The sequence below is a fragment of the Diadema antillarum genome, unplaced genomic scaffold (assembly GCF_040938485.1).
Source record: "Diadema antillarum isolate AM-2024a unplaced genomic scaffold, OU_Dant_1.0 scf00000006, whole genome shotgun sequence".
Taxonomy (NCBI): Eukaryota; Metazoa; Echinodermata; class Echinoidea; order Diadematoida; family Diadematidae; genus Diadema; species Diadema antillarum.
In genome coordinates, this window is record NW_027270895.1 from 1,019,513 (window position 1) to 1,307,870 (window position 288,358).

General features: G+C 37.6%; 2 protein-coding genes and 1 non-coding gene across 3 annotated transcripts; 2 read left to right on the forward strand and 1 right to left on the reverse strand.

Moving 5' to 3' along the window:
• The first annotated feature begins 37,385 nt into the window (after positions 1-37,385).
• On the forward strand, positions 37,386-42,931 carry LOC139715618 (uncharacterized). Its single transcript, XM_071627179.1, has 4 exons — positions 37,386-39,738; positions 40,504-40,653; positions 41,314-41,529; positions 42,434-42,931. Exons 1-4 carry the CDS (start codon positions 37,386-37,388, stop codon positions 42,739-42,741), a joined length of 3,027 nt encoding a protein of 1,008 aa, XP_071483280.1. The 3' UTR covers positions 42,742-42,931.
• Positions 42,932-51,397: 8,466 nt separating this feature from the next.
• Positions 51,398-192,683, forward strand: LOC139715629 (otoferlin-like). Its single transcript, XM_071627189.1, has 46 exons — positions 51,398-51,842; positions 61,489-61,547; positions 64,232-64,320; positions 67,306-67,408; positions 67,886-68,112; positions 69,289-69,383; positions 73,846-73,997; positions 82,297-82,428; positions 82,952-83,014; positions 83,899-83,983; positions 84,385-84,541; positions 85,432-85,618; positions 86,228-86,414; positions 87,082-87,299; positions 88,057-88,165; positions 88,820-89,100; positions 90,534-90,634; positions 91,350-91,446; positions 92,835-92,945; positions 98,687-98,722; positions 100,508-100,630; positions 100,951-101,103; positions 101,878-102,070; positions 103,135-103,259; positions 104,200-104,340; positions 115,446-115,607; positions 117,318-117,455; positions 120,500-120,661; positions 122,320-122,590; positions 124,194-124,232; positions 129,473-129,957; positions 131,062-131,175; positions 142,115-142,181; positions 143,114-143,265; positions 156,145-156,171; positions 160,928-161,059; positions 161,719-161,901; positions 163,861-163,952; positions 164,416-164,586; positions 165,336-165,493; positions 166,843-166,985; positions 168,194-168,381; positions 169,093-169,334; positions 170,183-170,352; positions 171,996-172,096; positions 191,029-192,683. The coding sequence occupies exons 1-46, from the start codon at positions 51,764-51,766 to the stop codon at positions 191,207-191,209; spliced, it is 6,681 nt and encodes a 2,226-aa protein (XP_071483290.1). The 5' UTR covers positions 51,398-51,763; the 3' UTR covers positions 191,210-192,683.
• Positions 192,684-205,674: 12,991 nt separating this feature from the next.
• On the reverse strand, positions 205,675-205,748 carry Trnat-agu (transfer RNA threonine (anticodon AGU)). The gene has a single exon. It is a non-coding gene; the product is annotated as a tRNA-Thr (tRNA).
• Positions 205,749-288,358: the final 82,610 nt, after the last annotated feature.

A 288,358-nucleotide genomic window follows, 5' to 3' on the forward strand; every position in this document is an offset into this window, starting at 1 on the left:
TGATGCATCGATTGCAACGCATGGCGCAAGAAAATATTAATGATAGATATCCGCACATGTCGCAACATGTGACATAGTATGAGATCATAATGATCAATTACGTGGGTGTTTTGGGGGATGAGATAATCGATTGCAACGTGGATGAAATGACGCTGCTTCACCACATGGTGCAACATAACGTGACGGTCGTGGGCATACATAGTGACAACATGAGGACCTATAATTCGGGGTGATAGGGTAGCTCGCAGCAGCGCCGTTTGATGATTATGATGAGCATATCGCAGCATCCTTATACCCGGTGCATTGAAGAGAGTGAGCGATGTAAAGTGAGAGTGAGAGAGAAAGAGGTCAAAAGCCATTAACGAGGTTGGCTGGGTCTGCTACGGTCTCGGTGCGACGGGAGAGGGAGAGAGAGAGGGAGAGAGGATTGGTAACGAGGTCAGCTGTGCCTGCTACGGAACTGGGACAGTCGCGTGTCGTCTATGTCAAGAGGTCAATCGTTGCACCGTCTGAACTTAGACCGTGAGTCATCGGGAGTAACTGAGGTCATGGTGGGAAAATACCGGTTTGTTTACTTCTGGGAAGATTGAAGTCGCGTTGCGTACAGGTGGCGCAATGGTGAGTATCGCGAAGCGCTTAGAAATATATTTTTATTGTTTTTTATGTAAGTATAAGCGATTATCAAAAGGGAGTATAACGGTCAATACCATTGAGGTCCAATCGTCGGTCAATCGCTGCTGCGGACGCGTGTAGTAGGATCTAACCTATAACAGAATAGCGAGTACAAGTAAGATTGTGTGCGTAAGATGGCGATGGTATCAATAAACATAGGCCCTAGATAGATGTGTGAGTGTGATCATGAGCACGAACGTTTACGACAGTTCTACAACGACTACCGGGAGATTTCTGTCGGTGTAATCCCTGCTGGAATTTTATATAATTTCATACATACCATGAGAGCGTATCGACCCATTATTCGGTTTGTTTGTTTGTTTGTTTGTTTGTTTTTATGTGTAGTGGCTCTCAAAAGAGCCTTTGGCTTACCAAAGCCCGAGAGATTTAGGCGTTGAGTTTCCGACGGTTCTCGTCGCGAAGGTAGTCCACTAGGTCCGGGAAGAAGAGTATGAGACCACCCTGCCTAGGAAACAAGAAAGTCTTGCTTGTCGCGCACAAGACACGGGAGACTATGCCGAGGCACATCGTGAGATGAACGATTCCAAGACATAACGTAGAATAAAATGACATCATCCACACATGGCGCAACATAATGCCATCATTTGGTTTGATCGTGGATAGTGTCGTGGCTCGCAGAAACGCCCTTACATACTGCCTGATGGGAAAGTGAATTGAAGAGAGCGAGCAATAAGTGAACGAGAGAGGGGCATTTTTTTTTTTTTCAATGAGGATATGAAGCTACAACGGAAGCTCCATAATACGGAAACCTCTACCCCCAAGTCGCGTGCCGCTGAGGTCAAATGGCAACCGAGAAATGAGCGAGAGGAGGTGGGTCAACAGGTCAATCGTTACACCGGTCGCGTGCCGCTGCTATTATGAGCTTTGACCGTGAGCCAATGGGGGAAACTGATGTCATGGCGATGTTTAATAGGGAAAATTACCCGTTTGTTTACTTCCTGGGGACATTTTGCAGGTGTTGCGTTGCGTACAGATGGTGCAATCACAAATATTAAGAGGCACGGAGAAATAGCTCAGAGAGAGCAAGGCTTTATTATTTCATCGATGTGACTGTGTTGTCGGCTGCATTGGCCACTTTCTAGCTATATCAGTCAATTTACTGGACAAGTAAGCGTCGTATGTACAAGTGAGATGATCGATAGGGGAGCCCACAAGCTGCCGATGATGGTATCAATAAATAGATATAGACGCATGTATATCCCAATGACGAGTTGATAGTGAACACGAGCCTACAACCTTTATACAATGACTACCGGGGAATTTCTTACAGGATTATTTAAACATAGAACTTACCATTTATCTTGCCCTGCCATAATAGCATGCCACGACATCGTTATTCGTTCTTTCTTGGTGGCTCTTCAAAGAATCTTTGGTTTACCAAGGGGGAAGTTTGGGTAGATGATGGTATCAATATGCAAATACAGATAAGTGTCGGGATGATTAGTTGATGAAGAGCACAAGCCCACACCATTTTCATCCGACACATGCCGCAACTTTTAAAAACGACGTCATTCATTTCAATATGTGGTGCAATGTCATAGCGATGTCAAGGTTGAGCTAAACGCTCTGCAATATTAAGAGGATGCCATCATTTTCCTAAAAGCTGTGCAATATGCACGCACTATAGGTCTTGAGGTCGCCAAGAAATAAAGGGTATCATATCGTGTCAGACGCGTGCCGCTGACTTTAGAATAGTGAGCAAAAAGTGATCGTTGCGCCATTTTTGGCTAGGTTAACCACTGGCTAGTACGATTCGACGGGGAAACGAGAGTCACTTCGAGGGCGGGTAGTTGTTTTTTCTCTGCATGTGTGTATAGTGTGTGTGGCAACATCGTTACTTCTACGTATAACAGAACAAGTAATTCAAATCGTATAGTTAATAATTACAAAACCTAACGTTTGGTCGGAATTAATAGCAACTCTCGCTGATGCTAAATCCAATATCCCATTGGATGAAGAAAACACAATGAAGTCTCAGCGACCAATAATAGCTTGATATTATAGACTCAACCTTACGCACTGGTCTATCAACGTTGTCTCATACCAACCATCATCACCAGTTCCTTGGGTGTCGATATAGAATAATTTCAAAAGGATGATATTCGCCCATAAATTTGCTGTTAACACGCCTTTACAAGTCCATTTTTTCTTGCCGGCCACAGGCACTTTTCAGAATGCTGCGATGGATGAAACAAAACGTGTATGGTACGTGTACATAGTAAAGTTACATGTCAAAATGGGCCGGGTGAAACTATTGGTACAAGAACAGGGGCGTATGATAGAAAGATAATTGTAAGAATCGGTCTAATGAGAATTGCCAACCGAAAACCCTGTTGTTCACGTCACAGAGGTTGTTTATAAAACTATTTGAGCGGAATATTTGAATACTGCATTGACTCACGAGGCGAATGAGTTGTAACGTATAGCCATGTATACAGTGATTACGATGTCGCCATGATTTTATGCACAAGTTATACACGAAGAAAAAGTTTATATGTATGGGATATTACGTGATTGTGTATGCCTTGTTTTCAATGGGAGGTATATACAATATACAGTATGCATGAGAGTCGTTTTGTGGCATGCAGAGTTTGTGATTATACGACAAGGACGCCTGCTAAATCGTGTGTCCTGTGGTGACTAATTAATTGCATTGGAAAGAAACATAAGTGTCGAATTATAATACACGAATAGTCAGAACACCAAAACATATTACATTCAAACATACGTGTTCAACTGTAGCTTCTGGTAAGAATAAAGATCTTTTCAGAGAACTTTAATCCTTCCTTTTTGTCTCACAATTCACTTTAAGACTTTGAATGAACAGAATTTTAACCCCGAGATGCGTTCATTTTCAAGCTGTCATTAAAGACTCAGAGTAGGAATCAATCATGAAGGGCTTCGTCTTCTTTCGGGGAACGTTGGGTCAGTGGGATCATCATTTTCATAACGGCGGACTGGAACCTCAAGGAAGTAGAAGTGAGTTTTCAGCACATCAGCTTGTCTACAGCCAGGCATGTCCACTGCGAAGAACAGACGCGTCATTGCAAAATACTGTTAGAGAAAGGATAGGAAACTATTTTTTCTGACATGGACATACTAAGTATCCAATAATGTTCCAATAAAGGGGAAAATGTAAATCGTTGACATGGGTGTATGATCTCAGGTCTTTGGCAGGAAGAGCAACCGTCACGAGCGATGAAGATGTTCTTGACTTGCCCGGCAAATACATCACACTCCCCTGGCATGAATGCGGCAATTCGAAACAACAGTTCCAGTCATTTACCTGCGTTGTCACTGGTGGGCATGTTCGCAGTTAGAACGATTATACCTGTAAAAGATATATAGTAGGTTAGGACGTTTCACTCTTCAAGTTGAAGTAAAGCGTTTTTGTTTTGTTTTTCATAGTACAGTTATCATTACGGATAGAGTATCGCTAAGCAATCACCTTAAACTCTAGGAGAGGCATTTCAAAAATTGTTACAGAACAATATTGCATTGCAGAAATGTAGGCGTATGAGAGGTTTCAAAGGTGAAAATGCGATGTGGAAATCAAGGTTCTGAAAATCCTGCGTGATACACATTGCAAAACACGACTTGAAGTGGTAGGAATCTTGACCAACATAACGACGGAATAGCACAGTTATCGTTCGAGTATAATTATGCACACGTATTATTCCGAGCTTAGTTCACGTTTGATCAATGACAATTGTGAGCGACACAATCATTGAATTTTTAAGAGTGTTTTCATTAACCGCAAAAAGTAGAAGTCGCAGAGATTGTGTTGAATGTCCCTTATCGAAACGCATGCACTTTACAATAACTCAGCATATTTCCAGTCATTCGTAAAGCTTGGCAAGGTTGGTTTTGCGACTGATGCGTTAAACTTTCTCACTGGCATGGTATCAGAATGAGTATAGCTTTGTCCAACTTTATTGGACATATTTCTACGCAGTCTTTGATGTGTCTATCTGTTAAAACAAAAAGAATTCATATGATTCGCCAGAGTTCTTTGCTTATCTGAAAACAAGAATGTAACCGAGCATTGTATTTCTCTGGTTTGTTTTCTGAATGCAACAATAGTTGCGAAGTCAGCCTGACGGGGCAAAAGGTTTCATTTACGTATATAAAAAAAAAAAAATCAATAGAAGGAAACAGACGTAGCCTACCTTATGATTAGACTGGCATGACCAGTTAAATGATAGTAACAGTAGAAACACGAAAGGCAAAAGTTGCATTGGGGTTTGTTTTTTGCGTTTATTTGATTAATATTTCTCCCGAAGTCAGGTAGCAACAGATTTAACGTCCTTGCAATTAAATGAAATGATTTATGTATTACTGTGACACGGCGTGTAACGATTTGACTTATATCAACGTTATTTCATGTTAGCCAACAGAAGTAGAAATCCTGTAATAATGGCAAACGTAATCTTGCATTTAGCCGCGGCAATAGCTGATGACAAAAGATTCGATCGAAAGTATTACCTTGTACGAGATTTAGACACGCATTGCACTATATAGTATGCTCGTCGGTGGTTCATGTTTATTACGTTTGAAATGATGATTAAACCACGCATACTTTGATCTTCAGTCACCTTTTGCAAATATGCGTTTCTGCTTTTGTGTTTAAAAATACTCATAATGAAACTTGTGATAGAAAATCCAGTTTGTTATACTGTCATAAGAAGAATGCAAATACAAATTGACAGCATTCATATTAATAAAAACACCCACTTCTTTTTTGCATTAGTAGTTCAAAGTTTGTTTGTTTGTTTTTTTTTTTGGTGTTGTTGTTCTTTTGAAAGCAACTCCACACTGTCTCACATGAAATTATGTTATACACACTGAATTCGAACGTTAAAACCAGTGGTAACTTCACCGATTACTCGGTTTCATACGTTTAGCTATCATTAATTGTTTACTCCTATTATACAGATGGAATAACTGTATTTCAATTTCCTCGCTCGTTTGAATAAGATATATACGCGTCCATCGAATTTTATTTTAGTGAAGCTTTAGCACGTGCAAAGACATTCGTCAACACACACACACACACACAAAAAAAAAAAACAGCATTGGTCAAACGTATAGTAGTTGCTGAAGATTTCCAAATCACAAATCGCGCTAAAGTACAACTTTGTTACAGTTTACAAGACCTATGATTTAATTCACAACTGACATCATTATAAGAGGAAAAATCTGAAAATAATAATTGCGGATGTATTTTTCTAAGTGAATTATTCATTGAACATTACAGAAAACGTAAAAAATGCATCCTGATAACTGGTATTAGTCTTTAAAAATGCAAACGGTCAGTGTCAAATAAACGTTCACCACGGTGCACCCTGCTAGCTCTGTAAAGCAAACATCATTCTGCTTGAAGTATTCGATATTGAAGATTTTGAAGAAATGAACAAATCGCTTGTCATTGTTCCCATACAGCGATGAACCATGAAACGCCTTTGCAACGAGTCAGATCATTAAAGTGAGCGCATTTTTACTGCATGCTGCTGAAAGAAAAGACAAGTATAGCTATGGTTCAGTTATCAACATGCAATGCACGCATAGTTATAAACACAGATTCCAGGTCTGACTTGACTAAATAGTGTTCACATCGATGGGTTGGCATCCAAAGATTTGATAATCACGCATTTGAAGACATGATATCTATATGATTAGGTGAGTTCGTTCTTCAATTTTTTATAGTTTATAAGTAGAAGAGCCGGTGTGTAAACGTAAATACTTATAGCATAATGGTGTAATGGTAACGAGTGATTTAGGTTAGGGGATACCCACAATCATGCCACGTTGCAGTGTCAGAACAAGTTAGGGTAGCTGTACTTTCATTTGACCCCAACAGCCCATAATGATTATCAATACATCTCTATGAGGAAACTCGATTAGAGCATAATATGTGTGGTAGCATCAGGTTGGTACTTCAAGGAAATGGTACTCCAAGGTAAGAAAGTGACTCGTTGAGAATAGACATGCAGGTTCGTGTAATATCACCTCCGGCAGCACTCGTGGACTTAACCTTTTTCACCATCGTTGCTGTTGGAAGGAAATACCCAATTAGTTATATTACAAAACACGAGTGCAATAACCTTATTTTGCTTCACATTGTTTTGGTATGGTTACTTGAATAAAGGCTGGGCCGACTAGTTTTGCGAGGAAAAGCTTTCGATAGCGTTAATACACTTAGTGGACTTTAAAAAAATAACTATTACACTTGACGTATTGAAGAGGATCAATTTTGGAGACTTGTGGTGTAAAGTCGATTGGCGCATTCTATACCGCTATTGGAAAATTACGTTACAAATAATTGTTATTTTCTGTTGTGGATATAAGAGAGCACAGAACGAATGTACGATGATTCTATATTTGGTGGTTTACGTACTGTAATTGACGCTTTATAAGTTGTTTGTTTTTTGTGTATGTATTGGTTTTTTTTTTTCATTCACCCAGAAGGCGCGATGGGTAACATATTTACTGAATAAATTGTATGTAACATCGTGGTTTTGCACAAATATCGGTATATCGTTGAAGTTAAAGTCGGTACAGTTACAATTATCATAAAACCGTCCTTGGAAGAACCCATCTTTAGTCACAGCGCAACGGAGGTTGCTCCATTTCTCTGTAAGACATGGAGTTGCGAGTGAAGTTTTCATTGTACCGCGGCATTTGGCGATTTGTAGATCGGTTTGGGCGGGATTGTGCGTTCAAGCAAACTATGCGAACGTTAAGATAAAATTAGCCAAGGATGGGCTTGTGAGATGGTGCCAATTAAAACAGTAAGGTCATGATCATTTTGACTCGTTCATGTACAAGCGTAAGAAAGTTTGATTGTTCATATTCTTTGGCGTGATTGGTTTCTTACTTCAGTAAAGGCAAGATACATGAAATGTGACGCGCATGTATTGGAAATCGTAACACCAAAGCTAGTTGATCCCTGTGGCAGAACGAATCGAGTTGATTGATTACACGTTGAAAGTCGACCTGTGACTGACGATTTGAATACAGCTTCAGTTGTAAAACGCAGCCATTCGTTTTTACCGTCAGTATAATAATCATACAATATGTGATTGTGTACGAAGATTAAGCGTGGCTGACTATAGAGGACATATAAAGATTCCCTTCTTTTTTTCTATCACATTCGGCAGTATTGAGGCTTAAACACAAGAAGAAATTCAAGATGACTTAACGTTGTTCAAGATTATATCCAGACAGGTATTAAAGTCATAGGATGAAACACATTATGATGACTTAACAACTCTTCTGTACATAACCAGTACACTATGCAACATAAAGAAACCTTTGTAAGAAATGAGATAGCGGCATACATAAAAAAGAACGAGTTATTTTCTCAAGACCAACATGGTTTTAGGAAATCATGTATAACTCAACCGCTGGAAGTGACAGAAGGTCCGAAGCTATGGATAACAGGTTGAGGATTGACTACATGCATACTTAGACTATAGCAATGTTTTCCGTGTGGCATCCTCAAGAAAAATGCTGTGAAAATAGAGATTCACGTGCAACGTCGAGCACCAAGTCTATCTCATAAATGTGTCTCCTGCGACGTCTGCAATACGCATCACGGCTTGAACACATACCTTCACTACAGCCTATACAGACAATGGCAGACGTCATAGCTCAGACATGGAACAAATCTTGATACGTGTACGGGGAATTGACGCTCTCCGGTCAACTGATTTCTTTGGCTTTTCATCTACTAGCGGCCGAACAAAGAGCTCATCCATTTAAGATCTCGAAGGAGCATTTCAAGACAAAGTTGAGGCTACACTCTTTTTTTCCAAGAGTGATAACAGAATGGAACAGTCTAACACCTTACGTAATAGTGAGCTCTTCCATTGACACATTTGAAATACATCTTAAATATGGACAAGTTCCACTAAAATGCCCCAGCTGTACAGAGCCTTTCACCCAGAAACTGTTCATCTTTTTCGATGCAGAGGGGTAAATAAGTTTGGTATGACTTTAAAAGTCCACTTCCAGGGTATGATTTCCAAGGCGTACGTGTATAGCGGGGATTGAGAGATGCGTTATGATTTACCTTAATCATTTACAGAATTGATCTTTACGATTCCAGCCCGGGAATAATATTGTATTGGGTATTTTGTAAATCCAAATTGTCATTTCATGGTTTGTTTTGTGTCCATGCATCGGGAATATTTCTAACTATAAAATCATACTTAATGACATCCTGCAGGGGGATTTGAAAAGCTAGTAACAATTCCTAACCCTCCATCCGAGGCCTAAATTGTTTGAAGAATCTACTGTACCGACTTTAACTTCAACGATATACCGATATTTGTGCAAAACCACGATGTTACATACAATTTATTCAGTAAATATGTTACCCATCGCGCCTTCTGGGTGAATGAAAAAAAAACCCAATACATACACAAAAAACAAACAACTTATAAAGCGTCAATTACAGTACGTAAACCACCAAATATAGAATCATCGTACATTCGTTCTGTGCTCTCTTATATCCACAACAGAAAATAACAATTATTTGTAACGTAATTTTCCAATAGCGGTATAGAATGCGCCAATCGACTTTACACCACAAGTCTCCAAAATTGATCCTCTTCAATACGTCAAGTGTAATAGTTATTTTTTTAAAGTCCACTAAGTGTATTAACGCTATCGAAAGCTTTTCCTCGCAAAACTAGTCCGCCCAGCCTTTATTCAAGTAACCATACCAAAACAATGTGAAGCAAAATAAGGTTATGGCACTCGTGTTTTGTAATATAACTAATTGGGTATTTCCTTCCAACAGCAACGATGGTGAAAAAGGTTAAGTCCACGAGTGCTGCCGGAGGTGATATTACACGAACCTGCATGTCTATTCTCAACGAGTCACTTTCTTACCTTGGAGTACCATTTCCTTGAAGTACCAACCTGATGCTACCACACATATTATGCTCTAATCGAGTTTCCTCATAGAGATGTATTGATAATCATTATGGGCTGTTGGGGTCAAATGAAAGTACATCTTCTGTTAGACATTTTGACGTATATACTCATTAGAAGAAGAGGTAGCCATGAAGATATACCTGACAACGCTCGATTTATCAGTCGAAAGGTATGATTAGTATATAAGAAACTCTGCTTATGATGCCGCTTGCGTGCATTGCCTGATACGGTTTTGACGTCCCCTTCAAAAGTACAGATGTTTGATAATACTGGTTAACATGTGGAAAGTACGGGAGACCGGGGGTCAATCGACACATAGGCTTCGTTGGAACGTTTTTCTGATCCAGCTATATCACCCACTTCGATACCGTCATTATTTGCAGCTCTCCCGCGGATGAATGACCGATTTCTTTTTAATCCTACGAAAAAATTCTTTTCACAAGATGTCTGAAATCATTCTCTCGCTACCCTAACTTGTTCTGACACTGCAACGTGGCATGATTGTGGGTATCCCCTAACCTTAAATCACTCGTTACCATTACACCATTATGCTATAAGTATTTACGTTTACACACCGGCTCTTCTACTTATAAACTATAAAAAATTGAAGAACGAACTCACCTAATCATATAGATATCATGTCTTCAAATGCGTGATTATCAAATCTTTGGATGCCAACCCATCGATGTGAACACTATTTAGTCAAGTCAGACCTGGAATCTGTGTTTATAACTATGCGTGCATTGCATGTTGATAACTGAACCATAGCTATACTTGTCTTTTCTTTCAGCAGCATGCAGTAAAAATGCGCTCACTTTAATGATCTGACTCGTTGCAAAGGCGTTTCATGGTTCATCGCTGTATGGGAACAATGACAAGCGATTTGTTCATTTCTTCAAAATCTTCAATATCGAATACTTCAAGCAGAATGATGTTTGCTTTACAGAGCTAGCAGGGTGCACCGTGGTGAACGTTTATTTGACACTGACCGTTTGCATTTTTTAAAGACTAATACCAGTTATCAGGATGCATTTTTTACGTTTTCAGTAATGTTCAATGAATAATTCACTTAGAAAAATACATCCGCAGTTATTATTTTCAGATTTTTCCTCTTATAATGATGTCAGTTGTGAATTAAATCATAGGTCTTGTAAACTGTAACAAAGTTGTACTTTAGCGCGATTTGTGATTTGGAAATCTTCAGCAACTACTATACGTTTGACCAATGCTGTTTTTTTTTTTTTTTGTGTGTGTGTTGACGAATGTCTTTGCACGTGCTAAAGCTTCACTAAAATAAAATTCGATGGACGCGTATATATCTTATTCAAACGAGCGAGGAAATTGAAATACAGTTATTCCATCTGTATAATAGGAGTAAACAATTAATGATAGCTAAACGTATGAAACCGAGTAATCGGTGAAGTTACCACTGGTTTTAACGTTCGAATTCAGTGTGTATAACATAATTTCATGTGAGACAGTGTGGAGTTGCTTTCAAAAGAACAACAACACCAAAAAAAAAAAAAAACAAACAAACAAACTTTGAACTACTAATGCAAAAAAAGAAGTGGGTGTTTTTATTAATATGAATGCTGTCAATTTGTATTTGCATTCTTCTTATGACAGTATAACAAACTGGATTTTCTATCACAAGTTTCATTATGAGTATTTTTAAACACAAAAGCAGAAACGCATATTTGCAAAAGGTGACTGAAGATCAAAGTATGCGTGGTTTAATCATCATTTCAAACGTAATAAACATGAACCACCGACGAGCATACTATATAGTGCAATGCGTGTCTAAATCTCGTACAAGGTAATACTTTCGATCGAATCTTTTGTCATCAGCTATTGCCGCGGCTAAATGCAAGATTACGTTTGCCATTATTACAGGATTTCTACTTCTGTTGGCTAACATGAAATAACGTTGATATAAGTCAAATCGTTACACGCCGTGTCACAGTAATACATAAATCATTTCATTTAATTGCAAGGACGTTAAATCTGTTGCTACCTGACTTCGGGAGAAATATTAATCAAATAAACGCAAAAAACAAACCCCAATGCAACTTTTGCCTTTCGTGTTTCTACTGTTACTATCATTTAACTGGTCATGCCAGTCTAATCATAAGGTAGGCTACGTCTGTTTCCTTCTATTGATTTTTTTTTTTTATATACGTAAATGAAACCTTTTGCCCCGTCAGGCTGACTTCGCAACTATTGTTGCATTCAGAAAACAAACCAGAGAAATACAATGCTCGGTTACATTCTTGTTTTCAGATAAGCAAAGAACTCTGGCGAATCATATGAATTCTTTTTGTTTTAACAGATAGACACATCAAAGACTGCGTAGAAATATGTCCAATAAAGTTGGACAAAGCTATACTCATTCTGATACCATGCCAGTGAGAAAGTTTAACGCATCAGTCGCAAAACCAACCTTGCCAAGCTTTACGAATGACTGGAAATATGCTGAGTTATTGTAAAGTGCATGCGTTTCGATAAGGGACATTCAACACAATCTCTGCGACTTCTACTTTTTGCGGTTAATGAAAACACTCTTAAAAATTCAATGATTGTGTCGCTCACAATTGTCATTGATCAAACGTGAACTAAGCTCGGAATAATACGTGTGCATAATACTCGAACGATAACTGTGCTATTCCGTCGTTATGTTGGTCAAGATTCCTACCACTTCAAGTCGTGTTTTGCAATGTGTATCACGCAGGATTTTCAGAACCTTGATTTCCACATCGCCTTTTCACCTTTGAAACCTCTCATACGCCTACATTTCTGCAATGCAATATTGTTCTGTAACAATTTTTGAAATGCCTCTCCTAGAGTTTAAGGTGATTGCTTAGCGATACTCTATCCGTAATGATAACTGTACTATGAAAAACAAAACAAAAACGCTTTACTTCAACTTGAAGAGTGAAACGTCCTAACCTACTATATATCTTTTACAGGTATAATCGTTCTAACTGCGAACATGCCCACCAGTGACAACGCAGGTAAATGACTGGAACTGTTGTTTCGAATTGCCGCATTCATGCCAGGGGAGTGTGATGTATTTGCCGGGCAAGTCAAGAACATCTTCATCGCTCGTGACGGTTGCTCTTCCTGCCAAAGACCTGAGATCATACACCCATGTCAACGATTTACATTTTTTCCCCTTTATTGGAACATTATTGGATACTTAGTATGTCCATGTCAGAAAAAATAGTTTCCTATCCTTTCTCTAACAGTATTTTGCAATGACGCGTCTGTTCTTCGCAGTGGACATGCCTGGCTGTAGACAAGCTGATGTGCTGAAAACTCACTTCTACTTCCTTGAGGTTCCAGTCCGTCGTTATGAAAATGATGATCCCACTGACCCAACGTTCCCCGAAAGAAGACGAAGCCCTTCATGATTGATTCCTACTCTGAGTCTTTAATGACAGCTTGAAAATGAACGCATCTCGGGGTTAAAATTCTGTTCATTCAAAGTCTTAAAGTGAATTGTGAGACAAAAAGGAAGGATTAAAGTTCTCTGAAAAGATCTTTATTCTTACCAGAAGCTACAGTTGAACACGTATGTTTGAATGTAATATGTTTTGGTGTTCTGACTATTCGTGTATTATAATTCGACACTTATGTTTCTTTCCAATGCAATTAATTAGTCACCACAGGACACACGATTTAGCAGGCGTCCTTGTCGTATAATCACAAACTCTGCATGCCACAAAACGACTCTCATGCATACTGTATATTGTATATACCTCCCATTGAAAACAAGGCATACACAATCACGTAATATCCCATACATATAAACTTTTTCTTCGTGTATAACTTGTGCATAAAATCATGGCGACATCGTAATCACTGTATACATGGCTATACGTTACAACTCATTCGCCTCGTGAGTCAATGCAGTATTCAAATATTCCGCTCAAATAGTTTTATAAACAACCTCTGTGACGTGAACAACAGGGTTTTCGGTTGGCAATTCTCATTAGACCGATTCTTACAATTATCTTTCTATCATACGCCCCTGTTCTTGTACCAATAGTTTCACCCGGCCCATTTTGACATGTAACTTTACTATGTACACGTACCATACACGTTTTGTTTCATCCATCGCAGCATTCTGAAAAGTGCCTGTGGCCGGCAAGAAAAAATGGACTTGTAAAGGCGTGTTAACAGCAAATTTATGGGCGAATATCATCCTTTTGAAATTATTCTATATCGACACCCAAGGAACTGGTGATGATGGTTGGTATGAGACAACGTTGATAGACCAGTGCGTAAGGTTGAGTCTATAATATCAAGCTATTATTGGTCGCTGAGACTTCATTGTGTTTTCTTCATCCAATGGGATATTGGATTTAGCATCAGCGAGAGTTGCTATTAATTCCGACCAAACGTTAGGTTTTGTAATTATTAACTATACGATTTGAATTACTTGTTCTGTTATACGTAGAAGTAACGATGTTGCCACACACACTATACACACATGCAGAGAAAAAACAACTACCCGCCCTCGAAGTGACTCTCGTTTCCCCGTCGAATCGTACTAGCCAGTGGTTAACCTAGCCAAAAATGGCGCAACGATCACTTTTTGCTCACTATTCTAAAGTCAGCGGCACGCGTCTGACACGATATGATACCCTTTATTTCTTGGCGACCTCAAGACCTATAGTGCGTGCATATTGCACAGCTTTTAGGAAAATGATGGCATCCTCTTAATATTGCAGAGCGTTTAGCTCAACCTTGACATCGCTATGACATTGCACCACATATTGAAATGAATGACGTCGTTTTTAAAAGTTGCGGCATGTGTCGGATGAAAATGGTGTGGGCTTGTGCTCTTCATCAACTAATCATCCCGACACTTATCTGTATTTGCATATTGATACCATCATCTACCCAAACTTCCCCCTTGGTAAACCAAAGATTCTTTGAAGAGCCACCAAGAAAGAACGAATAACGATGTCGTGGCATGCTATTATGGCAGGGCAAGATAAATGGTAAGTTCTATGTTTAAATAATCCTGTAAGAAATTCCCCGGTAGTCATTGTATAAAGGTTGTAGGCTCGTGTTCACTATCAACTCGTCATTGGGATATACATGCGTCTATATCTATTTATTGATACCATCATCGGCAGCTTGTGGGCTCCCCTATCGATCATCTCACTTGTACATACGACGCTTACTTGTCCAGTAAATTGACTGATATAGCTAGAAAGTGGCCAATGCAGCCGACAACACAGTCACATCGATGAAATAATAAAGCCTTGCTCTCTCTGAGCTATTTCTCCGTGCCTCTTAATATTTGTGATTGCACCATCTGTACGCAACGCAACACCTGCAAAATGTCCCCAGGAAGTAAACAAACGGGTAATTTTCCCTATTAAACATCGCCATGACATCAGTTTCCCCCATTGGCTCACGGTCAAAGCTCATAATAGCAGCGGCACGCGACCGGTGTAACGATTGACCTGTTGACCCACCTCCTCTCGCTCATTTCTCGGTTGCCATTTGACCTCAGCGGCACGCGACTTGGGGGTAGAGGTTTCCGTATTATGGAGCTTCCGTTGTAGCTTTATCCTCATTGAAAAAAAAAATGCCCCTCTCTCGTTCACTTATTGCTCGCTCTCTTCAATTCACTTTCCCATCAGGCAGTATGTAAGGGCGTTTCTGCGAGCCACGACACTATCCACGATCAAACCAAATGATGGCATTATGTTGCGCCATGTGTGGATGATGTCATTTTATTCTACGTTATGTCTTGGAATCGTTCATCTCACGATGTGCCTCGGCATAGTCTCCCGTGTCTTGTGCGCGACAAGCAAGACTTTCTTGTTTCCTAGGCAGGGTGGTCTCATACTCTTCTTCCCGGACCTAGTGGACTACCTTCGCGACGAGAACCGTCGGAAACTCAACGCCTAAATCTCTCGGGCTTTGGTAAGCCAAAGGCTCTTTTGAGAGCCACTACACATAAAAACAAACAAACAAACAAACAAACAAACAAACAAACCGAATAATGGGTCGATACGCTCTCATGGTATGTATGAAATTATATAAAATTCCAGCAGGGATTACACCGACAGAAATCTCCCGGTAGTCGTTGTAGAACTGTCGTAAACGTTCGTGCTCATGATCACACTCACACATCTATCTAGGGCCTATGTTTATTGATACCATCGCCATCTTACGCACACAATCTTACTTGTACTCGCTATTCTGTTATAGGTTAGATCCTACTACACGCGTCCGCAGCAGCGATTGACCGACGATTGGACCTCAATGGTATTGACCGTTATACTCCCTTTTGATAATCGCTTATACTTACATAAAAAACAATAAAAATATATTTCTAAGCGCTTCGCGATACTCACCATTGCGCCACCTGTACGCAACGCGACTTCAATCTTCCCAGAAGTAAACAAACCGGTATTTTCCCACCATGACCTCAGTTACTCCCGATGACTCACGGTCTAAGTTCAGACGGTGCAACGATTGACCTCTTGACATAGACGACACGCGACTGTCCCAGTTCCGTAGCAGGCACAGCTGACCTCGTTACCAATCCTCTCTCCCTCTCTCTCTCCCTCTCCCGTCGCACCGAGACCGTAGCAGACCCAGCCAACCTCGTTAATGGCTTTTGACCTCTTTCTCTCTCACTCTCACTTTACATCGCTCACTCTCTTCAATGCACCGGGTATAAGGATGCTGCGATATGCTCATCATAATCATCAAACGGCGCTGCTGCGAGCTACCCTATCACCCCGAATTATAGGTCCTCATGTTGTCACTATGTATGCCCACGACCGTCACGTTATGTTGCACCATGTGGTGAAGCAGCGTCATTTCATCCACGTTGCAATCGATTATCTCATCCCCCAAAACACCCACGTAATTGATCATTATGATCTCATACTATGTCACATGTTGCGACATGTGCGGATATCTATCATTAATATTTTCTTGCGCCATGCGTTGCAATCGATGCATCATGATATAAACGCGGCCATGATGTCACCCTATATGGTGCAATCGATGAGGTCATCCGTTATGCAAGAAATGATGTCATCATTTACCTAATATAGCCCCTGTTACGTAATACAACTGATGGTGCAATCAATTGCGCAATTTTTCTCGACTTACTACCACCCCAATCTACTTAAACAATACAAATTCTGCTGCGAGGATAGCGGGGGAAAATAAACTCTGATGTGTGAAGGTGGTGAATGTGCGTGCGAGTGCTTGAGAGTGCACAGGGGCAGATAGGCTGGGATTTGGAATGATAAAATTGGTTTGCTGGAAGAGGGAATGACTTACGATGTTGCTACTATCGGGAGACCAACATAAGTCATATAAATTATTCGGGCTTAATTCGTATTTGAAGTATACTGTGATAAAATATGCTTCTTTAAGTTTGCTTTGAATGAAAACAAGGAGGCACACTGTTTCAACTCTTCGGGAAGAGTGTTCCATGTATCCGGACCGTGATGTCTAATCGACTTTTGAGCAAGTAAAAGCTTTGGATTACTTAAATGAAAATCATGGGAACGACGGGTAGGGTATGAGTGAATATGATCATTAGTAACTAGGGCATTATGGAAAAATGGTAATAAATTTCGAATGTGTTTGTACATAAATATAGCAGTTAAATATGAATGTATATCATGGGCCTTTAGGGTTTTTAGGCGATAAAATATGGGATCAGTGTGAGCCAAAAAATTTGAATGTGTGCATATACGAAGAGCCTTTTTCTGAAGAAGAAAAATTGTGTTCAATTTGGTTTTGCTACAGTTGCCCCATACAATATTACAGTACATTACATATGGTAGAAATAAGGTGTTGTATAACATCATTAAAGTTTGATCATTAATTAAGTATTTTATTCTCCTTAACACACCAGTTGCCTTAGATATTGCTGTTATAATATTCTGGACATGAGTATTCCAAGTTAGATTGTTATCTAGGGTCACTCCTAGGAACTTGGTTGAATGTTTCTCAGCAATGTTTATATCATCAATAGAAATACTTTGAGGAAGGGTGGGTTGAGATTGAAGCGTATGAAAATGTATAAAACATGTTTTATCAATATTCAATGAAAGCTTATTACTTCTAAACCATTTCGAAATATTACTTAATTCCATGTTAAATGTATCCACCAATGTTACAATATCCTTGTGGGAATAAAAAACATTGGTGTCGTCTGCAAATAAAATGAAGTTTAAACGAGGAGAGGAATTAATGATATCATTAATATAAATCAAAAAAGTAGGGGCCCGAGGATAGATCCCTGAGGGACACCACATGACACGTTCAAATGGAACGAATGACTGGATTTAAATGCAACATATTGTTTTCGATGACTTAGATAACTTCTAAACCATGACAAGGTAATCCCTCTCACTTCATAATTATGTAATTTTTCAAATAAAATGTCATGATCAATAGTGTCGAATGCTTTACTAAGATCCATAAAAACTCCAATTATGTGCTCCTTTTTAATAAGCGCATCAATAATATTATCAACAGATTTAATTATAGCATAATCGGTAGAAAATCCTTTCCTAAAGCCAAACTGATTCACATTTAATATTTCATTTTCAATCATAAACGAGGAGAGACGCTTATAAACTAATTTTTCTAAAATTTTCGATATTGCAGGTAACAATGAGATGGGTCTATAATTTTTCACCAGTGATGGATCTTCTCTTTTATAAATGGGGATAACTTTGGCGATTTTAAAAGAGTCTGGAAACTCACCGTTAAGTAAGGATAAATTAAATATATGGGTGAGAGGGGCTGCTAAGGGGTAGATTATTTTTTTCAAAAAATTCACCCTTAATTTATCAGGCCCACAGGAATTACTACATTTCAGAGATCGAACATCGATCGGTGTATAGGACTATAGTTGCGATTCTTGGAAGTCCTGGCAATTATGGCAATAACTATAATATACGTGCACCTGTGTATTGCAGAAACGTCGAAACTGAAATATACTAATCACAAGATAATTACAATATTATTACAAAGATAATTACACACTTATCTAAAGGTAATGAAAGGATTCAGATAGCATTTTCACATTCTCGAGGTCCATCTAAAAAGAGAAAGAAAGCAAACAAAAATCCGAGAGTAAATACAAATATTGATGTTTCCATAGTAACCAACTTTTAAAAAAAATATTTCTTTCGTTGCGGTGGACATTTGTTGTTTCGTGGTAAACACGCACAGCGGAAACCGCCGATACGGTTGAAAGAAATAACAACAACAACAACAAAAAAGATCTGTAGGATCTTTTTTGTGTGCGTGTGTGTGCATTTCGTTAGGGACGGAAACCCCAAAATTAACATGGCACTGACCTTGAGCTCTGGTATTGGGGAAAAAGGAAAACTACGGGAATTTCCCTTCAGTAGCACGACACAAAAACATTCCTTTGTAGATAGTTTCCCCGGCGTGTATACCCACTTTCATAATAGATTATAAGAGAGTGCACCCGCGTCATACTCGATATATATATATTTCCTTTGTGTAGCTGTATTTACAGAAGGTAAAAGATCAGTCACGCCTAGATGACCCTCCCCCCGAAGAAAAAGAAATGAAAAGAAAAAATAGGTTAGTGATTCCAAAGGAAAGCTTCTATTACACGTACTGTAAAAACCCACAGAAATACAGTGTGTTCTTGTAACATGCCTGTTTGCACACCATACAATACACACAGACACACACACAAGCATGCACACATACATTGTCATTATTATACACGTTATTATGTACACAATAATGCTTATATCTGTATCAATGTCTATATCGCAAATCACTTATGTCATTGTATAACATAATAATGTCACAGTTCTCAAGACTTGTTTTGTTGCATAATATAGGGAGAAACATATTAAGTAGCAAAGAACAAGACTGGCTATATACACTGTACACTGTGATTATTTTTTTTAACGTATATTCGTTGATGTGTGTCCAAGTCTTATGAAGATTCATAGAGACCCTTATGATATGCTGGATCAAATTCAACCACATGGTCACCAGATTATAATAATTGTTATCATGACACAATTCGAAAAGTCTTTTCAAGCTTCAATTTCATGAAAGTGAGTTAATCTTTATAAAGTAGGCCTACTTTTATTCATGATGCAGGGAATAGAGTCACCTCATATTTAACGTGATGGTTTTCCTGATCATGAATTACCCCATCCATTCGTAGTGTTACTTCCAACCACTGATTATGGCCCACATATCCTATTTTTCTCTTTGATAATGCGAGTTTTTCTTCCTTTCTTGAAAAGCGCGCACTCTTTCAGAAACAAACCCATAAAACAACAACAGCAACTAAAGCAAAGCAAAGCAAAACAAAACAAAACAAAAAACCTTGAACCTTGCACTCCCTGTTTCGTTAGCATGTTTACAGAGGTTTGTGGAGCCGGGAAATGTGCAAACGCCGGGAAATGTGCAAACGCCTGGAAATGTGCAAACGTCTCGCCGGGAAATGTGCAAACGCCGGGAAATGTGCAAACGTCTTGCCGGGAAATGTGCAAATCTCTAAATTTCATCAACGGGAAATGTGCAAACGTGACGCCGGGAAATGTGCAAATGTTGCCGGGAAATGTGCAAAATGTCGCCGGGAAATGTGCAAACCATTCATCTCACCTATGTAGAGATGGAAGAGAAACTCTCAATCAAAGCTGCGCACGACCCATTACCATCTTTACCACCTGTCTTAGCGACCATCTGTTTTGTTTTTTATGCCTCCGCCACGAAGTGGTGCCGGAAGCATTATGTTTTCGGGTTGTCCGTCCGTCCGTACGTCCGTCCGCATTCATTTACGCGATAACTTGAGTAATATTTACTGGAATTTTACCAAACTTGGTCCAAGTATAAAGTATGATGGGGCAATTACTTGATTAGATCTTGAGTGAAATCGGCCAAAGGTCAAAGGTCAAAAGTCAAGGTCAAGTCATGAAATTTTATCTGTTTACGCGATAACTCAAGACTGGATCAAGCAAACTTTGTCCAAGGATGATGTATGGTGGGACAATTCCTTGATTAATTTTTGAGTGAAATCGGACAGAGGTCAAAGGTCAAAGATCAAGGTCAAATCCTAAAATTTAACTTTTTACGTGATAACACAAAACTGGATGAAGCAGCTTTCACCAAACTTGGTCCAAGGATGATGTATGATACGGTAATTAGTTGAGTAGATTTTAGTGACATTGGCAAGAGGTCAAAGGTCAAAAGGTCAAGGTCAAATGCTAAAAATGTCGCTATTTCCTCATATCCATGCAATGCCCAAAGGTATTTTCTTGAAACTTAGTGTATAGACATATATCTACTGCATAAGGACTCTCCAAGGGGAGTTTCATGTCATAAGGTCAAAGGTCAAAAGGTCAAAGATTAGGTGAAAATGTTACAATTTCACTTTTCTCACAAATGGTTCAATGTAGGCCTATCTTCATGGAACTTGGTATATACACATGTAGTGACTGGCAGGGATTATCTAGGGAATTTAGGGGTCATGGGTCAGTAGTCATGGGTCAGAGGTCAAGGTCAACTCGTCAAAATTTTACTATTTACCTCATATACTAGTATATGCAATGCTTGCATTATTATTTTTAAAACTTGATATACATATATTACCTAATGGAGATTCTCTTGGAAATTTCCTGCCAGAAGGTCAAAGGTCAAAGGTTAAGGGTCAAGGCCAGGTTTAAATGCAAAAAAAAAAAAATTTATACTGTAATTACACTCTTTCTTTATACCTTGAAAATTACTCAATGCATAAACTTATAAAAGGGTCAGTCAGAATTTTGCCAGTTATGTGAAACTGTTATCTCACATTGTGAAGACATTATACTATACACCTATTGGGAGAATCATGCATTTTGGCGGAGGCATCAGTCGCCATAGCGACATTTCTAGTTTTTAATTACATTTTCAGCATTTTCTTGCAAACCCTACAATGAATTTTCACCAGATTTGGCAGATAACATCTAAATGGTGATATGATCGTAATTTGTAAAAATGAGTCCCCCCCCCACACACACACCAGTCCTAAGGAGGAGGGGGGAGGAGTTGAAGCCTCAGAGTCCCTAAACGCTTGATTTTTTTTCTTCATCTGTCGAACCGAAAAAGAAAGAGCTAAGTTAGTGCTATGAAGACATTAATGACTAAAATTTCATGTTTCATTATGGCGGACCCAGGGGTGCCCTGATCGTGAGGGGGAGGAGAGGGATTTTCCACATTTTCAGCACATTCTCGAAAAATCTAGGACGGATTTTCACCCAACTTGTGAGATACAGTCATATTTATGTTAATATAATCATTATTTGTTAAAATGCGCCCCCCCCCCCCATCGCCGAAGTGGGGGGGGGGGGGATTTAAGCTTCACTTTTAACATCCCAAAAATGTGGATTTTTAAAAATCTTTTTCTGTCAAACCGAAAAAGATAGAGCTAAGTTAGTGCTATGAAGACATTCACGCGATTAATGAATGAAATGCCATGTTTGATTATGGCGGATCAAGGGGTGCCCAGATCGGGGGGGGGGGGGGAGGGGTGGAGGGGGATATTCCACATTTTTAGCATCTTCTTGAAATATCTATGAGGGATTTTCACCAAACTTGACAGATAGCAAGATTATGGTAATAATTATGATCTTCATTTGTTCAAATGAGCCCCCCCCCCTACCCCACCGCCGAAGGGGGGGGGGGATGGGGCTGCGGGGGGTTGAAGCTTCAGCAAACCTTAACTCTGGAATTTTTAAAATCTTCTTCTGTCAAACCGATGAAGATAGAGCTAAGTTAGTGCTATGAAGACACAGCGTTATTGAATGAAATTTCATGTTTGGTTATGGCGCGGATCAAGGGGTCTCCAGATCGAGGGGGGTGAGGGCAAGGAGAGGAGTTTTGTGTGTGTGTGTGTGTGTGTGTATGGGAGGGGGCTCATTTTAACAAATTAAGTGCATATCACCGTAAAGAGGCAATCTGCCAATTTTGGTGAAAATCCGTCGTAGATTTTTCAAGAAGATGCAGTAAATGTGGACAACCCCCCTCCTCTCCATCACTTTCCCTCCCCCCACCCCCAATCAGGGCACCCCTGGATCCGCCATAATCAAACATGAAATTTCAGTCATTAATGTCTTCAAGGCACTAACTTAGCTCTATCTTTTTTTTTGTTCGACAGAAAAAGATTTTTGAAAATCCAGAGTTTAGGGACTCTGAGGCTTCAACTCCCCCCCCCTTTTTTTTTTTTTGGCCGGGGGGAGGGGGGAGGATTGGGAGCTAATTTCAATTCATAAAGATCATATCACCGCAATGAGACTATCTGACAAGTTTAGTGAAAATCTGTCCTAGACTTTTAAAGAAGATACTGAAAATGTAGAAAATCCCTCTCCTCCCTTCACACCCCCCCCCCGCGATCCGGACACCCCTGAATTCGTCATAATCAAACATGCAATTTCAGTCATTAATGTCTTCATAGCACTAGTTTAGGGACTCTGAGGCTTCAATTTGAAGACTCCTCCCCACTTATCGCCCCGTGCCCTGCAACCCTGGATCTGCCATTAAACGTGATCTCCTGGCATCAATATCTTTAACGAACCAACCTAGCTCATTCTTATTTGGTTATATGATACAAGAAGAATTTCGATAATACCGTAGTTCTGGGACTTTGAGGCCCCCCCCTTTTTTTCGGGGGGGGGGGGGGGGGTGGCTACTATATAAACAAATTGAGATCCCATTGCCATAATCGTCTACCTGCCAATTTTGTTGAAAATCTGTCAAGGATTTCATTAAGAAAATCTAAATGGTGGAAGTTCATGGGCAGTTTTGATGTGGAGTTTATCTACTATCTTTATACACAATATCGCTAAAGTAAATGATTTGCACATTTCCCGGCGACGTTTTGCACATTTCCCGGCAAAATTGAACTTTTGCACATTTCCCGGCGTCATGTTTGCACATTTCCCGTTGATGAAATTTGCACATTTCCCGGCGAGACGTTTGCACATTTCCCGGCGTTTGCACATTTCCTGGCAAGACGTTTGCACATTTCCCGGCGTTTGCACATTTCCCGGCGAGACGTTTGCACAATTCCCGGCAAGACGTTTGCACATTTCCCGGCGTTTGCACATTTCCTGGCAAGACGTTTGCACATTTCCCGGCGTTTGCACATTTCCTGGCAAGACGTTTGCACATTTCCCGGCTCCACAAGGTTAGAGAGCATTCGCTTATCAAAACAGGAGCACACATTCATGGAAGCAGGGAGGTGAGCACCCTCACGATGGAAGGGTAACAATGACAATGACAATGACAATGACAATGACAATGACAATGACAATGACAATGACAATGACAATGACAATGACACTGATAATGACAATGACAATGACAATGACACTGATAATGACACTGACAATGAATTTTATGTCTTAAAACGACCCCTCCCGGGGCATGGAAGAAATACAATGAGTATAAAACACACTATATAAAAGATTAAATCTTTGGCAGTCACAACACATAAATACATGCAATATGATATCGGCAAGATTTAACAACAAATAGAGCACACTGTGCCAACTGGCACACCTCACAGTTTTGGCACTACTAAAAAAAGATTCTAGTCAAACTTCGACATAATTATCTTACAAAATCTGGACAAATTCTTCAACTTTCTAATACTCTTACTACTAAATAATTGATGAAATTTAATAACGTTAGGACTGCATAAGATATACCTCTTAATATAATGCCTACGTGTTTCACTGAAGAAAGGACAAACCAACAAGTAATGAATTCATCCCCTTGAACCTGCAAAGTACATAATTGGGGTGCTTGATCAGGTAAATATCGACAAGTAGCAATAGGCAGCTTGTGGTTCCCACAACGAAATTTACACAGAGTTATTCTATCCACTACATGCAACTTTAATAAATAATTTTCCAAGCCAACCTCCTGTTTACAAATTCTATAATTAAAACATAAACGGTTTCTGTTAACTTCAGCAATCAAATTTTGCTTATCCATGATATCCTCCAACCTAAGATTCAAAGATGATTTTACCCATTTTAGATTCAATGGGTCATCCTCTAACCATAAATTTGACATACCACACTTATCTAAGACGCCTCTAACTTTCTTGATCCACTCTGATTCAACTTCACTAGCCCCTGCTACCGCGCAGACTCCTGCCTTGACCCACGATGCCCGAGCTCAAGCGACGACGAGCAGGCAAATGGAGATTGAGCTCCGTACCAAAGTTCGGATCATACCTGTCCAAGTTCAGTTTATATCAGCAGCTGGAGCTCGCATCTCACCGACGTGGAAAACCCCTAGAAGAACGACTGCTGCCTAAGCGGAGATCTATGCTGGATGTCTGATTAAAGTGTTTCTCCCCGATCCTCTACCTTACTCAGCTTTTTATTAGCTCCCCTATCCATAAAGATTCACACTAAAATCCCTTACACTCCCATACACTTGCTTTTTCATGCCTTTCCTACACTAAAGAAATCATCCAATCATCATGCTTAAATATAGCCCTATTGAAGCTCTATACAATATGTCTAGCCATCGTCTAGACTGCTGTTACATAACATCTTTACTCATGAACTTGTGAACAATAAACTTACAACCCACATCCTATAGTGACACTGACATAGCTGAGTCTCGACTGAGCTAGAGAACATTCCTAGCCACCACCTGGATGGGAACTATTGCATAACACCTCCATTCACTCAATTTCTATAGTCTGAATTAATACATAACACTACAAACCGGGCATGCTGTTGCCATGCTATTTCTTTAACTTTTGCCTTGTCGCATTTCATGTGACTGCCCTGTCTGAATTTGACTGATCTAGACATGCTGTTGCTATGCCAGTTTATTCTTTAACTTATACTTTGTCTCATTTAATATAAATTTCCAGACAGTCAGTCTCTTGCAGTTTGACCTAATGGCTTTGTAGGACAACTTTAACGCTCTAAATCTTTAAAAATTCAAACAAATTCAATTTCACCTCACTGGCAAAATCAAAAATAAATTTCTCTCCTGACATATGCACAAGAAAATAAGCCTACCTTTATGCTATAGAAAGAAACGAATACATTTCGGGGTTTTTTTTCGCATTGGCAACATAGCGCCCTCTCTCGAACGTGTTATGAGCTCTGTCCGTAGTAAGATGTCGTGGATGCGTATTGGTGTTCATTGGGCCAATCTCATTGGGCGAGTCGTCACCGCGACTGCCGTGACTCGTGCGACTCGAAAGAATAAAATAAGGCGACTCCAGGGCAACTTCCAGAGACGTCGCCAAAGAAGATGATAATTTCTTGGTCCGGAAGTCTTGGAGAAGTCTGCAAGATATCTTTTCAGTCGCAGAGGCAGAGAAGTCTCCGCGACGTCTCCAGTACGTCGCCAGTGAGTCTCCGTAAGGTCGCTGAGAGCCTGAGACGTCTAGGAAAAAATTGATCTCCGTGACTTGGCCGCGACTACGGTCCTATGGAGACGTCGCATCGTCGCGGAGACGTGTTGTCCGCGAGACCTGCTGGAGACTGAAAAAAAAAAGTCTCCGAAAAATCAAACATGCTCGATTAATATCCCCCGGGACTCTCCGGAGACACGGTTACATTCCAGGTCCACGTCGTGGAGACGTCTCCGCATCTATAGGGAGACTCGAGTCGCGATCAAGGGGGCATTTCATGAAACGTTTTGGTCGGATATTTTTCTGACACATTGTTATAAGCTACTGAAATCCTTGCATCTGACTGGCTGAGAGCAAATTTGTCCGACAAATTTGTCGGACAAAATGCTTCATGAAATGCCCCCCCCCCCCCAGGTCGCCAAGTAGCCTTCAGCTCAATAAGATGCCGTCGACCTAAAGCTCTGTCACCTCTATATTCCTTGAAATATTTACGATTAACAGTGTGTTATGAATAATAATCCATAATTTTTGTGTTGGATATCTGTAATTCAACTCGTAAATGTTCCAAGAAATAGAAGTGGCAGAGTTAATGACATGTTCAAGTACGCTATATGCGTTGCCAGTAGAATGAGGCCTATAAAACTCAAAATGCATTTACCAATGTTTTTACTATTTTTCAGCAACAGAAAAGCACATGTACAATATTCTACTTCGTGAATGTGTACGCCTGTTTTACAGTATACTCTGACCTCTGTGAATGAAACAGATAGTGCTTCTTGTGTCAAAGTTTTCTTGCTGTTGCTGTTTTTTATTGTTTTGTCTGCGACAGAGCATGTAGATTCAAATTCAAATTCCACTATCGAAGCGAATTTAGGTAATGCTGGCAATAATCAGTGATCCAAAGAAACACTTACGATCAATCATTTCTACATGAGATATTTTATGATTATCATGACTGTTATGTTATACGAATCCACGATCAGTGGCCTATGCATGTAATATCCAACCACAAACACACAAGGGAGAATATTAGTATGTGCGAGATTCCCCCCTCCAATGTAATCAATAAAGTTAATTCTTCAGAACAACAATATAGGCTTGGACAACAAAACATCAAGATTTTTTTTTTTCACTTAAATACACAAATATCTAATCAAATAAACTTCTCACTTTCTTGCTGTATGCAAAATCTCTTTGAACTGATTCTTTTGTTGCGATTGAATGACGTATTGTCTTGTGTAACAATGTTTACTTGACTGATTGTAAATATTCGTGACGTCATTTCTTTCTTTTCATGCAGTGTCTTCAATTTCTATGTGTCTGTATAGCTTAGATTTACAGTACAACACACGACGGCACTAAAAAGTACCTTCCGGCTGATTGCATGACTTTTAAACGTGACCGAATAGCCAAACTCAAATGCAACGATAGTTCCGTAAATAATAGATAATTATTTATTTGTGTATTTTCATTATTTGTCTCCTTTGTAGAGAGATCGGGTGAAGTGAAGGTTGCTGTACTCTTTGCCCTTCAGATAGTTGATTCTCCACTTTCTTGCTTGTTACATCTTTGCTTACTCGACTTTTAAATTTTACTTTGTCGGGGAGAGCATACAAGCGCTTTTTAGTGTCAAACCCTGCATAAATCATACACTGTTGTGATTGTTTCAATTCAATTCAATTCAATTCAATTCAATTCAATTCAATTCAATTCAATTCAATTCAATTCAATTCAATTCAATTCAATTCAATTCAATTCAATTCAATTCAATTCAAATTTCGTTTCATAACCTCAAATTGAATGATAGAAAAAGTAATGTATTACCCCTAATACCACTTTGCAATTATTGCAATAGCATCCATGGTCTTGTACCCTTTAAAAGATGATACATGTATTTGCAAAGTGACTGATTGGTTGATATACTCCTGTATTACCTGCAACGCATGCTATGTATTAAAACTAGAAACTGTTTGGTCCAACATGTCCATGGAGGGACTATACAGGTTTTATACCTTGGATCAAGAGAGGGCGACATTCTTCTCCAAACCCTGTGCCATATTGTTATAATTATCATTAAACACAAAGTTTGTCCAACTCTGGTCCCACGGGTAGCACAATGGAGGGCCGAGGCATTACACTGTAAAAAATTGCTGTAAAAATTACAGTAATTTTTAACGGTAAAATGCTGTAGGAGCGATTTTACAGCAATTTGCCGTATTTCTAGGCGGTTCACGGTAATTTCCTGGAAGCATTAGTGCTGTTCTTTTCGCAGACAAATGTTACGGTAAATTACTGTAACAGAGCGCCCGAAGTGCATTCTGGGATACACAACGTCACACGCGCATGCGCACCATGCGCGAGCGCAGAACATAAATCTCTGCAAACGTTGGGTGTCTGAAGGAGAACATAAGTTGCCAGTTATCTGTGGAAATCATCGAGAATCAAGTGCAAGTGTAAATTTCCCTGGTAAGTGGTGATGATGTTTTTTCTAAGGATCTTTTAGATCTGGAAATTTTGTGTCTATATTTTTCCAATATTATGTAATATTTCATGGAAATTTGACATTCAATTCATCGTACTCACTTTTCGCGCTTTCTGTGTTGTCTACGCAAGATGTGTGTGTTAATGTGTATGTTGTGTTGTCTACCTAAGATGTGTACGTGTGCGGGGTGTTTTATGTGTGTGGCTATTACTATGCCTATGCCATGCAGATTCGAACGAGACGACTGGACTGGACTGAACGACTTTAATAACTTAGTTTTGAATGCTCAAATATTTCAACACAAGATCTATCTATAGAATGTTAGAACAAGTTGAAATTATCTTATTAGTGCTTCTTAACATTAACCCTTTATAGGTATCACGTCGCAGGGTGTGGTTTTTCATTCGCAGTAGAGCTAGACTAAAATGCATAGGGTCTAACACTACAGTTAGTTTGCAAGAATCCACAGTCAATTGAAGGAGGCAGACTTAATCAGAAGAAGAGAAATCCTAATGCGTATCATGTACAAGTACTGTGCACTACATACTGTACGTGTATGGTCTATAGTTTACTGCATGCTATCCTAGCTGGCCGCCGGCTGACAATGACAATGACAATGACAATGATTGGCTATTCTAGGCGTCCTTTGTTCACAGCGCGCTACGCTAGCGTACAGCCTGCCTGTGTGAGCTGAGATCTATCTTCATTTGCATTGATTAGCTCCTTCTGTCTCTTCTGACAACTGTAACACTGAATACTTGACCCATGCAGTCCCAATCAGGCATGCATAGGTGCTAGTCAGGAGCAAACGATTTCAGCGGTTATCTTAGAAGTTATCAGAACATACATAAAAATGCACATATGGGACTAGATTCTAAATGTAAACAAGTAATGAATGCACCTCTAACTGTTAGTACTGCCGCTGCTTATTTTGACACCTCGGAAGGCATTGATGATATTAAATATATATTGTTAATCTTCGATCTGATTTAGCTGATAAAATATAAAATCACATAGATAAAGAGTTATTTCATTTGATCTTTTACCGAGGGAGAGGGGTCCACAGTCGCGTCAGTGCAGGGAGTGACTGTTTTTATTTGTATGGCGCAGCAACGCAGGTAGCCCGACAGACAACGTAACCTTTTTCTTTTTCTTTTTTCCTACCATGATATATGCACTGTACTGCGCATGTGTATGTGCGGACAATCCGACGTGACTGAATGGACCCCTCGCCCACGGTAAAAGATCATTTAATAAAATAACTCTTTATCTATGACATGATTCTACATTTTATCAGCTAAATCAGATCGAAGATTAACAGCATGTTTAATATCAATGCCTTCCGAAGTGTCAAAATAAACAGCGGCAGTACTAACAGTTAGAGGTGCATTCATTGCTTGTTTACATTTAGAATCTAGTCCCATATGTACATTTTTATGTATGTTCTGATAACTTCTAAGATAACCGCTGAAATTGGTCACTCCTGACTATGCATGCCTGAGTGGGACTGGGTCAAGTATTCACTGTTACAGTTGTCAGAAGCGACAGAAGGTGCTATGCACTTTCATATCCTGCCCGCATCCGTGAAAGAATTTTCTTCAAAATTTCAGAGAGTAATCACCAACATGTATCGCATCTTTCACCTCAATTTGAATCAAGTGAGACAGAGGCCGAGGGAACTCTCTGTCACTGTCATCGCTCAACACGATCTCTCTGCTGTATGCTGAAGTTAGTATCAAATCTCAGTGTTACGTGCATGTTGGATACACATATTCGCCTAAATTTTGATTGCTAAATGCTAGCGTCAGTTTAAACATCGCACACAAAGTACACACTAACACAGCGGAGAGACCGTGCTGAGCGACAAAGCGACGACACCAACATCAGAGCCGTAATGGAGGCTTCCCTCAGTCCAATGTGATTCAAATTGAGGTGAAAGATGCAATACATGTTGGTGACTTTAATGACCATTACATATTATCTACAAAGAAAGGTTCAATGGGCCACCACCACAGATGGTACACCGAATCAAGGACCAGTGGCCATATCTCTTCCTTCCTACCATGTTCAGTATAAGCATTTTGCAACCCTTACTGGTGTCAATATTACCTCCACCCTTCTGACCGCATTTAGAGAGAAAGGACAAGCCATCCTTCAATTCCTAGTGAAGGAGAAATGGGACGATAAGAACGATGCCCGCCAAATTGTGGAAGCGGTATATGGCGAAGGGGATCCCAACTTGCACCAGGTTGCATGGGCCATCTTGACAGGTCTCCAGAGCTTCTTCAAAGTGAAGGATGATGCACTCTTCCTACTCTGGGATGTAAGAATTAATAATTACATTTTATTCTTATCTGTACCCAAAAAATATTTTGCAATATTAGTCTGGAGTGCAAAAATTAAGCATTTGGTTATTGCTTTCATGCCAATCACTCTACGCTTTATGAATATGTTTTCTTTATAAAATTCATCTTGCCAGCTAGTGCATTTTATTGAAGGATTGAACCGGTTAAATGTGTTTAAGCTACTAGTTCTCAAGAACCTTAAATTCTTTTCTCTGTGGAACTGTTCCTTAGACTTTTTTTTTTTTTTTTTGGTGGGGGGTTGAGTGAGCCATTGGCACACCCCATCTAAAAAAAAATCTCCCCCCCCCCCCTGCAAGTATTATGCAAGTTCATTGATGAAAACTGAAAATTGATTTGAGATTGGATTGGAGCTTCAAATTTGGGGACTGCTATATTTAAATCAAAATCAATTAAATGACACCATAGTGTAGAGTTGAATCGAATGTGTAATTGTGGTATAAACACTTGATTTTCATATGATTCTTTTCCTTTATGCACCCTTAATCTTCAGGTAACTGCTACTGCTGAGGAATTCGAAAGAGCAAGCGAGGCATTTGAATGTGAAGCACCGAAGCTTGTCATCCAAGGTGCGTTATCATTTAAGACTTCCAAAGATTTTGATTGAAAATCGTTGTAGAATGATATAATTGGACATTAAAAACATTTTCACTTTTGGGTGTAGATTAATGTCTGTATAGATTATGTGTCCATCTTCTTAACCAGACTTGTAGTTATCGTACTTTCAGCCTTTTACAGTTTTTTATTCATTTCAAACTGTAACATCATTTGAATGTACAATGCAATCACTTACCAAGGAGACATGTGAATACTGTATGATCCTAACCAAATGGTAAAAACAAGAGAGGAAGAAAAGAGCAAAACACAATCTATAGTTTTCACTCTGTGCTCTTGTCTTGTGATATTTCCACAATGTGTATTGGATTGGAGGGGGGGGGAAGGAAAAAACATCTGGTCTATCAAAAATGAGAAGAAAATATTATACATATAGTGCATGCTCTTGAGTAGAATATATACCATAATATGTGCATCTATATACGGTATATTTGACGAAAATGAGCATGTACTATGCGTTACATACATGTAAGATGGGAAACTGCTTTTGGGATCGGAACTCACAAACTCTACATTGCAACATTCATTGATAAAGTGCAATGAACTCTGTATTATCGATTAATTTTTATCGTTATCGAGCGTTGTTTATGGCAGTTTGTGTAAAAAATGGCATATAATGAATTATGCAATGGCAAGACACGCGAATCTGACCAATCAGAAACCTTAATTGTTTCATACAATATATTTTACTCTTTAGTGAAAGGTGTCAGAGATGTTCCCATCAGCCAGTGTAGCAGAAGCAAAACCATAAATCAGTTAAGCCAAATGAAGGTCATAATGATTAAATTGTAACTTTATTTTTGTTTGATAGGGGATCCCATTGCCTCAGCAACATCCAGATGGACGGTTCTTGTGGAAAATGGTGTTATTGGTCAATCTACACCAGCTGAAGCAGGCTTCATTTGTGGGTTATCCTTCCCGTTTGCCTCATACTACAATCTGAACTTGCAGTATCAGAGCACCGCATTCACAACACTCGAATTCATTCAGAGGTACTAATGGCATGCAAAATATCAGAAGCATAGAATATCTGAGCTCTTTTTTATTTTGAATGTACTTTATCATGTGTCAATATGCTGCAGCCTACTGGAGGTGGGTGCCGGAGGGATTAATTTTGTTGTTGTTGTTGTTGTCCGTTCATCTGTCCTGTTTTCATTCTCTCGATAGCTGAAGACCCTTTTGGTGGCTCCCCTTCAAACTTGGCTCATTTGGGGTCAAAAGTCATAGAGGTTATTGTATACATGAAAAATACCATCATTCTTGTGATAACTTAGGAAGCAACTGACAGAACAACTAAAAACTTTACTCATGTATGCATATGGCAATGATAATCTGATTAGATTATCAAAGTTTTTGAAAATATTAAAAGTTCAGTGTATTCAGATATGGCAATGTTGGAGGCATTAATTTTGACTGCCATTCAAGAATCCATCTGGTTATTATATTGTTTTCATTGAAAGGGATTTATTCAGGGTGGCTTTAAGAAAATGCAACATTCTAGATCTTTTGATTGTGATCTGGAATTTTTTGAGGTATTTGATAGATCAGCACTTCCCGTTTTATATGACATCCACATCATTAATTATCAGAACTTAAGGCATTTTGATTCTAGAGCATTTTTTCTTGAAAAAATAGACAATTCCAAAATATGTTTCATGTACTTTGCTACCCAAATCATGCTTGGTGGAGTAAGCAACATGCACTTGTGGACTTGCCCTAGAAAACAAAAGCATAAGCATAAGTTTTTGGTAAGGCAAATAAGATTTTCTTCACAACTGCCACATTTTGAAGGTAAACATACCTTCGGGCAATGCTGTGTGAAACTCCAGAATGTCAAGTACTATGAACTACTAGCCGACAAACATCAGGCATACTAAGGTGTTTTCTTTTAGTTTGTGTTTGTGTTTGCGTTTGTTTATAATTTTTTTTTGATAGTTTGTTTGTTTGTTTTTTGCCTCCTTTGTTTTAGGGAAGAGCTTGGCTCTTTACTAGCCAAAAAAAATAAAATGTATAATCTATTATTAATGTTTAATAAATTTCAGTATAGGCTTGCTAATCATGAGTCCATTATTTATATAACGCCAAACAAAAAATTAAAAAATCATTTCAGTCGTGAAATTAATCTATTTTTGTAATATCTTACCATCTTTTTTTCTTTCTCTCTGTCAGATATCTCCTTGGAATAAGTCTGGACGGATCCAAGTGCGGCGGATGTAAGAGACAGTGCAACCCCAAAGTAGTGGCATTTGTATGCCGCTTCGCTGACTTCCAGTGGCTTTAATCTTCACCTCTAGAGATTGAAATCTACACTCCTGTAGCCAGAGGCAGCACTGCAACCCAAAATAGTGTCATTCGTACGCCAATTTGCTGACTTCCAGTGCTTTTATGCTTCACCTATTACTGCATGTAGCCAGTCCTAGGGTGTCGTTACCACCAAGTGCCTGCATGAATGCTGGCACACTTAATTGGAATCAGTCCTGATGGGTCCAAGTGCAGAGGATCTAAGAGGCGGCAGTACAACCCCAAAATAAGTGTCGTTCATACGCCGATATGCTGATTTTCACTGGGCTTAATGCTTAAACCTGTATATTTTATGTGGATTTTGCCAGTTGTTAGGTCATCCTGAATTTCAAATGCCTGTATGAACAATCACACACATGCCTGTGTGTTGTCATAGAAGTGTAGATTACAATCTGATTCTGAGTATTTTTTTTTTACTTCCAAAGTCCAAATTTTAGACCTTTTCTTTTTTCAATTTGAATGTGTAGAAATATACACATTGTAAAGGACCAATAAATTTAGAAATTCATGTTGACTTGTTGCTTCATACTTTTGTATACATCACGCATTCATTAAAGGGGGTACCGAATGCTGAAACAATGTTACTTCATTTTAAAAAACATGTTTTTATTAGCAGAAAATCATCTGCCTAAAGTTTTTTAAAAATTCATGTTGCCAGAAAAACCCTGAATTATGGTAAGATTTCAGGATAATTTGGCCCCTCAGCTGTGTCCCAATTTCAGCTAGTTAACCACAATGACGTCAAAGTGGTTACGTTGTCGCCCAATTCTAGCGAAATGTGCGCAAGGTATAAAGCATTTTGTACAGTCTAGGGCGCGACACATCTGCAATACGCGAACCTTCGTAACCACTTTGACTAATAAAATCATGATCTTTTAAATGAACTAAGATTGTTTCAGCATTGGGTACCCCCTTTAAAGGGGATTCTAGGACAACTACCTAATAGACAAGTATGCCCCGGTGAACTACCCTCCAGGAAACCACCCCCCCCCCCCCCCCCCCGAAACTGACGACTACCCCCTAGGCAACTAACCCCCCCCCCCCCCCCCCCCCCCCCTCCCCGGAAAGTCAGCCCCTGACAACTATCCCAAGGACAACTGTCCCCAGGACAAATAACCACCAAACAACTATCCCTTGGACAGGTACCCTGGGGTAGGGTAGTTGTTTGAGGGGTAGTAGTCTCGGGGGTAGTCGCCGGGGGTGAGCTAGAGCCCCCTCCCCCTACATATTTATGCCTCCGCCTACCAAAGTTGGTGCCAGAGGCATTATGTTTTCTGGTTGTCTGTCCGTCCTGCCATTATAAAAACAACAATGGCCCTGACTGGCCATATAATACCTCATTCTTTGAGTTATATATTCACGTTCAAAATCTGATGCATGAATGAACATCTGAGAAAACAAATTTTGAAGTTCTTTGCAATCAAGTTTTATACATGGGTCATTCCATGAAGTTGGGTACACAATGGGCAGTACTGTTCATCATGTTATGTATCTGTTTTCAGAGGTCCCAACAAAAGTTATTTTAATCTAATATCCACATTGTCTGATTAATGAGGAGTGATAGAATATATTATCAAAAGGGCATAGTTGAGACTTTATGAAAATCCCGTTTTTTGATGATTAAAAATGTTATTTTTTTGTAATTTTTGTGTTTCTTTTGTGACATCAAAACATTGTTTGTGTTGTTTGAATATTAAATAAATACAATTTACAGTAAAGAAAAATGAGTTGTGTATTTATTCACATTATTAACTCTCATAGTCGGCACTAATAGACAATTCCCCAATGAAGAGGTTTTTCTTGGAAAATTACCTCTTATGAGATCATGTTACTATCGTAACATTTCGTGTCCGCGAAATGGTAATGAGGATTAAATATTTGCGAGTGGAAAACTGCAGAAATACGAGAGAAACATGGCAAGAAATGTCTTATATATGTTTGTTGTCAATGGATCTTTAAAACTGTGAAAAGAAACAATCGCGTTTGACTGCTTTTGGAAAATACGGAGGAATAAGGTGCTTGTATATTTTCTTCGTGTCCGTGGAAAAAGTTACGATGGGAACAATTCTCCACGATCCATTCGGCAAATGACGTACGCTCACGAGTTGACGACACATTGCCCGGGTTTCCGGATGATGCGACTTGAATGTGACGAGTGCGATCGGCTTGCAGACGACCGGTTAGAACAGCTCAAGCCGCTTTTGTGTTTCGTGGGCAGCTGTTACGATGGAAACGACGTGTCGCTTTTGACAAGGTAGGCTAGCTATCTTTCTCATGTTCTGACATGATCGTATCGTACTTATATTACACTTTATGATCGATATTTCGTAGATTATACCCACAGTTAACGAAATTGTGTGGGCAGAGCCTCGAAGAATATTTCATTAAAAAAAAAAACCACAATCGGCGCGAGTAAAGTAATTCGTAATGATATTGCATCTTTAGTCCCACTCGTGTCTTTTTATGTAAGTAAATACATGTAGTTGATTACACATGGAAGTCTGGTGGTAAACGACGACATCAGCGCCCTTTAGTAGTATCGAGTCTAGACTAGTATGACCAAGGAGGTACTACGCTTGCCTAGTACCTCCTTGGGGCTTGGTAAGACCTCTTGCTGTAGTATAAGACTTCCTTATTGAGTTATCACCACATAAACCAAACGTAATTTATTGGTGAGATAGTTTGCTGAGAACAAGGTTCCACAAGGACAGGCGCATGCAGAAGAACGTCGCACGCTATTCTCGACGATATTTCCGTATGGGATGACCTCATCGAGAGTGTGACAACACGATGTCAATATGCAGGATTTATAGCACATTCTGAGCTAAATTTTAGGTCATTTAGAAAATAAAATATTTCACTAAGGAGGCTGACAATCGCTAGTTTACCGAAACTAGGGGCCCTCAACCATACAAGTTACTACTAATATGACACTAGTCTCTGTCTATCTTACAAACGGCAAAATTTGCACATGAAGTTTACTTCGCTAGTGTTTCTAAGTTTAAAAATGACCATTTAATCGCAGAGGGCACCCTTCAAAATACAATTCAAATAATGCCATTAATATACAACCCAATATAAATTTGAGGTACAGTGGAAACTCGATATAAAGATCAGTGTTCTACTGTTCTTTATAACAAGATTCCCCTGTATTAAAAAATGTAGTGTTCATATTTACCTAGAAGGTTGCCAGAATATATATTGTAATCTGCAAATCATATTTGAACTACATTTCAGTTTTAATTTTATTTTAATTTTAATGTTGTCTTTTCCCCCCTACAGCCCCCCCCCCCCCCCTCCTTCCAACTTATGATTACTTCAAGTTCAGGCTGGTTAAACACCGATAGACATGGCTAAGAAAAAGCCTTTCCATCTTCGGTTGCGATGTAGTATTGATTCGGAGGCCCGGAAGCCCTCAAAAAAACAGTCAACAGTAAAGTTAGTAAACAGTAATGAAGCTGCTTCCCGAACAACAAAGTGGCGACATAAGTTGAAGGCCAACAACCCACAAGAATACACAAAATTGTTGAAAAAAGCTGCGGAATATAACAAGTTACAGAGGATCGAAATGTCCCTAGTGGAGTCCACCTTAAAGAAGAGAAATATCTCCACTGAAGAGAAGGAAAAGTCTGAAAAGTTCCTAGAACAAAAGAAGCGGTGTAATGCGACTGCAGCTCTGCGAATGAGGAAAATGAGAGCAAAGAAAAAGGAGGAGCAACTACGGCTTCAATCAAACAAAATGAAACAAACACCTAGCACCAGAGCTCAAGACAAAAGGCAAAAAGAAAAATTACAAGCACAGGCAAGAAAGAAGCGAGAGAGACGAGCAGCAATGTCAAAAGAAGAACATGAGCAATACAACGCAATGCGACGAGAGAAATACAAGCAGAAAAAAGAAAAAGAAAAGCTTATGTGGATTGAATCGCAGAAGCTCAAGGCTCGAGAAGCAGAGCTAAAGAAAGAAGAGGAACGTTTGAAAGAAATTGCAGAGGCATTCGATCAGAAACATGCGGAGTTGGAAGTCACTCGCAAGAAACTCTCATCTGCAGGATGTGACGTGAGAAGTTCTTCGGCTAGAAGAAAAAGTTTGGAGAGAGTAAGGGCAGTTATGCCACAAGACCGAGAAAAGTGTGTTTCTACGATGATAGATCTATTTCAGAAGTCCTCTCCAAAAAAGCGTGCAGCACTGAAGAAGAGAGGAATGCACACTGGCCTTGAGGATGCCCATCATGAAGTCCAAAATCTCCTGACATCAAGCATTAGTGAGGAAATGGGCAGACTAAAGAGGAGCAAGAAGAAGAAAGACCTAGAAAAAAGAAGGAATATTGCTGCATCACTAAAGATCTTGAGCAAGTACCGACTTCAGAAAAAAGGATCGGCTCTCTTGCAGATGGGCCGCAAGATCATCTCCTCGGCAAGCAAGAAGAAGCAAATGCACGACAAGAGAAAGCTGTCCCCAGAGGTAGCAAGCGCAGTCATCTCGTTCTACGAAGAATCAGCCATCGACCTGCCTGATAAGAAAATGGTATCCATGAAGACCATGAAAAATATTCGATATCTTCAACAGTCAGTGGCGGCTTTGTTCTTGAAGTTCAAATCACAGAATCCAGACATGAAAGTAGGTGCAAAAACATTCTACAGCCTCCGGCCACATCATGTAAAGCTCCAAGGATCAATCAAATTCAGGGCATGTTTGTGCGAATACTGCACAAATATTGAGTTGAAGGCAACAGCAATTAATAATTTAGCACACAGTTACGGAATGAAGTCCTTCTTTGATGGCGTTCACTCAGTGAATCGCGTCACAATGTGTCCCAAGTCTGAAGGAGCGAAGACGTACATGCGACATTGCTCCGAGAGGAAATGCAAAGAATGTGGTCCCAAATTGTTGAGATCTTACCTGAGACCGCTGGTGGAAAAACACGGCCCTAAGCATATGACATGGAAGAAATGGATTCGGGTCAGAGTGGACGAGAATGGGAAGACGATCACCAAGCAACAGATTGTCACCAACGACGGGACAGTATCTCAATGTCTGGAGGAACTTGAAGGGGAGACGGTCACTATCAGTAAGCATCTGCATAGTGCGTCTTGGCAATCTCAGCAGTTTGCTACACTTACCAAGGACATGCCAAACAACTGGGTCGTCATGGTCTTGGACTTTGCAGAGAACTTTGTATGCAAGTACCAAGACGAAATACAAAGCGCACATTGGTATCACACAAACGTCACAATCCACCCTATTGTTTGCTATCACAGATGTCCAACATGTGATGAGACAATGCAGGAGTCACTCGTCTTCATAACAGGCGATAATCGACATACATATCATGCAGTGCACCAGTTCATGTCACAGGCAGTACAGCATCTCCGGCAAAACATGGAAATTGACAAGATCATCAGATTTACAGATCAATGTGCAGCCCAATACAAAAGTAGAGGACCATTCAAGGACATTGCTCTTGCACAGCAACATTACCAAGTTCCAGTAGAGCATCACTATTTTGGTGCCAGACATGGGAAAGGTCCGAGCGATGGGGAAACGGCTGTTGTGAAACGACAAGCTTCATTAGCTATTAGTTCTGGGCGTAAAGTAATGAACAATGCAAAAGATGTATATGAGTTCTGCCAAGATGAATTGACAATACAACCAAGCCAAGCCGAATGTCTCCACTTTCAACGGAAAGTGTTCTTCGTAGAGGAAATGAATCACAACAGAGATCACAAGGACGTCCAGACCATCAAGGGCACCAGGCAACTGCACTGTGTAAAGGGTGAAAGCAGTGGACGGCTGTGGACAAGGAACCTGTCTTGTTTCTGTAAAGGCTGTGTTCTCGGGAATCAGCAGTGTGACAGCAGAGGGACTGTAGATGACTGGAAAAGTGAAAAGCTGTTTGCTGCTACGATTGAGACATCTCATGGTAAGAACTAAATTAACCTTAATATTTACCTAGAAGGTTGCCAATATATATATTCATTTAGTATTATTGACTAATGCTAGTTATTTGTGATCCAAGCAGAAAGTTTTCAAACAGACCCATCTTATTCATTGGTTGTTTTAAAGTCAGTGGTTAATATTGTGGGTCGATTTAAAAAATTGTACAACTGCGATGTCTAAGCAGTGTAACAATGTTCAAGTGGATGAATAAACGGCCAAGAATATAAAAGTTTTGAAAATCCTGCCTTCACTATCCAGATTTCTATGAATAAAGAATGAACCATTTCAGTAACAGTTTATTCAACACTATAGCCAATGGGGAAATTTGAGCATCGTAAAACAGTCATTGCAAATTTACATTTTTGCAGTAGTATTTAAATTATCATTTTCACAGCAATTTTTGCAGGGCTTCATTTCTACACTATATCAGATTTACTAGTAGCACGTGGGACCATGTAGCTCAGATTTTTTTCAACTGGATTCATTGTTAACCAATGCCTTTAACATATATTTCTGTAAGTCCAGGGTTTTTGAAAGATGTTCTTAAACTTATAACTCATGAATTGCTGCTGCACATTACACCATTGTCTTGCCATACGCTGCCACGATGACCAAATGTTGTTCTATACTACAGAGTTAAATATGTGCGCACTATCTGTACATATTTTTCTTTGGATAGACCAATGTTTTTGTTCGTTACAGAGTGGTACAACAGCAAAATTGTGTAAGTGTGAGGTGTTCTTTACAGATACAGGTGATACTGAAGACCCGTCTTCCATGACTGTTGCAGATGATGACTTGGATGCTGACGGCCCGTCTTCCATGACTGATGCAGATGATTACTGGGAAAGCGAATCCTCCCCTTCCTCTTCACCTGTGAAACAACTGCATGTTACCGGTTTGTACAAATCAGTAATATCGCTGTTTATGTTTTCTTCAACCCTTTTTTATATTAGGGAGTTAATTTTGGCGATATGAAAAACAGTTTATTTGTCCCTCGGATGAAACATTTAAGGTAGCCAATGCCTTTTGCAGAGCCCACAAAATGCCCCAATCATTGTTTGAAACCAAAGATATTAGTATTTGGGCAATATCTGTGAAATTTCGAAATCAAAAGTTGTGTAGAATTCAAAAGATAACAGTTGTAGTGTAGTCGGCATTCAAGCAACAACAGTGCATTTATCGTTCGGGGACTGTAATATAATACTTAAAATCCAAATAATAATGTCAGTAGGTATACGAATGTCATAGTAAAGAATTCACTTATTTCTTTTTGCTGTATTTTTAGTGATAAAATATACCATGAACATGATCAATCGATCAAACAGGTCTGTAAAAGGTAGACTAAGTCTAGAATAAATGTAAGGCCTTATAATAAATATACCAAAATAATTTGAATCATAGTTTTCAACTTAACTCCATAAATAAAGTTGCACAGAGGTTTCACAATATTGTCTGCTTGAATACTGTAGTGTTCCCACTAATTCTGACAAATTTCATGCAAAAGTCATTGTCTACCATTAAGGTCTTTTTTATGTATAATCTTCAACTTTCACAGATAACGTGGTCATAGGTGTTCCAACTTCCCACCCGCCTTCTACGTCTGACAGACAGCTTCCCGTTGAAGTCCCAACTTCTAACTTGCTGTCTACTGGTACTGAGCTTCATGTTGAAGACCAAACCTCTCACTCGTCAACGTGTGACACACAGCTTCACATGGAACTCCCTACTTCTCACTCGCCATCTACTGCTGGCACTCGGGTTCATGTTACAGGTTTGTAAAAATTATTTTTTACATCTCAACTTTCAAAGTTCAATTCAAGATTCAAATAATTTACTATCATGCACTGAAGCATAGAAATCATTTCAAATTTTCTGATATACAAAGGAAAAAAATGGCAAGTGGTATAATGTTAACAAATGTACTTAAGATTTTACTTGTTCTAATCATTGAAATTGGTCCCTGCACATGTATTGATGTTCTTGGCAATTTAGGTTTTAACAATCATAGCGCACATGGATTGGAACCCCACCAGCATGAACCCAAACACATGCGCACACACACACATTTATACATACCTCACAAATGAACACACACCTGCAAATGTCCCCATTTTTAACGCTTAAGTCCACCCACACCAAAATACTGATGTGCACTTAAACACCTCAGTGACCTCACCCACTGCAATGCGTATGTATCCACGTGCACTTACAGCATGGAGTCAGCATGAACACACACGTGGGACACATGCTCACCTGCACCCAATTCTAGTCCCAAAATGTCTGTGTTATTTATGTTTAAAGTTAATATACCCAATTGCACATGCAATATATTATGTACATGTGAAGGGATATTTTTTTCCCAACAAGTTAATCACACCTCCACTTTATGCATATTTAGGGAGGCTGTTACAAGATTTATGGAGAGACATACCAGTTCAATTCTGTTCAAATGAGTTTTTCTGTGGATCAAAATTCTCTTTCAGAATAACTATGTCTGAATGCAGGAGGATGTATGTCTTCTTTCATATTAAAGATCACTGGAGATCCTTTTACTGATTATGTTACGTGCAGTACTGGTTATCTGAGAATTGTCTATTGGTGACAGTTTTCTTCTATTTTGCAAAAGCATTGTTACTTTATAATTTTAGATATTTTATCTTTATTCATATATACAGCTTATCGCCAAACTCAGGACCTTCAAACTGGGGATTTTGTTGCCGTTGTATATGGTAAGACGTGGTGGGTCGGAGAAGTCCTGGAGCTGAAAGGAGAAGATGCACATATCAACTTCTTACTCAATAAGGGTGATAACAAGTACTCTTGGCCAGACAAACCGGAGCAAGACTGGATTCGGAGAACTGGGATCTTTGCCATCTTCCCCTCTCCACCAATTCCTGTGTCCTCAAGACATCTTGGATTTGAAGAAAACACTTTTCGTTCACTGGCAACTAGAATCGACACATTCATCAATCTTGAAGAATAGGATTAGTAGGACAGGATGCTGCATTTTAGAACAGGAACATGTATATGTGAATTAAAACAGCCTCAGGACAGCTTTGGCATTCTTCAAATTTTCTAAAATGTTTTATTGGAAGAGTATATGTAAGGAATAAAATACAATGTTTAATGGTGAAAATTCACCTTCCGTATCTCATTCCATTGTATGTTTGCCTTTTTTCATTCTTCCCATGAAAGATATTAAAATTAGCAAATGCCGAAGCTGTTTCGATCCTTTTATGTTATTAGGCACTACTGGCCAGGATCTCCTGCACATCATTCAGTGTAGAGTCTTAGTGCTGTAGTATTCGGTTATTTTAAAACCCAGTTAACCTACTTCAAAAATATGGTTGTGTTTCGGTCATATAATGTACAAATTTTTATACAGGTTGTACATATTCCTTCATTATTTTGCAGGTAATATTTATAGTGATAATTTTACTCGTAATTCTATTTGTAATAATATTTTCAGAACATAATGAGAATCAAAACAGTTATCCAAACCCAAACCATTTTGACCAAAGACGGTTTGGTTACTGCTTTGTTAACCTTTTTACTACAGCACTAGTGTAGACGTGCAGGACTGCGCTGCAGTCATCAGCTGAGGAGCTAGTAGCATGTGGCCTCAACTAGAACAAAATGCAAATGAAAGTATGGGTTATTTGGAATTTTTCATGTGAAAAATGAAGTTTGAATTCTGAATCAAAACATTGATTGAAAAACAAACACACATGCTCATATAAAAAACTGTTGACAACTCATGAGAAACAGGAAAATCTTAAATCAACAAGATATTGTTATAATTCATGGTTTAGGAACTTAATTTTTAATTCATTTAATAGAATTGATATTTGTATGCTAATCAGAAATCAAGTTTTTATGTGACATTACTTTAATACTAAATAGAATGACACAAGTTAACAATACAGGGGAACCGAGAACAAGATTCTTAAATTTCTTGGGACCATCAAAGTTAGATTGCTGTATTGAATCCTTGATAGTATCAGGGCTATTATACATAAGTATTATGAGTATAGGGAACTTCATTATAGTGAGGTCCTTAAGACCATATAAATTAGTGTGTTATATTGTAAATATGTTCTACTAGTAACACAAAAGAATACAAAGAAGTGGGACAAGAAAGATTACATTGTAGTAGTGGAGTTCGTCAGATCAGTGTTCTACTGTTCTTTATAACAAGATTCCCCTGTATTAAAAAATGTAGTGTTCATCACAACGGTGATGGCAAAGAAATTCAAAGTTAGAATTCCTGTAATAACTTCAAAACTTGAACAAAAGCAAAATGCAGGCACTATGTGACTAAAATTAAAAGTATTGTAATAAAATAGTATCAATATAATGTACATGCAAGAATATGGATGTAAATATAAAAGTCACTGTAACTTGAAAACGCATTGATAAACCAATACAAGAACTGGAGTGCCAAAAATATTAGTAAGGTAACATGCAAGAAAATGTGAATATGAGTTGTAACAAAATCTGAAGATATTGGGAATTTCATTTTGAATTAATGAATAAAATTATAATTCTGTCGTTCAATATGTCATTGTGATAGGCATGCACATTAAATTTGAGCCTACCCAGACTACATGCATCAAGTTTTCTGTAATCTGTACATTGTGTAGGAGGAAAGATAATCTTTCAAAGAAGGGTAAACGATTGTAATTAATTAAAATTATCCATGTGATTGCTTATTTTTGTTCGATTAAAAGCTGTTCTTGAAGAAAATCAAACAAAAATAATGAGATACATGCATTATTTGAGTAAAACTAGCAATTTGATGTTTCACGTGTAACAGGACGCCGGTATCTTGGTGTCTTTGTTACATGTGAAACCACCAAATAAACTTTGGGACAAATACATTATGATTATAAGAATAAAATTCTTATATATATCTTTATATAATTATTCTCAGTCATTACTTGAAATTTAAAAATGTTGAAAGTCTGATAAATCGAAAGACAAATTTATTGTTTCACATGTAACAGGACACCAGAATCTTTGTGTAATTGTTACATGTGAAACCTTAAAATGAAGTTTGGGCAAATAGTCATTTTGTATGTGTCCGCATCTTTACTCTCCGATCTTATTTAAACATTAACCTGTCCTCTTATGCTTCACTCTATTTCCTTTATTATTCATGCTACATTTAAAAGAATATTAACAAATAGGACACTATTTTAGTGTTTCACATGTAACGGGACACCGGTATCTTGGTGTCTTTGTTACATGTGAAACCACCAAATAAACTTTGGGACAAATACATTATAATTATAAGAATAAAATTCTTATATATATCTTTATATAATTATTCTCAGTCATTACTTGAAATTTAAAAATGTTGAAAGTCTTATAAATCGAGAGACAAATTTATTGTTTCACATGTAACAGGACACCATAATCTCTGTGTAATTGTTACCTGTGAAACCTTAAAATGAAGTTTGGGCAAATAGTCATTTTCTGTATGTCCGCATCTTTACTCTCCGATCTTATTTAAACATCAACCTGTCCTCTTATGCTTCACTCTATTTCCTTTATTATTCATGCTACATTTAAAAGAATATTAACAAATAGGACACTATTTTAGTGTTTCACATGTAACAGGACACCAGAAAATCTGTGTAATTGTTACATGTGAAACCGTAAATGAAGTTTTGGGCAAAGTAGTCATTTTTGTATGTCATTTTGCATATTTATTTTCTGATCTTATAAACATTAGCATGTCCCCCTATGGCTCACCATATTTCCTGAATTATTCATGCTTCATTTCAAAGAATATTAACAAAAAGGACTATGTTTCAGTGTTTCACATGTAACAGGACACCGGAATCTTTGTGTAATCGTTACATGTGAAACCTCAAACAAGGTTTTGGGAAAATAGAGTCTTTTTGTATTTGTTAACCTTTTCACTTTCTGATCCTATTTAGGCATTAGCATGTCCTCTTATACTTCACCCTGTTTCCAGTATTAGTTGTGCAGCATTTCAAAGATATATTTACATTAAGATTGAATTTCAAAATTGACCCCTAAAACTGTCTGCAGACCTTTCTAATAAGAAAATGTTGTAGGATTTTTAAAATTTTTAACTTTCGATTGGTATTTTTTGCTGTTGCTGGTGTGGAAAGAGTCACAACATACTTTCCAAATATTTCTTGATTTATAAATATCTTGTGGCAAACTAAGAGAAAAAGCAGATTTTCTTCAGATCAAATTGGAAGGTTGGTGTCCCTGTTACATGTGAAACAAGTGGGCGTTATCTTGAATGTGTGATGATGTGTAGTGGCTACGCTGCAAGATTCAAACTTCTAATAGTTTGTTTGATATACTCCATGTATCTATGTTTCTTGAGATGACAATAACTAAGCTCTGCATTAGTTTTGAAATTTTGAGCCTCATGTCACACTTTGTGTACCCAACTTCATGGAATGACCCACATGTATGATATCAGACCACTAGTGTAAAGCTGTTTACTTGGAGCATTTTGTGTAATGTATAATATCGGTGATGTACATTGTGTATATAGTTCTGAAATAACAGCTCGTTTGTCCAAAGATTTTTTGGCAATCTAGAGCTTGTGGCGGCCAGCCCCACTGGTTAGTATTGCAGTACATGTATTAGGAAGATTTTACTGAATGCAATTTCGTCTATTTGGCAATTTAATGTGTAATTGGTAATTTAAAGGCACAGGCTAACCCTGAAAGAGCTGGGTTAATTTTTAGTCTTGTTAGATCCTTTGGGGGGGGGGGGGGGGTGATCACATTGTGGCGTGGAAAAAAAGTCACGTAAAGTCGTCGTGGCAAAAAGTTTTCACCTTTCACTGCTTCCTCGTTCTTGCAATACAATGTAACTCAAAATCCATTTCAAACATGATGCTGGTATGTATCACCATATGAAGACGATATGATTAGATTTTGGGATATGTAGGTCGAAGGTCAAGGTCACAGACATCAGTTGCTGTGCTGGTAGACGTTAGCCTTGTTAATGCGATATCTCCAGACCGATTTGAGGCATGAACTTCAAACTTTGTGTAAGTATGTATCACCATAGGTAGATGATCTTGGGTATGTAGGTCAAAGGTCAAAGGTTAGAGAGGTAAATTCTGAAATTGAAGGATTTTTTGCCTTGTTTACACTATTGGAGTGTTGGAAGAAAGTTGCAATTAATTGCAACTGATTGTCACTGGCCAATCAAAATCATTGCTGCATGCATGTCTTCTTAATAGGGCAGACCCTGAGCCAATCAGAATGGTTGTTTCAAAATTAGCAATTATTTGCAATTGATTGCAACTTTCTTGCAACACCCCATATATCTCAAGAACCACTTGTTCCATTAACTTCAAACTTGTACTTGGTACTAGTACATGTATGTATCACCATAGGAAGACAATCAGATTAGATTGTGACAAATGTAGGCCAAAGGTCACTTACCATGAAAATTCAGGTTTTTGCATTGTTAACAACACTCTTGAACAATTTGAGCCATGAACTTAAAACTTGGAACAACATGTAGTATTCATCACTATAGTGAGACAAACTGATTAGATTTTTGTTCACTGAGGTCAAAGTCAAGAGGTCATTGATGTCATTATACATATGAAGTTGTTGGGTTGTTTTAGCTTTGTTATCATACATTCATATACCTCAACTATTTTGTACTCATGACTAGGAGGATGTAAAGTGATCAGACTTTGGGGTTATAAGGTGTGAGGTCCATTGTCAAAGAGGTCAACTAATATGTATGTTTTTATTCTGGTTATCACAATAATCAAAGTACAATTTGAGCCATCTATTCAGAGGAGGCATATAGGAGATGCAGTCGCATTCATCTTGTTTTGGTTAATCAATTGTAAAGAATTTCAAAACTTGAGTTGTATACTGCACTGCATAGTATGCCTTTGCTCATGAAGATATTGACAAATACTGTGATAAGCTGCTTACTGGGAACATTGTAAACATTCAATTTATAGGACTAACTTGTCCAGCCCACCAAGGTTAAGGTATTAAGATTAAGGAATCATTGTGATATCTGTCCATTATGCCATCAAAAAAAAATGTAAAATACTTTGACCAAAATTTAGTAGGTACCGGTATATTACAAAGTGTGGGTAAAGAAAATGAAACCCAGATTAATTTTCAAATCTCTAAAATTAGTCATTGGAATAACTTTTGAACACTAGTCTTAATTTAAGCCTTTTGTTGGCAACATTTGCTAAAGTCTGATTGAGCTCAAATCTTTTTGGTGTGACGATTGCATTAAGTGGAGCAATTTAAACCTAAAAATGCCAGGCTATTTGTAGTCTTGTGTGTGTGTGGGGAGGGGGGGGGGGGGGGCATTATGGCCCCCCTACAAACTTAGCCGTGGATTGCGCGATCACAAATCAGCATGCATGTTGCCTGCGTCATAATGTACAAAATCGTATATTTAATTTCCTTCAATGATTTTATTGTTTTAATTATGCTAATTTATACATGAAATCAGAGTTTTTGCTCTGAATCACTACATAAAGCTCAAAAATGCTATTTTTATGCCTCCGCCAACGAAGTGGCCGGAGGCATTTATCTGGATTTTGTTTTTGTTTGGAAATAGGATATTGTTGTGTTGTGTGTTTATGCAATAAAGACTTTCCAAAGTTTCATGCAAATGTTGTACTTCAGTGTATTTTTGTGTCAATTACTGTAAAACAATACTTTAATTTAAATGGTATTTCACTGTAAATTGGGTAAATTTACCATAATTTACTGTGGAAAGTGTACAGTATATGGGGTGAATTACTGTAAATTGGGTAAATTTACAGTAATTTACTGTGAAAAGTGTACAGTATACTGTATGGGGTAAATTGGGCAGGTTTACAGCAATCTACTGTAGGAACTGTACAGTATCACTGTAATGTAACCAAAAAATTACAATACATTACTGTAATTTAACCAAAATTTACAGTAGCTACCATTACAAAAGTTTTAAATTTTACAGCAAGATACAGTAAATTGTACAGTATCTCCCTGTAGATATTAGAAATTTACAGTAAATTACCGTAGGACAAAGTTACAGCAGCTTACTGTAAGATGAAAATTACAGTAAATTACTGTGCAGCAGAGTTGCCAGCAATTTACTGTAAAAACTACAGTAAATTTTTTACAGTGTAGGCAAGCATGTAACAAAGGAATGCACGCCATGATGAGCCCAAATGAAACCGAGTTGGCAAAACTCTCTTTGTATGATTGGCTCTAAACCAATGTAATGACGGGGTCATTTTGAGACTGAAGGGGCGATTGATGAGGGTAAATATTGCTGCGCAATCAACATAATACACTTCGTAGCAGGCCTACTCAGTAATGATATAGGTGGTCTGTAGGCCGGGGGGGGGGGGGGGGGGGGGGGGGGTGGGGGTAATCAGGGAGATGAGAGTCTGTCAGGGGGAGACCCCCCTCCCCCCTCCCCGGAATCTTGACATTTTTCTAATCAAGCTATACAATGTAGTTGCAGTTCCATATCAATTTGCAAGATCCCCATCACAATGAATTGTGAATCGAATGTTCATTAACTGCAGTTGATTTCAATACCATACCAGTTCCACTTTCCCAATTAGTGGGCCGACTTGGCCATGATTATCTATTTCAACGTAGACGAACAGTTTTTCAAGAGAGACGCGGGGGAAGGGTGAATGGTCCTTCTTGTAATTGTGCTTGTCTTTTTTTTGTTTTGTTTTTGTTTGTCTGGGCCTTTAAAGCCATATAAAATCAGCCTGATATTTAGTTTCCAATGTCTGCAGCAAGGACGTAGGAAGCGGACGGGTGAAAGAAAAGGGGAAAAGTAGACCCCTATCATAATTTACTGTTATGTCAACTCTACCTATAACGCGGAATTGCGCGTTATAGTAGATATTACATTATACGAGGGAATACACTGAGAATTTGAGTTATACAAATTGATGGTTTCATAGAAAGTTAACGTGAATGTATTATTTGAGTCATGCAGGAAATCTGATTCTCTTATAACCTTGCAGAACAAATGCTTGGAAAAATCAGGCCCATTACAGAGCACAATTCTACTTTTTAATGGGCAGTGATCTCGATGTGATATGATGTGATGTTTGTTCGGTCGTTCGTATTTTTTGTTCTGCTTCTAAAATCAAATCAAAATGAATCACATGGATGTGACAAATTTAAACCAAACATAACCAAATGACAAAAGAGCTATACAATGTGATGTGATGTGATGTGATAATGATGTCATGTGGGGGTGAGATGTGATGTCATGTGATGTGATGTGATGCGAGTTGATCTGATTTGATGTGATGTGATGTGATGTGATCATCATACGATGTGATATGAGTTGAAATGAGTTGATTCGATTTGATTTTCTTTTCTTTTTCTAGTAGAACTGCTATATATTTAGGCCTGTTCCAACTTGCACATCGCTAGAGGTTGCGTTTAAAGCCTCGTGAACTGAAAGATGAATAAATGAGTAAATGAAAACAATGAATTGACGAATACAATTATGTAAATGAACAAATTGACTCTTATGTGTACACAAAGAATAACGAAGATCATAAATTCAGAATTTAGAGCGTCTAGATATAAAGATTCAACACCAGAAAAAAGTAAAAGTGCACGTTCTCATCCACGTAGGCCTAATGCTACTGCTACTACTACTACTACTACTACTACGACTACTACGACTACTACGACGACTACTACTACTACTACTACTACGACGACTACTACTACTACTACTACTACTACTATTACTACTACCGTTACTGCTACTACTATTACTACTACTACTACTAACAACAACAACAGAAGCAGCAGCAGCAGCAGCAACAACAACAACAGCAGCAGCAACAACACAACAACAACAACAACAACAACAACAACAAACGGATGCAAGGAAGACGGACAAGAGAAGGAGTAGGAGACTGGGAAAAATATCTCTCCTTTTAACAAGACAGTGGTTTGCAAAATTAGAAAAATTGATACGAGGAGGGAAACCGTAGGTTTGTCTCATGCGATTATTGCTCCCAAGGTAAGCATAAGGTCTGGTCCCATCCTGGAAATTAAATCTAATCGTTCTAGAGCAGGAAACGAAATAGATCCAGCATTCGAGTGACTGGTGCAACTTTGCCTTTAATGTTCCCTAGGCAGTCATAGAATTTTCGCCCAAATTACATCCTACTTTTCAGAATAAATTATTATATTGCGCAAATATTCAGAAAGAAATAACCCGCTTGAACTTATGACATGTCGTCAGTGGGAACACATCTTCCCTAAATAATTGTTCCGGACTCGCATATTTGATAATGGGTGTGATTCTGCAATTTCATTATGTTATGCTTGGTCTCGTTTAGAATTACCGGCAGCGATGTTAATCTCAAAATAAAGCATAACGTATGTTATTCGCTTTTTGTCAATAACGTCTTTTGAGAGAAAATTAATTCCAGTGGTTTACCACGGAAAAAATGAAATTATCAACTAGTCGGGAAAGGAACCCCCTTTTTTGTAATGAACGCGTCGAACAACTCAACAACTTTGTATTGCGTTCTTCTCACAGAGAGTTGTGGTGCTTGGATGTGGAGTTGGTGATGCCTTCTTTTTACAGTCGTAGAAGAGGACTACCCCAGCGGTGCGATCGGCACCAGTGTATTTTGGTGCGGGGGTGCCCGTGATATCACACAGCGTATGACAGTGCGGTCCACAGGCCAGGGAACGTATTGAACCACGAATCTGTTATTGTGTAATCCATTCTTATTCTAATTTCCCTTTTCTTGAGCTCTCCGTGTTGTTTGCTCCTATTTAAGACCAATATAACAGTGAGCTAATACTCTGCACGTATATGTACGTCAGCACATCTCTTCAGCGGTCGGGCGACGTCAAAATGGAGGTTTACATCGGGAAACTTTCGTGACAAGTTTGTTTTGGCGTTTTGAAGCCTGATATCGTCTGTGACCGTAGAGTCCTCCGAATCTTCAGGCGAAACATCCCAGCAAGATGTCGTTGATCGTGCACCTGAAAAGTGCCCGTGGATTTCGCTCCAAGGGGGAGCGGATAGCCAAAGTAACATTCAGGGGTAAGGAACCGAAATAATAGATTAAGCAAAACAGGTCTTCTCTCCCAGTGGTTTATTGATTATCAGCATTCCGTTTTCCTTTCTCAGGTTTTCAATAAGATTAGAAGGATCGCTTTAGACTAAAAATATTCGAAGGTATTCGTGTCGCTTGATTTTACAGGGGGCTGACAAAACTGGCATGGTATCGCAAATGGAGGCTAACTATTTTGTTCATGCCATGAATAATGATCAACATGGTACCAAACCTTTGGCCTTATCATATAAGGCCCAACCTGAAGCTCTAAACCTATATCAAATGTAATGGTGGAGTTGGGTTCTAGAAATCCACTATATTTATACTTATTTATTTTTGTAAGCCATAAAGGCATAAGATTTATTAAGTGGGGAAGAAGCATTTTGTAGAAGTACATTTGTATATAACCTGTCAACTGTTCTATGGTCAGTAATGGACAAATCAAACCTCTAAAAAATTAAAGTTTCTACGATTGTCACCATCAAGAAAGAAAGAAAACTTAGATTATTCAATAGGCCCTATTGGACTCTTGAAGCAGCTGTTAAAATCTATTAGGCTTAGTTAAGGAGGATTAAACCCAGATGGATTATGTGGATTGTGTGCACAATATTAGTGGAACACAAAATTAAGTTTAAAGAAAGTGGGATAGTCCATTCGAGACAAAAGTTATGACTTTTTTTAATATCAGTATCTGAGAAGACGACAATGATGAAAACAATGTGAAAGAAATACATCTATGGATAATTCAGCATGTTTTCATTTTTTCTAGCGTACAATGAATGAAAGAGCACTAAACTAAAGTTAGTTTGTACCTCTTTCAGAAAATGGGGAATCATATTACCCTGAACATATATGTCAATATCAAGAGGAGGAAATACGTCTGCTTTTAATAATTAAATGAAAATCTCTCATTTCACTCACTCTTTAGCTCATTGTGCAATCAAGTAGAATTAGGAATCTCTACTCTGTGTTTACATAAACTTAAGTTGACTCTGATTAAGATATCTGTTCTTAGATTCATTTGTCAAGGAAACACAGAAAAGTGTAATTTGATATGCGTGCATGTTAATGAGAGACTTTTGTGTATCACAATGCGCTGTGATGTTATCAACTCCTATAAAATTTGCGCACACTACAGTATGCGACTGACCATGACTGATCATTGCTCTGGATAAACAGTGATACTTTCACAGTCCACAAATTTTTCACTTTTTGCAAGAGGCAACTACATGTAAAACTCTCACTTTTCTGTGTGTAGGATTCCACTCTTAAATCAAAATCATTTTGAAAATGGTATGAAGTCTTGCTCAATCACATTTTCATTTAACACTGTGAGTCTAGAAATAAATACAGAGTCTCTCTAAATTGATTTGTTAGACCTGTGTGTTCCTACTCATTGCTGTTTCAAAATGTATGCCAGTCTTTTATTGGGTGTTTGATGTGCAGGAGACATTATATTCAGCAAAACCTGTTTAGAAAGACCACTTCATGGAAACTAGTCCTTTAAAAAAAGTCTTTCTGAGCAGGTGATAGTGCCAGATACAATTAATTAACTTGTGAAAAGCTCGTAGGGGAAAACAACAACAACAACAACAACAACAACAACAACAACAACAACAACAACAACAACAACAACAACAACAACACAAAGACCTAGTAGTCCTTATGGACAGGTGATCTTTGTCTAAAGACAGGTTCTAACTGTAACTGGAGCAAGTTTGGCTGCAGGTCCTATGCATTATTGTATACAATTTTCTGTGCATATATTTCTGGATTGCATTCTTCCTTTTGGTGTCTGTAACAATTCTGTCTCTGTTATCCTATTAGAATATATTCCTTCAAATTATTTTCTAACTTTCTTTACCAGCCATAAATAAAATGATACTTGTTAGATTTACAAAGCTTGTTGATCATTACACTTTACACAAACACATGCACTCACTACACAAATCTCTTTAAATATAACAAAAATGTCATATCAAATCTACTGAGATTCCTCCAAAAACATTTGATCAAAATTTATTTCATCTGTATATTCTTTTGTGTACTTTGATGGTTTTACTGCAGAAAAAGAACAAACAAATGACACAGCTGTTGTTCATTTTTTTTGAGTGTCTGATCTTGGTACTTGATACAGTTTACAATGTACCTTGAAACTAGATTGACTGAAAGGAAAAAAAAAAACTGTTGCACACTAATCAAAGGACACTTTTATAAGAAAAAAAAAAGTTTCAGTGACAGTATTTAATGGTTCCAATAAGCTTTGCACACACTAACTTGTAGATTCCATAGAAGTTGCAGAACTTGACCTCACCAGCCTAAAAAATGCCACTATTCCTCTCACACACTGCACTGGTGAAATTTCATATTAGCAACAGGTTGTGCAATTTGGAATGAGAAGACTATGAATTATATTCCTTTGTTAAAGAAAAAAAATCAATATTACTGCCTTGTGAACAAAACAAAAATACCAACTATGCCCATTCCATTTGTCTGATGTGGCGTGCATTTCACCAAATGAACCTTGAAACACAAATGGTCATTTATTCTCGACAGTGTACATGTTTTGCAGGAGGCTGCATTTACACTTTATGTGAGAGGAATATTAAAGTGAGGATGGAATTAGTTGTGTTTCAGCAGTAGGATATGAGATGTATTGTCAATACCGTATTTTGGATCTATATGCAGATAATTAAAATTGTTATGATAAAAAGGGAGCTCTTTTTAACCCTTTTAATAGATATCAGGTTGTGTAGTTTGTATGACTTTCTTGTGAATAATACAAATGTATGCTCTACGTACCTCATCCTTAGAAAAAAAAGAATCACTTTTTATGTGGCATGAAAAATGTAACAAACACTGTCTCTTCTGTGAATAGTGGCGTAAATAGTTGACTAGAAAAAGGGTGACTTAAATGTTTCTCCAACTGTTGATAGATATTATGAGTTCAGAACATAGCTGTGTAGTCTTACAATGTAATCTTTGTCAGCTTTCCCTGTCCTCATGAGGAAAAATCATCATTTAATGTTGAATACATTTCCAACACTTTTTGATGACTACATACTCAGAAGATGCCATAGCTCTTTGCATTTCTCTACTTTAGACTACAATAGAGAATTTCATGCTGCAGGTACATTGCTGGACTACGTGTATGTAAACTCTTTCTTTCACATTTTTATTTATTTATTTTTTAATCACATGACATAAGCCAGGCCTAAATCCATGCACTATGCAAACACACCTAGGCAAATATGCACTTGCAGAGCAAGCATCAATCATCAATAAAAGTGGATCGCTTCCCTGCCAGCAAAAGTTGCAGAGAGACAGCCGTTCCACCTGTTATCCCAGTTTCAAACAGGTCTAGCTGACAGTTTTTAAAAATGTTTTATTCAAGTAATTTATCCTGCCATAAATCATACATATTACATGTATGTCTAACTCTGATGGTTAAAGCATGTTACTACAATGTAGGTAGAGGCTCCAACAGTGTTTACACACAGGTTAAAAAAACATGAATACACTATTCTTACGGGGGGGGGGGGGGGGGGGGGGGGCAAATCAAATCGAAATCTCAGTAACAAACCAGGATTTTTTCTTCCTTTCTCTGAGAGATTCGCTTTCTTTAAACACTTCAACACACTTTCTTGAAGCTGGTCATTCAAACAATAGAAATACCTCCATGCTAAGCTGTCATGATCCATAAAAGCTCTCAAATCCTTACCTAATTCCCCGATCATCCTTCCACATAACAGTGCTGTGGACTGATGGTTCCTGTGATCTTTTGTTTGGGAATGGGCCAATACTCCTCATGGAACAGTGTTTGGCCAAAAAGGGTGCACTCTTCCATACCTGGGCTTCTCAAACATCAGAAGCCCAGTGCATAGCATTGTGAGATAATTGATTCCGCACTACCGGTGGACGTTGGTAATATTATGGAAAGGTATTTGAACTGTGTGATGACCACTTTGTTGCACCTGAGTAAGAAGTCAACTGGTGTGGCTTCACAGTCATAAAAAATCTCAACCTGTACAAATTTTCACTGTGTACAGTTTTTCAGTCCCCCAACTGACCTTATCAATAGTGAGCATACAGATTATATGTGCAGTTAAAAAAAGACATATCTATGGTGTTTTTTTTAATGCAGTTGTAGCACTTTATTTTTTTCATACTTACAATTGTATCATTCTTGTCTTCACCATCCTCATTATAATCATCAAATCAGCTATTATTGTAGTTGTGCATTTACTCTTTCTCTTCTGTTCTTATGTACTACACAGTGTCTGTTGTGTGTGGTTGTGTGCATGCGATGATTTTTCATTTATTTGACTTCACCCAAAATTATGTATAAGATGTTATTGTATTAAAAGTGTGGCATTTTCATGTAAATGGGCAAGCTAATACAAGAGATGCAAGGCTGCCTCGAGTGTTGGGAGAACATTATATTCACAGCCGATATGTTATGTAAATTGTGTTGTATTTTGCCAGATAAATGGCCCTGTTTGGTCTTAGTCAATCAAAAATGATGCAGCACCAAACCACAAAAGAGGTGTTCCTTCGACATGATAGGTTTATTTTCCAAATCTGTCTATCTTTGGGACATCCGGTAGTTTTTAAATGCTCCAATCAGCAATCTGTGGGATTATGCAGGTTGGAGAAATAACTTGGCGTATGTTGTCATTTTACTATGATAGAGCTTTTTATAGCTTCTTGACCCTGATATATATCCCACAATTCTTGAAATTACCTCACTTCCTGTCACTGTTGATTGGATTGGCATTTACTTTTGAAGTTTATAGCAGGGCCGATACTTTGTTTTTAAATTGTATTCAAAAGATGGCCAGGTTTGTATCGAAACAGGGACGTTAATTCACTGTGAGGATTGAGGAGGAAATTCATTTAAGATGACATTTAATTGTGTCCCAAATTCAGCAAACAAAAAAACATGATTGATTTAATTAACATTTTTTTTCTGGTGCACCTCTGGGTTAATTGGCTGACAAGCAAAAAGAAAAAAAAGGGGGAAAAAAAGGAAGATAGCTTTAAAAGGGACTGTACAGTACTGGTTGAGGTAGGGATTCATGTTTTGAACATTCCTAAGTGAGATAATGAAAAGCCTCTTATGAAATATGAAAGAGCATGTAATTTTAAGAAGGATTTAACATTTATTTGATGAAAATTGGTTTTCAAATGGCTGAGTTTTATATCCCAAAAAGTGCTAATGATAAAAGGTGACATGCCCCAACTTTATTAGTATCTCTTTGTTTCACCTTGTTTTGGGATATCTCAGCCATTTCAAAACCAATTTTTATCGAATAAACTTTTAATGCCCCTTAGAACCGCATGTTCTGTGACATCTCATAGAGTGGTTTCTGAATATCTCACAAAACGTTCAAAGCTGTATCTTCACCTCGACCAGAACTGTTACACCCTTTAAAATTTCAATGGAGCCACTACTGGGGTTGAAAAAGAAAAAAAGAAAAAAGAAAATAGTCAGCCCTATTTATTTCTGCAAAAAGTGACGGGGGGGGGGGGGGGGTGTGCAAGTGGTAAGAGAGCCCCCTAGCTCCCTCCCCCCTCCCCGTCCTGTTCCGCAGGCCTTGAACGGAATAAGTCTACATCTATAGGAGATCGAAAAGTACTGCACCGTGTACATGCACTTCACAGCCTCATCCATAGTTCTGTGAGTTTGACCTAGCAATACTCCACAGCAACATGCATAATTTATCTATAGATTTGTATCAGTTTCCATTCAATATTCCTTCATAATGCATTATACCCTATTTTGAGTTTAAATATGATACCATTGGAAAGCTTACATTATGAAGATTTCAAAAATGATGATGTCTTTCCATACAAGGACTATTTGCATTTTTCATTGGCAGTCTTCCCTAAATTATTTTAAGTGGAATGATAATTTATGAATGTGTATCTTACTACCGGTATACAAATGACGCACAGGTCTGAGTGCGTCAGTCGGAATTGTGTGCATAAGGTAACTATGGAATGCTTAACCCACGAGGCGAAGCCGAGTGGGTTTAGGCTAAATTCCATAGTTACCGCATGCACACTATATTCCGACTGACGCACGAAAAGACATGTGCGTCATCTGATTTATAGAATGGGTAATTTTTTTTGCCAAAAACCCATTTTGCTATCGTGTTAACCGATGACAAAATTACTGGATGCATTTCCTTTTGGCTTGGCATACACAAACCATGCGTCAGTTTTTACTGGACACACGGCCAGCCATACATCAGTAAATACTGATGCATGGTTGTTTTAGCCAATAGGCGTCTCGTAATGGGTGCGCAAATGCTTGCTTAGTGCGCGAATCTTTGTTACAAGTTGGCGTACTCTTGCTACAAGTGCGCGATAACATGTTTACCACTGTGACTCAGCGTGCGGCCAGTAAAAATCAACACATAGCTCTCGACCAATGAGATCGCAGGATTCTCGCTACCCATTCTATAATACATGTATTATGCACGTATAATGTATTAATTGCATACCTATAATGTACACTTGTATACATGTGACATCCAGAGACTCCAACTCTCCCGTTTTCGACGGGAGATCTCCCGCCGAAAACCCATTTTTGCAAAATTTCCCGTTCTCCCGCTTGAGATTTAATTTCTCCTGCCCTGGCTCTGTGTCTCCCGTTAGAAAGGATTTGTTACTTATTGCTATTGTATGCTGAAAAAATAAGCCTTAGATAGCACCAGAGAGCATCTAGAACCCTAGGAACTTCGGGTTTCGCCCACATCAACTTGGAGTCTCCCGTTTGCTAGGGGTTTCAGGCGGGAGAATCTCCAGATCAGAAGGTGCTTGGGGTTGGAGTCTCTGGACATCACACAAATTTACCAGAAGTAACTGATTTCAATGAACTAGCAAACTGGCCTATTGTGTGTACATGTATGAAAACTATGTGACTCCTACAAATTGCACATTAGTATGCATAATACACATGTCATTTGCATTGTAGATTTTGCTTGTCCAGCTATTCATCCTTTTGTCCTCATCCTTTCTCTGCTTTTCCATTCTCCCCATTTCTTTTCCTTCTCATCTTCATTGTTCCAAATGCTAGATCTGTCAGAACACATGGACAATGTATTTGACCGGGGGTAAACCCGTACAGCAGTTTTCGAAAGATTGAAGATTAGAAACCGTTACTTTGCTTTGTTTGGCACTTGACACGCACCCTCGGGTGCTTCCTTCATCAAGGGGGTGCAGATACGTATCTGGAACGTATTGGTCAATATTCTCGTAGAGATTACTTAATCTTCCTAATCCCGTGTGTGTCACCATGGCCTGTCTATTTGTCAGAGGCTACACTTGAGTGGATCTGTTAAACTTTACAAATACAGTAGGTCAAGTTTGATTGATTATTGAATGCTGATGAAAAAGCATGGCAAGTATAAAGTAATGTACAATGTATGTCTCCCAAAAGATTACAATGGGACCCTCTGTAATGACAAATTTAAAAACAGTGAACATATCCAAATACAATTTCAGAGTATGAAAGTATAACTTATCACCAACATTTTACAAATAACCCCATCTGATTTTACTTCATTGGTCAAAGAGAAATGAGGATTTTTGTAGAGCATGTTTAGGAATCCCTTCCCTCCAAGTTATGTCCATTATGTTCACACATAATGCAGTTCCAAGAGCATCCAAATGTGCTCAACTTGGAAGAATCAGACCAATGACATGCTTTTTACAACGATCCACATTTTCTCTGTGACCACTTAACCAAATTGAAAGGGGTTTTCTGCTAAATGGAGGTAAAATGTTATGTTTGTAGACCCTGAAATAGTATTCATACAGTTTAATCATATTGGAAGTTATCAATACGAAAATCTGATTGTTTTTTTTTTTTTTGGGGGGGGGGAGACATACAGTACAGTGCATGGCGCAGAAAGTGTACGGTAAAAAGCAACAAATGAAATTTATGTAGCCTTCCCCACCCTTTGTAATGGATACCCCTTCCTTTCCCACCTGTGCACAGGAGTCGCCGGCCAACGTTTACATTTGGTGTATATAAAGTATTCAGTGCCATATTCAAAGGTTTACCATTCTTTTCTTGCTTTGTGTGATGACTGCTGGTGTGCAAATGTCAGAACCATGTTTGTCAATATTGTCACAGTTACCTGAAAAATGTCAATTGGCCTGTTTTTGCTTGTTGAGGAACTTGAATATTCCCCAGTGGGCTACCCAAAGTAGTTTCAGGCAATGACATGCAGAGGTTATTTGTGTATGATCTTTGCATTTTGCACTGAAGCAATTTATTGATGTGAACTCCCGTCTACATTGTGTAAAATAGCATTTCGATTGTGACCTTGGCAACTACAATTGTAGAAAAAAAAGACGATATGGAGTCGAATGCATATAATATCTCAGTTGTGCATAATTTTTCATGATGGCAAAATCCTCTCTATTCACTTATCTTGAAATTACTTTGAATACTTAATAGTCATTATGTCACATTTTTCTATGAAAGTGGAACCTAATGGAAAAACAAGGCTAGCATTTCTTGGAATTGTAAATACCTACACACTTGATTATATTGTTTTGTGCATTGTGCAGTATCCACGTAGCAATACTAAAAAAAAATGTACATCTTCCTTTTTGATTACCCTGCTCCTCCACCCCATCCCCCTAAAGAAAGGAAATCATGTTTTTTATTTTTTCGTAGGACGAGTCATACAGTTTGCAATCACAGTCTTTTAGTTACTTTGAAGAAAATATTTTGCAAATCACAGCATGACACCTTTGCCTGTTTAAAACAGTGATGAGTGATTTGATACTTTATTGGTTATCATATCAAATTTTGTTTTCCTGACAAAGCAACTAATGCACTACTTGGGGAATATACACTGGATCCCCTTGGTTAATAAAGGGAACGAATTAACATTGTGTACATGTATGTATGACTGTTGTTCAAACAGTATTCATGTTAAGTGCTTTAAAAGAACATCAGTATAGGCTACACTGTCCTAAAAATTGATGAGCCATTACTGGGTGTAGAATCCACATATTTCCTGGGCATCACTATTGATCATCAACCTCTTTGAGGCTCAACAAACAAATCATATTAAAAAAAAAGCAGTACATATGAGTATTAGTGTTTGCTGAAAAGTTGAAATAGTTTTACCCCTCCACAACGTAATTGTATGTACCTTTAAAACTTACAGTCGTACTACAGTACTTCAACTACCGCAACGTACATGTACACCTGTACTGTGGGGCAGTAAAACTAGAACTCTTATTGTACAGTGGTTGTTATTGAAGTTTATGCATACTTTTATTCACAAATTCTCTCCATGGCAACCATTATGATGGTTTTAAGTTTTTTTTTTCCTATCCTGAATGACAACTTTAGCACACTGTTAAAAAATCTCCCTTGTACTTGTAAAAAGTGCAAATAGAACTTAAAGAAACTTGTGGAATAATATACCAGGTGCAGCTCTGTACATTTATACAACTCTGCATTCATTCTAAAGGTTATATGGCAGAGATATGTGTGCATATATTATAGCCTTATTTCTAAATTTATACCCATGAGGCAGATATTGCTGAGTTTCTCAACCAAAATATTATAATATGCATTATATATGCTTTCTTTATATCCAGGTGTCAGCCAGACGACGCAGATCCTCGAAAATGTGGGAAACGAAGTTGTGTGGGATGAGGTAAGAATATGGATACTGACATTAGGTGTTTTCACATCAGCCCGATGTTTCGAAATAGCGCGCTATTTTCTGACTTGGGAAATTAACCCAATCACGAAATAGCGCGCTATTTGATAATATGAACACAAGTTAGCGTGCTAATTGTATCGCTCTGATCGAGAAAATTTCTCGAGTCCATCTCGGGAAATTTCTGAAATAGCATACTCAGCTGTCGAATTAGCTCAAAAAATATGCGGGCTAATTCTCTTTGGGCTGATGTGAATAAGAAATGAAATAGCGCTCTAATTCGCAATCACGAAAAATATCTCGAGCTTGGATTTTTATCGGGCTGATGTGAAAACGCCTATTGTCACTGTTCATTTCATATGTTTATGTGGAATCTAATTATAAAGCATCAGCATGTACATTGTAACTTACAGCCAACTTTGAGTATCACTGTCAACTTAAAATGTAATACCCACTGTTGTTTTTGTAATGATGCTTGTGTTTATAGTTTGAGGTGTTAGAAAACCTTTTGAGTGATCTATGAACTTTTTCGTCTGAGCTCTTCTAGGAAATTTATTGGGCAAGTATAGCCAGCACTTATTTTTCCTTATGATACTCAAAGGTTGCAACATTTAGAGACAGTTTAGCAAAACATTACAATCTCAGCATTAGGTGCACTTAATGATAATCTAACCATAGATTTGTTTTTTTTTCCTCAAAAGGATACACATGGGCTTCGTGCTTCTTTTTTTTTTTAAATTTCATTTCATAATGCTCTCTTAGTTTGATGTAGCAAACATTTTGATTTCTCATTTAAACACGTGAAGAACCAACTAACCCATGACTATGTGAATGCAGCGACACATTGTACCCATAGATTTTTCCTTTCATACGTATATATTTACAGGACCCACATAAATTTACTTGTTCTAAATGTCAAACACCCAGTGTGCTGAGTATTTCAATGGGGGAACTCCACAATTTCAGTCATAGTGATTGTGAACAGTGGTCTCACACACAATAGGTCTTTGTATTTGCCATGAACCACCATTTATTGATTTAGGAATAGTCAGGTCGGTGTGTTATATGTGTGCTTATTTTAATGCCTGTTTCTAGAATGTTCTTGTTCTTTATCAGTTGTTAACCTTCAGTATTGCTCCTGGTATTGTGGGTATATTGTCTCAGAGTTGTTTTTTTTTTAAATTTTGTTTCCAAATTGATATTTTTTGCCCATTTGTGCTCAATGACTACAGTTGAAAATGCATGACAAGTACATTATGAATATATGCAATTTTGTTTCAAATTTAATGATTATTCCTGAAATAAAATATGGTCCCCATCAAACTTCAATTTTGTTTGATTTGTTCAATTATATAGATTTTGTTGCATAGCATTTTGCAAATTTCTGTCATTTTATCTGACTCGATAGAATTTACAAGGTGTGGCATACTGTATATGTGGTACAAGATGCCTTGAATATTTTCACATCAGTAGCCAGCTGTACACATGTATGATTACATTTTAACAGTTGCTCTTGAAATGTTGTTTAGCCTCCAAAACTCAATGGGATAATTTTGATTGACAGATGATGTGATACAATACAAATAAACCTTCCATTCATTACCTTCATGCCTTGTATTATCTATAAAAGTGTGCTGGAGCATGTTGTTATTGTAGTTCTTACAGCATTCATTAAAAAACAAGCAGTCTGAATCAGTCTGGAGTGATCAGATGAATTACTGTATAGTCTAGATTTTTTTTAAAGGATAGAAATGTCTTTTGAACCAAAAAGGTTCAGCAAAATGTGTAATCCATACATACACAATATTGTACTGAAGCATTGCATCCTAGAAAATTCTACAACTCTTTGAAATTTTGTTTTTGTTAACATATAATGTAATTCCCACATTGCGTTGTTGAAAGTTAAAGGATTTTTTTTTTGATAGACTGAACATCTCAAAACAAATGCATCTTTTGATTTTTTTGCCAATAAAGGGAATTTAACATTCAAAATGTTGAGTTCTAGATTTGTCATTGTAGAATTTTAATGTTCAGAGCAAGCCTGTCACCGTGGGAATATCATTTTCCGTCAGCCACTAGGCACTTAACCGCTTCTGTCTGTGCCAGGGACTTTGAACAGTGTATATATATGGGGTTGTCTGTGCTAATCCACACTCTAAGTACACAAAGACTTAATCTGGATGTCCACCTTAGGCTCTGCCATTTCCTGATGCTCTTTGTGAAATCTTGTCTATTTTTTATCAGAAGTAGTTTCTGAAATTGCATATTTCAACATTAATAGTAATAATACAAAGGTATAGCGTATGATTTGTCAGGGAGGATTTTCCATCTTCTATAAGTGGTGAGAATTACGGGGTCATCCCACAAGACTGACACCCATCAGTCCTACAGCCCACGAGTTCGACACTAGGCAAATAAAGCCCATGAGACCGACACTAGGTAAAAACAGCCCATGCTTTGGACACATTCTACACAGGATTTGATGTGTCGGTCTTGTGGGCCTTGTTTGCTTAGTGTCAAACTCATGGGCTGTATGACTTGTGGGTGTTGGTCTCATGATGCGCACCAAGAATTACAGCCTATGAAGTTCATTTCTGTCAGGCATTGGCCGATGAGGAGGGGTCGATTCCTAAACTTTGACCATTGTCTCATTCTATTCTTTTTGTGTCCTTCCACAGCAATTTGAGTGGGCCATGGGTAGCAGTATTGAGAGTCATGAGATGGTCGAGATCAACGTCCTGAACTTCAGCAAGTACCTCTCCAACAAGTAAGTTCCCCCAAAGGCTTTTCCAGATGATTTTAACTCTTTATGTGCTATGTTCGCACTCCCGACTCAGTGTGCCAAGTTGGCATATTTTGCTCAAACACACAAACCCGCCCAAACCAATCGATAAATCGCCAAATGTCACAGTATCATGAAAGCTTCATCTGTGATTCTGTTCCTCTCACATGTAGCTTGCATGGCGTAGTGATTGAATATTATAAAGCAGTGTTCCCTGTTGGATTCTCATGTAAACTCTCAGTTTATGTCATTGTTTTGTGTGCAAAAGTCATGCCTGTACAATAATATATCTACTGGTCATTTGAAAGAAACAATGATAAATTTATCGTAAAATTTACATCATGGCAAAGCGTGGGAGATTTCTCCTCAACTTTGCTCATTGCATGTCCAGCATAACAAAAAATGATAAAAAGTTCCATGGGTTTGAAATTGCTGTTTTCAGTGGCTGTATATGGCAGGTGGCCACTACACAGGTGGTCATTAAGGCAGGTTTTACTTTATTCCCTCTGTCTTCTGAAGTTGGTATTTATACAAATGAAGTGGTGTTTCATTATGCCAAGAAAACTAAAAATATGTGGAATTCTCTCTATACTTTCAAGACATTCCAGTAGTTGATGCAGAAAATAATGCTTTGATAAGATTTCTCTTGTGAGCCCTATTTGTACTACAGAAGATGTTTTGATCACTGAAACTTTGTTTTTCCCTATTTTTTTTTTCATTTGATGTAGGCCACTCGTAGCACATCTATATAAAAAGCATTTTTACCTGGATCAGCCCACTCAGGTGTAGGAAAGCGAGACTCCATTTGAAAAATAATAAAAGAAGACCTTCTTCGAATGGAATTTACATTTACTGCCACTCCCGGATGGCCCCTCTGTTCACTGATGTTTTAAAATTACACTTAGAGCGGTCAAAGGTTCAAAAGAAAGAAAGAAAAAAACCTAAAAAAACAAGCACACTAAACGCAGCTCAAGGCTTTTATGAAATATAGTCATTGACTATTCATTGAGAAACATAGAGAAATATTCTATAAACACACGTACACACAAACCTTCAAGCTTGATGAAAAAACATCACTGACTATGCCTTGAGAAACGTATTGAGGCATGCTTTACAATGATGCCAAAAGCTGAAGGTTTCTCCCCAGTCTTCCATGACTCTGTCAAGTTAAAATTAATGTGTATGGTGTATCTATATGATCTACATGTATAGTCTAAATTGCCACTTGAATTCTTGTCCATTGCAGTAATCACGTATTGCTCAATGCATAGCAGATTTTGTGATTGTTATAGTGTTGCTTTTTCACGTATAGTGTATTGCAAACTTCTCCCCAGGTTGTATCAACCATGTATTAACCTTCAAAGATTATATGTTATTGTTAGCATTTTGTTGCAGTGACATATAAAAGTATTTTATATGCACATGATAGATAGCATCAATGTATGAGTACACTGTAGTATATAATATATACCTGCTAGCTGTTCCTATGTTCTTGTGGAATGTTTCTGTTTTGTTGTTGTTGACAAAACCAGCTTTGTACAAGTCCACCCATGTCTTCATAAGTTTTAGAACACCTGCCTTTTTTTTTCTTCTGAGGAACATTGGGAAATGAAGGAAAAGCTCGGGTTTTGTGATACATTTTTTCCTGTTGATTAGATTTCTGTGTTGGTACATTCAAGTACAGGTATATATGCAGTAGTTGTTGTCATAATAGTTGGTAGTAGTGGAAGAAGTAGTTGAAGTAGTAGTTGTGGAAGTGGTAGCAGTGGCATTGTTTGTGTCATAATCATATATGATGATATCAATGATAATATCATTATGTCATGATAGACATGTGTATGTCGTGATAGATATATGTGTTGTATGGGAGAGAAAATTTTACCTCTGATATTTACAATGTCACTAGCACAAGTAAGAGTATGCATATGGTAGCTCATAAAAATGAATGTAGACTGTGGTATGGAAGATACTGTAGTCAATAGTGTTTCAGGGGAAAAAAAAACTGTGGCAGTCACAATAATTTAACACAGCCTTTGTATCAAATAATGTCAGGACCATCATAATGTCACTGCCCACTTAAAAAAAAAAAACACAAAAAATTTACCAAAATTGAATTTCCATTTTTCTACATAAAGAGCTAGTAAAGCTCAAGGCTCTTAAATGATGTAATTTGTTAAAATTTGACCATCCATTAATTGTACACTGATTTCTACATGGGTAAAGACAGAACAAATCAAAATGATGCTGCTACACTGTATCTTGCAGTGATATATAAAGTGTGACAGGCAGGCTCCGTCAGGTCCGACTCAACTAGCTTTAAACTCTGAATACAGAAGTTTTGTCACTATTAAAGGACAAGTCCACCTTTAGGATTGAGAGAATGCAGCAATATTAGTAGAACACATCAGTGAGAGTTTGAGGAAAATCGGACAATCCGTTCAAAAGTTATGAATATTTTAAGTATCTACACAGTCACTGCTGGATGAGAAGACCACTATAGTGTATGATGTCACATGCGTACAACTCTGTATATAAGGAAAATAAAAAGAGAATTTAACAAAACTTTACTTTTTGAATAAAGTGCAAATTTCTTCGACTTGCTACTGACGTATGTTAAGGGCAATATCATCCCCCCTGCCTTCTGAAAGAAAGAAGTGGAGTGTTCTTTTGTTATGCGAGAAATATGGAAATATGTTGAATTTTCTTTATTCTTTCTTTATACCGTTGCACTCATGTGACATCACAAGCTTACTTAGTCTTTTCATCCAGCCGTAACTGAGCAGAAACTTCTAACGATATTCATAACTTTTGAACGGATTGTCCGATTTTCCTCCAAACTCTCACTGATGTGTTCTACTAATATTGCTGCATTCATTCAACCCACATGTCTATAAAGGTGAACTTGTCCTTTAAGTATTTGTTGTACAAGTGTATACAATTGTTGTTACTGTTTGCCTCAATTTCTACAAGGCCGGTGGGTACTTTCAAGATGGTGCTGCAAGAGCTGATGGAACGTGGAATGCTGAAGATTCAGGGAGAACCCATCTTGGACCACAACAACAGAAGCACTCATGTAAGATAGAGGCTTGATTGGAGGCTAGCCAAACCTTTGTTTATCCAGTTAGGATTTGCTTTGTTGTCATGACCAACCAGTGCAATGATTATATTTCTTCCTTTTTTTTTTTAAAGGAGAGTGGGAAGGTTTTCATTTTTTACATGTTTAATAGGAACACTTTAATCATTTAGTCAAAACTTCCCGACAATTTTACGACTGGTTAGATTTGCAACCAAGGTGGACACAATGGACGTAGAAGTGCACATTGCATTTATGTTGAGCTCAGAGTTCATGTTTTTGTATTTTGTTGAATTTGCAAAATATCATGTGACTTTGCCAAATTCACAAAAATAAAACCCCCACAAAAATATGGTGCATACAGGTAAGTGCTGTGGTGAGGAGGAACATTCATGTTTTCTTCTCTACACTGAGAAGGTTAACCAAGCGTGCAGTCAATGCCGCTCAATTTGTGCATGCTCTTTTGTCTGATTTCAGGTGGAGATCTTCCTGGATGTGTACTACCAGGCTCCAGACGGCACGGTCGGTGATTGGATGGATGAGAGCTTTACGGCCCCGCCCCCTACCCATCATGCATCAGACAACCTGGGCTACATGTACGAGGAGCTAGACGAGAGCGACAGTCGTTCGGTGTACTCCGAGAACTTCCAGATGATGACCAAAGGTCACCACGGGTCATCCCTCAGCCTTAGCTCTCAGAAGAGGTCAGTGGTTGATCCCCTCCTTCTTTCCTCCTCCTCGATCCTCCTGCTCCTCCTGCTCCTCCTCCTACTCCTCCTCCTCTTATTCCCTGGCCTATAGACGGATTCGGGTTCGTTGAGGGCAGCAGACAAGTTGCGGTTACAGGGCACAGCCATTAGCTCAAGCTGTGGTGTCCCCACACCTACCCCCCCCCCCCTTCCCCGTTTATTGTGCACTCGTAGCAGGAGTATGCGCACTTGTAACAAAGGTTCGGGCATTTAGCAAGTGTTCACGCACTCAGTACGAGACGCCTATTGGCTAAAACAACCATGCATCAGTTTTTCATTCCGTGCACACGTGCATCATTGCTAATGTAGGGAGGGGGTGGGTAGGCGTGAACACCGCAGTAATGGCGCTGCCCATGCCGATAGAGGGCCATAATACACAAATCGCCTCTCAGAATTGGTCTATAATCTAGGTGGAAGATACAGTTGTGGTATTACTGTTAAATGTCTGATGCGACGAGACTACGAACAGTGGATGCGTGCATGCGAAGCATTCACTGCCTGCATAGATTGGTCTTGCAGTAGTCATTTTTTTTTTTTTTTAATTATCGACCATGAATCGGTGGCGGTTTTTCGTAGGGATACATGTACGAGAAACTGCCACCAATTCATAGTCAGTGAAAGAGGTTACAGGAATTATACACTGCTCTGCTATTTTGTGCAGATGCTTCAGATGTCGAAAATGTCATGATTTTTCTTATGTCGCAAGTTTTCCCTGGCAGTGTGAATGGCTGTATTGATACTTTCGCGTTCATTCCATGAACAATGGATGGACCTGTGATGAATGAGTTCACATACACCTGTATACTAACTTTGTTTCTCAAAATAGTGCTGATGGATTTAGTGAGATACATGTTACTTTTACACTGTATCTGTGATAAAACACAAGATCTTAATGATGAATTTAAGCAATTTGCCTCTTATTTTTGGACATTTGTGAAGAGAATCCACAAATGCCATATAATCATCAAAAGTATTCCATGTCTCGAGTTTGAATATAAATTGAATTTAATGATAGTGTATTTTTATTAAAGTAGTATGGCCTTTAATATTTCATGATGTTGAAATGCGTACAAATAGTTTTGATATGCTGTGGTTTCCAAATTCAAGATAAATACAAATTTATCTGAACAGTTCCAAGAGTCTCCTTGGCAAGCTGAAGAGAGGCAGAAAGAAGAAGGGAAAGGAAGAGAAATACGAAGCAGACTACGGCATCGGAACAATAGGCAGTGAGTATCACCATGGCAACAGTCTCTTTTTCCTGTATTTACATTGTCTTTTTCATTTTGACTTACCGAGGATATTGTGAATATACAGTATCATCTACCACACTGTGTGCAACTTTTATTCCTTTATGAAAGTGACGATTGATACGACAACACACCGCAGATGGGGAAAATGGATGACTGGATATAATGCTTTAATGATGTGATTCTTTCAATGTCTTCACATTGAAAAGTGAAATTTTGTCTCGATACATTGGAAAAACCTGTACAAAGTTTGAATCAGAGTTTGTTTGGGTGCAGAAAAATGAACTAAGTATGTGCTCCTGTTCTATTTGTTCGTAGTATTGTATTCTTCGTAAATACATAGTCTGTATGTTTTCATGTGCAATATACCTACACAATAAACATTGGAAAAGAGACAAGGTCTAATGGTGTTGCTACATAATATCTACTTTAGGCCTATGTGTCTTTTTTTCTTTGGCTTTTTTTTCTCTTTTCCTACATGTGATGAAATGATTCGTATTTAAAAGTAAATAATTGATCGTGAATGAATTGTCCTGTAGGTCTTTAATGTACCAACAGGAAATTGGATGTGCTCAGATACTACATGCTCTATTTGCTCTTCAGCTAACATCAAATTAATTGATATGAAATTTGTGTTTGCGATGCACTGCTTCACTCTCTGACATTGCACTAGCTTTTCTGTACTGTAGTGGAGTATACCACTATTAAACAGACTAGCACATACTAACCTTTACTCTAACTTGCACATTGTAAGTTGTTCATTCCTCAGTGTCTATCTTAATGTAAGGAATTTTAGCATACAAAGTATGATAATTTGTATGTAGTAACTTCTATCTTCTTCACTGTGATGCTCCAAGTGATTTTATTCCATTTCAGTTTTGATACATTTGAACTCATCCTTCTTCATATATGGGCAAGTCCAAGATAACACGCGCGTTACGTATGGGACATTCAGAGACTTTTATGACCTGAAAAATAGTGTTAATGGCTTTTGATAATATTAAACTTTATCATGGTGATTGATATCTAGGAGAAGTATAATCATGCAAAAAATGGAGAAAAATGACCTTCACAATTATATTCTAGAAGAGAAAATATGTGCCATTACGTATGGGACCAGAAAAATTTTGTTTTTTTGAACATTTTTTTCAACCTCAAAACTCTCTGAAAGTATTTCATTCTACAACTTGTAACTCACTGTGATGAAAGTCACAACACTCAAGATTATCACAGGTAAGTTTCGTGTCATTAGGTAAAAAGCTCTAATTACAGGTTCTAATTAAAGACAGACATGACGTGTTACGTATGGGACAGTTACGTATGGGACAGTTTGTCCCCCATTCATTTAGTGTGTGAAGAACCATGTTTATGGGTATTTTGCATAATTATTGAAGTAAAATCAGTTGAAACTACTCAAATACTGATCCAGATTGTCAAGGAAACAATATTCCCCAAATATTCACCATCCTAATCATATTCAATCATATTTTTATATTTTTATGACCAACCTGAGTATGCTTGCCCTTTGTCCCCCATTCGTTTAGTGTGTGGAGAGACATGTTTATGGGTATTTTGCAAAATAATTTTGCAAAATACCCATAAACAAATTTTTGCATAATTATTGAAATGGAATCAGTTGAAACTACTCAAATACTGATCCAGATTGACAAGGGAACAATATTCCCCAGTCATCATAATCATATTTAATCATATTCAATATTTTTATGACAAACCTGAGTATGTATGCCCTATTTTTATCAGGATAGTTACTACTGAAAAATCGAATAGTTTAAAGTGTTTACTTCCATTGATGAAGGGCAATTTGCCATTTCGTTTCAATAAAAAACAACTTGACACAAGAAATATTAATTTTTATAAACAAGCAATACCTGCTGCGTGGAACCCCAGTGATCGAGTAGATATATGATGTCTGTCTAGCAGTCAGGTCATTGATTCGAGTCACACCTCAGTATGTATACCCATGAATTTTGTCGTGGCTATCATTGAAACCTGAATAAGGACAATTTGTGTATCACTTGCAATAAAAAAAAAATCATTTTACTTTATATTTTTTTAAAATATTTATATCACAACCATTTCAAATTGGATCTCAATCACTAAACTTTGAATTCCTCTAGTCTTAGGATTGTATGCTCTTTAGTAATTCATATAATTGGTTTCCAATCATCTCATTAAATGTTGAAAACTGAATCCCCATTTCTACAAAAAACTACACCATCCCTTTAATGCTGATTTTTCATTGTGTACTTTGCCATTTTCCCCTCCCCCTTTCTGAAAATTGTTCAGTCAAGTACATGCATTGTTTAAAGTGTCTATAACTCAGAAAGTAGCATCAATGTTGGGATGCTTTCTTCAGGATGATTGACCATTTGTGTACTGAGAGACCTTCCCAGCTAGCTACATGCATTCACATGCATTATGTATGAGGAAGTCCCATACGTAACGCATTTGTCCCATACGTAACATTATTTCAATGCCTAATAAAAAATATTCCTTTTACTGTTTTTTCTTTTTTCTATGGTATTTAATTTCTCTAAACAATAAATTAGAACTTTCCAAAAGGGCATTAATATAACCTTAGCAATTTCAGAATAAACCTAAAAAAATGACCTCAATTTGTTACGTATGGGACATCTCATGATAGGACACGAGCTAATTTGCATAATCATTTGCATAATCCCTAAATTTTCATACCAAGTTAAACTATTTGATGAACTTCTTATGTCCACATATTAATCAAATATCATTTGCTTTCCTTTGAATTAATATGAATTTTTATAAATGTCCCATACGTAACGCTGTGTTTCATATTTATGCAAATGAAGCCCTTGAAATTGGCATAAATTTACGTAATATAATTTTTTCATCCATGGAAATCAAAACTTCAACTCATAAGCTTCAAAATGATACCAAACATGTCAATATTGAGCTAAGATGAAATTTTGCCTTCTGAGGGGACCTTATCTTGGACTTGCCCATATTCATAATTTTCAAATCATTTTGCATACTAGTTTCATCAGTGAAAATCAGTGCAAAATGAAAATTTGGTCATCTCTTAAATACTGTACATGCACCATATATTTCCCCCAGTCATGAATCATGAATTGGCACATCTCAACAATTTCGTGAGTGGTTGAATTTGTGATTGTGTAGTAAGGTAATGAACAGAGAGATGTATCACAGTGATGTCAGAATCAGAATCAATGTTTTTTGTGCATTTTTCATTTTGTGAATAGCACCTGACTCACAACAATAAAAACCTCATGAAATATATGCCGCATACAGTACAAGTTGCTGACAAAGATCACTAATGCAAAAAAAAAAAAAAAAAAGTAAATCCGGCTGATTATATGCATGAGATGATAACCAGCTGTAATTTACCCTCTATCAACCTTTAAAGCTCTGATCAAACTAATTCATCTTACTAGAACTTGCCAAACTGTGACATTAGATATAGACACACTCTTTGATTGTAATTTAGAATTGGTGAACCATCACAAGTGCAGCAAGGATTTGTCTATCTCGATTCAAAAGGGATTAAGAAGATTACATAATCTATACCAGGTATTTGAATCGTAAAGTCAGCTTCAGGACATATTGGACAATAGATTGGCAATAAAAGTAGAAAGTCACCTGTGCAACGATTGGTCAACAGAGCAGGACTAAATGTTAACTCCTTAGCCTTTTTACTTCATACATCGTTCTCCCCTTTGATGCTGTAAAAGTGGATATTTTCGTGCTTGGCCGGGTAAGAAGAGTTTCGCATGTTTTTAATTCTGCGTGATCAAGACATTGCAGCTACTGGAAGATATAGGAAGCACAAATATTCACATGCTTTTATTTTTTGCGGTAGTTTCTGGTTGCGTGAAATGCGTGAAAATTTCAACAACATGAAGATGTCCACTTTAACAGTAGTCATGCCATTATTACTACGGGTAGTTGTATCTTCTAATTGAGAATTAAGAGTCAGATTGAAATCGCTAACCTTTCTACTTCATGCATCTTTCGCTGAATGACTCATTTCATCTCTACTGGTAAACACAGTGTATGTCTCCTCTGCAAATCTTCTATAATTAATGTATGAAAGCTGTTCATACCCATCGCAGGGGCGGATCTAGGAATTCCATAAAGGAGGGGGGGGGGGGGGCGCAAACAGTATTTGTGGTGCTACTTCTGGGTTTCACCTCATTTTTTTTCTTTTTACTTCCTTTGTTTTGAACAACAACTAAAGAGGAGCGCACGCCTGGTCCGCCCCCGTCTGGATCCGCCACTACATCATGTCATTCACTGCATCTTTTTGTGTATCCCCTCATTGCACCCATTCCTCACTAACCTGCACCTCATGTACTAACCTGCCATGCCCTTCGGGGCTCCTTTGCACATATTGAATCCATGCTTTACTTGGACCATGCCTCCCCAGCCGAGCTCCCGCTCCTCGAGATTGACGAGCTCGATGGCGGGATGCTTGACGACGACATCTCGCTCCTGGACGAGGAGCTTGAGATCCCGCCCTACAAGAAATTGGGTCCAATCTGTGGGGAGCAGGCAGCGCAGAAGTACCAGGATTTTCAGGTAGGACATCATTTCACTTTGCAAATGCATGGTCTATGAATGCACTGGGAACTCTTCTGGTTTTCTTGTCTGTTTTTAGTTTCATGTAGGATACAGTTGTGCTGTTTGTGTAAACATCATAGGTGAACGTGAAAATATTTATTATTGGATGTGATTATTCAGTATATGGAATATATCGTCAGCTGAGAACAAGAAAGGTGCTATCATGATCACGTTCTAACATTTTAGCATAATTTTTTATATAAAAATTAAAACAATCAAATGAGAGAAAACAATTATTTGATAAAAAATGGGTAGATTTATAAACATTGTTCTAAATATAGGGTGAAATAGCAAGGTTATAGTTTTATTTAATTTTTTTACATTTTATGGGAATTCAAAAATAAAAAGAATTGACACCATGGTGTAGAGGAAATTGAGCTCTACAACATGATACCAATGAACTCATTACCCTCCAGAATTGTGATAAAGCCCTTCTGGTTCTTAGCTGATGACATGTTAGAATGAAGTTGAAGAAAAAAAAATTGCACTATCAAAATGATAATGATCACTCAAGTGGTAAACTGAATAGAAACTTTGGGTTGATGGAGGACTTCATTGAATGCATGAATGAATGATTGATTGATTGATTGATTGATTGATTGATTGATTGGTGGATTGATCCATATACTAAAGGTCATTTCGTGTTGTAGAATAGGTATATTTGGAATATTGTACGTGCAATATTCGTCTTTCCCAAATGGGTGTAGTTTTTCTATTCTTCTGTTGTCTTCATGCTTTTTGATGTTAATATTTTCGTCAAGGCTACGTGTAATTTGCATGCTAAATGTGACGAGGTCATTGTGTGTCAATCAAATGAACCTGTTGATCCAAATTATGACTTCATGGATTCTTGTTTGATGTAACGTGAGAGAAAGGTCTCTCGCCAATGCAATGTACCTGCCCCAATCTTTCTAAACGTGGCAGTGGTAGTGCAGCATGGCTATAGCAATGTAATGGTTCCTTGTTTTCATGTGTCATTGTTGATGTTGTTGTTGTTGTTGTTGTTGTTGTGTTTTTTTGGGGGGGTCCTGTGGTGATTGATCTTGCCTTTTAATGCATGGCAAAAATAATGTGAAAATATTTTTGTGTGTCAGATCTGACAAGTCCTGACATAAAAGCTAGTATCTACCTGCTGTAAAATATCATATATTAGTTCTACTTAGTCTATCTTTGAAAGGTTTGCATACATGTGCTATGCGTATCTTATTCTGTGACAATGCATGCACTTGTTTGTTTACACACTGAAGCCTCGCAATATTGTCTATGTAAAAGCTAACCTCACCCCACCCCTGTTTGTGCTTTATAGAATATTAAAGCTTTGTGCAGCATGGCATGAAATGAAATGACATTCTGTATTATTTGCACTTTGACAAACCTCATCTCCTGTTGTGCCCTAAGAGTTTGTATGTTGGATGTTGCATTACAGACAAAATTAATACCGGCTGATTTTTTTTGCTCTCTCTCTCTTGCTGCCCACATGAGGCTCATAACATCTTAAACAAAATTACTGATGTAAACTATAAGAATTTTACTTTTTATTATGTTTTTTTGTTAGGGTTTTTTTTGCCATCTGATATTACAGTTTCTTTTTAGTCCTACAAGACAGAAATTGTCTATTGTGAATGATAATTTCATAGCTGAATTAATAATATTCCTGACCTGCACCATAAAATCATTTAATCATTTAATGTCAAATTGCATTTTTTAATATGTATGTGGGGGGGGGGGGGGTATAAATCCTCAGTTCCTGGATGTATTATTCTATCAAAAGTCTAGTAGATCTGTTAAGTCTGTATGGAAAGAGCAGCTGAATTTAGTAGCCACAATCGAACATTTTATGGGCGTGTTGTAAGAGACATATGGGGGAGACTATTTTACCTCTTGATATTTACAATGTCTCTCACCAGCACAGATACGCAAATGAGAGTATGCATACATGTATATGGTGGCTCATAAAAAGGAATGTAGACTGTAATATGGGAGATAGTCAATGGTGTTTCAGGGAAAAAGAAATTTGTGGCTGTCATAAAAATTTACAGCCTTTCAATTGAGTACGTGAAGATTATAATATGACGACCCTGCTCAAAAACCACAAAAAGTAGGCCAAAAGTAATTTCAACTTTTCTATATAGTTTAAAAGAGTTAATAAGCTCTAAGCTGTAAAATGATGTATGACTTCATGAAATTGGACCATTATAACCTTTCAAAAAGTGATTGAAATAAGAGAGAGTTAGGAGGTACGGTTTCATAGAAAAGGGAGAAAAGAGGATTTAAAGATTAGTGTCACTCAAGCATAATGTTAAAAAATATAGATGAAAATATATATTTCCCAGTAGAAGCAGTGGCTGTCTGAAAAAAAAAAGGTACAGAAAGGCTGCCAAAAAATATCTCAATTTCCCAATTTCAATTTAATTTGAAGCCACCAAATTTTGATAGTTGGTAGAGAAAAGATTACTCTCTCAGGTGAGACAAACTTTGAGTCAGTTAACATGATTAACATATCTTGGGCCATTACAGAGAATCATAATCTGTGACTTTTTGTCAGTTTTGAGCTCAATGGTCACATCGTGTCCTGTTATAGAGATCAAACAAAATACATGGTGTTCTTTTTTTGTCACTTGTGGCATCACTGATATCTAATGCTCATATTTCATTTGAATATGATATTGTACTGCAGAGAAACATACCACATAAATGTTTTAAAAGCAAACCAAAGACTTTCAGGGAAAATAGAAAATAAGTTGATTTGATTTTGATAGTGACACATTTTGTATCTCCTATGTGAGCACTTGAAGTATGCCAAGCATATCTATTTTTGAATATGATTATCAAGTTACTTAAATCATTCTCATGTTTAATTTGATAAGATGTGCTTTAAATTTCAACCTTGTGGGACACATCTTCTTTATGGCTCTGCACTGGATACAATGTTTGTCAAAAGTATGCTATTATACATTTATGTCTTCCAGACCAAACTCATGTTCTTATACATCTTAAACAAACCCAAATTGAACAGAATAAATGGCACTGTATGAAGATTTCCATGTAACTATCAAAGTAACTTGACAGTCATAAATGTGTGAAGACAACCTCATTGAGCTGTAGATGGGACAGAATGCTACCTGATTTTCTGATATCCACAATTTTGTAACTTTTTAAAAGCTCTCATTCTATTCACTTTGATAAACTTTCAACAATCTGCTACATTGCTTGCCATTTCCAAACCACACTTTGCTTTGTCTATGATGCAAATCATGAACCATTCTTTCGATGTAGTTCGTATTTTCATTGTCTTTTTTTTTTTTGCTGGTAAAATCCATACTTTGTGCTTGTGGACTGCCATGTGCAATTGGATCAATATTCCCTTTTATTGTACAGAGAACAAAAACACCTGTACGAGACAGATGTTGTGTTTTGTCTTTTTTTTTTGCCTGGACAGTCTAGTCCATCCACACGTTTTATGAGCTGCCTGGTTTGATAGACACGTAGGTTTTAAACCAATGATGGTTTTAACGCTATTAGGCAACTGTCAGGCTGGGGGAGACATTTAAAAAAAAAATTCTTTTATCTATTTATTCATTTGTTTGTGTGTTTATTTATTTATTTATTTATTTATCTATTCTATTGCTATTATTTTTTTTTCGAATGAAAGTTTATAGTTACCAATTAACGTATTACATGTAGCTTGGCTATGGTTTCTGTGAAGAGGAAACCAAGAAATATATAAAGCAAATCACAGAATTTATTGAATACATAATTTTAGTTTGTTTACTGTTTGATTTGCTCCTAGAGTATATTTCCATGGTAGATATTCCATCTGGTCCATATTGGTCCGTATTGGTCCGTATTGATAACTATAGTGAAGCATTCATTGTAGGACTGCATTTATAGTAAGCACAGATAATTATTGAAAACTTTTTTCAAAGTTTCATGGATTTGTATCATATTTTGATTTTTGATTGATTACACCCTAATGTAGATTATGATGTAATTTTAATATTCACTTATTTGTTAACTAGTTCATTTAGCCATCTATTCAAAAAATTTCTATCTACATGTATCTTATCAATCTTGATGGGGTATGATGTTTTACCAATTGTGATACAGTGTGCCCCTCTAGGCAGGTTTAAGTTGAGTTTAACACAAATTTCATAGTTGAAAGTGCAGCTCTGTATTAGAAGAAGACTTGCATGGTGTGTGAAAAATTTAATTGTTAGGCCCCATTAGACTTGAAAGTATGCATTGGTAAGCAGTCCATTGCTCTGAGTGATTGCACTTTATTTCCCACAAATCAGGTTCACAGGCGATCAGGTGCCACAGTCATAAATCACCTGCAAAAAAATTACTGTCCCACTTCGATAAGACCATATGGTAATTTTTACTAGGGAGGGAAAATGCAGTGTTGGAGCTCTTAAAAAGTCCATTATAAAGTCCACAGTTGTCTAGATTTTATAGCACACTATTGCCATTAATCTGGCTCATTTAGAGTTAGTATTTTGATCAGCAAAAGCCTTCAGAAAGTTGCTAATAACTCTTGCAGTGGCTAAACATGCTGAATAATGTACCACTCACTCATAAGGAATGTACAGATCTAAAATGCTTGACTATCAACAGGGCCAGCATGCATGTCAGTCACGCCATGACAGTTTTGCTGAGCAGTTTTGCTTTAAATATAATACTGGTGTACACTGTTTTGCTGCAAGTGTATTCATCATATCCAGTACAATATGCCATTTTTTCTCTCTCTTTCATAGCATTCAATGTGGGTATTGATGTGTGAAGGTCCTGCAGCTGTACAATGTACCATAGCCAATTGTTCTCTTTTCTTACGTCAGTTATTGGTTGACTGGGTTGATTTACCAGAATTCTGGCGCAGCAAAATGAACTGTTTTGTTAGAAAACATTGCAGGAGGAAAGAGAGGTGATATCAAGTATGATTTGCTGCAGTCCCTTAACTTTAAACATTACAAAATGAAAAGCAGATAGCACTTTAAAGACGCTTTAACACTGCACCGTGCTGCCTCAAATTTAGAAATACTTCACGCATTCATGAACTTAAATGCATATACTATGCACAGTGTGTTATATATACTGTATAATATCTCTTAGAATTTTCTATGGGTTGGACATCAGAGATATCATTGTTAGAAGAAGAATGAGTCTCAAGTACCCCATTCACTTAGTAGTTCAAACAGGCACTATAAATCATATATTGTATGTATGATTTTGCCTGTTAAATGAGGAATTTTACATATCTGCTATAATGATTAGAGTTTAAAAGACATTATATAATTTTGGTAGAGATGAGGATTCAGGTTTCAACTTTTTGTGAGATACTTAGAAACCACTTATATGAAATATTAAAGAGCATACAATTCTAAGATCAATTCAAAGTTTGTTTGATGAAAATTGGGTTTAAAATGGCTGAGTACAAAAAAAAAAAACCCTAAGAAAAACAAAGTGGTCTCAATAAAATGTGGGACCCACCTTTTATAAGGACCACTTTATTATTGTGTGTGTGTGTGGGGGGGGGGGGGGATGAAGTGGGCGATAGGTCTGATCTTGCATGAAACCGTGGATGGATGAGAATGGCCATATAAAACAACTTAAGCCCATTCAAGCTAAAGTTTCCTCGCTAAAGAAGCGAGCTAAAGTTGTGCACAGTATGAAAGGGGTATGAGAGAAACAGAGAAAATAAAGAGAGTGAAAGGCAAAGGAGAAAGAGAGAGAGAGAGAGAGAGAGAGAGATAAAATAGAAAGACGGGAGGGGGGGGGGGATCTGACAACAAAGAATGATAGATGCTACCAATATCTCTTTCTGACTTTTGTCTCTTTTATGTGAGCAATGTTGCTTCTTAAAGGGACGCAGTCCTCACAAAATTAAAAAAAATATGTTGTTGTTGGTACCTCCAATGAACTACTTTCATCAAAAACAAACTTTCAAATCACCAAATAAGCTCGTACATTTCGGTTAAAAAAGTGTGACTCTGCAAATGAGCAAGTCTTGGCGGAGAGTCACACGTCATCGATGCACAACTCTTTCCAGCGGTGTTCTGCTCGTCATCCCTAGTTATTTATAAATACATGTTTACTATTTATTTTTATATTAATTGTATTATATATAAATAAGCTTGAAATATTTTGTTTGAAGTAATAAAACCACATATTGTCACATTTTATGAAAAAATTAGATATGATCATTTTGAACACTTAAATTGGTTTTCTGAGGCACGGCTGTCAACGTGAGAGTAGGGCATCAATGATGTTGCACCTTTTGGCAGGCTCTTACACGATCGCTTGCAGGAATTATTTTTTAAAAATCGCGTACGGAGACAATTTTTGATGTCCACGCGTGTAAATTGGTGAAAGGTTATATTTTTTACTCTTCTTAATTATCAGTACAGTGAAAATCTCAGGACTGCTTCCCTTTAAGCCAATCACCACATCCGCTGATCTACGACACTGACTTGTTGATAAGCACAGAACATTGCCCTAAATCTAAACCACAGTGTATATGAATAGATGAAGATCACATTATCCTATTTTGATAATCCCTGTTTTGACTCCATGGCCTTTACGGGGATTGTTACATTGTTATGCATAAGGTGTTTGCCCAACTCACATGATGGGGAAGTTGTGACATACATAGAATAAAACCAAGGGACAAAAATGTGACTTCAGCAACTAAACCAGAGTTCATTGATGCCAAAAGGGTTTAACACTTTATGTGCCATGGTGTAAACCCCCTGTGTGCCACATTATTCTGAGGCAGCAAAGTAGTTATGCTTTGGGAAAACATTCTGTTTTTCAAATCAATGTAACTTTTATAGATTTTTGTTACCCTTGACATGTTTTGAGCAAAGTTGTAGAGAAAATGCCAAGCTCTACTTTGGTGTGAATTGTATGTCAAATCTGTGATTGTTTTTCTTTCAGATGACCAGTAGCTAGTACAAGTATAGAGCCATGATTTTTGCACAGAAAACAGTGACAGAAACTTGATAGAATTTACTCACAAATCTAGTGGGGAACACAGCTTGATAGTCTATCATGACATAAAATGCAAGCTGCACGTGACATGAATGGAATCGCGTGGAACACTTTTAGCGATTTATTGATTGGGTTGGGCAGGTTTGTGCATTTGAGCAGAATATGCGAACTTGGCATGCTGTCGACATAGTTGGGCATACAAATGTGGCACATAAAGGGTTAATTGGTACACTGTATTAAACAATATCAAATCAGACGTAGATGCACTGTACGTATAAATTTTTTTTTCATCAAAGCCATATTCTACTTGTGTTAATGGAAACTTACATCAAAATGCTTTATTTGGTTCTGAATGGCATGTCATATCAAAGTGCAGTATATTCTTTTTTCCTTTCAATTGCAGCAAAACTGCAAATGAAAGTCACTCAAACTTGCTGAAAGCCATGAAGATGAAACAGAATTAGCTTGAATCAAACAGTGTAATATTGGCACTCACAGTTTGTATTTTGTACAGATCCAATCTGTAGTGCAAATATTGATATTGGAGTTTTACGTACGTGCAATCATCATGTTAACTCTTTTTTTTTTCAGTCATTTCTTGGTATCATCATGAAACAAAGCAGAGATTTACATTCCATGTTTGCTGGTAGTCTTTGCTACGTTACCATCTTTTTTCCTTTTTTATGACGACGACGATTATTAAAAATCTTTTGTTCTATAATTTTTTTCCTGTTCTCCAACATTATGTGTTCTATCTTCCTAATATCTTTTCTCTCTTCCATACCTCTGTTCTTTCTCCTTCATTTGCCTGTTCTCTCACCTCCGTAAAATTCTGTTTTATCTCTGTCACTTTTCTTTTCTCTCTGTTCTGTATCTTCTCTCTTTTACCCATTTTGGTTTCCTTTTTTTATTCATCTGTTCTCTCCCTTACATCTTTTATGTCTCTTTGTCACTTCCTTGTCTCCTTCATCCCAATATTTTGTTCTTTCCTCTGCTCATCTGTTCTCTTTCCTTTGTTTATCTCCTCCCCCTGTCCATCTTAACTCTCTTGTGACTCTAATTTATCTTTCCGTCATATTGTTCTTTCTTTCTCCACCTTACTGTTTTCTTTTCCCCACTGGTGTGTCTTCTGTCCTCTATATTTTTCCCCCTTTCCTCTACCATCTGGTCATGCTTCTTTCGCATCTCTATGATTGTGTTTTCCTTGGCGTCTTCTGCTCTTGCTTGTTCAATCAATCTTTTTCCGTCTTCCCTTTAAAACCTGCTGCAGGTCTCCGTCACGGTCCACGAGGCTAGGCAGCTGGCTGGGCTCGACATCGATCCCGTCATCTGCGTGGAGGTCGGCAGCAAGAAGAAGTACACCAGCGAGAAGAAGTCCACGAATTGCCCCTTCTACAATGAGGTCAGTTACATAAAGCAATCATTCTCAAGCCACGTTCTTGTGTGAAAAAACAAACAAACAAACAATGATGAATCTTGTCGACCTTATCAAGCAATGCCATTGACATGCCTCGCTTGTGTTTGTCAAAAGAAATCCTGTCTTTTGTTTTGTCATGAGAAGGAAGTAGGAACCAGAGAATTATGGCCAGAAGGATTGAGGCTTGCTTGCTAATAAATATCTGCAGAATTTGATTAAAATGCTGTCATTTCTAATGCAGATACCTAATGTAAAAGTTGAAATTTTTGTGTTATTTTTTGCCATTAAATTGTAATAGACCTGCAATTTGCCATTGCAGTGCTGTCTGTAAAATGCAAATAACATTGGTCAGATGTTCATGCAATTGGTCATAGGCCTCATAGAAATGTTACTAAGCTATCTAGACAGGTCTTTCCATTGCACAATGTACTTTTACCATCATTTAAAAGAGAATAGTCACACATTTCTCATTGCTAATGACGCTCACTTTTTCTTTTTTCCTCCACAGCTCTTTGTTTTTGACTTTCACGAGCCCCCAGGAATCATGTTTGACAAAATTCTCCAGATTTCGGTGAGAATTACAGAGAAATGCATTTATTTCACTGTGCAAAAATGCATGTACTTGTATAAAATCAGAACAGTCAAGAGTTTGGAGCATTCATGCTGTAAAATAGGAGCAATGACCACACTCATTCACACACATATGCACACACACATACATTTGGAAAGTATGTACAACTACTAGTACTTTTTTCTTCCATATTCTCTAAGCTTATTATGGTTTGGAAACAAATAGAGGTAGGGTTTAAAATGACAACAAATTCGAGATAAAAATCAAGATTGACCATCTTCTGCTATACATGAATTTCTCTCGAGATTTTAAAATTCAAACTCACTGCTGACAGTGAGTGGCAGCTTTATTGTTTAATCTCAGTTCATAAAATGAGAAATGTATTGACAATCTGAGTAGAATAACAGATTGAATCTCGTAACAAGGGATGACTCATTGATTTCTTGTGCTACTAGATATTCATGTCAAAGTTCAAATGTTTAAGGTACTTTTTACCATTGGGAGTAGTGATTTAAAAAATGTTTGGGATATCACATGTCATGCTTACAACTGTATGTGTACATTAGGTCAGTTGTATCACAAAACATCCTATATAAAAATTTTGCAATAAAGCCTAAAATATAAGGAGATATCACAATTTTTCTCACTTAACCATAACTGTAGATGGTGTAGTCTTGAGACAATTTTATCATAACTATTGTTCACATTGTATATATTTAACAACACTTGACATTGATTATAATGATTAGCTTTTTACACTGGTTGTGTCTGTTCCCTAACTCACATTTTAGAACTATTTTGAAGCACTACAGCTGGGTTTTTGTTTCATCTGCAAATGGTAAATAATGCCTAAACCTTCATGGAACTCTCTTTCATACCGTCAGGCTGTGCACTCGAGAAATGTGATACGATCCGGCACCACCATCGGGGCGTTCAAGTTTGACATCGGAACGTTATATCAAGCTCCAGGTATTATGTTCTACTACTTTCTCTTTTTTTTTTTTACTACTGATTGACAAATTGCCCTTCATCACTGTTAATATACACCAATAATTCAGTGTTTTCAGTAATGGCTGTGGCAAAGATCATGGGCATTCGTACTTGGATGCAATAGAAACAATTTGATGCAAGAAATCATTAATAAAGATAAAATGTAGAAAAGGAGGGAGGGAGATGGGTGCAACAGTATCAAAATTCATACATCCATTTGAATGATTTTGATATAGCATCCATTTTGTCTTTGATGGGGGGTGGGGTAGGGGAGAAACAGGTTAAATGTAGAAAAGGAGGGAGGAAGATCGGTGCAACAGTAACAAAATTCATACATCTATTTGAATGTCTTTAACATAGCATCCATTTTGTCTTTGCAGACCATTCTTTCTACAATAAGTGGATCATCCTCACGGACATGAATGACATCAACAGCGGACCCAAGGGTTACGTCAAGTGCGACATCCTCATCATGGGCAAAGGGGACACCGTCAAACCTCCAAAGAAGACCAAGGATGACGGGGACAGCATAGAGGGGTAGGCAGAATACATCCCTCCTCTTCTCTCCTTAGTATATGAACTTGTAACCAAGGTCGAAAATCCAATAGAACCGATAGAAAACCAACGTTCTCTTCAACATTTCTGTTGGTTTTTTAGTTGTGTGTATTGGTTTCTGTTGGTATGATGTTGAAATCAGAACCCCCCCTCAAAAAACAAAACAAAACAAAACATTAAAAAAAACAAGGATGACATAGAGGATGACTATGACAGCATAGAGGGGTAGGCAGAATTCCTCCTCCTCTTCTTTCTCTAGTATGAGCTTGTAACCAAGGTCAGAATCCCATGGAAAACCGACATTCTGTTCAATATTTCTGTTGGTTTTTTAGTTGTGTCTATTGGTTTCTGTTGGTATGATGTTGAGACCAATAGAAATTCCCCCTCAAAAAAAAAAAAAAAAAAAAAAGCCAGTAGAATTCCATCTGAACAATTGCAGCCAACAGATCCCAACATGTCTAACAGAAACCAACAGATACATTGCACTCCTGTTATAATGAACACATTTATAACAAAATTCTTGGTTACCACGAAGTAAAAATTCAGGCCACAACAATATCCTCTCTATGTCTTTTATTGTTCATTTGTCCAGTTAGTAACAAAATTACGATATAATGAAAGAAAACTGCCGGTCCCGAGGACTTCGTTATAACAGGAGTCCACTGTATGAGATCAATTATATCAGTATGTTGTGTCTCATTGTTCAATGATGTATGTTACACTTGATCTCTATGGAAAGCTTATAGTAATGCTGTGCCAGGTAAAATCTAGTTACTGCGGGGAAAACATCCTTGAGGGGACAGTAAATTTGTAAGGATTTTACATCCCTTGCTTCGACCGATTGATTTTGTGACGTGATCATGTATTCTTAGGAACTACCTCCTACCCGAGGGCGTGCCCACGATCCGACAGAGGGCAACATTTAGCATTCGCATCTACCGGGCGGAGGGGCTGCCCATCATGAACTCCGGCCTGCTGGCCAACGTCAAGAAGGCGATCACGGGAGAGATGAATGACCTCGTTGACCCTTACGTCGAAGTCTTCTTCGCTGGTCAGAAGGTGAGTATACACATGTATCTTCCCTTCTCTATAGGCTTCAAAGTGATGTACTAGCTGTGCAATTGTCCAGTCATTGAAGCAAATGACAAGATTAACTGTAGGCCTACATTATGTTATGGAGTAGTTATGTGGCATATCTGGTTACACTCCATTCAGATAAACTTCAAATCCAATGATAATACAGGTACCTAGCACAGCAACCATTCAATCAAAACAGAGATAACAAGATGAAGACAATGTCTACTATAGCTGCCAAGAATAATGTTCATCTGGCAATGCACATTATGAAGTGCAATTATGCTATTATAAGCATCCATCCCCTTACCATGATATCACCAGCCTTTGCTCTTGGCACAAATTCTATCATGCACACGAACACAGTTTCCATTTTATTTTTTATGTATGATACATGGGCACCCGGTACAACATGACACATGCAGTTTTTTGAGGACTGATGTTATTGGTGTATGTGGTACCTCTCTGGCAAATTTGTGATCTGCGGGTTTGGTATTCCATACCGGTATTGGTTTTACCGTGTGGTGGCAAGATGTTGGTAATTGACTTTCAAATCCATGGTAAGAACTAATGCTGTTTTGGCTGCACTCACAGGGCAAGACGTCTGTGAAGCGGCACCGCTACGAGCCAAACTGGAACGAACAGATCGTCTTCAGCGAGATGTTTCCACCGCTGTGCCGTCGGCTCAAGGTCATGCTGAAGGACAAGGACAGCGTAGTCGATGACACCATCGGCACCCACTTCATCGACCTCGCCAAGATCTCCAGCGAGAAAAACGAAGGTGGGGATATATTTTTTGTGCCTCTATACATTGTAGTTGCCATGTTGTTATATTGTGATGTGAAAGGGTATACGTGTAATTTTGCGCTTCCAGTCACTATATTGTTTTTGTTGAGACAGCAAAGTCATGTAATGCAAAATGTAGACCTGCCTAGCCTACCTGTATATGGAAGTGAGTTAAAAATAAAACAAGGCAAAATAGAAAATAAAATGAAGTATAAATTTGATGCATGATGCATTGGACATATCCTTGTCAACTAATAACCAATGGCAACACTCTGATTAACGATTAAAGTCTCTTTCTGCTGAGATTGGATCGTTTTCAGGTCTTTATAGTCTCAGCCCAGATGAAGACAAAATGAATATTCCATTCTTTGGGACAAATCTGTGATTATCTTCATACCAGTTAGTGATTGTTTTGATATTATTTATGAAGGATTTTGCTGATAATGGTAGCATGATAGTGTTTGTCATTGTCATTACATTGCATAATTATTATCATTTTGATTAAATATTTATTACTGTTTATAGTAGAAGTAGAAGTAGAAGTAGAAGTAGAAGTAGAAGTAGAAGTAGTCTGCATATTGTTGACTGAACAAAACTATCAAGAGCCCTTGATATTAAAATCATTTATCATCACAAGTCATTCATTTCACTCTCCCATCCAGGTTTCTTGCCAACTTTCGGGCCCAGCTGGATCAACCTCTACGGGTCGACCCGCGAGTTCAACACAGTGGACACCAACCGTAAGCTGAACGAGGGCATCGGCGAGGGGTGCATGTTCCGCGGCCGGCTGCTGATTGCCATCAAGACGGATGTGCAGGACAGCACGCTGGAGTCTGGTGGTGTGAGAGTGGACACAGAGCCCTGCCTGCCCATCTCAGAGGTATGATGAAGCTACAAATAGCTAGGATGGGTGTTCGAGGTAGTAACTTATGTACAGCCATTGCATATTGGATTATTATTAAATACTGATGTAAGCAGTGTTGTCCTTGTTTTGAACTGCATCTGCTGCTTTTATCCTGTAGTTAGTTTGATAGATAGTGTATGTTGTGAAAGACATCCACTTTGACTGACCATTGACAATAGGTGATAATTTGTAAGACGTGAAAAATAAACTGTACAGCTCTGGTACTTGTATATGAAAAAATATTTTCTACTTTAAATATTCTGGTTGATCTAAATCATCAGCGAATTATTTTGTTTGAGGGAAATCACATAATTCGGGAGAGATCATTTTTGCTAGGTACATGTATAGTGAAAATAAGGTAATGGTACCTAAAAGCAGAACCATGGAGTTCATTTTGCAGTAGTTAAGATGAATATGTTTGATATTTTTTTTTTATTCTATGTCTTTTTTTTCTTTGCTATATCTTGTGCTTATTTTTTGATGTATTCACGATCTTTTGTACACAATGTCTGCAATTCAGCCTGTGAGCTACAATAGATATTGCACAATGAAATACCTTTTCAATTTGAATCAATTCAATTCAGTTCATGATATGATGCTAAAAGGAAGAAGGTTGTTGTAATGATGATGGTGATGAATGCTGTGGTCCAGTCAATGATGCAGGATGCTGAAATTGTTCTTGTTGCCACGTTGCTGGTAATTAAATGCAATCTTTCCCATCTCCAACTTTCAGGCTGCTCCAGGGAGGAAGGACGAATTCTTCTTCTTCGCCACCGTGTTCGAGGCGTCCATGATTGACAAGAAACTTGGAGACAAGCCGATCACATTTGAATTTACCCTAGGTGAGTTTTCAAGTCACCAAAACTACGTTTACGTTAAAGAAAAGACATCTTCAGAAATGGATGTAGAGAATTACCACTAACATCATTACATGTGAAAATGTATTGTTAGGAGAACTGGTATGCAATATGAAGTGAATGCTGAAAAACTGTTAAAAGTTGGAACAGGAAAAAAGTTGCAACTGAACCCTAAGAAATAATCAATTAGTTGTGATTATAGTTGTTCATCAGTAAGTCTTCTTACTGATCGAGTGATGTTAATAGGGCACTCTACACTTCAAGGTGCTACAGTCTTGTTACTGTTGAGTCATCAACAGAGAAGTTGGTTGTTTCCTGGAGCTGTATATCTTTGGGAAGCAAATCTTCATCATGATGTAAGGTTTAGAAACATGTGGTAGCTGTAAATGTCACACATTGATAAAGTGAGGAAAAACACTTTGAACCGGTTAGTGGTGTTGTCTTGTCAGAAAGGCAAAAATTTGATGTAATAATTAAGTTAGCAGTTCAAGTACTGCTTTGACTGTATTGGCAGCAACGATTAGAGCAACAATATCAGACATGTATCTGTCTGAAAAGTTGCAGCTTATGCCTCCTGTAGAAACTTTTAGATGTTGTGCATGTGTCACACACATCTCGCATGTATTCTCTCTCTGATAGGTAACCATGGCAACCACATGGATGGCCGCAACATCCACCAGGCCCGAACCACGTATGACGGCTCCGACGATGAGGAGGAGCAGCTCATCCAGGCGCCGGAGCCAGAACCGGAGGTGGGCGTCTCAATGACGCCACCCATGGCGCCCAAGTCGGTGGACAAGGATTACTACTACATGCCGTTTGATGACAAGAAGCCCATCATTTACCTCAAGTTCACCACTGAGGACCACAGGCGCCGCTTCTACAACATGAACATTCTCTACAAGATCGCCGAGCGATTGGTTAGTGTTTCCTCTTCCAGTTTGAAAGCAGTCTGAAGACAACAACAAATTACCTTTCATTTCATATGCCTTGTCATTTAATTTGCCTTTCATTTAATATGCCTTGTCTGCCTTGGACTACTTAACATAACAATGTCGGAATTTCGGAACTTGGGTATTTGTTCCATGTTCATCGTGTCACTGCCGGCAACCAGGGACAGCCTGGTGGAAGTGTCGCTGCTGGGAAAGTAATAGATGACAGGTTCGAGTCCCACTGGTTCCTTTTTACCGACATGTTTGTGAATTTACAGATCAGCAGTTGCAGTCTTAACAAATTTCATTTGTAGAGGGAGATGAATTGAAGAAACTCACACCTGAACCTTCACCCCTCTGAATAATATCTTGCTTTCATTAACAAATTTACCTACTTTCCATTTGGCCAGCTGTGCATCGAAGCATGATTTTGTATCATCAGTCTGCTTTGTCTGAGCAATGCCAGTGGTATCCTGTTTGTGGTCGGAATTTTAATTAATAGCAAAATTATGTCTTCCGTTTATAGTAGATGCCATGGGATAACCCAATTCCAGACATATGCACCAACAGCCTACCCTGGACATTCCTGCTGGTCCATTTCACATCACTTTTACTATAGTATATTATCAAGAAAAAAAAAAAAAACACCACCAAATCCAAAACAGGGTGCCCCAATCTTTGCATGAATCTAGAAAAGAGAATGCATACTTGAATACATTTTTAAACATATGTTATGTAGTATCTTATGTTTGGTATGAAAAAGCAAATTGTAAAGAGTTTTAAGAAAAAAGATGTATGCAGCATGCTCCTTTCTTGAGCAATTGATTGGTATTGATAGTGGTCACTACAAGCCAAGCAAAAAAGAAAGAAAAGAAAAGAAAAGATATGTGTATAATCTCATTATTGCAATGATAGTAATGATGATGAGGGTGATGATAATTGTTAATGTTATTAGCTGTAGTAGAAATATTACTTATGCTACTACTGCTACTGCAGCAACAACAGCAACGACAACATGAACAATGACTACCACCGTACTACTGCTACTACTACTGTTACTACTACTACTACTGCTGCTGCTACTACTACTACTACTACTGCTGCTGCTGCTGCTGCTGCTACTACTACTACTACTACTACTACTACTACTACTACTACTACTTCTACTACTACTACTACTACTACTACTACTACTACTACTTCTACTACTACTACTACTACTACTACTACTACTACTACTACTACTACTACTACTACTACTACTACTACTACTACTACTACTACCACCACCACCATTATGCCACTACCAGTTCTAGTGACTACTGTAACACTGCTCTTATCGTTGTCGTCATTTTCAATAGTCCTGTCACAATAAGAAAGAGAAAGAGAATACATCTGGTTTTTGTCTTATTGCTGTGCAGGAGGAGGGTATTTCTGATGTCTCTGACAGGCTGTCTAAGGACAAACCCAACACTGAGAAGGTCCTGAGAAAGGTCCTCAAGGGGTTCATTGAAGACTGCCTGTAAGTATATGGGTCTGATTCAAGACTACTACTCTGTGCCTAGCAACAAATATTCAAATGTGAATGACGCGCCTCTTAAACATAACAACAATGACAACAACAAAGCAACAGTCTAATGCCTGATATTTGAATGTATTTTCCTTGTTTTTGTGTTTCTGTTTGCTTGTTTGTTTATTTATTTGTTTGTTTGCTTGTCTCCATTTTTGCCATCCAAGATTGCATGGATGGATCTACTCTAATTCATCACAGTGGTTGAATAGAGTTTCATATGTTTCTTGCAACTAGTCCTTTCAAGAATTTCTGTCATAGGCTCGTTCAATATTCCACTTTTCTATCTATATGGTTCTTTATATTATCTATTTATCATATATCTATTTATATCCATTCATATTCATGTCAGTGGGGGTCTGTGGGCGGAGTTTAAATCCTGCCAAATACTTTTATTTTTTTTTTTAGATGATTTAGCCCATAATGTCCATTGGTAGTTAGGTACCAGGACCCTCTTACAGAGTAGTGCCAGAACTGATGAGGATACCCCTCAGTACATGATGCCATAGTATACACAAGAACATCTGGAGCTTGTGTATAGTAGAATATGTGTGCGAGTACTGTGCATTAGAAATTTGTGTAGGCCTATCTCTTTAGGTATATATGCATACTCACAGACATGATTTCCATCAACATTTTGCTGTTCTGTCCACACGTTGATGTCTAGTCAATACTCCAAGCTGACCAAGGGAACGGGAGGCGGAGCCAACGCGGGGAAAACAAAGCTGGACAGGGAGCGCAATCGATGGCTGCTGTCCGAGCTGGTATGACCTCTGACCTCTACGTTGTAGAGCCTATTCAAATGACATCATTCTGATAATGTGTCTTAGTTGCTTCATTTGCAACTTGCTCTTTCATTGCATCAACCATGGCTTGCTTGATTTTCATCACAGTTGTTACCGTAACACTTCCTTCATGCTTGTTAGTAGAGAATGTTCTCCGTTAGGCATTTACCCCATCTCTTTATTGTAGGTTTCATTGGTCATAATTAGTTTATCATAAAGTACAGCAACATTTGCTTTCAGTTGAGCCCTTTATAGTGTTCACTCACACTTGTTTATTTCAGTTTCAGAATTTTCAAAGGCCTCTTTGATAAATTGCTAAATCTATTACTGATTACAAAAATGGCTACACATTTTCAAAGAATAAAGTTTCCAGTTTTGTCTCTCAGATTGGCAAAAGCTTCATTTACTGAATTAGTTACTGATTTCAAGATTGCGTACACATTTTTGAAGAATAAAGTTCCTGTTTCTTCTCTCACATTGGCAAACCTAAACATATTTTTTTTTGTCCAATTTTATGCAGTTTCATTTAGTTTAACCAGATAGTTTTTATCTTTCTCTGATACAAATCAAGATATTTGGTGAAATTTGAGAGTTGCCAATTTACTGATTTCATGATGATTTTTGCAGCAAATTTTTCCCCAGTTTTTTTTTTTTTGTGTGGATGATATGTTCATTGGAGAGAACTGTTAGAGATATCTTTAGATGTTTACTTGTGAAATGTGCAGAAGTTTGTTATGACACAAATTGATGCTAAAGCTTGAATTTTATAAGTGATATACGACAGTTTGCATTATTGGTGCCAATGTTTCAATCATCATTCATGCATTCTTTGCTACTAATGATTTCTGTATTGTGTTGCAAATTTTGTGTCTTAATCGTGCCCTACGACATTTGCCACTGATATTAATAAAATGCTCTCCCATTTCCATTGAATTTTGCTTGAATTGCTGCCCATGTGGACACGGTCCTTCACTCATCCTTGTCGTCATCATTACTCTTGGGTTTTTCATCATCAAAATGGAAATAATTGCTTTTCTTTGCTGTGTTTTGCATGTGCAATTGTGATTGATCTTTAATAATTGTTGTTCGATTTACATACTCTTTGCTGTCTTAAAAAACAAAACAACTTAAAAACTTTGCTGTGCATGCATTTTACACTTTTGATCTGGGGATATATGTATTTTATATCCCTTCTTTTTGTGATTTTGTGTGTTTGTGTGGATATATGCTAAATGTGATTAACATTTTTGTTATGGTGGCTGCAAATGCCAAATGACATGGCTGATCCTGATCCAAACTTTCTGACAAAATCCTACGACAAACATGCAAACAAACGGAATAACAAAACGCGGTTCCAAAACTTCCAGAAAGATTTAATGGAAGATGCTGCGGACGTTCTGGGCGAAGACCCCGATGAAAAGCCCCCTGCCAAGCGGGCCCCCAGCTCAAAGCCTCAGGCCATGGACCTCTTCAATCAGGTACAACGTGGGATCATCCCTCCCGCTCTTTTCGTGTCGGGTCTGTGCTTAGTGCACTCCCTTCATGACTCACAGAATATTCGCATTACTAGAAGAATGAGTACATTTTGGGTGGTACTCCATTTCTTAAACTTCATTGAATATTTCAAATTCTATTTAGCTTGTTTTTTTTTTTTCCAAATTCTAAGATAAATGATTGAACAGTTTTATGTTTGGGTAGAACTCCATTTCTTAAACTTCATTCGATATTTCAAATTCTATTCAGCATGTTTTTTTTTTCTTTTGTCCAAATTTTGAGATAAATGATTGAACAGTTTTACATTTGGGTAGAACTCCATTTCTTAAACTTCATTAAATATTTCAAATTATATTTAGCATGTTTTTTTTTTGTGTCCAAATTCTGAGATAAATGATTGAACAGTTTTACATTTGGGTAGAACTCCATTTCTTAAACTTCATTAAATATTTCAAATTCTATCTAGCATGTTTTATTTTTTTCATTTTTTCCAATTTCTGAGATAAATGATTGAACAGTTTTACATTTTGAGTGGCACTCCATATCTTAAACTTCATTAAATATTTCAAATTCTATCTAGCACGTTTTATTTTTTTCCCAAAATTCTGAGATAAATGATTGAACAGTGTTATTTTTGGGGTGTTACTCCATTTCTTAAACTTGTTTAATATTTCAGATTCTATCGGCAATGCTTATTTTTTTCCCAAATTCTGAGATACGTCAATGATTGAACAGTATTGCATTTGGGGTGGTACTCCATTTCTTAAACTTCATTAAATATTTCAAATTCTATCTAGCATGTTTATTATTTTTCTCAAAATTCTCAGATAAGTATTGCCATAACCCTGATATGAAAAAGTTGCATTTGTGAAGTAAATTGATAAATTGATTTTGGCATTTCACCAGGGTTTCTTTTTCTTTCTTTTTTCAATTATTAAAAAAAAATCAAATATGACCTAAAATGGCATTCATGGTTTACAACAAGAAAGAAAATGTTTTTGTAAAGTTTCATCAAGTATGATAAGCAAATTCTCTCTGTGAAATTGGTATCAGTATGTAATAAATTGTGAGATATCACTCTGGCTTTCCTTTATATCCAGGAAAAGTAGTGTACATTCTATCTGTACAGAACTATGCAACAGTAAATACATATTGGTTGAATATACACATATATTTCTGAATCAATTATATAGTGTTTGCACTCATTCAAACATAAAGACTATCTTTTAAACTGAATGTCTCTACTTGCTATGATATTACTGAAATTATCTATTAAATTGCTTTCAGATTCTGATTGGTATGATAAAAAATGATATGGTGATATTGTATACCAGTGCAGTTTTCTGCAGTACAAAAGTTCCAGTGCAAACTGAATCTCATATAGCAATGTGTATATCTTTTAACTGTTTGACACTTAGGCAGGAATAAAAACGAGACATTTAAACAAAAAAGAAAAGAAAAAGAAAAAAGAAATTACATTTGAAATTTGGTAGGAGATGAACCAGCATGTGAAATGAATAAATGTATGTTGCAGCAACTCTTGTTTCTAAAGCTTGAGTATAAACTTAGGGTTCTGTTTCATTTGAAAAAGAAAGAAGAAAATCTATGTAAATTGTAAATTGCATGTCATTACTATTATTGCTCCTGATTGTGATGCATTATGGGAAAGAATATTTTATTTTTGAAATAACAGTTTCTGCATGAAATTTTCCGTCAACATTCCAAGCTTATCTTTGGTTTCCTATAGAAATGAGGGGGCTTTTTTCTTTCTGTTTTACAATTAAGTTTGCTTTTGCCACTTCCTCTAATTACACTTTGTGTTGATTCAACAGGTGTAAAGGTTGATCTTATTTTTCTTTCCTCTCAGATAATGCATCAATGACCTCCCAAATTTAAACTTGTGTGAACCGTCTGCAGGATTAATTGTTGTTTTAGGAGGGGAAAGATGTCTTCAATTTGTCCTATAGTGGGAAATATTCTTCCTCCCCCAAACCCCTTGAATCTCTACATCCTCGTGTGTTTGTGAATCACTGATGAAGATAATATAAACCAATAATGAAATCTAATCTGTGAACTAACTGACAAGCAGTTTAACCTTTGTCCTTTAACCTTTGACATTAACCACAAACTGCCAAACCTTTATTAACCATACTATCACTCTTGCGCATTTCTCAATGTCACTGCGTGGCACTTGCCACCTAGCTCTCAGAAAAGATCAGAGACTTTCTGATCAAACAACTGGCACTTGTAAGTAAAAAGTTATAGATACACATGTATCCATGGACATGTTAAACCAGCAGTTTATCACCTGGGACATGTACAAGTATACAAGTACCATATCCAACTACATATGTTTGTTCCTGATATCTTTTACACTGAAATTAATAGTTCAGTGACTTTTGTGTTATTGTTTATCTTTTCCACTGACTTCAATAGTTCAGTGATTCTTTGATATTGTTATATCCTTCTAGCAGACATGGTTATATCTCTCTGCCAGTGTGTGATATGCTATCAGATACACTTGTATATCAGTCATAAATTTTATTTTAGCACAGTCTCAGCTGGCATACAAGTGGGGGAACCAGTAATGGACTACTTTCCAGGTGTGAAAAACTGAAGATTTGTCTATTCTTTCACACACCTCTCCGGTATACAAAGTTGAATGGGAATTTATTTCAAAAGGTGGAAATCTATGTATTTTATGCATATACAAGGTATATACAGTATATATATTCACCTTCCTGCTTCTATTTTCATTATTCCATATAGTGAATATCCTCATCTTATTTCTCTATATCAAAGTTATATGCAAAAAAGGGATATGAACCAAAACACTTATCTGGCTTTGAAATACAGTAAGACTAGTGGCTATAATCCAGATAAGCTCCGAGCCTTAGCTTGCTTCACTGGTTGATGAGAGCCCAATTCACATTGAAAAGAAAAACTCATACAAAATACCCAAATACTGTATATACATGAAAGATTATATACACATGTATGTAATGTACATTATACACATGTCTACAAATTGTATACTGGCTCATGCATACCAATGAGACTGTGTTCACACTCACACATTTACACCTTGTAGGTTGTTCACCCCCCTTCCCCACGCACCCGTGTACACAGAGAGGGGACTTTTATCACCATTGACTACCCTAGTAAACCCTATGTGTACCTATGCTGAGTTTAAATCATGGTTAGAATGTTTTCATATCTGCATCAGATCGATATTTGCTACGTCATCATGTAGCTTTTAAACATGTCACTCCATACCTTTGTAAACTGTCACACTACCGAAGAAAATCATGAAATGGCAAACCGCCAGTTTCAACTAGGATTGTGCCACAAAGGCATTTCTAAAAGTGGCAATGAGAACATTGAACTTGTCTCCCCAGTAAATAACTTTGAATACATCAAACTATACTGAAATACTTTCATTCAACCTAACCCTTGTGCTTTGAGTGCCGATAAACACAGAAAATCCTGTACACACTGCTCAAAGTCCCTAGTACAGAAAGGGTTAATCAACCTTGTAATGCCAACAAAATGTAGTAAATAAATATTTGTAACATTAAAACTCTCCTTCAGAATGCAATAAAAAAAAAAGACAGTCAGATATTTAAGTGAGTGTTTTTCTATTGGCTGTTCTGAGTTTACCGGTGTCATATAGCATTTTTCATGAGGGTCATCAACTTCAGGGTGGGACTGTTCCACTTTGAAAGGGGAAGATGGAGTGTGTTCTGTGTTTGTTTGGTTTTTTTTTTTCCAGTAAGGGGCAGAATGCTTTTATCTCATTACCTTTTGTCACATCATAATCAGCAATTGGGGTAATGTCATGAAATCATCCTCAACATATCTTATCTATATGCGTGGATTCACCATTCATCATAAACATTTACAGTGTTTCGCATGGGTTGGACCATTGTGTGGCAAAAAGCTGGGATACGTCACATAAATAGTGCATCCTTTACTGAATTACATACAGTATATATGGTAATTTGTAAACACAATACCCACAGAGAATAGCAATCTGAAGATACAGCATTTGCAGATATTTCAAAGTGACATAAAAAATATGATGAGCAAGCAACTTCAAAATCCTGAATAAACCTTTTTGTTAAGGCAGTGTGGTTGAAGAATGGTCAAAAGGTCAAATAACAGTCCATTGATATTAAAGTTACATGTACAATTTGTATGTGCAAAACAGCGAGTAGAATTGATTAAAAATGACTGACATTTGATTTTCATGTGCCGATACACATTCTATTCAAAATGAGAGCCCTATGTTTGAAAAAAATATGGTTGTACATATTTTAATGTCAAAGTAATATTTACTTCTTGTACATGTGCAATATAACAGTAAATGTGTGCTGTGAATAAAAAGCCTCACCATATAACATTTCCGTTTTGCCAATTTCTTTGCCTGCAACCCCTCCCTCTCCCCTCTACTTAAACCTACGTAAACAAAATGCAATAAATGGGCGCAAATATGTAGAAGCTGTCATGTCTGGTAAGCTATACAAAATCAGTTTTACAATCTATGTGGATTATGCAGTCGGTTGAAAGTTCAATATGCACTCTGTCAGCGTAAACTCAAACTCACAATAGTATGATTGTAGCATACAGTGATGTGAGCATCGCTGTAGAATTTTCACATGCATTTGTCTTTCTTCTGTTGCGTCATATCTAGAATTACGAAGAAATTTTACAAAAATCCATGTCCAATTTTATCAGCTTTGCCTATGCAGAGGAGTGTGCAATTGTACAGCCCTTAGAACGTATCTCTATATGAAATTGATATCATATATGAAATTAAAAAAAATGAATAGATGAAAGGCATACACACATGAGCATGAGGTACGCTGTGGTGAGTTTGTTTTAATGGACAGAGTGCATAAAACCACAATATCAGATGTTTTGACATCTAGGGGCGATGTGTTTTGGCACTGTTTACTGTTGTCATTATTTGTCTATGTTCCCAAAGGAAGTTTATGTAAACCATGGTAAAAAACAACAACAACAAGAATATATAGGAAATTACAAATGCCACTCTTCAAGTCAAGTCAGTCTCATCAATTAAAGAAAGAACAACAACCCAAACTCAATTTATTGAAAAAAGTGGCCTTCCAATGCTTGTCTGAAAATGTCGGACAGAACACAAGTTGAAAAAAAAAATGCAGCTCATCTGCATCCATCGCAGAATCTGAAATTAATGTGCCAAAATGATATCAAATTATGTGTATCGTTTTAGAAGCAAAATATTGGTCAAAAAAATTGTCCAGTCCATGGTTTGGATAAACCTCCACTGAGTGTTTGGGAAAGAAGAGTGTTTGCTATTATCTTTATTCAATTTGTATGAAATAGTTTTATACTCCTTTTTTTTCCTGTATATTTGTAAAACTGAAATATTCTGCTTCTTGTTTCTTTTTTTTAAACTTCAATATGTAGTTTATCTTTCTGTTTGGTTTGAATATCTCTTCCTATATGACTCTTTGGACTGGGCTATAATGAAGATGCGGTTCTTTTTTATGTTTCACATTTGCCTTTCAGTTTTGAGGGGAGTGGTGTCTATGCTTTGGTTTTTGCTTGTTTATCTGCTCATTTATTTATTTGTTCATTTATTTCTTTGGGGAAGGATTTATTTGTGTCTTATCCATCATTATTGTATTTCATACTTCTCTCGTCACTCTTTGTCCACGCTTGCACTCATTGCGTTTGTCAGGATTTCGATTTGGATGACAACTACATCACCAGACAGGCATGTTTTTTTTCCCCACCTCCTCTCGTGGACATTTCTTGACCTTTGACCTCCTGTGTGCTTTTTTTTTTTGTTCACCGCACCACAGAACAGAAAATGTGTCACAATTGACACTTACAGATTAAGCACTGGAGTTCTACATGCTTTATGTACCTTGTATTCCTTATCTGATTGACTGGTATATTCCTTTGCTGTGTACGTGTGCTTTCCTGCGTATACATGTATTTCTCCTTGTGTATATATCATTTGTGATATCTGCATCTTGAAATATAGCATTTATTATTTTCAGAGATGATATTAAACATATTTATCATATATACAATGTATAATGTAGTATCAAAGATCTCTTTCTATTCATTATACTATGGTAAAACATATCTGTACGGCAAAAATAGTAGACAGCTATAAAATATGCATAGTATGTACGAAGGTGCAGGCAGAGTACATACGGTATTCATGTATGTTTATATATTGGACTGTGTTTTATTTTTGTATGTCATTTTTATTTTTGGTGTGAAACAAAAACATTGCAGTGATATTTGTTAACATCACAGTATCTATTTTATTTACTAGTGTGTGTGAATGCACTTACGCTTTCCTGTGTGGTATTTTGTGTGTGCTGATGTGAAACTCGTGATACATATATCTGTGGTACTAGGTAGAAGATTTCATTCTTTGTCTTCAATTTTTTTTTTTTTTTGTATAGTTTACACCAGATCATCTTGCAACATTAGAGCTGCTTACGCCCATATTATGTCTCATCTTTTTAGGCTGTTATTGCTGTTCCAAAGTTATTATTATTATTATTTTTTTGAAACTTAACACCGACATATCTTCTGTTGGATAGTTAATATGACCCTACAATTATAAACTATTGATTTTTTTTGGCCAATGATGATGTTTATCTTGTGTTTAAATGAGCAGAACTCTTCATACAGAGGTGAGGCGTAGGAATATATCAATAAATTCCTATTCTATAATTCCATTCCTTTTTGTGATGGATATTAAATATACATAGAATTCAACATTACTTTGAATATGTCTAAACTTTCATCTTAAAGACGAATTACAGGTCTTGATCAACTTACAAATAACAGTTGTGATGTTGTCATCATTATGACACGATAATCATAAAATCTGAAATGGATCCAATTTGCAACGTATTGAGAACTTTCTGAGTGTGATTTTTTTTTTTTGCCACTACTTGTGATGCATATCTGCACACAATAGTTTGTAAATTCAAATGCAAGGCAAATGTGTGACTTTCTTTGAAGAGAAATATAAATGTTGTCAATCCAAATAATAACAAAACAGCCTAGTTAAGGTCTTTGTCAACTGGAGTACTGAGGAAACTCCCACAATGAGCACAAATATTTTGTGAGTGAGAGAGAAAACAGCAGATTTCACTAACTTTCATGTTCTTCAATATCTCCTCATCCACTTCTTTCCACCTCTTCCTCCTCCTCCTACTCCTTCACCTCTTCTCTTCCTGCTCCTCCTCCTACTCTCCCTCCATCTCCTCTTCCACCTTTTCCTCCTCCTCTTCCTCCTCTTCCACCTCTTCTTCTTCTTCCTCCATCTCCTTCCCCCTTCCTCCTACTCTCCCTCCATCTCCTCTTCCACCTTTCCCCCTCCTCCTCTTCCTCCTCCTCTTCCTCCTCCCTCCTTCTCCTCCTCTTCCTCCTCCTCTTCCTCCTCCTCTTCCTCTCCTCCTCCTCCTCCTCCTCTCTCTCCACTTCCTCCTCTTCTTTCACCTCCTCAATTTCTGGCACCGCCCACAAATAGGAGGAGCTAGGCAAGAAAACCAAGGAGCTGGCCAAGGGTCGGCAGTGGACCCAACGAGCCATCAAGGAGAAGCTCAAGGCAGCCAGGGGTTTCCTCCATCGCCTCCGATTCCTGGCAGATGAGGTGAGGGCAGGGGGCTTTAAATAGCATTCTTTGGCATCATCTTCTTTAGGAGAACAGCTTTAAATTGCATCCCAGATAGCTACTTTGTGAATATAGCCTGGCTAAAAATGATAACAATGATATCATTATGATATCATTAAACATGCATTTCCTCGTATCAAGTGTACTGTGTGTGACCAAATATGTTAAACAATATAAATTTTGTATCTGCATGTTGTACATGTGTCATGCTTGTATTTATGTCTGTACTATTTTGGAAAAACATATTTCAAATTCAAATACACAATTTTGTAATTGTGCGGATGTTGTTGCCATGGCAGCCCCAGCACAGTTTGCAGGACCTATTCGTCTGGATGATCAGCAATGGGAAGAGGATCGCCTTCACGCGCATCTCGGCCCGGAAGCTGATCTATTCCATGGTGGAGGAAGAGAGGGGTGAGCTCTGCGGCAAGATGCAGACGCTGTTCCTCAAGGTGAGTTTGTTGCCATGGCAAATGCCATGGCAACCACATGCTAGTGTTAATCAAAAGATCATTGGGCCTCAGGCATATATATGGAAAAGATATATATATATATATATATATATATATATATTATATGTATATTTTGCAGCTCAAATGTTTAACCCTGTATAAGTGGGAATATATTAAATTTGCCAAGTCATCCTATACTCCTGCTCCAACCTTCTTAGTGCTCCCCTTAACTTTTGAGTGTGGACAAATCACTTAAGTGTAATAAATTGAAAATCCTGCAGAAATGGATAGAGATATGGATACTGATTTCTTGATTAATAATTGTATAATGAAAATGAGTATAATGATGATATGCATTCTGCAGCTTTTAAATGACTGTGCATCAGGCTTCATTTCTTATTTGTGACACATTTTATTTATGTTCTGCAAAACTAGAAATTTTCATGTGCATCTAAGTTCTCGAATATCGTGAGAGCCTTTTATTTGTGAAATTAAAATGCACAAAAATGTTCATGTGTACACTACTTGTATATATGCATTTAATGCCAGTGGCAATTCATGAAAATGTCATACCGAAAAGTTTTAGGTTTGCAGTAGATCTCATTCATATAAAAATGATGAGTGAGAACATGGTGGTAATCATAATTTCAGAGCTTTCCAAGTCAGTGATAGGCCTACATATTGTGCAGAACATGTGTACCTAATTCCTTGAAGGAAATGGTCAGCACTAGAAATGACCATCATTTTGTTCCTCATTCATTTGCCTATGGTCAGCTGCCGGGCAAGAAGGGTACGGGGTCAAGCGGCTGGACCATCCAGGCCAAGCTGGACGTGTTCCTGTGGCTGGGACTCAACAAGCACCGCAAGGACATGCTGAAGGGACTGCCCAGCGGCTACCACATGGACCCGGAGCTCAAGGCATGCGTCAAGCCCGCCAAGCTCCCTCCCCCACTCATCTTCTACAGGGGTAAGGAATATTGTAGAATTAGAGAAGCACTCTTAGAGCGCAGATTTCCGCCAGGCAGCTCATTTCTACTACTGATCTTGTTCTTCCATAGAGATTAGTGATTTCCACCCATACATAAACATGCTGAAAGTCGCCCAATTTCCAAATATAAAAGCATTTTGTTACGTCGTCAACTTCCAGCTGCGCGCCGTGCCGCGCCTTAGCAGAAACTAGAGCATGCACTTTAGTATGAAAACCTCCAAAATGTGCAGCTTGAACTCCCAAGTTCATTAACCCTACCAGCCAAAATATCAAAAATCCTTCATAAAATCCACAAAAATTGCCAGATCACCATCAAAATTCAATCATCTCTTACTTGTGTCATTTTCAACCTTTCCTGTAAGTTTGATCCAAATCTGTTCATTATTTTGCACACGGACAAACAAACCAACAAACAGATACAATCCAAGAACTTTCCTGGATTGGAGCTGATGGCCTTTTTTTCAGACCATTTTGTATTCTTGCCGACCATTAACAATGAAAAGTACAATTGTATACTAGTAATACAGGGATTTGTGGAACTTTCACATGCATTCTTTGTACTTTCGTGAATCCTGGCTCCTTGGTGAAATTTGCAAAAGTTTCATGCAAAGAACAATTTCTGATTGTACAGTAGTGTGCAAAATGAACACAGCTCAGGCATTTCAATTTGCACTAATGTGTTTCTCCGTACGTGTCTGTCCAAAAAACCTCTGTAAAATAATTTGCATGATTTTTAGTATCTGACAAGTGAGATTGATGGCACTCCTCTTGCATACTTGAAATAAACATTACTATTGATTTTATTATTATGATTATGATTACTTTTATCATCATTATTATTTTCATCATTATCATTATCAAAGTAGGAAAAGTATTACTCTGTGAGTATCTGTGGTAGTATCATTATGATTGTCCTGATTATTATCAATTATTACCAAATGTAATCATAATCACCTTCATTGTAATCATTATTGATTCTTTGATAATGTCACTAGAAGTAAAATTATTGCTACTGCTATCATATTTTACATCATCATCTGCAGAGAAACTGGTCTTCCAATTGCGATGTCACATCTACCAGGCCAGAAGTCTCATTGGATCGGATTCCTCCGGCCTGTCGGACCCCTTCGCGAGGGTCGTCCTGCGTGACCAGGTCAAGCAGACCAGGGTCAGTATAACTCATTTTAATACCTCCTCGCAGATTTAGATGAACTCTACTCCAATGTTTGTGTCGGCCAATATCAATGATTACATCCAATCAATCAAAGCAGTGAAAGAGTTTTTGAGGTCATGAAAAAAAAGGGAAACCCCCCACCCCCCCCCCCCCCTGGGTCAGCACCAGTTGAGCCAATCTTGGACCACCATTCCCACCCATGATGACCAACTGCATCGATTAGAAGATGAGCAAATTTGCATGGAATTTGCATAGATGAGTGTGACCGACATCACGCTAGTTTCCAGAGAATCCTTGAATGGCATGTTTTCTTGAGAGCGTGATGGCGGCCACACTCATCTATGCAAATTCTATGCAAATTAGATGATGATGCTGTTGCTTAGCAAATTCCACTGTCCTTCACACAAGTACTCACTGAATTAAACTTAACTTTGATTGCCTCACTTGTGTCATGCATTCATTTGTTTCTCAATATGTTTATCATCTGTAGTCTGCAAACTTTTACAACCATGTAGTCAATTTCATGATGATGATGATTATCATTATCATTACTACTATTATTATGATTATGAGTAAGATAATTAGTGTTATTCTTATTATCATTACTACTACTATTATGATTATGATTATTAATATAATAATAAGGATAATAATAATAATAATAATAATAATGATAATAATAATAATAATAATAATTATTATTATTATTTATGTTATCATTATTATTATTATTATTATTATCATTATTATTATTCATATTATTATTATTATTATTATTCATTTTATTATTATTATTATTATTATTCATATTATTATTATTATTATTATTATTCATATTATTGTTATTATTATTCTGTTTTTGATTTTCCCATAAAACTGTGTTTATTACCCTTGCTTTCATCTTCGTCATTATTTGCATCACTTTCACTCCCAGGTCATCAATGAGACGTTGAGCCCGACGTGGGACGAACTCCTGCTCTTTGAACAGTTCGTCATGTACGGGAATCGGGACAACATTCGGGAGGACCCACCTGTGGTCTGCATTGAGTTCTTCGACATCGACATCGGGGTGAGTGTTCCACGTCATTCAGGCTTTCGTTGGCCCACCTGGTATTGGGGTAGGATAGTAGTAGGAGGGAGATGCAACAATTATTGTATGTGTAATACAGTCAAATCTGTCTATATACATGTATGTAGCAACCACCTGGCGTATGCGACCACTAAACACATTCCCCCAAGAGAAAATCCATTTTAATGACCCTGTCTAAAGCGACCACCTGTCTGCAACTGCCACTTTTTGTCTCTTGGGTGGCCGCTATGACAGGTTTGACTGTAATATGTAATGCTATGGTTATTTAGGAGAGCTTGCATTTGGCCAAGATTCTTTTTTTTTAAGAGTTTGTGAAATCTGTTGTCAGATTGAGGATAAAGCTCCCATATTCTGCATATTTCTATTCCAACAGATTTTTTTTTTCAATGATTACCCCCCTGCATCTGTTTTTTGTTGTTGTCAAGATTGTTCATCGTTTACATAGCTACAGTTCTGTTTGGCATTGTTGGAAAGTAAATTAAAATCAAACATTTGTAAATTGTCTTCATGATGACTGATAAATTGTTTTGCTATTACTGTAGCATCATCATAATGTATAAATTTTTCTTTACTGTTGTGAAACTAAACAATGTCGTTATGGACAATGTTAGGTATTCCCAACCACAAAAGAGATAAAGATGAATTGAAAACATTCTTATGCAAGATGCACTTTATCACATTCATTCATTCTTTTTTTTTTTTCAGTTGATATTATCTAACTCAGAAATCATAATTTCAATCTCTTGGTGCATATTAAAAGCCTGTGGAGGGCGGGGTAAATCACAGTTCTTACATTTTTTTTTTGCACGAATATTCTGTAACTTTGTGGATACTGTGGAACGTGAGGTTGATAATATCAAGTTCAATGTCAATTTTTATAATCTGTAAAGGTTGTCAGGTAGTCAAATATCAGGTTGCCATTACTTCAGAATGTAGTCTCACCAATTTTGGCTGCCAGATCCTGGTTTCCAAATTGCTACATGTTTATTTTTTTACCCCTGTATCATCAGGTACATAGGACACAGATGTAAAGAATTAAGATGCTAAACTAAAGTTTGTTTGATTTGTTTAATATTGATCTTCATTAATCATCTCCATTGTAAGTTCTCTCCAATTAATCTGCAGATGTTATAATGTGCTGAAAAAATAAGATATGCACTTTATAAGTGTGTCATTTGATAGAACCCTTTTAATACACAATCAATTTTTCATGAAAATATGATATAAATTCTTTTTGGGGAAGGGAGTTGTTATGCATTGAAATGATGTTTATCATGAATTTCACAAAAGGTTGACCCACTACCTTTAAATCTATTTTATGTAATGATTTGTCTTGTGTTGGTGACAGTTTTTGTTTTGCTGTTATTGCTTTGAAATCTCTGTGCTCAATATTCATTGTTTCAGATGTGTGATGGATTTCGAACCTCTGAATATTTTGCTTCAGCATCTGGTCTTTTCTTTCCCCTTTCTTTTGCTTTCCATGTTCTATATTCCCATATTTCATCCTCTCTCTGTTTTGAAAACTGTTTTAATGTACAGGAATGTATGATAAAGATGATACTCTTATGAATGGAAAAATATGCTTGTTTTGTCATAAATGATGATTATGCCACATATGTGTAACTCTACCTTTTACATATATGTACATGTATATCAGTACATTATTCATGCCTCTTTCATACAATCGTCATACAAATTCATTTTCACTGTATTCATAGTGATTTGTGGAACAGAAAAAAAAATATCTTCCATTTCCACACTGGCTAGAAAGACAGCATAGACCATTCTTGCTCTGTTTTGTTTAGTTTTGTTTAGTTTTTTTAATAGTTGTTTGCTGAGTCGATTATCAAATCCTCAGTTTCTCATTACTTGTTGTCCTATTGTGAAAGCTTATCCAAATCCTTTCTCTTCTTTGGATTGCTGAGATGCTCTGTTTAAAATAGGGGCTGTCATTTGCTGTTTTAGTAGCTTTCTCAATCCAAAACCCTTCAAAAATAAGAATGCAGACATTTGATGCATACTTTGCTCATTTAATCTGATAAGATATTTGCTTCACTACACACAATTCTGAGAATTGAATTAAGAGTAGATTCATCATTTGTGATCATGTGACGTGCTTGGCTCAATTCAAACTCTATCACCAGCAAAAAACAAGCATGCATGTGTGATACTCAAAACATCAATCATGCTTTCTAGTCAGACAATAAAAATCATAGCATACAATTAGTATATGTGCTTATACAATATTTGACATCACATTTTACATGTATTTGTATCTCTTTTCATGTGGTCATGAAAACGCATTATTATAGAACTTGTATGCAACACAGTACATTCGCTTCTGTACTTGCATTGGATTACAAAGAGCAAATTGGCCATATTAACCAGAGTACCCAGTTAAGAGCTGAAAATGTAATTATACTAAAAAAGGAAGCGGTTATGACAAAACTCTACCAGGATTGTCCCATGGACAGTTACGCCATTACGCCGTGACTACTGCATTTGATTTATATCCAAATATACGTTGTAGATGGCATATGCTGTTTTATACATCCTGTACGTAAAAGTAACTCCAGATTTTGCTAATAAACCATGATACCATCTACACCTCAACATGTATTTGATTGGAAAAGAATTGTGAGTAAAAATGATAAACATAACTAGGAGCATGTTACAATCATCATCATCATCATCATCATCATCATCATCATTATCATCCAGTTTTGATCCAGATTTGTCCCTGGGAATGGGAATGGCAGGATTTCCCTTACTCTCAGAGCTATCCCTCTCACCCCCTTCTCGCCACCTCGCCCGATTTGGGGCATCGATCCCCCTTCCACAATCCAGTCTTTCCAAGCTTCTCTCCCACCTGTCTCTTCTATGTCTTCTCTAGAAGAAAACACAACTCACAGTGTTTCAATTAGCCATGAAAATGAGTGTAATTACGAGCATTCTCAAGATAGAGTACATCTACTTGTAGCTGTAATAGTCTGTTGCTATGTTACTGTCACTTGTCACCAGTCTCTTCTGTGTCTGTTCTAGAAGAAACACAACTCACTGCGTTTCAATTAGTCATGAAACAGAGTGTAATCATCAACATTCTCAAGATAGAGTGTAATTACTTGTAGCTGTAATAGTTTTGTTGCTATGTTACTGTTTGCTTACTGTCTGTGAAATTTTGAATTGTCGTCTCATCTGTCCACGCTTACGTCATTGTCATGCCCTGATGTTTGTTTGCACAAATCATTGTTCAAAAATGTCTGTTTCCTCTCCCTTGTTTGTCTGTTCGTCATGTTTCATCCTGGTAAATGTTGCAGCAAAGGGTAAGAGAGCGCATGCCATGAGAGAAAAAACAACAACAACAAACGTTTGTTTGCATGGCTTTCATTTAGCAAAAGTAGAAACTACTAGCCGCATCTATTGACATTTAGTATTTCAGTATGCATCTATCAAAGGCATATCCTCCACTGTCTCTTTGCAGTAGAAAACATGAATATTCTCTATTGGTAATGAAAAAGGAATGGCATCTCCACTGTAGAATTGTTTCAGCTTATAGTTTCTTTGTGCAGTGTATTTGTATTCTTTTAATGAAAAAAAAAAATACATGTAATATTCTGAAAACTTGAAATACGTAAACAGGATGAATAAGAATGAACTCAGTTTGGTATTAAGATATTCTATGATGCTTGCTGTAAACTGATAGTGAAAATTACCACATTATACACTTTTATCTGCATTAAAACCTATTCTTCATCTTGCAAACTGCTACAACTAGAATGCAAGTCTGCATGCAAAGAAATTTATTGAATTCAATGCCAGCAAGCATCTTTGGTGGAATCTTTTTTTCAAAGAATGAGGCAGTATAATATGTTGATTCCCTTTCTGGGTAAGATACAGTTCTATGTCTAAGAATCACAAATATGATAGGAAAACAGATTATGCCATAAATACATCTGATATTCAGTACTTTAGTTATAAGATAGGAGATTATAGTGTCTTTCATCTAACGGTCAGATGACTGAAATAAACAGTCATTTTAATGGAAGGAGATGAGGAATGTGAATTGGATACCACAAAGGTTTACATGTTTGGCTGAGTGATTTCTCTACATCAGTATCCTTCTCCACAAATTCCTGTTATGCATTCAAACTTAGTTGGATTCAGGGGTGGATCCAGGAATTCCATAAAGGGGAAGCACCTTTACAACATTAAAGGGGGGCGCACGCCCCCCCATTTTTTTCTTTTTAGCTCACCTGAGCCAAAGGCTCAAGTGAGCTATTGCGATCGCCCTTCATCCGGCGTCCGTCGTGCGTCGTCCGTCGTGCGTCGTGCGTCGTGCGTCGTGCGTAAACTTTTTACATTTTCATCTTCTTCTTGAAAACCCCAAGACCGATTTTCATCAAACTTGGCAGGTAGCATCCCTAGGGGGTTAGGAACTCAATTTGTTAAAATGGGCACCATGCCCCACCCAGGGGGCCCCCAGGGGGGCCCAAACCCCCCAAAATAAAGGAATCTGTAAAAATCTTCTTCTCTAGAACCAGAAGTGATAGAGCTAAGTTAATACTATGAGTTAGTACATTGATGACTGTAGTTTCAAGTTTGTTCATGGCAGAATCAGGGGTGCCCCCCTTGGGACCCAGGGGAGGGGGGTGGGGAAGGGTTCTAATGGGGCCTAAATTGTACATTTTCATCTTCTTCTTGAGAACCCCATGACCCATTTTCACCAAACTTGGCAGGTAGTATCCCTAGGGGGTTAGGAACTCAATTTGTTAAAATGGGCACCATGCCCCACCCAGGGGGCCCCCAGGGGGCCCAAACCCCCCAAAATTAAGGAATCCGCAAAAATCTTCTTCTCTAGAACCAGAAGTGTTAGAGCTAAGTTAATACTATGAGTTAGTACATTGACGACTGTAGTTTCAAGTTTGTTCACGGCAGAATCAGGGGTGCCCCCCTTGGGACCCAGCTAGGGGAGGGGGTGAGGAGGGGTCCTAATGGGGCCTAAATTGTACATTTTTGTCTTCTTCTTGAGAACCCCATGACCCATTTTCACCAAACTTGGCAGGTAGCATCCCTAGGGGGTTAGGATCTCAATTTGTTAAAATGGGCACCATGCCCCACCCAGGGGGCCCCCAGGGGTCCCAAACCCCCCAAATGAAGGAATCTTTATAAATCTTCTCTAGAATCAGAAGTTAAAGAGCTGAGATAATACTATGAGTGAGTACATTAATGGCAGCTGTAGTTTCAAGTTTGTTCATAGGAGATCCAGGGGTGCCCCTCTTGGGGGGGGGGGGGGGGGTGGTTCGAAGGGTCCAAATGGGGGCCTGAATTGTACATTTTCATCTTCTTCCTGAAAACCTCATGATGGATTTTTGTCAAACTTGGCAGGTAGCATCCCTAGGGGGTCAGGATCTCAATTTATCAAAATGGGCACCATGCCCCACCCAGAGGGCCCCAGGGGGCCCCAATCCCCCCAAATTAAGGAATCTTAAAAAAAATTGGGCCTTTATTGTACATTTTCATCTTCTACTTGAGAATGCCTGGTCAAATCTTGGTAGAGCTGTGAATAATTTAGATTAGTGATTGCGTGAAAGGTGAACTTGCGATACTCAGGTGAGCGCTAGACCCGCGGGTCTCTTGTTCTTTCTTTCTTTTGTTTTGACAAAAAATAAAGAGGTGCGTGCGCCCGATGCACCCCCTCTGGATCCGCCACTGGGATTTATGTCGTCATTTCCACAATCAAAGACGATCAAATATATTTTTGGTGCTAATATACTCTGTATATATGATATAAGGTAATATACACATTTATATGACATACAAATGCAAGATGCACTGTTGTACATTTGCCGATTGTAGGCATGTAAAAAGTGCTTGTTTATTTGCATGAGAAACCATTTACCACTATGAAATCTCTGTTCAACTTGCATGGCATGATGTGAGTTGTATATCCTGAAATCTTAGGTAAATTGGCTTTCCTTCTGTATATAAATCAGACTTTTTGCCATGAAAACATCAATTCCATCATTCTTTCATATATCAAAGTGTATACCAAGGTGTGTCTAAACGTTGTTTGCAACATCACTTTCATGTACCATTAGAGGCGAAATTATCTAGATTCTTCATAATGCTTTCATTTACCTGTAAGTGCTCTTTGCATAAAGAATGATCTCATTGCTGTAAACAGACCATGTTTAGCATGCACATGGGAGGTGTATCAATTTTCATGCTATACATGACCTTATTTTACAATTGTTTCACATTAGAAGTATGTACCATGCAGAGTGCGTTTCTTCTTACTTAAATTGTAAATTGCTAGAAAACTTGCCAAACTCCATCTTAGACCATTTCCCTGCATGTTCCTGATGTTACCATGTTCATGCAATAAAAGTATGTAGCATGAGAATTGCATTTAATTCATTTAAAAAATAATAAAACTCAAATATACATGTAAGTATGCCATTTGAATGAATGCAGCAATATATTGATAGAACAAATCAGTGAAGTTTGAGGATAGTCAGACAATCTATTCAACAGTTAAGAGTTAAATTAAGTCCTAGAATTTTGCTGCAGCCATCACTGGATAAGAAGACTACAATGTTTTGTGATGTCATGCTATTTATCGAAAGTATGAGGAGAATTCAACATATTTTCATTTTTCTAGCATTATGAAAAAGCCTTTGACTAACTTTTTTAGAAAATGGTGCAAATCATATATTTGCCTTTAACATATGTCAGCAGTGAGAGGAGAGAATATTTATCTTTTATTAATTAAAAAAATGAAAAAAAATTCCATTCATGACATTATGAACTGTTGTAGTCTTCTCATCCAGTGATTGCGACGTTGGAACTTTAAACTTCCTAGCACACGAGCCGGTGGTCTGATTTTCCTCATTATCTGCCAATGTGTTCTACTATAAATATTGATTAACTTATACTCCATCAAGATATTTGTGTTTCATTCCCCTTTAAGTTGGTGTACCAGACTCATGGAATTATCTAAAGCAGAACCAATAAATAGAGAAAATTTTGTTATGATAAACCTATTATTTTCAGTATGTTCAAATCAGCATGTCAACAATGTCATGCTCTCACTATTTCTTATTCATTTTATATACAGAAATGACAACAAAAAATCTCATATTTCAGCTGTATAAATATACAACTTTTCTCAAAACCGCCCAAAATAAAAACAACAAAATGTTAACTTTGGGATACCTTGAGATGGAAACATGCTTTGAATTGCATTTGCTAGAATTTTTTCTGAATATCTTCTATAACATCTGTGAAAAATTGTGAGGGTATGACATCATCAACTCGCTTATTTGAATATTCATAAGGACTGGTCAAGAACTGTTTTCCAAAAAATGTGAAATTTCTAATTGTCATATCTTCCTTATTTCTTATCCAATTTTTGTAAATTTATATCATTCTGTAGGCAGTATTTTTCTCTTTCTTTTGAAGTTTATTTTGGGGTGGATTTCTTCTTTAATAGAAGAGAAGAGACTATACAGTGTATATCTAGATTCATGTACCCGGTATACTACAGTATATCAAAATTATGTTTAGGGAGTGGGTTCAGAAAGTTTGTTCACCTTTGCAAGTTGCAAATTTGCCCTTCCATCATAAGCCCTGCCTTTAATACCTCATACAATGTACTTAGTATCTAGTACAATGTAGGCCTAATGAGTATGCACAAAGAATGAAAACTTTGAAGTCAACTTTTGTCTTCTTTTTTTTTTTGACAAATAGAGAAAGATATGAAAATAATTCCTTATTCTGGGTGAATATTTAGCCTGGATATTAAAGCAATTTGTTTTAGGACATCCCCCGTACCCTAATGATATGATTTTAAAGCTATTTTTTATTTTCTGTCATTCTTACTTTCTATAACTGTATTAAATGTATGTGCATCATAAGTGTGCTAAAACATCATAAATATTTTCCTGCATGCTCTTAGAACAGCCTAGATATTGAAGTATGATGAATAATGAAATCAGTACCTCACATTAATATTCTACTCTCTCATCAAAATGTTGGATATCAAGTCAATGCAACCATCCTGCTGCAGTTGAATTCACCAGCCGAAGTCAGTTTCATCACCACACATTCCATGGAAAACTCTCCTCTCTCGCATCAACACACGCTTGATTCTTGATGATTAAAAGAAAACGAAATGCACCTAATTTGTTTCAATTGCTAACGTTTACAATTTATTTCACTCCCGACACAAATGTAAAATCTCTGAAACTCGAATGACATGCCGCACACACGACACCTGCATCCATCCAACAGATTCAGGTACCAGTATCGTTTAGGTCTTGTTCTGCATAAACTTGGTTTGATGTGATCGATTTGCAGTTGGTATTAAATGCACCAGATACCTTTTGCACCAGATAACTCTTGTTGTCTCCCATCGTTAATGTAGATCCATGAATTACAAATTGTAGCGTAGGACCATACGTACTCTCATTTGGCATACTATTTGTAGGCAATTCTTTTGATGATCCTTTGTATTCTAAGATTTACATTCCATTGTATTCTCTTTGTATTCTTTTCTATGGACTATTATGATATTGTACATACATGTATCTGTCAATCTTTCTACTCTCATAGGTACACTTTTCTGTTGGATTAGTCTTTAAACTTTTATACCTGATTTATACATTTATTAAATAGTAAATCTATCAGTATGTATCTGATATGTACACAAGGTGTAATAACTTTAGTATATATATGTGTATATCCATGGCAGAAAAGCAGGATACGTCATGCATTTGATAATGAAATGAATTTATTAGTGTGTGAACCTGGCATATTAACAGTGTTGTAGCAAATCTGCACTTTCGTCACCGTACATATCTGATATGTACATTGAGGTAAACCTGTCAAGCTGTGCACATTAATATTGTCAACAACAGAAATAACTTTTCCAGCTTTACGATAATTAGATGCAGTTTCTCACCACAAAAATGCAGCAACAGATAGCTGGAAAAAAAAAAAAACTTTCACAGCTCAAAATGTAATTGTTCACCAATAAGTGCCAGCTGTAAATTTAAAGTGCAATGTACATGACATTATTTCCTTTTTATAGAAAGAACTCCCTCATCATGCCGAACTGTTTGAAGTCCAATGACAGTGACTGCACCACAAATAGTCTACATTTCCTTGAAATATTTCCCAAAAAGACATCATGTGTGCAAATATTATATTTCCTGGCAAAAGAAAAAAAATGAAGCAAACTGGTCATACATCTAATATATAAAAAAATTAGAAATAAAAAAAATGCTGCGTTTTGTGTCCATCATTGTATGTGGAAAATTTGAATTACAATATGAAAACATTTCACTTATGATTCAGTCATCAATAAACTTCGAGCAGCAAAAGTTTTTTTTTTCATTTCACAATGATGTCTTAGGTGTACATGTATTGACCTTACAGTTGTGTTAAGTAATCACAGTGTGTGTGCTCTTTTCACCCAACATCCAGAGACTTTTTCCATTACAATCTCTTCTAGTCTTTATTGTAACTCATTTGCTGTGCATTGTGATCAAACAGTGTACATGTTATACATCTTGTTGCTGCACAAAATATTTTTATTTATTTATTTATGTATTTATGTATTTATTTATTTATTTATTTATTTATTTATTTATTCATTTATTTTGTAATTGATCGCCTGTGTGTTTGAAGTTGAGCACTTGTGTGTCGAGTGTGTGAGTATGCACCGTTTGCACAAATACGGAGTGGACTTGGAGACCACCCACTCACATACAATGATTCTTTGGAGTTTTATTGTCAGTTTCTCAGTTGGTTTTATACATACAGTTGTATAATGAATGGGTATTATACAGATGAACAGGGGATTTGTTTTTTTCTCCAACAACATCTTTTTTATGACTACTGTTTGAAGGGTGACAACATTTTTATAATATTGGAAACAATACTAACATTGATTTTGTTTGAAATGCATGTTGCCTAGCATTGACACATTTCGAACAAAAGACTTTCAAGAGTAAGACTCCCCAAATAGGAGATATTCTACTTGTTGTTGTTTTCGTTTGCTATTGCATGATATGTTTAGACTATATAAAGCGTAGTTGAACCCTTCTTGCAGTCTGTGGGTGGAGGTGCTAAGTATGGCTTCAGGGAATTAGCTGTAGTTAGAGATGTTTTACTGAAGGCTTTTAGGCCGTCAAGCCAAGCATATGGCATGGAAGCATGAGGTTTTGCACCAAGAGCGAGCTCTGTGCTTAAATTCAGTATGTTGGTGTCTTGTTTTTCCTGTTTTCGGTATTGTTGACGTCCATGCAGCACTTAAATTTTAGTGTGATAACTCTGTGTGATTTTATTTTAAAAAGAAAATGAAATTGACTCATGGGTAGAAAATACTTACAATCATTGAATGTCTTCTTGTAGATAAATTGATAAATTGGTTAAAACAGTACTTGTGACAGTTTGAACATCCAGTGTCATTCAGGACTTAAATATTCTTGAAGAGCAGGACTGGTGAAAAAAAAAAAACTGACCTAAAAAACAACTAGTTTGCAGGCTGTTTCATTCCTTATTATCTACAGTTTCAAGGATTCATGCCACAACACTTCATAAGTTAGATGCACATTAATTTCATATTGGTTATGAAAAGTATACTGTGTCAGTCTCTTTGGGCTAAAGACAAGGTTATGCTAATTTTTCTTTCGATTAGATTATTTGAATTCATGAATATACACACATACAATTATCTTCTGATATATCCTTACATTTTTAGTGGTGATTTGTTAGTTATTGTTGCTTAAATCAGAAATTTGCAGAAGCTGGTTCCTATACAAACATACAGTGGGTGTCTATAAAAATAATAGATTATAATTCACATGGATGTAGGGAATATATACTTTCATGGCCCCATATCGATAGTCTTGCTGCATTGAGTTTAAGATGTGATTTATAACATTTTTTAAGTTGGGTACTCTAGCTGTGTACAATATACGTGTACACATCTATTATAAAGATGAGCAACCATAGCAACTCCAACAATGCACATATTGACACTCTTCTTTCTTCTATTCACAAACCTCGCCACCTGTGCTGAACAGACGGGGTCAGAGTTCATAGGTCGTGCACTGATCAGGCCGATTGTCAAGATGGTCGACGATGTGTATGAGAAGCCGCTGTTCCCTCCAATGCTCCAGTGGCACAACGTCTTCCGTGGCCAGAGCCAGGGGGGAGAGCTGCTTGGAGCTGTGGAGATGTTGCAGGTAAGTTGCTTCCAAAGTGGTATATACTGTATGTCCAAATAAAAATTACAACGGGACCCTCTAAACGATAACTTTAAAAATAGTGATTCTATCCAAATGCAATTTCAGGGTATGAAACTAAGACTTATTACCCACATCTTACAGAAAACCCCATTCCATTTGCTTCAGTGGTCAAAGAGAAATGAGGATCTATGTAGAGCATGTCAGGAATCCCTTCCCTGCGAGTTCTGTCCATTGTTCACACATTAGTATGCAGTTTCTAGAAGCATCCAAGTGCTAAACTTGGAAGAAACAGACCCATGACATATTGCTTTACAATGATCCTGTACGTTTCTCTGTGACCACTTGTTAACTGAATTGAATGGGGTTTCCTGCAAAATATAGGTAAGATGTTTATATTTTAGACCCTGAAATAGCATTCAGACAGTTTAATGATATTTAAAGTTATTAATTTGATAATCCAATTTCATATATATATATATATATATATACACTGTATATATATATATATATATAATTTTTTATTTTCATTTTTTTTGTACATATATGTACAGTACATTGTACTGTAGTGCATAGCAACGTGCATTTTTATTTGTGTACAAGTATTTGCACATGTGTGTATGTGTGTTTGTATTTATCTGTGTATTGACAACACTATTATCTAGTCAACTCAGAGAGAGGTCAGTATCACCAAGTGTTTAGTGTAATGATATTACCTGTACAGATGCAAGATGCTGTTGCTGTGATATTAATGTTTAGTTGTGCAGTGCATATGAAAAGTTTGACTGCGAATTGGGTTAAGCACCATTATTGAACACTCTAAAGTAAGTCCATCATTAGATAAAACAAAATAAAAACTTTCCAGTGATATCTCACTTTTTATGTAACAAGGAAATATTCTTAAAGTTAACAGCAAAAAATCCCATAATTTTCCATTATTTTCAGTGTTTTCACAGAACTTTAATTGCCAGAATCTCAAATTCACAAGCATGGAGTTATTAAAACTCATTTTGCAATTCAACTTCATATATATGTCCATGTGTTCATATGTATATTGATTCTCTTGGCATACACTGTATCAATCAGTCATGCAAATCAGTGTAGTGACATGCATAAACATCACTGGACAGTGATCAGGTTGCATATCCATTAATTCTGAGTAGATCCACGTTGATCAGAACATTGCCAATTTAAGCACAAATAAAAATAATGAGCTCAAATAGTATTTGATTCAATTTCTTTGATTTTACCGCAGCCTGACCAACATGACTGTCACAACTTCAAACATTGTGAAATCAAGCCCCCTGACCTAAAGAAAAAAAAAGAAACAATATCAAATTTAAAGGCATTGTTTACCATTTGCAGGTGAAACGAAAACCCAGCCTTAGTGCTTCAAAATAGTTTTGACATGTGAGTATAGGGATAGAAACATCCAGTAGTAAAAAGTTAATCGGTATAATCAGTGTTAAGTGTTGTAAAATATACAAAATGTGAACAATAGTTATAATAAAATTGTTTATAGGCTAAACCATCTTCAGTTGTGGTTTAATGAGAAAATAAGTGATATCTCCTTATATTTTCGGCTTTATTGCAAAATTTTTGTATGGTAATGTGCGTCAAATGTGATGACTCGGAACATTTTTTTGCATCACTGTTCCCAAAGGTAAACAGTACCTTTAACTTCTGACCCTTGACCTCCCACATCAACAGCTGACCAAGACAGCGAACACACTTCCTGCCGGGATTCCTGTCATTGAGATCCCGCCCTATGATGAGAAGAAGAAGGAGTGGCCTGTGGTCAACATTCCCAAGGAGATTAAGCCACGCCTTTGTCGCTTCAGACTTGAGGTAAAAAAGAAGAAGAAGAATAATAATGATAATGATATAATGATAATAATGATAATAATAATGATAATAATAATAATAATAATAATAATAATAATAATAATAATAACAATGATAATGATAATAATAATAATAATAATAATAATGATAATAATAGTAATAATAATAATAATAATAATAATAATAATAATAATAATAATAAATGATAATGATAGTAATAAGGTCTTATTTATCCACGGTAGCCTCTTCAGTGTTGCCATTGTTCTACCAGAGGGCCCTGTAATTATTATTACCCTAGCGTTGCTAGGTACCCATTTATAAACCTGGGTCGAGAGGGACATAGTGGGTAAAATCATCTTGTCCAAAGATGCAAGCACTGGGTGGGAATCGAACTCGGATTTTTTGATTGGGAGTTCAGAATCTTATCCACTATGGCACAATGCCCCAAGGAAGAAAGGAAAGATATAAAGGAGATGACAGATTTGCAGCGACAATTGTTGGATTTTTATAATGAATTCAAATTTTATGGAATTCTCTTTTCTATGAACTTTGTAATCAACTATTCAACCACCTGTTTTAAGTTGATATAACAATTTGTGCATGCCTATATGCCTCGTAATCCTAGACCTATAGAATTATGCAAAAACTTGTAACATGTTTGTGAATGATCAATTAGGGATGCTACTGCAAGTGCCTGGGCATGATCACATTACGTATTGCAATAATTGCATTTCACTTTGTCGTTTCAAAGTGATTTTGATAGAAATAGATAAATGTATGAAAAATAGGAATATTTGCTACAGAAGTGTGCTTCAGAAAGCTTGTGCAGTTTTGCCATTCTTATGCTGGATACACCACATATTTCATGAGGTTTTTATTTTTGTGAATTTTACTAGTTGGGTGCTATTTCACAAATTTAAGAACACTCAAATATATTAACCCGTTGAGGACGGGCTGATTTTGCTACAACACACATTTCCCACAGACACCTACCCAAGTATACTCGGGGCTTGTCCTTAACGGGTTAAGACTAGTCACAACGGAGGCATGCACAGGTACACAGTGCGTGTACATTGTGCTTGATACGATCTTATTGTCCCCGCCGAACGAGTTCGAGCAGGGGACTATGAAACGGGCTCCGTACGTGTGTGTGTCCGTGCGTCCGTCCGTCCGTGTGTCCGTCCGTCTGTCCGTGTGTCCGTGTGTCCGTGTGTGCGTCCGTGTGTGATCAAAATCTTCAATTTGCTACTTCTCTGTCATTTATGAGCCAATTTTGATTCTGTTTGCTTTATATGATAGCACTACATGGGAGCTTTGAAACTTCTACACAGAATTTCAGTCGTGACCTTTGACCTTGACCTTTGACCTATATTGTACATTTTGCTACAAAATGCTACTCCTTCGCCATTTCTAACCCGATTTCGATTCCGTTTGCTTTATGTGATGGCACTAGGTGAGGGCTTCAAAACTTCTACACAGAATTTTGACCTTTGACTTCTTTGACCTTTGACCTTGATTTTTGACCTGTATTGTACATTTTGCTACAAAATGCTACTCCTTCGCCATTTCTAACCCGATTTCGATTCCGTTTGCTTTATGTGATGGCACTAGGTGAGGGCTTCAAAACTTCTACACAGAATTTTGACCTTTGACTTCTTTGACCTTTGACCTTGATTTTTGACCTGTATTGTACATTTTGCTACAAAATGCTACTCCTTCGCCATTTCTAACCCGATTTCGATTCCGTTTGCTTTATGTGATGGCACTAGGTGAGGGCTTCAAAACTTCTACACAGAATTTTGACCTTTGACTTCTTTGACCTTTGACCTTGATTTTTTTACCTATATTGTACATTTTGCTACAAAATGCTACTCCTTCGCCATTTCTAACCCGATTTCGATTCCGTTTGCTTTATGTGATGGCACTAGGTGAGGGCTTCAAAACTTCTACACAGAATTTTGACCTTTGACTTCTTTGACCTTTAACCTTGATTTTTGACCTACATTGTACATTTTGCTACGAAATGCTACTCCTTCGCCATTTTTAACCCGATTTCGATTCCGTTTGCTTTATATGATGGCACTAGTTGAGGGCTTCAAAACTTCTACACAGAATTTTGACCTTTGACTTCTTTGACCTTTGACCTTGACTTTTGACCTATATTGTGCATTTTGCTACAAAATGCTACTCCTTCGCCATTTCTAACCCGATTTCGATTCTGTTTGCTTTATGTGATAGCACTAGGTGAGGGCTTCAAAACTTCTACACAGAATTTTGACCTTTGTCTTCTTTGACCTTTGACCTTGATTTTTGACCTATATTGTACATTGGCTACAAAATGCTACTCCTTCGCCATTTCTAACCCAATTTCGATTCCATTTGCTTTATGTGATGGCACTAGGTGAGGGCTTCAAAACTTCTACACAGAATTTTGACCTTTGACTTCTTTGACCTTTGACCTTGATTTTGTACCTATATTGCACATTTTGTTACAAAATGCTACTTCCGGCGGGGACATATGTTACGCACCGCGTAATTTCTACTTTTCCTTGTTTTGTTCTGTACTCCACGATTGCAACTCTAAGCACTGGCAATATTTTCAGTATGTAACAAATATTTTTTAAATACTCAAAAAGCTGCATCACTTCGGTGATCCCTCGCATTTATCCCCAAGTTGAATTATCCTTCGGGTTTATGCCAGGTTTAAGTGTGCGCGTGTGTGTCACCCACAAACACACTGCTATAGCTTCTGACCATCCGAGCATTGAGAATTAAGGGTTTCTGGGACGAACACTGAACTAGGGCTTTCTATTGCTCAGTCGGTAGAGCACCGGGCTAGCAATCTGGAGGTGTCGGGTTCGAATCCCGATGGAATCCCATTTTCTTTGCTCATTTTTCCACTGGCAATATTGTCAGGAAGTCCTGACTTGCTGTGATATTTACGGTGTATACAGTAAATGGAACATTCACACTCAAAAGTTGATTTGTACATCATCTCTAGATTATCGTACCTCTGTGTTCACACGCTCCCAATGATTGTTTCACAGATACTCTTCTGGGGTGTGAGAGAGCTGAAACGCCTCCAGCTCATGACGGTGGACAAGCCGCGGTGCGACATCGAGGTCGGAGGCCACACGATCCAGTCCAGCATCGTGGTCAACGCTCAGCGTAATCCAAACTTTCCCAACAATGTCCAGATCCTCGACGTGGTCAGTATAAACTTGATGGTTTTCTTTGTGTCTTTTGTTTTTTGTCATTAGGTACTTATGCAAAAACTGATGATATATTTGTGAATGATCAATTAATATGCTATTGCAAGTGCCGGGGTATGATCACATTTTGTATTGCAATTGCATTGCACTGTGTTGCATCAAAATGCCTTTGACAGAAATAGATAAATGTCCCATTTGTCCCATATTTATGTATGGTTTATCATTAAACGTATATACTATCTATGCATTAAAGAAAGGCTTAGACTAAAGAAAAAACAACAACAATATGCTAAGACAAGTGCTATCATAGCACCAAGTTAGTAGTTGCACTCTGAAATATTTGTTGTGTATGACATGTCCAGAAGAAGTTTTGGTTATCACGAATGATCAAGTGGAAATAGAGAGAGGAAGAGAGAAGAAAAAGAAGAAGGAGGAGGAGAAGGTGGAGAGATAGTCTGAGTGAATGTGGAGCTCTACATCTCAGCTGTAGTCTCAAAACAAGAATGCTGTGCAGCTCCCAACTGATGATGTCATTGCTGTCACTAACTTAAAGGACAAGTTCACCTTCATAGACATGTGGGTTGAGTGAATGCAGCAATATTAATAGAACATATCAATGAGAGTTTGAGCAAAATCGGACAATCCGTTAAAAAGTTATGAATTTTTGAAGTTTCTGCTCAGTCATGGCTGGAGGAAAAGACTACTATAGCTTGTGATGTCACATGAGTACAACGATATAAAGAAAGAATAAAGAAAATTCAACATATTTCCATTTTTCTCGCATAATAAAAGAACACTCGACTTCTCTCTTTCAGATGGCAGGGGGAATAATATTACCCTTAACATACGTCAGTAGCAAGTCGAAGAAATGTGCACTTTATTCAAAAAGTAAAGTTTTGTGAAATTCTCTTTTTATTTTCCTTATATAGTTGTACGCATGTGACATCATACACTGTAGTAGTCTTCTCTTCCAGCAGTGACTGCGCAGATACTTAAAATATTCGTAACTTTTGGACGGATTGTCCAATTTTCCTCAAACTTTCACTGATGTGTTCAACTAATATTGCTGCATTCTCTCAATCCTTATGTATATGAAGGTGGACTTGTCCTTTAACAATCATTCACACAGCAATCTTTTGGCATACATACACGGCCACATAGTGAAAAAGCAGTTGAAATTTTTCTGCAACAGTCTGTGACAGTATGAGCACAGAGAATATATATATATATATATACAGTATATATACATATATATATATATAATATGTATATATATATTTTTTTCTTTTTTAAAGTCTTTTTCATTCTACAGTGAATTTTTTTTTGTTTGTGACAGATGAGAAAATTGTTTCCTTGATGGTGTTGTAACTGTGCTCTTGTAGATTGTAGTAGTCATCATAGTTTGGATTATTCCATAATACTTTCTTTCTAAAGGCTATAGTTATTTTCTTCTTTTTTTGAAAAGGAGTAATCTATTTCATATATTAGAATCTTATTATCTAAACAAACAATTTCTTTCCAATGAACTAGCAATACATGGTGTTCACACATGAAATTTTTACACATAGCTTCTTATAGTTGTCATGCAGAAGATATTATTATATAAAATCTTGCATGTATTGTAAAATTTCTCCATGATTTAAAACTCTTGCCAGGACTTGCCCGAGAATGACCTCTACTGCCCACCGCTGACCATCCGCCTGGTGGACTGCAGACAGTTTGGCCGCTTCACACTGGTCGGCACCCATGTGGTTGGCAACCTCTCGTCCTACAAGCTGGTGGAGAAGGAGGACGAGGAACCGGTGGAGCAGGGTGAGTTGGCCACCCCCGTGGTGTCTACGTTGGTAGAGTCTAACATCACAAGAATTCATAGAATATACACTATTCAGGATAGTTACAGTTTGCTGTATTTCCAGTATCAAAATAGCATTGCCCTTCGAAAGAATTAAAGGGTAGATTCCTTTATTCCAGTGATAAAAACATTTTGGCTCAAGTTGACGACCCCCATGTATTTTTAGGGAGTAGTAGATTTCAGCATTATACTGATGATAGAAATCTGCAGAGTGACTGTGAGTTGACCACCCCTATTGCATTAAGTGGTAGATTCCACTATCAAACTGATTGACTTGTTCTCATTGAGGTGGCTGTGCCTATAATAGATTTGTGGTACTAATTTTATTTACAAGATGGTAAAACCACGCAGGATGAGTTTTACATTGTCATGGCAAGATTGTTTAGGGAAAGTTGTATGAACATCCCTACAATTCTACTATAGTAGAGGCCATCTTGATAATAGTCCGTATCATTGAAACGTACACACCCATGCATTTTCTAGAGCCATCTGTCCAAAGGTTGCTAACAAGCTTGCATTGCTTCCTTAGCAACCAAGTGAAGCAACTCATTTAATCCAACATATGAGTACAACCTACTTTCCAGTGATGGCAGAGGTGCACCAGAAATGTACTATCAATTTTATGTAGTTTCTTCCCCCCCCCCCCCCCCCCACACACACACACAAACTGAAGAAAGAGAATGTGATATGAGTATAGCAAATTAGTTATAAACTCGATCGCTCATAAGTTGCACTGTCATCAAAACATGAATATTTGCGGAGCGAAACACTAAGCTGCAGTATATGTGTTTATTTTTATGTACCAATGCAGACATGTTTGATAAAGTATGAAATAAAACAGAAAAACAGGTATACTTTTAGAATTCAGTCCTGCAGTCAACATTTTTATGATTATAGTGTCAATATGATTTCAAGCTGGTATCCTGTTAGGTTGGATAGGAAATTGTTACAAAAAAAAAACATCATATGAAGTGGAGCCACGTAGAGTTGCAAATATTCATGACTTTTGAAAGGTATCATCATAGATAAAATATGCAGTCTGTTTGATGCAATGCCAAGCATATCATAAGCAAGCCTGCCCATATTAGAGTGTTGAAAGTAAATTTGCAGAGTTCCACTGTTCATTAAGGTTGTGAGATCATAATTTATTTGCAGCACAATGTAGGTGATCTCAAATCCCACCAAGGTAGCTATAATAGCAGACTTGCTGCAATGCAGATAGAGAGTTCACATTCACAAGGTACATGCTGTGTTCATTTTGATGGTTTAGTCCAAGTTGTATCCAAACTTCCAGCCATTGTGCTTCCTTTTCATCATTTAATGGAAACAACAATGGCAAGCCAGCCAGTTTTCATTGAAAAAGTAATGATTTCTTTCCTTAAACCTCTACTAACACCATCACCACAAAATAAAAAATTGAAATGATAATGATCTATAGTATGAAGGAGCCAATGATTTAAGAATAGAATTAAAGATGTTAGACTTTGTTATATTTTCTCATTTTGCAGCACATCCGCCAACTCGATGTACGACTTTGAAATAGCAAGAAGTTGAAATAATGAGTTTACTCAAATGTTCTTTTCTATGTCAAGTGCTGTATGTTTGTTTAGAAATGTCTTAGATCTGTTTCTGACATGTTTATCTGTTTGTGTGTGTGTGACGTATGTACCACTTTAGCCATCTTTTCCGCCATCAAGAATCCGTTTGCCAAGCTTGGTAGGTTCAACCAACATCTTTTCCTGTCAAAACTTTTCACCCAAAGATTCTCAGCTCCATCCCATTCCCTGTAATATTTATATACTAGTGTAATGTACACGTAGAGTTGTGTTGTTTTAGCCAAGTTTTGTGTAACTATTCTCTCTCATGTCAAGCATGCATCATGTATTCAAGTGTTACACTCTGATTAACTGTCCAATGTAATACCAGTGCCTTGTCTTTTTTTTTTTTTTGGTCTCCTGATAAATTTTCATGTTTTTTTTTCAAAGATTATGTTCAGCTTTTCTTAGACTAGATTGAAAATTTCTCATACAAAGTGTAGCATGATTAATTATTTAACAGTCCGAGGCTATGTTTAGAAAGAAAAAATCAGCAAAGCCTAATTCAGCTCCATCATTAATGTATCATCATTTTTCATTGAAAAAAAATGCTTGCAGAATTTCACTGGAACAAAGAATTTGCTTAGACTTTGTAGACATTAAATAATTGTATTTCTAGTTAGTGCACAAGTTCATGTGTTTCCAATCTCTGGTATTTCTCTTATAGCTGTATTTAGATGCTCAGATCACTTCTCATTTTAACCTGTTGAGGACGTACTGATTTTGCTATAACACACATTTTCCATAGACACCTGCCGAGTATACTCGGGACTTGTCCTCAACGGGTTAAGGAATCAAAGTTATCTCCAAAAGTGATCTACATTTCCTCAAAGCCAAACTTGTCATTGCTAGACAGACTAAATCATAACAAAATGCAGCTAACACATGTGAGGGTTTGTTCTGACTATTCGGTCTTTAAATCCTTTTTTTTTTGGTTGCTCTGAACTCATTGGCATTTCAGTTGTTTCAAATAAGTGAGATCTTTCTCCCATCTTTGCTGTGCAATATCTTTAAGTCAATTTTGTTGCATCTAGTATAATTTCATAATTATTCAACCATTCCGTTTTATTTAAATTGATGTGTGTGATTAAATTCCTGGTTCTGTAGTAAAATAGGTGTTACCTCCAATACTAACATGAACAAAAAAAAAAAAACAAACAAAGCGACAATGCAGATAATTCAAATGAAATATATTCAGCAGCTACACACAGTAGATAGTTCCAGTCTTTTAATTTTGTTCTGTTTCATCTTCATTGTCTATTTGCATTGTTGTCTTTTTAAATTGAACATATCAGTATAAATGATTATTAACTTGGATAGCATTTGTAATCAATCAACAGAATTAACCTATTGGCAGTGAGGGAGTGCTTTCAGCAAACAAACAACAAGCTCAGCAATAACAACAACAGCAAAAAAAAAAACAAACAACAACCCAAAAACAAAAACAAATACAACCCCCCCCCCAAAAAAAAAAAACCAGCTGCTACATTTAATAGAATTTAACTGTAATATCTGAGTATGCTGTATTTATGACAAGCTATTCCTGTGCAGCTTGTTAAATGTGCAACAAACATAGCACATCTTCCTTTAATAGTCGTGTTCTTTGAATCACCCCTTATGTTTTAGACTACTGTAAAAGTGGATATTTTTGCGCGACTAATTTTTTGGCCGGGTGAGAAGAGTTTCGCGTGTTTTTAAATCCGCCAAATCAAGGCATCACACACAGGAACATATGGCAAGCAAAAATATTCATGTGCTTTTATTTTCGGGCTAGTTTGTGGTTGTACGAAGTGCGCCAAAATTTCAACACCGCGAAAATTTCCACTTTTACACTAAATTGTGAAAAAGACCAGGACCCACCCATTTCATATATGTGCATTGTTAGTTGGATCACCACCATAAAGGAAACAACAGGGTCCACTCATGTGAACACATTATGCTGATCAATTACAGCAGTATGTTTTATGTTTGTTTACAGCTGTAGTTCAACGCAAAGTACATGTAGGTGTAGTACAATATTGTATGGTTCATACACTTTGACACACAAGTTAATGGATATTACAGACCCTAGATAAAACAATTTGAATCATATAATATTTGGAGGCATTTTTTCTTTCTTTCTCTCTTAAACTTGAGTTTTAGTCAACACTGTTTCTAATTGTAGTTTCCCTCCACCTGTCAGAGCATCATGTACAACGTTCTGTGAAATATAAAAATTTCAATTTAAATGGAATTTAATTTCCGAAAACACATGTTTGTTATCTAGAAATACAAGTTCCAAAAAACAAAACAAAACAAACAAAACAAAACAAAACAAAATGTACGACAACAAAAGAATATGCATATTCAATTGTTCAAAATAATTGCGTTAATGGAAAAGAGGGACTCGTAAAGAAGACAAGCTTATAAGAATGTGGGCCACTCAATACATCAAACTTACAATAGAATAGTTTAATGTGAAGGTACAGAAACACACACACACAGGTACAAATGTACATGCCACTCACAGTAAACAGGAATGTAGACATGACAAACAATGAGACAAAGGGAAGGAACAGTTTAGAGGGAGAAGGAAGGATGTAAGGAAAAGAAGGAAAGGATGACAATGACGACAACAGGACTATTTCCTGAATTCTCTCTCATTGCTTTCACAAAATTTATCATCTGAAAGCAGCGAAGGGTACATTGTTGATATCAGATGACGACAATGAATTCCATGCTTTACATGTCATTCAAATGAAACCTCATTCTGAAGTACAGATGGCTAATTTGTGTTTCAATGCTCTCATTTTGTTTGTCAAAGTTTGTTCATTTGTTTGTATTTGTCTGGTATATCATGTGTTTTTTGTTGTCCGTTCATGTGTTTAATCTTTAAAGGGATGGTACAGTTTTGGTTTACCTGGGGCTTCAGGTTTCCAACTGTGTGTGTGTGTGTGTGTGTGTGTGTGTGTTTGTGGGATAGAGAAACTTCATATAAAATATTAGAGAACTTGTAATTCTCAGATGAATTCACAGTTTATTTGGTGAAAATTGGTCTTGAAATGGCTGAGATATCCAAAAAAGCAATCCTAGTAAAATGTGACAAGCCACGACTTTTAACTGGATCTCTTTGAGTTACACCTTGTTTGGAATATCTCTGTCATTTCCAAACCACTTTTCATCAAATAAACTTTCAGTTGTCCTCAGAATTGTATGCTCTTTAACATCTCATAGAGTGGCTTCTCAAAATCTCACAAAACATTTAAAAGCTACCGTGTACATCCTCACTTTCACCAATACTATACCATCCCTTTAACTACTATAAAATGAGGCCTCCTACCTTCATATTTTGAAGCGGCAAAACTCATGAAATTCCTTCTGTTATGAAACAAATCATGGGCCTTTTTTTTTTCAAGCTGAAAACTCAAAATCCAAAAACTATCAGAATGCTAGTAATAACTCTTGGTTTCCCTGTGTTCTTTAATGATCTTGACGTCGTCTTGTCAAGAGAAACTGCCCTCCACACTGCCTAACTTTCTATTGAATCAGCAGTAACGCCAAACTCACTGACACATGAGATTTACTAATCCAAACTTTGCGTAGATCCTGAAGTACTGGCAATTTAGAAAAGAAAGAATTGTAAGAAGAGTACTTGAAAGTGCTAATACTTTAAATACTTTAAATACTTACTTTAAATACTTTACTTACTTTCAAGTACTTTAAATGACCATGAGTTTTAATTGAATGTTGCCATCTTTGATGCATGAAGAATTTATACGTACATGTATTTGTTCCATAAGTTATGTGTTTTCTTATCATTATCACCAGTTTGATGTAATTATGTTTGATCAATCACATTTTATCATTACTTGTGGTCTTGTTTTAATAATACAGTAAGAGTACACTGCATGATGTTTAAATACGTCTTTGATGTTTCATATTTAAAGTAACATATGTTTAGGGTAGTGTGGGATATGTATTTTTTTTTTTCTCATTCTGTTGTCACTTTCTGACAGAAATGCATACTCACATAATGCCCATCTAGTCAGACAAGGTCACATAATTCTCTACCATTAGAAAGCACTGACTATTTAACCCATTTCCCTATAGGGGAATTTTGTTAAACAAAGTTTATCATCTTGTCATTGTTAACTCCACATGTCCAAGTCTTATTGCTTATCTTATATTTGAAAATTATTTGATGTAACTGATAAAAATATGTAAATGAATAAAAGTAATGAAATTAAAACAAATATGCATCTTACTGCTTACCTTATATTGGAGAAAAGATTTTGTGGAACTGGTTAGATTAATTAGGTATTACAGTTCAAGAAATTTACACAAATTTATCAATTTGAAAGAAAAAAAAGGAATTTTTACAGTCTTCTTTAACGTATTGCTTGTGTAAGAATCAGTTATACACCAACTGTATATCAAGAGAGAAATATTTAAAGTTTGGCAATTGACACAAACGATTATATATATGAACAGTAAATGGCTCAAATAGAAGAAAATATTTTACTCTATACCATAAAGTGCTAACAATGAATAGTAAATCAACAACAAGAAAAAAGAGAAGATGATAAAAATGATACGACACCAAACCACACAAATGTGTACCCGTATCTTGGAACTTGATAATTGAGACAGGTTGCACTTCATTTCATCAGATCTTCTTTTTATCTCATGCAGTGAATCATCGGGATTATCTCCCAATTCAAATTTCATGTCTTAAGACGTAAAGACTTGAAACTGAAATAAAAGTATAAAAAGAAGATTTGCTTCAGTTAAAGCAAAACAAAATCTTAATGCACATATGCTGGATGTTCCCAATTGAAGTGCTGTTAAATATGAATTGGACATGTAAGTTCAATATTATTCTTACCGTTCAAAAAAAAAAAGAGGAAAAGGTAAACTGAGATTGTAATTATCTGTACAAAGGGGTGATGGCTGTATACACTGGGCAAAGCTCTCATTAGATACTACAATGAAACAGTTTATTTTTAGACAGTTTCAAGGGAAGAGGGATAACTTTGCAGTTTGCAGTTTATCATTTATCTAACCCGTTGAGAACGGTTTGATTTTGCTACAACACGCATTTCCCATAGACATCTGCCCGAGTATATATATCGTACTCGGGACTCGTCCTCAACGGGTTAAGGACCTTATGCTGAAGGTGTGTAGATAGGATGCATAGTATATACCACTTGTAAGAAACATCAGCATGAAAGGAAGCAGAAAAACTTAACATGGCATTAGAAGCCAGCTCGGGAATATCAATACTTGCATAATGCCTTACCTCTAACACTCCCACTAAATCAGTTCTGATGTGTAGTCATAGATCCTCACATGTATCAGGTGATCATTTATTGAATTGATCAGGTGACCAGCTTGGAACAGGTGACACCACCACACCAGGAGGAGGTTCTGGTGGCTCCGAGAAAGCCGGTTCCAACGAGTCTGGCAATGCGGGCAACAACGGATACGCGCCCTCGCAGGCCGGCAACGGGAACATACCCGGCAGCAATGCCCTGGCCTTGATTCCGGATGCCACCAGCCAGCGCGGTCCCGGGTCGAAAGCGGGATCCAAGGTAGGGTCTAAGGCGGGCTCGAAGGCGGGCTCGAAGGCTGGCTCGAAAGCGGGAAGCGTGATCATTACGGTGGAGAAACCGACTGTGGACCAGAATGGAAAACCCGTTGGGGATGCCATCATCGAGATGCCGGCGTCGGACGAGAAGCCCGGGGACGGAGATCCCAAGGACGGAAAGCCGCAGGATGGACAGACACCGGCCGAAGGAGAAGCAGGGAAGGAAGATACTGGAAAAGAACCAGGAAAAGATGGAGAGAAGGAAGGAGAGACTAAAGAGGTATGAGGGATGACTTTGTCTTCCAATGATACAGTTTTCTAGGTGACACAACATTTACTCCTGCGACAATTGCCCCAGTCATTTTCTCCAAGGACTTGTTGCGGTGCCACCTGTGGGAGCATTCTAAAATCGACTAATGGTTGATCACAGTGGCTAGTCTATGTTATTCATACTGTTTTTGCTCTGTGCTTGTAAATGTCTGTAAATAACTGTATTGTAATGTAAGTAACAATAATCTAGTCTGCAAGAATCAGCTTATTAAAGGAGGCAAACTTAACAAGAAGAAGAAGAAGATGGACAAGGCTTAGGGTTAGGGTTGTGATAGGGTTTTCGGTACAGTTTGATGTGAGGATTAGGATTAGGGTTATGTTGTAGGTAGAATTTATATTTGGCTTATGGCTTAGTGTGCAGATATTTCATGGGAGCAATTGTTGCAGGAGCAAATGCTATAAAACTAATTATCTGGTATGCAAAATGTGTTCTCCCATTGATCACATGTGAGAATCCGAATAGAATGGGGCTGTTCACACTCCAAGCTCAGCCCCCTCCTCCTTTTACAGGCTTGGCAGCAGCACTGCCCTAAATACTGTGTTTGGTGTTATTTTCGCGAATGAAGAGGTCATAGACATTTCATGAGATGTTGTTTTTCGTGAATCGATGCCAATGCGAAGGTAAACGCACTATCACCCAAGTGCATCAATGCATTTTCACGTGTTGTTAAATTCGCAATCCAACTATGATTCGCCAAATTTGCGAAAATTAATTAAACCCTTGCGAAAATAACAGCTTATACATTTAATAGTAGGTTGCATTGTGTGAGCCACTGTACCATGATGGAGTTGATGGGGCAAAAATGAAGCTCATTGCCCTGTGGTTATGATATTAAGAATAGACGCTTTACTGATTCTTTTTTTTTTTTGTGGGGGGAGATACTAGGAAGATGTTAAAAGATCATCGGATGAAAGTCTCCCTTTCAAGGCATTGTCACATAAAAATTGCAAACTTAAAGTTTGATCATAATACAAAGTATGAGTGGGGGGCAGGCAGAATGGTTATCACAGTGATGAAAAGTGTGACCACTGGTGTGTATTATTTGTTCCGTAGGGAGAGAATGCTGAAGCCCCCGTCCCTACCGGCAAGAAGAAGCTGGACGAGGATGAGGAGAATTCCTTGGACTGGTGGTCCAAGTATTTCGCAACCAAAAGTGCCATCGAAAAGGTAAGACTACCGCGACCTACAGTGTAAGTGTGGATTCAATACATACATTAATTTTACATGTAACATAGTAGAAAACCCCCCCCCCCCCAAAAAAAAAAACAACAACAACAAACAAACAAAACTGAAATCATTGCTATTGGTCCAGTGCATGTTGTTGCCATGACAGCAATGCCGAAAGCCTTGGATGCAGCCAATACTTAGTCATATAAATTTTAATTTTCTTGTACCGCTTTGATTCATTGTGGATGTGGCAGTGTATGTTCTTGTGCAGTGCATTTCCAAAGTGTTTACTTTCTGAAAATCAAGTGTGACAGTTTTTTTCATGCTCATTGAAATACAGGCATCTTTTGTCTTTTACATTATCTTGATTAAACACACATAAAAAGATATGAGAATCGGATGCATGATGGCTCCAAATTTGTTTTTACCTCCATATCTAAATCATAAGTAAAGCATCATTTGTGCTTCACGGCTTTCACAAACAGCTTTATTAGGCTTTTTTCTTCCTAGGCTTATTTGTATTTCATTTCATCTATCAAACAGTACATTTTGTAGTATTTCATACAAATAGAAAAGGAGTGTTAGCAAGCCACATATCATTCTCAACAGCATTTTCAATAGTATTGCCTTCTAATGTGAGAATGTGTTCATGTTACAACATTCTTCTGTGTGCATGACAAAAGATTAAGTTCATGTCAAGTCAAATCTTAGACATTTACCCAATGTATTACAAAACTTAATTTCATTTTGAAATTACACTTGTCTGCCTGTTATTTCTTCTTTTGTGAGCCTTTGTTAAAAAATTTGCCGTGATTGAAAATATTTAATGGCAGTTTTATGAAAGTAAAGTAATATGATAGGGGTGAAGAATACATTGTATCTGTAACGTGAAATACATTTTCAGAACCACTATTATGAAATATGAAGTGGAATGTTTTTAATGCATTGCACAGATTGTATTTGCATTGAATTACAAATAACTATATGAGCAAAAAAAAAAATTATGCACTGCTAGAAGAAAGCTCCATTATCTCAAAATGTCACATCCATATTCAAAATACTGCATCAATGTCACCACATTTAGGAGGAATTGGTGAGAATCACATGATTTTTTTTTTTTTTGTGCTCTCCATGTGTGTGTTGCTGTGTTTCAAGGGCAAGTTTCATCTATCATGTCATGTGTGGTCCAGTAAATGCAGAGAGATTAGCAGAACAGCAGTGAAAATATGGTTGAAATTGCATAATTAATTTGTTCATAAGTTGGGAATTTTTCAATATTCTTAATCTTAATTATAATTTCTGCATGCTGTGCCTGCTAGATCAGAACTCTACAAAAATTTGTGACGTCGCCTTATTAGAGTAACACAGTAATAGTAAAAACAGGAATTGCATTGTATTCAGTGTGAAATTGCACATTCCTTTGACTTATTATTGAGATATATTACTGCAAATGTCATTTTCAATGCATTGTGGTGAAGTAATTTCAATTTCTTTATCAATTTCTTGGAAAAAAAATCATCGTTTCCTTTCATATGTTCTGGAAACTGTGATATCACAAAGTATGAGAGAGTTTTCAGTTAAAGAGAGCACCATATGGAATCAAAGAAGGATTTATTGTATGATTTTTCTCAAATCTTCACTGAATGTTTTGCTGAGTGCTCTGCATTTATTGATTACATGTGTGTGTTTGTTAAAACTTTCCCTTTTTAAGGCAAGTTTCCTCAGACTAGATTCTTATCAGTGATACAGATTATTCATCTGAAATGAAGTTTGTAATTCCGAATTGCCATGAGTTCAGATAAATGACGCAAACCCCATTCAAAATTTTTGTTTGAGAATATCAAAATATTGTTCAAATTTAAGTATATATTCATCAAATCTGTTTGAGAGTTTATTTATCAAATTGAATCAAAATATTTAAAATTTGCAACATTAAATTGCTCACTTCATGCAAAGCATGGCAGGATTTAAGAATGCTGTCTGAAGAATCCTACAAATGCTGATTTCTGAGCCACACTGACTCAAATTGAAATTTAACTAAAAATGCACACTAACAGGAAACTTGCCATATATGATTTTTTTTTTCAAAGCACATAATGACAGTTTGTTCATACTGAATAAATAGAGCATTGTTTTTTTTTGTAAATTTGTCTTTGCTGTGGTATTGAAAATGAGCGTTTCGAAACACAATTTGCACATATTTGTGCATTTGAAATGTGCAATTTATAAACTCTGAAATTTGACCTTCTCGAGAGCAGTAACAGACATCCTTTAGTAATGTATGAAACCCCACATGTGCCAAAGTGTAAACATTGATTTTGTTTTGTTGTTTTCTTTGAATTTCTCGATCTGTTGACTGGTCAAAGAAAGTTTCAATGATTTTAGACAATAAACTTCTTTAAATCAATTCAGACAAGGTGTAAAGAGAGATTACTATATTTAAGACAAATGCAGGATTATCACGAATCATAAAGAATAATTCATTATCTCTGTATGATTATTCATGCAAGAGGACATGTACCTCGTGTATCACTTTAGGATGTCTGTTATATGAAAGCACACTTTAAATGTTGTATTTGTTCAATGGCGATGCGCCATAATGTTGTTTTGCATTTTCATCAGTTGTGTTCTTTTGCTTTTGCTCGTTTGCACTGCATTTTGTGTTAAGATGATAATTTAAGATGCCATGTCTCTCTAACGCTTAAAATGGCAACAGGAGAGGTTGAGCTAACTGCTTTTAATTTCTTCATCGCATGACACACATTTTGATTATGAGTAAAGCATACATTTGCCATCATATACTGTGCTGTCTTCATATTTGCTGTATGAAGAAAAGCTCATTGCTTTCATTGGACAAACTAAATATCACAAGAGGGTCTAAAAAGTGCTTTAACCTGTAATAAAACTGCACACAGTTGACATTCATGACTAAGATAACAAATTCATCTGAGCACATTTCATGTCAACCTACTACTCACAAAGTAATGATGATCAATTACCACCTTTTCAAAGAGTTACAGCTTGATATGATTTCATTTTTTTTTTAAAGAACAAGGGAACAAGGACTCTTGTGAACACTTTTGTTTTAGCATCATCCAAGAAATGTTGTTTTTTGTGTGTTTATATTATATTCTCATGCTTTGGCATGCATACAGTGATCTTTAATTTTTTCTTGGCTTCCATGCAATGATAATAGAATGAAAATCTCTGCTTGTTAAATACATATAACTGTATTTTCTCTCTTGATTTTTGTTTTTATATTTTAATCATATCCCATTGAATTTTCCACCTCCAAAACTGAAGATGAAGGCAGTACTAGCAAGACGAAAGTTGGTCAGTTCTGAGCATGAAAAGTATTCGAGAATTTATAGTACATTGCATATACTGCAATGATATTGTAATCTCTTTCTCCTACATTAAACAATGTATGCCTCAATCCTCAATATAATTATTCAATATATCTTGTAGAGTGATTGCATGCCCATACATCATTATCTTATCTCTGAATATCTCCAATATAGGTTTCTCTATAAACCATTGCATGGATTGCAACTGTACACCCTATTGTCAGAGTTATATGGAGTGCATTATATAGAATTGTATGCATGAGGAGTGTCAAACCATCTGTCTTTCAACTACATAGTCAATATTTCACTCTATTCCAGTTATCAGTATTATATGAAGAAAATGCTCTGTCTGATTGCATATATACACAATTTACTCACATCTATTTGAATGATCTTTCTGTGGGAAATGATATCTTGTCAATGTCTCATAAAGGAAAGGTTTTATTTCTCTAATTAATACCATAAAGTGCTTTCTGCTGCCAATGTAAGATTTTAATCAGCACTCATTTTCTAAAACCCTACAGTAGGTCAATAATTTGGGTTAAAAAAATTCCAAATAGACTTTTCTCTTGCTGTTTAATTAAAAGGATCCACGATTATTAGCACAAAGAGGTATTTCACACAAATATTTTGTCAGTAGTCGTTATTGTGCTGTATTGGTACCAAATCAGGTGGAAAAATGAAAAAAATTAGACGTCCCAAAAGATTTTTTTTTTCTTCAAATTTTGCTTTCTATTTTCAATTAAAGAATGATTTCGTTAAATGACATGTACAACTTATGTGCACATAAAAAACTTGTTTCTCCCCACATATACATGTTACATAACAGTATACAGTGGAGGAATGTGGCATTTAGCTAGGATATCCTTAAAGCTTGCAGGTACTGTACTCCAAGTACTTCAAATTGGGCAGTGCTTTTTGACATAATGATTCTGTGTGGCTAAGAAAAGATAAAGATCATATGATTAGAGTACATTTTATAATTTCTTTATTGATATTTGTAGCTAGATGCGTATGTGCATTGCAGAAACTGTAGTTTTCAAATATGCATGACAGCAAAAACAGGACAAGCTTTCGGTGATTTAAGTTGTGAAACAAAATCTAATTCAAAGTTTGAAAGTATCATCGGTATAGAAAATAGGATGTTTTCACAAGTAGGTTTGGAAAATGGAAGGAACGAAGGGAAAAAATCCTTGATTTACTAAACATGTCTTTTATATGTCATGGAAGTATATGTACATGACATTGTACATGTATTATCAACATTGTCCCCTGCAAGATTTTCCAATCTTTATAGACTCCACATGATTCACCATATTGGTGTAGTCTGTTGGTTAAACTTTAAAGAGGAAACATTGACTAAATTTTGTCACTTTCAAGGAAAAAAAGGTGACCTGTATTTCAAAGTCAGTTTTTTTTTTTCCATTCACATGTAACAGCGCGTGTATAATTTTTTAACATACTAGATTTTGTGTTTTTGCATAGCAGGTGGTGATGCTGTATTTCTGTATTTCATAACATTGATTTTCTAGTAGGTTTGAGGTGTTTCTAACCACATCCATGCACTGTCATCTTTTGCCAATACTCCAATTTTTTTTTTCTCACGCTCTAACCTGTCATCATTTGGCCATATTCCATCTTATTTGAATATATTGATACTAGACTGCGTAACACTACATATTGTCATATCTCTAATGGCATCTATTTGCAATAACACTTTCATTTATCATCTCATATTCTGTAATGTGTTTTGGAGAACCATGTGGTAGGTACAGTGTAACTATTAAATCTTCACATATGGTAGGAATACTACAATCATAAGCCACGTAAAAGGCCTGAATTTTGTTAATGTTTGTTTGTGGGGGATACTGTAAGAATTGCCTTTTTTTTTTCGTGTGTGTGTTATCAATTTTTTTCTCCCCCATACTCAATGAGATAAATTTTGTAGACAATCTTGCAGTCTTGATGGTCTTTAAAGCCAGCTATACACACAGTTCAACTCGTGCTTTGGTTGCCAGTGGATTTAATGCTGTAGATACTTACTAAACAGTTCGAGCCAGAATGCAAGGTATACAATATGTATGAATTCTTTGATTGCTCGCACACAATGGAACACCCTGTCTCGTGATAACACTTCAAGACATGGCAAAACACTGTGCGTTGCAAGTCAAGGCTCTATTCAACGCACCTCAACAAACAAATGCCCCCTCCCCCCCCCCCTAAAAAAAAATGAACTGAATGAAATATCAGCATAATTTCACTTTTTGTGTCTGTCTTTTATACATTGTATATAATTTGCAAACATATTAATCACACACACACAAATCTGTAATAATATTCCCCATTTTGTGGTCGTGTATTATTCTGTAAAGATACGATAGGGTCTTGATGTAGAGGGCGCTATTTGCACATCTGACATTCATTCTGTGATGAGCTTTGCCATAACTTAGCTGTGGAATGTGGACTTCCTGCAAAGGAATTCACCAATTAGGGAAAAGTTAGGACAGTTATGATTTAATCCCTGATTTGAGTTATCACTGGATACGGAGCCAATCCCAAACATAAGTATAACATATCACAAATTTCTGACCTAATGTGTTACAGCTAAATCTATGCTTGGTTCTGAAGTTTTTCTAGAGTTTTGTAGTCTTATTTACACTGCAGGTGAATCAGAAAAGATATTTGTTCTCATTAACCGTGGGTAAAATATTGTTTGCGGTGCATTCTATATGTTGACATCAATCACTTGGTGCAATGCATCTACAAGGAGTACAAGGAGTATACATTGTATATTATCAAAGATTACATATTATTTTCATGTATTCATGCTTCCAAGTTTATTATCAACACTGTCCCTCTTTTCCCCAAGGGTACATATACACCATGTACACTAAAAGGGCATTAACCATGCATGTACAAGGCTTTTGCTGTGTACCTTGTGTTCCCTCAGAAACCGGCTGCTTACATAATGTACACGTATACTGCTCTATGTGGCAGCACCCTCTGCCTTTATGTTACCCACCATATGTCGTGAAGGGTTTTATAACTTCTTGGATGTCTACTTTATACACAATGCAGCTGCATTTTCTTTTCACACATACTTTTACAATTGCGTGTCTATACTTGTATATAGATACCCTTGTTTTTTGTGCCTACCCTCTGCTTTAACATACATATGGTATATATCTTTGCTGGGGGTCCTATGGTAACGACATAAGCTTTTTCATTATCTGTGTTGAGTAATTACTCATACACACTGTACCTTTTGTAAACTGAGAGAAATGGTATTCTCTGTTTGATAAAGGGAACTTATACTGCAGCTGGAGTGAAGATAAATCCGCAGGTGAGAAAGGAAATAAAGGGAGTCATATTCTATTCAATCTCAATGCTATTCTTTTTTTCTGTGTACACATCCTTGGCTCCCTTGCCCTTCCCCCCACCCCCACCACTGTACCTTCCATTCATATATCATAATATGACAGTCTAATATCCCGTTTGTAGCCCCCCCCCCCCCCCCCTCCCCGAATCCCCTCCCCCAGAAGTGAGAGAGAGAAAAAATATATATAGGGCCTACAAATAGCAAGAGTATTCAGCAAGAATAAAGTAAGTCCAGTTTTGGGAAAGGGTTAAATGTAATTGGCACATTAAACCTACTGGAAAGAGTGCCTGCAAAAAGGAAGTATATCCAGAGTTAAGTGGAGGGAGATATCATTTAAAAGCAATGTAACAGATACTAGAAATGGGAGGAAGAGTTGTCTGCTAAAAGGAAGTACTGGTAAATCAAGTCTGATATAGGAAAGGGGAACACACACTGCAGTGATGTTTGTTAAGAGTACTGTGCAAGACAGAGACAAGTCCAGCCGTAATTATTATTGAAAAGTACATTGTATATGTTATAACATGTTGTGAGCAACACAGAACAATTATATCAGCACTTAATATATGATCTCTACATGTATCTTTGTGGGAGAAATGGGGGGGGGGGGTAACACATGGTTTAAATGTACTTCTTGTATCTTTATGAATGTTGGGCATTGTGCATTTAAAGAAGCACAAAGTTCTGAAATGGTAGGGAGAGACAGTATACTGTACCTTCTCTCATATCATAGTGTGATTTTAGCAATCAGTAGTGTGAAATGAGCCAGGATCATGGGGTATTCACGACTTGCCAGGACTCATACACACATCCACACCCCTACCTCCCCCACCCACACCCACACACACACATGCCCCCCCTCCTCCATACACAAACACACACAGACATACACATACACACAGACATACTATGCACAAACATGTAAGAGACAGATTTAATAACAAAAACAAACTTTTTCCTTTTTCTTCAGTTGCAACAAAAACAAACTTGTCATTTAACGGATCATATGAAAGAACCCGCGCATAAGAAAGAGGGGAAAGAAATGGCAATTATCAGATTACCACCAATTATCAGAATCAATCAAGGCTACAAGCTATGGAAAAAGCAAAAACAAAACAAAGGCAACTGCAGCAAGCATGAGTTTGCATTAAATCAGATATTCAGTGAGTCAAAATGTAGACAACTGTGTTTTCTGATGTCATTCATGTACCTACGTACATGTACATGTACATAATAGAATTGGCAACATTTTCCTTGATTCTGGTTTTTTGTGTGTGTATGTATGTTAAATTTTCCATTAGCATTGTGGGGATCATTTCTTTATTCTTTACAAATATGTATAAAGTACATTTTTATTTTTTGTCAAATACAATCAAACTTGAGCTTCAAGAAGAGGAGGTGAGCTAATGGACACACCCTATTTTATTTTTTTTAACTTGATTTTTGAAAACACTAATTGAAATCCAGTTCTAACATTAATAATTTGTGTCACTCTGTTCTTAATCATCACCAGGAGTGGTTTAAAATTGTTTGCCTGTTTTACGCATAAGCTGTGTGTGTGAGAGAGAAATTAGATATAGTGCCCGTGGTGGAAAAGCAACTGCCACTTGTCAATTTTCCTAAGTAGGTTTTAATCAATAATTTGTATCTCTCCATCACAATCATTACAAGTCATGGCTTAGAATATAGTTTGCCTGTTCATACATAAAACTGTAAATATCAATGTCATGCTACTGCTAGAAATTAGTTACAGACTATTGAAGGTAGGAAAGTGGCATCCACCTGTCAGTATTATTTTTTTTTTTGGTCAGTTTTCATCCTGCACTCTTCTCATCAAGACTAATTAACACATAGTTAATATCTAATTAATATTTGATTAATACTAATTAGTGTGCCAGAGCTGCTAAGTTGCCCCGATTCTTCTGGAGACGTCCTGAAAAACTCAGACGGGATGATTTTAGCCTAATACTGATTGCTTGTAGGAATCGCTCTGGTTTTGATGTTTGAATACTGGAAGCTGTGATTTGTAGATTAGTGGAGTGATCTGTGTGTGGCATTTTCTGAGATAGAATGCAATGCATACCATCTTTGAAAAATCCATGACAGATGACAACAGGTAATAGAATGATTCAAAGTTTGCAAAACAGCTAATTTGTAATTTTGCATATAATTTTCTTTTTATGTCAATCTATGTGACGATGGAAGACTGATAAAGAATCATCAAATTATCTTCCTCACTATGTCCTTACCACTTTTAATCTTGGTTTGGGAAAAGATTAGAAGAAAAGACTGATGCATTTTCTTTTGTAGAAATACATGCTTGTCTGCAAGAGGGGACTTAAATCTGTTGATCCGTGGTTCCATGCTTAGATTCAATGTTGCCTTTTGATAGCAGCCACGTGAAGGAAACCATGATTAAGATTGAACATCTACAATTTTGCTGTGGTTGTTTGCAGTTTCAGTAGTACAATGATTATAGTTTGAATTTTATTCTTATGTCTTAACCCACAAAAAATGACTTTTATATTAACATAACACACCCTCTAAAGCCTCTACCCCCCCAAAAAAAAAAAAAAAATGGGGAAAAAATGAAAAAAGAAAAAATGAGTGAAGACCAGTTTAAGTAAGCAGGGAAACATGATATAACTGGAATGTGACATTCTATTTGATTGTTGTAGATTAAACGGAGACTTTGTATGAGAGTGATGAAACGTAAATTTGTTGACATACAGCTGTATCATACCTGTACCTTGCAGCACCATTAAACATGAGTCTTTCCTGTATTTTCTTAAGGCTGATACTTAACTCTTTATGTGCCATGGTGGAAACCCCCTGTGTGCCACGTTATTCTGAGACACGAAGATAGTCGTGCTTTGAGAAAGAATTCTGCTTTTCCGATTTGTATAACTTCTACACATTTCTGTTAAGATGGGCATAATAGTAGGCAAAGTCAAGGAGGAATGCCAAGCTTTGTTACGATATAAATTGTATGACGAATCTATTTTCAATTTTTCTTTTGAATGACCAGTTGCTACATTACTGTAAAGGCATGACTTTTGCACATAAAACCGTGACAGAAACTTAGAATGTACGAGCAAATCTAGTTGGGAACATCGCTTGATAGTCGACCACCACATAGAATGCAAGTCGTATATGAGAGGAACAAAAGCACAAGAAACGCTTTCATTGTGCCGCGGGATTAGCAGTAATTAGCGGTTTATTGATCGGTCTTGGCGGCTTTGTTTGTTGAGCAGAATATGCGAAGTTGGCATGCCGTCGACTGAGTCGGACGTGCGAATGTGGCACATAAAGAGTTAAGCTACGGTCAGTTCTCCTCTTAGTGAAAAAATAAAGTGAAAATTGCATTTTGTATGTTACCAATATTAGTTATGGTAAAGGGCATTCCTTTTCAAAATGCTGTCAAACCCAAGACTTGTGTTTATTGGACTCTCGTCATTAAAAAAAAAAGGTATTTGACAAAGTTCTACCAAACATTAATTTAAACATTGAATAATTCTCATACTAGTGCATGGTAACTACAATTCACCCGAGAGCATCATATACAAGATAAACATATATGTTATCTGAATCCTTGATGCAAGTCCATTGTGTTGCATAAATGCCACATATGTTTTGGGTTCTACTATTCATGGGCACATACCTTTGACTGTAACATGATCAATTTTGATAGTATTTTAGAGGTGTATTCAAATATGTAATCTAAAATACTCTACACTCTTTCTTTCCTGAAAAGTAATAGTTTGAATATTGATATGTGCTTAAAGTTATCATAGTTTTGGTTGAGACCAAAACTTCAGGTTTCTGACTTCAGGTTTCTGACTGTTTTTGCTGAGATAATGAGAAACCTTTTATGAAATATGAAAGCACATATAATCCAAGAGGAATTCAAAGTTTATTTGATGAAGATTGGATTTGAAATGGCCGAGATATCCAAAACAGGGTGATCCTAATAGGAGGTGGGACCCACCTTTTATTAGGATTTTTTTTTGTACTGTGTGTTTGGATGTCTCAGCCATTCCAAATCCTATTTTTATCAACTAAACTTTGAATTCCTTGTAGAATGGTATGGTCTGTACTATTTCATATTGAAGTGTTTTCTTGGTATCTTACAAAAAATAAAAAGCCCAATTCTCATCTTAACCAATTCTCTACCATCCCTTTAAACTTTGAAAAAAATACAATATTTATTTTCTAGGAGCAAGCTGAGAATGCAGGAGGGGCAGATGAAGAAGGAGATGACCACTTGGATGCTGTCAATGCAGGTATCTTTAAAGAGGAAATCCACCCAAAAAATTAATTAACTTCAAAAGAACGAAAGGGATATTCCCTACAGAACAATACAAACATTTCAAAAATCGGATAAGAAAATAACGGAAGATATGAGATTTTGAAATTTCACATTTTTTGGGGGAAACATTTCTTGGCCAGTCCTTATGAATATTCAAATCAACAAGTTTATGATATATATTAGAAATTATATTAAATATTCATATTACATAATATGATATATTCCTTATATCAAAAAGTGATTTGGCTGGGTATGGGAGAAACAATGTATATTTCCATGGACATGCAGTGCAGCTACCAACACAATGGTAGCCATTAACCCATTGAGGACAGGCTGATTTGCTACAGCACTCATTTCCCATAGACACCTGCCCGAGTATACTCGAGACTCATCTTCAATGAGTTAAAAGTAGGTACACACGTACAATGTATCCTACACAACCAATGTTGTGTAGTCTATATGCTAGGAAGCCTACTTTTAATCTTTACCAAAACTGTGCTAGCTGTGCAATGAACAGGACCAAAAAAAAAGAAAAGAAAAAAGCCAGGATGTAAACCGCTGTAGAAACAACAATGAAGGGATTATCAGATTAAGCTGAAATGAGCATCAACACGTTCTGTCCATGATTAAAGTGAACTTTCAAAAAATACCTGATCACACTACTCTTCAAAAAAAAGGTTGTAGAAAAAACTGCTGAAAACCTACTTTCCTTTTCATTTTATGATTCCAAACTCAATAATAATGTAGAAGAAGAGTAGCTCTTTCAGAATGTATGGAAACTAAAATTTGACTTTGTTGACCCATTTCGCCTTTTTTGAGTCCTCATGTAAATTCAAGGGGTGCATTTTTTTTGTTGGTTTTGTGATGCATGGTCACAAATGGTTGTATGTATTCTGTTCCATGCAGACATGCTGGTGACGATGGAAGCTGCAGACAAGAAGGATGACAAGGATAAGAAGAAGAAGGGTGCAAACTTCAAGAAGATGGCGGGAGGATTCGCCAAGATGATCAAGAAGGGTGACGACGACGATGAGAGCCTCATGGACCTCATGATGGAGGTAGGTTCTAGAGGATCTGGGAAGGGGGGGGGGGAAGGGGTAGGGGGAGGAAGAAAGTGTCTCCGATGGCTCCTCGATTTGAGTTTGGATCTATACTTTTGTAGCCATCTGCAAAGCAAGAAAAGCTTGTAAGCAAACAGCAATAGGATGCATGCAAATCTAAAAATTGAAGTGAAGTTCCCCTCCAAGGAGTGCGTGAATGTCAAAGATCAAGAAAAATGAAGATGAGGATTAGCACCAAAGGTGGGCTAATGAGGAAACTAAAAGGTGATGGAGAAGATGATGCCAAAGGCGATGCTGTTAAGCATTTTATACCGGTAGTGGTTGCCAAGCGACGGTTAGGAAGATTCGACTATGGACAGGTAGAATGAGAGATTCAGATTTGTTGATGATGAAGATGGCAATAAAAATGTGATGATACCATGTGATGATGATTACAAAAATGATGATAATGATGATTATGATGGTGATTGATTGATTGATTGATTGGTTGATTGATTGATCGATCGATTGATTGATTGATTGATTGATTGATTGATTGATTGATTGATTGATTGATTGATTGATTGATTGATTGATTGATTGATTGATTGATTGATTGATTGGTTGGTTGATTGATCCCCAACATTTGGTGATGATGACAACAAATATGATAATGATGATTATGATGATGGTGATGGTGGCAGTGATGTTGATGTTGATGGTGATGATGATGATTATGAATAATATTGGTTTTCAAAGATGTGGTTAAGCAACATAAAAGTGTATAACATTACACCAGTCATGCCTATTTCTAAATAGGGTAGAAAGTGAGTTTTAGTATTGAGCTCTCCCAAATTATTGTGCTATTAGACCTCATAGAATCTTTGTGCCCCGGTTGTGATTGTTATGTTAAAAGTGTAGGTTCATTGTTCAGGTATTATATCCTAAAAATGTGAGCATAACACATCCATTGTGAAAGAAGAAACTTTGAATTGTGGAAAAAATCTGACATATTTTTTTTCGCCCTGGTCATTTGTAAAACCCGCCACAGGAAGAGGTAAGATCTCACCAGTACAAAGCTTGTTGTGCCTTAGTTGTGTTCATGTTTGTCGCACCTTGTTTTTTTTGTCCGTTTGTCCGTTTACTTCCGCACAGAAGTACTGCCTTGAACACGCAAACCTGAAGCCGTATTTGGTTTGTTGCTGTCGTTTGCTGTTGTTTTCACTCATAGTCTATGAATTTTCCAGCTCATGTTTGTCATACTTGGGTTTTAGCTTCCATCATTTGCATCTTGCATGCTCATTTGTCTGCAGAAATTGCACCTTTTGTGCCTATGTTATCTTAAGTTTGTTCTTTTACAACCGTTATTTTCCTCTTTGAAATAATTGAATTTTTTAAAGCATTTAAAAAAAATTCTTATCAATTTTCATCCCTGTCCCAGCCATTGGGAAATTGTGAATCCCCAGATTTTATCAAATTTAATTTGCTGCTATGTGGTGTTGACATCAAACAACCTGCATTATAGTTTTTTCTAGAAAATTAAATTGATGTGTACTGTAGGAGATGATTTCAAATTCGAGGAATAGACTTTTTCAGTAAAGGTAAGTCAAATGTGAAACAAGTTACTACGAAACCAAAGCAAAGAGTTATCTCTCTGTGGTTCCTTCAGCCTGCCAGGGGAATCTACATGTATTACAGCACCAGTGAGGCTGATGTAGTAGTGATAACATTAAGTATTAAGATGAAGGGAATGGTAACAATAACTAAAACACAATTAAGAATCGCTCGTTATAATAATTGATAGTGATCAGAGTAATAATATGATTTATATATCAATGATTATAAATTTATAGTACTAATGATTGGTAAAGATTAGAGTAATAATAATGATTTAAAATGCAACATTGATGAGGTATAATGATGAATGTCATTGACAGTCATGATAATTAAAAAAAGATAATTGTGGAAATAGATACGCAAGTTTTCAGTCAAAAGCCTGAATAAGACCCTTGCAGCACGAAAATTCAGCCCATATGTGTACAAATTACTTTTTGTGGATGTATTTCAAGACCTCTCTTTTATTCTAACTGGAGTCCCCGTGGATGATATGAACAGAATAAAACATTAAATGACTACATGGATGAATTGGTCCATAGTGAAAATTGGCTAGTAAGTAAATGTTGGTATTCACTTTAGCACAAACATTCATATTGCAGCTGCATGGCAGCTTCATGTCTGTTAGTGCTGATTGAGCACTTTTACATGATATTTACATTTGATTTGTGTTGATTGATTTCGTTTCAGCATGTTCATTGTTCTGTTGCATATTTATGTTTGTTTTTGTTTTAGTGTGTGTTTGTGTGTGTGTGTTTGTGCCGTTTTTTTTGTCAACTCCTGCTCTGCACTCACAGACCTGCGGTGTAAGACACAAGAATATAGTGGTTTGCTCACATTTTCACTCGTATGGGTAGACACACAAGGGGACAAGAGCATTCATAGTCATTTCATTTTATACTTTTAACCAAGGCTCATGCATGTCTGCTTCTTTCAAACTTAAGGCTTTTATTCAGTAATTCTAAGAGTGTATGGTTTATGTAGCTTCTCCAGCGTAAATAAGCTACAGGGAGGTTGATTCGAACGCACTCCTTCAATAAACAAACAGTCACAACAACAAGTGCAGTTCCAATCCGTTAATCGTCGTTGAACGTAAACGTTGATCATTGTATGAAACATGGAATATACACGTTCTTGTTGGGTGTCATACATAGAATGAAGCGTGGAGTGTAACTTGAAGTGTAAACACGGAGTGAATGTAGGGGAGTGGAGTGTATTGGAGTGGAGTGTATTGGCGTGGAGTGTATTGGCGTGGAGTGTATTGGCGTGGAGTGTATAGGCGTGGAGTGGTTCGCTGAAATGCAATAAGAAGTTAAACATAATAAATGCAAGTTCAGCGTGTAATATACACTATATACAACATTTTGTACCAACATAAGTTGATGTTTACAATCGCTTAATATGTAACGTACATTATTAACCATGAAGTTACTAATTATAACTAATAAATGAAACAGTATCACAGCATTGATACATGTCTGAGGTATATAACACTAATATATACAATGTTGCTTATAATTAGCTACGCACCTTGCAATCAAGTGCTTAATCCTGCAATTAACACGCACCTAAAACGAAACTAACTTTAATCCTGATTAAGCTACTGTGCGAACAACCCTCACTGCAGAGGAGAACTGTTCCTATGGCAACAGTATCTTTCTTGGACTTTCTACCACAACGCAGTGCACCGAACTACGAACCCCTGTGTGTGTGTACTCCTTCCTGAATACATGTACCTAATTTCACTACGCATACATATACACTGACATACACAGTTAGGTTCATAGAAAGCTACAAACAAACTTTGAAACTTCTTTTAACTACTTCAAACTCTCATAAACATGGGATATAAGATTGGAATATATCTACAATGAACATAATAGTGTATTCTACTATTCACAGCTACAATTATGCAGTATTAACCCTAACTTAAGCAACAAACAAAGTCCTGCACTGGCCTATTCTCCTTCCGCCTCTCTCTCTCTCTCTCTCTCCACTGGAGAGTATATACCAACACAGTGCAGGCATAATATTTACACACACAGAGTGCACTGACCGTCCGTGCACGCATAGCTAATGCAAACTTTCTTATGTTCCGATGAAATCTTACTAACTTTTTGAGGATTAATTCTCATTAATTACACTCAACATGATGCTACAATTAACATCAGTAATGAATATGACTTATATTAAATTCAATGTTTGACTCACCAATTGTTTGGCCTCTTGGTTTCCACAAATTCTTGGTGTAAAAGTTCCTAAACATGAAAGATGATGTTGGCCGTTGGACTTTCCTTTGTCTTAGTGATGTGGCTATGGTGAGGAGTTGGCATCTCCTACCAGCCTTGGGCTAATTTGCATGTTTGCCTAAGGTGTTATCCAATGAGCAAACTGTTGCTATGTGGACTTGGCCTTGCTAAGATTGGGCTTGACCAACTGTGGGCCTATTTCATTTTGGGGGGACTGTTACCAGGGGAGAAAAATGGGTCTTCTTTGCATAAATTTGCATAGGCTCATAGTTTTAGTCTTTTCATTACAGACCCATCTCATTCATGCCGCAACATACCGGCCCCAATGAGCTAACTATCAATTTAGATCATTCCTAAATTTACTTAGCGGCATACATATCAAATCTGATTACATTCGTTCATTAATTCATACCTCGTTCACAGCATGAATAAACTCAATTACCCTTGTAACATACAGAAATATAACAATCTCAAATACTATAATTCATAACGTAAGGACACTTCCATTCACTAGATCAATTACTGTAAGCGGTCAATTCTTTGATAATTCTTGTAGCAGGCACAGTTTTACTACAGGTCTCCTAAAGTGCTTGTGGCCAACTCTCACCTCCACCTGCCTCACTCTACCATCCCTTCCTGGGAAAACCTCCACAACCCGCCCCAATGACCACTGTCCACGTGGAAGGTTGTCGGCCACGACCAAGACCAAATCATGCTAATTACACAACGAAGGATGTAATTGTCCTATTACTACTTAACACATGCTTCAGCATTATTTTACAAACTGTACATCACACAATGTTGCATGAACAACTTGATAAACATAACAGATGTACCATATGTTTACTGATGCTTATGTCAAGTTACGAATCTCCTCGTGCCTCCAAAAGGCACAACTTTGAGATGGGTCTCCTGAAGCTTTTCAGACCCACCCGTACATCAACTTGCCTGACCCAACCAAGCTTATCAGGGTACGTGGCCACAATCCTACCTAAAGGCCACTGCCCACGAGGCGCACAGTCATCTGCGACCAGGACTAGATCATCTTGCATGAAGTTTCGTTTGGATTTTGTCCATTTCTGCCTCTGTTGGAGGAGAGGTAGATATTCTTTGACCCAACGTTTCCAAAACTGGTCTGCGAGGTACTGAACCTGACGCCATCTTCGTCGGGTGTAACAGTCATCCTTGGTAAATATTCCAGGGGGCAGGGATGGACTCTTCCTCAGCAGGAGTAGGTGATTGGGTGTAAGAGGTTCGTCGTCATGTGGGTCGGTATTCAGTTGCGTCAAGGGTCTGGCATTTAGAATGGCCTCTACCTCAGTCATGAACGTCATCAACGCCTCGTCTGTGATGAGCTGCTGGTTCAGGAGGCCTTCAAGAATCTTACGAACCGAACGTATTACACGCTCCCAAACTCCTCCCATATGACTTGCTCCTGGAGGGTTGAATTGCCATTCCATTCCCCTTTGGCTTAGGAATCTTCCAATCTTACTGCTGTTCAGCGATGCAAGACTTTCTTTCAATTCCTTGTGTCCGCTTCTGAAGTTTGTTCCGTTGTCACTGTATATCTTTGCGGGGCACCCCCTACGGCTGATGAATCGTCTCAGAGCGAACACAAAGGAATCGGTATCCAAGGAGTGTGCTACCTCCAGATGTACTGCTCTTGAAGCAAGGCAGGTGAACACACATCCGTATCTTTTCACCTCACTGCGACCTCTCTTTACTCGGAATGGCCCGAAGAAGTCAACTCCTGTGTAGGTGAAAGGAGGCTTATCTGGAGTGACCCGTTCTGTAGGAAGGTCAGCCATGAGTTGTTGTCCTCGTTGTGAGCTTCTCTTCTTGCACTGCAGACAATTTCCCAATACCTTGCGAACGGTAGCACCACCTCGGATTACCCAGTACTTTTCTCTGAGTGCAGTCCACGTCATGCCGGCGCCTGAGTGTCCAACATCGTGGTGGTAGTAGGAGACGAGCAAGGCAGTCACGTGGTGATCATGAGGGAGAATCAGTGGGTGCTTCAGATCATCTGAGAGCGGGGATTTTCCTAGTCTTCCTCCAACTCTCAGCACTCCTTCAACGTTGATGGGGTTTAATTTGTCTAGTGTGCTTGAATTTGGAGGTGTTCCTTTCTTTCCTCCACTTGACATTTCTGCTGGAAAGGCTTTTCTCTGCACTTGCTTGATTATTTCCAGCTCTGCGTCTTCTAGCTCCTTTGCTGTGAAGTGTCCCGTTCTCACACTTCCTGCATCACCCTTGTGTCGTAGAAATGCCTTGTAGCGCAGTATCCATGCGAAAGCCCTCTTGAGTTTGTTCCATGAAGAGAACCTGGTTAACAGCTCATCTAGGCTGTCAGTTGACGTCACTGCATTCACGTTAGCCTTCTTCACCTCCACATCATCTTGTGGGATGTCCTGCAGAACTTCTGGAGGGGTTGGCCAGTTTTCTTCCTCTTGCCACAGGAAGTTCGGACCCTTCAGCCAACGTGGATTTTTCACCATCTCCGTTGCTGTCATGCCACGGGATCCATCATCAGCCGGGTTGGATGCCGTGTCCACGTGACGCCATTGTGATGGTGTGGACGCAATGTGAATTTTAGCAACACGATTTGCCACGAAGGTTTTAAATCGTCTGCTCTCATTCCGGATGTACTGTAACACCGACGTCGAGTCTGTCCAGTATGTTGTGTCCGTGACCTCAATTTCCAATTCGTCCTTGATGAATCGATCCACGGTCACTGACAGGACAGCCGCCATCAACTCTAGTCTTGGGATGGAAACAGACTTCGAAGGTGCCAGTCTGGATTTCCCCATGAGGAAAGAACAGTGCACCTTCCCTGTGACGTCTGTCAGACGTAGGTAAGCTACCGATGCATAGCCTAGTTCTGATGCATCGCAGAAGTGATGAAGCTGTGCTGATGCGATTTCCTGGAAATCTCCCGGCTTGACACATCTTGGTATCTTGAGGCCAGTCAGTTTGGGGAGATCCTGCATCCAGTTTCTCCATTCCCTCTCTTCCTCTTCAGAGATTGGTTCATCCCATGATAGGCCTCGTCTACATAGTCGCTGAATCAGCACTTTAGCTGTGAGGACAAAGGGTGCTACGAATCCTAGTGGGTCGTAGAGGGAGCTCGTAATGGAAAGGATGCCACGTCTTGTTGCAGGCTTCTCCTTCATGCTGACCTTGAATCCAAAGGCATCTATTTCAACATTCCACAGGATGCCCAGCGTGCGCTCTTCAGGCAACTCATCAAGTTCAAGACTTGTCACCGATGCTGCCCTGTCGGATTCGGGTATCGCCGCCAGAACGTCACGGTCGTTGCTCAGCCACTTTGTGAGCCGGAAACCACCCTCTTGTAGCAGCTTCTTCAGATCTTCCACCAGTTTCATGGCTGCCTCTTTGTCCTTCACCGACTTCAAACAGTCGTCGACGTAGAAATTCTTCCGTACTGTGTCGACTACAGTCTGGTCGTACTCTCCCTGGTGGTCTTCAGCAGTCTTTTGAAGTGCAAATCCAGCACAGCTGGGTGAGGACGTTGCACCAAACAGGTGCACCTTCATCCTGTACTCCTCTGGTTCTGATGAAAGATCTCCATTTTCCCACCAGAGGAAACGTAATGTGTCACAGTCTCGTTTTGGGACCTTCACTTGGTGGAACATGGCTTCCACGTCGCTCACCACTGCAATCGGTTCTTGTCTGAATCGCAGCAGTACTCCCACCAGGTTGTTCGTGAGGTCCGGTCCTTGTAAGAGTTCGTCATTGAGAGAGGTACCCTGGCATTTTGCTGCACAGTCAAAGACAACCCTGACCTTTTCAGGCTTCTGTGGATGAACCACTGCATGATGTGGGAGGTACCATATACCCGATGTACGTTCCTCAGTGTTCTTCCCTGACTGCTGGTTTTCTTGTTTCTGAGTCGGCACCTTTTCTGCGTACCCCTTCGTAACGTAGTCTTCGACGGTTGCTGTGTACTTCGAGTGGAGCATGTCGTCCTTTTCAAGTTTTTTCTTTAGGTACCGAAGTCTTGCTTGTGCCAGATGTCGGTTATTTGGCAAACTTGGGGGATAGTGGCGCCATGGCAGACCAACCTCGTAATGACCGTCAATGATAGTAGCACTTTCCTTCATGATCTGCAGTGCGCGTCGGTCTTCAACAGAGTCGGCTGTCTTCTCGTCAACCAAGTATCCTCCATAATCTGACTCCCAGAACCGCTTGAGTTGATTCTGGAGAGGATCTTCAAGAGAGGTGAAGTTGACGCTTGCTGAAGATCGTTCCCCTGTTGATGTTGGTCCCATCAGCGTCCATCCTAGGGGGCACCGTATGGCGTAGGGTTCCTTCCTCTTACCCCTTCTTTGCTCCATAACCCAGAATGCTTCTGGGGTGTCCCCACCGATTAGGAGCTTGATCTCTCTTTGGTCAATGGAAGGGAAGGTTATTCCCCTCAGATGATCCCATCTCCTGATACTTTCTTTGTTGGGGATAAGGCTGTTTGAGATGGGTAACGTATCCACTGTCCAGACACGTGGGAGATCAATTTCTTCTTTGCCATCAAGACCTTGGACGGTGAAGCCCACTTCGAGGCCATCTTTCTGGGTGTGAGCTCCGTTGACTGTCATCAACTCAAACTTTCTCCTTTTCCCCTGGAGTCCAAGCTCGTCAACCAGGCTTGCATCGCATAGGGACACATCGCTTCCCTCATCAAGCAGTGCCCATGTCTCCACCATCTTGACACCGGCATGGATTCTGACCGGCACAACCCGTAAGCACACTTTAAGATGTGTGGACTTGCCGCTGTTTGAGTAATTGTTACCCTTTGATTCATCAGCTTGCTTTGGTTGGTCACCGGCCCCAGTTATCACACGCTCTTCCGATGATTTGGCACCTTGATTTGTCACTGTGCTCGATTTCTGCCCTTGTGGCCCTTCGTTACTGCTCTTTGAGACGTGGAAATGAAGGAGGGTGTGGTGCTTCCACTTACAACCTTCGACCTTACAGTTGCTGTCCTGCCTGCACTCCCTGGCTAGGTGGCCTGGCTTGAAGCAGTTGTCACACAGCCGTGCCTGTCGTATCACCTTCAACCTTTCATTGCGGGACATTTGCTTGAAGCGCTGGCATGATGTCAAGCTGTGTGACTGAGAACAGCATGTGCACCTCCACGGTGACTGGGATGCCTGTTTTGGTGATTGCCCTTGCGTGGTTAGCGTTGTTCGTTTGACACTACTCGCAAACTTCTTGTCATCCTTGGGGGTAGTCGTCTTGCCCTTGCCTATGTTCTGACCAAACATGTTAGAGGAGAGTTGAGCACACTCCTCAATATAATCAGCCATCATCGAGAAGGTCGGTGACACCCGCTGTTTCATCATGGTGTGTGCTCGTTTTGCCCACTCTGCTTGCATGTGCATAGGAAGGAGCTGTTGGATCCGCAGCAGGTTATCCGAGCTGTCCATATCAGCCCGGAATCCCATGTGCGACAAGACCATCTCGCATCGCCGCATGGCCCTGGTGAGGTCCCACAGAGCAGCTCCATCGTTGGGTCTTATTTGTTGACGACTTAGCACTTTCCTCATGTGGGCAGTGGTCACCAGGAAGGGCTGCCCGAACTGGTCATGAAGGATTTCTCTGGCCTTTCTGTACCCCTCTGGACCTAGAAATGTGCAATTCTCAATGCTATCTCTGGCCTTCCCTGCACAGAACTGTATTAGATACATCAATTTCATCTTATCATTAACTGGTTTACACTCAATAGTAGCCTCGAACTTGTTAATGAAACTACAATATTCTAATGGATTACCATCAAATTGTGTCAGGTCAGACTTGGGCATGTTCATGGCCAGATCAACAGCTGAGAAAATGTCAGGCATTGTAGAGTTATTCACGTTAGCGTTTACATGGGTGGAGCTTACATCAACATTTACACGGGCATTTGATTGATCATTTGCATTCCAAACAGGGGCATTGGGATTTAATTTCTTCTTTACATCTACGTTACGTACACTACGTACTATGGAGGCACTCACCTCACTGGCGCAATTACCTTCAATTTCTTCTTGAAGCAACTGAGCCTCTACTTGCGCCTGTTGCATTTCATTTGCTACCTCTACAGCAGCGAGTTCTTGCTCAATCTTCATTTGAGCAATCTTGAGTTCTTGTGTCTTTTTCATTTGTTCGAGCTTAAGTTTCGCGACTTCAGCCTTGATCTTAGCACCCCTCAGTCTGGCACTGGATGTGGTGCTTGTCGAGCGCCGTGATGACCTACTGCTCCTGGTCGCGGAAGACTGCAGCGACGCGTTGTCGTCATCGTCATCCCCGCCTTTGTCCAGGTGCGTCGTCTCCCGCACGCTCTCCTTGGCCTTCGCCATCCAGCTCGCCAGCCTGACGTCAAACTCTTCCTTGTTCCTCCGCCTGGATTGGAATTCCTCCAGCGCAGATTCTGCTTCCTGGCCAGTTAGCCATGCATGATACTCCCCAAAGCGTTCTTTATACGATTTGAAAGTGTCATCTAACTGGCCAGCCTTATTTACAACGGCCTCATAATTGTCCGTGCTTAACATACAGCTTTCCAGTTCCTTGAACTTTCTTGTAAGGCTGCCAGCATAAGCACGGCACGACTGCTTGAGGGTCGTGACATCATCATCACCTTGGTCGTCAGTTTGTGGAAGTCGCTCCGTATTGGTTGTCATATTGCGAATTCAGTTCTCTCTTCACGCGAAGTAAACACAATTCGTGAGCTTATGAACAAGAAATCACAAACTAGAGTCCCAAATTGCGAACTAATGTAGCTTCTCCAGCGTAAATAAGCTACAGGGAGGTTGATTCGAACGCACTCCTTCAATAAACAAACAGTCACAACAACAAGTGCAGTTCCAATCCGTTAATCGTCGTTGAACGTAAACGTTGATCATTGTATGAAACATGGAATATACACGTTCTTGTTGGGTGTCATACATAGAATGAAGCGTGGAGTGTAACTTGAAGTGTAAACACGGAGTGAATGTAGGGGAGTGGAGTGTATTGGAGTGGAGTGTATTGGCGTGGAGTGTATTGGCGTGGAGTGTATTGGCGTGGAGTGTATAGGCGTGGAGTGGTTCGCTGAAATGCAATAAGAAGTTAAACATAATAAATGCAAGTTCAGCGTGTAATATACACTATATACAACATTTTGTACCAACATAAGTTGATGTTTACAATCGCTTAATATGTAACGTACATTATTAACCATGAAGTTACTAATTATAACTAATAAATGAAACAGTATCACAGCATTGATACATGTCTGAGGTATATAACACTAATATATACAATGTTGCTTATAATTAGCTACGCACCTTGCAATCAAGTGCTTAATCCTGCAATTAACACGCACCTAAAACGAAACTAACTTTAATCCTGATTAAGCTACTGTGCGAACAACCCTCACTGCAGAGGAGAACTGTTCCTATGGCAACAGTATCTTTCTTGGACTTTCTACCACAACGCAGTGCACCGAACTACGAACCCCTGTGTGTGTGTACTCCTTCCTGAATACATGTACCTAATTTCACTACGCATACATATACACTGACATACACAGTTAGGTTCATAGAAAGCTACAAACAAACTTTGAAACTTCTTTTAACTACTTCAAACTCTCATAAACATGGGATATAAGATTGGAATATATCTACAATGAACATAATAGTGTATTCTACTATTCACAGCTACAATTATGCAGTATTAACCCTAACTTAAGCAACAAACAAAGTCCTGCACTGGCCTATTCTCCTTCCGCCTCTCTCTCTCTCTCTCTCTCCACTGGAGAGTATATACCAACACAGTGCAGGCATAATATTTACACACACAGAGTGCACTGACCGTCCGTGCACGCATAGCTAATGCAAACTTTCTTATGTTCCGATGAAATCTTACTAACTTTTTGAGGATTAATTCTCATTAATTACACTCAACATGATGCTACAATTAACATCAGTAATGAATATGACTTATATTAAATTCAATGTTTGACTCACCAATTGTTTGGCCTCTTGGTTTCCACAAATTCTTGGTGTAAAAGTTCCTAAACATGAAAGATGATGTTGGCCGTTGGACTTTCCTTTGTCTTAGTGATGTGGCTATGGTGAGGAGTTGGCATCTCCTACCAGCCTTGGGCTAATTTGCATGTTTGCCTAAGGTGTTATCCAATGAGCAAACTGTTGCTATGTGGACTTGGCCTTGCTAAGATTGGGCTTGACCAACTGTGGGCCTATTTCATTTTGGGGGGACTGTTACCAGGGGAGAAAAATGGGTCTTCTTTGCATAAATTTGCATAGGCTCATAGTTTTAGTCTTTTCATTACAGACCCATCTCATTCATGCCGCAACAGTTTATAATATGTTGACTTTCTTTTTGAAAGTGCATACATGTTTAATATATGCCTACTGCATTGTCGCTGGTGATAAAATCTCTGTAATGTAGAATATTTTGCAAAGTAGGCATTTTCATGTATTTTGCAAAAACAGATTTTTTTAGTGGTTAAAATATTCTCATTTTATTGTAGACAGAAGTTTTCTGAAGCTGGCTGGAAAGAAAAAAATATGGATAGTATAAAAAAGAAGATAAATTATGTGATGAAGTGCACAGCTGTATGTACATAGCAACATAGAATTTCAAAGAGTAATTTGCAATAATTCATATCAAAATATTTCGTGACTTTTCAAAACTGACTTGTGAAGAGTTTTTTTTTTTTAATGCTGCTACATGAACTCAGCTGATAACAGTTGTGAATAAAAATATGCATGTCCAAAAACTGTCATTATGGCACATTATTATCTTTTAATTCTAACATGCAAGGAGGGAGAAGTAGGAGACAAAAATAATTAATGTCTGTTAAGCAGAATTTGCACATAATTACATAGTTTGCATGAGGTAAATCATCATCATATTGCTGTGGGTATGCCTGCTGTTTAGTCATGCCTGTCATCTCATTGAAACACTGAAACTGATATTTATATGAAACATCTGATATATTTTTTGTTTGTTTGTTTTTATTTATTCAACACAGGAGGAACTTGATCTCTGCCTGATCCAGGTAAGAATGGAAGATTCTTTATGGAAATTTCACTCTAAGCATGTTTTTAACTCTACCAAAGACTTGTTTTGGCTGATCAGCATTGATGATATCCTCAGGTTACTTTTTTTTATTTGCTCTATGATCGACTATACAAAATGTGTATAGGGGAAAATGTGGAAGAAGACTTACAGTGCCGACCGCGGGAAACGTCACGCAAACCCCTAGGGCAAATGCGGGAAGCCCTTTCGTCCGGGCGTACTAGGTTATACGTGGGCGTTTGGACGCGTACAGACAAGGGAAGTCGCCCGCACTTTCACGCTCGTCTAAACACCCGCATTTGCCCGAGCGCTCCAGCGCGGAATTAATGATATGAAAATCAAACTCTCCCGTCAACCATCGGCTACATGAAGGAAATTAGCTGAAATCGATCCGCGAAAATCATTTGAAAAGTATCAGTAATTTGCCGGATGTTTGCTTTTACGTTCGAAAGTAAAATAATAACCATAACATTCAGCTCCCGAATATGCTAAAGTAAATGTCGAATGATCCCTTTGACGTTTGGAAATGAATAACAATAATACTCCGTACGATGATTAAATAAATGTCGGATGTTTGCTTTTACTTTCGGAAGTAAATAGCAATAACATTCATCTCCGGAAGATGCTAAAATAAATGTCGGATCTTTGCTTTGACGTTCGGAAATGAATAACAATAATATTCAACTCTGTACGATGATAAAAATAAATGCCGGATGTTTGCTTTTACGTTCAAAAGTAAATAACAATAACATTCAGCTCCGGAAGATGCTAAAATAAATGTCGAATGATCCCTTTGATGTTCGGAATTAATAACTCTAATATTCAACTCCGTATGATGATTAAACAGATGTCGGGTGTTTGCTTTTACTTTCGAAAGTAAATAGCAATAACATTTGGCTCCGGAAGATGCCCAAAAAATGGCAGATAATTGCTTTTTACGTTTGGAAGTGAATAGCAGTAACAGTCTGCTCCATATAATAAAATAAATGTCGGATATTTGCTATTACATTTCGAAATGAAGAACAGTAACATTCAGCTGCGTTTGATGGTAAAGTAAATGTCTGATGTCTGCCTTGACGTTCAAAATGAAAAACAGTAACATTCGGCTCTGTACGATGCTAAAATGATTGTCGGATGTTTGCTTTTAAATTTGGAAATGAATAACGGTAATGTTCTGCTCTGAACGATGCTAAAATAAATAACAGATTGTTGCTTTTACATTTGGAAATGATTAACGGTATCAATCGGCTCAGTTAGATGCTAAATAGCGGATGTTTGCTTTCACGTTTGGAAATGAAAAAGGATAACATTCAGCTCCGTAAGATGCTAAAATGAATGTCGGTTGTTTGCTTTAACATTTGAAAATGATTAACGGTAACATTCGGCTCCGTAAGGTGTCAAAATACTAGTAAATGTTGGATGATTGCTTTTACGATCAGAAATGAATAACGGTAACTTTAGCCTCTTTACAATGCTAAAACAAATGTCGGATAAATCAGATAATTTTGCTGAACATTCGACGTCGTGCGATACCAAGTTGATTGCATAAACCTTCGACACTTCGTTGCTGCTCAATTTTATTTGATCTCGACATTATGGACGCTATACCTATTATAGTTTTCTCGATCACTGACGTCGGACGGTATGACCTAATCAACTTTGGACATTGGTCGCTATTTAATAATTTTATCAACCTTACACATCGGTAGCTATTATTCCGAAGATTCGTTATTCAGAAGGTATATTGTTCCGTTAATTTCATTTTCGGATTCATGAATCTTCGGAATAACGAACCTTCGGAATAACGCCACAAACGTTCGGATTAACGAACCTGTAGGTTTAGGGAATTTGTGTGTTTCGAATTTAACGACCCTTCGGAATTACGAACCTTCGGAATATTACGAACAGCACCCATCCGATTATCAACCTTCGACATCGATCGCTGCTTACTGATTTTATCAACCTTCGACGTCGACCGTAAATAACGTATTTAATTGACACTTTCTGACGTCGATCGCTGCACATTAGATTGGCAAACCTTCGAAGTGTCGATCGCTGCCTATTTATTTACTGGTTCCCCAATATCTGACTTAGTTACTGATTTAATCTACCTTCAACATCGGTCGGTCATTATATTGTAAGTGGCCACTTATTGTCTCGAGCTTGATATTTCCCAATGGCGTCCATGTCCACACACACACACACAAAAAGAAAAAGATCTGAGTCTTTCCGAACATCAAAGCACTCATTAAACATTAATTTTACCATCGAATGCAGCTGAATGTTACTGTTATTCATTTCGAAATTTAAAAGCAAACATCCAACAGTTATTTTAGCATCGTATGGAGCAGAATATTACTGATATTCTCTTCCGAACGTAAAATCAATCATCTGACATTTATTATAGCATATTCCGGAGCCGAATGCTATTGCTATTTACTTTCGAAAGTAAAAACAATCACCCGTCATTTATTTATTATCGTACGGACTTGAATATTATTGTTATTCATTTCCGAACGTCTAAGGGATCATTCGACATTTACTTTAGCATCTTTGGGAGCTGAATGTTATTGCTATTTACTTCCGAACGTAAAAGCAAACATCAGACATACATTGTATATTTTATCATCGTATATACGGAGTTGAATATTATTGTAATTCATTTCCGAACATCAAAGCACTCATTGAACATTAATTTTACCATCGAACGCTGCTGACTGTTAATGTTATTCATTTCTAAATTTAAAAGCAAACATCCAACCGTTATTTTAGCATCGTATGGAGCAGAATATTACTGCTATTCACTTGCGAGCGAAAAGCAATCATCTGACATCTATTTTAGCATCTTCCGGAGCCGAATGTTATTGCTATTTACTTTCGAAAGTATATAAAAGACAAACATCCGTCTTTTATTTTATCATCGTACGGAGTTGAATATTTGTTATTCATTTCCAAACGTCAAAGGGATCATTCGACATTTACTTAAACATCTTCCGGAGCTGAATGTTATTGCTATTTACTTTCAAACGTAAGAGCAAACATCCGACATTTATCTTATCATCGTACGGAGTTGAATATTATTATTGTTCACTTCCGAACGCCAAAGCAAACATTCGGTATTTATTCTAGTATCATACGGAGTCAAATGTTAGCGTGATTCATTTCCAAGATCTAAAGCCAACATGCGACATTCATTTTTGCATCTTATGGAGCCGATTGTCACCGCTGATCATTACCAAAAGTAAAGGCAAACATCCGACTTTTGTGTGGCCCGATTGGGCCACCAAAATTTCAGCAATGAAATTTTGTTGGCGCAGGTCGTTAAAAGTCGTGAATAGCAGACGCGGTGTCGGATCCACGAGGCTAGATGATCGTAACCGATGTCGATATGTTCTAATAATTATTGATACTTGAGTGATGAACGCATGTGCACAACTTCCGCAGGTGTACTTCTTTAGAAAGAAACGAACAATCAAGGCAGTGGACATCAGAGTGTGATCAAATCGAAAATCGAAAATTGGAATTTGATGAAAATGGGGAAAGTTGGAACTCCATGAAATGTATTTTGATTGAGCGGTCAGAATAGAACTTGGTTAAATATAACGGGAATGTGCCCTTGAATACCCTCGTCCACCCTCGTCCACCCTCGTCCAACACGCGTCTATCGAGACGCAAATTCCCTAGGATGGATTTCCCGTGCGGGCGGATGGACTCGTCCACTGAACGCGTATACCCGCGGGTACCCGCGGGGATACGCGTGAGTGGCCTCGTCCAGATCTCGGAAAAGCGTGACGTTTCCCGCGGTCGGCACTGTACATACAAAGGTAGCCTTTCTGTAAACCAAGCATTTTGTTGTATCATTCTGTATAAAGTAATCTCAAAAGATCATGATTACATACTTGCATACATACTCACAATAAAATGACATATTGTACATTTATGTAAAATTTATTTGCAGTATTAAAATAACTGCAGTGCGTTACCTTCCTTTTCTGTTGTATATTCTGGTAGAGTTTAAGAGAGGCTTCGGATTATTCAAATTTACGTCGACGTAGGGCAATTTGTCAATCAGTTGCAAGGCTTCGGATTGTTTCTCGAAAGCTCTTGAAGTTTTATGAGGGAAGCATTCCAAATCCATGATTCCTTTCAGTATCTGTGATCTCTGGCAAAAAATTATATTGCTGGCCCTTGAAATAATACAGTTTTTCTGCTTGCATTACGTTTGCTAGATGAAAGCTTTATTCTGAAAAGCAATCACAAGATAGTGTAATGACAAGCATGCAAAAGATCTTGCATGCCTACTGGGTTCAATTCCAGAATCTCACTGAGCAATGTCTTGTGTACCTCCAGCTCGTATTATAGCAAGGGGCAAAAACACTCTGTCCCTTGGATAGGACATTAAATGGGGTCCCATGTGTCAGTTAGCCTTGACTCACACACATATAAAGAACCCCCATCATTCATTCATTGCAAAAAGCAGGGTGTTACATTGTGAATTGGTCCCCCTACCGATCCAAGCAAGAAACAGGCAATTGATGCTAACTCCTCGTGTTTTCCCCAGGTGACTAGCTGCTGTAGTCAGGAACACTTACCAACCCGGCATATTGTGCCATACGTTTGAATGAATGAACTACCTTACAATCCCTATCTCTTTCTGTCTGTTTGTCTGTCTGTCTGTCTGTCTGTCCCTCTGTCTGTCCCTTTCCCTTCCTGTTGACGTTTCATGGATGTTATAGTTCTACCCAACTGAACTGGAGAATGTGCCAGACTTCAACGGCTTCAAGGAGTGGCTGCACACCTTTGAGCTCCTCCGGGGAAAGAATACCGGGGATGAGGACAGTGAGAGTAGGGTCGTTGGAAAGTTCAAGGTGAGAAGAACCTCATCCTCCTATAAAACCCTCTTGCTTTGTTAATTTTTTTCTTTAATGGTATCCTTGTGCCCTTTTGATTTTCTTAGTGTACTCAATCATGTATTGTGGAAATGTATTGATTGAAGCGACAAGGACCGGTCAGATTGAAACAGTATAGAAATTATTATGAAGGCATACTAGTAGTTGTTTCAAATCCTCTATTCACTGTGTGGTCCCTCAGTGTTTGTGTACTAGTATTTCTCTTCTCTTTCCCTTCTTAATCTCTCCTCTATCTACCCATCTATATATCTACCCGTCAATTTATGTAATTATATATGTATTATCTATCTCTATCTACCTGTCTTTCTGTCTCTATTATTTTATCTCTATATCTATCTATCTATCTATCTATCTGTCAATCTATCTATCTATCTGTCTATCTATCTATATCTATCTATCTCTTCATCTATATATCACTCTTAAAATCTGTTCATCCATGTTTATTTACCTCTCCGTCTACCTATGTGTATCTGTATCTCTCTGTTACCTTGTATCTATCTTTTTCTTTGTATCTACCTCTCTATTCATCTCTATCTATCTTTCTATCTTTCTATATTTCTATATTTCATCTAATCTACCTACTATATATTTCTTCACCCATTGCTGCCATGATTCAGGGAGCCCTGGCCCTCTACAAGTGGCCCCTCCCACCTGAGGTTGACCCCGTGAAGATGTTTGGCACCAATGACCCCAACCTAGGCTACTTCCAGGGACTGCCCAAGAATGACCCCATGGGGGTGCTGGTCAGGGTCTACATCGTCAAGGCCATGGACCTTCACCCAACTGATGTCAACGGGAAGGTGAGGACGATGATGACAGAATTTTCATGTCACATCGATCTCCTTCGTAAGACTAAATGGATCTTTAATATGATTGGTCCAGAGTGTCCAGTCTCATCATTATACCCCCGCCAAACGAAGTTTGAAGGGGGTATATAGGAATCAGCGGACGGTCGGGCGGTCGGTCGGGCGGTCGGTCGGTCGGTCGGTCGGTCGGTCCGTCCGTTGCAAATCTTGCGTCGCGAACTACTTCCTCAGTTTTCAACCGATTCCCATAAAACTTGGCACAGATGTGTGCCTTGGGTTGTAGATGTGCAAGACGTATTTTTTGACAGTACCCAAAAGTACGTTGCCATGGTAACGGCATATTATGGGCAAAAATGGGTACAAATCTTGCGTCGCGAACTCCTCCCACAGTTTTTGATCAATTTTTATGAAATTAGGTACAGATGTTCATCTGAATATGTTAATGTGCAAGACACATATTTCCGCAGTGGCAAAAAGTGCGTTGCCATGGTAACGGCATGTTATTGGTAAAATATAGGGCAAAATGCTTCATGGCAAAACTGCTTCATCAGTGTTCTTCCAATTCTCATGGAGTTCATATTGAATGTTTGTCTTAGGATATAGGTCAGCATGACACATTTCTTGACAGTGACAAAAAGTATGTTGCCATGGTAACAGCTCACATATTATGAGCCAAAATGATGGAAAATTTTGTGTTGCAAACTACTTCCTCAGTTTTTGCCCAATTTCCATGAAACTTGGTACAGATGTGTGCCTTTGGTTGTAGATGTGCAAGACGCATTTTTTGACAGTACCCGAAAGTACGTTGCCATGGTAACGGCATATTAATGGCAGAAGATCAAGGAAAGATCTTGCGGATTTAACTACTTCCTCAGTTTTTTGACCAAAGCTTATGAAATGTGGCACACACCTTGATCTTGGTGGGAAGATGTGGAAGACATATTTTTCGGACGTGTCGGAAGCTGCGTTGCCGTGGTAACGGCATATAAATGGCAGAAGATCAAGGAAAGATCTTGCGAATTGAACTACTTCCTCTGTATTCAACTGAAGCTCATGAAATGTGGCACACACATTGGTCTTGGTGGGAAGATGTGCAAGACATATTTTTTGGACGTGTCGGAAGCTGCGTTGCCATGGTAACGGCATATTAATGGCGGAAGATCAAGGAAAGATCTTGTGGATTGAACTACTTCCTCAGTTTTTGACAAAAGCTTATGAAATGTGGCACACACAATAGTCTTGGTGGGAAGATGTGCGAGACATATTTTTCAGATGTGTCGGAAGCTGCGTTGCCATGGTAACGGCATTTAAATGGCAGAAGATCAAGGAAAGATCATTCCTTGGGTAAGACTGACGTCACGGGGTGGGGGTATTAATCACCTTCAGTGATATTTCTAGTTGTTTCTGCCACAATTTCGACCAAATGGAGATCTTTTCTTCTTGAAACACGTCATGCTTTAAAAAGACATATCAATTCTATATCTACAAGTTGTAGGCTAACAGCCATGTTTGCATAGTACAATGTACCTCTGCTGTCATTTCTTTTTTTTTTATATCCTTTTTTCTTTTCTGTGCCAATTTTAGTCAAATATGTCATGTGTGTTAAATATACTTGACCTTCTTTGATATCTATCCATTCCATTTCTGGTCAAGCATGTGGAAAGTCCAGGTAAAATATGTTCTGACTTGGTTAATATCCAGCTATATTTTGGACCCCAATATCAAAATTGCATTTCATGGGCTCCTGCTAATGAAGGAAATTCTTCATTTGGGGCCAAAGCAGCGTTTACTCCAACCTACCTAAATTACAAATTGCAGAGAAAGACAAAGCAAAGGAAGTGTACATAATGAAAGGAATCAAGCTATGCTTTGGGCATGTTCTTGTTGAGTACTGAGTAGTAATAATGCTACCCCACTTCTCCATATTCTTGTCCGATGATTGACCACACGCAGGCTGACCCCTACGTCCAGATCATCCTGGGCAAGCACAAGAATTGTGACAAGGAACACTACATCTCCAAGAACCTCAACCCAACATTTGGCAAGTAAGTGACGTTATCACTGTGGTTATTAACCCGTTGACGACTAGTCCCGAGTATTCTCAGGCAGGTGTCTATGGGAAATGCGTGATGTAGCAGAATCAGCTCATTGTCAACAGGTTAACGTAATCCCTTCACTTTCAGCGAGGTACAACATTGTAGGCTGTACTCTGTGATCAAATACGGTCAACGGTCCATTCAAGAAATTAGGGTACGGAATACAGAATATCTGCATTTTAAAGTTTTCAGCACGTTGTAGGGTAAACATTGTATGAAATATACTGTCACAATTAATTACATTTCTCTTTCGTGTTTTCCTTTGTGCCTTTGCATAGTTTACAGGATGGATGCTGTACATAAAGTGTTGCATACTGTTACTAAATGCTGTTGTTATTACAACATGCAAAACTGAAATATATGAAAATATGGAGTGTGCTTAAGCCCTTAATATATGTTTCTGTTTCACAAGGTGTTTTGAGTTTGAGACCACTTTTCCCATGGAATCCAAACTGGTGGTCCAGATCTACGACTGGGACCTTATCGGCTCTGACGATCTCATCGGCGAGACGATCATCGATCTCGAGAACCGCTATTACAGCAAGCATCGTGCAACCTGTGGAATCTCCAGAGAGTTCAACCTGTAAGAAAGGAGGATACGGTGACAGAGCCTTCCTTTGTGCATTTGATATCAAGTGGATTGAAAGACAAAAAAGAAGCTTGGAGCATCATTTTCTCCGCCTTTCTTTCTAAGTGCTTCGAATTTCTTATGGGCTCAAAAGACTGTTGGAATAAACATATTTTCTTTTTTGTGTAGTTGGGTGAATACCCAACAAAAAAGAGAAAGCATATGTTGGCAAGAAAGGAATATTCCATCTCAAACTTTTTAGTCATAGCCATTTTTTGTGACTTCATAAGCATTTCCAAAATATCAATCAAAATCTCTTTTGAACTGCCGTATTACTCTTTTTCGTTAGCTGTAGGCAGATATGTTTGACTGTCTTTCAGGTCATATGCAAAAAGGAAAACGCTCATACTGGAGTATAGATTGTACTTTTCTACATGAAACTGCAGGTTCTTAATCCTTTTATTCCCTTTTTGTGACATAACTGTGCAAAAAGCATACTTTTGTCATGCAATTATGTTATTTTGTCTTTCTATGACAATTGCCTGTACATTGTTATTTCCTTTGATCTGTTTCTGAAAGTAAATTTTCAGGGAAGACACAAGAACTTCATGCAAACGGCTGTATATCATTTAACTAATCCTTGCTTCTTGTTTTGTATTGCGAGCACTTTTTTTCTAAAAAAAAAAATACAGAAATTTTATATCAAGCTGATGACTGGTGAGACCAGCTTTTACATCATTTCAACATCAAATTTGTGCACCCAGGTACGGTTACAACAACTGGAGGGACCCCCAGAAGCCGTCCCAGATTCTGACCAAGCTCTGTGCCGAAGCCAAGATCGACGGACCCGTCTTCAGCCCCGGCAAGGTCCAAATTGGCGACAACGTCTACCTGGGCGAGAAGTTCATTGAGGATGAAGGAGGTACTGAATGATGTAATCTTGGATAACCAAAGGTGTCTGATAGGGTGATGAGGATGATGACAGCTATCACTGATGGTTACGCTCAGTATGATTTTGCTGTCACTTCCGATGATGATAATGATGACAATAATGATGGTGATGGTGATGTTTGAAAGGAGAAAGGGGAAAAAAAGTGATTGTGGTTTCAAAGCAATCCTTTGTATAATCCTCTGTATGCCATATTAATATCCTGTATATAGGTCTGTGCCTGAAATTTGACAGTGTGTTTGACTTATTGGCATAGAAAGTGTAAATGAGAGTGTTTAAACCTAGAAGATAAGATGGACACGTTCGACCGCACATGCATCAAATTTCAATCAAGGATAATAAAGCCACCTCACCACCTATCATATAGGAGGAATTAAAACGACAAACCCTGATGTTACTCCTCGAGTGCCATGTGTGCGACCTCTCGAAACTTCTCACCACATGGGGTTATATTCATGAGTACACAAATTAGCATATATGCATATTCATAGTAGTGATGATGATGTCAATGGAGGAGAGGAGAAGAGTTGCTATGGAGACAGAATTGGTATTGCTGATGAAGATGCCAATTAATGGAGATGATGTTGATTGTGGTGATGACATGATTGTGAAGAAGATGATTGTAAAGATGATGAAGATGATGATGGTCATTTTCATGGTCATGGTGATGGTCGCGGACGTGGTCGTGTTCATGGGGATGGTCATGGTGAAGTGATGACGATGAAGATGAGGATGATGATGATGAAGATGATGAAGGAGAGGAGAAAAAGGAGGGAAAAAAAAGTTGTGATTACCACACAAGGGACAAGTATGAAGAGAATAGTGGTAATAGAAGAAAGGAAACAAGGGCTCTGTGTGGATACTGGTGCTAATGAAGATGACAGCAGTGATGATGATTTCTTTGGTGATGTGATTATTCATCAAAGGACAGTCAGAAAGGAATCAAGTTTTTGGTGTTTGAGGGTAATCCTTGTCGTGATCTTTTTAGAATCGCTGAAAATGATGAAGTGTTTGATGGTAATGACGGTGATGCTGACGTTGATGACAGTCCTTGTTATGGAAACACTTTAAGGAGAAGTTGATGGACATGATTTCAGTTACAAGGTAGGATTAGGGTGATAATGTCAATCGAAGATTGAGAAAGTCCACTTGAGTAATATACACCATGACAAGTACATGGTATGTAGCAGGAAACTAGTTTACCATGTCACTGGGCTCTTCTACTTTACTTGTTGTTATTGCATTAAAAAAACATAAAATAGAAAATATGATACATGAATGAATTGATGAGTGAAGAATGTCTTCCATTTTCCTGTAACCAGGCAACAGCAAGCCAACTGATGACCTGACGTCTCTGGAAGCCCTTCTCCACTGGAATGAGATACCACAGGTGGGGTGCAAGCTGGTGCCTGAACATGTGGAGACACGGTCCCTCTACCACCCTGACAAGCCAGGCATTGAACAGGTGAGATCTTTCAGCCAAAAAGGGGATTATTGATTAAACTCCATAGCAATGATATATACCTACAGATGTTCTCAAGCTACACCAATCACATCACTTGGTATACAAGCACAACAAATTTCTCGTTGTGACATTAATTTTTCTGACAGTTACAAATTTATCAAAGTAAATTTTAGCTGAAAGAAAGATATTATTTAAAGGGGTGAAGATTTAGGTATGAGTTTCTTAAATTAATCAATTTGTTTAATTGACATGTCTGTTAATTTACAGATCAACAGTTGCGATCTTAACAAATTCAATTCATAGGAGACAAATTGAAAAAACTCGCACCTAATATTTAGCTCTTAGCCATAATGGTGACAGGTGTGTGTGTGTGTGTGTGTGTAGGGTCCGTTGATTTATAGTGGGAATTCGAACAGAGAGCTGCCACAGAGAGACAGGTGATACCAATTTTCCATAAAACAATTTCTGTGCGCTATTAAGTATTCCTTGAAACATCTCTTGACTTCTATTCTGTGCTTGTCTTTCTTTCTGCTCTCTTCTCTTGCTGCCTCTTAGTCCTGTTCTTCCTCACTTCTTTCCAATTTCAATCCCTTTTCATTTTTCCCTCCCTTTCTCTGTATAAATCTGTGGTCTTCTTCTCTTTGTCTTCTTCCTTCCCTCCTCTTCATCTCATCTTCTTCTTTTCTGTTCTCCATTCACTTCATCCTGCCCTTTAAATTCCCTCTCACTTCTCTTATTTTGTCTTGTCTCGTACCCTTCCACATGAAAAATGTTGACACGTGACACGTTTGATTCCCACTGGTTCCTGTTTCCAATATGTTTGTTGAGATATATGTAGATCAGCATTCACAATCTTAGAAAATACATTTGTACAAAGGATGATAATTGATTAAAAATCTTCTATCAAAGCGCATTGTCACCCCTCTGCATTAATGATCACTTTCTGTCAAAAATGTTGTTGGTGTTGTTGTTTTAAAAGGAAACAGAAGAGAAGAGAAAAAATGTGATCCTATTAAAAAATAATTTTGCCAAAGACAGTACTGACATAAAATCAGACAATAATAAATCTTAAACAAGTCAAACATTATTATTAGATATACTATATAATGTCTCCACGAGGGAGTTCATAATGAATGTCTCCACAAGGTAGCTCATAACAAATGTCTCCACAAGGGAGCTTATAACAATGTTCTTTTTTTTTCTGACAGGGCAAGATAGAGATGTGGGTGGACATGTTTCCCATGGACATGCCGCTGCCCGGTGCTCCGGTGGACATCTCGCCGCGCAAGCCCAAGCGGTACGAGCTCAGAGTGATCGTCTGGAATACCGACGACGTCGTTCTCGAGGACGATTCACTGCTGACGGGGGAGAAAATGAGCGACATCTACGTCAAGGGGTGAGATTTCCTTGGAAGACACCAGCCAACTTGACATCCATGGATTTACACATTACTGAGGAACTTCTGCTCTAGGCATACAACCTCATTAAACCCAGACATCAATAATGGAAGAGTGGTTATTGCTAGCAATTCAGTCAAAATGTGAACCCAGTTTTAAAGGAATGGTAGTGTATTTGTTGAGTTGGGCCTTTAGATTTCAAATGTTTTGAGAGGTAATTAGAAATCATTTGTGAAATATAAAAGAACGTAAAATTCTTCGAGGATTTCAAGGCTTATTTGACAAAAATTAGGTGTGAAATGGCTGAGATGTCCAAAAACGAAGAGGTCCTGATAAATGGGGAGACCAGTCTTTTCTTAGGATCACTTTGTTTTACTTTTTGTTTGAATACTCATCCATTTCAAAACTAATTCTCATGAAATAAACTATGAATTGCTCTCAGAATTGTATGCTCTTTAATTATTCATAAGTAGATTCTAATTATCTTGCAAAAAAGTAAAGATCTGAATTCCCCAATTTCAACCACAACTACTCGATCCCTTTAAAAGCAAGTTCTTGATTATGCAGTGTAACTCGCCTGAAAGAAATTTTTACTTTGAATTTCATTGCACCAAAATTGGATTCCCACTAAAGCACTTTCCCCAATAGTGGATGTGCACGGTATAATGCTTTAACATTTCATATTTTCTGTTCTTTGCATCACCTTTCAGATGGCTGCTCGGCCCGAACACCGACTCCCAGTCCACCGACGTCCACTACCGCTCTCTGACCGGCGAGGGCAACTTCAACTGGCGCTTCATCTTCCAGTTCGACTACCTGGCCGCCGAGGAGAAGATGGTGATCAAGAAGAAGGAGTCAGCCTTCTCAATTGATGAGACGGAGTACAAGGTGCCGCCCCGCCTCTCTCTCCAGGTTTGGGATGCTGATCACTTCTCGGCAGATGACTTCCTTGGTGAGCATGAAACAGCCTTTTCCATGTGATGATGATGATGGTGATGGTGATGATGAGGGTGATGGTGATGATGATGGTGATGGTGATGGTGATGGTGATGGTGATGGTGATGGTGATGGTGATGGTGATGGTGATGGTGATGGTGATGGTGATGGTGATGGTGATGGTGATGGTGATGGTGATGGTGATGGTGATGGTGATGGTGATGGTGATGGTGATGGTGATGGTGATGGTGATGGTGATGGTGATGGTGATGGTGATGGTGATGGTGATGGTGATGGTGATGGTGATGGTGATGGTGATGGTGATGGTGATGGTGATGATGATGCTGATGCTGTGATGGTGACAATGATGGTGGTGATGATGATGGTGATGGTGATGGTGATGATGGTGGTGATGATGTTGATGATGATGATGGTGGGATGGTGATGGTGATGATGTTGATAATGATAATGATGATGATTATAGTTGTCATTACTATGTTCTTCATTAGTTTTATCACTGTTGTTGTCATGAATATTACCACTTTATGTTATAAGAAAAGTAATAATGGTGATGATAACTACATGTATAATGATGATACTGATGTGACGGGTGGTCAGATTTGAATCAATCTTTTTTTTTTAAGAATCATGATTGGACAGGTGTTGCAAAATGCCACACCCACGAAAATGGCCAGGACAGTAGAGCAGGGGCTGGGAATCACATGTTACCCCTTTTCATTGACAGTTGGAGCTAATGGTTGGCTTGGGAAGCATACCGGAGGAAATGGGTAAAAAAAAAATGACAAAAATTATAAAACACAGACAGCATGGTTAGGAGTACACTTGGTCCTGTCTTCTTTCTAGGTTCTGTGGCCCTGGACCTCAACCGGTTCCCAAGAGGAGCCAAGACATCCAAGAAGTGCTCCATCAACTCCTTCAGGAGCTTGCCAATGGTCTCCATCTTCAAGCTGAAGAGGACCAAGGGTTGGTGGCCCTTCATAGCCAAGTCAGAGAAGGAAGGAGAGGAGCTCACTGTGAGTATAGAAAAACTGCATGTGGGATTGAATCAGTGGTAGTGGTGATGGTGACGATGATTATGAGGAAGAGGAGGAGGGAGGAGAAAAAGGGGGAGGAGGAGGAGGAGGAGGAGCTCACCACAAGTATAGAAAATCTGCATGTGGGATTTAATCAGTAGTGCTGGTGGTGATGGTGGTTGTGATGATGAGGATGGTGATGATGGTGATGATGGTGATGGTGATGATGATGATGATGAGGAGGAGGAGGAGGAGGAGAAAGAGGAGGAGTTCACCATGAGTATAGAAAAAATGCATGCGGGATTTATTCAATAGTGCTGGTGGTGATGGTGGTTGTGATGATGAGGATGGTGGTGATGATGATGATGAGGAAGAGGAGGAGGTGGAGGAGCTCACCGTGAGTATAGAAAAACTGCATTTGGGATTTAATCAGTAGCAGTGGTGGGTGATGGTGATGATGAGATGATGATGATGATGAGGAGGAGGAGGAGGAGGGAGAGGAGAGTAGTGACAATGGTGATGATGAGGAAGGAGAAGAAAAGAAAGAGGATGAAAGGAAGAATTGGGTGGCTGTAGTGATGAGATGGAAGATGCTACTGCTGCCCCTGATGTTGCAAAGATGATATGGATGGAGATTATGAAAAGAGTGTTGTTGGAGCTGGAGGATGATACTTGATACTCGATGCAATAATCCCTTGTTGCAGCTCACATGCAAAGCTATACCAGGGGCCCGTTTCATAAAACTTGTTATCAGTGACAACTGCCACATTTCTATGACAAATTTGCTCTCAGCCAATCAGATGTAAGGATTTCAGTAGCTTGTCACATCTATGACAACTTGTCACTGATGACACGTTTTATGAAACGGGCCCCAGGATGCATACTATACTCTGGTGACTATAATGATGATGATGACTAGAATGATGATTTCATATTTCTGAGGGAGATGATAATGAAGATTTATATGGTGTTGTTGAAGACGATGGTGATAATAGTGACAGTGATGATGAAAGTTGCGATGAAAGTGATGATGATGATGATATTGATTAACATTATTGCGATGGTTTTAGTAACAGTAAATAAAGTGACAGAGCTGATAATGACAAAAACAGAAGAGAATCAAGACCAGATGATCATTCATTGAGAATCTGCATAAGATTGAGGGAATAGCTCATGGTTAGTGTCCTTGAGGCAGAATTAGGCTTTGGATAGCAGTGATCATAGGGCAGAGAAAACTTGTTGATGAAAAGGACAATAGAAAAGGTGATAGTGTCTAAGATTAAAAGGGAGAGTCACGGCAATTGGTTTGGCATTAATGATAACGACAATGTAATGGTGATTATTGAAATTTCATGAGATGGCAGTGAAACCTCTTACAATGTTAAGGGGAAAAAAAGGAAATCTCAATAAAAAGTGAAATGTACTGCTGATAAAAATTTTAGGGTTCAAAGGTGTTTGGAGCTTTTAACATTGTAATAAAATGATCAGAATAGAGGCAAACATGAAAATTTTATTGACATGGTGATACCAGAGATAGTAGTAGGCATCAAGATGGGATGGGGATTAAAACCTTGGTCTATGTACGTCATCCGATGCACATTTGTCTGTCCATTCCTGACATCTTTCCTATCTCTTCCCTCCAGGGCAAAGTGGAGGCGGAGATTTCACTCCTCACCGAGGAAGAAGCGGAGAAGAGCCCAGCCGGGAAGGCCAGGGATGAACCAGACCCACTCCCAAAACCCAAGTATGTTGAAATTCTCTCTCTCTCTCTCTCTCTCTCTTTTTTCCTCCCAGTTTTATTTTGCAATAACTGAATATACGTGCCTGAGTGTCATAGACATCAATGCTCTCGTGATTCCAATGTTGCAATTGCTGCAGGAACGTGGAACTCCAATTTGTGTCAAAGGAATCATATTTCTGATCTCTCCCCTGTCTCTGATTCCCTTTCTTTCTCTCTTCCTCTTCCTGAATTCAAGTACATCTTGTATAAATTGTAAATCTCTGTCCAATCATGGAGGCCTTCTGATGGCTGGGTTTTTGTTTTGAGAACTTTTTATGATTGACAGTCATCTTGCAACATCACCAGAGGACACCCTCAAGACTGCTATTTCAACTCCTGGTACAAGATTCTGAGTGTTCTATGTACATTTGTACTTCTATGTACGTTTGTGCATGTATAGGAAGACCAACGAGTTGCCGGGATATGCAGTCGTGTGTTTTTGTTGTTGTTGTTTTTTTTTTTGCTGAAGTATAAATCAATGTGATTTATTCCAACTTCAGTTCCACACATGAATGGAACTGTGTGTTTGTGCTTCAGTATCAGACCTTGACCAGTTTTCAAGCCACTTCAGCCAAAGGAAGAGGCATCTGTCAAGATGATATGATATAATATGATATGATATGATAGGATACAATATGATATGACATATTTGGCCTTGTATTGGTGTTTTCCTGTACAGGAGCATTTGATGCAATGCCTTGTATCTCTCCATATATTCTCTTACCATGAGGTGCACATTGTAGCAGTGCCCTTCCTCATGTAGTGATGAAAATGAGGTGTGTCTCTATAGAAGTTGATTGTGACATGGATGATGATGAGTAATGATGCATAACTTGATGATGATGATGGCGATGATGTTGATGTTGATGGAGATGATGATGAAGGAGATGTCCATAGTGATGATGACGACGATAAAATATGCTGATTCTGATGAAGCTGCCGATGCTGATACAGATCATCATCATGGCAAAGGAGAATGTGGTTGTCATAGTGAGTGTGATACCACTGTAGTGGTATTGTAACGATGATGAGTAGATAGAGGATGATAATGTTGGTGATGCTGCTACCAATGAATGTGGTGGCAACCCCGGATGCATGCCACACCCCTACAAAGAGAGAGCAGAGGAAAAACGTGTGTGAACACCACGTGACAGGAAGTGCGACAGTCCTCATCTCAAGAAACTCTTCAGAGCTCTCACCCTTCTTCATAAATGTCTACCGGAGCTTGCCGGGCATCCATTGCTTCTGCTTGCAACCACGCCCACGTGACCAGGAAGAGTGACTCCAGTTTTCAGGTTATACCGGTATCAGCAGTAAGATGATGGGTATCAACATGCATACTTGTACAGCTGGTAGAAAAACTACATGTATATGCATCTGTTTTGTTATGTTTGTGTGATATTCAATGTTCATTGTATATTTTGCTATCATGACAAGATATATGGCTTTAGGTCAAACTTTTTTTTTCTTTTCTCTGAATTCAAATGTTTTTCATGCAATTTTTTATTTCTATTTCTTTTAGGGGAGGGGGGGGGGGATACTACATGTAGTACGTTTAAAATAATAGGTTCTTTTTGGTAATATACCTATCAACAGTTTTATCTATTACATGGATAGAGGACTCCCTCTTAAACAAACTTTCAGGCTGATGTCCTGTTGGTTGCTGTTCCTCTTGGAAATATAAAGCAGTTAGTATCTACAGGTTATGAATTGTTGCATTATGAAAGAATAAGGTCATGGCATGTTTGGTGTAGATCATTACCAGACAAGGGGTATATATTTTATGGCCTATGACTGCTGTGTGTTTCTTTCTCTCCCTGGAAAGTCATGTGCAGTAGGATTACAGAGCAACATAAACTTGATATGTGTGCATTTTTGTTTTGAAAAGGCAGCTAACACACATGCATATGTATTGCTCTCACAGCCTTCCTATAGGCAGGGCTCCACACTAACTTTTTTATTTGGTGGCCCAATGGGCCACCAAAATCATCAATTTCAAATTTTTGGTGGCCCAAGAGAAAAATTCGGTGGCCCCCCAAAAACAATAAAAAATGTTAAAATTCCTGCTTTTTTTTTTTGATGAGTCAAATATTCAAGTTTTATCATAGTAAGAATTGGAAGCTGGACATATCTACTCATAAATAAACCTCAACAAACTCGCAACACTCACTCTCAGGCACTCATTCAGTCCTTTTCATCCATCCTTTAAACAAATTCAACTGCTGAATGGTAAGACTAAGTATGAATATTCATTGACAGGCACATGGGTTGCAACATCTTAACATAAATAAATGACGCTTTTCAAAATATTTTGGTGGCCCGAGGTGGGCCACCAAATTTGCCCTTTTTTGAAATTTGGTGGCCCGACTTTCATTTTTGGTGGCCCTGGGCCACCGTGCCACCGTTAGTGTCGAGCACTGCTATAGGCATACCACAAAGTAACTTTAATCATTTCTTTTCATTGCTTAAACTAACATTTCACACTGATCACCATCTTTCTTTATTTCATCGGATTAGTGCATGCTAATCTTTTCAATTTTCAGAATTTTTTGACACTCCTATTTTCATCGTTCATCAACAACCATGTCATTTTGAGTTAAATGTTTTTCTGTGATATGAAAATATTTTGTTTTTTTGAAATTGTGTCTTGATGTTTGCACTGTGCTTATTTCTATGTCATTAATGTTTCACAATTCCATCATTGTGTAAAAATCTTTTCTCTGATCATTATCCTATCGCAGTAGCAAATAATTTTTTGTCATATCTTGTGTTGCACATACCTTGCTGTGAAGCTGTTATCTTTTGTATTTCAAGCACAGATCTTTACAAAAATGAAAACTGTGAACATTCCTTGTGCAGTGACATTTATTCCACAGTGAATTAAGTGTATGCCAAAGGTTTTGCTGCACCAAAGATATGATTGCCTGTCAAATACATTTCATTTACTTTTTTTCGTGCTTCTGCGACAATTGCTCCCACGAAATATCTGCATGCTATTAAAGCCAAACAACAACAACTAAAACCTACCTACAAACGTAATCCTAACCCTAATCCTAATCCTCACATCAAACTTAAACCTAAAACCCTGGTACAACCCTAACCGTAACCCTAACCCTAAGTCCTTGAAGAAAATAAGACCTGAGCAATTGTTGCAGGAGCAAATATTTGTCACCAACATATCACTATCCTCCCTTCACACTCGTCAAACCATGTCGCGCCTTTTCATGTAACCACTAATTGCTTTCTATGTTGTTATTCCAGTGACTAACCCATCCTTTATCTTCATTCTTTGTTTCATCTCCCATCCCATTCTGCTTTGTTATGCATGCCTTCCCTGATATGGTTCATGGTCCTTTTCTTAACACCATCGCCTTTAAATTATGTCATACTTATTTGTGTCTCTATCCTTCTGTATATCTACCTGTCTATCTATCTATCTATCTATCTATCTATCTATCTATCTACCTATCTACCTATCTACATGTGCCTACTTCTATATCTGTACATCTATTTATCTGTCCATATCTATCTTGACATCCATTATGTGTATCTTCCCATCTATTCATCTGTCTGTATGTCTGTCTGTGTGTCTGTCTGTCTTTTCATGTCTTTGTCCACTCATTTATCTCTGTCTTTCCCCCTCATATTTTTTCAATCTCTACATATCTCACTTTATATGTTTGTGTACCGGTACTCCATTGTTACTCTCATCTTACCATACCCATCTTACCACTCCTGCATATTTCTCCTATATTTATTTTTCTCTCCTATTCTCTCTCTCTTGTTTCAATCCTATTTTTATGCTTATTCTCAAACAAATCTTTCTCTCGTAATTTTACCCTTCCTTGTACACCATCCTCCCTTTCTTGCCCATGTTTTCATTATCTTGACCATGTCTTGTGCATACTTGCCAACATCCTTGCATGCACACCTGTACACCATGTGCATGGCACATTCCTCATCCATATCCACCTTGCATGCCAACACTTCACTCTCACTTCCACCTGCATCTCCACGGCAACCGCATCAATGCTATGATACCCCCCCCCCCCACCCGACATAACACAGTCGCCCAGACACCTCCTTCCGGTGGTTCTACAACCCTTTCCTTACCCTGCGCTACATCATCTGGAGGCGTTTCAAGTGGATCATCATCAATTCCATCATCGTCATCCTCCTGGTGGCTCTCCTCGTCCTCTTCATCTACAACGTGCCCGGTTACTCGGTGAAGAAGATCATCGGGGCCTAGGGTTCCCACCCTCTGCCCCACCCCATCTCTACTTTCATATGGTGTCATCATGATATCATATCATGGTGTCATCCTTCATGCAATCATCTAATCATTTTACACATCATATCTTGGCCATGCCCTCATTCAGGCTTAACCTTTTGTGTGCTTTGCGTGCTGTTTGGCACAGAAAACCTGAAAGCGTGGTTCGTACTGTCCAAAGTCCCTGCCACAGAAAGGGTTGGGGCAGTTTGAAATGAAGGGTTTGACTCACTAGTCATGCAGCTTTGCATTCTTCACATCGTCCGTCACTTAACCCATTCTCTACGGGAACCTGGTGGCCTGCCTGTTAAATGTATGACCATTTCAGAATTCAATATGGAACGAGGTTAACTCACTGGAACCCACAGAAACATGGTAGATGCCATGCAAATTTTATGGATATTGTATAATCTCTTTGAGAAAGATTTGAAACAGGGATGCCAGTTTTCAGTCAAAAGCCTGAATTAGGCCCTGGCACTATTACAGTTCATGCCCTTTTGTGTACAAAGTACCTTTATGTAAATGTATCTGAGGCACTCTCTTTAATTTTTTATCTGGCTTCTCTGTTTTACATCATTGCCACTTGCATCAGTATTTGTTTGTAAAGTGATCATGTAGTCACAGCAACCATTAGTTACAATTTACCTTTAACACCGTCTATTGTGTCCTTGCGGTTGCCATGTCTGTAACATTATCTCTTTTTTGTTTCTTTTTGTAATCATCATCATTTATTGGTGTTTGTTGTTAACAACACTTACCAGTAAATATGCCTTCTTTTGAAGTGTCCAATTTAGATTTTTAGAAGATGAAATGAAAGTAACAAGATATTTTTCCTGTACTTTCAATTTGTATCAAAGTGTACCAAAGTGTACATCATTTTGTCCTTTATCTTGTAATTTTATTCATTAATGTTTATGACGTCATCACCTAATGATCAGTATTTGTTGTGAATGTAGATTATAGAAACTTTACCTTTCTTTCCTCTGTATATTTATTTTTCTTGTAACAACTTTTCCTCACCCAAATTTAAAGTAACATTTCTATCAATATAGTTGCAAGACTCACTTCGCATATGAAGTAAACTATCGCTACTTTCATCTTTACTGTTTGCCATCTGAGTACTGCTGAAGTGGAAATTTTCTCGTTGTGGACATTTTTTATGCATTCTGTGGAACTTGACATTGGCTTAGAAATAAAATCATGCAAATATTTCAGCTTGTATTGTGTGAAAATAATTAATCTCTGATTCCTCGGAATTACAATCTTTTGCAAATTCATTTTACCCAACTGAGTGCAAAAGAAAATTACTCACATGAAAATGTCCACTTTTTCAGTGATACTCTTGTCAATGAGTCTCTTTTGCTTTTATGTCTTTAGCCATAATTTCATCACCATCTTAAAGGGATCTTACAGTTCTGGTTGAGACCTAATTTTAGGTTTTTAACATCTTTTGGTGAGATAATGAGAAACCTCTTATGAAATATGAAAGAGCATGTAATTCTATGAGGAATTCAATGTTTATTTGATGAAAATTGGTTTTGAAATGGCTGAGATATCCAAAAAAGAGCGATTTTAATGAAGTGTGGGACCCACACTTTATTACGATTGCTTTGTTTTACTTTATTTTAGGATGTTTTAGTCATTCCAAACCCGATTTTCATCAGATAAACTTTGAATTCCCCTTAAAATGGTATGCTCTGTACTATATCATATGTGTTTTCTTGGTATCTCGCAAAAAGTTAAAAGTCCAATTCTCAACTCCACCAATACTGTACCATCCCTTTAAGCTTATTAAGCTCAGTATAGCCACAGTGAAGTTTTTGCAATTGTTCCTTTTACTCTTTCCACCTTTTGCTGATTTCTGCTTAGAGTGGATCTTATTACGTAGTAGGTCATGCGGTAACAAGCAGGTAGCAATTTTATTCAGGTCATTCGTTAGTTAGTTGGTAGCAATCACCAGTGGGGAATTAAGCATAGTTGGATTTCCACAAAGAGTAATCATACTAACACTTTCTCTTGTTATATACTATTTTCATTCTACAAGTCATGCAGTATGTATAGGTTTCAGTGTATATTTCTGTTGTACATTTGGTTTTATTCAAGGTGTAAGGTATATGAATTTAATGGCAAAGATTTTACGGTTTAGAGTCTATATTCTCTCTTACTCTGTTGGTAAGCTTTATTGGCAGGGTATAGTAAATGTATGTAGAAATATTTCAGTATTTGAAGTATAGCAGTGATGTGTGTGAAGGTTCAATTATATTCTGTTATAAATTTAATCGTAAATGTTAAGAAAGTAACAGCACCACCATCTTGCCATTGGAACAAAAATGTAGAAATAGTTCTTGTTCTAGTTTGTATTCACAAGAATGTGAAAATTGTGCAATTTTATAATGTTACTATGACAAGATACTTTTTATCTCTTTCATGTTTATTTGTTATATTATAAAAATAGCATTTTTCTGCATTGGCATGATATAATATTACAGCATACTAGCAAAGTGCTGACTGTGCACTTTTAACACTTCGTAGATAAAGTTTTTAAGAATTTGATGCTAAAATGTTTTGTAAATATACATAATGATATGTTGCCAGATCCTAAAAATACTTAATCTGTGATGGCTTTTTACTCTTAAGTGACGTGAAAGGACTGAATAGATCAGAAATTGATTAAGATTGACAAAGGCAACAACAAAAAGTGACTAAAATTCCCAACAGTTGTTTGGTAGGCCAGGGGAATGTAGTCTACTTGTTGATGTTATCTTCAGTAGATATTAAAGTACACCTGGGTGATATCAGTGAGAGCATAATATGTGATAAAGGTGAAGATAACTTTGTCGTAGGTATTGATCATGATTACGATCATATGTGCATAGCAGGAAAAAATGCTGGCATTGATGAAATAATTCCTGTATGTTATGGATTTTAATTGTTATATTTGTAGCAGTAGCATCTTAACCAGGTGAAGACTAGTTTTGAGTATACATGTACGTGTACTTGGGTGGATGTCTGTGGGAAATGCTTGTTATAGCAATTTAGCTCATCTTCAGTGAGTTAATGCCTACATTATTATTTGTACTTTTTGATCGCCATTGTCAAAGAAACAAGGACAACAGGACAGTATAAACAGTATTAGAAATTCATGTACATGAATGTTTAAGTTCTTTTCAATACAGGTGAAAAGGAAGACCTATAGTGCAATACATATGAACAATAGTACTTATTAAACATTATTAGAAATTCATGTACATGAATGTTTTAGTTTTTCCCAATACAGGAGAAAAAGAAGACCTAAAGTGCAATTTATATGAGCAATAGTACTTATTTAACAGTATTATCAATTCATGTACATGAATGTTTTAGTTTTTCTCTATACAAGGGAAAACTAAGACCTTAAGGGCAATACATATGAACAATAGTACTTGTTTAACAGTATTATCAATTCATGTACATGAATGTTTTAGTTTTTCTCAATACAGGAGAAAAAGAAGCCCTAAAGTGCAATATATGAGCAATAGTACTTATTTAACAGTATTATCAATTCATGTACATGAATGTTTAAGTTCTTCTCAATACAGGGGAAAAAGAAGACCTAAAGTGCAATATATGAGCAATAGTACTTATTAAACAGTATTATCAATTCATGTACATGAATGTTTTAGTTTTTCTCTATACAAGGGAAAACTAAGACCTTAAGGGCTATACATATGAACAATAGTACTTATTTAACAGTATTATCAATTCATGTACATGAATGTTTTAGTTTTTCTCAATACAGGAGAAAAAGAAGACCTAAAGTGCAATATATGAGCAATAGTACTTATTAAACAGTATTATCAATTCATGTACATGAATGTTTAAGTTCTTCTCAATACAGGGGAAAAAGAAGACCTAAAGTGCAATATATGAGCAATAGTACTTATTAAACAGTATTATCAATTCATGTACATGAATGTTTTAGTTTTTCTCAATACAGGAGAAAAAGAAGACCTAAAGTGCGATATATATGAGCAATAGTACTTATTACAAAGATCATAATGAGTGCAATATTTAAAATATTGTGCTTATGATTTACCAAATTTTCAGGGGTGGAAGAGTACATTGCAAACCATTTATTAAGCAAAATGATAATCTGTGTCAAATTTCTAATCTTTAGATTGATCGTATATGAGGTATTCAGTATCTTGTAAATATTCCCAGAGTTTCTGGATCTCTGTATAATTATCATTGAAAGAAAGAGGAGAAGGAAAAAAAAAAGAGAAGAAAAAAAAATTAAACATAGTATTACAATACTTAACATGCTGATTGTACATATATCAATTCTAGATATGCCAAGAATTAGTTGCGCTAATACACTTAATGAAACTAAGAAACTTAAACTAGTCAATACCAATTCAGGCAGTAATATGAAATGAATTGCCCGGTTGTTGTTCGTGGAGTCTGTGATATGGTTTCAAAATGCGATATTAATCACTGTTACTGAGTTGAAACAGTTACGTGCAGCATTTATCGTATATATCTGTGTGATTGTATTTATATGTGTAATGTGGTAAGCTTCAGGAATATATAGGTATATGATATGTATATATAATTATGTGGTTCACTGTGTAGCTGAGTGTACTCTTTGTAAGTATGAATAACAAAAGGATCTTCTCTGAGTAGATCCCAAATAATGAGTATATTTTTGATAGTCTAACCAATTCCTAAAAGAATCTTATTGAAATAGATGTAATTATAGTATAAAGACATTTCAGGATTATAAGTGGATATTATTTTTATTTTTTTCCCAGGAAATGTTGTCAAATCCTGTGTTTTTAGCACGTCAAGGTCGTGTAGACCTCACTCTGATGTACATGCTTAGCCAGGTTGTATTATGAAGTGGTGATTAAAAATGATGTTTTCTGTTTATGGGAAAGGATAAGAAATAAGCACTGTGTATTGATGTGATTCAGGATTCAGTACTAAATGTTGTGTCCAGTTTATCCAAACCAGCGGTCAGTATTTAGTGCCAATACCTTCTTGCCACTACAAGAAATTTTGAAATTAAAAAAGGGGGCCAAATGGCCTTGTGTCTGAAATGTCTTGTATTGTCACTTAAAGCAGATATCCAGCACCATAAGGGCATGTAGCCATATTATTTGCATTTAATAGTTGTATGGGATGCTAAATTCAGATGTCTGTAATACCATGTGGTCATCTGAACAAAATGTAATTTTCCTTTCTGTACAAAGCAGCATGTCAATGGGGTTGTCATGGAAACTTTACCATAGATAATTTGGTCCTATTTGGGGTGTCTCATCCAGTGATCAACACTGAATCATTTACAAAAAAAAATGTATTTGCATTGGAAAAGCTGAATTACATATCAAGGTGTAGCTTTGCTTTTTTAAAGTTTTTTGGCATTTTGTATTTGTCAAATGCATGGATAATTCCTTATGATTACCAATTCTAAACCACAGGATGTCATTCCAAAGTTTAACTCTAACTAGTTTGATAACAATTAAAGTCAATCTAAATGAAATACTGCGGACATTGGGACATTGGAGTAGCTTGAAAAATGGGGGTGGGTGGTGGGGCTACCATTAAAGAGAATATGTTAACGTGTTTATATGTTGCTCTTGAAACCATAAGGAATGAAAATAGCACATTTACTTTTTTTCATGCTCTGTTCTGTTAAGGTGGCATCACACTGTCCCAAAATTGGCACAAGCTGCCAATATAAATATGAACATTTGCAAATTCTTCAGCCAATCAATAAACTTGCCAAAGATTTTGCTGTTGTTTTTTTATGAAGTTGCTACCGGAGCCTGATAAACTCCACTGTAAGATGCCCTCATGAATGATCTGAAAATTGTAATTATATATATTATATAATCAGAGCCGAGTTTGAACACTTCCTGTAATGTATGCCCATCTTTGTTCAAATTTGGGAACAGTGTGATGCCCACATTATAAAATTACTTTCTGAGTGGTGTTGGAATGATTTGAATTTCTGTGCACTTGTCTGTGAATTCAGTCTATATGGCCTGCAGTGTTTTGCTTTCCTTCCTAATGTGAAATAAACATACCAGTTAAACCCCAACAGTATCTCCTTAACCCTCCGTCTGCCACATTTATTTTCTGTCCAAAGGTTTACAATGTGTGAACCTCGTGCATATTTGACTCACTGGCACCAAAATGATTAATGTGTGTGGATGCACGTTAACGCACAATGCGTCCTGTTTGTTTTGTCTGTGTGGTCTTCTATACCATCCCGTGTTTGCACACTTCCCCGACAAATTCTACGTACTGCAAAACCAGGAATAGTCGCAGCGCGAAATTTGCGCAAATTGCAGCTGCTGCTAGCCGTATGGGTGGCATGAAGTTTTTGTGACTTGCCACTGGTATTAATGCATGATTATGGCGTAGACAAGAAATTCTGTGTGCATCTTAATTTCGTGAATCTTTTCTCCTTTAAAGTAACTTGCAAAAAATTTCTGGTTTTACAGTATCTAACACATAGTCCTCTCCCATTTGAAGTTGTGTGAGTGTCGTGATCATTTGTGGTATGTTGTGTCCACAGAATGCACCGGACAGACTATGTTTCACACACTCAGATATATCGTCGGCCTTATGCCAAAAGGGCCTTAAAGAACTTCCCCTGTTATGCCAAAAGGGCACTAATAGTGTACAAAGTCTATAGCATTAAGGGCCTTTTGGCATAACAGTGGAAGTGGCTTAAGGCCCTTATGGCATAAGACCGATGATAACCTTGTTCTATCTCTCTATCTTCTCCTTCTCCCCCTCTCTCTCTTTCTCTCTATCAGCTGTCTCTTACATGTCTCTTTTTCGACAACAGTCAATGTGAACACGAAGGATGAGATTGATGTCTTTATTTTTATCATTATTGTATCAAAATTGATTTGCCTTCCCCAGTTCTTCAGATGTCTTTGCCTTGTTCTATTCACTTTATTGGTACTTGTGCCGCTATGAATCTTTATCTGTTCAGGACCAGATAAATGCCAAACTCTGAATTCATCTGTATGACACGCATACTGTGCATATTTCTCATCATGCTGTTTTGCTTTATTACAGTGATGCATACAGTTGAGACCAGTAGCATTATTTTCAGCAGTAGAGAAGTGTTTCATTTGGGGTCTGTGAGACTGGTACTTGCTTGAAGGGATGCATTTTCCAGTGAAAAATCTTACAGAGATGCCAAATGCTTTATGTATATATCTTTAATCCAATTTTAATTTCATTTGATTTTACTGTTCTGTGTTTCCAAGGAGGGATCAAACTAGTAAATTTGTGGACATGTGTTTATATGAGGAGTGATTGGAAATTAGAAGGAAGGATCAAATAAAAAGTATACTCCTTTAGCAGTTAATCTATCTCATTTGCAGTGAAATTTGCCAAGTTTAAGTGTACCGTGTTCATTTCATTTCAACATTGGAAACAAATTTGTCACACTTTTAAGGGTGTAGAGTGGTTTTGGGTAATAATTTCTGTTGCCATGATTAAACTGCACCTGTTTTTGATGTGTTTTGTTTGTTCCATTTTATTTTCATTTTTTGGCAACCCCAATTATTTTACACTCCTGCCCTGGATGATCTTCAATTCTGGTATTGATTTGATAATGGCCACGATTGGCCAATTTGTATGCTCATCATATTGTGTGATTACATTGGATGAAACATTGTAAATTTGAAATATATTTTTAATGGCCTTTTATACCTTTTTGCTACTTTTGTATGGATTATACATTTTCTTTCTCTGTTCTTTTATAAACACATATGTGATATTTTATGGTCTAATGTGGGCGTTGATATGCCACTATCACATTATCGCCTGCTGTCCAATTTAAAATGGATAAATGTCGATTATCTTTATTTCCTGGTCTTTTGTATTATCCATGGCTTGTCGATGTTTGTGGGTACTCTTTCCATACCTGGATATATATTTTGTTCGCTCGCATCTTACGCGGATTATCGACATGATTATTACTGCCTCTTGTATGGATAATCGTAAATATACACCCTATGATATGGCATAACCAGTCGTCCCAATACGCTGTTTACGGCATTCTTGACGCCTTGGAAAGCCATTTACCGCTCAATGTGCAGGCGGTTCAAGTGGCTGTTGTTCAAAATAATCGTCATCGGACTCATTTTGCTCCTTATTGGTCTCTTCCTCTACTCTTCTCCCGGCTACATCGTCAAGAAGATCATTGGAGCCTAGAAACGCCAACTTCATCACTTCTGCACTGTCTCTTTTTCAATAGGAGAAGTCTTGAAAGATAACTACTTTTTGCAATGTTACCCCCTCCAGGATATCACCAAAATGTTACCCCTCTAAAGATAAAGAAAGAAAGAAAGAATACAGTTAAGTTATGTCACAATGCAGCATCATGAGAGTCTAGTAAACTGGTGGATATTAATTCTTCATGAGTTTCCTGACTTGTGATTTAATTTAGATTCAGTAAACACTCATCTTATCTAAAGCTCGACCCCTGCCCAAGAGTACCTCCCTGAATAGGATATTGGCTGCATGTTGTTGACTGTGCATGTTTAAAAGGCTAGAGGGGCTGGATGGTTTATATGACAGAGCAAAGGAAAAGTGTGCCAAGATTCCAATACAAGGAGAATTTGTATCCAGGGGAATAGAAAGTTATCCCAAAAAGAGAAGAAATAGTGCAAATGCAACAAGTGCATGAATTTCAGGAACAGCTGTGCATTTGGTATGGATATAAACTTTCAGCATATATTGCAAGTATATTTTGGGTATATTTATATATGTCTATGTATTTACATATTTATTATATTCCTAGCATTATTTATTGAGGTCATATGACAGATGACTCTTCTCCAGTATTCTCCTTCAATGTACACACACACACATGCACACTCACACAAACAAACAAACAAACAAACACAAAACCAACCCCAGATGTGAGTATGGCATGTCTTGAAATTGATGACAATTACATACATTGGATATCCTTCCTTTTTACAACCAGAGACAAAACAACAAAATTGCTCTGAAATTAATTAGCAGATTAAATATCTTTGTTTTTAGTAACACTTCTCTAACTTGCCTCCCTCACTCCCCCCCCCCCCGAAAAAAGAAGAATAAATAAAGCAAAGCGAGCAGTATTTCATTTTACATCAAAGGAGATTTTCTTTACATGCAATCTGCATAATCATCTTCTCAACCAGGCTGTCTTTTAAAGTGCTCTTAAAATACCACTGTATCCATTTTAACTGCCAATTAATGATGAGATTATTCCAATATATGACAATCGTAGCGGGGCTGAAAAGGAGAATTATTTGCTATAAGGACTTAAATTATTATTTTTTTGCATTTTTTCCCCTAGACACTTGATACACTTTGAGCTGTTGCTCCATCTTTGTAGCATTCAATAAAATAATTTTTTTTCCTCAAAAATTGTGATTAGGACCCAAAAGTTTTGATTAATCAGATGAAAGGGGATGAAGGATAGTTCCCTTCTGAATTTTATCTGGAGTCATTTCTGTAATGGTAATTGTAAAACATTTTGATTTATTCAGTTATAATTTGCATCTTTGAGGGTACTTTCTGGTATTCAGGTTGATGCACCAGTGTACATGAAATACACCTCTTGTATCAACATTAATTATGGACAAATTTTCAAATGAACCATTAGATAAACAAAAAGCTGTTAGTTTCTCTCTGATTTTCATCACATACACTTGTAAGTGGGTTTCCTTTCTTTTTCCGTGAGTTGGGACTATGCCAGTGGAAGAATTCTGTCAGTTTTTACGTGTGCGCTTTCAGTTTTCTATAGGGGTGAAATTTTGACACTTTGCATTCCTCTGCTCTTCAATGAGATGGCTATTGTGGTACTTTCTGGACAAGTGTGTATTTTTTTCCCCGGTATTCTACATTCTTCTTTATCTCAATTTCCCCCTTCCTACGAAATATTCTCGTCTCTTTTGCTTCAAGTAGCTGATGGATGATTATAATCTGCATTCGAATCGGTCTTGGCTGCAGACTCTTTCACTTTCCCCGGGAGAAATAGATGTTGCATGCTTATACAATACCGGTATCACTCTGGTAGTAGCAAGCTTGATGCATAATGTTATGGCACAATATGAGTATTATGAAGACGTGAAGTGCGTGTCGTCATACAGGTATCGTCATACAGAATGTGTATGCATGTATCAGAAAGTTTTGTATTCATGTATGTTTCATAGTGTATTCTCCTATTCAGTCTCACTGTATCTTCTCTTTTCCCCTGATGTGTATGTCACCCTTTTCACTGTGCATGTCTTTATATAAATCCAAATACTTTGTCATGGTTTCAAATGCATTGGAGAAAGAATGCAGCTACAGGAGTATGTGTATGCATGTATCATAAAGTTTTGTATTCATGTATGTTTCATAATGTATTCTTGTACTCAGTCTCTCTGTATCTTATCTTTTCCCCTATTGTGTATATTACCATTTTACTGTGCAGGCTTTTGTATGATATGAATACTTTGTCATGGTATCAAAAACTTTGGAGAGAGAATGCAGCTACAGGAGTATGTGTATGCATGTATCATAAAGTTTTGTAGTCATGTATGTTTCATAATGTATTCTCGTACTCAGTCTCTCTGTATCTTATCTTTTCCCCTGATCTGTATTTCACCCTTTTGCTATGCATTCTTTTGTATGATATAAATACTTTGTCATGGTTTCAAAAGCATTGGAGAAAGAAGGCAGCTACAGGAGTATGTGTATGCATGTATCAAGGTTTTGTATTCATGTACGTTTCATAATGTATTTTCGTACTCAGTCTCCCTGTATCTCGTCTTTTCTTCTGTTGTTTATATCACCTTTTTGCTTTGAATGCTTTTGTATCAGTACAAATACTTTGGCATGGTTTCAAAAGCATTGGAAAGAGAATGCAGCTACAAATTATGAGTGATTCCATGCTTGTAAATATCAAAGTTTGGACTTCTACTATCTAGACAATTGTTTTGCTGATTATAATCTTGTTTTTCTGTCTTTCCTATCAATCCTTTCCTCTACCCCTCCCTTTCCTCTATATTCTTCCCCCCCCCCCCGACACCGTCACCCTCAATCATTTATGCCATATTACCATATTTTTTACCATCATTTGTCACCATTTTTCTTGCTCTGTTCAATGTGTTTTATTTTCTTTATATCCTTGCATGCTCTCATTTATGCAATGCTCTATTGGAAACTGATGTATACAATTATCTCTATCACAATCAATATAACTGTTCTGCATGTTAAATACATATGTTGGTTCCTCTATATCTCTTTTATCTTTTTTTTAATATGTGTTTTTTTCATTCTTTGTTATATTTGTCATGACTGTTAATGCTCTTCCTACTTTTGTCTTTTGTAATGGTGTTTTTTTCCTGTTCTCCCTGTCTTTCATTTCATTGTTGTGCCTTTTTTTACCATTTGCTGTTGTCATGTCATTGGCTGTACTTATATCACATTTGGACTCTACCACACATACACATTATTACACACATACTATGTGTGCACACATTCACCCATATTTTACCATGCACAACATGACCGCTTAACCCTGTCAAATCCAAAACCCAACTTTCGGCGGCCGTGCCTCATAACAGCCGTCCGGACACCTCGTTCCTCTGGTTCATGAGTCCGTGGCGCGCCCTCAAGTTCATGATCTGCAACCGCCTCAAGTGGATGCTGATCAAACTGCTCATTTTCTGTCTCGTCTCCCTTCTGCTCGGTCTCTTCATCTACGCCTCCCCGGGCTACATCGTCAAAAAGATCCTTGGGGCGTAGAGCGTGATGGGTCACAAAGAGCGCCCTCTCACTTCAAATCTTCCTCTATGTGCTCTGCACTTGTATTTCATAGACTCTCACAAAAGTTTTCAGATAGAAAGAAATGGAGTATATATCTTTACAAAATGCAACATAAAATCTTAACAAAAAATGCAGGGTGTCACAGCTTGTCATATATGACATAATACCAAAAACACAAGCCATTTTTTTTTTCATCTTGACAAACAATGTTCACATTCTTCCTTTGTCCCATGATTTGAAAGATACACACTTCGTACAACATTTTTCAATGAGCCAGTTTAGAGTTACAATCTGAACATGTACAGATAAAGGTTATTGTGGACCTTCTACCTGTATTGAATTGACTGTATAGGAGAATTTGGAATGTTCAGGTGAATGTGTATTCTTTTCAACCAAATAAAGAAAAGCCATTCTTTCGACACCTACATGAAAATTACAGCATTCCTCTAAGACTGCTTGGTTTAGGAGCTCCATCTAATGAAAGGATTAATAGTGCATTGAAAATGCTGTACTTCAGCAGTTATTGCAGACCTGTGGTAGATGTGAACTGAGTTATTCTTGTCCTATGATATTTTCTTGTCTGTAGCCATTCATAGACACTGCCTAAAATGTAATATAGCCGGGGATTATTTTCATTCTGCACTTTACACCATAACATGGTGATTTGCTGCCCATATCTGACGATGTGTAGAAAATTTGATTCCTACGTATGTTTTAATATGCAAAGCAGTATCACACTCATTCCTCGTTGGTTTATAGCAGTTACTGTAATTATTCACACAACAGCATGGATGCACGGATGTGTATACATACATTGTATGTTTACCAGTTTATATCCTTTAACTTGTACTGACTGGGCAGAGGATATTGACTCTTTACTTAGCATCATTTGGGTAAATGTCAACTTGTGGTAATTATTACGACTCCTTCACACCTTCACATTATGATTGGCTACTATTTTGATGCCTTTCTGATGCCAATGGGATGTTGATTCATCAATGGCTTGTCATGACTGCTTCATTGGACCCGGACATAGTTGATACATATTGATGCTAATCTTTTTCACTTGTGGCCCGTTAAGGTCACTAAAATCTTAAAGTCTGAAATTCTGCTACCCCGAAAAATAAATGTATTGGCCCAAAATGACAGAAACATAACATTCTATTTTTAATCTAAGTGCCTGATGGGCCATCAAAAGATAGCCTCTTTGGAGGTTTGGTGGCCTGGCACTATTTTTTTTTTCTATGTGGCCCTGGGCCATCGAGCCACTGCTTATGTGGAGCTCTGCGTATATGGTCTACTTGCTGCAGTAGATATGCCTTGGTAATGACACCAGACTTCTGTGTTAGCTGTTTGGATCAAATTTGATCAAACTGTCCTTATTTTTTGCTTGTTTGTTTGTTTGTTTTTTGTTTAGTTGTTGTTGAGGTGTTTTTTTTTTTGGCTGATTTTTCCTGGGCTGTTTACCTGTGCTCCCTGTGGCTTCATCATCGCCAGGAATCTCAGAGCATTTTAACCCGTTCCGCACTGAATTCTGAAATTCCCATAGACTTAATGCACAAGCCATCTGATTCCCTTATGGAACTAGTTAAGGTGATGCACTTAGTGAGTTGATAGTGAAGGTACAGACACCACCATGCACCTGCCTTGTTTCATAAAGAGGTCTACAATTTTGTCACTCGCAGTACTTATCCCCTTTTCTTTCTTATCAGGCGCTGTTTCTCGTTAAACATGAGTAGATACGTTCCCTAATGAAACTTGTACCTTTATTAGCCTATATTGCCTCTCTTTACTGTTCCATTGATTCAAAGGTATGCAAAGAGCATTTGTTTGATTTTTGTTGCATTTAGCAAAAAAAAAAAATCATTATTCTGTCGTCTCTTTGAAGGCAATTAGATGTAAGTCACATTTTTCATGTTGCAATGGAAGATTTTCACAAATTGTGATCACAATTGTTTTCCTTTTTTGACCTCTTCTTCCCTTCGTACCCTTAAATCCTCAACCAAAATTCTTCCCCTGTCCTCATCTGTGAAAATGTGAAATGTCCTCCTTGTTATCATTCACGCTCCCCCCCCCCCCCAAAAAAAAAAATGTAACCCCAAAAATATTTGATATGCATCTTGATTTCTCGTGTCTTAAAATGCATCAAAACCATTGATTTCTCATATCAAATAAATTGCATTCATTGTTTGTGCAAACTGAAACCTACCACACTGATGTATACAAAATGCTGCTTTTGCTGTAACTTCATTTGATACTTGATGAATGCAACCCATCAAATGATTGTGACAACCAATGCCCATCTTCTCATCTGTCTATATAACTTTCCAAAACTTTCTTATATTCCTTTGTCACATACTTTGTCTCTTTATCTTCTTGTCTATTTCTGTTGTACTTTATCTTTCTCATCTATTTATCTATACATCTTTCTGGCTTATATACGCGGTGTCAATCCTTCTGCTTATATTTCTGTGACTCTATTTGCCTACCTGCAATCTATATTTGTTATCTATTTCTGTCATACACATTTTCTGTCGCATACTTTATCTGTTTATCTGCTTATCTATTTCTGCTGTACACAATATCTTTCTTTATATCAAATCATATCTCATCTGTTATATATCAATATGTCCTTCTGGCATGTACATCTTACATGTCTTCCTTCTGTCCTTCCACTTGTTTATTTATCTGTCACTCTATTTGTCTATCTGTCAATTCTTATCTGTTTTCCTATATCTGTCATACACATTTTCCTATGTACTGTGGCCATGGGATCTTTTTTTGTCACTCAATCTATGATCAAACCACTCAGTCGTCCCGACACATCGTTCCTCTGGTTCATGAGTCCGTGGCGATCCATCAAATACATGATCTGCCATCGCCTCAAAATGCTGCTGTGCAAGCTCGTTGTTTTCTGCCTTGTGACTTTCTTCCTTGCCCTCTTCATCTATGAATCCCCCGGCTACACCGTCAAGAAAATCCTTGGGGCATAATGCTTGTTTGGAATCGCTACAAAGGGCTCTGAAAGTACTCTTATTTATAAGCAGGATTGGATGTGCTGCGTGATTTAACTCAGTCATTCCCATGGGCAACTGACCACCACAAAATCTTATTGACATTTTGACTTGATTATCTGAAAGAGTTAATTGATGAGAGTCCAGCAGCTCCACCAATGCATTCAAAACAATTGATTAGGAATTGACAACCAAAAAAGCCTATCTATACTTTGCCTGACACAAGACAAATAAAACTGTATGCAAGCGGGATTTCAAGGTAGAAATTGTATCTGTTTGGAATGAGTTCAGTGAAAACCTTGAGCCAAGGTTCTTAACAGGGGGAAAAACCCTATTTGATTTAAATACCATTATAGAAAACCGGTATATTCTAGGAATTTGATATGAAGAGTTTGTTTGCAAAAACCGATAGTCCATTTTTTAAGATTTTGAAGTACGATCTCTGTCATAAAGTACAAAATAATACCTTCTAACTCTTTATGTGCCACGTTCGCACGTCCGACTCAGTCGACGGCGTGCCAACTTTGCATATTTTGCTCAACAAACAAAGCCGCCAAAACCGATCGATAAACCGCTAATCACTGCTAATCCCGAGGCACAATGAAAGCGTTTCTTTTGTTCCTCTCATATACGGCTTGCATTCTATGTGGTGATTGACTATCAAGGGGTGTTCCCAACTAGATTTGCTCGTACATTCTAAGTTTCTGTCATGGTTTTATGTGCAAAAGTCATGCCTTTACAGTAATGTAGCAACTGGTCATTCAAACGAAAAATTGAAAATAGATTCGTCATACAATTTATATCGAAACAAAGCTTGGCATTCGTCTTTAAGTTTGCTTACTATTATGCCCATCTTAACAGTTTAAATTTGTAGAAGTTATACAAATTGGAAAAACAGAATTCTTTCTCAAAGCATGACTACCTTCGTGTCTCAGATAAACGTGGCACACAGGGGGTTTCCACCATGGCACAGAAAGAGCTAAATGATATATTGGTCACTACATATCAAGGTACGTTTTTGAAGTTATGGTCAAAAGAAGGAAAATTTTTCTTATTATTCTCTTTATTTTTCTTGACCTTTAATCGCAAATATCTCCATTTGGCAAATATGGACTTATCGGTTTTTGCAAACAAACTCTTCATATTCTGTGAAGCTCTCAACAATCTGTGGACATTCATTTTCATATCAAGCTTATCAGTTGCCCATTTCAGGTTTTTGTGCTTTGTGAAAGCTGCTTTTATTGCAGTTGCCATGGAAACAACTCCAGGACTCACATCTCATTGATTGCTATAGGTTGTTGCTGCCACAGAAACTGCAATACAGCAGCAACTTGTCATTGCTAGAAAGAGCTTTACAAAATGGAACCCTGATGTTTCACATGTAATCTAAGCCTGTGAGAGAGTTGTGTATGCAGATTTTTGGATGTCTCTCCAATTGATTTTTGTAATTTTGCAATGAAGTTCATCTCATTTGCAGCTTGGAGAAAAAAAAAATTTACATCATTTGTTGTCATCGAGGAAGATGGGAGTAGACAGGCCTGTTGCTGAAGAGATTTTTCTTCTCTCAGGTTTTGCAACTTTTACAAAACTCCCAGACTTCCTCAAATTGTCATTATTATGAAATACATAGCACATTAGTGAGGCGAACTATCAAAGGTGTCACTAACTTTCTAACTACACATATTTGCTGTTTTTGTTTCTTTCACTGATTTTGGGGAATGTGTTTATGCTTTGTGTTGTTTTTTGGTGGGTTTTTATTTTATATTCATGTTTTACTATGTGATAGCCGGTGGCCGGTGTTACATGGCCTCTAACATGCTCATTGTATTTGTACTGGTCACGGTGAAATTTTGACTAATCTGCCATGAATTTTTATTTAGCAGTTCCGCAATTTGGGATAAGCTGATGACATTAAAAGATATCTTGATTCGAGAGAAAGTTTATTTATTGCCTGTGCCTTCATTTTCATCAATAGTGACATCAAATATTAGAAAAAGAAAGAGAAAATAATTGATCTTGGAATATTGATAGCAAACCAAATTGCATTGTTATTCTCAAAGCTCATTCAGTCAGTTTGTGCATATTATGTTAAGATTTGAGTTCCGAGACCTTCATACGGTAGAATGTTAGAAAAAATAAAAACAACCCATAAAAACAACCCATATAGAACTTGCAGGAAAAAGAGCAAGCCACATCATTGCTAAAGCCTCATTTAGTTTTATGTGCGTGCATTTAGATTTAAAGCAAAATATATAAAAGAGAGAGGAAAAAGAAAGATGCAATTGAGTTTATAGAAAAATGAGGATTTTAAAACCACAGGTAACATCTCTTGCAAGCTCTTAAATATCTGTATTTAGATATGAACATGGCATAGTAGTGGATATAGCAACCTAATGTTTTGTTACTTGTAATAACTGGCACCAAACTGCACCCCTGTGCTGTTGGCTCTCTGTATGTTGCGCACCATTCTCCTATCTGTGTGTCTTTCCCTACACTCTCCCCCTCCCCCACCACCAAACAGCCGACCCGATACATCCTTTATCTGGTTCCTCAATCCGTGGAAGTCCATCCGATACATTGTCTGCACCCGCCTTAAGTGGCTGCTCATCAAATTGGCACTCGTCTCGCTCCTTGTAATTTTCCTGGCTCTCTTCATCTACGCATCACCAGGCTACACTGTGAAGAAGATTCTTGGAGCCTAGACGCATACTTGCAATGATAATCTTGAGTTGCCAATTTCAGTATTGTATATGATGCCACAGAACAGCAATTGTATGTCACATATTTTTGTTGATAGTTGCCATGTTTGTTGTAATGCCCATCATATCTGATAAAACATATTACTATTCATTTACTTTTGGTCACAATCGAGTGTTATTATTCGATGACCAACCCACATAAATATGAATATAATAGTAAGTTATAGTACTATAGTACTAAACTTAAAAGCTTCCTACAAAGTCCGATTGCTGAAAATCAAAATGTAAAAACTCTTTTTCTTTAAAGACTCTAGAAAGTGCAATGACCTGGAGCAGGACAAAAGAAGCACTGGTTGTGCAGTATGGCAGTCCAGTGGTGTTGTTTGTGTATTTTGGGATTGGTTGTCATCTGTCATTTCTTTTGTCGGCAGATAATTGTTCCCTGCTCGCACAGTGTCTACCGTTTACTTCACGTTTGATGTGAACAATTGATTGAAGTCTTAGTTGTGATGTCCACATGTGTAAATTCAATGACTCACATGATGTTGCAATCTAACATTATGTTGATGTGATTGAGTTCACGTTTGTTCAGTGCACTTTTAAATTTGTGTCATCTAATTCTCTCTCTTTTGTGCTAATTGTGTGATGATTGTTACTTTGTAGCACTGAAATGGATATAAATTGTAAAAGTGACTATCACATTGGTTGTAATTCATTCCTTCTCACTAGATTTATATTTCATATTAATCTTCTTTGTCTTTGCCTATTGGGTCTTTTAAAGTACTCTGTCTTGTCAAAGCTAGGCTGAATATTTTGTAAGTTATATAGCATGGTCTTTCAGCTGGAGTGCAAATACAAGTTAGCCACTTTTATTTAAATATGTTTCTGCAAGTCTTTCTTCCTCTGATCAGTGTACAGCCCAAAGCTTATAATATGTTGGGGCGTGGCTCTGTAGTCCATGTATGCTGATTACATTTGAATGATAACTGTTCAGGGGTCCGTTTCATAAAACTTGTCATCAGTGACAAGTTGTCACAGATGTGACAAGCTCCTGAAATCCTCGCATCTGATTGGCTGAGAGGAAATTTGTCATAGAAATGTGGCAGTTGTCACCGATGACAAGTTTTATGAAACGGGCCCCAGATCTGTTTAAGACCCCTTAGAATGATTGTAAACATTATGCAATCATGCTAAGACTAAAATTATTGTATAAAACAAGGAGGGCAAAAGGGAAAAGTTGCCAGTATGCATTTATGCACGTCATAATGCTTAAAAACGTATGGTATAATTAATGTATGCCATAATCATTGCCAAGAAAGGATTAAACATAATTATGACCTGTTACACAATGTTCTTTATGCCTTTCTGCTTTGTTTTGTTTTCTTGACAATTTTATGGGCATGATCTCAGATGCATTCATGAGCTTCTGGCATCAGATAATTTGTGCCATAGGGTACACAGATCAAAGCAGTGAATATAGTGTGACCATTAGTTGTAAAAACAATTTTGAGAAGTTTGTCTTAGCCATCTGGGGATGTTATGATAGTATACAGAACAAAACAAAGTATGACATGAAAGCATGGCTTTAGACAAAATATAACAGTCAAGCAACTTGGGTGAACTTTGTTCTTGGTTTTGTGGACTGTCAAGACATTAACTTCAACTTTACTTTTTTTTCCTTGACAAAATGGTTGTGAAAAGGTATTCACACATTTTTTTTTTAATTCATGTGTGCATTAAATGCAGAAAAACATAAGCTTAGCAAAAATGGGACATACTTGATGTGACTGTAAATCTCATCTTTCCCACTTACAAATCAATATAAGAAGTACCCTTTCTTAATATTTATCCACGGATATTTATGTCAAGAGCATGGTACTGTGTACTTAGGCTTGCCTTTCTTGTTCGTGAGCTGTTGATGTTCATTTCCAATACACATGTAGAATGACATTGTGTTTATTTTATTTCAAGTGATAGACTGCTTCCTAACAAAAAAATGGCAATTTTATTTTGGTAGAGATGACTTTTGTAAAATGTTCTATTGATAACAAACATTACCGTTTCAGGCAGAATACTCGATATGATTTGATGTCCTATGACGTATACTCAGCATTATTCATAATCAAATATGATAATCAAAATGATAATGCCTTCCGTTAATGTACATAATATATAGGGTCAAATAAAAATCATTCATACCTGTATTTCATTTTTGTGGCCATTTTTACAATTATTTCAGGCATACCCCATCTTTATATTACATGTGTCCTATCTATCACATACACGTACAGTACTATTGGAAGTGTTGATCATCGAAAACATAATGTACATCTTATGAGAATTGCAATTGATGTACACATACATGTATATTTGGAGTGAATATCCAGCATATAATGCTTCAAGGTAAATATTTCATTCACATGATCATGTTATACGAGTTTTATAAATATTTACTATTAGTATTATCCCATGAAGTAGTTTTAACCCATTGAAGGCTAGCCCCAAGTTTACTCAGTCATGTGCCTATTGGAAACAAGTGTTATAACAAAATTGGCCTATCCTTAATTGGTTAACAGGCAAGATACAGTTCTATGAAACCTGTTAATAAGCAGTAAGAAGCTGAAATGATCAGCATGTCACAACAGATTCAGTATTTACATCTGCCTCAAAATGAAATGACTTCAATACTCAGCTCATTTTGGTACAAAGCCACTCTCTGTCAAGAACAAAGAAAAAACAGTGCTAAAAAACATGCATATCTGATCGATTCAGATAGCTTTGTGGATGATTCCTATTAATGGTAAGTGATCTTTCTGATGGAGTGATGATTATTTCTATGATACCATCAATACTAATATATTTTAACCTATCCAGATTTCATTGAGTACAGGCTACCCAGCACAAATCACGTGAATATTCAGAACCTTCCTTTACTGAAAATGGGAGATTACGTGTTACAGTAATAATTATTGTGTATAGTATGAGGGGAAATTTAGATCGTGAATTTCATCAAGCTCCTGGTATAACAGAGGTATTTTGGAAAGTTGCAATATGTATTTCTTGTTTCTATTTATACGTAATCAAATTTATGCCAGATTAACATGATTCTGTATATATTGTAACAGTAAGTGATGTATATATTTCCTGTATGTCTATAAGAAATCACTCAGCCAGTCTTCTGAACATAATTTTTAGAGGGTGATTCCAGTATTTTGATTAACCAGGTGTGAGATAGATTGATAGGCCTACCCAGCCCAGTGAGGCCGTTTGGTCTTCAAGGACATATATTGATAACACACACAGATATACAATATACACATCCAATCTGTAGTCGGCAAAATGGAATTGTAAATTTGGTCGTTCAACTCAAATAATTTCTATTTGATTCATTCAACTCAGATTTACAGATGATTGTAATTGTCCATATTTGCAGTCTTAAAGACTCAGCAGCTTCATGTTTCTATTAGGTATATTTTGTTTTCATAAATCTCAAGAGCTTCTGTATTCATTCAGTTGGTGCATCAAATGAAGATTATTTCATGTAACTCTATCAGAAGTATTGTGCAAATATTGTTACACTGTACACTGATGCCATGTGCCTTGTACTGTAAATTGGGATAAATATATGGAAAAAGAAATAAATGTTTATTTATAACAGCCAATATTTTGTCCTTGGAATTAATCCTGCAATGGTGGGTGTGATTTGGTTGTGACTGATTCAAGTTGGGTCAGAAATGTCACCTCTGTTTTATAGAAAGAAATATATGTGTATACATATAAATATATGTAACATATAAACTTAACTGCATGCCTTTGAACATGCCATCACTATCCATTTCATTTTGTATATACTTTGATGAAGTGAGCGTCGAATTGCACATAGTGTCATTTTGTGTGCCATTGAAAATTACTGCCTTTATTATCATATGTATGCTATTGCTTCTAAAAGTAATGATCAGGGACCCGTTTCATAAAACTTGTCATCAGTGACAAGTTGTCATAACTGTGACAAGCTACTGAAATCCTTGAATCTGATTGCAGGGAATAATTTTCCTGGTATCGCATCGCAATTTGCTATGTATTTTTACACCACTGCTTCACAAACCAACTTTTGTATAGCATTTTTCTTCCATAGAAGTGTACAGGATACCATGTGAAATATTGTTCCTCAGCTGAAATTGCTAATCAAATTTGAGTTTGAAGATTATTCCCTGGATTGGCTGAGAGCAAATTTGTCATAGAAATGTGGCAGTTGTCACTGATGACAAGTTTTATGAAACGGACCTCAGATGTTTCTCCTATGTTTATCTTATGTCTCTCTATTGCAGCTTAATAGTTTAATTTGATTAACATACTTTCATGTTGCAGGTTTCTCTCCTTCCATTCTATTTGGAGCATGCTTTGAGCTGTTTTCCATCTTTAGCTAAAGCTATTTTCTTGTCAGATTCCTTAAAATTATCCGCAGTGTCAACATGGTACAGTCGATACTCACCATGAAATAAGCAGACCCTCAAAACTGAGAAAGAAAACTGTCTTTCATTGTATGAAATGTTTTATCATTAATAGCAACAGAAAAGATTGGAAATAAAACAAATCAACAAAGAAAATTCTGCCAACAGACCCCCACCAAAAAAAGAAAAACACACACAATAACAACAACAAAAAGAGAGCTTTTTTAAAATGGTATTCTATTGTATATCAGAGGCCAAAATGTGTTTTTTACTTTGAAAATAATGAGATTTTGCTATATCATATGCATTGTTATATAATGCAACATCAGAGCTATTTATGCTCTGTATCGAACTCAATACATGCTGTGTTCTATCTCTCCTGTGTACAGGTAAAATTGTGTGGCAGTCATGGGTTGTCGTTGTGAACTAATTCTATTAACCTGTCTCCATCATTTTGTGAAAGAATACATGCTGGAAGGACACGAGGAATGATTCTTTGTGGACCTTTTTGATTGTTTTTCTATGTAATGCAGTCTTGCGCTAGACAGGACTACCAAAAGTATGTCAAATAGAAGTACATAATGTCTTCCTTATAGATGCTTCGTTTGACTGTTCTCTCCATAAGTAGGATTACATGCAGTAACCAGTAGGTGATGTTAGTTCTAATCCCAGGCTGATTCCTTCTTTTTTTTCACTTTACCTGAATAATGCCTGGCAGGACAGATCTTACAGAGAGTAACTAAAAAGAAAGTTATACCTACTCTCAGTCCACAAAATGGATTATCTTCATTCATATATGTTTTCTTCCTGCCTACATGTTTAAAGTCAGTCATGAAAATCTACGAAGAATGTCTGCCTTAGTTTGTTTTCCATTCTGCCTCAAGCACTTTGGAATATATTGAATCTTTTCCAGCTGTGGTTAATATATTGCAGAGTTCATGAATATTGTCTGGGATTGTACGGATTAGAATGTATCTGGACTATGTTTTATGTGATGGTTTTCATTATGTCTGTGAGATAGTGCAGGATTTCATATTTCACTTTACGAGCCTCATCGACTTCATCATTCACCCAATCATTTTCTAATCGACGTTTTGATTTTCTTCATTCCCATCTATTCATTCATCTCCCTTCATGCTTCCCACATTGAACGCTGCCCATTTCATACGATGCTTTGATGTGTGTATGTTGTGATTAACCTCTAATAGTCGACCAGATGGATCAGTCGGGTGGTTTACTAACCCCCTGAGAAACCTGTACTATGGCATTTGGAAGCAATACAAGTGGACTCTTCTGAAGTTACTAATAGTTGCTCTCCTGGTCCTCTTTGTTGCCTTGGCGATCTACGCCATGCCTGGCCTGACAATTGAGAAGATTTTTAGTGGCTAGTTATAATGGCATGCTGAGATCCATGGTAAATACCATATTTTGCAGTGTTCATTTATTTATCCTTTTGTGTATGTGTGTGTGTGTGTGTGTGTGTGAGCCGTTTTTCTAGTAGATTTTGTTTGTTTGTTTGATTTTGGCTTTTGGTAATATGCTTCCATGTTTTGGACTGTGAGTGAATAGTAACAGATAGCATTTGAAGTGGAACTGCTAGCACACAAAATTTGCATAAGCAAATGAATTCACATTGTTTATGTCTGCACGTACGTGTCTGTTGAATGATGCATCAGACTTATTTGCAAGGAACCCAATTAAATATCAGGCTTATTCTGACAGGATTTATTCTTACAGTAATCTTTTGAAGTACATGTATAACAAGATCAAAATCTCTTAAGCACTCATATCAATACCTGATCTGGCAGAAAGCTGTATTTCAATGTATGTGTTTGTGTGTGTGCCATAAATGACATTACATGTTTTACAGAGATTTCTTCATTATTTTTGACTAAATGAATTCATACAATATAATGTTGAAAAGTGACTTGAAAGACTGAAATTTTGGGAAGGTAATTAATTATAGGCCCTTATCCATTGTTGTTTTTATTTTAAGCTAGTGCAATTTCACTAGTGGTTAATGAAAACACAGACAAGTGTAAATACTTGTACACTATGTGTGTAAATGGATTCATGTTTCATTTTGTCATTTGCAGTTGTTGCTGTTTCAAATATCAGATTTCACAATCGTGTATGTTAGTTTGTATGTGTGTATCTCTATGTGTGTGTGTGTGTGTGTGTGTTAAGTTGCTGCTCGAAATGTTTGTAGTGCTCACAATCGTAAGTAATGTTTCTCTATGCACTTTGTATGTGTGTAATTTGGATTTTCAATCATATTTTCCATGAGTAAACATGTTAATACATGTATAGAGAAATTGCATTGATATCAATCATATACACATAAATGCATGCATATATACCAACTGCTGACATAAAACAAGACACACTCAGATATGGATAATACGTATATATACATATATAACATATAATTGAAAGAACAAATTTATTAATTTTTTCCTTCTAAAAACAAAATTTTTGTGAATATCATTTGTTAGTTCATAATAATTATGATATTATTAGAGTTGACATATTTTTTCTATGAATATACTCATAATATGAAAATCTTTGATTCGTCACAATAAAGTTGCAATTTATTATAAGTTAAAACACAAAATATATTACATTTCTTAAAAGCATGCACATCCATAAGAAATCTTTTCCTGAATCTACACACAATACAAGGCAACACAAAAGAACATAGTGCACAATACTTTATGTAGTATCCAACATTCTGCTGTGCTTGATCGAATTTACCACTAAAGTTTGCATATGCAGTGACTGATGGCCCTACCACTATCAGGCAAGTATGTTATATTCTTTCTTTTGCATATCCTTTCAATTAGTGAGGAAATGTGCAATTCCAGAAAAAATATATATATAACTTTCACCAAAATAAAGGAAAAATTAGAATACAGTAACAAAGTTTCTGATGATCTTATTTCCTTATGTCATATATTGCTGATGATCATCATTCATTTTTTTTTTTTTTGGTTAATGAGCCAAGGCTGACCAAATGAAAGCAAATATGTCACAAACTAAGAATGTTAAAGTTTTAGTTAAGTGATATAAAATACTTCCATGAACTGTTCAGAGTATAATTAACCCCTTGTGAATCTCTTTCAAACAAACACCTTTCTGTTTTCATTTAGATGATTTGATGGCAGATCATTTAACCGGTCGTTTTCCTTTAACTCCGTCCGTAGCTTAACCCTATAAAGCCCAAGGGGGGGGGGGGGGCACAATGTGCCCCCCCTACCATATTTTTGTTTGCTGCTCCTACACCCTTTACCCGATTTCAACCAAATTTGGTGACTTTTCCTAAAATCTTATTGCGCACATTTTGATGTATAATTTAGCTATGTCCAATATTGCTGGTTGCCATGGCAACCATAAACTGCCAACCATGTTCGTCAGGTTTTGCATGATTTTCTGTTCCAATTTCAGTTAACAGTATAATAATGGATGAAATGGGGTTTTTCTTGGCTTGTAATTTGCTGAAGGACCAAAGGGTGAAGGAATTATGGTTGTGAATTATCATGAAATGGTTTTCTTATTATTTCCTTTGTTTTCTATATCACATAGGCATCAAACAATAGATATAATAGAAATAATCAAAAATACAGCATTTTCCAAAGACTACCCTTTTATTTTGTGTTATCTTCACACAAGTTTTGCCTGTAATATCATTTGTTTATCATATTATCAATCTACAAACTCAAAATTACAATATTTTGGAAATATGAAATGCAATACCAATATATGTATCTATTCCAAGCAATACATCATAGGTTTTATATATTTCTTTATATTGCAATGAAAAGCGCCCCCATGTGTTGACCTTGAGAAATTTGAACCATAACAAATAGTGAAGGTTGACTTGCTTTTGCTTTTAGGTAAATATGAAAATGATTGATATAAAATAAAAAGATATATACTTGGGATAAAGAAATAAACAGAAAAAACACGATTTTAGCATATTTCCTATGTATTTCTTTATATTTTGGTAAATAGCGCCCTCTGTGGATGACCTTGAGAAATTTCAAATGTTGGGTCATGTAGAGTACAAGTTGCTCTACCCATGTGCCAAATATAACGGTCATACATCATATAATAAAGAAGTTCTATAGGGGGGGGGGGCACAATGTGCCCCCCCCCCCCCCCCCTTGGGCCTGGAAGGGGTCAAAATAGCTTGGGCTTTATAGGGTTAAAAGAGCAGGTGTCTTTTGTTAATTTCTTTAACTGCCCTCAACTAGTGTATATGTTTGTATGTTTTGTTTTGTTTTTTCCTTTCCAAGCATTCGAAACTCTGAGAAAACGTGACGGGGAAAGAACAAGCACACTTGGATACAGTATAACGCTTGACCAAGAAACACTGCAATACAATGATAACGAAACATCGAGTACAAGTGATGGACCTTCTATTCATAAGTCTCGCCAACTAATCACATGTCTGTATTCATCCTTTCCTTTAATGTTTTTTTTTTTTATCGCAGTCCCAATTTCCCTGATCATGTCTATATTTCTTTCTCCTCTTAAATCTTGTATCTTTCCTGTTTTCTTCATGAATCATGTTTTTGACGGCACGTTTTCTGTGCACTCTGAAGGTACTTCTATTATTTCAGTAATTTATCTTAGACGAATAAAATTGTTTATGGTTATCAGGATTGTTGACATCAAAGTTGTTCATAATTATATTCGTGTTCCTACAAAGCTGATATGCATCAATAGTTTGTATCAAATATAATATTTTGTATCAAATATACTATTTTATTATCTATGTACATGTATATGATAAAAGCCATGATGTGTAGCAATGGAAACGCTAATACTATGTGCCTGTAGATATGAGTATATTATTTTTTTTTTTAGAATTCAGATTAAGATTAATAACTATTTATCAGTAGACACTCTCTGGGATTGTGAATATCCAGAAGTCATCCGTGTCTGGAAACACTTCTAGAGCATATGGTTTTCAGAGAAGTACTGATTCTTTTATTATTCTATCAGAAGAATATTACGAAGTACACGTGTATAGTGACGAAGAGATCCGGAAAAGAGAGATGATAGTGTTACTAAAAAAAAAAGAGAGAGAAAAAAGGAAACTTAGGTTTACGAAAGTTTTCTGAGCGAAACAGATCCGACACCAGATTGGTACCAGTAGGTGATTATCTTATGAATAATTTGTTCAGAAGCGGTTAGCATACGACGAACGTGTAACATTTAATACATAATTATTTGAGAAAACAAGCTGTTTAGTAGATAATCGTTCTGATATATGTACTTCACAACAGTAGTTTTCCGGGAAATGTGTATTACCTACAGAATGGTGTTTAAGAAATAAACGGATAGGACTGGAGACTTTATACTTCATATTTAACTTTATACGTCAGTTGTAAGTATACAAGATGATACGTGTAGCGGACAAACAGCAATAATGCACATTTATATGCCAAACCACCGTCCTTTATTCTTCTACATAAATTCTTTCAAATCAAGGGGCTAATTCTCTTTTTACATCCCTTCACAGAACCGCGCATATATTACTTCATATTTTGCTATGAAAAGCTCAAGAGTTGCCTTCCTTTCTACACGCACTCGAACAGCGCATACCCCTGCCAAAACCTAAGGGTCACTACAGCTACGGATCGCTAACTAAAGCTATAATCACCTTCTTTATAATCACAACAGACCTTCCCTCAATTTTCATCAAAATCCGTTCATTATATACATTTCCGAGTTATATTAACGTACAAATAAGCAGGCAAAGAAATGCTATTGGAAACGCAATCCGTGGTGAAGATCATTTTGTAATTGTAAAATCGTGAACAAAATTTCAATTCTCATTTACAAATGGTGATTAATCCTTTTATAAGTAGCATATTGAAATGCTCTTCTCTCTTTTGTCAGAGAGAAAAGCAGCCTGCACTTTCAGGTGTCATGAAAAAGAAATTGTTTGAAATAAACCGCCTAATATCGATCGGTGTAGAATTAACCCTGGTGATAATAGAGGTAAAGGTCCCAGGGATTAAATTATCGTCCAATACATTCAAATCTGTATTTAGTATAGGACGTCCGCTAGAGCCACCCAAATGGAAGAAATACAGCATGTATACATATTTCTTTTATTAAATAAAGACAATTTCAGCAACTGAAAATGATTGGAATATTAGCGTGGCATAGCGCCATTAAGTGAATGCTGTATGGAAATTTCATAGTTTTGTTGTATTTTAAAAGACATTTTTTAGTAGTGCATTATATATGAAAATGAGCATTTTTTTTTTTGATAGACACTTGTACCCTGCTTTTCTGATCACATAAACCTTTAGCGAGGATGTCTGGTTGACATTGAACATTTTTATCCTGGTGCATCTTTTGTGCTTTGTATAGTTCGTTATTATTTAGCCCAAGTTTTTCTTGTGCAATAAACTAGATATATTTTTCGTGGAATACTGTCGACATGTGCTTGTATTTAGTTCTGAGAGCTATTAGCGCTTGTGCCATTTGTTATCACACAATGAGTGTTGGAGAAAGGGATAATAATAATAGTAATAATAATTGTTTTGGATATAAACTCCAAATTTTATTGTCCAAGAATGGAAATTCATTTTGCCGAATTGATCGTGGGCCCGGCAGCCACTGAGCAGCGCCAGATCGACGTTGCTCTAACCTTTTCAACTGTTGAACGGCAAACAAGATAGTAGCAACTCCCATCTTTTAACGTCTTTTGGTATGACGCGGCCGGGGTTTGAACCCACGACCTCCCGATTGTGAGGGCAGCCGCTCTACTCACTGAGCCAAAACATCGGTGTTGGAAGTATGGGGAGAGAATGGTCAACTGGAGATAATTATGGCGTGAGCTTGTGAGTTTGTTGTGCTGTGTTGTGCAGGTACACGTATACGGTAATTATGTTTATATGTGGGTATGCATGTGTGTATAATAATATACATGTATATACATATATATAACGAGAGTAAAGAAGAGGCGGTAGACGTTGCTTTTGAATCCTCACAATTTGATTTTTACTTCCGAGCTTTAGGGCTCTGCCCATTGAAAATCAAATAGTGAGGATTCAAAAGCAACGTCTACCACCTCTTCTTTACTCTCGTTATACAACACTACTATGAGATGCGACGGCCCAGGGGTTTAGCAGCTGAAGATACACGTCTCACACTATATATATATATATATATATATATATATATATGTATATATATATATATTGAAACAAGGAAGGAAAAATTGACCAGAAACAATTGTAATAATAAATAGCGAAAACTTTGAGCAAAGAAAATGGGTTTTCATCGGGATTCGAACCCGAGACCTCCGGATTACTAGACCGGTGCTCTACCGACTGAGCTATTGAAAGCCCTAGATCGGTGTTCGTCCCAAACCCTTAACTCTCTTTGCTCGTGTGGTCAGAAGCTATAGTGTGTGTATGTGTGCCACACACACACACACATTAACCTGACATAAACCCAAATGATGTAAATCAACTTTGGAATAAATGTGAGGGATCGCCGAAGCGATGCAGCTTTTTGTAATATATTTTGAAACAAGGAAAGAAAAACTGACCTGAAACAATTGTAATAATAGATAGCAAAAACTTTGAGCAAAGAAAATGGGTTTTCATCGGGATTCGAACCCGGGTTTGGGACGAACACCGATCTAGGGCTTTCAATAGCTCAGTCGGTAGAGCACCAGTCTAGTAATCCGGAGGTCTCGGGTTCGAATCCCGATGAAAACCCATTTTCTTTGCTCAAAGTTTTCGCTATATATATATATATATATATATATATATATATATATATATATAATTATAATGTATATAGTATATATATATATATATATATATATATAACATTATGTATATAGTATGTATATTACATTATGTATATGTATATTAATTGTATCGTGCAAAGTGCATGGATGAATTAAAACATAAAGAAAGTGTTGCTGCGCTTGTGTTCGTTTGCGTATGTGCATGCTAATGACTTAAAAGACAGAAGCAAAAGTGGTTCACAGTACAGCGTATAAACTAAATGGAAAAAAAAAGTGTCGATTTGCAGCTACTTACTAGCGAATACTTTCAACAAATCTTATAAGAAAAAAGCGTGTAAATTAAATCTGTTCGACTGGACTTGTGAAAAACACGGAGAAAACAGTTTCGTGACTAGTCCGAGTCACTTCTTCAGCTCTGTCTGGCTGGCGAGCATTCACCCGTGGAGGGTGAATGGGCGATGTTACTGCCTTTATTGTCTGTACGTCGAGGAATTTTCCGGATCACCGACTTGTATGTTGGTGAAAGGTTGTGTCGGAGTCCCCCTCCCCTGTTGAGTGAAGGATTTTCCGCATTCACATACACAGCTTCACGGACTCCTCTTTCAAACCATCTTGTTTCCTTGTCAATGATGTCGACCTCTTTGTCTTCAAAATGGTGCCCCGTGTTCTTCAGGTGGGTGAACACGGCCGACTCGTTCCCAGCTGAGCTGGATCTACGATGTTGGTAGAGACGTTTGTGGAGAGGTTGTTTGGTTTCGCCGATGTAGTTTTCTTTGCAGTCTTTTCCCTGACACTTTATCCTGTAAATTACATTGTTCCGTTTGTGTTTTGAGATTTTGTCTTTAGGATGAACTAGTCTCTGTCGAAGAGTGTTGGTCGGCTTGAAATATACAGGAATTCGGTAGAAGCTGAAAATCCGTTGGATTTTCTCCGACAGTCCTTGGCAGTATGGGACTGAAACCCCTCTGCCTCGTTGCTGGGTTGTGCTACTGGAAGCCTTGTCTCTGACGTCCCGTTTGCAAGGGTCCCAAACCCCCATTCACCCTCCACGGGTGAATGCTCGCCAGCCAGACAGAGCTGAAGAAGTGACTCGGACGAGTCACGAAACTGTTTTCTCCGTGTTTTTCACAAGTAAGTCCAGTCGAACAGATTTAATTTACACGCTTTTAGCATATTACCTGGATGAATCAAAATCTACATCGATAAATCTTATAAGATCAAATTTTCATCTCCTATGCTTATAAATTAATACAATTTGCTTGTCCTTTCAAGTGACATGCACTGCCTATGGGGAAATCAGTACATGTATTCGGAAAGGTTTTGTGTGGGTTGGTCTCCGACAGGCAGAAGATTCCTCATTACAATGCTAACAACATGAAAGAAACGTTCACTCTCGTAGCTTTCTCTCAGAGGGCTGTGCGCGTATCTATACTCTACTTCTCTCATCCCATACATTATTGAATGATAAGAATATATACAATTTGACTTTCTTTTTTATCCTTCATGTGTCTTTGTAAGACGTATTAAACACGCCTTGAAAGGAAAAAGTTAACGGTACACTTAAATGAACACATTAAGAATATCAAATTGCACCACACCGTCAAAGTGGGCGTCGAATTGTGTACCACTATATATTAGGTTTGTCACCATGTCTCCGTTGGAAGTTTTGCGAAGATACCTTATTCCATTATTTGTAATGAGCAGGATGAATGGGGACCGAAAGTGGCGCACGAAGCACCATAAAACTCCGGGACTGATGATAGAGGCAACTTCACTCCTTCCATTGGGGTCAATCTTGTGAAACCTCACTCGATCATTAGCGGCAGTGCACCAGTATGCTTGCAGATCTGTGAAGCATTTGAATTGATAGAGTGACGTTGATGCATGCCGTGGGAACATTATTAAAAGCAGATTGTACGGACAGTACTAAATCTGCACCTTTGTTATGGAAGATCTGTTTTCGTGAAGAAAAAATTTGAAAACCCAAGATAAGCTTTTAATCATAATGATAATAAGAAAATAATGATAGTAAAGAAAATGATCATCAGGCACCTACGGAACCATCCACAAGCAGCCTTGTCAATGAACTGAAATGGTTCGATGAAGTAATATAATGAAATAATCAGATTAATCAGAATGTAAATGAATTCTTTGATATATGAGTTCGACTATTTTTGTTGAATTACGTCAAAATCAATCAAAATTAATCTATTTTGTGAACATCAGAGGTAAAGTTTTTAGGTTCCTGAAGTAAAATTGGCACCGCTGTTAGTATTGGTCTTCTAGAGAGCTGTGAGAAAAGTATAAGCTGATGTACGATAAGCACACACTTAACCCTAAAAAGACTGGGCTATTTTGGTAGCTCGAAAGACTGGGGGGGGGGGGGGCCTCAAGGCTCCCCCCCCCCCCCCTAAGATCTCGGCCGTGGATCGCGCGATCGCCGCAGAACTTTGCACAATGGTAGTGTGCGATGTAATCTACAAGATCGTATTTTTAAATTTTCCAAAATAGTCTTCTTTTCTTTCATTTTGGTTAATTATGATAATTTATGCAAGAAATCAGAATCTTTCATCTAAATCAGTAAATAAAGCTCCAAAAGTGCTCATTTTTGGTATAATTAATCTTTGTGGCATTCTTAGCAAATGTACTTAAATTTGGTATCAAAATTAATTTCAAATTTATTTTATTGTTTCATGAATATCTTATGTATTTCTCTGTTTTTTCGACCTTTTGTTTTGTTGTTTTTTGTAACAAAATTTGTCACAGATACTTTTTGAAGCATAATACTCCTAAAAAAAAAACTAATTTTAGCCATTGAGAGTAAAAATGGGCATATTCATATGAACCAAGTGAAAAAACTCAATTTGCATTGACTTTGTACACAAAATCACATTCTTTAGCCATTTTTGGCCCCACGTGCATGTACAAAAAGTCATGTAACTTCAGAACCGTACCCCCAGGCGTCACAAATTTGGTGTCAAAATGTGCGGGAAAATCATAAGAAAAAAGTCATGGAGCATCGCGGCGAGAGCATTGCGTGTTGCAGAGTAATCGTGCGAAATCCCCACCCCCCCCCCCCTGTGCAGTTGGGGTTAAATCGTACATGGATAGCTACATACAATTACATAGCTGAGATGTTTCTGCATTTTCCAAAAACAAAGTAAAACAAAGTGATCCCAATAAAAGATGGGAACCACCTCTTATTAGAACCATTTTATTTTACTTTGTAATAGAATATCTCAGACATTTGAAAACCGATTTTCATGGAATACAGTATGTCCCAAAAAAAATTACAACGGGACCCCCCGCAATGATATCTTTAGAAATAGTGAATCAATCTAAATACAAATTCAGGGTATGAAACTATAACTCATTGCCCACATCTTACAGAAAACCCCATTCGATTTGCTTCAGAGGTCAAAGAGAAATGAGGAATTTTGTAGAGGATGTCGGGAATCTCTTTTGTCCAAGTTCTGTCTATTATTCACGCAAGAGAGCATTGAATTGCTAAAATTGGAAAGATTAGACTCATGACATGCTTTACAACAATCTACATTTCTCTGTGACCGCTTAACCAAATTGAATGGGGTTTTCTGCAAAATGGAGCTACGATGTTATATTTTAAGGCCCCGAAGTAGCACGTAGACAGGTCGATCATTTTGGATGTTATCAATTCGAAAATTTGATTGTGATTTTTGAGGGGCATACTGCAGTATGTCCCACAAAAATTACAATCAGATTTTCGCATTGATAACATCCAATATGATAATTTTTTTAATGCTACTTCAGGGTTTTAAAATATAACATCTTAGCTCTATTTTGCAGAAATCTCCATTCGATTTGGTTAAGCGGTCACAGAGAAATGGGGATTGTAGTAAAGCATGTCATGAGTCTGATTCTTCCAAGTTTAGCACTTCGATGATTTTGTGTGTGAACAATAACCAAGACAGAACTTGGACAAAAGAGATTCCCGACATCCTCTACAAAATTCCTCATTTCTCTTTGACCACTGAAGCAAATCGAATGGGGTTTTCTGTAAGATGTGGGCAATGAGTTATAGTTTCATACCCTGAATTTGTATTTAGATTGATGCAATATTTTTAAAGATATCATTGCGTAGGGCCCCGTTGTAATTTTTTTTTTTGGGACATACGGTACTTTTCATTTCAGATTTTCAGATAAGGGGTTTCTGATTATCACGCAAAAAGTTATAACCTGAATTCCAATCTCAACTAAAACTGTTCCATAACTGGAAATGTAAATTTAGGTCAGTGGCCCTATAAAAGTCTTTTTTTGCTTTGGACGACCTTTCTATGCAACAGGAATTATGCCACAAAATAGAGGTATATGATTAGCATATTTCGCTCTAATTTAATCCCATTAAAAAAAGAAAATCCATCCTTAATCTAAATTCACCTTAACTCTGAATAATACGATAGTTTTATAACCACTTTTTTAATTGCGACTAATATCGATGTGAAAATATGTGGAAGGATTGTTTTATGCATACGCGCATTGTTGCCCATTTTATTTGATACTGCAGCCATTTCATTTTTCTGTTTTGATTTATTAGAGTTACGTAAATATGATTTGCAATTCCATTGTTTCTAATCGTAAGTATTTTTCCTTACGCTGAAAGTCAATGATGTAATCGAACAAATGCGATGTTTTCAGTGGGCTCTCAGTCTTATTGCGTCCGTCGAATGTTACTCCGATGATCTTATCATTGATTGCTACGTAAACCATCCTGTGTTGAAAGAAATAAAAAGAAAATAAATAGTCATTGGTACTTCACAACGTTAGGGAAATAATAACTGTATGGAGCTCTGGTTGAGCAGTAACGACACTTTGAGGCTACCCTGGATAAAGGAGACCATAGTGTAAATGTACTTTTATCATGTTAATTGCAGAAATCAAACAAATAAAATGTATTAAATACACCATTATTTCTTCTGTTGACGGTGTTCATAGGCCCACATGACTCTATGTTATTAAGGTGCTCTATAACAATGTTGTTTGTGATTTATATTAATCATTAATAGGAGCCGATGTATACCATCCGTTCATCTGCGGCATCATGAATGTCTTGCGTTCAGGATTACAATAATTGTACTTTACCGTAAATTCTCGATTCCTGGCTTTTCTCGGTACATCTTTTACTATTGCTTCATCGCAAGTCAGCAAGTTTATGATGATAGTGGAAGAGAATCTATTGATAAAGAACTAAACAACCGTTTAGATAATAACGACAACTATATGCAACACCTGATCATGGCATCGAGATGCATTTTATTAATATTTATTTATTTTATGTTTTTTTATATCAAGTCACCTGCTCTTGATATCAAGATGCATTCTCGGGATCACACCACCATTACGAATCCTCAGAATAGTACGTATTGGACCCCTGCTCATTCCCGTACGTAAAACTGAAGACGTAACTCCGATTTTGTCGTAGTTTAGCAGATAGATAGTGTGATTAAAGTGGTCCAGATGTAGAGACAGTCCCTTGCCCGGTATACCTTAAAACAACAACATCAACCGCCTCAAAATATTGATTGGAAATCACAGATTGCTTACGTTTGAAGGAAATAGATACATTTATTTAGATAGATAAATAGATAATAGGTAAAAGATAGATAGGGATAGAGAGGATGGGACAGAGGAAAGGGAGAAATGAATTGAACTCTAAGCAAGAAGATGCAAAATCGCCCCTTCATCGGATATAATACAGCGGGTATGGTGTGATTTTATGGAGGTCATTCCATGAGACCGATTTCCATGATTCATTATATTATACGGCCCACGAGTTCAACATTAAAAAAAATGTCCATGAGTGATACAACCCACGAGTCCGACACAAGGCTGAAAAGGTCCATGATTTTGACACTAAGCAGACAAGGTCCACGAGTTCGACACTCAGCAAAAAGATAACCCACGAGTTTGACATTACATCATGGTTTAAAGTGTAGAACTCGTGAGCCTGTGTTTGCCCATGCATGGTTTTGGACTCATGGGCCTTATTTGCCGAGTGTTGAGCTTATAAGCCGTAGGACTCGTGAGTGTCGAACTCATGACGTGCATCAGATTTTGTGCTTTTAAAGTATATAAATGCACTCGTTTTTGAACGTTCCAGAAGGTTTTTAAAGCTTTTCTGGACGTCCGCAGAACGTCCACAGAACGTTTCTAATATTCTTAAAAGGTTTTACTGACGTCTATAAAAATTCCGCAAGTTTTTTTTTATTGTTTTCTTAAACATTTAAAAGAAGTTTTATAACGTCCATTTGAAACGTTTTAAATACGTCGAAAACCTTCCATGAAAAGACGTATAGAAAACGTTTTGACAAAACGTCCAAATAACGAACTTGGAACGTTTCAAGAACGTTCGGAAAACGTCCAAATGTTAGCTGGGGGTATAGTTCGGTCGCCATAATGGTCACACAATGCGATGCTGCATAGTAAGATTCCTGAAAAGAAGACGTTAAAGTGAACGTCATCAAATGGAGCCAGACAGTCATGCAGCTATAATGCGGTGCATCCCATGATAAACCAATCAATGAATCTTTAATGTTCCTAGCAAAGGAATGCAAATAGGATGCGGATCATCCCACCAGACCGACACCCACGAGTCATACAGCCCACGAGTTCGACATAGAAAACAGGTTCATGAGTCATACAGCTCACGAGTCATACAACCCAGGAGTTCGACACTAGGTAAAAGCAGCCCACGAATTTGACAAATATAAAACGGGGCTTATTGTGTCGGTCTTGTGGGTTTTGTTAGCTCAGTGTCGAACTAATGGGCTGTATGATTCGTGGTTGTCGGCATTTCTCTATAAAGTTAATCGGTCTTCAGCATGTTAACGACTGACAAAGAAGAAAGGAAATAGTGACATTCGTCGGGATATTCCTTTTGTGTGATCGTAATGGGGGCCGGGGGAGGGGGGGGGGGGGGTATGATCAATTTCTAGAATTCAAAACTTTGCAATGCAAATACTATTATGTCTTCTACTTCCTTACCACTAGTGATACTAGTGACTGCTGTGTCTAGAAGAGATGTCCGAAAGATCGAGTTTGTGTCGTTGTGAATCCAGTACACAGCTGTCCCAACAGGGTCAAATAATGCGAAAGTGGGTGTCGGTGAGGGCGCTGTCCACCTGTATACGGTGAACTCCCCAATCCTTGGCACTAATTTCTGTATCGTAGTCTTTATTGCGATTGTTACTTCAGCTGAGAGAAAAGAATTGGTTTTGGTGATGACTGCATAGGCATGTTCCGTCATTGGCGAATCTAACGCAAAGAGAAGTGCAATCAACGGGAAAAGCAAGTCATTCTTCATTAATCTAGAGGGATTTGGAAATTGTTCTTTGTATAAACGTATTGGTACGTGATTGCACTCTGCTGTTTATTTGATTGAAAACCCAACTATCCTTATTCCCCATACCATTGGCTGTTTGCGTGTAATACCCCAGGCCTCGGGGACGACGAGCCATATGGGGGGGGGGGGGGGGGGCTGCAAAACGGACCAGTATGGATGGCCGTGGGCGTTTGGCATTATTCAGAAAAAAAAGACTATGTAAAACATGATTCGTTTCTTTATTCTTTTATGTTCTTTAAGGATTTAGAAAAATACACTGGCAAACATTTTTCGGCGTGCAGTAATTTTAAGATCAGTTTGAGCAGCCTAAGAACACACAAACACATGCTAATAAACAACTCCATATGAAAACATGTGCATTTATTATCATATGCAAACATCTTTAAAACCAAAACGCAGATTCACTGAATGGACACTCAATTTCTGCCCGTCCAAATTTGTGACTACTTCTATTTCCCGTCTACATGTATATCATATATATATATATATATATATATATATATATACATATATATAATATATATATATAAATATTTAATATACATATATATATTATATATATATATATTTTTTTTTGTTACGAATTTGCCCATGTAATCACTTCATGTGGTTTCATATTTTATGATCATGTGTATGCGATCACACGTGCACGATCGCGAATGTTTGTAAACACCACCGGTTACGTAATCTCCTTTCGAGCTCGTTTCGAACCGCAGCCTTTATACACACTTCGCCCAGGTTGAGTTTCATGTTATGAATATATCAAGCTGGGCGTGCCTGACGGAATTTTCCATGTATGTAATATTGCTCATGTTAAAAATCCATTGCTCGCGTCAGTCGACAATCAGACTCCGGTTAGAGAGGACCGTTATAACTTTCTCAACCTCCCGTCCATGGTCTTGGGAGAAATTGCTTTCGCTGAGACAAGTATTCTGCGAACTAAGTTCAGTGCTAAACAGCAGGATAATCCAGGAGGTGCCGACCTGCTTCTAGCCCGTTTCCCTTCGACGACGACGGCGTCGATAAGTTTTCGTTGACTTGGCCAGGCGAACCACCAGGCGGTCTGGAGCCAACGCTCACCTGTGATTGCTACACGGCAACCAGTGGGAGCCACGCCGAGGTCGATCCAGGACGTCGAGACTGTGTGAATGGCAATGCGCCTCCAGCGGCCAACGCCCTTCTGCCCGGCATAGTCGCGGAGCGGCAAGCTGAGGTGAGATAGCGTCGCCCGCTGATTCGACGACGTCCCCGTGCATCGACGCGCTCTCGACGTGATAGCGTCTGGCGTCGCCTCCCCGTCACGTCGCAGATAAGTTGGGCTCCGACGTTGGTTCTGTTAGGGTAAATCCTGGCCAGGGGGTGTTTCATAAAGCTGTTCGTAAAGTTACGAGAGACTTACGAGTGACTGGTGATCAGTTCTTGTGCTGAATTTTGGAAATTCTGATAAGTGTAGCACATCAGAACTGATCACCAGTTGTTCGTAACTTTACGAACAGCTTTATGAAACAGGGCCCTGGTATCACATAATCTGTCTTTAAGTTATCTTTGTTGAAACGATCCGATCTAACATTGAATTGTTATGGTTAATTTTGCTGCAACGTTTTGAAGGAGAATTATTATTCCAGTTTGAAAGTGATTGTTCAGCAATTCCTAATAAAACTCCGGAAGATTTGTTCATTTCAATTCACTGAGACCGCCTTGCAGCTATTTGTGTGAACTCGACCGTAACAAATTGGGGGCTTGTTCGGTAGCCGAAATTCGCAAGCCTTATCTTGTTCAAATTAAGTCCAAATAGGCTTGTTCTTGTGCTCTGGTTCTACTGTTGCAAAGTTTACAGTCAAGCTTTCATTGGTTAAATATTGTGTTTACTGAACCATGTCTAGGGAATTTTCAGTGCAGGATTTTGTGGACGGTGATGTTTTTCTGCCATAGGTTAAGCAGTTGAGAAAGGCTGAATTGAAAGAGGTGGCATGTCACTATTGTTCCAAGAAGGGACATGTTAAGACACAATGTTGGAAACTACAACGGGATATTAAAAAGCAGGGTGCCAAACTTGTACTTGCAGTTTTAGGAGAACAAAATAGTGCTGCTGTTTTTGGGCATGACCGTCTTGAAATAGTGTATAGAAATAATAACCCTGGAAGTGTAGATAACATATCTGAGTGTTACCGTGGCTTCATGTCAAAGGCTGAGGATTCTTGGCAGTCTGGTGACGGTGCAGTGCAGTCGGTGTGAATCCTGCGGGACACCGTAGCAGCACAGTCTCTCCTTGTAGGTGATGCAAATAGTTTGCCTGCTGATGGTTCAGCTTGTGCTAGTGCACTAATACAGGGTATGGATGGAAGCATTTCTGTACCTTTGTATAGGATACACTTGAAGAGTGATTTAGTCACTGGAGTAGTTATGGTTGGTGTGGTTCCCGGTCTGCCCATGGATGGAGTTGATTTGTTGATGGGGAACGATTTGGCTGGGGGAAAGGTCTCAGTCTCACCAATTGTGTCAAGTGATCCGGTTGTTGAACCTGAAACTGAAAAGTTGCTAGAATAATTCCCGGATGTATTTCCTGTTTGTGTGGTGACAAGGTCACAATCAGGTCAGGCGAAGCAAGGCGAGGCAGATGATTTTGGGTCTGTAGATGACTCTGTTCGGTTGGCAGAAACGTTTTTTTGCTAACTTAGATGATGTTTCTGCTTAGTCTAATTATGACAAGTATTGTCGTTCTTCCTTGATTGCAGCGCAGCAAAAAGATCCAACATTTGAACGTTTGCTTCTTACTGCTGTTTCCGAGCATGAAGCTGCTAGTATGCCGGAGTGCTTCCACAGGAGATCCGGTGTGTTGATGAGGAAGAGACGGCCCCCTGAGAGGCTGGCAGTGAAAATTGATCAGTGGTGCATCAAACAAAGTTGCCAGTGAACTATAACCGTAGGGAGATACTGAGAGTTGCACGTGAAATCCCGATGGGAGGTCACGTTGGCATTAGGAAGACTTGAGGGGGAGAATATAGTTTGTCGTTAACGCAAAAAGGAGAAAGGGAATGTTCATTTTTTTTTTTTGTGTGTGTAGACGTCTCAAGTTTTGGACACATGGTTAGTTTCATTCCCACAATTTCCTTTTTGCAGGTAAAAATAAATGAAGAGATAATTGAAATTATAAGAAATATTTTTCGGTTGTGTTAAATTTTAAGCTGGAAGGATTGAAATGAATTTGAAAGAATGGACAATGTTCAAATGTCTGTTTTTGTGAAAGGACACGATACCAACAAAAGTAGGCCTATTTTGTAAAGGAGACATAAAATGGCTCCTGATGAAATATTAGAGTGTTTCCTTTTAACAGAAAATGTTTGCAGTAATTACTCCACAAACTGTTACCGGTACTTGTATGGAAACATTATGTGCAAACATAATAGAGTATTTATAACGCAGGTCTGTCACAGCACAGACAGAATGTCAAATTTATTGCAAAGTGAAGAAATAATGTTGAAAAACATATCTGATAATGTTCCCGAGTTATTATAATCCGGACTGGTTAAATATTGTATGTTTTGTGTACATTTAAGCTATTATATTGTGAGTGGTGATACCCTATTAAAGAAGTTCGGTATAATATGAATAGTTAAAATTTGTTATTTGTTTCAAATTATGCAGGACGATGAAGTTGAAAATTGTAACGTGTTTTGATATAACGGAAATATTATTTTGTAGTAACGAAAATATCACTTCAGAGCAATATTTTCTCTCTTAGGGGTGGGGGTGTTACGAATTTGGCCATGTAATCACTTAACAATGTGGTCTTCATGTTTTATGATCATGTGTGTGCGATCACACGTGCACGATCGCGAATGTTTGTAAACACCACCGGTTACGTAATTTCCTTTCGAGTCATTCGTTTCGAACCGCAGCCTTACCCAGTTCGCCCAGGTTGAGTTTCATGTTATGAATATGTCAAGCTGGGCGTGCCGGACGGAATTTTCCATGTATGTAATATTGCTCGTGTTAAAAATCCATTGCTCGCGTCAGTCGACAATCAGACTCCGGTTAGAGACGACCGTTATAACTTTCTCAACCTCCCGTCCATGGTCTTGGGAGAAATTGCTTTCCCTGAGACAAGTATTCTGCGAACTGAGTTCAGTGCTAAACAGCAGGATAATCCAGGAGGTGCCAACCTGCTTCTAGCCCGTTTCCCTTCGACGACGACGGCGTCGATAAGTTTTCGTTGACTTGGCCAGGCGAACCACTAGGCGGTCTGGAGCCAACGCTCACCTGTGATTGCTACACGGCAACCAGTGGGAGCCACGCCGAGGTCGATCCAGGGGGGCGTTTCATCAACGAGTTCGTCGGAGTTTTCACCGACGAATTTGCTATCAGCCAATCAGACACAAGGATTTATACTGACAACTGTCAAAAGCTAATGAAATCCTTGGTCTGATTGGCTGATAGCAAATTTGTCGGTGAAAACTCCGACGAACTCGTTGATGAAACGCCCCCCAGGACGTCGAGACTGTGTGAATGGCAATGCGCCTCCAGCGGCCAACGCCCTTCTGCCCGGCATAGTCGCGGAGCGGCAAGCTGAGGTGAGATAGCGTCGCCCGCTGATTCGACGACGTCCCCGTGCATCGACACGCTCTCGACGTGATAGCGTCTGGCGTCGCCTCCCCGCCACGTCGCAGATAAGTTGTGCTCCGACGTTGGTTCTCTTAGGGTAAAACCCTGGCCAGGTATCACATAATCTGTCTTTAAGTTATCTTTTGTTGAAACGATCCGATCTAACATTGAATTGTTATGGTTAATTTTGCTGTAATGTTTAAAACGAGAATTATTATTCCGGTTTGAATGTGATTGTTCAGCAATACCTAATAAAACTCCGGAAGATTTGTTCATTTCAATTCACTGAGACCGCCTTGCATCTATTTGTGTGAACTTGACCGTAACAATATATACTAGGTGTTTCAAACTAGGTGTTTCAAAAAACATTTCCCACTTTTGATTCTTAATAATTCAAAAGATATCTATCAAATAACACTGTAATTGAAATGAGTGATAGCTGAATAGTGTACAATTTGGTTGAAGGTGGTTTAAATATGAAAGCATAAATAATTTTCATGAAATCCATGATTAATTTCACAGTTAGGTTCCAGACTTTGCTTTATTTTCAACCCTCTGTACAAAATTTCACTTTGCACAGGGGTCAATGTGTGTGTATGGGAGTGTGTGGTTAACACCCTGACAATGGTCCTGAACAATGGCCAGGGTTTGAATGCTTCATTATTTATTCATGAGAAATTCCACTATCACAACTAGTCTTTATTCAACCTCTGGCAGTATCTGTGTAAAGTCAAACACCTGCCGATACTGTCGTTGAGTCGCGACAGTGCTCTCCCTACTTCTGAAAAACAAAACTACAATGAATACCTTCTGTTTTATCGTAAACGTGGTGACAGGAAGTAAAGAAAATCAATTACTGTATATATACACTTGTGTATATGGAGCCTTTGATAAATCTACTGTGAAACAAATCGCCCTAATGATAAATGAGTATATGAATATAAGAACGACCCAAGTCCATGGAAGACCATTTCGAGTAAACTAAAAAAAACTTCATATCATTTTTGTTTGTCCAATAATATTCTATTTAACTGTGATGGGAAGGCAACATTGTATATACAAATTAGAACATATATTATTATGACAATTATAATTAGTGTGCGGTACACGCGCGCGTGTATTGTTTAGTTATTTGAGTTTGTCTGAAGAATATGAGGTATTCATCAATATCATATGAGCTCCCTCGTGGAGACGTAATGAGCTCCTTTATGGAGACAATATGAGCTCCCTCGTGGAGACTTTATGAGCTCCTTTGTGGAGACAACATGAGCTCCCTCGTGGAGACGATATGAGCTCCCTCGAGGAGACCTGGTATGCATTTAATATTCTTGTTTATATCTCTTTAAGATCTATAATGTTTGGTTTATGTTTAAGTGCTGTCTGGGGCAAATTATTTGTATAGGGCCCCATTTCTCTCTCTTTCTCTTCTTCCGATCTCTAAAATAACAACAACAACAATTATAATTAACATTAATTGTGGAGAGGCAATTTTGTGTGATGGACTTGGGTCGTTCTTTGATTCATATGGACTTGGGTCGTTCTTTGATTCATATACATGATATTCTGCTATAGAGATGAGAGAAGGACGAGAGAGGGTGCTATAATATGAATGTAAGAATGACCCAAGTCCTTCATTCTTACATTCATATAAGATTTAACTCATTTATTTCAGGCACTTCCGGGGGTAATTAGGATTTAGCATTTATACACAAGATGAGTCCATGCATAAGCTACAATTTCCCATGTCAAACTGAATTTGGCCAAAAATTGGACTTGGGTCGTTCTTATATTCATATACTCAAATGCTGCTGAACTCTTTACCATTAATGATCTCTTTTTATCAAAAAAGCGAAAAATTTGTCAGACTATTTGATTAGTAGACAGTTGTATCAAAATGAGGAATTTTAGATCATTTATGCTTATTTATATCCCAAATTTAGTGATATGTGAAGCACAATTTGAAAATGATTGCCAGCTGGAATGAAATGTGGTGTTTGCAAGCACTTTACCGTGCATGAATTCAGACTAGCAGTGCCCAGGGCAATCCACATGAATTATTGATTAAGCATTCATGTGCAAGGGAACGCGAGACTGACGCCTAGTCAACAGGTGGTTCAGGCATGTTCATTGTTCAGGGCCATTGTCAGCACACACTCACATACACATCATTAATTCCTGTGCGAAGTTCAATTTTTGTACAGAGGGTTAAAATTTGACCAAAATCTGTAACCTTACTTTACAATCAATCTTAGATTTAATGAAACTGATTTATGCTTTCACGTGCAAATCACCTCCAACCAAATTGTACGCTATCATATCAATGACAATTTTATCGAATGAATAGTTTTTGAACTATTAATAATCAAAAGTGGGAAATGTTTTTTGAAACACCTAGTACATATATATGTATATATGTTATATAGTATATACATGTATATAATATATATATATATATATATATATACATATTATATATGATATATACATGTATATAATATATATATATATATATATATATATATATATATATACATTGTGGCAAAACAGTCATACAACTGTTTGAACACAAAATGAATAAAAATAAATTATCAACATGAATTGTATATAGGAAGGAATAATTAACAGAACCTGCCTTGAATGAGGTTAACTTTTTGCGGTTTCTGCATTATTTAAGCATACGAATGGTATAGTTATAAAGAAAACCGCAGCGCGAAGTGGAGTTATTATTTGACGAATTTAAAGGTCACGTAATCATTTCCTCTTGTATTTTTTTTTTTGGGGGGGGGGGTATTATTGCCAAAACATCCTAGTCCGTTTATGATCATAGCCAGGTGACTCTTTATTTTCAATCAAAGAGCACTGACGTAAATTAAACCGTCAATCTTTCAATGGCAGTTCCAATTCCAGGTTTTAATTTCAATGTCATAATACGGATACATGGTGTATTTTACATTTTGTTTTCAATAGGTTTTATTTTCCGTTTCCCAAAAGAAGTTCAGAGTTAGTCTTTGGTCTAAATGCGTGATGTAACTTCGCAGAATCAGGGGCGGATCCAGGAATTCCGTAAAGAGGGGGCGTGTTTACAAAATTATAGGGGGGGGGGGGCGCACGCACCCCTCCCCCATTTTTCTTTTTATTTCTTTTGTTTAAATTAAAAAAAATAAAGGGGGGGGGGCGTGCGCCGGTTGCGGTCCTCCCTGGATCCGCCCCTGAGAATAGTCATCTCAGATGGGTGATTTAAACCATGGACTCTATAGTCCATGGTTTTGGCCATATAAGTAGATGCGTATGCATTGACAAATCAGAGTACACTGTACCGTACCGCATAACATTAAAGTGCGATTCAGTAGGCTAATAAAAAAAGGTCTGACTTTGCAACCTTAACCCGTTGAAGACTAGTCTTGGATACTCGGGCAAGTGTCCATGGAGAATGTGTGTTTATAGCAAAATCAGCTTGTCCTCAATGGGTTCACGGGATTTAGGAAGATGAGAGACCCATGGCCTCAGACCACCGCCTCCCCCCCCCCCCCCCGCAGTAAGGAGCTTGATACAGCAACAATTTTCTCACCTTTCTCCTCGCAGAGAACCCGGTGTTTTCTAGGCGCTGCCAATGTAGATGCCTTGCCTGCTGTCTTGAAAGATGAGCGTTTTGCCACAAGCTGTACGATACGTCCATCCGCCATCTTTCTTTTACCGCAGGTCGTCAGAATATCTCTGCACTGCTGCGAGGCTACACAATCACGCAGCCATTTGATAATAATGATAAAAAGGATGAGAATTGAAAAAAGACAAAATACATACATCTACAAAATTGTTAGAAACAAGGATTTCTCCTTTCCTCAATTATTCAATTGAGTCTTACATTAAAACTCTTCATGCCCCACGGCATTTATAGCTTTCTAAAGCTTTTCCATCACTATTTAGTAATCTATTTAAACTGGGACTAGAGATGTAGGTTTAGACTACACCACTCATATTCTTTTGGGGTTCTGGTCTTACAGTATTTTTATTTCATCTAAGGGAGGGGTGGGGTGGTGGGGGAAGTAAAGGTCACCGATGACACACATCCCTCAACCATAAGAAAAAATAAGAAGATGGCCCCTTGGTTTACAGCAAGCTCACTCGGGTGTTATTATGTGCCTCAGCCAAAGGGATGATCATTCACACACACCGAAAAAGCGCGATAAATTCTTTTTAAATACGGATTATATTTCTTTTCCTGCGTTGCCATTCATTTGCGTATTACACTTTCAAAAAACATACAGACAGACAATCCCTAAACAAAAGAAGAAATCGCGACCAAAAGTTCTTTTTTTTTTGAAATTCCATATATATTGTTCTCTGTCCGGAGTGGTGCCAAATGCATTGTGCTCTGGGTCTGTCCATCTCTTTGGCCGTCGCCAGTCCCACTAACACAATAATGATAGTCACTCTATCTTTTGACTGACTAAGATATTGTCATTTTATCTTAACAGGCCATTTCATTTCATTTCATTTCGTTTATTTCATTTCCAGCAATGTGAATCATTTTCATACACAAAATAACACAATATCAATACAATGTACAGTAACAAACAAAAATACGTGAAGTTAAGAATACTACGCATCTCAAAAGCAAGTAAAAATTGAATTAAATCTACTGTTGCAGGAAATGGAGGAGACATGCTAAAAAGCTTGTATTTTGCAGTCTCCTCGTGGAAAAAAAGACTAAATAACATCAAAGAAGCAATTTGCTAGATACAATATAAAAGGTGCACAACACATACAGACCTATACAAACAAACAGACAGACAAACAAACAAACAAACAGACGGACAGACAAACACAAGCAACCTCTCTTGTAAAGAGAAAGATAGAGAGAAAAAAAGAACACAGAGAAGGAAAAAGAAGAAATTATTTTGAAAGAAGAAACAGAGACATGAGGACAGGAAAAAGGCGAGAAGGGAGAAGAGATGAAGGGTCTATACCAGCACACGCGAGGCACATGGTGCGATGGATCACCGAGGTATATGTAGGAAAGGAATAGATAAAAGAAAAGAATGAGTATAACTAATAAAAAAGAAGGCTCAAAATTGATGGTAACTAAAATGTAACTCATTCAGCTACATAGGAATTTATGAACAACTTCTTCAGTTTGAATGTGAATGTGTTAAAACTTAGAACTTGTTTCATGCTATTATCGAGAGAGTTCCAAAATTTGGGGCCAGTAAAAGAAAATATAGATTTAGCAAACATAGTCCTAGTTAACCGCAAATGAAATGAGTTGGATTGTCGGGTAGGATAAAGATGAACAGATCTAGTTTTAGTGAACATGGACTCAAACAAAAATGGGAGAGAATTATTAGCAAGTTTATACATGAATTGTCCTAAATGTAGAATATACAAATCCTTTACCTTTAAAATTTTGTTTTCATGGAATAACACATCAGTGTAACTTCTCCACGATTCATTGCAAATATTACGAAGAGCTTTTTTCTGTAACAAAAGTAGTCTTTCCAAATGCGAAGAATATGTGTTTCCCCAAGCGAGTATACCATAATTCAAATAAGGTAAAATCAGAGATGAATATAACATTAAAAGAACGTTCTTGGGTAAACGAAATTTAACTTTATTTATAACACCTATATTTCTTGAAATAATACGGCTTATGGAATCAATATGTAAATTCCAAGTGAGTTTACGGTCAAGAATCAAACCTAAAAATTTGATTGAAGAGACTTCTTCAATAACTGTGTCATTCACATAAACATTCCTTGGTACATTTTCCAAAGAATTACTAAAAATCATACATTTAGGGTTTTTTTTTGAATATTTGTTGACAATTTATTTGCTCTTATCCATTGAAGTAATTTATCCAATTCAAAATTTAAAACATCAATAAACATATTAGGATTAGAATGTGACAAAAATACGTTAGAATCAACAGCAAATGATAGAAAGGAAAGAACACTTGATGAATTCTGCATGCCATTAATATAAAGGATATATAAAAGAGGTCCAAGCAAACTTCCTTGAGGCACTCCACAATTGACATTTTGCATAACAGATGTATGTCCATTAACATAAACAATTGCTTACGGTTAGAAAGATAACTCCTCTACCACTCCAAGGCCTTTCCTCGGATACTATAATGTGATAATTTATAAAGAATTTCTGTGGTTAATGGTATCAAATGCCTTGGAGTAATCCAGGAAAACGCCAATTGTATGATGAAATTGATCAATAGCTTTTGAAACTTTATCTAGAAAGGTAAGTATTGCCTGGGATGTGTTATGGTTTTGCCGGAAACCAAACTGATAATCAGAAATTATTTTGTGAATATCAAAAAACTTTAATAATTTAAAATGAACAACTTTTTCAAGTAATTTCGAAATAGAAGTCAACAAAGATATAGGTCGATAATTACAAACATCTTCCCTATCCCCTTTTTTATAAATGGGAATTACTTTAGAAATTTTCATATCCTCAGGGACAACTCCGTTACACAAAGACAAATTCAAAACATGAACCAATGGATGAACAATAAAATTCATAATATTTTTCAAAAGAACATTATCAATACTATTATGCCCAGCACTTTTCTTTTTTTTTAAATTCTGAGCAATATCTTAATTTATCTTAATTTATCCATGACGAATTTCTCATATTCATGTAGCAATGTTTGAAGAATGGAAGCTACCAGGCAAACCGTACATGAGACTGTATGATATAAGAAGTACATGTCAGAGTCTAAAGTCACTCTTGTAGGATTATGGCAATATCATTTATTGTATATTATTCATAATACCCTGGTATGTAATATTATTTATTATTATGACATCATATCATACTATATTTATACATCATGGTAAAAAACAGGTGTTTCATCTGATTAGGCACGGTGTCATCACAAATGGAATTTTCAAAATACATATAGATCCAGAGGGTGATGCGGATCACTGCCAAAATTCAATCATCTGTTCCATGTGTCATTATCAATTTTTCCTGTAAACTTCTTTTAAACCCGTTCACAACTTTCTGAGTTATTTCACAAACAGACAGACAACCCCCCCAAAAAAAAAAAAAAACACAACAAACAAAACAACCACACACAAAAATCAATGGCTGCAAAGACATAACCTAGTTGGAGATGATAATCACGTATTGCTAATGAAAGGATCTTAATCAGGCTTTGTCTTGAACTTTTTTTTTTTGCTTTTGAGCTGCGACGATTTATTTTCAATTCTTCTTGGTTGGAGTGGGGGGGGGGGGGTGATTAAAAACAAAATGTATCCACAAACTGGCAAAAAGTTGTACAGGATGACAATTCAGGAAGTTAAAAACTGCATTTCCATGCGTGTTTTGTCGCCAGTGAGATGACAAATTAGCAACGAAACAAACCACTCGTATTGACGCCACAAAAATTTCCGTGAAAAGCTGAGCTGCTACATAGACCGATGTGGTATATAGTATGATATAGTATATAGTATATCAAATATAATCATTAAATAAAAACTTACTCACCGGTGATATCATATAACATGACAAATATTAAGATTTGTTCCTTCATACTATAGAGAGAAGTTTCCGTTCACGACGGCCAACCTTAACGCAAGGGATTGACGAATTTCCTGCGTCTGTGGAAAAGATATTGAAAGGAAAACCTTAAGTCACCAAGTAACCATCAACTTGATCAATTGGTCTGAATGTAACGACGCATGGCATTATAATAAGTCGCCAATTTAGGAAAATATGCGTGGAACTGAGAAGTTTGGTCTCCTTGGATTTTGGTCAACGCAGTGTAGCTCTATCATGAATACTTGATACTATACTCTCATAATTCTTCACCTGTTTAGGCGTAAACAGGAGAGAGCTGTAATTATTCCACGATTTTGATCTATTCGGATGGCCAAGCTGCCACAAGTGAGTGATAAAAGAAAGAGAGATAAAATTTTACGACGCGTAGTAATCTGTTGTCAAGTGTAGCTTCCCCTTGAGAAGTACGTCACAGATATTATAGTCCGGGAGCCAGCGGGGGTCAGCCTAGCTGAAAAGGTTACCAATTTTTATGTGTATAGCAATTTAGTACATATGCCCCTGAGTATGGAAATGCACGTCTGGCTGGTCATCGGTGGTGGGTGTGGCCAGGAGGGCCACAAAAAGGACCCCCCAAAATTAGGCTAGCCTAGCTGGAAAAGTAACCCAATGAAAACAACTGGAACTTGTTCGTTACACTTACAGGATAAATGAATGACCATTGCCAGACGTTTTAAGTGGTGGGGGGTAGCCGCCAGACGCCCTTAAAGACCCAACTCCAGCTAGGCTAGCCTAGCTGAAAAAGTAACCCCATGAAAACCACTGGAACTTGTTCGTTACACTTACAGGATAAATGAATGACCATTGCCAGACGTTTTAAGTGGTGGGGGGTAGCCGCCAGACGCCCTTAAAGACCCAAATTTTTCCAGCGAGGCTAGCCTAGCTGAAAAAGTAACCCCATGGAAACCACTGGAACTTGTTCGTTACACTTACAGAATAAATGCATGACCATTGCCAGACGCTTTAAGTGGTGGGGCGTAGCCCCCAGACGCTCTCAAAGACCCAATTTTACCAGCTATAAGGTTCACATATTTCAGAAATGATAGCAGTGTAATTCCATAACAATACCGCTTGCTTGCGAGTTCACCTGTCTATAATCTATGCATGTCTTATTCTTTTGTTCTGCTTCATTGAGCCCCAACTCATGCATTCTTATGGTGACTCTCCCATGTCATCATCCTTGTTCATTGCAATTTGTTCTATTTTTTGAAAATATTCCTATTCTTCATCCCAATTATCACAAATTCTGAAACTCTGTCCTCAGTATAACTAATTCACAGTTGTACAAATGTAAAAATCTGAGAATCACCCGGAGGTCTCCTTTTAATGGGGGAGTTTCTTGAGCGCACAGGGAAACATGCTTTGAAATATCAATAGGGTAAGTGTTGAGACGAAATACTGTGGAAATATGAGAATATACAGTGCTGTGGTTTTGGTAGAAGAAATAGGGTATCTGTATTTGTCCTCAGTGATAACCAAAAAACTTATTTGGAAAGAATATTAGACAGCAAAAAAGAATTGCCTGCCCAATCAAACATGTCGGGATTTTTCTCAAACATCAGTGTTCTCATTTTCTTTGCAGTGTAAAACAAAAATGAAAAACAAAAAAACAAAAAACAGGGCCGGGTATAATACAGTATCCGGATGGAAATTGGTGGGATGGGCGTAAACCCGCGGGTATTGTAACATACTGACGTGAAAAAAAAAAAACAAGACAAAAACTACTTTCTTTCTGTGCCCTGGGGAGAAATATTCATCAATTGCATTTTGGAAATGTTGAAAATCACAACTTTTGATGAAATTGTGTCCTAAATTATTTCTTCTTATATGAAGGCTTTTTTTAATAATTAAGTTTCTTTCCTCTATGACCATGATAAAACAAACCCCTGATGATTAAAACAAAAGGCAATCAAAACTTGGCAAATGAACTCTTTGGACATTAGCAAAAGGGAATACATTAAGAGTTTTTGCAAACAAATTATTGTCTGATACTCCATCAAGCTCATAAAAACTACAATTCTATTGCAACAAGAAATCCAGTCAGTAAGACTCGTACTCGGTGTACATAGCTTAAAATGCCAACTTGTTAAAAATAATGCCCCAGTAAAGCTCAACACCTTTGGCCTATGACTTTTTATGTACCGTATCACCTGACGGTTGAGGAGATGGGTAAAGAAAAATTATGACGAAATAAAACTTCTAGGAACATGATTCACATGACCTCACCGTTTTCTTCTCTTAACGAAATCTGAAAATTGTTCAAGAGTGTTTTTGAACATAGTACATTACAAAAGCAGAAAAATTCAGTGTTTTTAAGAAACATAACTCACAACAACAAGGAATTCCTGTCGTGTCTAGTATTGCGCGTTTTTGGTTTGGAGGGTTTTGGATGCTAATATTTCAGGACAAGTCTATGCTCCGGCACTTCATTGAACTTAAATGTAAAATAATGATCAGCCTCTCTTGCCAATAAACTCAACATTTGCTGTTCTTCAGTAAAGCATATGACAGACACATATGAGAAACATGTATAAAATTCATATGAATAAGCTCACAGCAACAACAAAAATATTATGTTATCTATAAACTAATACTGCATGTACACGGTGTACTTAGTTTCGAGGGATTAAGATGCAAAATGTTATGACAAAAGCCCCTACGTGGCTACCAGCAATTAAACATCCTTCAACTTCTTTAGCAAATGAGCTTATGTGTATCATCTTCTTGTTGAGAAGACGAAGATGAGTAATGATAAAATAACCAAACTATCAACTTTCCTTAACATGTTTTACATGAAATCATTATTGCCTCCTCGTAACGAAATTGAAAAAACCAGAACATCCGAAATTGTTCAAAATCGTTTCTTGATAACGATGAAAGCAAAGGAAACTTAGTGTTTTTAACCACTATGACACGTGTCTACAGATCTGTCATGCTCATAAGAAACGTAACTCACAGGAACATAATTTTATACAGTAAGTACTAGGTTTGGAGGACATTTAGATGCCAACTTTTCAAGAATAATACTCCAGCACTGACATTAACTGATGAAAAAAAGGAATGCTCAGCTTCTTTATCCAATTAGCTCATAGGTAATTCCTTGTAGTTGAAAAAAAAAACCCGAGTACACATAAAAATATAGACTTCCCGTAACATGTATCACAGGTCATGATCTCCACATTTGCTCCTCTTAACTTAAAAGAAATAAATATATATTTAAATTTGTTTTAAATGACCTTTAAACAATATGAAGAAAAAAAGTTATGTGTCTGCAAAGGCTTGACACGTGTCTAATACTGGGTCACGCTCATATTAAACGTAGCTCACAGGAACAAGGAATTCACGTGTGTATAAAATAATGAGGCAGCTCGGAGTTCCAGTTTGAGCATGAGCAGAAAAAGGTCATTTGTACCAAGAGACAAGCTGGTTTTTAATTTCACTGAGATAAGCAACTGTAATGCTATGATTATTCATGTAATCCTTATCAATAGTGCCTGCCAGTACATCCACCTGACAGCAAGCCTGGTATTTGGCAATGTTAAAGGGGCATAGTTCCGGTAGTGTAGATGGCGCTGTTGATGATACTGCCGAAGATTACCGAAGTAGAGCTGTCATCAAGAGTAAAGTGCGTAGGTGTTGCTAAGTAACGTTGCCTTTGTTGTCTTCTCTGCGCATCGCGCAGTCTGTAGTAATGCCAGGTTGCGTGCATATGTGCTTGTTATTATGACATCACAAAAGAAGTTTGCTAAATCTGTCATCCCTCTCAGCCGAATCATGAGCCGAACTGTGATCGGACCACTGACTACAGTGAATCGGACTTCTTCGGACTCGGGAAAGTGGGCCAAAGCGTAAGCGCCAAAAGAAGTCGATAGCGTAGGTCTCTACAGGAAACTTGCGCCGTGCACCCGCGTACGCATTTGACTAAAACACGGGGACCATGCACCTTTGACAGAAAAAGTTTGTTAATGTATTCCAAACAGCACAATAAAATAGATGTTTCCCAAAGTGTTGATTGACAAACCATTCTGGTCACTTTATATACACAGGTTTTCATTCTTCGTTAGAATACGAGTTCCATAAATTGCTATGTTGGGCAAGCTGCTGCATTATGTCGCTTTGAATTTAGTGAAGTGCCTAACCAACTGAGAAAATTGAAAGATCATTTGTACCCATGTGCACATGAGCTATCTCCGAACTGGCTTATACTGCAGAGAGGGTGCAAAGTTGAACCCTTTATTGGGGGTGCGAAAATGTTCCCTTGGGTACATCTTTCCACCGACACTAAGTGGTGCTAGATTGCACCTCTTCTTGAGGGTGCATCTTTCCACCCACACTAAGTGGTGCTAAGTTGCACCTTTCTTGAGGGTGCGATCTTGCACCCTTTACCTTTCGGCGCACCTTTGCACCTAGTGTAGCCTTTACATCTTGGTGCAACTTTACATCCTTTCGTGAGGGTGCAAAGAAACACCCAAAGTTCCAGGATTGTGCCTTGTTTTGAGGGTGCAATCTTGGAACTTTGGGTGCTGCTTTGTACCCGCAAGAAAGGGTGAAAGTTACACCCTCGGGAGCAACATTTAAATACAAAGTACTGTAAATAATATGAAAATCAAACTTGATACCTTCCTTATCGGTAACCAATAGAGACTATGGAGGACTGCAGTTATGTGTTCAGATATTGTTTTGGGTGATACACGCATGCCGACTGATTTGGGATCAATTTGAGTCCCTCGAGCTGAGATTCCGGAACTGCAATGAGCAAACCATCATTATGAATAACAAAGTGACTGAGAATAATGCATGCACCAGTTTCTGTTTCGTTGTTCTATACACAGAAAGTTTTTCGTTTTCCAATCCTGGGCAGGCACACAGAGATTTACAGAATTCAATCATCTTTGGCTAGCGCCATGGTTGCGTGCAAAATGAATGCAGCTTATCTGACTTAACCTGTATAAGTTACTGAATAGGGGACTACTGTATATTCAATTTATACATTATTAATCGGATGATAGAACCTGTCAAAGAGTAAATTGCGGATATCATATACCATTGTCAAATTCACTTTCTGTTCTATACATAGTATCAATGGAATGTTATGAACCACTTCAGCATTACCAAATCATGAAGTAATATATCATAAATATTTCCCTGAAACGGCTGCATTTGCATGAGGGGGAAGAATTTGGCATCATACATAGCAAGAGTCGTGACTACAAAACTAAATACATGTATTGTACAAGGTTTTAGGACACTTTGAATCATGTCCCTCCCCCCCAAAAAACCAACAACTTAGTGAAATATTATATACCCTACTTCCATTAACCTATGATCTTTGACCTTTGAATACATGGCCCGCATTTTTTCAACAAATAGGCATTTGGATGCAACGTAGGTATATATAAAAGAAAAAAAATGTTTTAGGAAAATACATTTGACCACTTCAGAAATAATTATGGAACAAATAGCAAAATATTGACACGTTCACTTCTTCCGTAATGACATGACAGAAAACTTTCCTCACCGAATCGTTCTGCCGTAATTCATGAGCAAGTCATGGAGACATACTTAGTTCGATTAAAAGTATACATTGAGTCATTGCAAAAGTATCTAATGAAAAGTATGCTTCAGAACTACATCATTGCCATTTATTCCATAACACTAATAATATAGAGCTATTGGTCCGCCATATTGCCTAACAGGTCGTTGTTCATACGACGTTTGTTCAGCAAATAAGGCACTGAATTTAATTTTGCACTTGTTGCCAAAGACTCTAATCTTCTACCGCTATTCTCAGACATGACTTGTATGCTGATGCTGTATGAATTAGAAACGGAAGCTTACAAATATTCACCATCTAACAAGGCAAAAGTGAAGTGATGTCTCGTCCACGTATCGACTTTGTGATTACAGAGATTTTCAAATGGTATACTAGTAGTTCATTGACTTTTTGACTGTTGACGTAGTCGGACTTCACCAATATTAACACTTGACAGCAATCATTAGATGATCTGAGGAGTGAATTTGGTGGTTATAATATAGCTCAAAAGTGTGGAAAGTTATTGAAAGAACACCAGAATACTATGTCGACAGTGTTTATCAGGTGAGATACAAACATAGAACAAGTTCCAGTGGGTTTCAGGAGGTTACTTTTTCGGCCAGGGCTATAGTCTAGCTGGTAAGATTGGGCTTTTGAGGGCTAGCCTAGCTGGAAAAAGTTTGGTCTTTAAGGGCGTCTGGCGGCTACCCCCACCACTTAAAACGTCTGGCAATGGTCATTCATTTATCCTGTAAGTGTAACGAACAAGTTCCAGTGGTTTTCATGGGGTTACTTTTTCAGCTAGGCTAGCCTAGCTGGAAAAATTTGGGTCTTTAAGGGCGTCTGGCGGCTACCCCCCACCACTTAAAACGTCTGGCAATGGTCATTAATTTATCCTGTAAGTGTAACGAACAGGTTCCAGTGGTTTTCATGGGGTTACTTTTTCAGCTAGGCTAGCCTAGCTGGAGTTGGGTCTTTAAGGGCGTCTGGCGGCTACCCCCCACCACTTAAAACGTCTGGCAATGGTCATTCATTTACCCTGTAAGTGTAACGAACAAGTTCCAGTTGTTTTCATGGGGTTACTTTTCCAGCTAGGCTAGCCTAATTTTGGGGGGTCCTTTTTGTGGCCCTCCTGGTCACACCCACCACCGATGACCAGCCAGACGTGCATTTCCATACTCAGGGGCATATGTACTAAATTGCTATACACATAAAAATTGGTAACCTTTTCAGCTAGGCTGACCCCCGCTGGCTCCCGGACTATTATGCCTTCCAAGTTCCAATCTGCATGTTGGACTGTTCAAGTTGTCACTTCTCGTGGCGTACTGCATAGATCTACATGCCGTTGAAAGTCGATCCAGTAAAATCGCCGTCGTAAACGCGCCGCTGCAGGGAAACACTACTATAAAACTGATACTATTGACGAACAGCCTTTGCGTCAGATTTCTGTTTAGAAATCATCAGGAGAATTTGCATATGGTAACAACTATAAAGATCACCGCGTTCATTAAAAGAAATTAAGAGAATAAGAGACCTTAAACTCAATTCTGTTTTGATTCTATGTTCATCGTCTGATCATCATTCCATCATCATTCCGCATGGCTTAGCCTACTTTACTCACTGTTATTGCAATTACGTCTAGGAAAATTAATTTTGGAGCCGTATTGCATTTTGAATTTGCAGATTTGTGATGTGTGTGTGCGCTTAAAGGACAAGTTCACCTTCATATACATGTGGATTACATGAATGCAGCAGTATTATGAGAACACATTAATGAAAGTTTAGGGAAAATCGGACAATCCGTTCAAAAGTTATAAATATTTATATTATCTGTGCAGTAACTGCTGGATGAATAGACTACTACAGTGTATGATGTCACATGCGTACAACGATATAAGGAAAATATAAAGAGAATTTCACAAAATTTAACTTTTTGAAAAAAGTGCACATTTCCTCAACCTGTCACTGATGTATGCTAAAGGTAATATTATTCCCCCTGCCTTCTATAAGAGTCAAGTCAAGCGTTCTTTTATTATTCGAGAAAAGTGAAAATATATTGAATTTTTTATATGTTTTCTTTATATTGTTGTACACATGTGACATCACAAGCTGTAGTAGTCTTCTCATCCAGCAGTGACTGAGCAAAAACTTCAAAAATTCATAACTTTTTAACGGGTTGTCCAATTTTCCTCAAACTCTCACTGGGGTTTTCTACTAATATTGCTGCACTCACTCAATCTGCATGTCTTTGAAGGTGAACTTGTCCTGTGAAGGTGAACTTGTGAACTGTAAGTGGTTAATAGGCATATGCCTTCAAACCTATCACTGCAGTACCCCGAGTCCAAAATGATCTTTCCAATTGTTGTACATATGTGACATCACAAGCTCTGGTAGTCGTCTCATCCAGCCGTGACTGAGCAGAAACTTTAAAAAAATCGTAACATTTTAACGGATTGTCCGACTTTCCTCAAACTCTCCCTGATGTGTTCTACTAATATTGCTGCATTCACTCAACCCTCATGTCTATGAATGTGAACTTGTCCTTTATAACTGGTGAAGCAAGTATGACTGCGTAATGTATATTGAGTTACAACTGATCGACAAATTGCCCTACATCGACGTAAATAGGCACTGAATTGATCAGTGTTTTAGTAATAACCATGATAAAAAGAAAAATCATGGGCGTTCACACTCGAGCAGGATTCGATATATATATTGAGTATGATACATACCGGTCAAACCGTTGAAGACCTGTCAAACCGTTGAAGACCTCAAATCACCCCTCTACTGCGCCTGTGAGCAAGAATAATTTGAGGCGTTCGCGATGACAAATTCCTAAATCCTGGAATTATTCAGTTGCACGTCTCTGCACACTCTCCAACTTTCTCTGTTCACCTTGCTTATATGGCAACCACGCTGCCTGACCGTCTTCTAAAATGGGTCTAAGACCCTTAAGCAGACACAGCATTGGAATAACATATGTGCATCAACATTCACAAAAGTCCAAACAATTCCTAAAACTCTCCTAGCTTTCAAGGTTGCTTGGGAAACTTGATCTTTAAAACACAACTTTTGAATCTATCAAAACTCCAAGGTCTTTCTCAGCATGAACCTCCTGGAGAGCTACTGTGTATGATTCTCTCTTCATAATGATATTCAGTATGCATTTCTGTGCTTTGTTTCCCAACCTTCAACATAGTCCACTTCTCAAAGATGAAAACGAAGCTGCCACTATATGCAACCCATTCCTAGGCTTCAGCTTCAGTAAATTGAAGTCGCACAGCAGAATCTCTTGTATCTGAGCGAACATATAATTCTGTGCCATCAGCAAACATACAATAACACATTTGACTTAACTACATCCGGGAGATTGCTGACATTTTCTTCATGAGAGGATTACCGCATAATCGGGTAGGCTCGGGCAAAGCGTTTCTTAGGCTGACACTTGCACGACTTTTGGCCACGATTTTGTCATGGCAAGTCGTGCCATTTCGGGGCACGAACTGGGAGGCTCCCGCACTGTTCACGACTAGTTCACGCATAGTTCACGACGAGTTCACGACGAGTTCACGAATAGTTTACGAATGCGTGCCCATCAGTGTCCACATTTAAGGGTGGGATTTCACGGAGCACGCGAACGATTTGCGAATGACGCGAATGGCAAAATCCAGCATTCGCATTTTAGTCTGCAAAAGATCGCCAAACAAACGTGAGGGTTCGGAAGCGTCGTCAATTGTTCGCGAATGTCGTTTTTACTTCGGCGAGAATTTCAAAAAAATTTGAAATTTTTTGCGAACCTTTTCCGCACACTTAGTCGGGATTTGCTCGTGAATTGTTCTCGAAAGTGTCTTTAAAGCTTCGTCATATGCGCAAGACCTTCGCAAGACACGCGCGATGTTCGCAAAATGTTCGTGAAACCCCAAACAGACTCCGAAACTTCGGAGAATGTCTCGCGTATAAGGGTGGGATTTCACGGAGCACACGAACGATTTGCGAATGACGCGAATGGCAAAATCCAGCATTCGCATTTTAGTCTGCAAAAGATCGCCAAACAAACGTGAGGGTTCGGAAGCGTCGTCAATTGTTCGCGAATGTCGTTTTTACTTCGGCGATAATTTCAAAAAAGTTTGAAATTTTTTGCGAACCTTTTCCGCACACTTAGTCGGGTTTTGCTCGTGAATTGTTCTCGAAAGTGTCTTTAAAGCTTCGTCATATGCGCAAGACCTTCGCAAGACACGCGCGATGTTCGCAAAATGTTCGTGAAACCCCAAACAGACTCCGAAACTTCGGAGAATGTCTCGCGTATGTTACGCGAAATCTGCGAAGTTTTTCCGATCATTTTACGACGTAATCGCGAACTGTTCGCGTACCTTTTGAGACATTCTCGCGAACGTTTAGCGCACGTTTGAGGGATGTATGCCCTGTACGTTTTCTACAAATAAAAATCGTAGTATACATCTAAACATCAAACAATTAAATATTAACAACTATAGTAACGAAAGAAATTAAAGACTAGCAAAGAGAAAGAATATTTGATATACAAAAAAAAATCGCAGAATACACTTAAAATCAATCTTAAAGGGAAGGTAAACCCCAAGAGCAATGTGGATTGAGTGAAAGCAGCAGCATTAGTAGAACACATCAGTGAAAGTTTGAGGAAAATCGGACAATCGATGCAAAAGTTATGAATTTTTAAAGTTTTGATGTTGGAACTGCTGGATGAGGAGACTACTAGAGGTTATGACGTATGAGTGGACAACAATACCAAGAAAATATAAAGAAAATTCTGCAAAAATCCATTTTTCATGAAAATTACAAATTCCATCAACTTGATATTGACATATGTTAAGGGTAGCAATTATTCTTCCTGCTTTCTGAAAGCGGTTGGTCCATTGCTCTTTCATAATTCTAGAAAAGTGAATTTTTGTTGAATTTCCTCTATATTTTCTTTGTATTGTTGTCCACTCATACGTCATAATTATCCTCTAGTAGTCTCCTCATCCAGCGGTTCCAACACCAAAACTTTAAAAATTCATAACTTTTGCATCGATTGTCCGATTTTCCTCAAACTTTCACTGATGTGTTCTACTAAGTGTTGCTGCTTTCACTCACTCCACATTGTTCTTTGGGTTTACCTTCCCTTTAAGTATGTAAATTTCATTTGAACTATAGAGATTATGTGTTGGAGGAACTGCAAAAAAAAGAAGGAACAAATGCTTTACTAGTGGAGATACGTCCTAGGGGGAAAAAAATGTAGGCAAACACACGATAGAGAAATGAGAGAAAAAGAAAGGAGAAATACAGGAAAAAAAAATCAACTCAAGAAAGCTTTTTGAGTTGATTTTTTTCTTGCTTCCACCTCTCCTTGCTACATTTTCTCCCATGATTATTGAAAATGTTTCGTTGTTCGCATTTCCGTCGCGTGTTCTTCGTGTACGTAACATGCTGTACTTTAGCAATGATACACACGACAATCGCACATACGTCGTGGGAACTTCGCACAAATTGCGCAAGAATAGTTTTCGGCTTCATTGTCGGAAAACATTCGGAGAAAAACTTTTCCGAATGTTGGATTTTGTCATTCGCGTCCTTCGCAAATCGTTCGCGTGCTCCGTGAAATCCCACCCTACGCGAAATCTGCGAAGTTTTTCCGATCATTTTACGACGTAATCGCAAACTGTTCGCGTACCTTTTGAGACATTCTCGCGAGCGTTACCGCACGTTTGGGGGATGTATGCACTGTACGTTTTCTACAAATAAAAATCGTAGCATACATCTAAACATCAAACAATTATCAACAACTATAAACAAAAGAAATTAAAGGCTAGCAAAGAGAAAGAATATTTGATATACAAACAAAAATCGCAGAATACACTTAAAATCAATCTTAAGTATGAAAATTTCATTTGAACTATAAAGATTATGTGTTGGAGGAACTGCAAAAAAAAAAAAAAAAAGATCAAATGCTTTACTAGTGGAGATACGTCCTAGGGGAAAAATGTAGGCAAACACACGATAGAGAAATGAGAGAAAAAGAAAGGAGAAATACAGGAAAGAACAAAAATTCAACTCAAGAAAGCTGTTTTTAGTTGATTTTTTTTTTCTTGCTTCCACCTCTCTTTGCTACATTTTCTCCCATGATTATTGAAAATGTTTCGTTGTTTGCATTTCCGTCGCGTGTTCTTCATGTACGTAACATGCTGTACTTTAGCAATGATACACACGACAATCGCACATACGTCGTGGGAACTTCGCACAAATTGCGCAAGAATAGTTTTCGGCTTCATTGTCGGAACACATTCGGAGAAAAACTTTTCCGAATGTTGGATTTTGTCATTCGCATCCTTCGCAAATCGTTCGCGTGCTCCGTGAAATCCCACCCTACGCGAACTGGCACGACGACTTCACGCATAGTTTGCGCATAGTTTGCGCATAGTTTACGCACTTCCCGCATTGGCACGACGAGTTTGCGCAATTCGGACGGTGTCGTGCCGACTTGGGCACGCCATATAAAAAGGGGGCCTCCCCAACCCCTGGTCATTTTTGGATTGGCTGTGGAAGAGACAACATGCTGAATGCCAGAGACACAATCATTGCAGAGAAGAGAAGATGTCTACACCTGGCAGCTGCTCTAGGGCCATTCTCCAAAAAAGTGTGCAATTACAGTTTTACAAATGACAAAAATTCATCATCAAAGATTTCATTCATGTTTTATCAATTCAGAAAGCTTGATTCCTTAGGAATACAAAACAATCAATGGGTGATTTTTGAAAGCTCATATTTTTTCTAGTAACATTTCCAAACGCAGAGTCCTTTTTTACATGTTAGTACCATATTATCAGCTACATTACCAGAGGTAACATCTTAGAAAATCGTTGATTGTCTGCTTATTTCTTGCTGTAAAATGGCAATGCTTATGTCAAACTACAAGCTTAAACATAAACAAACATCACGAAAACATTCTGGAGTCAGCCGTGATCTAATGTGTAATAAAATAATCCTGATTTATAAATTGAATGCTAAATAAAAAGGAAGAAAATGAATTTATTTCAACTTAAAATATGTTACCCTAATTCAACTTTATACCTGCATTTGAATTATATCAATAATTTCATTGATTACGTATGAAACATCATGAATAAGTATTACACTTCTCATAAATAGCAAATACCAGGTAACATCTCTGTCAGATTAAATACATTCTGGATCGGAAGAAGAACGGTGTGTGGTAACGTATCTGGCGCATCATAAGCTCCGTTAGCATATGTTTCAGACCAAACACCAATCATGGCAATAAATTTATTTTAACTTGTAAGAACATCACAATGTGACTATTTTCGTTAAAACACCGCACTTCTAAACGTAAAAAAAAAACCGATGAATTCGTCAAAGGTAGAAGATTAGATAACCCTTCGACAAAACTTTGAATAATACGTGAAATACGAGAACCAAACAAACACAAATCCACAATACTTTTTATCTGATATAGTTCTGAAATTTTGTAATTACATGGAAGACGGTAAAAATGAAGTTGGAAAAGATTTCTGTGCTCATGATACGCACAAATTCAATTTTCCTTTGTTCCTGTCCGTAATGAATTAGGTCTCACGAATCGACAAACGATGGTAACGTATCTGACAAAGCATTTATGTTTATTGACACATTTAACTACCGATTACATCAAACCCAGATCACTCAATCATGTGATTAAAAGAAACCTGATGCGAAACGCTAGACGTCATTAATCCTATAGTCATTTTCAGAGCATTGTGCAACCAAGGAAGTACTCTTGACTTTAACCATAATACTGAGCGCATTTTATGTAGATAAGATGCAAAATTACAATGAACAAAGGTATAAAGCGTTCATGTAGCATCGTTTGCTGTGAAGTTGACAGCATAAGGTGGGAACCAGACTTCAGCCCTTAAAAGTCCCAAGTTGATTTCTACAGACAAAAAATTATTGTGGTATACAAAACGCTCACACACACACACACACACACACACACACACAACCTCAACAAAGCAGATATAAAATGGATTTCTAACATATATCTGACGGCACTTTTTGTAAATGCCATAATTCTAAGGGATAATATTATAGTTCTGGTTTAGATGAGGATTCAGTTTTTAACCTTTTGCAAGATAATCAAAATCCACTTATTATACGAAAAGTTTATTTGATGAAAATCGGTTTAGAAATGGCTGAGATGTCCATAATAAAGTAAAAGGAAGATGTTCACATAAAAGTAGATCGGCCATCACATTTTGTTAGGACCTCATTCTTTTACTTTATTTTGGATATCTTGGCCACTTCAAAACCGAATTTTCATTAAATAAACTTTTAATTCCTTTTAGAACTGCATGTTTTCTTATCAAGTCGTATAGAGCACAATGTCAAATCAAATCGGTTAAATCCGCGCACAAAACTTTGCTGCATGATATATTTCATTGGTAACGTATCTGACATGTTTGATGGTAACGTATCTGATGGGCCGTTACCGTTCTCACACTATTATTTACAAAAATATTGATTTTCTTGAGCAATTTCTATTGTGTGATTAATTATTACCTTAAGTATTCAAAAGTACCGGAGCTTTGCTTAGCAATTATTACCTTAAGTATTCAAAAGTACCGGAGCTTTGCTTAGCATACTTTTTTTTTTCTAAATGAAGCAAATTTTAAGTAACGTATCTGACTTCAGCTCATCGTAACATTAGGTTTCCACGGCTTCCACAGCCACGCTGCGACGCGCACCCATGTCGTTAACTACTCGTGACCTCGACGTGAGCTGTTCATGAACTATTCCTGACAGTCGTGGCATGGCGCGCACTGCCACGCACTGGCACGCATCCTCCCGCATCGTCCCGACGAATTCACGACGAGTTCACGAACAGTTTGGGCATAGCTCACGACCCGGTCACGAAATTTTGTCGTGACCAAAATTTTGAACATTTCAAAATTCTCGTCCCGACATGGCACGCAGTCACGACAGGTTTACGCACACTTCACGCCAGTTTACGACTAGTTTGCGCACTGGTACGACTCGAGTCGTGCCAATGCGTGCCACAAAATCGTGCAAGTGTCAGCCTAGCTTTACCCGATTAACAGAAGAACACGTCTCATTCACATTTGACACACACAATGTGTCATGTACATGCATTGCACACTGCACCGAACACCTACACTGTATGCTTAACACGCGTGCTTGCACAGCACATTATACATAACTTACACTTGCTCAGTCAGGAGCAATAATTTACGCTCTTTTTATGCGCAAATATATCTTCGTAAAACTTTGTGGTTCGACTATAGACTCCTCGCTAAGGTGGAAAATTTGACATTCATGATTTCTTAAAGTGTTATATCTGTGATAAAATGTGGGCAGAAAGTAGATTAGAAGAAAATTATTTACTCATTTATGCGGGGAGGCAACCCGATTATCAGGTAATTTTAATGTGCATTGGAACTGACTTTGACATTTCTACCCAATTAAACGGAGTACCCGTTTAAGCGATACCCGATTGCGCGGAGAGTACTTTATTTTCATGTCAATTCACTCACTCACTTGGTTAGATGACATATTAGCCAAAATATAGATATCGTCTGTAAAAAAAAAAAAAAAAAAAAAAAAAAAAAAAAAAATCTGTAGGCGAATGAAATCTCTCAAAAGAGGCAGTCTACCTCCAAAAGCGGTAGAGTTGGCAAGTAAATATAAATCTAGTTTAGGAAGTAGAAACAGTAGACATTGTCTACCTTTTAAAGTAGTAGTAGATCTAGTACTACTCTATATACTTTAGCCTACTACTACTAACGTACTAGCCTTTGAACTAGTAAACTTTTCTAGTAATATTAGATGTACTCTAGAGTAAGATCTATATAATTTTAGTACTTCAATTCAATTCAATATTTCATTTATTTCCATCATCTAAAAAAAAAGAAAAAAAAGAACATGATTCAAAGTGGTACAAGTTGTCGATTTGTCTTTCATTCGTCTGATAAGGGCATTTTTTTTTCAAATACAATACAAAGTATATGCACGAATGATGTCATAAAAAAGAAACAATGCACTTTTGTCATGGCAACAAAGATTGTAAATAATCATAACGATGGAAAGCAGTGTTTCACTAAAAAGCCAAGTTTTTCAAGACGTGGAACACTAAAACATAACAAAGACAGCATCAATTTGTTACACCAATAAAATATATTCATATCAAATTCTTCTATATACTATTGTACATTTTTGCTTATTGATATGGATTATGATGCTGATACTATTATACTTACTAGGATTATTAAATGCAAACATATTAACTAATAATAAATCACCTTGTGGCACAGACACTATTTGACCGGGTATGCCAGGAAAATTGACCAAAAAGGAAGATATACACGCGACCACACAAAACAATAACGACAACAAGAACAATAACAACACAAACACAGAAATAAGAGAAATGAAGAAAAATGCACACACACAGCTACTGCATGGACAACGAAGAACGAGGAAAGAGGATCAGTGAAAAATGGAGCAGTAAAAGGAAAAGGAAAAGAATGGATAAGGTCTGTGGACATGCTGCAAAATCTCAAGGACAATGACAAGTGTAACATGGCGGATGTTTTTTTCATTAAACGGAATTAACTGGTATACATGGAAAGCAAATATTGTTTGAGTTTATATTTGAATGTAATCAACTAAACAGATTCTTTGAAATCATTATCTAAGACCCCGTTTAAAATGAGCGAAAATGCCAAATGTGGGGCCAAAATTGGCCGCGCATTTGGCCACGCTCTGGAGGTGGTCTCGGCAGCGGCCGAGCCGCGACCGAGCCGCGGCCGAGCCCGGCCTTTTCTCAGTGTAAACTGGGCCAAATGCGGTACCAAATTTAGTCTGGCTTCCAGACCCTTTGTCCGTACTATTTCGCTATTGAGGAAAATAATGCCCTCAACGTCGAAAACTAGCATAGTTTAAGGTGGTTTTGTCCTTCAAAGGATTTTTTCTTCGGCAAAGGCGGCGACTTCGTTGCCGTCGCGGAGTCCAGTTGGCAAAGGGCCTGGAAACCAGACTATACCAAATTGCGTTTGTTTCAGAGCACGGCTCTGGTTTGTTTACAAGCAGAGCGCCGCTACGCTAAAATATTGAAAGGTTTGAATTAAAAGCCCGAGCCGAGCCCACAGAACTCTGTGTACAGTTCTGTGGTCGAGCCCGGCAGTGTAAACGGACAACTCGGCCCCGCAATTGAGGCCGGGCTCGGCCTAGCCCCGCACTGTAAATTATGGGGTCTAAGCTATTCCATAATCTGGGTCCGGTATAAACAAAAATGCATTTTGAGTGTGCACAGTTCTCACTAAGGGAAGATGAAATTCTTTTGATTGCCTCGTGGGATACGTACTGTATTCAAGTTAATAAAATAGATGAAATTCACCGTCTTTTACTTTGTGTGCATTCTTCTGCAACGTGAATGTTATGCAGCTGCAGCTGCAGCAGCTGCATCGAAACTGGCACGAACTGGTATGAACTGGAACATTATGCGTGCATTATGTCGCTGATCACGTTGTATGGATAGCTGGGCGCTGTGATTGGCTGCTGAAGTATCAGGAAGGTGTGAGCATTATGATTGGTGGACTTAGATTGGTCAATTGTTTAAAGCCAGTGTTACTTGCTTCCTTTTCCAAAAGTTTTTATGCAATTTTGTACACTTGCTTCCTTTTGCCACCTAAATATTATAGAAATTGTAACTTTTGGATTTTTCAGTTAGATTGAGCATGCTTCAAATATGCCAAATCAATGAAAAAGCCAATATTCATTAGAAAAAAAAAAATCACGCGCTTCTTTTGCCAAAGTAGGGCAGCATTGGATTCGATGCCTTCTGATCATGCGCATTATCCTCAGATCCGTGATCCGGTGGCTATGCGGAGGAATAAAAAGGAAAAGAAATGAAGCGAACAACAGTCATTCCTGCGTAATACTGTACTCACCTCGAGAGAACTATAGTCCTGCAAGGTACACCATTAAAAATCTTCGAACAGCAAGACTGAACTGTTGGTCTGGATCCCTTGAGAAAAACGTTTTAAAATTCCCAACCCCGGTGAGTACCATACTTCTGGTGGTATGCTTTTGATAACTGCCTTTAATCGGAGTGCTGTTTACCTTATGAATATTGTCTAAATCCTAATGTACCTTGTATCTTTGTAAATATCTCAAATTCCACAGTATCAATTGCACCAAAATCACAAGTATGTTGGTAACTTACTTTCCAATAACTTCCTAAAAGATGGACTTTTTCGGGAAGCGTCAATATTGACGTTGTCTTGCGATGTCACTCAAAACAATTACTCTCTCAAACCAATAACTCGCTCTTAGGTCTTGGGTGTACTCTGCCTACAACACAGTCTGGAACTGAAGTTAGCCATCTGATTGTGCGTGTGTCGGGGAATATGATTTTGCTGGCTTTGTTTTGTAATTGTAGGAGACAATTGAGTTTAAATAACGGCTAAGTAGTGCAGTGCCCCTTTAGTTGTTTGAGTGTAGCATTCAGAAATAGTGGGGAAACGGAGCAATTAAATCTGAAGAATTGGGTTTGTCAAGCTACTGGTCTCCCTGACTTGTAACATTGTTTGAAACAGGTGGAAACCCCTTTTAGAAATGGAGGTTAGAAGCTTTAGAAATGTAAACAAGTGTGAATTTGTGACGTTACGCCAAATTCAATAAAGATGAGATCCCCTCTGTAGGCTGGTTGTGCTGGCAGCAGTTCCTTTGTTACTTTGGCTTATGTTTAGTGCTGGTATAGAACATAATTATCATAATTATGTGAATGTAATGTAGTCTGTTTAACAAGTTGTATGAGAATATTATACGGTATTTTGTGTTTTGGGATTAGTCATTAGACTTTCGGCCCTCTTAGATTTGGAACATTATGACAAGAAGCAAGGATAGGAGAGGGAAAGTATAATTATGACGATTTAAACTGAAGTAAATATGCCTTTAATATCAAGGTACCGTTAGTGGCAATAAAGTTTTTTAGAGATGACCGTTTTAAGCCACATTCTATCAAGTTATTTTGTATTCACGGACAAGCATTACATAGAATATGCAACTATGAAAAACTGAAAAAAACCTAGCTCATGTTTTAGATGAGAGAATTTTAACTTATATCCCTTGAATAACAGTCAGGAAAAGTGTTGTTGGTTGTAGTACAGAATTGCGATATGGACTTCAATTCGATTTTTCCAGCTAATTTTTGGCTTGCCCAAGAATCAAGTTTTTCCACGAGACTGGCTTCTTAGAGTTGAGCCTCAGTGAGCAATAATTTGGCAGATTTTATGTTGATAATCTTCATTTCATATGGTAGGCCTATACGTAAGAGTTTATTGTACATTTCACACACACACACACACACACATATATATATATATATATATTACACATTGTATATTGTTACTTCTGAGTTTTGTTCTCAACCTCGAATGAAGTACATAAATGAGTAAAGTGTGTTTAGCAAAGTTTAAGCCAATGTGCCTTTGTTGTGATACTGTACCCGCACATTATCATAGTAAGTAATAATGATTAATGTATGATCAATGGTAAAAGGTAATGAAAGTAGTAATGATGTAGATGGATATAATCATACACATGTATGAGATATAGCTATTTTTTGGTATATATGATTACATTTTGAATTCGTTATTCTGTAGTTGTTGCTTCATTTACACCTGTATTCCATGACTCTTAATCATAAGTCCTGGAATTTACTGCAGAGGTTTATGTAAGAATTCATTTCTGAATGCTATTTTTCCCCCTTATTTTCAACGAGGAATGTTATCAGACGATAACGAGGAGGAGCTATATATAGAGAAGTAAATTGGAGAATTTGCATACCATATTTGAGGTGACGAGATATACAATTATTTCATTATTCTCTGTGAATTGAGGATAGTAAACAGAGGTAATGAACATGATGGATAACTCGTCTTTACAATAAACTGAACGCAAACAAGTCAATTCCATTTTCACTGCTATAAATTGAGAAAAAAAATACGTACTTACCTCAGAGTGTTACCAATTCAGAAATAGGAAATAGTGCATACTTACCCGAGATGTACTGAATGATTGTTCCTTGCTGTCTTACAATGGTTTTCTCGACTATGCTTCATTATTAAATGAGTGAACTTTAACAACATCACTTAATTGTTCGCTGCCCTCCTTGTTATCTCTCCTACTCACGCCTCGTAAATATGTGGGTATGGTATCTTTCAAGTAAAAGTGGTGTCTCATTGTCTTGGAGACTTTGTGGCGACCTGGTGGTGACTCGAGCCTCGTTGGTCATTGAGTTTTCATAGAGACGCTCCGCGATTTCCCCTGGAGACGAGCTTGGTCTCCGGGGAGTCGCAAGGGCACCGAGCATGTTCGATTTGTTTTTTCGGAGACTTTTTCAAGTCTCCAGATGGTCTCGGAGACGTGTTAGCAACGTCTCCTTTAATATTCGTGGTCATTAGCCGCGGAGATTTATTTTGTCAACGGAGTGACAGAAATATATGAGCATTTAATGTGATTAAAGTGCAGTTTGTTAAAGAGATACAGCGTGTCTATATGGATACGAAAGTACATTAGCGCTAAAAATCTCTTCTAAACTCTAGGGTGCCTTCTGAATAGATGTGTAATAATTTGTTAAAGACTAATTATAATTTTGCTTTTTCTCTTTTTCTCCGTTTTGACTTGTTAAATGTGAAAGATATGCGAATCTTTACCTCATCGGTCAGCTCTTTTAAGGCGATGTAGCTAGTACATTATTTTGCAATTAATTGGGCAAATATTAATATGCATACTTCGTGAAAATATAAAATGTGCATTCATTATACCTATCAATCATTATAATCATCGATGTCGTTGATATCATTTTCACTCTAATCTTTACTTCAATCGCTATAATGTTATATCACTTTGGAGCAGCCTGTTTTGTATGTGTTTTTCTTTGTGAGATCTTTTCTCTTAGGCCTACATGGTCTTGGGGAAATCCAACATCACATTGATCGCTGTTATTGTCAATGATTTTCACTAGCCATTCGAATCACAGGATCATCCTTTCAGTCACTCCCAACTGACCGGGGCAAGACAGCTTTTTCATCCAGCAGACCTGCAGGCGACTGGACAAGATGGCCGAAAAGATTCTTGCAACTCTCAGCATGATCAGTCCGGAAGATCTTTGTGACCTTGTAAAGTCTATTGTAAACAAAACGGGCGACTTTGTAAACACCGCTTTGCCCGTGTGTTCTGACCTTGTCAAGTTTAGTTTAAGCCTTGTTTTTGATCTTGCAAAGCTCATTTTGGAGCGCTGTTTCGATATCGTAAAATTTACTCTGGGTAATATTTTTGCCATAATAAAAGGTATTACACCCCTCCTTTTAAGTATACGCGCAGTTGAATGCTCCTGAACCAGGTTTTTCAACCCAAACCCATCTTCTTCTTTTTTTTCCTGAAATTTTCTTCCCGTCTCGTGAGTGTGCCGAGGCTCCCAACCACCTCATGGAAATCCTTTTACTGCCAGGCAAGAATTTCATCTTTTGAACTTATTATGTTTATTGTTTTCCACACATCTTAATTGATATTTCAGTATTTTCAGGTTTGCTTCGGACATGCTAATGTCTGATTTTGTTTATTATAATGACAACATTACGTGAGAGAAAGAAAGGAAGCAAGTGTACATACCATTACACATCTAAGGAAGTAAGCAAATCAACACTTGTCACTGTCTTGTTTTTGCGCAAACTAAGTCAGTAAAAACTTGTACATACACCCGTATACCAAGCTTCTTTTTGTACAACTATACAAGATAATTTACATTCAGCTGAATTACATGTAGCTGCAGGTATGATTGCCACTATTGTCTTGCAGACAACGTTGCAGACAACAATACATTGTAAAGTGTACTTACAATAATGTCTGTGACTTTACAATGGATTAAAAAACAACAACAACAACAAAGAAACAAAAACAAAACAAAGTTTGGATGGAAATCTATTGACGTCTATAGTCATAGTGTGGTGAATAAATTTGGTCTCTCAAGGATCACTTCCATGTTTAAGACTGTCGTTGAGAGAAAAATCATAAAGCATCTTAGAGCCAAATTTCAGATTTAGATTCAGGTCTAAAGCACGGAACATTAATACACTTTCGTAGTTTCTACAAAATACTTGCAACTGTTTTTATTTTCTCCTGTAACAAAACTGGGTATTGACGTTAATGACGAGTTGGCGGCGCATCTTAATTTTTTTCAAAGTAGCATATATGCATTATCAAGTTATCACATCAAATTATAAATCAATAGCGAGAATTTGTATTTTCATTCTATGAGTAATGAGTTCAATTTTATGATGTTGATATCGTTTTTATTTGGGAAGTGCTTGATATTTATTGAATAGTTTGTGAGTTAACAACCATAAACTCAAGCTCTGTTAAAGTGGTTTTGGTGGGTATTGCTATGATTACAATGTCTTTTCCATTTATTATGTACTCCCAAATGACGAATTTCCATTCATCATACAGTCGTAATAAGTTTCGCTCGATACCTGCTCGTATCACTTTTGTTTGGAAATTGCTTGTACCGGTACATGTGCGTTTCACTAGGAGTCAATGCTAGTATCCGCAAATGTTTGACTTCAAGATCTTTTTTTTTTTCGGGGGGGGGGGGGGGGACACGTATAAATTACATTCCTTGTCTAATAGACTTTGCTTTCTCTGTGTGGATATTTCTCTCTATTCACTATAGTTTAATTTGTACTTTCCACTCATATGGTGAAACACCCTCGTCAACAAAGGCTGATTTTAAAGAGGGGTCCGCAGTGTGTTCCAAGCCATGCTTAATAATGATATTACAGTGCACTCCCGTTATAACGAAATGCTCGGGACCGGCAGTTTTCTTTCGTTATAACGAAATTTCGTTATAACCGAACAAATACAATATATAACGAAAACAAGGAAGCCAAGCATATATGACATTCTGTTTGTTGAATACTCGTCATACACTGGAAAGCTACGTGAACAATAAAACAAATAGTTAATCAATTTCAGATTATTGTATTACAATAACGCAAGTTCCCCTCGGAAACTGTGGGTGACACACCAAGCGAAGACACAGCGATGTGACGCGTTCGCCCATGCAGAGACGCTGTAAATGCCTTTTTCCGCTACGTATTTTCGAAAGCAATCCGCATTTCGTTATAACGGAGCACATTTCTTTTGTTTTTCTTTGTCAGTGGTGCTCGGAAAAAACTTCGTTATATCGAAAATTTCGCTATAACCGTGTTCGTTATAAGCGAATTTTGAACCATAGACTTTATTGACGATAATTTTGGGACCAGAAGTTTTACTTCGTTATAACGAAATTTCGTTATAACCGTGTTCGTTGTAACGGGAGTGCACTGTATAGGCTTACATACACTTTAATCCTCATGATGGTTTTCAGTACTGTATCAAATTCTGCATCCATTCTCATGGCACTGGCCAGCGTACCTTTCACGCACGACTACAACTAGCACTAAATCACACGTACAGGAATTTCACAGGAGACAAACTTCATGAAGTCGGATTCATCTTCCTTTTTTTTCTGAGCAAGCAGCACATGGTGCTTTGGGAAATCTTTTATAACACCACCTCGCATCAAAATACTGAATATAGTAAAAGTTTAATCCCATATGACCTATGCCTGTAGCCATCCATCTCATATTGTAAAATTGTTTTACAAAATTCACTCTTTGTTTCGACTTTATAACGCTCAGTTGCCATCTTCTTTTCTTTTCTCGTTATTTCAGTTAAACAAGGACATACATTCTTATCCCAATAGACAATCTGACAGATTTCATTTACAAAATCCAAAAATTTTGATGGCTCTGAAATCTATAAGACACCGGACCCGATATTTGGAACTCTCTTCCTTCTGAAATTCGCACTTTAAAGTCTAGGTACACTTTTAAGAAAGCTGTAAAGACAACTCTGCTCTCTGGATATCAGTAATCTTATAATGTCTTTATAATTGTATTGTATATGAAATTCCAACGTGGAAATATCGCCGTTCTGAATTTATTGTGTAATATTATGTAACCGACCATGACCTGTAATTGTTCACTTGTACCTTGGTGAGAAAATATATTTGCCATGCTTTACTAATTAGTGATCCAGGTGATCTAGATTTGTGTAAGCCTTTAATGAAAGCAGACAGACGTCTCCCTTCCTTTCTCCTTTCTTCTATCCTATATATCTCTATGCAAGTCATCCCTCCCTCCTATTTCCTATATGTTATGTATTATGAACGAGGGCTGCATGCAAATCAAGCAATGCTTAAGTTGCAGCCCTTCTGTATTGTTCATTGCATCGCTGATATGTTTTGTTGTACCAGGGAGTTGTTACAGAGATGGAGTGGCAACTCGTCGTATCAATTCATGCAAACACATGTTTGGGTTCAAGGCGTTACAATGGGATGTCTAGCATTCCACTACGCTTTTCAGTCATGCTCGGCACCGCTCTAGTTGCAAGACGAAGTTCAGAGACGAAGAAAGCATTCCACCTTTCGTTGAATTACAAGCTTTATTTCACCGTAATATTTTAAATGAAATACTCAAAATAATCGAAATGAAATGAAAATTAGGCCCTCTTAAAAACCATATATTTTTCTATAATGCGCACATTTCCGCATATTAGTTTTCTATCTTTTAATCTGGGATATTTTGATCTTTCAAATAAAGTACTCCGCTAAAGCGTGTTCCAGCGTGCTTTTAAACTATTTGCTGTTAAAATTGTCAGTTTTGCACTGGATTTTGTTTCGCTGCTATAATTCAAGGTACACAAATTCATTGTTGTCATCACATTGAAAGAGAGAGCGAATTGCAGTAGAAGCAAGTTTTTCTAGATGTGAGAGCGCTAGTCCCGATAATTGATGCTCTCTTTTGTCCAAGCAAATGGGTAAAACCTGTAGTTGAACGCATAACAATGTAACTTCTCGGCGGTGCCGCGCATGACTTCAAAGGAGAGCAGTAGTTGTCTCTCCTTATCTAGCACCTCCCTGGTTGTACATTGTAAAGGCAATGAAGAAACTTACTTTGTTAACAATTAATGTTAATGTATATATATGTATGGCACCAACAGTGTATATATAATACATGTGTATCTGCCCGAGCAATAATGCAGGAACCAACAAATCAAATCAAATCAAATGATATATTATTCTGTGAAAATCTTGGCTATTTTCTTCAGGCTGTGGTCATGCACGTTGAAAAGTGACCAACAGGCTGACCACTAGACTAAACCGTATTATGTCTCATCGATTGTCCACTATCGTGACTGTACCAACTGGCTGTTCATGATGGAAAACCCCATATTTGTGTAGATGTGCTTCTTCCTCCTCCCTCCCTCCCTCCCTCCCCGAAACATCCAACAAGTTTCTACTGACTCATTCATTCCTTTCTTCTACCTTTTTTCTTTCATTCATTCCTTCTACATTAATTTGTTCATATTAGTTCGTGGAGTGGAAATAACCGAAAATTTTCATAGATTTCTAAAGACTATCAAACAACACAGAGCCAATATGGCGACTGCAGTATTCCATGCACTAACTATGCAAGTATGTTACACTCCATCAGTGTATTATTTGTTATAATCTTTTTTTAAACTAGCATTCATTGCTCAACACATATACCATAAAGAGCCGTTATAAGTCTGTGACACATTTGCTCTGTAACATTGATTAACAATATAACTTCAGATTTCAGTGTAAAAAAATGGTTGACCAGACGTGTATACAGAAGAGGATACCAGAGGTGTATTTTATACGTATTATCAACGTATTCATTATAAAACAATAAAGGTGAATGGAATGTAGATGATAATTAATTTTACAATGTGCGGATGTGTTTTCATTCAGTGCGAATAATAGTTCATGTTTTGCACAGATATCCACAAGAATGTGTAGTGAAGCCAATTGCAGCAACCACTGTTAAGTGTATAGGAGTTAGTTTGTGAGATTTCAAAGGGGCCTACAACGTCCTATTAATAGTCATAAACTAGATATTCACATATACTTTCTCATGACCCAGTTTCAACTCGATAAAACAAGACAATAGAGCAATTTGACTGTCAACTGGGATGCATGCGCTTCTGACACATCCACTTGATTATTCGAATCGTCAGTACAGGTCCCTTCAGGTACGTTTGATGAAGTTCAATTTTTGACCTGCCAAACATTGACCAATATCCCCACTGCACGAAGTTTGCAAAATGTTTAATATTCGAGTTGAGTGTGGGAGAGGGGGTCCATCCCAGGACATAACTTGTTTCAAAGGGTAAATTCTTCATTCACAGGAGAAATACGCACATGAAAAATCCAATATTACTATTATTATATGATAATAATATAATATAATATTATAAATACAGATGGAAAACAGTATTTGCGAATGCTTCATTTTTTTGGGGTAAACTCATTCGTTAGCAGGGAGGAGAAAATACAATAGAATAAAAGAGAAGAGAAGAAAAAAAAAGAAAAGAAAAGAAAAGGAAAGGAAATAAAAGATTAAAATCGAAAAGACAAGGCAATCGCCAAATTGTGTCTCGCCCATTCGCGTACAAGGAATTTATATTTTTTATAACTCCCAGAAGTTAATTGACCTGCTTATGACTTTTGACCTTGTGGTGACCTTCAACACCCTAAGGGACATTTACCATCCAAGTTTGGTCACAAACGGACAAAGGGATCAAAAGTAATGAGCCATAATCGAAACGCACCATAAAAACTTAGCATTGGGCCCTAAAAATTTGTTGACCCCTTTCTGTGACCTTTGACCTTGTGATGACCTTTAACTCCCCAAGGGACATCTACCGTCCAAGTTTGGTCACAAACGGACATAGGGATCAAAAGTTATGAGCCACAATCAAAACACGCCCTAAAAACATAACATTGGGCCCTAAAAGTTTGTTGACCCCTGTCTGTGACCTTTGACCTTGTGACGACCTTCACCTCCCCAAGGGACATCTTCCATCCAAGTTTGGTCACAAACGGACAAAGGGATCAAAAGTTATGAGCCATAAACAAAATGCGCCCTAAAAACTTAACATTGGGCCCTAAAAGTTCGTTGAACCCTGTCTGTAACCTTTGACCTTGTGGTTACCTTCAACTTCCCAAGAGACATCTACCATCACCCAAGTTTGATTGCCATTGTAGCAACATGTGCCGAGTTACGTGTGATAAGAGAGTCTTGCAAGCAAACTTTAACGTATGACCTCAAATGACCTTTGACCTTATCATGTGACCTCTTACGGCACCATAACATGAAGGTACCCCCAGTGCATCCATCACCCAAGTTTGATTGCCATTGTAGGAACATGTGTCGAGTCACATGTGATAAGAGTCTTGCAAGTAAACTTTAACATATGACCTCAAATGACCTTTGACCTTATCCTGTGACCTCCAACGGCACCATAACATGAAGGTACCCCCAGTGCATCTATGACCCAAGTTAGTTTGTAATCCAAGTAACTTATGTGAAGTTATTTGTCAAAAGAAAGTCTTGCAGGTAAACTTTAACATAGAAAAGAGAGTCTTGAACATACGCTTTAATATATGACCTCAAATGACCTTTGACATCATCATTTGACCTCTGACAACACCATAACATGAAGATACCCCTAGTGCTTCTATCACCCAAGTGTGGCTGCCATTGCTGTAACAGTTGCCAAGTTATGCATCATAAGAGAGTCTTGCAGGTAAACCTTAACATTTATGACGGACGACGGACGGACGACGGACGGACGACGGACGGACGCCATTTGGATCCCTTAGTCTCGCCTTCACCTCCGGTGGGCGAGACAAAAAGGACAGAAAAAAAAAATGAAAAGAAAGGGTCAGGTCCTGCCTCATGAGAGAGGGCTGATCTCGATCTATAACTCACAGGATGTGTAAATCGAGGTGGGTGAAAGGTACAAAAACTCCCCCTCAAAAGAGAAGACAAACGTATTTTTTTTTTTTGTTCTCTATGACATCTAGATATTTGAAAAGCACTTAATTCCATTTAATCAGTCAACCATGCATTTGGTACTTGGCAGAACCTGCGAAAAACAAAGACACCCCCTCAATGGAGCATAAAAACACAGTTTTTTTCTATGTTAATTGGTCTTCACGCCATCTAGATATCTGAAAAACACTCAATTTTATTTCACCGATCAACCGTGCATTCAGTCCTTGGCATAAAGTAGGGCAGTACGATAAATTTCTGATTTGAGCTCATTAAAGTGAAAACTAAGTTTCGGTAAGTGCTTGAGAACCCGTCTAGCACCATTTCATTTTTTCTTGCAATATATCGAAAGAGTCCACTAAGAAACTTACCTGGCTGACGCGGTTTGCCGGAATGATGAGTCGGTTTGGAGTATTTTGAGAAAAATAATAATAGTAGGAAAACCGACTTTTATTCCAGAAGGCTCCAGACTAACTCGGTCTCGGGGAAAAATTCGACCCTACTTCAGACAATTCACACGCAGTTCGTGATCGCCACATTCTACTGGACACTGCATAATACCAAATGAGGCCTAACTGAATGGACAGGAAAGTGCGTGCTAACGTAATCCTGTACAAACAAAACAAAAATGACAGCGCGCGGTCCTCAGTTGCTGAGATGCGCGGTCTTTGTTGTCTATCAAGCGCCTTTGATTGTTTTAGAGGTGCTTGATAGGCGCACACTAATTTTGCATGCGCGCAAAAGAGGTTTTTGATGCGCGCGTTGTAACAACTCGGACCATTACTGCGAGTAGCCAGAACACGAAGCGCTAGTTTATACAGGCCGCTCCCATAGGACAACACTGTACAATCAGAGGGACAACCATTACAACAGTCATCCCGCCGTCAAAGCGAAGCCGAGTTATCCCCGAGTCCGAGTTTAGCCTGACCCCGTTCGGGTAAGTATGGTTGGGGCACCACCTATCGACAGGGCACCTTCCCATCGACACCCTGCGTATCATGGCTGTTTGCGTATAGAACAAAAAAGTACGCGCGGGATTAAGTGTCATTAGCTATAAAAACAATAAAAACGAAGAAACGAAAATCAAACTCAAACAAACCAAGCTAAAAATTACACATCCGATCAGTAACGACGCATGGCTGTGAAATTCACGTGTATTACCTATGGCCTGTGAAATTCACGTGTATACCTATGCTGTGAAATTCACGTGTATACCTATGGAGGAGAGGGGGTGTCGATCGCAAGGTTCCCTTTTTAGCTGCGCGAAGAAAACGGAACGCACGCACTAAAATTGCGCTATTTTAAAACGGAGATTCATAATCAACGAGACGGTCACGACATTCAAAACTGCAGTATTTATGGCATATTTGAGGTAAGAATTAGGCGGATTTGTATTATATTTTTAGAATAAACAAGCTACAGATCCTTAGGGTGTCGATACGTGGTACCCCCAACCCTACTGAGACTGAACCTTTTTGGTTAATATTTCGCATTTTCGTCGTTACCCATCGAATATCTTGTCATAACATCGTTATCCTGCACATTTCCTAAGCATACGTTCACATTTGGGAGCGAAATTTGACAACTTTTGCAGGCGTACCAGAACTTTGTTTGGGCTTTAACAGCAGCGTTGCGGTCTGACTGCTACTCGCAATAACCAAAAACCTATTTGGCGCGCATGCAAAATTAGTGTGCGCTTATCAAGCACCTCTCAAAACAATTAAAGACGCTTGGTAAACAACAACAAAAACTTCAAAGACCGCGCGTCTCAGCAGAATTAACTGAGGTGATGTGCGTATAGGCTGGAGGACCGCGCACTGTTTTGTACAGGATTAGCACGCACTTTCCTGTCTCAATCTGTTCAGTTAGGCCTCGTTTGGTATTATACTGTAGAATATGGCGATCACGAACTGCGTGTAAATTGTCTGAAATAGGGTCGAGTTTTCCCTGAGACCGAGATAGTCTGGAGCCTTCTGGAATAAAAGTCGGTTTTCCGATTTTTATTATTTTTATCAAAATACTCCAAAACGACTCATCATTCTGGCAAACCGCGTCAGCCAGGTAAGTTTCTATGTAGACTCTTTCTATATATTGCAAGCAAATATGAAATGGTGCCATACGGGTTCTCAAGCCCTTACCAGAATTTTGTTTTCACTTGAAAATCTGTTGCTGAAGTAGACATATACGCAAGGGTATACGTCTGCTCCTGGTCGGACGGATTTCAAAAGTAACCTGCTTGTGATGGAAAGCGTCTAGTCTAGTTGATGCCACAGTGCATGAGACAAGAGCCGCGTGGCATGGCATCCACACGTGAACACAAGATTGGACTAGTGCTGTTTAAAAGGGGGTTTAAAGGCACAGTTACCTTTCAGAAGCATTTCAAAGTGTAGAGTGAACAAATGCTGAGAAATAGCAGGTGAAACACACAATGAAAGTTTGAGGAATTTCACACGACCCGCTCAAAGTTATGCATTTTGTGAAGTTTTTGCTCATACAAACATATATATATATATATATATATATATATATATGTTTGTTAGGCGAAAATGGTACTCGGTAGAAATATGATTGAAGGCACATAGATTTAGTCAACGCGTAAGCGGAAAGACGGCGCAAGTTTCCTACAGACACGTATGCAAAGACTCCTCTTTAGAGCTTACATGCTTAGACCCATTTCCACGAGTCCGTTTACAGGGTTAGGCATCTTTAATGTCTGCTGCATATTTTTCATGTAAAAATATCAATATGTCGGATTTGAGTGTTTGTTGGACCCCCTCCTCCCCCCCCCCCAATACGGGTACAGTATATCAACTCAGTACATTATGCATAATAATGCATAATTATTATTATAATACACAACAGAGCAAATCAGGAAATTGATCATTCTACTCTCTGCAGTCTTGTAAACATTTTTATTAGCGAAAACTGTTCGGGAATCTAGTAGGTATACAAAAATCCCCCTCAAAAGAGCAGACACACATTTTTTTTTTGGTTCTTTATGACAACTGGATATTTGAAAAGCACTTAATTACATTTCATCACTCAACCATGCATTTGGTACTAGGCAGAACCTGGGAAGTGCAATGACACCCCCTCAATGGAGCATACAAACACATTTTTTTTTTTTATGTTAATTGGTCTTCATGCCATCTAGATATCTAAAAAACACTCAATTTTATTTCACCGATCAACCGTGCATTCAGTCCTTGGCATAAAGTAGGGCAGTACGGGTTCAGGAAGTCAACTCAATAAATTACACATGATAGTGCATAAAAATTATTATGATACACAGCAACGTACAGCAAATCAGCAAATTCAACCGTTTGCAGTCTTATAAACGTTTATATATATGTATATGTATATATATATATATATATATATATATATATATATATATATATTAGGCGAACACGTTTCGGGAATCTGGTAAGTACAAAGACTCCCCCTCAAAAGAGAAAACAAACACATTTATTTTTTTTCTACACTCAGCAAAAAAAGAAAGTAAACACTTTTTCGAGTTCAAAATTTTCATAGAAGATTTTCATGAAAATCAATATATTTTATACTATATTAAAGGTAATTTAATTGGCTATCAATCTAGTAGGTCAATATAAAAGGAAACTTTACGCATGAGTGAACACATTTATTTTTATCCTCCAAAGCACAAAAATGAAAATGACAAAAATTGACATATTGTCTTTCATTTGCAAATGCCCTTTAAGACAATAATAACAAAAGACCAGTTTAACACAATGAGAGACACAAAGAAATGGCAAAAATAAGTTTATATTCTCTTAATCTCTTTATAACCTCAAACAAACTATAAGTGGGAAACTTCACGGCGGAAAATAAGAATTTTTACTGAACTCAAACTTCAAGTGACAGAGGGAGTAAGGGCACGAAGATGATTAAATGGACAGAATATCTTTATTTCATTCATTCAATTTAGTAATTTAAGAATTCATAAGACAAATTCAAGAACCAAATATAATTTACAGTTTTCCTAATTTGAATATTCAATTCAAAATTCTACCATTTTTTTAATGTTACTTATTCTCTCATTTAATGTGAAATTGGATTTGACAGAACATTCTTCATTGTCCTTCATTATTTTTAGCCTTTATTGATCTTTTGGGCTTTAAAGAATTTATAGAGATCATAGGTATATTTTTGCAACTGAATCCATGTTCATTACTGTGTCAAATTTGTCTTTTGTTTTTATTGTTACATGGAAGAGCATTTGCGCATGAATGACAACTTGATCACTTTTGCAATTTTCACTTTTGTGCCTTGGAAGAGAAAAACTAAGGTGTCCACCCATGCGTAAAGTTTCCCTTTTTATTGACTTATCAAGTTGAAAGCCAATTAAATTACCTTTCATATGGTATATAATACGTTAACATTTCACCAAAAATTCTATGAGTAATGTAAACTTGAAAAAGTGTTTACTTTCTTTCTTTTTTTTGCTGAGTGTATTTTGCTCCTCATGCCATCTACATAATACCATCATCTGAAAACACTTAATTCTATTAATTTTCTGTGGTCAACCGTGCATTCGGTACTTCCCAGAAATACAATTAATGTCTGCTCCATAGTTTCCCTGTAAAAGCATTGCTAAGTCTGATTTGAGCATTTCACCCCCTCCACCCCTCCCCCCCCCCCCCAAAAAAAAAAAGTAGGGCAGTACGGATGCAGTGAATCACCTCAATACATTGTGTAATAGTGCATTGTATATGATATTAAAATACACAGCAGAGGACACACACTTTTATACATGTCTCCAGAGAACCTGAGTGATTACTAATTTGAGATCTATACATAGTTATACAACACAGCAAGTATTTGATGAGAATGAATTTGATTTCCGTTTGAAGACATTTGTAGAGATGTTTTCAAGTTATTTCAAGGGGTAAATAATAATGTTACCAGTTTTGTAAACATTGTATTTTTTTCCGAAAACTGTTCGAGTACTCGAGTGAGATATGAATGAGCTAAATGGTTTCTCTTGAGCATGCTTTGCGTTTAAAAGTCATTGGTAAGAATTCATTAGCAGGTAAAAGGTGCATGTACATAAAGATTCAAATGTTAAAAGCATCGTGATTGAAAATAAAAACAATATGTTAGTATAACCCTAACCACAGGAGATGAAAGGAAAGAAAATGAAATAAAAGAGGAAAGGGAAGGAAAGGAGAGAAGAGAATAAATGAGAAAAGAAGAAAATGAAATAAAGGAAAAGAAAAGGATAGGAAAGAAAACAAAAGACCCGCTTCATGGTAGAGGGCAGCTCCACTCTATTCCTAAATTGATGTTTGGTTAAGTTGGGTGAACATATGAACACGTCCCCTAACCAGCAGATAAACACATAATCATATTCTGTTCTTCATGCCTCACCAGTAGACAAACACATAGTTTCTATTCTGTTCTTTATGCCTCACCAGCATGTAAACACATTTTTCCCTATTCTGTTCTTCATGCCATGTTGATATCTGAAAAGCATCGTTCAACCGTGTATTCAGTACTCTGCAGAATATGATTGAAGGCACTATTATATTTAGTCAATGCGTAATGTCCCTGTCACACGTTGCCGGATAAGGCAAACGCATGGGAACCGAAGGTCGATTTTTGGCATCCGTTGATATCCGTTAAAATGCGTTTCATGTCCTTTTTATCTTTTGGATGGACGTTTCTGTGCCAGTGATGTTCGTCAGAGTGGCAAGAAAACTTTGTGCGTGCACAAAGTTTTTCCTCGCCAAAAACGGATAGGGCGATCAGACCCTTGTCCTATAGTTGCACGTTTTCTCCTGTATCTGTACTGTTCTTTGTCGCTTTTCCTCCCTTTTTGATCCGCTGGGCCTCCTGTAAGGCTGTAGGCCTAAAGTCCGTTGTTGCAGAATGCCGACATGGCCCTCCAAAAGTATATTGCCGCGTGGAGGAGGGAAAACAAGCAGCAGAGAAGGCAGATGCGGTCCACGAAGTGGCAAATTGGTCCCGAGAGACACAGACATTTTGGTTTGTATGACCATGTTATTGTCATAGACACAAAGGAGAAAATTTCAACTATAACGTTGCTAAGTCTCCCTGAATTTACCAAGTAAATGTTGCGTTTCAGGTGAAAAGGTGAGATGCACGTATATATATATACTACTCAAAAAAAGTTAAGGACCACTTTTTAACGTACATAAAAATTTTATACAAGGTGTTTTATTTCTGGAAATACCTCAGTACAACTGTCCTAAATGTCCTTAAACACGCTGTAATCAATTTCACGCATGGGTGGTTTCAGTTGTTGCACAATGTCTCTCGCATCACTGCACATCCTGAAAAGTGGGCCCCGAGGGGTATCAGCTACCGACATGAAGTGGTAAAAACGAATGTCTGAGTGTCTTTCAGGCAGTTCAGTAACGAGTGTGACCACCTCCTGCAGCAATAACGGCTTCACAGCGCTGTCTCATGGAGCTGATGAGGCGATTGATGTCTCTGACATCCAGTGCATCCCATGCAGCCTCCAGAGCAACACCCAGCTGCTGCAGTCCAAGTGGATGGGCTTCGAGCTGCTCGAGACTCCTCCCCATCATGTCCCAGACGTGCTCTATCGGGTTTAAGTCCGGGGACCTCGCTGGCCACTCCATACGCTCAATCCCCTCAATACGCGAGAGACATCATGCAACAACTGAAACCACCCATGTGTGAAATTGTTACAGGGTGTTTGAGGAGATTCAAGACAGCCATATTCGGGTATTTCTAGAAATACAACACCCGGTTTGAAAATTGTATACACACATTAAAAAGTGGTCCTTAACTTTTTTTGAGTAGTGTATATGTTTCAAGGTCGGTAAGACCATCATCTGCATGAGGGGGGGGGGGGAGGGACTTCTTTCGGAAAAGCAAGATTTTTCGGTCAGTTTACTATCATGGTTGTTGTAAGATTGTTGTAAATACTAAGGAACTGCAGAGATCTGAACAAAAGTTATGGAAGCATACATAATGAATACACTATAGTTGTAGGTTTTTCCAGTATATAGAAAATATAAAAGAGCAGTCTTACTGTCATGCGACTGTGATGCATTTGATTTGATGTAGGCTATTACAGAAACTGTTTGAGAGAAAATAGAGACTGCTTCATACCTTGAGTCAATGTCAAAACTTGAAAACTGTATTGCTGACATTGATATTCTGAATGCAGTCAAAATAGTGTATCATGACTTCAGGATCTTTAGATACAATGAATGAGTTCAATGAAGAATAATTATGTAACATCGGGCATGAATGAAAATAATTTTGTGTAAAGAATTAAAGAAACTTTTGGGTAAATCTGCATGTAAGTGATATTTAGGACCCAAATGAAGAAAGCGGTGCCAATGGTCTAGCAACAAGTAGCCAACATATTGAGAAGGAGGCTAAGCCTTGGCCTTCGATCCCTTGGTATCATTATTGATGGGAGCTGATATGAGATGTGAAGAGAAGTGTACAGGTAATAGAAGCAGAACTAGCCGAGTTGTGTATGGACGCTCCAAAATGTAAAGCCCGATAGCCGTCATGTCAATGGATATCTGACGTTCGATGTACGTCTCATGCGTCACCTATTTGTTCCTCGTGCGTTTTGTCCTTACGGCAAGCAGTAACTGTTCATATTCGTTTCTCAATCGTTTGAGCACGTTTCACTGTCCTGTACACAATCCCCCGAGGTTCGTTGTTTCTTCGTTTGGTTCGGCCCCTATACCATGCACGTACGCTCCTCTAAAACGGAAACTTTGCACTTTGTCCACCGGATTGACGATTTGAAGAACGGATGAGCAAAATATCGCCCGTTTTTTGTACGGTAGGCCTATCCAGCAAAGTGTGACAGGGGCTTAAGCGGAAAGACGGCGCAAGTTTTCTACATACACGTACGCAAAGACTCCTCTTGAGAGCTTATACGCTTAGACCCATTTCCACGGATGCGTTGAACAAGGTTACGCATCTGTCTGTTCCATATTTTTCATGTAAAAATGTCCAAATGTGGGATTTGAGTGTTTGTTGGACACCCTCCCCCTCCAGAATACGGGTACAGTAAATCAACTCAGTACATTATACATAATAGTGCACAGTATAGATTATTATGATACACAGGAGGATAAATCAGCAAATCATTCTACAGTCTGCAGTCTTGTAAACATTTTTACATTAGCGAAAACTGTTCGGGAACCTAGTAAGTATACAAAAACTCCCACTCAAAAGAGCAGACAAACATTTTATTTTTTTTTTCTATTTCCTTCTCCATGACATCTAGATATTTGAAAAGCACTCAATTCCATTTCATCAGTCACCCGTCCATTTGGTACTAGGCAGAACCTGGGAAGTACAAACACACCCCCGCAATGGAGCATACAACCACATTTTGTTTTTTATTTTGTTCGTCATGCCATCTAGATATCTGAAAATCACTTCATTCTGGTTCATTGATCGACCGTGCATTCGATCCTTGGCATAAAGTAGGGCAGTGCGGGTAAAGGAAGTCAGCTCAGTAAATTACACATAATAGTGCATAAAAATCATTATGATACACAGCAGCGTACAGCGCAATTCAGCAAATGATAATTCTACCGTTTGTAGTCTTGGAAACTTTCATTATTAAATGAACGAGTCTCAAATACGCCAAGGATCCAACAAGAAGGCTTTCTTATTACAAAATTTTCAGCCTGCCTCAGACCTTCGTCAGTGTAGTGTATACTAAGACAGTAGTGTATACACTACACTGACGAAGGCCTGAGGCAGGCTGAAAATTTTGTAATAAAAAAACCTTCTTGTTGGATCCACGGCGTATTTGAGACTCGTTCTTCTTATAATTACAACATTCGAAGTCCAAACACGTGGAAAGTTCCAAGGTATATATATATGTATGTATGTATATATATTCTTCTTTGTTTTAGGGAAAAAAAAACGTTTAGAAAAAAAAAAACTGGTAAGTACAAAGACTCGCCCTCAAAAGAGAAGACAAACACATTTATTTTTTTTTCTATTTAGTTCCTCATGCCATGTACATAATATCATCATCTGAAAACACTTAATTCTATAAATTCATAGGTCAACCATGCATTCGGTACTTGGCAGAAAAATAATATGTCTGCTCCATATTTTCCCAGTAATTTCCTTTTACTTTGACCACTAGATCCGAACAGGATGGCCGAGGAAATGTTGGTGCAAACCAGCAGCACAATCATGGATATACGGACAATGGTGACGAGAACGAAACTCCACCACAAACCGACAAGCCTGACGTCAAAGCTCATGCGAAGATGCCTAAGAACAAAAACGAGGAGGGATCATCCACCGAGCATCCCTTATACCAGAATCTGCAAGCAGAGCAGGCGATAGGAGACAAACCTAGCGTGGACGATTTTCTCGATGACAATTATTATCACGCTCTAGAAAGCAGCGCGTAATCAGATGGGAATACACATCATCATTATATGGACGACCCTTGTTACTATGGTGACTACGATTCGCTGGATGCTGATACAAGTGAATATAATTTTATTCGGTGATGATCATGGGTGATATAAATAGATACGTCGCAAAATAGTATTCCAACCAGACACGAACCACTGTGCAACAATGATGTGTGTGGAGAACAAGCTTGAACTTTTGATTGCCACTGTAGTGGTTTTCACCCTGAAGATCTGTACACATTTTACATCCTACATTAATAACTCCATATAACCAATGATCACTTTCGGAAAACTTTTGTAAGGATCACACACACACACACACACAAACGGGGAGGGGGGGGGAGTTGTTAAAGGGTGTGTGCAGTTCTGGTTGAGGTGAGGACTTAGCTTTTAACGTTTTGCGAGATATTCAGAAACCACTCTACGAGATGTCAAAGAGCATGCAATTCTAGGAGGTATCGAAACTTTATTTGATAAAAATCAGTTTTGAAATGGCTGAGATATCCAAATGAACAAGGTGAAACAAAGAGATACTAATAAAAGGCGTTGCCCGTCGCCTTTTATCATTATCACTTTTTTTTTTGGTATTTCAAGCATTTGAAAACCAATTTTCATCAAATAAATGTTGAATCCTTCTTAAAATTACATGCTCTTTCATATTTCATAAGAAGTCTCTCATTATCTCACTTTTAATGTTCAAAACATGAATCCCCACCTCAACCACTTAGTACTGTACAGTCCCTTTAATACATCAAAAGAAAATAGTTTGTGTCATTACTCATTCGTATGATCATGCGCAAGCAACGGTTTTAGCGAAGTGTAGATAAATTATTTTGCCAACCTTGATATGGCAAATTCAATGTTTATGATTGTGAACGAGCAGCATCTACATATTTCTTCAATTCTTTTGAACCGAATAGTGACAGCCTTTATTACAAAACCAGAAAAATTGAAAGCAGATTGTCAGTATCGTAGCAAAATACAAGAAAGTCGTCGATAAGGAATTGATCATCTTTTTAAGGTCATGAGATATGAAATAATTTACCTCTTGAGATAAAATCTTGTCTCATAAGATCACTTAACATGAATAAAGTATAAGACTATCATAATTTTATATTTGTAATATGTAATCTTCATACTCTGTCGACTTTAGCCTACCGTCTTCTTCACCTCTTTATCACTTGTCACTATATGGAAGACTAGCGGCACCAGAAGCACGCAGCTGATTATAGGCTATCCAGCCGTAATCTTTGTCTAATCCTGTATCTGTAATAATCTCGTAAATTATGGTCTGTAAAAGAAAAAAAAAACACATGAAAATGAAAAATGTACATATTTGCACATCGTTACAAAATCTACACATCGTTAAAGACATTCAATTCATGACCGATACTAACGTCCAGCTCAATTTAGCATCATTTCAAAAGTTATTACAATTGAAAGTAAAAGGTGTTGCAGGGTTTCGAGTGCGCCGCATCCATAAATCTGAAAAAAGCATACATCAGACCGGAACAAAGTGTTTTAGAGAAAAAAAAATGCAGAAAAGACAATATCCCATTCGCTTTACAATCCCAAACCTGATAAGTATGTTACAGACAAACTTTGCTCTCTCAGAAAAAAAGATACAACTAAGTTTTCCCTTTTTCCTCTGTTTTAAGTCCTCACGGAAAAATCAGGTCATGGGACCTTTTGTTGGATTTGTGATGCATGCACGGTCACATAATCTATTGCCATTAAGGATATCTTTATAAAGTGTCCTATCTTCCTCTGACTCTGAAAATTCCATTCCTATAGTTTGCAGCCTACATTTGTGTAAAACAAAGCTCGAATATAACTACGATGTATTGTATATTGATATTGATATTTTGTGTGTGCAAGTATAAGCCAGTTCGGATTTATGATCTTGCCTTTTTCTCATTTGATTAGGCACTTCACTATGATTATTATTGTCAACGTGTCAGAATGTATAAACTTTCCCGATTATTGGATCCATTAACTGGCAGTGGCACATTTGTCACAGACTGTGATTGTCTGTATAGATCCTGAAGGCTGCCGACACGGCCGAAAGATCGAATACAAAATAAAGGAAATAGGAAGAAGAGGCTACGTCTCCCGTGGAATACTAATCATAGTGCCTTATGCCTATATATATGTATATATATATAAATAAATAAATAAATAAATAAATAAATATATATATATATATATATATATATATATACAATATATATATATATATATATATATATATATATATATATATACATATACAATGTTATCAAGATAACGAAGTAGGGTGGTAATGTACAGTATTTCAGTCCAACAGTGCTATTTATTCGGACCAAATTTTTTATTAATACATATGTTACTCCGGGTAGACAATGACAATTATGAAAGTAAACAAGATCACTCTATTATCTATAGAGAATAGAGTCATCATGTTTACTTTCTTAGTCGACTCTGAGGAAGACGTATGGATTGCGTTCGTAGAAAATTTGGTCTGAATAAGTAGCACTGCTGGACTGAAATGCATTACCACCCTACTTCGTCATCTTTTCTGTTCTGGTACCAACACGCGGACTACAAGTATCATTGATATATATGAATACACACATACATGTGTACTTAGACGTAAATTACATTAACATTAATTACATTGCTCATAGTATGACAAATAATGCTGCTATGTTGGACGGAAACATAGAGCGCTATGAATATCTCGTGGATAGCTCTCTTCGAGTGAGTCTACATGATGTTTAACTTTTACGAGCTTATCCTAGAAGAAAGCTATCCTCGAGCACTGTCGAGGTTAAGGATCACCGTCTGGGCGCAACTGATATTATCAAATATGATGTGACAAAGTGACAATAAATGAAGATGAAGTTGAAGGGTTGAATATAAAAAAAAAAGCAATTTGGCCTTACTCAACCAGGACGCCGTGGAAATAAACAGAGTGTTTTGTTCTTTCGTTCTGTAAAATGCAATAAATACATAGTGGGACACATATACACTATCAAACACAGGCACGCACAAACACTTTTTTGTTTTATGATATAAATTCTTTATATTAATTTCATTCGATATCAGGTCCATGTCAACAATGAAATTGATATAAACAAAAATAAGCAGTTGTGTTCTTTTCTCTTGTGCTGCTAAATCATTCTTTTTTCAATATACAGTACAACATATTTTGGGTTTCTTTTTTTTTGCCAATCATACCATGTATAAGAAAAATGACATGAAATCATGCGTGATTCTCAGAAGAAGCACACACACACACACACACACACACACACACACACACGTACAAAATGTTCCAGAAGTTGTTTGCTCCTTGAATAGAAAAGAGGTGGCATTAATTCTTTTGAGTTACACCTTTATAGACGATATATACTTAGGCCTGCAGACGATGGCCAAAAAGTGGCTTAAAAAAGGCTCAACTGGCAACTATCGTATAACAAGCAAATTTTTATTTTTTTAAAAAGTATACATCCTGACGATATCCCACCTGAAATTTACCCAAAAAAATCTAATCGGAACATGCTCAAATGACGTCATCAAAATGGCTTCTTAAGAACTGCAATTTTGCTAGAGTAATTGTCACTTCGACATCTCTAATAATAAAAATGGAATATTTCCGTAAGGAAGTGATTCTAGCTACAGTAATGCTATTTCTCATGTACCTCAGGTCATCAGCCATCAATTATGCTCATTTTCAGTTGAGCTGGTGAGTTGTACGCATACCAATAGCGTTTCTATAGCAACCTTACACTGACGTAGTAGAAATAAACAAAAAAATTTATTATAATTTCCACAATTTTCATTCAATTTGTTGAAATATAATAAGAATGTCTAGATATATGTTTTTTGATGTGTCTTGTTGGCTTCAGCGAAGTGCCGAACCAATTTCCGTCTTAATCATGTGTTAATATGGGGGAAATATAGTCATTGCCATGGTAACGCTTTAATGAAAAAAAAAACACCTAAATGATAAAACGTAATTCTTTCTACGCAAATAGTTATAGATTAAGCTCAATAACCTTCAAATAAGTAGGTGCCCAGTAAAAGTATCCAGTCACTAGATGACTCAACTCATTGTAAGGCTAACCATGGTCACCAAAATTGTTTCCATGGCAACGAGAAAGAGCTTCGGAAACAGGTTTACGCAATGGAATGAGAGTGCAATTTCAACATATCTGTCAAGTGTCATTTTGCTTGTGTATTCTCTTTGTTAATATATATTAATATGGATGTCACATTTGAGGTAAAGAACTATGTGACAATCTGTATTAATTACATTGCATTTCTTGGAAACAATCGTGCCCTTGCTATAAGGCACGACAGCATGTACGTTTGAAACATATTATATATTCGCGTCATAAGATAATATATGTTTTCTATATTGCCAAGAGGATAAAGGGCATTTTGTGGGCACACGGCACCGGGTCGCCCTTCAATAAGCACCCTCTCATGTAGATCTTGTAAGGTAAATCTTCTTCTATCATTTCGATGACTTTTCATTGATGTAAGTTGCTGCATTGCCGGACCTACTTTTAAAACCATTCACGTTAGAACAACTGTATTTGCGTTGCTAATATCCGTATTTTGAAATAAAGGCCGTTAGCGTAGGTGTAAATTTAGACACCTCCCCAAAGACTACCTTTGAATGTTCACCTTTTTGACAATGTAGTTATTGTAGAGCAATGCTTCCTCAAGTAATTGGTTGCATTTTTGGATACAAAAGTGCCTTTGCTATACGGCACGATGGAATTTCGAAAACATGTACGTTTGGAACATATATATATTTGCGTTATATGATATTATAATGTTTTCTATTGCGGTGAGGGTGGAGTATTTTTGGCACATCCCACAGGGTTGCCGTTTAATGCGCACCCTCTTCACTGTATAGATCTTGTAAAGTTAAGTCTCTTCTATCATTTCCATTACTTCCCATCGATGAAAATTGTATTTGTTGTATTGCCGGGACTACCTTTACAACCATTCACGCTATAGAACAACGGTATTTGCGTTGCTAATTATGTGTTCTGTAACAAGAGGGCGTAAGCTTAGGTGTAAATTTAGACACTTCCCAAGGGATTAATTTTGAATGTTCACCCTTTTGACAATATATTTATTGTAGAGCAATGTCTCCTCTATTAATAAGTGGTATTTCTTGGACACAAAAGTGCCTTTGCTGTACGGCACGATGGCATTTTGAAGACATACACGTTTGGAACATATATATTCGCATTATATGATTTTATATGTCTTATATATTGCCGTGAGGGTGGAATGTTTTTTTTGGCACATACCACAGGGTTGCCATTAATGTGCACCCTCTTCACTGCATAGATCTTGTAAAGTTAAACCTCTTCTATCATTTCCATGACTTTTCATTGTTTAAAAGTGTATTTGCTATATTGCCGGAACTGCTTTTAAAACCATCCACGCTAGAACAACGGTGTTTGTGTTGCTAATATCTATATTTTGTCTTAAGGGGGCTTGAGCGTAGGTGTACTTTGGACAAGTTCCATGGGGTTGTCTTTTAATATTCACCCTCTTGACGATATGGATATTGTAGAGCAATGTCTCCTCTATTAACTACAAGGTATTTTTGAAAACAAAAGTGCCCTTGATTTACGGCACGATCGAAGTTTGAAACCATGTACGTTTGGAACATAATCGTTAGTGTATTCGCGTTAATGATATTCAATGTTTTCTATATTGCCATGAGGGTGGTGCACTTTGGGGGCACATCCCACAGGATTGGCATTTAATGTGCATCCTCCCACTAAATATATATTTTGAAGCAATACTTTTCCTATCATTTCCACGACATTCATTGATATAAAAGTGTGTAGCTGTATTGCTGCAACTACTTCTAAAACCATGCATGCCCGAAAGAACGTTGGTATTTGCGTTCATAGTATCCGTGTGATGTAATTACGGGTCTTGAGCGGCGGTGTAATTCTGGAGATTTCCCAAGGGATTGCTTTTGAATGTTCACCCTTTTGACAATGTGTTTAATGAAGAGAATTTTTCTTTTTGTAATTTTATTGCATTTCTTACAAACAAAAGGGCAATTGCTGTACAACCGTAACGATCGGGAAAATGTGAAGGCATGGAAAATTGAAACATGTGCTATATGCTAGTGCATGTTTCTATATTGCCCTGGGGTTAGATGATTTTGAACACATCCCACTCGGTTGCCGTTGAATGTGCACCCCTTTGACTATAATGATGATTGCAAAGCAGTGTCTCTACCATTTAAAAATCATGAAAAGTAAAGTGTCTTTATTTACCACTTGGCAAAACGACTTTACATGCATGTACAAGTGAGTTTGCTTTGGCATAAATGGATGTTTTGTTAATCTGTTTCGGGACCACGACGGTCAGGGTAGGGGTAATCTGGGCACTTCTCAAGGGCTTGACAAAATAGATATCGTAAAGCAACGTCTCCTATATCACCTTAATTGCATTTTACGAAAATAAAAGCGTACGTGCTACACAGGCGGAAGAGCTTTTCAGAGGTATGTAACCATATGGAACAATTTTCTCGGTTGTATACTGCATGTTTTTCATCGCCTTTAGGATGCATGGAGTTACTTTGAGCACCTCTCCCAAGGTGGTCTCTGCAAGTGAACCCTTTGGACTGCGTAGATATTGTAGATCAATGTTGTTATTTTATCTCTACCCCGGCAACTTTTATAGAAAAAAAAAGTGTCTTGATATGGCAGGAATCCCATTCAATACAATTCAATCTAATTTTTATTTCATTTTCAACAAGAACAGATCGAGACATCACTTTCTTTGTAACAGAAAATGAGATGCGTAAAACTATGTCGAATGAAAAGAATTTACAATGATTATAGCACCATACGATAATTATACATAAACATAAAACTCAAGTGATAGTTATAAAACTCAAGGAACGACTTTTTTTTTTTGAGACATGCACTTTTGGAACGACTGTAATTGCGTTGATATTTGCGTTACAAAGGGTCATGTATAGAGGCAATTAATGTGGGTACTTCCCATATAGTACGCTCCCTTCGAATGATAACCACTTTAACTATGTCAGTGTAAGTCAAAATTGCAGAGCAATATATCGTCTGTTGACTCCATTGAATTGCATTAAATAAAAGTTTCTTTGCTAGAGGACCAAAAGGACTGTTGAAAGGCATGCACCCATAGAACATAATTATGTATTTGCGTTGGTACATGATTATTGCATGTCTTAGATTGCCTTTGGGTGGGGTAATTTTGGGCGCCCTCCACGTGGTTGTCTTCGTATGTGAACCATTTTTACCCTATAGATATTGTAGAACAAAAATTCTTCTATAACTTCCACTGAATTTTAATGGAAATGAAACTAAAAGGACGTTATGCACAGAGTTTTTTTCGCTTCAAACAGCTGTATTCACGTGTGTATAATTGTGTTTTGTACCGAGCCGTGAGGGTATAGGGATGAATTCGGGTACCTCCGTACGAGTCGCTTTGACTGTGCACCACTTTTTAAAGATAATTATACACATTGTAGGAAAATGTCTCTGTCAATGCCAATTCGTTTTCATGGAAATAAAAGAGTCTTTGCTAGACGGCCAAACGACTTACTTATTCCCAATCAATATGGTTTCAGAAAAAATTATTCAACTGATTTAGCACTAATACAAATTTATGACAAAATTACGAGTGCTTTTGCAAACAAAGAACATGTTGCAGGTATATTTTGTGATTTGAGTAAAGCATTCGATACTCTTGATCATTCTATTTTACTCACCAAACTTAGTCATTATGGTATTCGAGGACAAGCACTTTTATGGCTTAAAGACAATATGTTATCTTTAATGGTTGTGAATCTGACCCCCTTTTAATTAAATGTGGTGTTCCTCAAGGCTCAATTCTAGGCCCATTATTATTCCTTCTTTATGTTAATGATATCATAAATGCATCCTCTCTTCTCTCTTTTGTTCTATTTGCTGATGATACGAATATATCTTATTCTCATAAAGATCTTAAGATTTTAAATGACACTTTAAATATTGAAATTAGTAAAGTATCAAATTGGTTTAAGTCTAATAAACTTTCTTTGAATATAAAAAAGACTCATTTTATTCATTTCAAACTTCATTCTCATAATGAAGATACGTTGATACATATTAACATTGATGATATCCCATTAGAAAAGAAAATGAATTCAAAATTTTTAGGAGTATATATAGATGAAAGTTTGACTTGGAATGAGCATTTACATCATGTTACAACGTGTATTTCTAGAAATATAGGGATAATTTCCAAGCTGAAGTTCTTTCTTCCTCGTTCAACTTTATTTCTATTATATAATTCCTTAATTCTCCCATATATAAGTTATTGCAATGTTGTATGGGGTACTTGCGGCTCTACCAAAATAAATTCTATATTTAAATTACAAAAGAAAGTTATACGTATTTGTACAGGATCGCATTTTCTGGCTCATACTGATTCTTTATTTCATGAGCTTAAAACATTGAAGGTTTTTGATTTGAATATTATTCAAGTAGTAGTAATTATGTTCAAATATATACATCATCAACTTCCATCATCGTTTGATAACATGTTTAGGTTCAATACTTCTGTCCATTCGTACCCTACTCGTATATGTAGAAATTTCCACCTTTTGAATCCCAAATTATTAGTGACACATAAATCTATAAGATATTCGGGTCCGGATATTTGGAATAATCTCCCGGATAATATAAAGTCTTGTTCAAGTATTTATTCTTTGAAAGCTTCACTTAAACGATATTTGATATAATTGTATTCTCCAAACCAATTGAGCTAACAAATATTTATAGTATAGATTGTCATCTTATTGTCAATCTCTATTTTCTTCCTTCAACTGCATCTTGCACTCTCACCTGCAACTGCACTGCACTCACCTGATCACCTTCCTCCAAGAGAGTTATGTCGTTGGATAGTCATTTTATGAGGCCTCCATCCATTTCAAGCTTAATCGCTTATGATGGTGGTCTCCTGCATTCAATTATCTCTGTTGTTTACTGAAAAATATTGTATATTTTATTTTATGTTTCTGTGTATCTACATTGCTCAATGCAATCACCTATGTGAATCTATTTATGTACTGTTATCGATTTATTTCACTGCACTTGTTATTCTTTGTCTTTGTACTTTTTGAAGTTTGCATTCAAATTGCATCTGATTGAATGCAGAAATAAAAGCAAACAAACAAACAAACAAACAAACAAACAAACTTAAAAATAAAATCTCGTACGCTTAAAACAACGGAAATCGCGTTGGTTGATGCATGTTGTGTAAATGTTCGTGGGGATAATGATCGACTGGGGTGACTTTGGGCACTACCTACAGGGTTTCCTTTGACTGTGCCATCTTCAATATCTCAAACCCTTAAGGATGCAAGAGATGAATCCTCAAGATTCGAGCAAACCACCCTCCAAATAGAGTTCATTCATTACAAAATTAGACAAATTATACATGTTTACACTTGTTTAATTTCGTACTTTTAAGCTATCATTATCTGTCTGATAGCAAACTCTAATTTTATGATATTATTCATGCTAGTTTACTAAGGCTGTAAAGTTTGTTTTTGGTGAAGAGAAACTGAAATATCATATTTGAACACTCTTGATATGCAAATATCGGGCACTTTGATGCATTAGAATATTCCGTTGGCTCGGAACCCTTTGCATATTATGCAAGAGGCCCAGATTATATACGTGGAAAATTTTTGCATCGCACTAACTCACATTGCAAACATAGGTTTCAACATTTTCGGTGTTCCAATCTGAAACCTAGAAGCATTGTTTTCATGGAAACACTGTATTTTTATCATTGTGGGAGCTAATTGGCATACCATGCAAATGAGGCCCAGATTATGTACATGGGAATGGTTGCATCGCACTAACTGACATCGTAAACATAGATTTCAACACTTTCGGTGTTCCAGTCTCAATCCTAGAAACATTGTTTTCATGGAAACACTGTATTTTTATCATTAGGTATGGGAGCTGATTTGCATATTATGCAAATGAGGCCCAGACTATGTACATGTCATGGCGAATGTTTGCATCGCACTAACTGACATTGTAAACATAGGTTTCAACACTTTCGGTGTTCCAATCTAAAACCTAGAAGTATAGTTTTCATGGAAACACTGTATTTTTATCATAATGGGTGCTAATTTGCATATTATGGAAATTTAGCCACTATGCCACTGGATTTCTTGGGACTTTGAGTAAGGTGTTTAGGAGCCCATAACAAGTAGCACTGCAGTGGAATTTCCTACTGCAATTAGTATAGTGGGTGAAACCCTATTTTGACTGGACTAATGTGATCTATGACAAAATGTGTATCCAGTTTCTGTTAACAGTGCTTCATTTCTTTCAGAAGTACAGTATTTGTTGTAGTAGTCCATCGAGTATAATGAGCTTGCTTTGGTATCCTACAGAAATCCATGCAAGACCCGTTTCACCAACACTGATGTCAGTGAGATCAGTGTCAATTATAGTGTTTTCAGTTTCACTTAGCAAGTCCTCGTGACTGCAACATAATAAAAAAAGTGAGATAGCGAGACTGAAACCAGTTAAGTGAAACTGAAACCAATGAGAAGTTTGGTGAAACACCCTACAGGACTGTAAGAAAGGAAAGGCCATGAACTAACCATCTTTATTGGGAGTGGGGGCTGAGGTGGAAGATGGTCTCATCTTATGAGACATTGACTTAATCTATGTTCTATGCCTAATTGGCTTGAACAAAATGTCAGATTGTCTTATGATTGTGCTAAATGCAAAACGAAAAACAACAAAAAATCCAGCTACTGAGATGGAATATACATAATACACCACTAATAATGAAAATTGTGATATCTGGACAGCTGTGTTGTAATGGCTACAGGCAAATTTGAGTGTAACCATGGTAACTATGGTCTCTCACAGGTTAGGTCTCAACTCTAGTCAATTAAATTTACATACTTATATAAATTTAGAATGGTGTTTATCGTTGAGAGGGTGTTGCATTATTTGTTTGAGAAAAAAATTGTTTTCAGCATAAAGTTGCCATAGAAATGACCTAATTTGGGCTCAGATTTTTTGAAAAGAGGTCACAAATGGGCCCAATTTTGTTTGAAGAAAGGCAGGAAATAAGAAATACATACACTGGCAACTTATCTAATGATTATAATGTCAGTTGTATAATGAACACTTGAGATATCCTAAAATTCCCATTGATTTTTTTTTTTTTTTTTTTTTTTTTGGTTTGGGGGTGGCCATATTGATGACGTCATTTGAGCATGTTCCGACGCAGAAATTCCGGGTAAATTTTACTGGTAAGTTTGTTAAGACATATACTTTCAAAAAATTACAAAATTTGTTTGTTATACGATAGTTGCCAGTTGACGCCCAATTTCAGCCTCAATCCGCAGGCCTAAGTTGGATGATTAACAAAAGAATGAAAATTAATTGCCCTATGCATGAGATATAATGTGTGAACCACATTTTAACAGTTTACATGATTTCCTTTGCTAGTTGCAAAATTCAATGCTGATTTGGCAAAAGGAATGGTTTTTTTTTTCAAGACGCTATTAAAAGACGTCTATTTTGTTAAAGCAGGGGCGGATCCAGGAATTCCGTAAAGGGGAGGCGCCTTTACAAATTTAAGGGGGGGGGGGGGGCGGGGGCGCACGCCTCCCCATTTTTTTGTTTAAACAAAAATAAAGAGGGGGCCCCGTGGCCCGCCCGGTACGCCCCACTCTGGATCCGCCACTGTTAAAGTGAATCAAGCAAATCATTTCTTGGCTTCTTGCCCATCAGTAGAACTATAGCGTCTGTATATCATCTCGTTTACTTTAGTTTGGGGCTTACAAGCAGCAAGGAATGCCTTCATTAGACACACGTCTTCAAACAGCACGTCAAGAGAGAACATCAACAACCATGACGACCAGATACTGTCTGATCTTCGCAGTAGCCTTTCTTGAAGGTACGTCTTTCAGGGGAATCGTGGGGTGTTATTTTTTTTTTCTAACTCGAAAAGTTTGCTTTTTCAATCATAAAATCATATGATCATATCTTTTCTTCTCCTCTAATAATTTCGCTGACAAATAATGATTATTGTTATCGTAAAATAGTATCATTACAACAATAACAATACTACTACTATTATAGTAGTATTAACATTATTATCGTTATCCTTACAGGTAATATTCAGTTATTTATAACTATCAAATTATCAATTATTGTATCGTCCTGGATAACATGTACTTTTTTTTCTTTTTTTCTCTTTATTTTATTGTAATTTTGGTTTTATATTGTCCTAATGTTATTTTGTTTTTTGAGTCTTTTTGAGCGCTTGGAAACACGGTATGAAGCTCCTTAAAAGTGCATTTTGTATCATTATTGTTAATATTATTATTATTATTATTATTATTATCATTATTATTATTATTATTATTATCATTATTATCATCATCATCATCATTGCTTGTTAGTCGAACCTGGACGGCTGCTACTGGACCTTCAACGTAAATGTTAGTGTAAGATACCAAATTATGCGCATGAACAAAGCATATTATGCCCTATGTACCTTTCCCCATTCCTCATATCCCTCGATCCTTTAACTTCCTTGAAGCATTTCATGACGCACAGGTTTTTATCTAAAAGGTGAATAGTCCATACTGATTGTATTCATCCACCTATATGTGCCCCTATGATTTCAGTAACCTATGCATTTGTGGCCAGCTCCAAGCCCGAGCTAAATTGGCCCGCGCCAAATAGTTGCGTTTGACTATAGCAGAGGTGCACTTATTCACAAACACGGCTACGTAATAGTCCAGTCAAAATAGGGTTTCACCCACCACTAATTGCAACAGTACGAGTTCCACTGCACTGCAACTTGTTATGGGCTTCTTCAAGAAATCCAGTGGGGCAGAGTGGCTAAATTTGCATAATATGCAAATTAGCTCCCATAATGATAAAAATACAGTGTTTCCACGAAAACTATGCTTCTAGGCTTCAGATTGGAAAACCGAAAGTGTTTTAACCTATGTTTACAATGTCAGCTAGTGCGATGCAAACATTGTCATGTACATAATCTGGGCCTCATTTGCATAATATGCAAATTATCTCCCCATAATGATAAAAATACAGTGTTTCCATGAAAACTATGCTTCTAGGTTTCAGATTGGAACACCCAAAGCATTGAAACCTATGTTTGCAATGTCAGTTAGGGCGATGCAAACATTTCCATGTACATATTCTGGCTCTCATTTGCATAATATGCGAATTAGCTCCAATAATAATAAAAATACAGTGTTTCCTTGAAAAGCAAAACTATGCTTCGAGGTTTCAGATTGAAACACCGAAAGTGTTTTAACCTATGTTTACAATGTCAGTTAGTGCGATGCAAACATTTCCATGTATATATTCTGGGCCTCATTTGCATAATATGCAAATTATCTCCCCACAATGATAAAAATACAGTGTTTCCATGAAAACTATGCTTCTAGGTTTCAGATTGGAACACCGAAAGTGTTGAAACTTATGTTTACAATGTCAGTTAGTGCGATGCAAACATTTCCATGTACACATTCTGGGCCTCATTTGCATAATATGCAAATTAGCTCCAATATTGATAAAAATACAGTGTTTCCATGAAAACTATGCTTCTAGGTTTCAGATTTCGGAACAACGAAAGTGTTGAAACCTATGTGTGCAATGTCAATTAGTGCGATGCAAACATTTCAATGTACATAATCTGGGCCTCATTTGCATAATATGCAAAGGGACGAGCCAACGGAATAAAATGCATCAAAGTGCCCGATATGAGCATATCACAAGTGTTCAAATATGATATTTCAGTTTCTCTTCACCAAAAACAAACTTTTCAGCATTAGAAATCTATCATGAATAATTTTATGCAAATAATAGTTTGTTATCAGACAGATAATGAAATAAATGAAATGAAACAATGCTAGCTTATCCATTAATTACGTAGAATCAAAGTACGAAATTAAACAACTGTCAACATCTATAACTTGTCCAATTTTGTAATTAATGGACTCTATTTGGAGAGTTGCTTATTCGAATCTGGATGATTCAGCTCTTGCATCCTTGAGGGTTTTGAGACATTGAAGATAGCACAGTCAAAGGAAATCCTGTGGGTAGTGACCAAAGTTACCCCTATCGATCATATCCCCACTGCCATTTGCAAAACATGCTTCAACCAAAGGGATTTCCGTTGTTCTAAGCGTACAAGGTTTTTTTTTTTTAAAGTCGTTTGGCCGCACCCAACGCATCCCCCCCCCCCCCCCCGTGACGCCCATGTATTTGTGCATGTTCTGCCTGACAGTGTTTCTCATATGAATTTTAGAGTCAAGGCCAGATGAAAATGGTAACAATTTACTATTCAATACAGAAATTGCGCTTTTCTCCATACCTTGAAATTCCTCAATGCATAAACTTACACTCACCGGAAGGGGGGGGGGGGGGGGGCAGAAAACCAAATCAAAAAAAGATAAAAACAAAACATAATGATGACTCGGACAAAATGACAATGTTTATTGTGTTCACACAAGAATTCCATGTTATGTAAGCTGAAATACAACAATTTTCGGCTCGCTCGCTGCGCTCGCTCTCTAAATTTTACATAGAAGAAGGTGAGAACAAAATGTGATGATGGCGCGGACAAAATGACAATGTCTATTGTGTTCACACATGTCATTTTATGTTTAGCAGGCAAAATGTTTCACGGAGCAGCGGCTGCAATTTCTTTCGTTCTGAAGCGATCGCCAATTGGATCAAAAGAAAGCGCCAACGGTTTCGAAAATACGGGGGGGGGGGGGGGAGGCGCCAAAAAAATCAAACAAGATAAGAACAAAACGTAATGATGACGTGGAAATATACAAATTTCGGCTCAATCGCTCTTACTAATTTAGAGTATTTCTTCAAGTCCTCAGTTTGTTGGCAAAAATCGTTATCTATAAGGCCGTCACTATATCTTGATTAGAATTGTAAGATTTGATAAGCAAAAAATGACAAGAGTTCCATGTTTTGTAAGCTGAAATACAAAAATTTTCGGCTCGCTCGCTGCGCTCGCTCGCCAAAATTTATCAAAACAAAAAGGAGATAAAAACAAAACGTGATGATGACGCGGAAATATACAAATTTCGGCTCACTCGCTCGTACTAATTTAGAGTATTTTTTCAAGTCTTCAGTTTGTTGGTAAAAAACGTTATCTATAAGGCCGTCACTATATCTTGATTAGAATTGTAAGACTTGATAAGCAAAAACTGACAAGAGTTCCATGTTTTGTAAGCTGAAATACAAAAGTTTTCGGCTCGCTCGCTGCGCTCGCTCGCCAAAATTTATCAAAACAAAAAGGAGATAAGAACAAAACGTGATGATGACGCGGAAATGTACAAATTTCGGCTCACTCGCGCGTACATGGGGGCATTTCATGAAGCAATTTGTCAGATATCTCGTCTGACAAACTGTTAAAAGCTACTGAAATCCTTGCTTCTGATTGGCTGAAAGCAAATTTTGTCCGACAAGTTGTCGGACAAAATGCTTCATGAAATGCCCCCCTGATTTAGAATATCTTTTAAAGTACTCAGTTTCTTGGTATAGATAAATCGTTATCTATAAGGCCGTCACTATCTTGATTAGTTATTGTAAGATTTGATAAGCAAAAAATGACAAGAATTCCATGTTTTGTCAGCTGAAATACAAAAATTTTCGGCTCGCTAGCTGCGCTCGCTCGCCAAAATTTATCAAAATTCATTACATTTAAATCACCCTCAAAAGACCCCTTTTAAGGGCTTGAAAAGCATATCATGTGGCCTTTGCTTAAAGTCCCTATACCGGGATCGGGTTGGGGTTGAACACTATTCTTTTTCAGAAATTAGGGGCGCAATTTGCGCGCTTGCCCCGGGCGCCGTTTTCCCTAGATACGCCACTGTGAAAGGGTCAGAGTCAAGTTAAAGTCCTTAAGACCCTAACTAGACCGGGCTATTTAGGTAGATCATAGAGCCGGGGGGGGGGGGGGGGGCGTATGCAGTGTGTAGGCCCCCCCTCCAGATCTCGGCCGTCGACCGCGCGATCGCGACGAAAATTGGCACACACATTGCCTATGACGTAATCTACGGTACCAGGAAGTTAATTTTTTTACAATTATCATTTATGCTTAATTATGCTAATTTATGCATAATTATGCATGGTTCAGACAATTTGGTATAAATCACTAAATAAAGCGCAAAATGGTGTCCTGAGCAAAGTGTCCTGAGCAAATATAAGAGAAAAAAATTGCGGTATCAGAAAAAAATTCTTAAGTATTTTACTGTTTTTTTAATTTCTTATGTATTTCCTTGTTTTTTCGACTTTATGTTTTCCATTGTTTTTTCGATGAAACTTGTCCGAGACATTGTTCCGAACAAGAAAATATGCTATTAATTGATTTTAATCAGTAAAACCCCCAAATAATCATGCTTTAATGAAATTTCCGTGAAAGCACAGTTTGCATTGAAATTGTACACAAATTCACGTTTTTGAGCAATTTTTGGTCTGACATGCACGTACACATTTATGCACAACTTCGGAACCGCGCGCCCGGGCATCGCAAATTTGGTGTCAAAAGATGCGGGAGACTCAAAAAAAAAAGTCATGAAACGTCGCGGCGATAGCTTTTCGCGTTTCGCCCCCCCCCCCCCCCCCCCCCCCCCGGCCTAGTTAGGGTCAAATCCCCAAATACATGCTCTCCTATTCATCCAATTAAACCTACGTCAAGGAAGGTGAACATTCAACACATTGTGACAAACATGTTAATTTTGTGAAAAAGTAATCACACATTGTCCACATATACTACAGACCTATTAGGAGAATCACGCATTATGGCGGAGGCATACCAGTCGCCATAGCGACATCTCTAGTTCAATGAAAATCCGTTTTGGAATGGCTGAGATATCCACAAAAAAACCCCCACAAAAAACAAAGAGGTCCTGATGAAAGGTAACGTGGGACCCGACTTTAGGACCATTCTGTTTTACTTTGCTGATTTTCATCAAATAACTTTGAAATCCTCTTATAATTAGTGCATCCTCTTTCATATTTCATAAGAGGTTTCTAATTACTTCACAAAAATTAAAATCTGAATTCCCATAACACCCTCAACCAAAACTATACAGTGGCCTTTAAGGTAAAGATTATGCTTTATGAATACACGTCACTCACAAAGTTTCGCTAACAATGAAAGCATTCCACTCTGAGTGTGCTCCTCTCCTCCCCCTGCTCATCTCTCCCATCCCCACCCCCCAAAAAAGACAAATATTCCCCCAAAGTGTCCATTGGATGTTGTATCTTTATCAAACGTGGGAGGTAGCATATCCCACTTTGTTCGGAGGCGCAACAGGTCCGGGCGGGGTTGGGTAGGGGGACGGGCGAGGTTCGGGTGAGACGAAGACCAATATCTACGGGATAAATGAAAGATAGAAGAAAAAAAAAATCTCTTGAAAAAGAAATGATCGAGATTATAACGGTGATATATTAGTAAATACGTTCTGACCATAGGTTCAAGTTTGGTACGGCAGATGAGGGGAAGCCCAAGTTGGGGGGGGGGGGTTAAATTGGTATAGGGAGGAGGCGTAAATTTCATTTTTTTTTTCGTTTCTTCTTGAAAACTTGAAAACATATTTTCATCAAACGTACTTGCTGAAGCATCTTGCTGTGAAAAAAAAAAATCTTCTAAATGGAAGTGAGAGGAAATATTAATCGCTTGACAGGGCCTCAATTTCTTTAAATGAGCACCTCCCCCACCCTTAAGTTTTTAACAAGCAGGGTTAACATGGTAAAAATGCGTTACTTGCACACTACCCGGAAGTTCAGTCGCAGCAACTCTAGTTTTAAAAGGCTCTATTAAACCAAGACTCTGTTAAAACGTGTTTTTAGTAAGCATCGGATGAGATACTGTGTTTTTCTTTTCGGTGATATTAATCTCACTTCCCTCCCTCTTTTCTCCTATTTCAGTTTCAGGAGCCGTAGGTGCGATACGGCTAACACATGCAGGTATCTTTATTCATTAATTTTGTTATTACATTTTGGCGATACACGCTCTTTATCCATTCGCAAGTATAAGGCTCATTCATTCATTCATTCATTCATTCATTCATTCATTCATTCATTCGTTTTTCCATTTCCGACAGAAACATATAAATATTTTAAAGAATTTGAATACATAAATTTCATCATGATACATAATAAAGGATAAGTTTACAAAATATTGTAGGTATAAGAAAACACTGGAAATGGGGAAGAATGCTACAAAGCAGTGCTTGTAGGGTGCATCCCCCCCCCCCACACACACACGTACAACAACAAATTATATGATTGATAGACTGATATACATAAAAAGTGGAAAAACAAAAGAGACTTATATGGAGACCTATAACTAACCTAACTAATCCGAAACAAACACCCTGGACAAATTCCTACACTGAGTCGCTCTCATGCAGGAAGAGAGGGGAAAGATATTCAAAGGGTGTGTACAGTTCTGGTCGAGGTGTAGATTTAGCTTTTAACATTTTGCGAGATATTCAGAAACCACTCTATGAGATGTCAAAGAGCATGCAGTTCTAAGGGGTATCAAAAGTTTGTTCAATGAAAATCGGTTTTGAAATGGCTGAGATATCCAAAAACAAGGTGAAACAATGAGATCCTAATAAAGTTGGGGCATGTCGCCTTTTATTATTAGCACTTTTTGGATAGCTCAGCCATTTGAAAACCAATTTTCATCAAATAAACGTTGGATCCTTCTTAAAATTACATACTCTTTCATATTTCATAAGAGGCTTTTCATTGTCTCACTTAGGAATGTTCAAAACATGAATGCTCACCTCAACCAGTACTGTACAGTCCCTTTAAGCTTTTATTGAAATCCTTTGCATATTGATAGGATTTTTTTTTCAACTTTTCATAGAGTTAACTTTTTGTTTTTTTCCGGCTCAATTTCAAATGTAAATTATGTATCAGTAAATTATATCTAGATGTATTCAAATTCTGACACATTCTGTTGGTCTGTATCGGTCCTTAAAGTACAGGCTTTGAGGTTCATTTTGAAACAATTCAATCAATTTATGAAGGTCAAAATGGATTCATCGACATAATAAAAGCATTCTTTTTTTTTCTGGGAAATAGAATCATCCACCGTTCTCATGAATTCGTTTTGGTATTATACTGTTTTAAATTTCGAGTATTAGATTCCAGTGTTTCTGGTATTCAAACTAAAGTACCCTACAGCATATAGGAGCCTGTTTGAGCATTCAATTTCATTTTTGTGAAATTCATTTCAAAACCACACACTCGTTCATTCACGTTAACGCATTTCGTGTTACACGGTTGTATTGCATTCCTGTGAGTGTGTGTGTGTGTGTGTGTGTGTGTGTGTGTGTGTGTGTGTGTGTATATGTGTCTTTGTATCTCCATACAATTATGTATTTATGTATGCATATGAGAAACACACCCCAATTATAAAAGGTGTTACTTGCAATATTCTTTTTTATCCACCTTATATTTCTACTATTTGTGGCCTAGCTCTGACTGGAATTTTTTTCTCTCTCGTGAAAAATAGAGTGATTTTCTAAACTTTCGCATTTATATAATATAGATCACTGATTTCTCCGCTGTTTATTTTTGTTTATTTTATTTTAGAAACAGCAAATCATGTATTTGATAATCGGTGTTGAACATGACAGAATCAAAACATGAATCAAGGTTAAAATATTACAACACAATGAGAACAAATTGACATGTGACTATGAAGATAACATGTATCGGTGAATAGCCCATTCAGTATCTATCTACATGATAGGTATGTTCTTCCATGGGTCCAAGATTTATAAACGTACAGGCCTGTAATATTCGTCCTAAACATTTTTTTCAATAAAATCTTTTACGAATAGTTCCTCAAAACAACCCATCCCTTCCCCCTTCCCCCAGGGTACTCACCTTACGCTTCTAATGATATAGGGTAACGTAATAATACACACACATATAATTATATACATACATAACATAATATAATGTTCATCAATTCATTTTGAATAATTATTTATTGTACAGTTCAGAATCTACAAACACAATGTTTGACGTCTAACTGGGTAACGGACAAAGTTAGGTCATTGGAAATTTACTGCCACGATGTAAAACCTTATGTTTACAAATTTGAGAATAAGGTTTCGATAAAATCAATTTTCACATTCTCTTAAAGGGGGAAGTCCAGATTACATGTAAGTTAGTCTGATAAGAAAGAGTAAAATATTACGAGTTCAGTGATAAAATATTGATCGAAACCGGGTGAAAAATAGGGAAGTTATGACATTTTGAAATTTCGCTAATTTTTCAGGAAACAGTTCTTGAACGGTCATTATAGGAATATGCAATTTTATAAAGTGAGCATTTCATACCCACACAACTTGCCGTATAGCCTAGTTTGTACACAAGATTTTTGAAATGTTCAGTTTTTAATTCAAACGCAATCATGCCCGATCACCATAATATTCTGAAGTTATTCAACCATGAAAAGCATCGTGTTTCAGACTTCGAATGATAGAAACATTTGTCAGATGAGAAATATAAACAAACAATATTGTTGTACAGGTTATATACTACATGGGAAAATAAGTTCGTACACTGATATTAGTATTTCAGATGAAAATTTATTGTATACAATCATACTTCGATGATTAAAATGAACATAATACGTACAAAAAGTATATTCGGGAATTCAAGTATAGACAAGTTATTCAATAGAGACAAAATATGAATGCGGATTGTACATGTTACATAAACAATAATTATTCACAATGAAAAATACACTTTCTAAGCCCTTCAAAAGTGGATTTGGGTCAATTAATTTCAAGACATGATATTTATAACTTCCTAATTTTCTTTTTTTTTTTGTTTCTTCAATGAAGGTCCGAACGATGCCGCTTCTGAACGTGACCAAGGGGTTGTATCCGAGCGAGGTGAAGGGCTTGTGCTGGAGGGACAGCTTGGTAGTTGTATTATTTTGTTGCTATGTTTTGGAAATGTGTCTTTGATATTTCAAATATGTTTTTTTTCTATCACACTTCTATGCCGTATGCTTCTGTAACAGGCATTACATTGTTAACAAATCGGGAACGAGATGATGGGGATCGATGTTCTTTACTCTAGTGGGGGGACGATACAGGCCAGGGATTAAAGGGATAGTACCTATGAAGTTTTGCTCTGTTACTTTCTCATACTTCGAGTGCATGTCATATAGATATCGATGTAAGTAAGGCACATATGATAAAAAAAAATGAGAGCTTATTGAGTGCCAGGTGGGATATATTTTATTGTTCTTGTTTGTGAAGATAATTCAAAGACATTTCCAATTGATTCCATTCTCTGCAGGTTCCAACAATGCCTCGTCTCAGCTTGAGCAACGGGTTGTACTTGAGCGAGAGCATGGTATTGTTTGTGTTGTTGATTTTGTTGTTGTTGTTGTTACATTTTAGTGACGTTTACGTTTTTCAATTTCTTATTTCGATCTTTTTACTCAACTTGATTGCCGTATACTTCAATACCCGCCATTACAACGTTATAGTGATTCAATAGTTGGATATTGAGAGATGAATGTTTTGCCATGGGAGGGGGGGGGGGGGGAGAGAAGCTGACATTAAAGGGATGGTTGTTGCTGTGTCTTGTTCTTTGACTATACAGAGTGTGTGGGAAAAAATACGATGAATTAGACATATGAACCATAAACACGACGTAAGATCACCGTGAAATATGTGTGTGGGCATGTGGTAGGCGTCAGTGTTTGCATGCCTTTCTGTACAGAGTGAAATCATCAATATTAGTCCTACATGGTGTCTACTTCACAGGCCTTGCATATCTGAAGGGAAACCGGAGGAGCGAACGGTACCGGAGGAGTTCAGGTCAGTGGGCCTATGCTATCAAACACAAAATGCGGTCATACTAGATCAAACACCGGGCCATGCATTTTATTCCAAGCTAGTATTCAAGTGATTTACAGTTAACAAAACAAAAGCATGGGACCTCGCCTTTGTCACAAAAATAAGATTAACTTTTACGTAAAATTGCCACTTTTTTTTTTGGGGGGGGGGGGGTATTTTTGTCTGTCCAATCTATTGTAGGCTTAATTATTTTAATTTGCTCTCAATTATTTTTAGTTGTGCAAATTTGTTGTAAATGCTGTAATCTTTCTGATTTTTTTTAATAAAAACAAAAGCATACAAAAATGTCCAATTATCTAGAGTGTGTGTACATGAATTTGAGGTGGATAACGCTACTGTCACAACTCAGAGAGGCGATCTTCTTGGATCATCTTCAAACTTGGCATGAAGTTGCATAATGGTAAAACAAAGACGCCTCATGTTTCTGGTGGTGGCGCCCTCGTTCCCCTCTGTGTACACAAAACGGTACAATGGATTGTTTTCAGGGTACGCGTGCTTGCGTGAACGACATTGGCCGTGTTGCTTGACTGCCAAAATATCTAGACACCTACCTAAGTCGGTAGTTCAATCTATACATGACATTGTAGGACAAAACATTGTATACAGTGTAGTGACGGCGCACCGCGGCGCCCACAGAGTTCAGACTTGCCATGTCACATGTCTTGTATGCATGCTCTATCAGCCAAATTTCTGGTCGGATATTATTCAAACTTGCTATGAAGGTTTATCGGGGGCTATGCTAAGTAACAAAGGTTTTCATTGCCAGTCTCCTTATTTGTCCAACTTTTATAGGATGCCATGTTATTATCTTTTAAAGTGTTATCCACATAATGTCCTTTTTCAGATGAGGGTGGTGAAAATGTGCTTGTTAGAGAGATGATCATCAGGTCGGATGGTAGGAATAGCATTGGGATTGATCTCCTAGGTAAGTTGTCTAGATTAAGAATGAGAAATGATGTCAAATTCTTTTATTTTGATGTTGAGTGTGTCTGAGAGTCATCTTGAGTGATGAAGACAGTGACATGTTTTGATAACGTGAAATCTATCACACACACAAAAAAGTGTCTATTGAAGTGTCTGTGATTGAGCTGGGTGTTGGGTACTCTATTCCCAGTGTTGGGTTTCTGTGAAATTCGCTGGTAGAGTCGACGTATGGAACACTGATCACAACAATCCTAGCATCATGCCTAGCGTGCTTTCAACTGTTTCACACGACACAAGGCTGGTTCTTCATTTAATAAACATTCAAAATATAAACTGTCACAACCAGGCAAGAAAACTGCTGAGAGTATCTTTACTCTACGTCTTGATGGGTTGAACCTTATACAGGAAACCAGGGCAGTGTTACAGACGGAGTGGAACTCTTCGTGCTCCATGCGAACACATGTTTTGGTTCTAAAGCAGTACAATGACATGTCAAACATTCGTCCATACACTTTCATCCCATGCTCAATTCAATTCTATTTCCAAGATGAAAAAAGTGTGTGATATTACATCAAATTACAAGCTGGGTTTAAACTATATTTTGAAAACAAGATATACTACAATCTGTTAACACCGGGGTAAGAAAAACAAAATAGGCATTAGACTCACTTATTTCCGTTATCTTTATTACAAAGGATTCAGCAAATCGAAATGAAATGAAAACCAGATCTTCTTAAAAACTTGATGTTTTTCCATAAATCATAAATTTGAACATGTAAGCTTCCTACATATATCAATTACTAGATAGAGGTAAACTTGATCTTCCAAACCAGCATGCCTTTCTACTTTTTGCGGTTAAAGTGTAAATTTACACTGCATTCATTATCTCCTTCTCCATCAACTCAAAGTTCACACATTAATTGTACCAAGCACATTTAAAGAGAAAGCAAACTGCAGTCGGTGGCTGAGGTCCTCTCTGCTGTGAGAACGCTACTCCTTGGAACTCAAGGGCTGTTTGACTCATTAAACTTTTTGTTTTCAATTCAGATTTCGTGGGTACCGTCACAGCAAATATATTTACCTATTGACACCACCCAAGAATAGGGTTGTGTGTGAATGACTGTGTGCATGTGTGTATGTGTGATTTGATAGAAATGACAGAAAAATGTTTTTTTAAGTGTGTGTCTCTATTAATATCTATTTGTCTTCATCCTCTTTATTCAAAGGAATTTATTTCATTTTGTTTGATACATTCAAAACCTCACAAACAATTCTCAAAAAAGGAACATAAATTAACATTATGATTCAGGAAAGAAATAAATACATATGAACGAAACATTCTTAATGGAATTATAATAACACTATTTTTCTTCATGCATGAAAAAAAAAACTTTCGTAAGTACATTATCTTTCATTATTTCAACTCAACTCAACTGTCGATCTAATTCAGAGAGTTGTTTTTACGTGAATTGTGTGAAAAGTGTTTTTCCACAAAAAAAAAAATTGTCAAAAAAGCTCTCTTTTAAATCAGTCAATAGCGTGTATTCAAATCTACATTGTTGGTGTTGTATAATTGCTTTAGTATAATACAAACGATAAATTGTATACTAAGCAAAAAGAAACGTTGAATTAAACGAAATCACACTCTAAACACTCCATGAAATACATTGTACTGTTATTCTCTTATCTATGTATTCAGTAGTGACAATATGAAAATAATTGTTCCCTAGATATATATATTCTTTATTATAACTTTATATCTCGACAATGCAATAGAACATTTCAAAATGTTTCGATCTTCCTAAAATTGATCACAATTGTTAACAGTGTGTAAGAATTTATGTGTCTGTGTCAGTGTTCTATAAAGGATCTATGATAACATGGTTTAGCCGTGTAAGTACCTCTTTATCTTGTCTGTCGATCTCTCCCCAGGTGATCTGTCAACACTGAAACAGAGGCCCATTGTAATCAAGAGAGGGGCAGAATGTTCCATTCATTTCAGTTTCAAGGTAAGTTATGAAACCGAACATTTTTTTAGTTCAAGAGAGGAGAATGCTTCCGTAGTGCTTGAAATTTTCACATGCAACTTTTGTCTTCTTGAAAATACATGTCAAATAATTATGTCATCGGCATTGGTAGGTATTATTGCTAAGACGATAGAATACCCATCTTACATTTGTACAAAATTGGCACCAAGCACCCCTCGCCCCCCCCCCCCCCCCCCCCAACACCTTGAGTCTGGGACCACACAGTTTTCCAATTTAGAATGTTCACGGTCACATTTCTACAAACTTAGCAGGTATTATCATTAGTGTGATGGAATATACAAATACACGCCATGCTCCCCTGCAGGTTTCCAAGGTTCATATATTTTGCAATATTTTTCTCAGGTATATGGTTTGTCAGAATGCTCGGAGGATGACATTCCGATACTCAGCCGAGTGGATCTCTTGCTTACAACATTGTACAAAATAATTACAATCTTTTGCATATTCTTGTTGCAATGTCATGCACAAGTACAAGAAAGAAGGCACTGTTAAGTAAGCAGGGTTTTTTTTCCGCATAATATCGATAAAAATGGCAAGAGTTACGACAATTTGGGAGAAACTGATCAGATGTTGGGGGTGGGTGATGATGACAGACTTAATTCAGTTTGGACTAGTGCAGTGTACTCCCGTTGTAACGAACGCGGTTTTAACGGAATTCCTGTTGAAAGTAAAAATTCGGCCCCCATCATGATCTGCTCGCTATTCTTATTGT

Bases quoted from the DNA above. Each gene is read 5' to 3' on its own strand.
- LOC139715618 (XM_071627179.1), top strand. From the start codon at position 37,386: ATGTCCCTAGTGGAGTCCACCTTAAAGAAGAGAAATATCTCCACTGAA. The intron at 40,654-41,313 runs GTTTGTACAAAT...CAACTTTCACAG, and splicing joins GAAACAACTGCATGTTACCG to ATAACGTGGTCATAGGTGTT. The intron at 41,530-42,433 runs GTTTGTAAAAAT...TCATATATACAG, and splicing joins CACTCGGGTTCATGTTACAG to CTTATCGCCAAACTCAGGAC.
- LOC139715629 (XM_071627189.1), top strand. From the start codon at position 51,764: ATGTCGTTGATCGTGCACCTGAAAAGTGCCCGTGGATTTCGCTCCAAG. The intron at 83,984-84,384 runs GTATTATGTTCT...TTGTCTTTGCAG, and splicing joins AACGTTATATCAAGCTCCAG to ACCATTCTTTCTACAATAAG. The intron at 84,542-85,431 runs GTAGGCAGAATA...ATGTATTCTTAG, and splicing joins GACGGGGACAGCATAGAGGG to GAACTACCTCCTACCCGAGG.